The sequence below is a fragment of the Pogona vitticeps genome, chromosome 2 (genome assembly GCF_051106095.1).
Source record: "Pogona vitticeps strain Pit_001003342236 chromosome 2, PviZW2.1, whole genome shotgun sequence".
Lineage (NCBI taxonomy): Eukaryota > Metazoa > Chordata > Lepidosauria > Squamata > Agamidae > Pogona > Pogona vitticeps.
In genome coordinates, this window is record NC_135784.1 from 210,439,192 (window position 1) to 210,721,082 (window position 281,891).

Below are 281,891 nucleotides of genomic sequence, written 5' to 3' on the forward strand. Positions count from 1 at the left end.
TGAGCAGCAGCCATCTTACAATCTGATCTGAGCCTTTTTCTATCAGTGATGCCTTCTTACATTCTATATACAGCAAACAGGCCAATTACTACTCCAAAGTGTAGACGAAAAAAACCAGAAATTAGAAATGGCAATTAAAAAAACTGTGAACATTTCAAACTCCCAGCGCACTCAGTTATTGATCTTCAAAGTGGACACAAAACTCAAAGGGAGACTGGAAAGGAGTACTGCCGAGTTATGGTGCATTCCAATCTTTCATCAGGGACATGCATTATGATAAAGATTTGTTATCAGATACCATGTGTTTATTTATTTTTATACCACCCATCTAGAACATGCCTACTCTGGGCAGTTTACATATAATATAAAAATAAACTAAGATAAAATCCATATGAATCCAAGATGGGAAAGGAAAAAAGATGGGGGGGGAAAGAAGAGGAAAAAGAAGAAGGCGAGAACAGAAAAAGAAGAAAAGGGGAAATAGCCTAGATAATGGCTGTAGGGAAGGCTTGCCTGTATAGCCATGTCTTCAAGTTAGTCTTGAAGGCCCTCAGCGAGGGAGCCAGGCAGATCTCTACAGGTAAGTTGTTCCAGAGGTGAGGGGCCACTGCCAAGAAAGCCCGATTTCTGTTTTTTCCCCACCGGGCCTCTCTTGGCATTAGGCCCCTCAGACACCCAGCCTGACTGGAGCGGGTGAGATGGGTAGAATTGGGCCAGGTATTGAGGTCCTAAACCGTTACGGGCTTTATATGTAATGGTTAACACCTTGAAATCAATGCGGAAGTGGATAGGCCGCCAGTGTAAGGCAGCCAAAGTGGGGGAAATAGGGTGACATTTTTTCACCCCTGTTAAGAGCCTGGCCACTGTGTTCCGCCCATCTGAAGCTTCGCATCAGTTTCAAAGGAAGCCCCACGTAGAGACCGTTACGGTAGTCTATTCTTGAGACTTTGAGTGCATGGACCAGCATGGTAAGCGTCCCCGTGTCTAGATAGGGATGCAGCTGGGTGCTCCACCAAAAATGTAATTGGGCAGACTGAACCACGGACACTAGCTGGGTCTCCGTGGTAAGTGTTGGGTCAAGATGGAGCTCCACACTGCGAATTGAATTCTTTGTGGTGAGAGTCACCCCCCCCCCAAAAAAAGAGAGGGAGTTCCCCAAACCACTGACATCGCCCCCCCCCTCAGGACCTCTGTCTTGTCTGGGTTCAACCTTAGTCCATTCAACTACATCTATTGCAGAATGGCCTCCAGGCAGCACCCAAGGGATGGAACAGCATCCACTGCAGATGGAAAAAAGGAGATGTAGAGCTGGGTGTCATCAGCATATTGGTGATACGAAGCTCCACATCCCCGGATGACACCCCCCTGGCTTCATATAGATGTTACCCCCTGGCTTCATATAGATGTTAAACAGCATTAGGGAGATGATCAAACCCTGTGGGACCCCACAACTGAGGGATCATGGGCCCGATACATTCTCCCCAAGCTGCACTCTCTGGGGACGGCCCTCCAAGAAGGACCGGAGCCAAGTGAGAGCAAGATGACAATCCCCAACTCGGAGAGCCTCCCCAGGAGGATACCCTATCAAAGACGGCTGAGATATCAAGGAGAACGAGCAAGGACATTTTGCCCCTGTTGGCCTCCCTACGTAGGTCGTCCAGCAGGGCGACCAATGCTGTTTCCGTGCCAGGGCATCAGTTTCATCCAACAGGGCCTGAAGCTGGTCGGCCACTACCCTCTCAACTACCTTGCTGAGGAAGGAAACATTGATGACGGGCCTATAATTGCCAATATTGTCCGCTCTTGCCCTCAAGAAGAGACCCATTTATTACTTCAGTGGCCCATTCAGTAATCTCTGGCCTGGCAGTTTTGATTTGCCTGGCCAGGCAAGGGTCAAGGGAGGAGGTGGTGGCTTGGCAGAGATCAAGGGCCTTGTCCACCTCTGTGGACATCACAGGTTATTAGTTTACTTAATGCTAGAAAGTCCACCTTGCCAGTTTTGTACATACGAGGCCCAAGTACACAACTGTCGATGTTAGTCTGTTTCGCATTTAACTTTGCTCTTACATCACAGTCTATATAATCTGACCAAGCTGACAACTATGTATGCCACAGAGAGAGACAGACAGACAGACAGTCCTTGAATATTCTGAATAAAACTTCATGCACCTAGTGAAATTGGTTACACTCCAGGAAAACATATGGTATCATTATCATCATCTTAGAACTGCAGAGCTGGAAGAGAGCTTAATGGTCATCGAGTCCAGCCCCTGTTAAGGAGGCACAGTGGGGGAAATCAAACTCCCAACCTCTGGCTCCACATTCAGATACCTAAACCACTGAGCTCTCCAGCAGCTCCCCACAACATAATTGTGCCAGCCTTTAAGGTCCAGAGGACCCTTTATTGTTTTGGCTATACACCAGTATATGCATCTGCACTGTGAGAGAAAATGCCTCTTATGGAAAGCGCGCCCAGTTCAATTCCTGGCATCTCCTGTTAAATGATTTTGGGAAGCCGAGTCAAGCAGGAGTGCAGTGCTTTCAGCTCAGTGGCAGCAACTTTGATGCTAAGCACGTTTGCTTAAAGCACACTCCAACGGAATCAGTGGAACTTAATGAGACATAAACGTATTTAAGATATGTTGCTTGTTTCCGAACAGAAGTCTCAGGGCCGGGGAAGGGGCATCTTTGCATTAAAGCACAAATGTGTTGGCAAAATTAAGTTACAAACTACCCAGTTAGTGCTTTCAGCACTCAACAAGTACTTTTATTCACTTCTTCTCTCTTTGATCCCTTCTCTTACTCCTTGCTTTTTGATGCACTGATATCAGATGAGCACAGTGCACTTACAAAACCCATGTGCCAGCTGGAAATGGGTAGAGAGAGGCGTTTGGGCTGTAAACTCATGTCACATATAAAAATCAAATGTATCTGCTTCCCCAGTGCTGCCCCCCACAAGAACCGCCACCCTGTCTACAGAACTGAAGACCCCCAGCAATTCTCTAGTGCCTCAGCTAAAGACCTGGCAATTTGAGACGTAAGCCAAGGCATCTTTGCTCAGTGGGCATTCAGGGATCTGTGATCAGCAGACTGAGAAAGGTCTATAATTTCCACCCCTCACCTACCTCCACAATTTATATCACAGTGTCTGTGGGTTTGAAAAAAATAAAAAATAGCACTTTCAAACAAATAGTACCTTCAGCATGACATAGTGCTGTGCACACTGACCTGCTTCTCTTAGAGTTGCCCTCTTTCACAACAAAACACAATCACCTGGCCCTGTCATTTTAAGAGGCTTCGTGGGGACTCAAGGGAAGGCCTTCTCTCTTACTGCTTCCAAATTTTGGAAATCCCTCCCACAGAAGGCCAGGCTTGGCCCATCTCTGTTGTCCTTCCACAAGCCGGCAAAAGACCTTTCTCTTCAGGCAGACTTTCCCTGAGTAACTGGCTGCCTGAGTGGGGTTTTTTATTAAACCGTTGTACCTTACTGGTTTGAATGTGTTTTGGTGTTGCTTATGTTTATGTATGGAATTTGTTTGATCCTTTTTAATATTTATACACTCACTGTTGTTAGCTTTAATGTTGTCTTTTAATGGTGTAAGCCACCTTGGGTTCATTTAAGGAGAAAGGCTGGGTAAAAATATACAGTAATAAATAAATATCGGTATAGGAGTGCACTGCAATATTTCTCGACCAGTGATAATAAAGTGTTATTCCAGTGACATATTTTCCCATGAGAGTAGTCTGGGGGGATTTTAAGATCAAATTTTATAACTTTCTTTAGCCGGCATAGTCTCATTCAAGAAAGAAGCCCAGCAGATTATAAACAAACCTGTCTTGCCAAGGTTGCAGTGGCCTGTCTTACCGGAAGAGCCCTGCCCAAAGACAGCGCGTTACTGCTCCCTTGGATACATCAAAAGTTCACTCATTAGTGCATTGCTAAATACATCATGTCACAAGTATTACAAAAGCTGAAACAGTTCTCAATTAGAGATCCTCGGGAAGGCTGCCAAGATGTCATTCTGGATGGCGCTTCGTGCATTATCAGGTTCACAAAAACTAAAAGGGCTCTATAATCACATATTAACACGACCAGATGGGAGCACTTAGTCCTTTATGAAATTTCCTGCTATGTTGACTATCTCAGCAGTGGTTTAAGACTTGGCCACACACTGTCCTCATTTCTACATTTCTTAGATGTAGAAATGAGTAAAATCCTTTCCTAAGGACTAAGAAAACGAGGGCCCTCCAGATGGCATTAGATTCAGCCTGTTGTCGGCCTGACCACCGCTAAGGGGTTATGGGAAATATTAATCACAAACATTCGGTGGTCTCCGTTGCATTCAAGGATACCAGCAGATACTCATTTTGTAGGAGGTTTCTTACCAAGAGAGTCCTACATGTCATCAGAAATTGCACAAAGATTACCATGCTCCTCAACTTTCTCAGTTCTTCTCCATTCATATAAGTAAGGTTAACCATTATAGCATATTTTTGAGGTATGCCATTATTAACTATCTCCCTTTACTTGAATTGCAAGATTTTCAAAAGGGGCGAGAGGGCACACAATCTGAGCTCTTTACAAAGGGCTGGGAAATAACATGAACTACTATCTTTAACCCTGAGAGTTTCTAATTTCCTCTCTTGGGACCCTTTCACCCTGTAACTGTTCCTTAATGTATCCCTTATACTTTGTTGGCAATCTTTTTTTTGGCTCTTAACATTTTTAATATTTTTCACCCAAAATTGGCGGCCCCACCTTACAGCCATCTTAGACACGGCAACCACTCTTGACAGGTGCCTTTTCCCGTGAACTTTTGTAACTGTTTGGTAATGCAGGTTTAAAAATGCCACCACATGTGCATGGAATGACTGTGCCCGTATTTCTCAGACTGCTCTCACCCTCAGTGCCAGAAAGCTGGTCACAGAGTAGGGAGAAACTACACAATCTGTCGGAGCCACATGATTGTGTAACTCTTACGCAGGCCTCAGATTACACCATGAGGAACTGGCTACCACACTGATGCACATAAACTGTGAGTTTATCAGCAGTGATTTTCAGCACCCAGTGAGACAGCTCTTGTTCATCAAACTATGGTGAAATTTTCAAATTCCTAAATCACAATAGACTGTTGTAAATTTACATACATATATATGAATTAAACATTTCCCATGTTACATGCTGTCAAGTCACATCCGACATATAACCCTAACAGAATTTTCAAGGTAATATTTAATAAGTGGTTTTACCAGTTATACCCCATCCTCATGATTTTCCATAATTGAGCGGGGATTTTAAACCCTGATTTCATGACTCCTAATCTATTCCTAATGAAACCTATCAATTCTAAAGGAAATCAACCCTGAGTGCTCACTGGAAGGACAGATCCTGAAGCTGAGGCTCCAATACTTTGGCCATCTCATGAGAAGAGAAGACTCCCTGGAAAAGACCCTGATGTTGGGAAAGTGTGAGGGGAAGAGGAGAAGGGGACGACAGAGGATGAGATGGTTGGACAGAGTCATTGAAGCTACCAATATGAATTTGACCAAACTCCAGGAAGCAGTGGAAGACAGGAGGGCCTGGCGTGCTCTGGTCCATGGGGTCACGAAGAGTCAGACACAACTTAACAATTAAACAACAACAACAACTGCAGTTGCAGTTTAAAGAAATACAGTTGCTATAATCACTGCAGCTTTTAGACAGTAATTGTTTACTTTTTAACTTCCTTATTATTTGAAAGTAACCCAGAAAACTCAATTCAATACTCTTTAAAAGTATTAGAATGCTGAAAGCTGTTAGCTAATGGTACAAAACACGTAACTGGTGACCCCACACCCCTAATAAACAGATTAATTAAAAACTGTTACACGGCAAGCAGAAAAAAAGTATTCCTCACTATATTTCAACCTAGAGCTCATCTACACTATGTGTGTGTTCAACTTTCTTTGCACCTATTACAACGGTACTTTTCTCAGTGTCTAAATGATGCAAGGCTGAAACTGGCACCACCTGAGTCAAACTGGGACTTTGTGAGTTTTGTTGTTGTTGTTGTTGTTGTTGTTGTTGTTTTTTATACCACCAGCAGCACCAGAGTCCTTCTCTTCTGCACCCATCGTATACAGTGATATTTCCCCAAGGGCGTGTTTCCACTGGTGCCAGCAATGACTGTCAACTTTGACTAACAAAAGCAATTAATTAGAAAAGAGGATGATACCTAAAAGCTGATAAGCAGAACAAATATTCATGTGGTGCCTTGTATAAGTTGAGAAGGTGTTATCAAACGTGTCTTGCTCATTTGTCTTTAGGCTAGGCTTAGCACAACATACACATTCTGCTTTGGATTACGTGTGTGCTATTACCTGTGTGCTATTTGTAATGGATACTGTTTATCCATCCACAGAGGACAAAATTTTATTAGCACTGAAATTTAGTGAAAAGTTCACCATTGGCTGAGACTTACAAGCCAGCACTTTGAGTAATTATTTAATTACTCAAATTCCAGAATTCTTCCATCAGCATGGCTGCTTCAGTTGTAGTCCAACACTGCATCTTTTCCATTACAGACATACTACAAACCAGTGAAGAGGAAATAAGTGTCTTCCTTTTTCATACAGATAGAATCACCTCTGACTTAAGCCACAGCTATGTTATGGTTGTCATTGCACAGCTGTTGCCAAACACAGCAGCCATATAGTAATCTTTTAGGAAGCTAAAAAAAAAAAGTGATGTGTCTTCATCATCTTGTTGTTTCTTTCCTCTAAAAATGGTAGCCCAGTAAGATACAGGAAAGATATTCAAAACAGACAGGCTTGATTCTAAACGTTTTGCTACCTGAGATGAAGGACATGACAGCCCATTCCACCTATAGAAGCTGAGGAGATGAACAAAAGGGTATTCCTTCAATACTGGTGAAAGACTAGTATCTGGTAGGACATCCTGGGCACAGCAGGCCATATTAACGGACGCAGAACAGACTCTGTGGTATATCCACTTCTGTTTTCAAACACCAACATGTTGCTCTCTATGTATTCTTTTGTTTTTAATGGTTTCACATTGGGTTGGTTATATGAGTTTATGATTTTTAGCTATTTGTAGTTTTATGTTTGTATGCTGGTTGCATAGCTTGGTGAATTAGTTATCTAATGGCAGAGCCAGAGGTCAGGGGTTCAATTCCCCACTTTGCCTCCCAGAAGAAAAGCTAGCCTGTGTGGCTTTGGGCAACTTGTACAGTACCAGAAGAAGGGAATGGCAAACCACTTCCGAGTACACTATACCTAGAAAACCCTTCAATAGGTCACCATAAATCAGAACGGACGTGACAGCACACAAATATGTTAAAATTAATGCTGTCCTACTTTGGGCACATCATGAGAAGGCAGGATTCTATGGAAAAGTAAAAAATTCTGGGAAAAGTGGAAGGCAGCAGGAAAAGAGGACAAAAGAAGGTATATGCTTGAATTTGCAAGAAATTATCAGGGTTGTTGAGGACAAGATATTCTGGAAATTGCTTATTCTTAGTCACCAATAAGTTGGAGGCAACTTGATGGCACATAATGTGCATGCATGTGTGTGTAGATATACTGTGCTTCCTTACAAAGGCTGGACTCAGTGATCCATAGAATCCCTTCAGCTCTACAGTTTTAACATGATGATATGCACATCATGCACACACACACATATTATACATCTTTACACATAGAGTGAGAGGGAGGGAGGGAAGGAAGGAGAGGGAGAGCCCGGCTGGGGCTCCGAGGAGGAGAAGGAGGAGGGGCACGCAAGCGCTTGTTGACGGCCACGACCCCCTCCGGCTCCTTCTTCACTACCACCACCAGCAGCAGCAGGACGAAGAAGTGGAGAAGGGAGGGAGCACCAGCGACCGGCTAGCGGGGGGGAGGGGGAAAGGAAGGCACGACATAAATTATTTTTTAAAACCCTCACAGAATCACCTTGCCAAAGGAGAAAAGACCCCCATTGGTAGCTGCAAAATTAAACAGAACAGGGTGGCCCTCCAAAAGTGCTTGCGGGCGCACGCACACACACACACACAAACCCCCCCCCACACACAGAGGTCCTGCAACCTTCCTCTGAGGGGCCCCCTCCTCAAAAAAAGGCGCACTCAGCAGCAACAGCTACCCTCACCATGACAGAGGAGCAAACTTTGCGAGACGAGCCCAGGCAGCCTTCAGAGCTGAGGCGGCTGAAGCAGGACAAAGAGGAGGAGAAGGAGGAGGAAGCACCGCCGGGGTGCTGAGGCGGCTGCTGGCCGGGCTGGTGCTGGGCGTGCCAAGAGAGAGAGAGAGAGAGAGAGAGAGACAGACAGACAGACAGACAGACAGACAGAGACAGAGAGAGAGCCAGAGAGCTGCTTCCCTGGAAGAGGCGGTGGCAACAACTGCTGTTGGTGGCGCTGTTGGAGGTGCTCTTCAAGGATGGGCTGGGAGCGAGCTCCGCTCTGAGGCATCACTCAGCAGTGGCTCAGGTGCTCAGGGAAAAGCGCTGGCAGTGCGCCTCATCGCCAGCTCTCCCCCAAGACAGCAACTCTTGCACCCTCCATCCGGAACTGCAGCCTGCCAGCTGGATCTAACAGATCCAGGATCTTCTAGACCTATATCTCTAATAAATCAAGATGCTAAGATTTTTACTGCTATATTAGCAAATAGAGTAAATAGATTAATAGCGAATTATATTAAAGATGATCAATGTGGCTTTATAAAGGGGAGACAAATGGATAATTTAACTAGGCGAGTTTTGAACATTATATATGAGGTAGAAAAGGAAAAAACAAAGGCAACTGTTTTAGCACAAGACATATTTAAGGCCTTTGATTGTGTGGAATGGCCAACATTAAAGCTGCTTATAAAGGGCTGGGTATTTGGTAGAAGATTTATTGGGGTTATAGATCAATTATATTCAGATAATACTTCAGAAGTAATAGTTAATGATGGTTTAACAGAGCGGATTTTTCTAGGCCGAGGTACAAGACAAGGCTGTCCACTTTCGCCAATATTGTTTTGTATGATTATAGAACTGTTAGCCAATGCAATCAGAAATGATGAATTAATTAAAGGATTATGTAAAAATGATACAAGTAAGATTAATTTATTTGCTGATGGTTCATTATTAACTATTAAAAACCCATTAGAAAGTATGGATAAAATTAAAAATCATTTAGAAAAATGTGGGGATATAACAGGATTAACTATTAACTGGCAAAAAACACAAATACAGTGGTGCCCCGCATAGCGAGGTTAATCCGTTCCGGATTAACCTTCGCTATGGGGAAACATCGTTAAGTGGGATGGGGAATCCAAATGGGCCCAAAACTCACCGGTCTCCGATGTTTCCCCATGTGCGGCGGCCATTTTGGGTGTCCCAACGGCCATTTTGGGTGTTCCGGTGGCCATTTTTAGTGTTCCGTCGGCCATTTTGGGTGTCCCAGCGGCCATTTTGGGTGTCCCGGTGGCCATTTTGGAACCGCCGAACAGCTGTTCCCCATCGCAATGTGAGGATGCCCTCGCATTAGCGATGGGGAAATCCGTATCGGTATGCGGATTCTTCATTAAACGGTACACTCGTTATGCAAGGCACCACTGTAATGATGTTTAATTACAATGGATCCGTCGGGGGAGTCACCTGTGACATCTGCCATCCCTCAGGCACTGGGTGAGAGACAGTGTCTGGGGGGAATTTTGGGCCTGGACTCTCTTGACCTGCAGGATTGCGACTCTGTTGCTGCTTCGGGCTACCCCACCCCTTCTTCAACACCAGCCACTTGGCTTGGAGGGGAGGGAGGCTGTAAAAGCCAGAAGCCTTTGCCAGGGCCCAGCTAGACCAGTGTGCCTGCCGCGAGGGAGTCGCCTGTGACATCTGCCGTCCCTCAGGCACTGAGTGAGAGACCGTGTCTGGGGGGGATTTTTTGGCCTGGACTCTCTTGACCTGCAGGATTGGGATCCTGCTGCTGCTTCGGGCTACCCCACCCATTCTTTAACACCAGCCTCCTGGCTGGGAGGGGAGAAGAGGCATTAGAAGGGTGTGTGTGTTGGTTTTTGTTTGTTTGTTTTTAACTGTTATTACTATTAATTGCCATAGGATTGCACACAGACCCACAGTCGACCTGATGGAACAGGAAGGGGGAGGGCATTGGAGGGGGCAGCCATTGAGGTGGTGCTGGGTAGGGGAAGGAATGGCCGTGGGAGTAGAACATGCCCGCGTAGGAGAAAAGAGGTTAGATACCTTACATCTATCCCCTCTTCTAGTCCTGCCCCCAACCAGATGGTATCAGGTGACCATGTCAGCAAAGCCTCGAGCCACACAGTGCTGTTGATGAACACCAGGTTAGTACAAAATAAGACTGCCCTCATCCATAATGTAATTCTGGATGAGGGTGCTGACCTGGCGTGCATTACTAAGACCTGGGTGGGAGAGGAAGGTGGTGTCCCCCTCTCCCAGCTGTGTCCACCTGGGTACTCAGTCCAGCACCAGTGTCGCTCGGAGGGTCGGGCAGGGGGAGTTGCTATAGTCTATAGGAGTTCTATCTCCTTGACCAGGCTTCCTATCCCTTTGAGAGGAGGTCTTGAGGGCCTGTACTGTGTGCTGGGCTTGCGAGACAGATTAGGGATTCTGATGGTGTACCACCCACCCTGCTGCGTACCAACAGTCTCCCTACCTGAGCTGACAGAGGTAGTCTCGGACCTGGTGTTGAGGACTCCCAGGTTGTTGGTGCTGGGGGACCTCAACATCCATGCCGAGGCTGCCTTGACTGGGGCGGCTCAGGACTTCATGGCCGCCATGACAACCATGGGGCTGTCTCAATGTGTCATCGGCCCAACACATGAGAAGGGCCACACCTTGGACCTGGTTTTCACAACGGGACTGGAAGATGGTGGTCTGGATGTGGAGGGGCTGATTGTGACCCCATTGTCATGGTCAGACCACTTCCTGGTCAAGTTTAGTCTATTAGCTTCTTCTTCCCTCTGCAAGGGTGGGGGATCTATTAAGATGATTCGCCCCGGAGACTAATGGATCCAGATGGTTTCCTGAATGCTCTGGGGGATTATCCGTCTGATATGGTCGGCGCTCCTGTCGAAGCTCAGGTCACCCTATGGAATAGGGAGATGACCCGGGCGGTTGACACGATTGCGCCTAAGCGCCCTCTCCCTGCTCGTCGAGCCCAGACGGCTCCTTGGTATACTTCTGAACTACGGGCGATGAAGCGAGAGGGGAGACGGCTGGAGTGCAGGTGGAGGAAGTCCCTCTGGGAGTTTGATCGAACACGACTTAGAGCCCATTATCGGACCTATTTCGTAGCAATACGGCTGGCAAAACGGCAATATTTCTCCAGCCGTATTGCTTCCTCAGAATGTCGTCCAGCAGAGCTGTTTAGGGTGATCTGGGATCTTCTTCAACCGGGAAATCCGGTGGAGGTCCTAGACTGCTCATCAGCTCGCTGTGATGAGTTTGCTATTCATTTTGAGGAAAAAAATCACTCAGATTCGCACTGGGCTGGATTCCACTGTTACTGCAAAATCGGAAGATGTGTCCAGTGTGCCGTGCTTAGATCAAACATTAATGGATGAGTTTCAATTGTTGAGACCCGAGGATGTGGACAGGGTGCTTGGATCTGTCCGTTCTACCACCACTCCGCTCGACCCTTGCCCATCTTGGCTAATTGGAAGATCTGCCAGGGGGATTTGCACTTGGGTTCAGGAGGCCGTGAACACCTCTTTGAAAGAGGGAGTGGTCCCTACCGCCTTGAAAGAGGTGGTAATTTGACCACTCCTTAAAAAGCCTAACCTGGACCCAAAGCTGGTGGTTAACTACCGACCAGTGGCGAACCTCCCTTATTTGGGCAAAGTGTTGGAGCAGGTTGTGGCCGGGCAACTCCAGGCACTGCTGGATGAAACAGATTTTCTGGATCCATTTCAATCAGGTTTCAGGCCGGGTTATGGTACAGAGATTGCCTTGGTCGCCCTGTACGATGACCTTTGCCGGGAGAGAGACAGGGGGAGTGTGACCCTGTTGATACTCCTGGACCTCTCAGCGGCTTTCGACACCATCGACCATGGTGTCCTTCTGGATAGGCTGGCTGGGTTGGGAGTTGGGGGCACTGTTTTACAGTAGTTCCGCTCCTTCCTAGCTGACCGTGTCCGGAGGGTAGTGCTGGGGGACAGTTGCTCTGTCCCATGGCATTTATGTCATGGGGTTCCTCAGGGCTCGATACTGACCCCCATGCTGTTCAATATCTACATGAAACTGCTGGGAGAGGTCATCAGGAGGTTTGGGCTGAGGAGTCAGCAATATGCTGATGACACTCAGCTCTACCTCTCGTTTTCCACCAATCCAGGTGAGGCAGTTTCTGTGCTGAACTTGTGTCTGGACCTGATAATGGACTGGATGAGGGTTAATAAATTGAAACTCAATCCAGACAAGACAGAAGTGCTGTTAGTGGGTGCATCGACGGACAGGTTGGAGGGCCATTTCCCTGCCCTGAATGGGGTTACACTCCCCCTAAGGGACAGGGTCTGCAGACTGGGGGTGCTCCTGAACCCCAGTCTAACTTTGGAAGCCCAGGTGGACTCGGTGGCCAGAGGCACCTTCCTTCAGCTGAGGAAATTATACCAGCTACGGCCCTACCTGGACGAGCGGAGTCTCATGACAGTTACACACGCACTGGTAACATCTCTTATAGATTATTGCAATGCACTCTACGTGGGGCTGCCTTTGAAGACGGTCCGGCAACTGCAACTGGTCCAGAATCGAGCTGCGCGGCTGGTGAGTGGTGGAGCCGCTAGAGATCACATCAAGCCAATTCTGTATAAGTTACATTGGCTACCAGTTGCTGCCCGGGCCCAATTCAATGTGCTTGTTTTGACATATAAAGCCCTAAGCGGCTTGGGCCCTGGATACTTGAAGGACCACCTCCTTCCATATGAGCCTACCTGGCAGTTAAGATCTAGCCAGGGGGCCCTTTTGAAAGAGCCATTCCTCAAGGAGGTAGAGGGATGGCTTGTAGACAAAGGGCCTTCTCGACAGCTGCCCCCAGACTATGGAATGCCCTCCCGACTGAAATTTGTCTGGCGCCGACGTTGATGACATTTCGGCGCCAGGTCAAAACCTTCCTGTTCCAGAAGGCTTTTAATTGAAATAACATCAACTGTGGGTCCTGATTATGGCAATTTTAATTGTATTTTAATTGTATTTTAATTATTTTATCTTTTACTGTATTGAATTTTAATTGTTGTAAGCCGCCCAGAGACTTCTGGGTAGAGTGGGTGGCATATAAATAAATAAATAAATAAATAAATAAATAAATAAATAAATAAATAAATAAATAAATAAATAAATAAATAAATAAATAAATAAATAAGAATAAGAAATATTTGTAAATAAATATGGTTTTAAAATGTGTAATTATATTAAATATTTAGGTATAAATATAGTTAAAGTGACTCAAAAATTAAAATTAACAAATTAAAAAGTCATATTAAAAATAAATTGCAGGAGTATTCTAAATTGAAACTATTGTGGTTTGGGAGAATCGCTATGATCAAAATGAAAATATTATCAAGGTTACTTTTTTATTCAGGATGCTCCCAATACAAGTAGAAGAAGTAGATTTTAAGTATTGACAGGGATTAATTAATGGATTTTGTAATAAGGTAAAAAATCAAGAATAAATAAAAAATATTGGTATAAGGCTCAACAAATTGGAGGTTTAGGTATTCCTAATATAAAAATTATTATATAGCGAATCAACTAAGATTTATTGAAGATATATATAACAAAGGAAGGTTAATTTGGTGGGATATGGAATCCTCAGAAATAAATGAGAATATTGAAAAATAGTTGTTTAATGTAGTAAAAAAAATACAATAAATCAGGTGAACAACCCTTTTTAAGAAACATGTTAAATGTCTGGAACAGATATAAAAAGAAGTTACAGTACTGTATGTCCCTTTACTTCTCCACTGAAATTAGTGACTGAAATAGAAAATTTTCCCAGCAAACTTGAAGGGTTTAGCTGATTTGTTTAAGGATAAAAAAGTTGCCAGATTGAAGGACTGGATGATTAAAATGAGATCGAAGGATCAGATTATAGTTAGACTTCAAACTAATAAACTATCACGGTATAATTATATCCAATAAGATAGTTGGATATGAATGGTTGAAGACTAATGGGAAATGTACTAAGTACGCACAATTTCTATCATCACATGAAGACATGCAGAAAGATGCTTTGAGGAAGGGAGTAGTAAGTAGCATTTATAACCCAATTTTGGAACAAGAGGAAAAAGAGACTGAAATAAAAGGTTTGAAATCAATTTGGGAACATGATTTAAAGACAGAAATTAAAACAGAGGATTGGACAAAAATTTGGAAGATGAGAGTTTTAAGATTAATGTCAGTAAGAAGAAAAGAAAAATATTAAAATTAGTTTAAGGTGGTACATGACTCTGGTAAAATTGAAGAAATTGGCACGTATGTGGTGGGAGTGTAAATTGATTCAGAAATTTTGGAAATTGATTTTTAAGGAAATATGTGATATATTTGGAAAAGATATCAAACTTAATTCTAAAATTGCTTTGTTGTCAATTTTTCGTAGAACTTGATTATTGCTCAAAGGAATTGATTACTAATTTTATGACAAGTGCTAGAATATTAATAGCTAGATTCTAAAAAGATAAAAATGATATTAAATTAGAAGACTGGTATAATGAAGTATGGGACATTGCGCTAAATGATAAATTGACTATTGAACTTAAGATGAAGAGAGGGGAAATAAGTTTTAATATTTTATGCTATTTGGGGTAGGTTTATTGAATTAGTATTAGTGAAAGGAAAGGGGAAAGCCTCTAAGCAACAATCAATACAATTTTGGAAAGGAGGTTCGTAATAAAAGTATTACTCCAAAGGGTCCCGTGGGTATGGGGTGCACTGTAGATTGTACAGTGGTGCCTCGCTTAACGGGTCCCCCGTTTAGCGAAGAATCCACATAGCGATGAAGATTTTTCCATCGCTTTTTGCATCGTATTGCGATTTTTCCTATAGGGAAAAATCGCATTACGATGATGGCTCCCCCCCCATAATCGCAAATGCTCCGTTTTTGCAGAGCTTCCGATGAGGGGGGGAATCCCTCATCCCAGAAAAGAACTGGAGCCCTCTTCCCGGCTCCAGCCCCTCCCCCTCCCCGCCTTACAGCTGACGGGCAGGAAGCTGCGGCTGCTCTTAGAAGCTTGCCTAGCAGCTAAATAGGCAGTGTAAAAGCACTGCCGAAGCCTCTGAAAGCGGGGCTTTGCCGGGGTGGGGGTGGGTGGGTGGGTGTCAGGGACAGGCCCACCCCCCCTCGCCACCCCCCCACCCCCCCTCGCGCCACCCCCATGGCAAAGCACCGCTTTCAGAGGTGCATTTTTACTGCTTAAATAGCCCCAGGGGGCTTCCGAAAGTGGGGCTTTGCCAGGGAGGGGGTGGGTGGGTGGGTGTCAGCTGATTTGAAAATTGAATATCAAGGTTGGAAGGGATTTTGGAGAGTGGGGGTGTCTTCTGAGATTCCTACCCCTTTTCTTATTGGTAATGACTTAACAAAGCATGTCAAGAGTGCCCTGGTGGTAACACGTGCACAATCAGTACAAAGTGAAGCCAGTAATGAGACTGACTCTCAAGGGCCAGAGAAATTTGTACCACAACCTGAGGCATTCTCAGTTGAAATACCTCAGAAAAGCCTCTTTGTCAAGGAACAAACAGCAGACCCCACCTTAAAAGACTGTTTTGGAAAGGTGACTGATAAAGATTTATCACCTGAGTGCCCTGAACGTTTTATTATTAAGGTTGGTTTACTTTATAAGGAAAAACTGAATAATATTTCAAAAGGGGGGCATGAAGTTAAGAGACAATTGGTGGTACCTGAGAAATATCGCCCTATGATTCTGGAAAAGGGACATGCAGACATTTTCTCAGCTCATATGGGGATAAACAAGACCAAACAAAGAATAGCCCAAAACTTTTACTGGCCTGACATGGGTAAACATATTAAGAGTTTCTGTCAAAGATGCCATATTTGTCAGAGACAGGGCTCTAACTGTGATAAAACTAGAGCAAAGCTATGCCCATTACAAGTGATTTCAACTCCTTTTACACGTCTAGGGGTGGATATCATAGGTCCATTGCCCAACGCCACTAAGCGGGGGAACAGATTTATTTTAACTATAGTAGACCATGCAACGAGATATCCGGAAGCGATCCCATTACGTAATATAGAGACCCAGACTGTGGCAGAAGCCTTAGTAATTTACATGAGTAGGATGGGTTTTCCTTCTGAGATAATCACAGATTTAGGAACCTCTCATACATCCAAACTTATGAAAAGGTTAGGCAGGGGGGTCGTTCACATCAATGCCCTGAAGCCTTATTACAGAGAGACCAACCATGTGCAGTTTGCAATAAAAGCGGCTGATAAGGAAGAACATGGGTTGCCCTTCGGGGAAAGGAGGGGCCCACAAAAGTTCAATCCACAAGAGGTGCAGATCAGCCCTGCTCTATCCAGAGAACAGCAGAATAGTTGTAGAACGCTGGTTACAAAACCTCAAGAAGTGTTCTCAAACAAACCTGGTGTTGACAAGAGAGTGCTACCCAGGACTGACACAGGGAATGCTTCTCAGTCTGTAACACCATATAGAGTAACAGGTTATTACTTTGACAATATTCGCAAAGAGCTAGACGAAATGCTGAACGATCAAATTATTGCACACTCATCTAGCGCTTGGTTAGCCCCTGTAGTTTTAGTAGACAAGCCGGATGGCAGTGTCAGGTTCTGTGTGTACTACAGCAAGTTATATTCAGTAACTAAACCTGATGCTTATCCTAGGCCTAGGCTTGATGACCTAAGTGAGACGATTGGAGGTTGCAGAGTCATATCCTTTTTAGGTCTAACCAAAGAGTGTTGGCAAGGAAGAAGTGATCCTAGGGCCCAAGAGAAGACCGTGTTTTGTAGTCCATTTGGCCTGTTTGAATTTCGAGTCCTTAGCTTTGGCTTGCGAAATTCACCAGCAACATTTCAAAGGCTCATGGACCATATTCTGAAAGGGCTCAGTGACTTCACGGTAGCTTATATCGATGACATAGGGGTCTTTAGCAACACCTGGCAAGATCACCTACATCATCTAGAATTAGTGCTACAAAGATTGAAAGATGCTGGCTTAACCGTTAAAGCTAGTAAGTGTCAGCTAGGTAACTCAGAGATGCAGTACCTAGGTCACATAGTGGGAGGAGGCCTAATCAAACCTTTAGAGGCCAAGGTAGAAGCAATCCTGAATTGGCCCAGACCTACCACTAAAAAGAAAGTGAGGTCCTTTTTAGGTCTGGCAGGGTATTACAGAAAGTTTATACCCGGTTTCAGTGAGATTGCTGCACCTTTATCAGACCTGACAAAGAAGCAGAGCAGCAACAGCGTTTCCTGGTCGGAAAAGTGCGAGATGGCATTTGGACAGCTGAAAGATGCTCTAACCAACCATCCAGTGCTGCATGCTCCTGACTTCAACAGAGAGTTCATCATCTACACGGATGCGTCTAATGCCGGTGTGGGAGCGGTACTGTGCCAACAGGATGACAGCGGAGACCAACATCCAGTGGCGTACCTGAGCAAGAAGTTGCTTCCCAGGGAGAAGAGTCTTTCTACCATCGAGAAAGAGTGTTTGGCGATCATCTTCGCGATCCGGAAGTTAAAGGCTTACGTCTGGGGTCGACATTTTACCTTGTGCACTGATCACTCACCTCTATCGTGGTTGCGGACTATGAAATCACAGAACAGTAAACTGATGAGGTGGGCGCTTCTTTTGCAGGACTATGATTTCGAGGTTAAGGTGGTCAGAGGGACTATAAACTGTGTGGCTGACGCCTTATCCAGAAGACCGGAAGACGACATCTGAAGAACTTATGGACTCTGTACATGGTATATGGCAATGTAAAATGTTTGGACAGTTATGTGTTGTGTTATGATAAATGTTATGCATTGCATGTTTTTGTATACCTGTATGGTGGAAGTGTAAGTATATTTGAATACTGTAGTTATATTAAACTGTGTTGATAAATGTAATGCTTGATGTTGTTTTCAGTTGTTTTGGGGAAAAAGCACCTTAGCTTTCCCCCACAAAACAACTTATTAAAGGGGGAAGGTATGTGACGTGTGCCATGACGTCACCTGCCTGTCTTGGCTAAGGCTGGAGTTTCCTGGCCTATGGCAGGGCAGGAGGTGGGTCTTAAAGGGGTGGAGTTTTTGTATATAAGGGGGGAGTGCAAAGAAGGGGGAGTTTTTTGTTGGGGAATTAGAGAGTGGGAGAGTGAGAGAGGGCTTGAAGGAAGATCTGTAGACAGGGTTAGATATAGGTTAGGTAATTGAGTAATTGAGTGTTAATTAACAAAGAACTGTGCAGGGTTAAGGTCTGAGAAATATAGTGTGACAAGTGATTCTTTTACTCAGTGATTTCCATTTTGTTTTTGTATCCAATAAATCATCATTTTTATTTTGAAATCCATACTAAGTCTGAAGTGTCAGGTTTATGTGTGGTTGGTGGCAGCGTAGTGTTGTGTGTGTGTGTGAGGGATCGTGACCTGTCATCTCTTGTGGTGACGTAGGAGGAGGTGGCAGTCGCGACAGTAATCTTCTTTTCTTCATCGTGGCCTCTGTGAATGCACATATATGGGTGACTAACAAGCATCACTTACCGGCAGGTGAGACATCACAGTAAGAAGGATGCTAAGACAGCTCTGCCAATACCAGCATCAGTGTGCGCTCTGACATCTAGTCGGTAGTGCTTGACAAAGGTCGACGGTGTGGACCAGGTTGCAGCACGGCAGATATCTGGAATATCTGTGCCACGTTGGAAGGCAATTGACATGGAAGGTACTCTGGTAGAATGTCCTTTGAGCTGGTCAGGTGGTGGTTTTCCTGACAGTTGGTAAGCAAGGGATATAGCTTGCACTATCCATCTGGAGATAGACTGTGAAGTTGCTGGGCTTCCCTTGTTGTTAGAAACAAACAAACAATCTGTTTGTGGTCCTGAAATCCTTGGTTATATTTAAATAAAATGCCAAGGAATGTCTAACCTCAATTTTGTGGAGCATATATTCTAAAGGAGATGATGGAGATTTGAAAAAGGAGGGCAGAATGATTGGTTGGATTCTGTGGAAATCAGTCACAATCTTTGGAAGAAAAGACACATCAAAATGAAGAGTCACTTTTTCAGGATGAAATTGAAGGAAGGGGGGTCCGACCGGAGGGCAGAGAGTTCACTGGCTCTTTTGGCTGAAGTGATAGCCACCAAAAATGCTGTTTTCAAGGTTAGTAACTTAAGGTCAGATGTGGCCATGGGTTCGAAGGGTGGCCGCATCAGGGCAATGAGGACGATCTGTAATGACCATTGAGGAGTAATGCATTGCGGTGTGGGGGTATTATTAAGTCCTTTGAGAAACTTTTTCACAGCTGGATGAGAAAAAAGTCTTGCAGAGGGTGAGTCATCAGGTTGGTGTGCGACGATCGCTGCAATATAAACCCTGAGGGTTGAGACTGACAAGCCCAAATGGAAGAGATGGAGAAGGTAAACGAGCAAGGCTTTAATAGAAACTGGAATTGCAGTTAAGTTATTGTCTTTTATGTATTTAAGAAAAGACTTCCATTTGTTCTCATATAGGAGTCAGAGTCCAAAGCCAAAACACATAACATAGTCCAGGGTCAGAGTCCAAAGCCTAGGGTCCAGAGAACAAGGTTCAAGGTAGTCAGGAGCATGGAAGCAAGCCAGAGGTTTGATTTGTTGCTTCCATGGACTTTCAGCCATCTGAGAGCTGCTTATATAGTAAAAACAGTCCTTGAACTGCTGGAAGCCTTTTCATCCTGTCAGAACTCAGGGCTAGTTGATTGGATGTTTCTGTGGGCAGGCTTCCAGTGATCCTCTGACCTTTTCATCATAAGTCTTCCCCAAAGCCTGGCCCTCAGCCTATCTACTGGGGGAGGAGAATCTGGAGGCGATTCAGCTGTTTGTGTTTCTAATTGCTCAGCATTCTCCTCAGCTAGTTAACCCCTCAGGTTCTGGATCTTCGGCTGCACTCATGACAAACCTTTGAGCACAGCGGAAAAAAGGAACTGAGAGGAGAGGCGAAGGGGAGGAGCATTGCCTCATGGGAGATCATACCATAAAATTGTTACTTTTGGCTCTAGAATCTTCCGAGATTGTTGGTGCAGGCGCGGACAATACCCATATGTGTGCATTCACAGAGGTCACGATGAAAAACAAGTAGTTTTTGTGGTGGTGGTTGTGGGTTTTTCAGGCTCTTTGGCCGTGTTCTGAAGGTTGTTCTTCCTAACATTTCGCCAGTCTCTGTGGCCGGCATCTTCAGAGGACAGGAGCCAGAACTCTGTCTGTGCTTTACAGTGGCTTTGTCAAATGGTAATTAGTACTACCTTAATGTAATGTATGTAACAGCGTCCCTAATAGCCTGACTCGGTGATTACCAAGATGAACAACAATCCACCAGAATGCTCTTAGGCATGACAACAGAAAACTTGCTTGTAGGTACAAAACTTATTTGGCAAAAAAGAAACTGTAGTCAGTGTACAGGTCTGAAGAAGCAGATTTGTATAACAGTCTTTAAGGTGTCATAACATTTTGGTCTCTTTTTTAAATTTTGTTTTGTTTTTGTCTGACAAAGTCACAAAGTTTCTTCAGCCCCTAAAAATGTACCTCCCTGGCTCTGTACAACTTTCTTCTCCTCCTCTATTAAAATGGCCTCCTTGGTTTGTGTGGGAAAACATGCAGATAATATCTATGTGTTTTGCCTTGTAGGTGAAATATTCTGAATGGCATTTACAGTACCTGCTTTTAAAGATTTTCCTACTTTTAATCTAAATTATACCTGTGATGGTGACAAACTACAGTAAAGCAAAGAGACAGGGTGCACCCCACACTTCTTGGTAGAGGGGCAACCAACAGAGATGCTGAATGGATTCAAGCCACCACTGAGTCATGAAGCTCACTGAGTGACCTTGGGCCAATCACTGCCTCTCAGCTTGACCTACCTCATAGAGATGTTGTGATGATAAAATGAAGAGGATGGTAATCAAATATGCTACTCTAAGTACAGGAAAGAAAAGATGCAAATGTAACTAATGAACTGAGATTGAAAAACTCACTTGGGGCCCCAAGTAACATAAAACCCAGTCAGCCAGCCAGTGACCATGTTGCCAGGGGAGGGGGTGTGTGGCATACAAGATCTGCTAAATAAATAGCTTACATATATTTATTATTGCAAGCTGATTAGATTTCACCTAACCTTGAGAGGAAATCCAGGAAATGAAGGTTAATACTCTAGCTTTTTGTTTGTTTGTTAACATTTCCATTCTTAATAGATTGGAGGAGCAGAGCTTTTACAATTTTTCCTCCGTTTGCTGGAGGGCGTCTGAAAAAAGCCATTCTAGCTTCATATTTCCTGAAGTTTCATTAGCAATAATGCCTGTTTAACCAATGATGATGGAATAGTGAAAAAAAGAATGGCAAAAGTAGCAGCAAGTGTTGACATAAAGTTATGTAGATTGCAATTAATTGAGAAATCTCTTTCTAGACATCCACATGCCACATAGATGGTAGCAATTGTGTCAAGAAACCTCAGCTTAAGAGGAAAAAAATCTGTCTAACGTGTCAGGCCAGGAGGTCTTTCACAGAATAGAAAGAAGGAAGGCAAACCTCATTGGAATTCAGTCCTCTACCCAAGGCATCTTATTACAGCATGGAGAAAAGAAGAAAATAAGGCATTTTATCATGTCTTTTAATAAAAGTTGGGGTTTTTTACAAGAATCCCTGGAACACAAACAGCATTCTGGAAGCTTGGCATTATCCAACAATTTCTATGAACAAAGCAAAGCATGCTTATCTTCAAAGCCAAATACCACTTGCTTGTTTGCTTACAAATCTATGTATAAGAACTAGAACAACCAAGCAAATTTATTTATACAGTTATAGTAAAGGTAAAGGTTCCCCTTGACAATTTGTCCAGTCGTGTCTGACTCTAGGCGGCGGTGCTCATGTCCGTTTCCAACCCATAGAGCCAGCGTTTGTCCGCAGACAATCCTCTGTGGTCATGTGGCCAGCGTGACTAGACACGGAACACTGTTTACCTTCCCACCAAGGTGGTACCTATATATCTACTTGAATTTTTGCATTTAGCATGCTTTTGAACTGCTAGGTTGGCGGGAGCTGGGACAAGCAATGGGGGCTCACTCTGTCACATGGATTCGATCTTACAACTGCTGGTCTTCTGACCTTGCAGCACAGAGGCTTCAGCAGTTTAATCCACAGCGCCACCACATCCCTTTATATATACAATGACCTATAATGTGGGAAAAATGAAATATAATACAGTGGTGCCTCGCACTGTGACGTTAATTCGTTCCGCAAAAATCGCTGCAGAACGAAAACGTCGCTATGCGATATTAAAAAGCCCATAGAAACGCATTAAAACCCCTTCAATGCGTTCCTATGGGCTTAAAACTCACCATTCAGCGAAGATCCTCCATAGCACGGCCATTTTCGCCGCCTCTTAAGCAAGGAATCCGTCCCTAAACACAGCGGGTGGCCATTTTGTTTACCAGGCGGCCATTTTGAAACAGCTGATCAGCTGTTTTAAAATCGTCGCTTTGTGATGCTTGGTTCTCGAAGCAGGGAACCAAGCATCACAAAGGGAAATTCCTCCATAGGGAACATCGCAAAGCGATTGCTTTTGCGATCGCAAAAAATGCATCGCAAAGCGATTTCATCGGTAAACGGAGCAATCGATATGCGAGGCACCACTGTATATGTATATAATATTTCACATTATACGTAGGCTCCTAGAATTAACTGTTCCTATAACTGTGTGTGTGTGTGTGTGTGTGTGTGTGTGTGTGTGTGTGTATATATATATATATATATATATATATATATATATATATATATATATATATATATATATATATATATATATATATATATATATATATATATATATATCACACCTACATAATAATAATGGTCCAATTTACAAAAGCATAATCCTAAAACTCAGCTATTGCAGTGCTCTGTACAAAGAACTGGCCTTGAACACTTTATGCAGATTGCACTTGCTAAAAAAGAGTAGAAAGGATGTCTTCTGATTGGCAAATCATTGGGAATACATTTTATCATTGCTATAGTATCTGCATGATGTCTCTGATTATCTTCTTCATTAGGTTACAGCTAGGAATTATACCCTGAAGCAACTTGGGCCCTTCATTTGCCGACCACTAGTTAGAAGAATGTTATGTCCTGAACCTCGATGCCCAGGTCTTACAGGGGGCCAGGAGTGCATTTGCACAATTAGAACTAGTGCACTAGCTACATCCATTTCTTGAGAGACCTGATCTGGCCACTGTGATGCACACCCTAGTTGCTTCCCAACTAGATTACTGTAATGTATTCTATATGGGGCTGCCAATGGAAAGTGTCAGGAAACTTCAACGGGTCCAAAATGCAGCAGCCAGATTGCTGACTGGGGCTCGTTACAGGGATCACATAACTCCCCCTGTTATAACATATCCACTGGCTGCTGATCAGTCTCCAGGCACAATTTAAAGTGCTGGATTTGGCCTATAAACAGCCTGGGTCCAAGTTACCACAAAGACCGCATCTCCCAGGTGTTACTGATAATCAGGTGTTACTGATAATCAGGAGAGGCCTTTATCTCAGTCCCATCACCTTTACAGGTGCATTTGGTGGGAACACAGGAGAGGGCCTCCTCTGTCACTGTCCCCAGACTCTGGAACAGGAGGCCAGACTGGCCCATATTTGCTATCCTTCCGCTAGCAGGCAAAGACCTTCCTCTTCAAAGCTTTCCCTCAGTAACCAGTGTGTGAATACCTGCCCATGAATTTTAGATAGATTGTTATGCATTCCTGCTTTGACTGGATTTTTAGTACTACTTATGTTTTCCATTTTATGTTTCCCACTTCTCAGAGTGACATTTTTTTTAAAAAAAGTATACTTATTGATCTTTGTGTTAATATTGCCTGTTAATGATGTAAGATACCTCCTTATTCGTTGTTCGTAGTTCTAAATATTATCTTTTAATGAGGTTAACCACCATTGTTTACTCATTATTTTCGACTTTCCACTTTAAATATTGCCTTTCATTATTGTAAGCTGCCTTGGGTTCTTTTCAAGGAGAAAGGTGGGGTAAAAATAAATAAATAAATAAATAAATAAATAAATAAATAAATAAATAAATAAATAAATAAATAAATAAATAAATAAATAAATAAATAAATAATACTTACTTACTTACTTACTTACTTACTTACTTACTTACTTACTTACTTACTTGGAAAAAATCAGTTTCCACTGACAAATTATCATCAGCAGTGCACCACCCTGGCTATTGAGATAACCATATTTGAAAACTTGTTTATCTAAAACAAAAAAGCACTTAAGGTCACATTTTGTTTGCTTCTCATTTGGTAGTCACACAGTATTTGGGATGGTGTATGCATCCTCTTAGGAAAACTTTTAATATGTTTTTAAGCTGTGCCCTATCTCAGTAGAAGGGACTACACCGGCTTTTAAAATCATTGCATTTGAGTCTTGCCTGCCTGCCCTCATGCTGTCCACTCGTCCCCACTGCTGTGGTCAGGTGAAGGCAAGAGAGAGAAGGCAAAGCTGCTTGTCCCTTTAGAAAGCTTGGCTGCTTTTGTCCCTTTAAGAATGCTCCAGCTTTTTCAATCTGTACCCACAGAATACACCACAGAAATGAAAGATGCCTGGCTTTACAGTGGTGCAAAAACACTAATTCAAGCATGGATCCTCATGGATCCACAGGATTTTAACAGGGGATCTGTCCCAATCAGTTGTGGGGTATTTTGTAGAACTAAAAGCCCAAGACAATATCCACCAGCAGAGAGAGAGAGAGAGAGAGAGAGAGAGAGAGAGAGAGAGAGAGAGAGAGAGAATGTTGTTTTGACAGAAAAGGAGGAAGGTATAAAGGAGGAGGCAGGAGATGATGGGGGGCAGTTGACACTGGAAGCTGAGGAAGAAGACTGTTGGAGGATTGAAGAAGACAGTAAGGAAAAAAATGAGGAAGACTGGGTTGAAATAGTAAAGGAGGACCCTTAAACAGGAGAGTGGGTGATGTTCAAAGTTCAGGAAAAAGTGTTTGATAAAGCCATTCAAGATCATACACTAACTGCAATGGTAAAACATAGTAAAGTCTCTTTAAAAATAGGATTAATCCACGGGGAAAGGTCTTAAAATTTGCAAAGTGGCTGAAGAAAAAAAGCCCATAGAGATATCACATGGCATAAATGTGTGTAAAATCACATACAGTATTTTAAAATTTGTACTAGAGTCAAGATTCTTCCCCTGAACCTCATAGGTTTCCAGACCTTCAGGCATTAAAGTATTTGACCAATACTTGTCAGCTTGTCCCAGAATAATGTTTCTGGCATAGGTCTTTCTCAGTTTGCTGATGCTGATGCCATTTTTTTTAATTACAGCAGAAAGATAACCACTTCTAGAATAGCCCTATTGTCCAATTATTTGGACTTTCCCCTGATTCGGAGCACAAATCCGTAATACATTCCTGCTGCAACACACCCTGTTTGGCTTACCAAAGCGAGGTTTCCACGTCCTGTGTGGAATTCAAATACGGAAAGAAATGACAGGGGAAGCCTAGGGGAAGCCAGGGGCATGCACAGTAGAACAAACATTTCTCATGCACTTCAATTGGCAGCAGTGTCATGTCTTGTTAATAAAGCCAATGGTATTGCTTGTTCCAGAGAGATCCGCCACTGGATCTTATCCCCATAGCCCATCTACTGCTTAATTCTCTGCTCTGAATTCAATATAACTACCGTATATATCAAGCTATAATAGAGGTGGGCAACTTGTGGCCTTCCAGATGTTACTGGACTACAACTGCCATCAGCCCTTGCCAACAGAGCTAGCTGAGGGGTGAGATTGTCACCCAACACCTAGAAGGCCACAGGTTGCCTGCTCCTGGCTATACTACTATAGTTTAATTCCAGCAATAAAAACATGAACAAAAGAAGCAGATACTGTATATGTTTCTGCCTCTGAAGTATAATGTCCTGATGAGATTTGTTCTACATGCCTTATTTTTCTGCATGGTTTAATCCAGTTTTTCTGCAAAATTGCTTTAAAAGACTAATATTTTTATTTGATTTATCAAGCCTACTTGTGCATGTGCATGACAAATTACTCATAAAACATTTATGTGGATTCATGCTTCAGTGGCTATTCTGATTAATTTACATTAGTGGCATATAAACATTCAGAGACTAAACCATATATGGCCTATATCTGGTATCACATCTAAAAAGAGCCTCATGCAAATATATACAATGGACATATGGTATCTGCCGGAAGTCAAGCCAGCGCACTAAACCCTTGCCCATGGTCTTGCTTGATGTTTATACATTTAGCTTTCTCTTTGCCACAGATGTCTGCTGGCACACATGGAGCCCAGTGGACACACACGAGATATATGTAATTCATTCAGTACAATAGTAGACTGTATAGATTTTGTGGATCAAACCAACGTGTGTTGAGAAACCAAAACATATACAGTAGTTCTTCATGTAAACATGGCATCTAAAATACAAAATCAAGCAAGAACAGACAAAGCTTGGAAAGGAAAGGAGACTATGCTGAGTTTTTGGGAGGTACAAAGAAAAAGTGTAACTTCTTTAAATTCTGAGAATAGAGAATAGGTGAGATGCTGCTCCTCCACTGTGCACAGGCTTACTTCATACTTGTCTAAACATGTAGTAGATATTATACTCATACTGTACATATATTCTGTAAAATGTATTGGGGGAAAAAACACCACCCTGAAACTTGCAAGTTAGAGACATGATCTACCCAAATATAAATTACCTGCAGGACACTGGCACCAACCACCTTAGCATTTACAAGGAAATGAGTTGCACTGAACTCAGTAAACATATTCCTGAATTAACACACCCACGATTAAGCGGCAAGAGGTGTTCCATGCCAGGATCCATGTTCCATGCATAAACGTGCACTGAAATAACGAGAAAGAAAAATTTAATCATTCTGTGAGCTGAGAATGAGAGTCATTAAATTTCTCATGAAATAACTATGAAAAGATTTTGAGACAATGGCATATCCAGTTGGATTGGCTGATCATCTAAAACAATTGTTGCAAGAGGTAGATGCTGGGTTCTTTTTTAGCATTTAATTTCTGTTTCCATGGAAAGAACTGATAACACCAAACAAGTATGTCTATGTATATAATTTGTTTTTCTTAGTTTCTTTTTCTGTGCAGGTCACCAGTTGTGATACTGGTTGAGAAATAAAGTAAGGGGTTTCTCTTTAATGTAATTGTCTTTAATATTATGAGCAACTTAAGGTACACCTACACTGCAATTTACCACACTGTTTGTAATGCTTTTCTCACGGTCAAATTCAAAGTATTTCCTGTTGACTGCATAATGTGCAGCTTATCAGGCAGAAGCCCAGTCTCTTTTCATGGCCATTTATCCCATTTTGTTTGCTCAGTAGGGCCTCCCATTTTTTCATAGCTTCTCCACTCAGATCAGTTTGTGGCACATGTGATTGCTTATACCAGTCCAAAGGAGCAATGGGGAGGGTATGTCCCAGATGATGTTGCCAGCTATGTCTTCAATGGGGTGGGGTGGGATGCGGAAGGACAACAGGACTATCCCCCTCCAGTGAGCAGCTCTCGTTTTTCCCCAGAAGACATTTTTCTATTTTTTTTTAAATGGTCCTATCAAATATATGTGCTGTCTTCATAATTGCCTAGCTAAATTCCTTTGTGGAGAGGGGGTAGTGGCTGCAGTCTTTTAACTCCGCTGGGGAGGTGTTTATAATTTTCTGGAGATTTATTTTTATTTATTTTATTAGATTTATATATGGAGAGTTTTTCTTTTTCTGAAAAGAACAGTGTTCCCTTGGGGGGGGGGTTTCATCTGTCATCGTTTGCACAGTACAGGTAGGCAGGGACAGAGGGAAAAAAAATTGTGACGAGGCATCAGTGCTCTGTGGAGGGAAGAGAGGAGATCAATGTTTTTCTCTTCCCAATGCCCATCAATGCAGCTGATTTTATTTTTCCTTTTAAAAAAGCCAAGTGTAAAGGCCTCCTCACTTTCAAGTCCTTCTCCCTTTCTCTCATGCTTCATGTACATTCCTCTGCAGAGCATCAAGGAAACCACACACAGAGAGGAAGTGCAAAGAGGAGACAGCCAGAACATGCAAACTACATGGAAGGCCAGGCATTCCTGTGGCAGTTTTTAAAAAAAGAAAACAAAAGTAAGCCGAGGAGGAAGAGGAGGAGGAGAGAGAAGAAAGCAGGTTGGTTTTTCATGGGAAGAGGCTGCTAATTTCACAATCACCTGTCTGTTGGCAGCAAAGGGGTTGGAAGGGGCTGGAGGGCCCTTACAGGGAAGGCTGCCAGAGATGTTGATGCTGCTTCCAGCCTAAAGACGCTTGACACTGGTGCCTCTCACTCAGCATCCCCATCCCCATCCCCAACCCCCCAGGCTCAAATGTTTCCTCTGACCAAGCTCCAGGCTAGGGGTTGCTCTTATTGCTGCTGCAGCATTGGCAGCGGCTTCAACTGTATACTCTCTTCTGGCACAGGACTCACGCACTGCCCTTCATCAGCTTCCCAAAGCACAAATAAAACTTCTTTGGCCTGGAGCAGATTATGGAGGAAAGGATTATTTGAGGGAAGGGGAATCTGCAGTGTTCACTTCTCCTTGATCTGCTCTGTGTACAACCTTCCCCCACATGACAAATGTCAAGTCAGAATTGTATCACCTGCCAAAATGTGTTTAAAAGGGAAGTAAAACCTTGAAAAGGGTCGCTGTGAGTCAGAATGAACTTGATGACGCATCATCATCATCATCATCATCATCATCATCACCACCACCACCACCACCACCACCACCACCACCACCACCACCACCATCATCATCATCATCATCATCATCATCATCATCATTATTATTATTATTATTATTATTATTATTATTATTATTATTATTATTATTATTATTATTGATATATGGCACACAGATGAAAGGAAGGGGTGGGGAAGGGGCTGGTATATGTACAGTGGGAGGCTGTGATCCCGGATTGGAAGGCGTGGTGTGAACTCTTGCACCGGGATGGCTAATAATTTCTGTGTGATTTGTCAGTAGCGGCAACTGGTGGACAAAACCCAAACACCTCACCTAGCCTGCTTGGCATCACATGAATACTTTTTTAGTTTTCCTGTCTTTTTAGTCCTGTAGGGCTAAATCCAACTGAAGGTTTTAGTTAGGGTAGCCCCCCTGAATCAGAGTGCAAGCAGATGGCATTTCATGTTTCATTTTGGGCGACTTTAAGAATGAGCTGGTTCCTTCTGTTTTCCACAGGACATTCAGCCCAACCTTTATCCATGCCTACCCATACTTTTTTGGGACCCTATCAGGTTAGAACTGGATATGGAAACACTGATTGGTTCAAAATTAGGAAAGGAGTACAACAAGGCTGTATATTGTCCCCCTGCTTATTTAACTTATATGCAGAATACATCGTGCGAAAGTCCGGACTGGAGGAATCCCAAACCAGAATTAAGATTGCCGGAAAAAATATCAACAACCTCCAATATGCAGATGATACCACCCTGAAGGCAGAAAGTGAGGAGGAATTAAGGAATTGTAATGAGGGTAAAAGAGGAGAGTGCAAAAAACGGTCTGAAGCTCAACATCAAAAAAAACTAAGATCATGGCCACTGGTCCCATTACCTCCTGGCAAATAGAAGGGGAAAATATGGAGGCAGTGACAGATTTCACTTTCTTGGGCTCCATGATCACTGCAGATGGTGACAGCAGCCACGAAATTAAAAGACGCTTGCTTCTTTGGAGGAAAGCGATGACAAACCTCGATAGCATTTTAAAAAGCAGAGACATCACCTTGCCAACAAAAGTCCGCATAGTCAAAGCTATGGTTTTCCCTGTATTGATGTACAGAAGTGAGAGCTGGACCATAAAGAAAGCTGACCGCCGAAGAATTGATGCTTTTGAATTGTGGTGTTGGAGGAGGCTCTTGAGAGTCCCCTGGACTGCAAGGAGAACAAACCTATCAATTCTAAAGGAAATCAACCCTGAATGCTCACTGGAAGGACAGATCCTGAAGCTGAGGCTCCAATACTTTGGCCATCTCATGAGAAGAGAAGATTCCCTGGAAAAGACCCTGATGTTGAGAAAGTGTGAAGGCAGGAGGAGAAGCGGACGACAGAGGATGAGATGGTTGGATAGTGTCATCGAAGCGACCAACATGAATTTAACCCAACTCCGGGAGGCAGTGGAAGACAGGAGGGCCTGGCGTGCTCTGGTCCATGGGGTCACGAAGAGTTGGACACGACTAAACAACAACAAATCAGGGGCTACTTTTCTTTTTTAAGTGTGGGTGAGATCGCTTCATTTTAGTTCTGTTTGTGATATGTGCAATTGCTGATATTGAATCAAAGTTGCACCCCATAACAATTCAGTGCTACATCACTTACTCGGCAATGAAGGGATATGTCACTTACCATAACAGTCACAGTGATATTAGGGGGGGACCCTCCAGCTTTCTCCTGCTTCTCAAAGAGGGGGTGACAGAGAAGACACAGAGGGTGATTTTTTTTCTTTACAAATCTAAAGCAGTTTTACTTTAGTGGCAAATCATAATTGCAGTGATGTGTCATGTACCTTTTTTTAAAATCCAGCTTTTCTGTGCTCCCCATGGAAGGGGAAACAGAAGAGGAAATGGAAGACAATATCTTTTCTTTTGTTTTATTTTTCTTTACAATCCCATCCTGTTTCACTTCAGTGGCAAGTCAATGCAGTGATATTTATTATTTATCTATTTAAAATATGTTACCCCACCTTAAAAGGAAGCCAAGGTGGTTTACATCATTACAAGACAATATCTGAAAATAAAACTGCAGGTATACCAATACTTAAAAAGATCAAACAAATACAACTTACGAATTGTAAAGTAAAAACAATGCCAAAAACATATTCAAAGCATTTAAAGCACAGTAATCCATTTAAAACCCCTACTCAGGTAGCCAGTTCTACTTAGGGAAAGCTTGCCTGAAGAGAAAGGTCTTCCCCTGATTGGGGAAGACAGCAAAGATGGGGCCAGCCTGCCCTACTGTAGGAGGGAGTTTCAGAGCAGCAACAGAGAAGGTCCTCTCCTGTGTCCCCATCAAATGCAACTATGAAGGTGGTGGAGCCAAGGGAAAGACTTCTCCTGATAAGTAATTTACTACTACTACTACTACTACTACTACTACTACTACTACTACTACTACTACTACTACTACTAATAATAATAATAATAATAATAATAATAATAATAATAATAATAATAATAATAATAATAAAGGAGTTGACAGAATGGCAACCATCATTGAAGGAAAAAATAGTAACCCGTATTAGCCAGAACACTGAAAGAAAAAGGCTCCCCAATTTGCGACAATTACAAACCAGTCAAAGATCTACTGAATGATGCAGATGTTGTAATCAGAACAGTCCCAACCAACATGCTAAAGGAAACAAACCAGCTCATGTACAGCGCAGCTACTACAATAACCCTGGAACTTAGTTACAAGCTGCAAAAACCCCAGAAAACTCATAGCACCCCAAAATGGAAAATTTGGCTAGAAAGAAAAATAAACAAATTACATGCAAACATTAGCAACTTAAAACACTTGAAATATTCAAAAATTTAAAATGAAAAAGTAAAAGATAGACTATGCAAAACCTAGAAAGGAGAACAATTGTTGAAACCATGGAAAAATTAAAACAGCTACAGTGAAGAAAATTGAAAGATATGATGGACGCTTGAAATAATATAGAGGAAAACAAGCAATTTTGAAATAACCAACACTTATTCTATACATCACACTAGGAGAAATTGCAGAGCAAATGAAATTAGGCCAACGTGAAGATGATGCTCTAAAATTTTCGGAAAAAATGTGGGAAAGCCCAACTGGACATAATAAAAACACCCAGTGGATTAAAGACATTTGTAAAGAAAGTGATTAAGAGGCAAGTAAAGGCTGTGAAAAATTGGAATGTACCTGGTCCACATGAACTGCACTGGTTTTGGTTAAAGTATCTAACAAGTCTCCATTGACATACAGCAGTGCAATTTAACCACTTAAAAATTCTACAACAGAAGTCTGGATGACAGCAGGCTGCACACTTCTGATATTAAAAGATCATCAAAACGGCAATGAACCCAGTAATTACTGACCAATTACATGCCTTCCAACAATGTTCAATCTCCTCACAGGAGTACTTGAAAGATCAATATATAAGTACTTAACTGAAAACTCCCTATACCCAACCGAACAGAAAGGGAACTTTAAAAAGTCAAGAGGCACAAAAGATCAGCTCCTTATTGATAAAATTATACTAAAGAATACAAAAAGACAAAAATAAACCTCAACATGGCCTGGATAGACTATAAAAAGGCATTTGACTCATTGCCACACAGCTGGATTAACACCTGTCTAAAAAAAAATGGCGTTAGTAAAATCATTCAGAAGTTCCTCAAGAAAAACATAGAAAAATGGAAAATTGTCTTATGGTAAAGGCCCATGGTGAAGAAATAGGGGAAGTTAGCATCAAAAGAGAAATATTTCAAGGGGATTCTTTGTCTGTTTAACATGTCACTAATCCCCGTGTCAGTAATTTTAAATAAAATTGGATTGGGCTACCATACTGTATTTCAGAACAAGTAGGAAAAATCAATCATCTGTTATACATGGATAATATGTAAAAAGTTCCACTGAGATAGAATCACTGCTAAACACAGTGCAAATATTTAGTGAAGCTATCCAAATGAAATTTGGAATTGACAAATGTGCAGCTCTGTCAATATATCGTGGAAAGATCCAAAAACTAGTTCGAATTGAGTTTTAAAAGGGCAATATTATAAAATCACTATCAAGTCATGAAAATTATAAATAGCTTGGAATACTAGAAGTAGGTAACATCGTCCACACAAAAGAACTGACAGAAAGAGAATATATCAAAAGACTGCGGAAAATTTAAAATCAAAATTAAATGGTGGAAATACAATCAAAGCCATAAACATGGGCCATTCCAGTAATCAGATACCCAGCTGGAATAACAGTTTGGACTCAAAATGAATTAGAAGAATTTATTCGAAAAACACAGAAACTAATGAACATGCATCACACACTACCTCCAAAAAGTAATGTGGACAGATTATATTTACCATGAAAAATCAGAGGCTGTGCATTACTGCAGATACAGCAGGTAATAGAGGAGGAAAAATAAGTATTTTTATCAGTACAAGCAGAGAAAATTACTTAATGCAGTAAAAATGGAAAATATTTTGAAAATGACAGAATCAAAGGCTCAATATAACAAGCAACAATTTGGAAATAAATTTAACAGCTGGAAAAACAAACCACTACATGGACAAAACTTGAGAAATATTGATGGAAATCATGATCATAATTCAACATGGGCATGGATAAAACTGGGGACTCTTAAGAATGAAAGCAAAGGACTGATTTTTGATGTACCAGAACGAACACTCCAAACCAATGTGATGAAAGCTAAGATCCAAGGAGCTAATGCTAACAGCAAATGTCAACTCTGCTAAGAAAAAGATGAAATTGTGTCGCACTTCATCCGTGAATGTCCAAAGATTGCACAAACAGATTACAAAGTTAGACATGATAGAGTGGCAAAATTACTGCACTGGTCATTATGGAAAAATATAACTTGCCAGCCTCCAAAAAGCCGTGGGAACATCAGGTAGAGAAGGTGTCAGAAAATGAAGAAGTCAAGATCTTGTGGGATTTCCAGATCCAAACTGATGGACACCTTGAACATAACACACCAGACATAGTAGCAATAGAACAAAGAAATGTCTGGATCATTGACATTGCATTTCCAGGGGATGCCAGAGTTGAAACTAAAGAATTGGAAAAACTTAACAAAGTACAGAGACCTGGCAATCGAAACATTTTGCTTGTGGATGAAACACACTTCAGTGGTCCCTGTAGTCACTGGGGCTTTCGGAACAATATCAAGAAATTTCACACAGTACAGTACTACAAGCAGCTGCAGATCTCAGAAATAACACCATCAGAGCTACAAAACAGCAATACAGTGGTGCCTCGCTTAACGAGCGCACCGTATAACGAAGAATCCGTATAGCGATCCCTTTTTGGGGATCGCTATACGGAGCTGCCCCAATCGCCGCACTCGCTTTGCGACGATTGGGGCGTCCGGCGGCCATTTTGGAGCCGCCGAACAGCTGATCGGCAGCTCCAAAATGGCCGCGGATGACCCAAAATGGCCCCCCGCAGCGTTTTTGCGACCACGGTAAGCAAGGGGAGGGCGCGAAAACACTGACAGGGGGCCATTTCGGGTCATCCGGCGGCCATTTTGGAGCTGCCGAACAGCTGATCGGTGGCTCCAAAATGGCCGCCGGACCAGCGAAAACATCGCTGGAGGGGTAAGTTTTGGCACCTATTGGAACGCATTAAACTAAGTTTAATGCGTTCCAATAGGCTTTTCCTCCCCCGTACAGCGATGTTTTCGCATAGCGAAGGTTAATCCGGAACGGATTAACCTCGCTATGCGGGGCACCACTGTACTGTATTAGGAACAGCCTACATACTACAGTATGCCAATATTTAACAGATACTTAGGATTTTGTTTAAAACTTGTATGTAATACAATATATTTTATTTATATAATGCCAATCAATGTTTTTATTATTTTGACTGTGCCTGGTGTTTTTATCATCATCATCATCATCCAACTTTCCCTTATTCCCCTTCCGAAGGACAGTCAGGAGACAATACAGGGACATGGAAGCTGAGAGGGAAGAACAACATAGAGTTGGTCTCAGGTGTGGCATGGCTTCTTGTTCCGAAACCACCCAATCTTTGTGTGTGAATATGAAGGTAGTGCTAAATCTCAGACCACACTTTCAGGTGGGCTTGTTTAGCTTAGTTCAGTCCAGGATTCCTTCACCGTCTAGCCACAGCTATAGTTAGTGAATGGTAAACCAATTCTTGTATAAATCCCATTAATTCAAAGGGTCTCTTCTAGCTGAAACAATCCATTCTAGTTGAAACAGTCTCACAACTGGAGTTTGGCCTCTTCTTTTATGAACATCTCTTTGTGTCCTTTTTTTCTCAGTCTTGCTATTGCTTTTACATAGATTTGATTCTATAGCTGCTAATATTACCATTAGTTCAATGCCAGGTTTTATGTTGTATATTTTATAGTTGTAGCTCTATTTTGTTAGCTAAACAGAGAGGTTTGGCTATTTAATACTACAGAAATCTAATAACATTAAATGACTTGATGCTGAAGACGGTAGTGTTTCCATAATTTAGCCACTGAGGACATCATATATTAATGTTCTGGTTAGGCTTGACAGTCTTCATCTATGCACGCTGTGGATTAATTACTTGAAAAGGTTTTTTGCAATGGGCTAGATAATTAAGATAACTCAAGTTCAGCCTTTTTTGCTGTTTGTTATGGGCTAATATTAAAGATGCAAGATCAAGACGAATTTTCCGTCACATTTTGCTGTGTATTGTATCTTTTAATTTCCTAAATAAAGGATTACAGCACACTTTGAAGATATAGTGTGGCTAGAGCAGATGTAGGCAAAGGTGTCATGAAGATCATGGGACTAAATGTGCTAATCCCTTGTACCAAAAACAACAAAGAGTTTCATAAGGCTTTACAAATTTGCTGCAAAACAAAATTCATAGGGTGGAGGGACCTCCTTCATCAGAAGTGTGGCTAGTGTGTAGTTTGCTCAAGCCTGCTGCAGAAAAGAGAAGCAAATTTCACTTATTCAGGTTTATGGCATTTGCTCTTCCTTTCACATCACTTGTGTGTAACACATCCAAGAGAACTGGGTGGAAAATAGCCATTAGCAAACTTGTAGAATGAAAGCAAATAAGGTATTAGATAAAGTAGTGCACAGTGCAGAATTAAAAGGGCATATTAAAATAGTTTTTAAAAGTAGCCTAAACCAGCCATTCTCAACCTTTTTAATTTTTTATTTTTGGCCATGACCATAGATAAAACAAATCTAGGCAAAACCAGGATTGTATAAATTGCATAACAAACAAACAAGATGGTGTGTGAGGGATTGTTTCCAGTCTGTGGCCTTCTTCAAATGTACAGTACCAGGGGCTCCCAGGGGGCCATACGGCCCCATTTAGAATGGCTGGTCTAAACCATAACTAGTCTTATTGATGAGGATGGATGTGCAACCTCTTATCTAGGATTACAGCACAGTAAATACAGCATAGTAGCATATGGTCCCAAAAGAACATTCACGTTTTTACCACTTGGCTTATGAACATATTCTGGATGCAGCTTTTCTCCTGATGCACTAGAACTAAAATACATCTAGCACACATAAATACTGAACTGAACAATATACCTAAGACTACACTTCCACTTAACAGAGTATGGGACCTGCCATTTTATACACAGCTGGCAGTGTTCATCTGGAGTTCTTCCAGGGCAATTTTATTTTCCATTATGTTTTTAACCAGAAAAATTCACAATCTCTTCTTTAAAAAAAAAAATCACACAGGGCTGGCTAGAACTGAGGTATACACTGTCAGCTTAATATAGACAATAGCAAAATGGCTCCTATTTCCAAAACACGCCCTTGTCTCCATAAAATTCCTTGCCTCCATAAAATACGCTACCTGAGGCAGCCTTCAGGTAGCGTAGCCCCCGACTGGTTCTTCACTCAGGTGATGGTGGGGAACGCACTGCACCGCTTGTGCTATAACCAGGTATAGAATTATATAATTGACCTAGAAACATAGTAAAGTGATGTGCTCTGAAATCGGTCTATACACCAAAGAATTGTCAGGTATTCCCTCCCCCCCCCCCCCCCCGGTTGTCCATTTTCCTGAGCATGGAGAAATTTCCCTCCAACTGTCAAGGAAGGAGAGGGAAGGAGATTACGTATAAGGAAAGAGAAATGAGGCCTCTGCCTGTGTGACTGCGATGGGGGCCAGGCTGCAGAAAGGGGAGGGAAGGCCCACAGAAGTCTCATAGTTCTTAGCTTTAAATGTCTTACACTGATGCAAGCTGCCTTGGGTCCTTTGTAAGGAGAAAGGCAGGGTAAAATATGTTAAATAAGTAAGTCAATATGACAGGAAAGCTACAGCACAATTTAGCATCTCCTCCCACCCACCCCCTATCCTCACCCCAGTGGTCAAGGAATTACCTGAGGAAATCGTAAGCACACGGCTTATGCTGGGTTCACGAACAGGAGCAATGCATTCACTCCTTCAGCCTGTTTGTGTGAACCTTCTAGGGCACACTTTGCAGCTTCTTTCCAGGAAGCCTCAGTGGCCTTGTGCTTTACATACACAACAGAGCCCAAGCCAGGCTTTGATATTTGCACAGGGCCTCACTGGTCGTGGCAGGGGTGGGGGTGGAGAGGATAGTTCCAAGGAAACCAGACAATGAGTAAAATGTGCCCTTAGGATTCATTCCTTCAAAATTGCTTAAGAAACCAATGAGACAAGATGAGGACTATTCTTTCAACCCCCACCAACAAACACTTCTGAAACAAGGATTCCTAAATTATTTTCTAACCGATAAAATTACAATGAAAGTAACACATGGTGTTGGTTCAGGAGTGAGACTGATGGTTTAGAATTAGACAGACAAATTACAGGGAATCTTGGGCTCACGTGTTTGCCCTCTCTGCAGTAGTGTATATACCACAAGAGGTGATAGGACGCATCTCTTCCCAGTCTTGTCACATCTGAACAATTTGGTAATGGTTTGGTGGAAATAACTATTGTTTAAACTCACTATATTCTCTAAGATTTGGACATAATAATGAATGTTGGTTGTTTAATATAGAAAACAGAAACTTCCAATCTGTTCTTTAGAATGTGCCAGAGCAGGGAGATCAACTCACTCACAGAATGCTAATTCTACAGTACTTTGTTAAATGTTAAAAAATTTAACAGGGAGTAACAAATGTCCTGCTGGGAAAAAATGTGATGGACAGGGGGAGCACATTGAAATGTACAATTTCTGTGGTAAGTCATTCCAGTCACAGTCTAGAGAAGTACAGTATTTGGTTTATTCAGTGCCATCATCTACAGAATGTCTTGACATCCTTCCCTGCTCAGCATTTGTTCAACTGCAGAACAGGGCATGGAAATTCAGAGTGTTGCTAGTGACTTGATTGATTTTGCAACTTTGAACACAAGAGGGCTTCTAGACAGACTAGCGATTGGAAGAAGTGAAAAGTATAGTAATGATGAGCCATTCATGCATGAGATTTTATGTGATTTTAAACTGATTATTTTATTGTTATTTCAGGCAACAAAACTTTTGACTATATCACAGAGCAGGAAATATGTTTGCGGTTGTGAAGTATCTCGCCATAGACTATTTATATGAGGTATACTGTCAAAGCTCTACATCTCTTTCTCTCTCAGAAATCAGATAGAAAAGTTACATCTAAAAGTACAGACTGTTATTTAGAAAAGAGAGCATTAAATTAGATTCTCTTTCAATTTACTTTTATTATTAAGACAGTATAACAGTTAATTGAAGGCCAGTGTGGTGTAGTAGATAGAGTGATATGAGACTCAACAGATATGCGTTCAAATCATCACTTGGCCATGGAGCCCCTCAGGGGGAGGGGTGCCAGTTATAAACCAGTTCTTGAACATTTTACATACCTTGAAAATCTTACTCGTGTTGCCGTAAGTCTTAAGTGATTTGGCAACCCATAACAAATTGAAATTTTGATGTGCTTAAAATGCTGTGTAGAAACAACTACAGTATATGTTTTTAAATATGAAGTCACAGTATGATTTAGAAAAGCAACAATTTCTTGACACTGTACAGAACTTCTGATATTACTGTACTTTTTAACTCTCTTCTGTGCATCTCAGGGCCTTGCTTGATGAGGTGTTAATTGTTCAAACAGAAACAGAGCACTGTAAGAGGAAAATATTGTACTGTAGATGAAATCTTAATAAGCTCCTGCAGAGGATACTGCTTCATCCATGGAGTTTCTGCTTTATCTCCATCTTACCATTATACAATAAATATCACCCCATTGGGGAGGAGTGGATTCTTGTTTGCACAAGGCAATAGTGGATATCTTTGTGCAAGCTTGCTAAAAGTAAACCCTCTGCTGAAATGGGCCCTGACTGAAAGTTGCTTCAATCCATATTTGGCAAATTACTTGTTTTTGTTTTGTAACTCGTCAGTTGGGAGAAAGCATGGTATATTTGCATGTTTGATTTCTTAAGGCACCTACCATTTTATCTGGATGCTGCAGGGATAATGTAAGAAAATCAAATAAACATCCGTCTTAATATGTAATCTGTTCTCTTGGGTCAGGAAGATGCTGTGAAATCAAAAGGTACCTTTTTTATTTTCAGAATAAATAATTATTTGCACTTTAAAATGTGCACCTATACCAGTTTGTTTTATTCTGCTCTGATATGTGCAAACTGGTGTTCATTTTCTTTAAAGAGAACTTCTACAGTACAAGTCAATCAAGATTAAGAAGTCTCTGTAAAAATCTAGGGCTTTGATTTATCATGCAGTACTAAATACAGTTACTGGGTTCCTTTCAGTAGAGTTGAACTTATTTATTTGGATTGAAGTGAATATCTACAGGATTGTACTGCACATCTTTTGTTTTATAATCAATGGAAGTTAATTTTGGCTTCAACAAATGTGTGAAAACTGTGAGCATATGATAAGTAGATGTAAAATATGAATGCACACAAAATGATTTGGCAAAGGGTAATGCAACTCCTAATGTGATTGCTGTACAATTCCAGTGAAAAGATGAGCCAAGACAGACCATACTAATGCAGTGTTGCTGTACTAGTATGATTATTTGGAATGCAGTAAATTACTATAGTATGAGTTATGTTAGAGTAGTTTCATTCATAATTATGTCCATTTTCTTGTGCAGAAAATGGTTAAGGAGAGACTTGCCTTTGACTGCTTAGAAATTCACACCCCTTCCTGCTTGTACCAGGATAGGAATTATTATCATGATGGATGTTTTGATGATGATAAATATAGGAGACCTTGGATAAGAGGTATGTTATATACTGTATAGCTTTTATGTTTAATTTAAATTTTCAATTTAAAAGAATCCAGTATGGAGTAAGAGAAAGGCAGAGTTTCCCAAATGTCTGTGGATAATCTTTTTTCATAAGAAATATCTTAGCCACTAAGTGTTTTCTTTGGAAGGGATACTAGATCTCAAATAATGGAGTCCTAGGTACTTCTAGTGAGAGTTGGACCATAAAGAAGGCTGACCATCGAAGAACTGATGCTTTTGAATTGTGGTGCTGGAGGAGACCCTTGAGAGTCCCCTGGACTGCAAAGAGAACAAACCTATCCATTCTGAAGGAAATGAACCCTGAGTGCTCACTGGAAGGACAGATCCTGAAGTGGAAGGACAGATCCTGAAGCTGAAGCTCCAGTACTTTGGCCATCTCATGAGAAGAGAAGACTCCCTGGAAAAGACCCTGATGTTGGGAAAGTGTGAAGGCAAGAGGAGAAGCGGATGATAGGGGACAAGATGGTTGGACAGTGTCATCAAAGCTACCAAGATAAATTTGAACCAACTCCGGGAGGCAGTGGAAGACAGGAGGGCCTGGCATGCTGTGGTCCATGGGGTCACGAAGAGTCGGACACAAATTAACGACTGCTGCTATCTGTATCTGAGAGCAAAGCTGAAGCCAATAATCGTTGGAGCATTTCCTGACAGACCATTGGACTTTGCTGTGAGCAAGTCGAATATCCTGCAAGTTGTGCTCACTAGGACCAGCTTTGTATGCTGCTAGAGCTCTCCTCTTATCCTCGATGGCTGGCACCAACTCCTCTGAATGGGCTTTGAACCAGTCAGCCATCTTGTCTTCTTGCCAAATGTGGACAAGGCAGTATTATAAATGGTGTTCTTGAAATGTCCCCATTGTTCAGGTGCATTTGCATCAGCCAGGCCTGGAAGGGTTACCTCAAGTGCTTGGGCAAATTCCTCCATTTTTCTTTGATCGCGGGTCTTGCTGGTGTCAATACGTGGTCTTCCTTCCTTTTTCGTGTGATACAATCTCTTTTTTTGCAGTTTTATTCTACTACACACCAGGGAGTGATCAGTATCACAATCAGCACTCTGGTAACTGCGTGTGATCGTAATACTAGGAAGGCTATAACATCTAGTGAGGATCAAATCGAGCTGATGCCAATGCTTCAATCTTGGATGTCTACAGGAAACTCTGTGTTGAAGCTTCGTATTAAAGAACGTATTGCTGACACAGAGACCATAATAACAACAAAACTCCAGCAAGCGTTGGCCATTTTCATTCATCTTCCCAATGTCAAAACGGCCTAGACAGTTGGGCCAAGAACTGTGATCAGCACCAACTCTAGCGTTAAACTCTCCGAGAATGAACAATGATTCTTTCTCGGGCATTTTTTAATGTTGGTGCATGTGCACTAATGAGGGTGACTGGTCCTGCTTATGAGTGGAGCACAGGATTATTTCACTCCCCAGAGTAGGTGGAACAATGGATCTCAGCAGAGTATTTCTGACCGCAAAGCCAACACCATTTTCCCTGGTCTCATTCAATGGTTTTCCCTGCCAGAAGAATGAGAATTTTTTTTCTTTGACAGATTCTTTTCCATCAGTGGATATAGCCACAAAGCAGTGGAGGTTTGAAATCAGAGTTTTCCTTCTCCTAGATGGGCTGCCTTCCAAGGCTGACGAGCCCCACCTACCCGGCCTGCTCCCTAAGAGTGCGGAGATTAGAACACAGGCCTCCAGCTGCCAGACCTTGACTTCTAAGAGGACCACCAACTAACACTTAGAGCATTTCTACCCAGGCACCTCATTGGCCAGAAAACAAACATGCCACAAGTGTTACAGGTGCAAAAGATCCTGCACTCTTCATTTTGACTGATTGGTCAGTGGATCAAAAAAAGGGAGGAAGTCTGATCCTACCCCTAAAACTTTCCTGCCCCCCCCCAGGTGTATGGAATGCTATGAGTAATCTCATGCTTTTCTACACAGTAGCTAATGCAGCTGGGGCTGGCTTGGTGGGGGCTAATGACACTGCTTTCAGGCAAATAACCCATGATGGTGATGCAGAGTTTCTCAAGGTCTTGAATGGGATATTATAATCAATTATTACTGGACAAGACCCTTGGTGGAGAAGAAAATTTTTAGAACTGGTTTATTGGTAAGAATCAACACAGTTGCCTGTAATTTTTTTTTATTATTGTTATTGTTTGGAAGCACGGTGGACATGATGAGTGACTACAAAATTTATGACTACACCACTGACAACAGCAGTGTTTTGGGATAGGGCTGGTGATTCTGCCCCCCTGGCAAAATCATCATTTCCACAATGCTGTCATCAGAGAGACCATTTTCTGCTTTTGTTTGTTAGCATTTTTCTTCCTTCAGAAAAACAAAATAAGAAAATAGTTGTCATATTGTCACTTCTAACTATTACTGTTTTCATGCTGTAGTTTCAGTGGATTCCAGTCAAATTGTGATGAACTTTCCGGTACTTGATATTTGGAAGGAATGTCTTTATGTTGAAGATTTCTTAGAGAAGTGAGTCCTCTTAATTTATTGCTAAGTAGTTATTAAGACATTTATGTTAGAGTTTTGTTTTGTTTTGCTTACAACATTGCATGCTGCCTGTAGAAGCTGTGGCTGGAAGGGACTTTTCTGGGTTGGGGTGACTGCCAGTCTATCCAGTGCTAATCAATAGTTCCCTCTCCTGCCTCTGATTTCAAAGACAGCCCCATCTCTCTGCTGAGAGGTTTTCTCCTTCCTAGGGTCTGCTGAAGGTTGTGTTGTTGAAAGCAGTTATGTTTGTCAATTTGCTGTTTGATCTGTTCAATTTTAAGTAATGAAACCCTTTTTCTTTGTACTACTAATATCTCAGAGTGAGTTATTGAGACTGTAAGTGCCAGTTTATGAGAGAAGGGGTGGACTAATCTGGGTAACCTGAAGCTATTCTGCTCTTTGAATTCTTGTACTTTGCTGTGCAACTGGAGGAATTTAATCAAAATTCCAAAACTCTGCAACAATTTAAAGTTAATTATACTGTTCTAAGTTAATAAATATACAGTAGTTTGTTGTGGACCGATTTTTGTGGAGTGTATGTTCCAAACAGCAATAGCCCAGCCTCCATTTTGTCCTCTAAAGTCCCAATAACAATAGCTAATATGGCTTTTGTTTCTTTCGGACTGCATCTCCCAGAATTCACCAGGAATTCTCCCAGCAGAATCCTGGGAGATGCAGTCCAAAAAGGAGGAGATTTTCTCATCTCTACTTGGGCCTCTGCCGCCTTCTTCCAAGAAAGAAATTGCTCCCAATGGTGCTTGGGCGTCACAATGGTTCATTGGAGTCTCAAAGGTTCATGGGATAGGTAGTATTTCTACCTATCAAGTTCTATAAAGGGAGCCTTTCAAAGAACTACCCACTCCACGAACCCTTAAGTCTCCTATGAACACTTGCCACTGCCAGGCACCACCAGAAGCAGTTTAGTTTGTGAAAGGTCGATATAATGGGAACAGGGCCCACATGGAAGTGAGAAAAAGCTCTTCTTTAAACTACTGTTTTGGGGATGCCCTTCCCAGGATTCTGCTTGCAGGAATTCCCAGCTAATTCTAGGAGTTGCAGTCTAAAAGAATATGGACTGCAAACATGGCACCTATGAACCATAATGGAATGCCCTTGGGTTCATGTGCATCTGATAAACAAGAGTGTGTAGATGTAATTTTGTTCCACCCATCACATGTACCTTCTGATTGGGAAGACTGTTCATACTGGTCTTCCCTTCGGAATGGGAATTTTACTGCCCTCCAGATGTTGTAAGATTGCAGTTCCCATCATCCTTCACCATTGGCTGTACTGTCTAGGCCTGCTGAGAGCTGCAGTCCAACAACCCCTAATACAGTACCACACATTTCCTACCCTTTCTTTATTGGTTGAAGATGATATAAACGAACAGCAGCTCAAATTAATCTCCTCCTATAAAAGGAGAGGCAAGGGGACAAATGAAGGGGGAATAAATTAGACTGACTCCACCCCCTTATTCATTATACATCACAGGCAGTTCCCCCCCCCCAAACAGGATTCTGGTCACTGAGTCTAATCTAATTGGGATTTACAATTGGATTTAGTCTGTTATATTTGAAAGATTAAGAATGACATCATAGTTTTTTAGCAACTGAAAGGGCTACATTTAAATAAAACAGAGATGGGGAAAAACACAGGATGCCTCTGTTAACTGGAATAGAATTAAGATATTTTAATAATTTAAAAAATATTATTGCAGAGCGGGGTAAATCCAGTCGGTATGTTGATAATATTCTAGACAGATGGATTAGGCATTAACTAAATTTTCTATTTCTTATGAATGAAAAAATCTAGGTTTCCATTTCGGTTTATATGAGAGACGTGCTATTTTTGTACCTCCACATAGAGTCAATTAATGTTTTTCATAGGATGACCTTGTTCTTCTTGTCTCTTGCATTTAATTAAGATTGTATTGACTTTCTGCTGACACAATTGTTATTAAGCCAAGAGTTTACTTAGGGAGTCAAGTAAATTGAGTTTCAGACATTTGGTAATAGAAATAGGCAAAGTCATTAAAGAGGGCAATTTTAAAAACAAGAGGTGTGGTCTGTAGCACAGAACTTCAATTTAGAAACTGCAAGGGCATAAAGTCTATAGTTGCCATGGTCCTGTTCTGAAGTGGAAGGTTATGAAGTGAACCACTAATGAACTTAAAATGGCTAAGATTGGTTAGGAGGGGACAGAAATGCTACTCTGATGGCCCCAAAGGTTCCTAATCTGATTGTGAGAAGTATTTGAAGATACTCTGGAAAGACTGGAGGGAGATATGATAGCACTTTTCAAATACTTGATAAGGTAGTATTTCAAGTATTTGAAACAGGAGGGATGAGATCTGTTCTCAATCATCCCAGAGTGCAGGACACTTAATAGTTGGCTCAAGCTACAGAAAGCCAGACTTAGGCTGAATTTTTTTTTTTTTGGACTTATATACCGCCCCATAGCGCTACAAGCACTCTCTAGGCGGTTTACAATTTAAATTATACAGGCTACACATTGCCCCCCCCCCCCAGCAGGCTGGGTACTCATTTTACCAACCTCGGAAGGATAGAAGGCTGAGTCAACCTTGAGCCTTGAACCCCAGGTCGTGAGCACAGTTTTAGCTGCAGTACAGCGTTTTAACCACTGCACCACGAATATCATGAAAAACTTCTTAACTATCAGAGCAGTACGACAATGGAACCAATTACCTCAGGAGGTGGTAAATGTTCCAACACTGGAGACATGCAAGAGACATTTTGACAACCAGCTGTCAGATCTGCTTTGATTTAGATTCCTACATTGAACAGGGGATTGGACTTGAGGGCTTTATTAGGCCCCTTCCAGATTCACTATTCTATGATTCCGTGGTTCAGATCATTCTAAAGGGGGACACTGAGGAAGGACCCAGTCTCCTTACGTCTTCTTCCCACTCTGTTGGAAAACCCATGGCCCTCCCTAGTCATCGCCATCAGCAAGCCTTCCCCTTTACCAAGAAGTGATACAAAGGCTCTCTTTCTCCCATCCTCTCCCTCTCTGAGATGGGCCAGATTACTTTAAAGCAAAATCCTGGCCTAGTAATGTCTTGTTCTCCCTGTGTCTGCAAAATGCATTGAAGCATTAAAGAAAGTGTGGATAGCAGTCAGTTGGAAGGCATCAATTTGCTTTGAAGTTCTCAGTGCCTGCTGGCCAAATATAGTCATTGTTTGTTCGTTCCTTTACCATCACGGATAAAATAAGTTATAGCACATTAAAGAGTACCAGTAATTGCTATATATGTGAGCTTTCGTGGAACAAATCCACTTCTTCAGACATAAGAGATAATACAAGGACTATAGAGACATGGCAAAACATTCATAGAGGGCTCTAAGATAGAGGGACATGCCTAATAATGATTTAAAACCCCTGTTTCCTATTCTGTTCTTTTCTTTTGAAGGTTTGACCTGTGGGCAGCAACAATGATTAGTGGTGGCTAAAGGACCCAACAGCAGAATCATTGGCTTTACCTTGGAAGCTTTTTATGTTAAAGTGGCTGTGGTTAGTTGGGAAGGAAAATGACAGCAGATAACAACATAACAGGCACTTTTATAGAACAAGCTTCAAAGACCGTCAGTGGTTCAATCAAGTACACAAAAGAGAGCAGAAAAACAAAAAGGCAGGAGAGATAAAGGAAAAAAGAAATTACTTGTCCAGGTCCCTGATATTTTGTAATAAATCTCTGATGGAGAGGAGAATTAAGGGGTTCCCATTCGTACTTCCAGAACAGTGTGCCCCTGTGCCCTCTACTATATGTCTATCAAATAAATAAGTGTGAGCCTGGTAGCAATTTCGCAACTGTATAGTACAGCAGGGGGAAGCTGTCAGGTGTCTTCTGTACCATCCTCTCTTTGGAAGCTCATCCTCTGCACAAAAAGAAGCCTATGCACTATGAGGCTCCAACTCCAGGCGGTCCACTTGTTTCCTATTGTATCCTTTTTTTTTTCCTAGCCCATCACTAAGCATCAAATGATTTGGACCAATTTCATGATAGAATTTGACTACTCTGTCTGTTCTTTTCAGCTTCTATCAAGGACTAAAGGAGGCAGCATTCTTTTCCAGCCAAGCAATCTGCTTGCTGCTTGCCAAAGAAACCCTTGTGACTGGTCTCATATTAATGGGAATATTCTGTACAGACAGGGCTGTTTTTCTGTATCACAGTAGACGGAGATTGGGGTCTGTAAGGATAGTGGATAGATCAGATAGTCGAAGCTCTCAGAGGCACTTCTCCTGGTCCTGTTGCCTTCCTCTCGTCTGAAGAAATTGGAACTCAGGCAGACAGCAAGAGTGGCTGAAATGCAGTTGCTTAGTAAAGTAAGTTGCAAGTGGAGTAGATCCTTTTGAATCAGTGGAACCTGTGAAGTTTCCCACTTATTCAGTGGGTCTACTCTAGTGTTAAGCAACAGGATTTCAGCCAACATGATCCTCTCTCTATGGGAAATAGCTGAACCTATTGAATCTGGCCAGTGCACAAAAGCACAGAGAGCACAAAAGGCTGAGTGTACAAAGAGAGCAGAAAAGCAAAAAAAGACAAGAAAGGTAAAGATAAGGTGGCCTTAAAGTGACATTGCTGCTCTGCAACAGGGAAAAGTTCAGGTTCAAGAGTAGAAGCAGATGCTCTGCCACAATTTTTGTGCATTTACCGAAGTCACTTTCCCTTTTTCAGGAAACCCATTTCAAACATCTGTCTACGTATTCATAACCAAGAGGCTGAAGTTATTCCGAGTTCAAATCCTTGTTCCCAGTTTGATATAGAAGAGACCTGTATGCTTACGAAGCACAATGACAAAGAACGTATTCTCACCAGTCCTTTGCAGTCTAATTATGCTCCTGTAATACTTAAAGAACAAAAAGAAGGTAAAGCAGCAACCTGTACCTGTTACTTTCAGGAACACACAAATTTCTGGCACACAACTACAAGAATAGGACGTCCCAGCCATCTGGCGTGCCAGTGTGCCACAGAGTGACTTGAGAGGGCCAGAAAGAAGCAAATGGCTAAACCAAGGCTGCACTAATTCTCCTCCTTGGGCTCTTTCAATAGGGCATTGGTTCCAGGTTCTTCTTCCCCCTCTCTTATTTCAGTATAGGTATAGCATAATAATGGTATATAGTCTGCCATTCTCTTTATTAATACGCATTCATCCTGTTGTTTCCTTTAATCATGTTAGTGCCTACGGTTGGTCTTTTAAAATCTCTCTCTCTCTCTGATGTTGCTTGGTTTTGTGTCTCTTACTGGAATGTTTACAGTACTGAAAACCAATCAGAAGTCATAAATTATGGCACATGTGAAATGCAACCTGACACATACTGACATGTATGTTTTACAGTGTTAATCCCTGTTTTCCACCCCATGTGTCTGACACAGTGGGCTAAGAAGGTCCAGAAAAGCTTATATTAAGATATAATAGTTAGCATTTAAGGTGCCATAACACTTTTGTTCTTTTTTTAATTTTTCTTTTGTTTTTGCTGTAATTAGTCAACAAATTCAAAATTGCTCATTGCGTTGAATTGATTTTCCAATTTTCAGAAAGCTTGTCTATTGAAGATGAACTTATTTTCAGTGATGATTTGACTCAACATGCAAAGCGGTTACCTGCCCTTCATAAACTCTTGAGCCGACTGAATGTTTTCTATGTACAGGATCCTCTTTTAAATTCTGAAGGTGACAAAATCACAGAAGAGGACATCTTCAGGTACTGTGGAACAAAATGGTGTATGACATATTACATACGTTATTATTAAGTGTCTTAATATCTGGTTTTGAATTTTGCTACTGAGTGCTAGATGGCTTTGCTGAACCTGAACATCTGCAAGTCATATCTACAGTGGACCCTCGACTTACAGACGGTTCGACTTACAGGCTTTTCAAGTTACAGACTTCTCTGGCTGCAAAATTTAGGTTCAACTTGCAGCCAGAGAATCGACCTACAGACCAGGAAAAAACCAAAATGGAACAAAAATGGCCGGTTACGGATTAATTGGTTTTCGATGCATTGTAGGTTAATGGAAACTCGACCTACAGACTTTTTGACCTACAGCCACCCAATACGGATTAATTCCGTAAGTAGAGGGTCCACTGTATTTGAGTCCATATAAATTGGTAACATTTGCACAGGATGAAAATCTGGGATTCTGAGAATCCTGATTTAATGTGAATGTGTTGCAACACGATGTATGAAGCACGTTTGCTTCTACGTGATTATTCCTGCTAGAGTAAACACCTAAACAACCCGAAAAATATCTATTTAGTAAGAATCTGTTTAGCAGAACTAAGGATCCTGGTTTGTTATTCCTGAATATACTGTATTAGCATTTAAAAACAAAGAACAAACCTTGATTTATTATCCTTCCTTATTTTTGGAGTAGCAGGCCAAGTTGGGCTAGCAGCTAGTCCAAAAGCTTTTGGTTGCATTGTTGTTCATGCTAGCTAGACTGAGCAGGAGAAGTTACCTTGATATTTACTTACTCAGAGTAAGCCCCTATTCTCCAGCATCCAGACCTTCTGTTCCATATGCAAATGACTATTAATGTGCTTTTTGGGGGTGGGGGGAGTGGGACTAAAAAGGTGCACATCCTTGGTAGGCTTTTGCCAGTAACCTAGGCTGCAATCATGTACTTGTATAGATCACTTTCTGTCTAGGAGCCCCACAGAACATGCCACAGAAGCCCCTCCTGGTGAAATGAGACATGTTTGTTTGTTTTTCAACAGTGAATTGTTCTTTTTTTTTTTTGCTAAAGCAAGGTGCAGGGTAGAGCTTTACCCTGTTTTAGAAGATAACTGTATCTTTAAGATTTCTGGAGATACAATTACGTATATGTACTGTATTTCTAGTTATGTAAGCTGTTTGTGAGTAGCAAAAAATAAACCTTGCTTTTTAATCTTACTAAAGACTAAGAACCTTTCCTTTTTCATTCCCCCACCCTTCCAACTGCATAATATTGGCTATAGTTAGCCAGGTGCGGTAGCTACTATATATGTGTGGTTCCAGGTAATTCTACCTGTTTTGCCCAAAACCCATATATTTAAAACATCTGACTTCCAGTGTGCTGACACAAGGTATAATTTTTTTGTACCCACAATATATAGTTTGGAAGTTTATGGGTCTACTTTTTTCCAGTACACATCTATATCTATAGCTATACCATCATCTTTATTTATCTTGAAACAGCAAGATATTTAATAGAAAAGGTGTTGCCTTAATTGAATATACAGTTTTCTTTTTTACAAGGAGCGTTTCTGGGCACTTTACCATTTCATTAAAATTTCTTACATTTTTCAGTGCTACTTTCCTCTTTGGTATTTGAAGCTACCTCCCCCAACCTTTAATGTATTCAAACAGGTTTTTTTCCAGATTGTTGAAATGAAAGGATTATTATACAAATATTGTTGATTTTGCTTCATAAGCAATGCTTAATGTTTTTAGGTTGACACACTTTGGAATTTGAAAATAAATACATTTTGAAGATCTCTGATTTTGCTGGTTTCAGGTTAAGTCCTCAGTTTTTGTTCATGTATTACACACACACACACACACACACACACACATGCCAAAGAAAAAGAATCCTCAGGGAATGATAGTTTTCCACCAATTCACTCTCTTAATCATGTTAGCATTCAGTTCAGCTCTGTTATCCATACTCTATCAACCTTCATAAAACTGTCAAGAACTTGTCCAGATTCAAAAAAAATGTTGCAGTAACATGCTTGACTGGTTTTGGAGGGAGAAGATAAGTTTATGCTGTTGTAACACCATATAATGGCAAACTAAAAGGCACTAACTTGCGCTTTGATTCTAAAAGGGAGTGCTTTGCATTCAAAGAGAGCAAAACGCCCCGGACAAAAAGAGAAGAACAATGTGAAGTGTTTTACAAAGAGACTTTAAGGGATGAGGAGGTATGTGGAGCTGTTTGTAAATGATTTGTGACTTAAGAAATCATGACACAGTTGTTTTCTAAATGGAAATCAAAATGCAGATTCAAAGCTTTTACAAAGTTTCCAGAGATGTATATATGCTTTTGCCCATCTATAATTTGGTAAAGCACAGATAGAGATGTCCCTTAATTGTCTTATAGAAGCTAATGGGTCATATAGACTAAAAATTAAGAACTTGTTATTTAATAAGCTGCTCATGAACATCCTTAGCTTCATGATTCTTCTATCAGGAATGTGCTGTTTAGTGCTTTCAGACTTCAATTCCCAAAATTTCCAAAGTATTCAAGGAATTGCAGCCTGGATACCTAAATCAGCACTCCTGTAGGTTTTGCATCTCACAGAGGTCTTTCAAGTGAATTACTTTCACCATGAACTATTCCAGCTTCCCTGTTTTCTGTTGCTTCCAGTTACACCATTTGTTGTTTAGTCGTTAAGACATGTCCAACTCTTTGTGGCCCCATGGACCAGAGCACACCAGGCCCTTTTGTCTTCCACTGCCTCCCAGAGTTGGGTCAAATTCATGTTGGTAGCTTCGCAGACACTGTCCAACCATCTCACCTTCTGTTGTCCCCTTCTCCTTTTGCCTTCACACTTTCCCAACATCAGGGTCTTTTCCAGGGAGTCTTCTCTTCTCATGAGATGGCCAAAGTATTAGAGCCTCAGCTTCAGGATCTGTCCTTCCTGTGAGCACTCAGGGTTGAATTACACCATAGTGCAAGTAAATCACTTGAAAGCCCTCCCCTATATGGACAAATAAGTGTGCTGATTTGGGTTTCTGGGCTTCTGTTCTTGAAATTCTTAGAGAACTCCACAAATTAAAGTCCAAAAACATGAAAGAGAGATTCTGCTAACAGTTCTGTTACAGGCTATGCTATTTTTTCCTGGTCAATTGGAAGCAACCGTGAAGCTGGGGTGATTAGAATTTTTTTTTGTAATAGATGGCAATTATTATAAAGAACATTAATTAGACTCCCGCATCGAAGGAGTGGTCCTCACGGACCAGATAGGCAGGGTATAAATTAAATAAATAAATAAATAAATAAACTATGGAAAGTGTGAGGAACCTTCTATTCTGTTGGAAATCTGCCCTTTGAATTTGGAGATAATCTCCAGAGCAGTGCGTAAGGTTATTCTGGCAGCTACAGGGGAAAAGACGAGACTGCCAAAGACCCCAGCCCCTTTCTTTAAAAGGGCTCTTTGCTTCACCCCATCTTCTTCTACTAACAGAAGGAGCTCTTCTCTTTGCAGAAGTGCAACTCTGGACCCACCATATTGTGGTTATTACATAACAGTACATTCTGCAAAATCTTCCTTAGAAAGTTTTCCAGCATTCAAATAGAAAATTTCTTCAAGCTGTTTTGAGAAAGGTTCCAGTTATTTTTCTTTCTAGGTCACTGTACTGCCTCTTCTATTACGAGTCTGCTCAACAGCAGGCTTCCGGTTGGACACTGACATTCCCACAAGTTTGGCACTGAAAACTTTATTAGAAGTAACTCCAGAGATGCTAGGAGATGAAAACAAATGTTTCAAAATAACCAGAAAAGGTAAGGATACAATTAAAGGTATTTCAGTCCCAGTTTTCATGTTTTATGTCACCTAGTTTCATTGTTTTATTGCTGTTATACTTACCTGGTGTGAAATTAATAATCAAAACCAATGTGTTCTACAGAAACAGGCCCTTGCTTATATTTAATATTAGCCCTTTTTCCAGACTTTAAACTGGAGTTTATTCCTGAGATCATCGAGGCATCATCGAGCTCCTCACAAGAAGTTTGTGCCAATCAGAATAGAAGTACACTGGAATTCAGCAATCCAGGTAAGACTCCCTGCACAGGAATTAAAGCTGGCCCAAGACCTGTTCCTGTCCGTGCCCAAAAGAGCATCTGTTGCCCCCCTACTTCACCCAGGTCATGGTGCAGAGTACTCAAACCCAGAGCGGTCTGGCATATGAAACAGATAATCCTGCAAGTTCCACTTGCCATTCCACACAATAAAAATATAATAAACAGAAAAATAAATAATTTTATGTGCTTTCATGACATGCTAAATTATGCTTCCTGGCTTGCTTCAGAAGAGATGGTAAGGCTTGCCCTGAATTTCTTGGAGATTGCCAAATTGTGCTGAGCATGCTAAGAGCTGCTGCAAAATGACTATTCAGTTTACATATCTGCTTACCAGGGATGGGAACTCGTCAAGAGGGTCACAGTCAAATGGGACTTAGGTCACAGTGGTGACACAACTCTTGTTGTTTTTTCAGTGACTCAGACTCAGCCTGTGACTCAGGACCCACTCACCCTTCCCTCTTTTTTTTTGGAGAAAAAGGCTTCTTTTTAACAGAGACTTGGGGCTTTGGCCGAAAGACTTGACAACATCCCTGCTACTTACTGCTAATCCTGCATAGGTTTTCGTCTTTGCCCTTATTCCATTAGCATTTGTGTGCCTTTAATGAAAAATGTCCAGTGATTAAACATTTGCTTAGCATTTTATTTCAGAGAGGAAAATGTAGTTTATTGACTTGGAAATTAGTTGAGGAAGTGCCTTTGTTTTTATCACAATAGGCTTCCTATGATGTAATTTTCAAACATCATTTCAGAATCACGTATTAGTCATATTGAAAAGTTTCATGTATACTTTTTTTGTCTCTTTTTTCATAATTGCCAGAAAGGTATATGCCATTCCATCCTAGATACCTGGAGGTGCCATTGACTCCTCCAGGCAGACCAGAAAAGCTGCATGGGGATTCATTGTTGAGACAGCTGCAGCCAGAATCACCATCTCTTTTTAGTAAAAGGTAGGGGAAGGCCTATAAAGGCATAAAATGGTATGACTACACTGCAATTTGCCCCACTGTTTGTGCGGGAGTTTGCACTGTTAAATTCAATGTATTTTCTGTTTACTACATTACATACAGCTAACTGCAAGTATGCCCATTCTTTCTTCATGGACATCTATTACTTTTTCAACTGGCAGGGGCTAGTGTGTTTTTTTTTAATTGCCTTCTGCACACATTGGGACTTTTTTGATTTTTGTTGTTTTTGTTGAGTTTATGGCATGTTTGATTGCCTATAACAGTAAAAAAAAAGCAGAGATGGGTGTGTCCCAAGTTGATACTGATGGTGGGGTGCCTTTAAAAAATTTGACAAGTGACATAGTGCTGAATTGATATAATTGCAGTGCTTATCTGATATAGCACTAATGTGGGAAATAATGATTTTTTCAAAAATTGTTTAGAGGAGAGCCAAGAGATGCACACTTCAAGAGGATGTTTGTGCTGTAGAGGGCTGCTCCAAAGAACTAGGCTGGCCAGGAAGCACTGAGGCAGTTTCCTTTTTGTACAGGAAGTAGTACTGCAACAGCCTGGAAGAGAGACCTGTTTCAGATGAGTGAAATGTAGGTGTTTGTTTGTGGGTAGGAACTCTTAGAGTTCTGCCTGAGGAATTCTTTAAGAATTCTAGGAATTAGAGTCAAAGAAAGAATAACACACTCCTAGTAGCAATTTGAGGTGCAGTGTGAACACTTGTCACAAAAAATGCAGAGAATAATTAAACATCCTGTGTGAACAACAACAGTGATAACACTGCCATAAGAAACTTTAAATCAGCCTGAATTGACCCAAGACAGTGGGTCCCTACCTGTTTGGTCACAAGCCAAACTGAACTAAATGTTCACTAGTATAAATTACCAATTCCAGCAGAATGCACTGCTGCATCTGAGCAATATGGACTATGTAAATTCAAGCTTGTCTTATTATTCAAGTTGAAGTTATACAGGACAGCTGCTTGTTATAAAAATACACTGGAGATGCCAATGAGTCCACATTCTTGTCAGAGATAAGCTGCAAGAAAAAGGATAGTTATCATCATCATTATCTTCTTAGAACTGTAGAGCTGGAAGAGACTCTATGGGTAATCAAGTTCAGTTCCTGTCAAGGAGGCACAGTGGGGGAATCAACCTCCCACCTCTGGCTCTGCAGCCACATACCTAAACCACTGAGCTGTCCAGCAGTTCCTATTGAACCAGCTCCTGGCGGAACTCCGCCTGGCTCCCTCCCTGTTATCGTTTAGGAGGCAACTCAAAACATTTCTTTTCAGGGAGACCTTTCATTCCAACCCTGGTTGAGGGATTGCTTCCCTCCTGTCCTGCTAGCACCAGGAAATTGTTTATGGCACCATTGGTTTTATGCTGTTATGTGCTGCAATTTTACTGTTTGTTATTTCTTTAATATATGTTTAACTCTGCTGTTAGGCTGCCCAGAATAATTCTCCTGCACTAGTGGGGTGGTATAAAAACTGAAGAAAGTAAGTGTGAGATATGTTATTTTTGGTCATGGTCCTTCAATCTCTGCCGAAAAAACATAACATTTTGTCTCCTTCATGCTCCTCCTGGCAGGCCCAAAGTCATTTCTGTTTCAGTCCATCTTTGATGTGTAGTTGGTCTAACTTGTTCTTAGTCGGAATATTTAAAGAGTATTTGCTAAACTGATGTATGGTTTATTTTATGCCATTCTTATTTAGCTCTAAAGTTTATTATTTTAAATAGTTTTCAGTGCTAAAATTTGGAAGATTTGTGATTAAATAAAATGATTTAAAATATCTGAACTGTTTTTCATTGAGAGTTTTTATCATGTGAATTTGCATGATAGTTATGGTCATTAGGGATCCCAAATTTGATGGACATTTGGGTTGAAATATATTAAATCAGGGATGGGGGACATGTTGCTGGACTCCAGTTCCCATCAGCCTGAGCCAGCCTTGTTGGGGTGATGAGCACTGTAATCCAGCAACAACTGAAATGCTGCAGGTTTCCCCTCCTTATGTTTATCAAACATTTAAAGTAATGTGTTGATGAACACAATGCCAGTATAGCTAATCACAATAACAAAACATTTGGCACACAACTAAGGATGTTAGACATAGTTTACCAAGTATAATGTAGTACAGGCTTGCACAAATTTCCACCTACCTGCTGGGTGTTTTTTGAGGGGGCTCTGCTAGCTGTTGCATGATTGCTCCTGCTGTGCACATAGACGGCAAAGCAAGAGGTTTGTTAAGCATCTGGCAGTTCACTGCTGATCTACATGAGGCTTGGTGAATCAAGCCACTTTTTTTTCTTGCCCACAGAAAGTTTTACAACTGAAACATTTAAGGGAGTCTTCAAGATCTCTACTAAGATTTCACAAAGTTAATCCCTTTAATGTTTGCTATCCAGGAATTCCTTGGCTTGTTTGAGATAACTGTGCTGAGTTCAAGAAAACAAATTAAAATATCTATGGACAGATGAAGCAGCCGTTCCAAACCAGTTGCCTAGCAGATGTGTTTGATGAACTACCCCACCCCTGCCCCCAGCATCTCCAGTGCTGGCTCAGACAGTGATGGTTGAAACCCAGAAGTTTGGAGGGGAATAGTTTGGGAAAGGCTGGCATAGAGCAGTGCTTCTTGCTGCTGCATGCTTATATAACAGTCAAAATTCAGAACACAAAAGAGGCAATAGTATTTGGCACACATTTCCCAGTACATGACTGCTTGTTTCACGGTATATGGCCTGCTAGGGTTTTTAAGTATCCCTCTAGCCCATGGAAGAAAAACATGCTTTCACTAACATGATCTACTCTTGTACTTAATGACCTAAATCTTAGCGCTGCTCACAAGTAGATCGACTGAATCAATTTTTTTAATGGTGAGTCTACACTTAATCTAAATCCCATTGTTTCAGTGGGTCTACTCCAGTTGGAACTAGCAATAGAATTTTGACCATTATTATCGTATAAGTTATAATACTATAGTTAATAGTTTCTCCCAAATATTCACATGGTGAAATGGAAATTAGAGAAAAGGAATTGCCATCATCTAATATATTTATAATATAAGTAAAGGCTGAAAATAATCTAATGAACTCCTGTCATTCTTTTCCTTAGCATTTTGATTACAGAACCCATTGCAGAATACTTTGAAGCTCTGATATGGCAGTCAGAGAAGTATCAACATCCAATGAATTCTCTTTTACTTGCAGGTAAGTTGGTGCAGGTTCTGTTTCCAGTTGTATAGTAATCCCAATTTTGGAAGAACACAACAAATCCTAGAGAATACTCATGGCATGTGATGTTCCATTTCATGATAAAATCATTGTACCAAGCAGGAAGTTTAATTCTTAATTTTTTTTAAATACATGTTGAAAATCCTGCCGTAGCTAGGACAGAATCCCAAGTCCGTTAAAGCAGTGGGCCCCAACCTTTTTGACACCAGGGACTGATTTAGTTCAAGACCATTCTCCCAAGGACTGGGGTGGTGGTGGTGGCAGGCATCCATCCATGTGGGAATGTGTGCAGGTGTGTGGGGCACGTCTGTACATGCAGGAGGTGGGTGAGCATCTGTGCATGCATGTGGGGTGGGCATGTGTGTGCGTGTATGCAGGAAACAGGCGGGGGGTGCGTGCATGCATGAAGGAGGTGTGCGGATGTGTGTCTGTGCAAGTGGAGGTGGGTGGGTGGGCATCCGTGCATGTGTGTGTGTAGGAGTGCATGTGTGCATGCGTGTGGGAGGCAGTGTGCACGTGGATATGCATGAATGCCCGCATTCCTTTAGCCTTCGAAGATCTGTCTTGGCGGCCCGGTCTTTCCAAGGCCACAGACTGGGACCGGTCTGTGGCCTGGTGGTTGGGGACCCCTGCACTGATCATCACAAAAGCAACTAAGGTGGTAATGTTGCTGAAGGTGTGATTAGATGTCCCAGTTATCACAGCCTAGATTGGTCTTGGTCCTGCTAAACAGTGTCACCTGGAGGTGCAGTAAGTCATTTGGGGTGATCTTTGCATTCATGTGCAAGGATCGACTGCACTGCATTTCAAGGAACTTTGTTTTGTACAATCAAGATTTTCTTTCCCTTTAAATGGAAATATTTCTTAAAATTATTAAGTTGTTGTCTAGCTGTCCCTTTGGTGAAGCTGCTCAATAATCTTGAGAAATGGAAAACTTCCTTTTTGCTTGCCTTTGGAGGGCAAGGGAGAGAACGATTTGTATTTGTTTTTAATTGTTGCTGACATATCAGTGATGCTTTGGAAGGGTTTTTTAAGCCCTATCAAAGTATCACTGATGTGCTGTATCAGTTAGCAACAATTAAAAAGAAATGGAAAGTTTAATCTCCCCTCCCCTCAAAAAAATGAGTGGAATGGAACCTTCCCATTTCTCAAGATCATTAAGAGGCTTCACTAAAACAACAGCCAGGCAGCCCCTTTGGTTCAATCCCACTGATCACACACATTGGAACTAAACCAAAACCGAACCATCCTATCCATATAAAAAAGCAAAACAAAACAAAACAGTAGACCCTGACATGGATCCAAAAAGGTATGAGTAGTCATTGATCAAGGGCAGGATGATTCATGATGGCATGTATGTCATGTGGTCACCAGAAAAAAAAACCTAATCAGCCCTTTCCTGACCCAGACCAAAATATTGCCTCTCCCACCCAGTTTAAATGTGGCAGGCAGAAGGGCATATGGGTCTTTGGCTATGCTCATAATTTTAATAAAAAGAAAACCATATCTCTAAAAATTTATCTCTTGATTTATGTCCTTTCAGTACATCTAGTTTGGATGTAGGCTATTGAGAAAGAGCAATGTACCAAACCCAGTCTAACCAGTCTAGCCGCCCCGAGTAGACATGGTCTAGAGGGGCGGGGTAAAAATCAAATAAATAAATAAATAAATAAATAAATAAATAAATAAATAAATAAATAAATAAATAAATAAATAAATAAATAAATAAATAAATAAATAATAACCAAAACTTAACTAAAAGGCTATTCGGGTCCTTCCAGTATTTTGAAATTTCAATTCAGGCAGCTAGGAAAAGTAATGAAATCAGTCTCTTACATAAGGGACAGAACATGGTCTTGCTTTACATGTAATGTGAAGTCCACTGTCTTCTGTGGGGAGTATACCCTAAGAAGTCGTTTTAGAGAGGCAGTTTCCATTGAAATAAGCCCCCTAAAACACAGTCGGATTTAACAGGTATGCATCTGGAGGGTTGCACTGCTGATCTGCTGGGTATTCCACCAGGGAAGGATAAGTCGGGGCCTGCTAATTGTTAAGCCCACCTGGCCTCGACACAAAAAAAAGTTATTTGCACGTGCAGAAATATGCTGTGAATGTGCCAAAGGATACAGCAGTTGTCATCCTAGGTCAGTATTCCTGGTGGTGTGCCTGGCCTCTAACATAGGAACCAAAGGCACAGCCCTGAACAAATGGCTTTGTCTTCCCCAAGCTTGGGTAATCTCTGCCTCCCCAGATGTTGATGAACTACCTCTCCCATCTTCCCTCACCATTGGCCATAAGGGCAGAGAATGATCGGGGACTAGAGGCCAACAACATCTAGAAGGCTAACAGTTCCACATTCCATTAGGCCTTAAGCAACTATTTAGAGGAGTAGTGAAAAGAATAAGAGACTGGATTTCTCCTTTGTGGCGGGATGATGGGACTGTGCAGAACTGAGCCTTTTCATCATTAGTTCCAAAAAAGGTAAAGAGCACTTCCAAGCTGATTGACTGTGACCTAGGCACAAGATATTTGCCTGCAGAAGCTTACAAGAAAAAAAGAATATGCTTTTTTTAAAATAGAGCTTGCTAATAATTGTTACATCTTTGTCCCTTTTTTCATAGAGCACCAGACTCTTGTACCTCTTTGCCACCATATTTCAGTTACAGAACTGAAAACACTGCTGTCTGTACAAGAAGACCTCACAGTCCTCAGCGCCTTTGAAGAAGACGGATTTAATTTAAGAGAGAACTTTACTTCACCATATACTTTAGAAACACTGAGCACAGTTTCGGATAACAAAGAAAGAGCTGTCTGTACTAATGCAGAAGAAACATTCACAAAAACAAATCATTTCCAGGCAGACAGTAAGTACTTAATATACCATTTTTTTTCAGAGAATAATGGCAAAGAAAAGTTGTTTCACAGAGTACTTTCAGTTTGGTGATTGGCAACATCAGATTTTCAACTGACGCCCCAATCCTAAATGCACTTACTTAGGCAAAAGGCCATATTCAAACTTAGGGATAAGCCCGCAGGTCCACGCATATTTTCTAGCTGCTCCTCCCCTTTCTCATATGAATTTTCCCTGTGGTCTTTCACCTAGATACCGCTTTATACAAATATCAGCAGGTTAACATCAAATTAAATTGATGCCTGAGCTTAATTTGAGAAGGGCAGATGCAAACCCTGGGGAAACTGCCAATAGCCATGGCTTCTCAGATGTTACACTTGGCATACATCTGCAAACTACTTATCCATGTTCAGAGGCTACCCTGTTCTAGAACACGAAGAAATGGGGGCTTTAGGTGGCATTAACTTTTTAATGTTTGTTTATTAATTGAGCTTATGAATCGCCTTGTATCTAGATCCTCCGGTCAGTATATATACATTAGTCCTGGCACTGATCTAGTGGGGGACATGCTTCTGTCTGTCTGATAAAATTGGTCCGGAAACTCTCCCATTATCCAATTATGGCTGCTCTGAAATAAATGTTGTTATACATTTAAAATATAAATAACATGTTTGTACAATACTTTGGAAAGGGATTCTACAGCCTGCCTACTTACCTTTCTTTATTGCTGAACTGATTCATTTTTAATTTGTATATTTTTCCTGATTACACTAAATAGTGGATATGAGGAAGTACTGATTTTCCTTGTTTCAGCTAAAAGAAATAATATTTGCACATTGTAAAGCAAGATGCATGGAGAATATTCAACCCTTGGGCGGGGAAGTGAAACTGTACTTCTGAATGAGTTGTATTTGTATAGAAGTGTATATAGAAAACAAATATTTTTTTCCCTTTTCAGAATGGCTTGAAGAACAAAGTTCCTTTCCTACCAATGCAGAGGAATCTTTCAGTATCCCTGATGATAGTGGGACAAAAAAGGATTGCTGGTCTCCTCCGAAAGAAGAGATGTTTCCTCCAGATTCCGTGGAGTGTCCACCAGAACAGTACAGCAGCTCTGTTGCAGGTGACAGTGCCTCTACTGAAAATCACGTCAGGAAAACCCAGGTAGATGGTGAATTAGGAAAGCCCATGCAAGAAGACAGGGGAAACGATATGTGCCGTCTAACTGGTTTCAGGGAAGCTTATGTTGAAACAAACAGCATATCCAGAAACAAAGTGCCAGTTCCATCTGAACTACCTAGAAAAAACGGAGATGATTTTGACCTTTTGAGCAGTTTTATCATGCTGAGATCTAAACAGATGGTCACCCAAAACGAGGAGTCAAAAGATGTGGAGATTCAAGAAGAAGGTAATTTCTGGCACATGGAAGCCTTGTGTGGCATGGCTTTAGACATCTGTGTTAACATGCAGACAAATGACATGCGCATGGAAATCTCTGTTCTTTATTGTGGACTGAGAATTAGGAAGGAAAGAGATTTTCAGCTAAAACAAGAATCAGGAGGGAAAGAGAAGTATGTGTGCTACATTATACATACCATGCCTGCTTTGTTTTGTTTTAGCTTTTCCCCTGTAAGATGTCTCAATATTCATTATGCCTTCAGGTTCAGACTAAGAACACTCATATTTCTTAATTTTAGAAGTCCAGGTTTCTAAGCATAGTAGTGGCACAGCTAAGGATCAGGTGGCTGTTTTTCTTTTCCTTCAGCTGACAGAACAGTGAAAACCATGTCTGGGAAATGACTATGTGAAGTGGTGAAACCAGAAGAAGGCCTAATTGGAAACATATATGACTTAGGGCGCCAGAGACATAAGCTGGTTTGAAAGTAATTCCCTTGCCATAGGGAAGCCTATGAACTCTAGTTCTGTGTCAAGAAGAGAATTCATCAGAAGCAGAGAATTCTTTAATCCCATACTTAGTCAGCAGTACTTGTTAGTTGTTAGTTATTAAAGGTAGTCATTAGAGTTATCCCAGTATGTGTAGATTGTCCCAATGTGACCTAGGCCATTTTGCTCTGTGAGCATGTGTTGGAAGGCTACAGGTGCTTTATAGCCTCTGAGGGCACATGCACAGAATGAAAGTATTTTTCATGAGATTGTATGACAGTCTAATGTGGGATTCACATTATTTCCAGTGGATGAGTAAACTGTGGCTCTGGGCCACATATGGACCCCAAGGCTGTTTTTGTAGCCCATAGCCCTCTCCCAACCACTTATTTTTCTTATCAAAAAAGATGAGCTGCAGTCTCTGGAAGTTTCATGGAGTGGCAAATAACTTTTCAAAAAGGTCACACTCCCCATGCACCGTTTAGAACCAGAAAATAACAGATTTTTCAAAAAGGGGAGATGGAATTCTAGAGGCAGCAGACTTCATTATTTGTAGGTTTTGGCATTTTGATTATCTGTGTGACCCTTGGAAAGATCCAGGGGTAGAAAATTGGCCCCAGAGGCTGCCAAAATTTTCTACCTCTACCCTGGAGTGTTCGTAGCATCCCAATATAAGGGTAGGAAACCCATGGGTCATTCGATATTGATAAACTCCAGCTCTTGTTGGCCATATCCATGGTGGTGTATAATGGGAGTGTCTTCCAAAGGTTGTTGGGCTAGTACCTAATAGTTTATGTGAATTGTATGAAGTGATTTCCTGTAGTGCAAGAATCCTGTTGGTGTTTATGCAAGATTTACATAATTTGCTATGGGTAATTAAAGATTATGGTTGTTGTGGGTTTTTTGGGCTTCTTGGCAGTGTTCTGAAAGTGGTTCTTCCTAACGTTTCGTCAGTCTCTGTGGCCGGCATCTTCAGAGGACAGCAAACTGTGCTGAAGATTATCTTTGAGTTTTTATGTTGCTACGTGCCATCCAGTCAGAACTGACTTACAACAACTACAATAGGGCTTTCGAGAGATATCTAAGGAGTGGCTTTACCAGTTCCACACCCCGTAGGTAGTTCTCATGGCTAAGTGGAGATTCAAACCCTATTCTCTGGAGTTCTAATCCTGTCACTCAAGCCACTGTACCACACTAGGTATCCCCACTGTTGCATTACCAGAGTGCATTTCAGTCATGTGCCTGGTCATGCACCCAGATGCACAACTGGTGCACCTCACTAGCTCATCAGTTAGTCATGATTCGCCATGGCATGTTACACAAATGTTACGCAAACACCATCAGGGTTAAAGCCTATATGTTTATGATGAAAAGTCTACAGTAAAATTAAGTATATCTGTATTGGGGAGTGGGGAGGAATAGTCTTCCTTTTGTGCTTCCTTATTCAGTTCTATTAATATACAGAATGATTCGTGATATTACAGTCTCACTTTTCTGTTTTTCGAACTGCTTACAAGGCAGAATATTAAGGAATGGAGAATTCCTTTATTTTCTACTATAGCAGAACATCTGTCAGTAGGTCTTATATTTCCATCTAGTGAACTCAAGCTAGAATTGCATCTTTATTCTGACAAGATGCTTTAGGCCTGCTTCATGTGGCAAAGCCATGTGCATTACAAGTTTATTCTATAGATAAAGAGAGAAATGGCTGAAAAAAATACAGTGATAGTTTGGTGCTTATAGTGGTGTTCTGCCACAGCAATGTTTTTATACCATGCCGTCTTTTAGACTTTGTGAGTCTGTGCCATGCCATGTGGATTAGCCTGAGATTCATCACTGTGCCAGTTTTCATGTGGCCTTAATCATTTTGTCTTACCCTTGGGAAGGCTTCAATTTGAAAGTTTTCTCCAGAGATGTGACTATCATAGGCATTTGGGAAACAGAGAAACAAAAGGTGGCCATGTAATATATGGCTACAGAAGCAGCTGTGTGATCCAGGAGTCAGAACAAAATTCTGGAGTAAGAGGTAAACATTTATTTAATACCAATGATGGTATTACTTCAGCCAGTATTTTGGAAAGTGTATTTTAACCAGACTTGCAGAGCATCATCCTACCACACCTTGGTTATAGATGGCTTCTTCAATTTATTATATTTATTCTTCAAAATTCCATAGCTCTACCACTTTCATAAGGTGAGTAAAAATTCCTTGCCTTTTGCTCCACTGTTGACTAAATTTGAAAGAGTAAACTATTAAAATGTGTCTGGGGTGTTGAATTGCCCTCTATATTGTCCTGTAGCATTTGTGTTTTTGTTCATCTTTTATAGTTCTAAATGCTCAGGAGGAGACCCCACCATCTGAAAATCATGACAGTCCTGTTGTCCTGAATGCTACAGTCCCTCTGGAAAAGCAAACCAAGGAAAATGAAATAGGCTCCATTGTAGTTAAAGCAGCAGGTACTGAATGTTTTCAGGCAATCAAAAATTTCTTTGATGGATGGTTGTATAATGTGGGCTTTCAAACTGTGCTCCAGGGAGTCCTGATATTCATCTGTTTGGAGATGATCAGTAGTAAATCAAGTCTGCCTGAAACATAATTTGTCCATTATAATCATTCTCCCTTTGTACCATATGGCTACAGAGGAATGTGGGATATGTTCTAGGCCAGTGTTTCCCAACCAATATTTGCCAATGTGTTTTCTGGGGGGTCACAGATGTGTGTAACCCTTATATGTGTTGTAGCCATTACATGTTTTCTTCCTTGACCTTTCAGAGCGCAGTATTAAAGTTAGCATGCATGTGTACATGTGAGAAATCAGCCCTTTGGGGGAGAAAGAAGCCTGTACTTTCAGAGAAGGGATTACTTTACCCCATTACAAATGCCTTTTTATGCCAACATGGCGGGGGGTGGTGGCTGCAGGTAACTAGGCTATTATAAAAAAGAGTTGTGACTCAAAAAATGTTGGGATCCACTGATTCTAGGCCAGCCATCTGTAGCCTTGTGCCCTCCAGATGTGTGCTGCCTGAAGGGATTGGAGTTATAGTACAACACATCTGGAAGGTACAAGACTAGGGACAGAAGTTTTAGGATGTACTTAGTTCTCACAAGGTGATAGTAAAGCAGAGGAGGCTTGCCCATATAAACTAGCAAGGTGTCATAGAACATGACACAGAATCCTTTGAAAAGAATGAGGTTACAGTAGATGGTGGCTTTGTAGGGTTTCTGGGCAGAATGTCAATGTAACTTGGTTCTTTCAAAATATAAAGGTCTGTAGCCACTGCTGTAGCATATAACTGTGACGTTTATGAACATGTTACAGCTTGCATGGACTACTATTGGGAGATCAATGTTTCTTTATCACTGTTAGGCAGGCTGGCTGAATAGCTCACTAAGACAGAGTACCTGGCTGAGTAATGAATCAGGAGTTTGATTTCCTGCTGAACTTCATAGGAAAAGAGCCATCCGGTGTGGTGTTCAGCAAGCTATGTGGTCCCTGAATGAATGAATGAATGAATGAATGAATGAATGAATGAATGAATGAATGAATGAATGAATAAATAAATAAATAAATAAATAAATAAATAAATAAATAAATAAATAAATAAATAAATAAATAAATAAATAAATAAATAACCAACCCGGAAGAAGGGAATGGTAAACCATTTCTGAATACTCTCTGAGAAGGGTTACCATATATCAAGATTACTTTGACAGTATGTTATTAAGGTAATATTCACATAAAATAGTAATAATTACATGTTAGGTCAATTCAAAATTATGATGACCCTTTTCTGAAGTCCCAGAAATGTGATTATTACAAACCAAGTACATAAGTGGTATCATAAATAATGCCCAATAGAATTGGCTTCTTGTCTCTTTTTTTGTAAGCATTCTTCCGCAAGACAGGCAAAAGAACAAAGAAACACCCATAGAGACGCATCACACGCCACAGATAGTGATAGGGGTAGAATTTTCTGTTTGCCTTCTTCTACACGCTAACCAAAGGATCCACAGAGGGGAGGTTGCATTTGCAGGGAGGCCTATCCATATGGTGTCATGTTTGCAAAAGAGGTCTCTGTGTGGTGAATGTTTCTGTAAGGAATTTATACCTGACAGGCTTCTTGGGCTATATAGTATGTAGGTAGACCCATATGTAAAATTGGTAGAGTGGCATACAGGTATCAAGGGTAAGCTGGCAAAGAATCGGGAGTGCAGTCACCATCTTTGCCATTTGAACTTTCAAATGTTTGCAAAGGACTAAAGCAGGCATGGGCGACCTTTGGCTCCATCCAGCATATCTGGCGATAAGGGATCATGGAAGTTGTGATCCAAAAACATCTGGAAGGAAACCATTTGATATGAAATATTTGTGGCTGAATATTAAGTATGTAAACCTACATTTGATTTGGCAAGGAGATAAAATGGAAGTAAAATACTTCTGTTGCAGCTATTTCTCTGGGAATAGAAGAATCAGATGCATTTGTTTTTGAAAAATGATAACAATGTTGCCACCTAGTGTTGATTTGTAGCAAGCATCTGAAGAGGAAAGTTTCATAGTCTTTAAAACATTAGATGTAAATACTTACACAGTTTGGTCTTGTGGAATGTTAAAATGTTTTACATGGCTACTAGAGCTTTTATTATGTTACTGTGTTTTTCTGTAAATAAGACAGGGTCTTATATTAATTTTTGCTTGGAAAAACACATTAGGGCTTATTTTCAGGGGATGTTTTATTTTTTTCATGTACAACCGTCTACATTTAATCAAATACAGTCCTGTCATCTTCTTCTGGTTGCTGCACAATGGTGGAGGGCAGGGTTCCACTTAACTAGGGACTCTTTGGGGGGTAGGGCTTATATTACGAGCATCCTGAAAAATCATGCATGGGCTTATTTTCAGGTTAGGTCTTATTTTCGGGGAAACAGGGTACCATACATCTTATGTTTTGTGGCTTTCTTGTTTATTTTTTTGTTTTAACTAGAGAGCCAATTTCAGGCATATCTGATCCTTGAAGCAGCTGCGGCTCCTGTTTTGAAAGAGCTTGTGTCTTTTGGCATATATAATTGGAGCTTTGCTACCCTTAATTTTGATGACTCCAGATTTTTTTTAAAACAACAAGAGAAAGTGATGAGTGATACTTTTAAACAAGATGTGACTGGTAAGGTGACATTTGGCTCTTAAATCACTCTGTTTATAGAGAGATTGTATAAATTACTCTAGAATATAAATGAAGTCATTCATAAATTAGAGCACATCTACGTTGGCTCTTTTGGAGGAGATGGGTGTGGGCTAAATAGGGTCACTTGGGGTCCAGTGGAAGTGCAGTATGTCATTTGGTGCAATCTACTCATGCAATCCAACTTCATATGGCTCCTTCCAATGTCATGAATAATGTCACTTAATAAGTGTCATATTCCCACCTGTCCCTTGGTTGTTTCACCAAACAAAGGGCACCAGCTGTGTATCGTGTTGCTGCCACCAGTTGATTACATTGACATTATGTATTATTAATAACAGAGGTCCAGGCAATGTGTCATTTTAAATAGAACCAGATAGAAGATGTTTATTGATACAGGTGATGAAGGTACAATCAATGTCTTTAACTCTTAACCAAACATCCTACTTCATCCACTCTCAACTGCTCACTCTCTCTCCCTGCTCCACTCCCAATTCCAAAACCTCCCTTCTCAACTCTTCCACTCTCCCTCCTGCAGAGACTCTTATATCTGGTGAATCCGCTTCTCCAGCACTCTCATTGGTACATGCAAATAGCTTATTACTATTCATGACCTGGCCAGATGCCACACTAAGGAAGGCACTTCAGAGTACAGTATCAACAAATTGAACACTTCCTCTGCTCCTGAGTGGAAGGGCAGGGGAAGTTGATTTTTTTAAAAAAATGTCCTTGGTGAACACCACCGAGGCTCTGCATCACTTTAAAAAATTGCATTTGGCTTGTCTGAACAGTCAAGAAACTGCAGGCAGGTTCTTTAAGAGAAATTAAAGAAAATATTGTTAGTTTTCCTTTTTTTAAAAGCGATGCAGTGCAGCTTTGATGGTCTATTAGAGTCTTTAAAAAAACACTTACCCTCTGCCTTTGCCAAAGAGTAGAGGAAGTGTTTAATTTGTTGATATTCTGAAGTGGCTTGCTTATTAAGAAATTCAAAAAGCAAGGAGCCTTGACGGCCAGGAAGATTCACTTTTGGTCCATTTCCAGTGATCACACACACTGGAAACAGACCAAGCCAGAGCAATCCTACCAATGCCAAAAAGGTAGAAGACCCTGACAGGTGCTCAGAAAGGACTGCTCTGGGGACAGTTTGGTTGACTCCATCAATTACATTGTGTGATCACTGGGGGAAAAAGAGCAAACTGAACTGTCCCCACAGAAGAGCAAACACTGGGACAAATGCCTGTCTGATGGAGCCCTTAAGTTGAGAGGGTAATTGTCCTGGAAGCTCTTTTTCAAGGTTTCTTTCCATGAACTTCCTCCATAAGATCCCTCTAAATGAAGATGTTGAGATCTCCTCCATGTAAAGATTGTGCTATGGGCCTCTATCCATATTTCCAACTAAAAAATCCTTCTGTATTAGGTCTAGGAGAGAGATGGGGCTTGATTGACCCATATGACTCAGTCTGACTCAGTATAAGGCAGCTTCAGATGTTCATATATTTGTGATCAGAGATAGCCTTGGAAACACAAGGATTAGGAAAAGAAGGACTGTGTGTCCAAAACAGTGATGGTGACACAGGTTGCTTTCATAGTAACTCCTTACTCCTCCTGAGTGGACATCATTCTTTTCATGCAGTTTATAGGGATAATCCACATGACATTGTTGCCAAACCATTGTATTCTAATTGTTTATGTGTTGTCCTTCTTCTTTCATCACACCAGATTATTTTAACAGTATTGCCACCTAAGTGATTGATTATTCATTATTTTCATATTGTAGAAATAAAGAAATAGTTATTTGTGTGGTTAGGGAAGATATATACAAACAATACCTTCTTTTTGCTTTATTTAGCAGGTACCAGTAATGCAAAAGATATTACACTTTCCAAACATGCTGCTCTTCTTCATTTGCTGGTAACAGTTAGAGATCTCTTATTAACATGTAACTTGAACACAGCATTAGGTTAGTTTTATAAATAAATGTACCTGTTCATTGTTCAAATGAGATGTAGAATTTTTTAAAACCCAGAACATTGGTGTAAATTGAAAACACGCTGACCAAAATCCTCTTGAGCAAGATCAGTATATATAATAGGAGTGTCAGCATTGGAAGTGGCTGCTGATTACATGCTTCCTTTTGAGATTTGGGGGTGCACAGTGCTTTGTCTTATTGTATGTGAGCTGTGCATACCCTAAAATCACAAAAGGAAGCCTTTACTCAGTGGCAGTCTGCCATAGCCAATTCTGTTGTTCCTTGTGAGCAGGCAAAACTGCACAATAGCCTTTTAATTGCTGTGATAATGTGAACACCCACTAATATTTTGAAGATCAAAATAGTTTTGATCCTGAGATTGCATATGAAGCATATATGGAAAACTAAAGGTTGAAGGAAGGATACAATAATTTGATGTAATAATATCTAAATGTTATTGTTGCTAGTCAAGTTTGTAAAGCATGCCGTAATGTTATTATTACATATTTGAAATAGGATATTTGTCCAAGGCAAAAGATAGGTATGAGGACTTCTTAGGCTGTACTTTGGATAAGGTTTGGAGACAGTTGAAGATTGTGCAGATTGCTGTGCAGAATCGGGCAGTCAATCCCAAGATAACAGAACTGCATCATCAGATGTCTAAGTGGGTGCACAGCAATATGAATGACTGGAATAAGGTAAATAACGAAGATTTATATTTGATGCAAACTGTTGTATAATTATGTTGCCAGAATTATTGTACACAATGATGCATATAATGTAAAACGTTAAAGAACAGATGTTGCTCTATTAATAGAGCTAATGGACAAATGGAGCCTTGAACCGGTGCCCTTCCTACTTGCAGAGGGTTTAAAAGAAAAATACCTTGCTACAACTCTTAATTAGGTGCAAAAGCAAACATGCCACTCTCCCTAGGTTTCCACTCTTACAGATTCCCATCCAACTAGCAAATGTGTCCCATCTTTCACTGGAATTTCTTCAGGTGTGGTTTCTCCTAGCAGGCTCAAGAGTCACTGACAGGGCTGGCTCAACTTATCTTGTTCATGTTATCCTGGTTTGGTGATGTTTTGGCTGTGATGATTTGATTTTTATTTTATTATTGTCATTGTTCATTTATTGTCATTTCTGTTTGATTTTATTGTTTATGAGCCACCTAGAATAGTGCCTTGCAGTAATGGGGCAGTATAAAAATCAGTTAGACAGACAGACAGACAGAGAGAGAGAGAGTTTGTAATCTAAAGTGGATTGCCATCACCCAAACTGAAGTGCACTGCACTTTCTGAGAGAGAAAAAATCACAAGTATCTCTTTCCATTGTTAACATAACAATAACAATGATAATGTATTAAATAGTAAGTTATTGCATTTTCATGATACCAAACATCTGCTTCCTGAGGCAGCTGCCTCACCCTGTATATGTACAGCTGTCTGTGATGATGATGATGATGACGATGACGAGAAAACAACTATGGCCAGAATCCTCTTGAGAAAATCCATGTGCATGGAGCAGTTGCACAGCGAGTGTTTTTTCCCCCTACTCCTGCATGCTGTCCTTTGCATGACTGGTTGTGCCCCTCATTTCACAAACAGTGGGTGCTTGTGTGAAGGGGAGCCTGCCTGTGAGGGGAAAGGCCTGCATGATTTTCCTTCTGCCATTGTGTAAATCCATAGGATTAGGGCTCATGTCCCTAAAAGGTCCTTGTCCAGCACTTCCCCACTGCATTAAAGCAGAAACACTGCTAGCTTCTAGGCTCTTGTGTAGGGAATAGGAGCAGCTCTCAGTAATGTAGCAAGGAAATGGGGCAGCTTGCACAGCAAGATAGGGGACTGATGACTGATTGCAGAAGTATTAATTTGTGCTTGGTCTTGCTTTTCATTTTTCCATATCATGATTTCTATCTCCACATTTCTTTTAAATTGTTCTTCCATCTTGTAATAAATCCTAAATTCTTCTTCCATCTCATAATAAATCCTGTGGTGTTGATCATACTCTGCTAACATCTTAACATCTATTTACTTTTAGCTGTCAAATACATTGAATTGTAAAGATATACATGTTAATGTTTTTATTCTGTGTTAGGTAGTAATTATAACTAGAATGGATTTTGATGAAGAAATAGCTCTCCTAATCAACTCTATTAGCACAATAGAGGGTAAGTGAGCCTTGTTTATATACTTGTGTATAGACACTTTCATACTCAATTTATGCCTTGGATCAGGATGCCAAAGTGCTAATATTATTATTTTCCCCCCAATTCCTGTATGTAGTGAGAATTTCCACATTTTCATTTCTTTTTGAATGACAAGCCACAGAGGTAAAAACTTTTGGTAATGTTGTGTCAAACCCTGCATTGAGCTTATAGGGGCACACATGGCTATGCTATAAACTAAATAAGGGACTTGCTAGATCAGACTAGTGACTTACCTCCTTCTGCATTCCATAGCTAATTGGATGTCTATGGGAAGACCACAAGTACAGCATCAGAATAATAACAGCATCAAACCTTATGTCAACTAGCTAAACAATCCAGACCTAGTTGTATTTGCATTCTTTGCTGGCTAGGTAACCTCTTACACATTTCCAGTCCACATTTTCCAGTCCACATCCAATCTTGTGGGATATATCCTGACACCCCCCTCTCTTGGATGCACATCTTAAGATGGTGAGGGGGTTTGAGTATGTCAGGAAAGCTGAGAGCAATATTGTCAGGAGTGCAGACTCAGTCAAGAATCTCCCAAGATGAAATGGCCAAAGCTGACAACAGACTTAAGTCACATCTGCCTTCTTCAAAAATAATGGTTCCAATATTATATGGTTTCTTAAGAGAATTGATAGTCCTAGTGGTGATGGATGTGAAGAGATTGTAGAAGGGCAGGTACTATGTCTCAGCAGTGCTGGAAAGTGATATTGGTGGAAGAGCTTTCATAGACAAGTGGCAGTGATAGACTAATCTTGTCGGTGTTGTGCAGAAGGAGGCAATAGTAAGCCATATCTCAGGGCACTTCTATCTTGAAAATCCTATGAGGAAGGAATCCAAAATAAAACAAGAGATAGTGCTAGAAGATGAGACTTCTGGGTTGGAAGGCACTAAGTGGGTTACTAAAGGAGAGCTGAAGATAAGCACAAGTACGTACTGATGTTCTGATAAACCAACTGGACTAGAGTCAAAAGAGCATTCACCTGCTGATATGCATAAATTCTAAAAGAAATTCCAAGGCTGACATACATTATTGGAACCTAGAGTGTTAGAAGCATGAATCAGGGAAAGACTGAAATTGTAAAACAAGAAATGGAACCTATGAATATCACAATATGTGAATTAAAGCGGACTAGAATAGGACATTTTCAGCTATCAACTTAGAAGAAATGGGATGGTTCTGAGAATAAGGTGTCATGTCGCTCAAGAGGTTGCGAGCTATAATGTAAATTCGGACTGATTAGTATCTATCAGAAATCACAGGAAGCCTGTCAGTACAACCATCATTCAAGTCAACGCTCCAAATACTAATGCGGAAGAAGAAGAAAAATCGGAAGCTTCTGTGTAAGTGTCCAAGAGAAAACTGATCACACCGCAAAAGAGGAGATCCTGATAATCATAGTAGACTACAATGCAGAAGGGAGAAATAAAGCAGAACTAAATGTTACCAGAAGATTTTGCTTTGAAATTACAAATAAAGCAGGAGAGTGACTCAGTGAATTCTGTGATCTGACAATCTGTTTATTGCAGTTATGGTTCAAGGAATCATACCAATAATTGTATATAGTAAGACCCCCATTTCTAGTCCCTCCCCCCGTGGATACTGAAAACCACGGATAATAGCAAAGGCTATGAATTCTTCTCTAACAAGTACTGTATTCATAGTGCGGCCTCTGTCTCCCTCTAGTGGTCTAGTTCTGGTCATACATGTGAAAATAGGTTTTTCTGATTTTTTTTTCTTTTAGTATTTTTAATACTTTCAGATCATGGATAAGTGAAACTGTGGATACTGATCTTGTGGATATGGGGGTCCTACTGTATATGGATGTCACCAGATCACCAATATAGAAACTAAACAAAATGTTTAAATAGAAACAAGACTAAAAGTAGGCTATGGTACAGATTATGGACTGTTACTGTCAAAAATTAGAGTAAAGCTGAAGAAGAGGAAGATCACTTTATCAAAATATAATGTAAATAACATTCCAGATGTAAAGACCATGGGGAAGAGATTTGCATTACTAAATACAATCAGTTGCAAACCAGATGAACTGAAAAATTGAAAACAAAAATATAATATCTGTAACCAAAAGATAAGGAAAATTTTGATAGATGGCTGAACAATCTCCTAAAATTGTTAATGAGAAACAAAAGTAAAAGAATACAGAAAAGGAGTCAAAATCTTAAACATAACTTTTCAGTATTTTGCACACAGGGGCAAAGAGGACTATTGCAATAATTGCAAAGGAACAGGAGAGAGCACACAAAAATGAAAACAAGATATTGGAAGAAGGAAATGGGTCCTCTAAGCCAAAATTTGGGATGTTGCAAGATCAGTGGATAGACCTCTTATCTGATCAGGATCAAATGAAGACAATCTTGAATATATCATGAGAAGCCAAAACTAGCTCAAAAAGACAATAATGCTAAAAAAAGTTGAAGGCATTTGGGAAATAAGAACATTAAACATGAAATGGATTGATTCAGTAAAGGAATCCACAGTCTTTACTTTGCAAGACATGCACAGGGTTGTTAATAACAGATGTTTTGCGGGTCGTTAATTTGCAGGTTGCCAAAAACTGGAAATGACTTGATGGCACATAACAGTCATATCCTAGTAATTAACTATTATGGTTTAATTAAAACTGTAATCCTGTAGCCTTTGCCAGAGAGTAAGTGCTGTTGACAACAGCAGAGCTTCCATTTGAGTAAACATGCAGAGAATTAGGCTGTTAGAGGCCTTTATTGTTTCATCAAGGTCTATTGAATAGGTATTTTCTGTTTCTTGAAGAAACATCAAGAGACCCATTAGAAAGAAGACTGATATACAAAAAATGGTAATTTAATAGCTATTAATAAAGAGCATTTTGCAATGGAAAGTAATAGATTAACAATGACTGCTTTTAGAAGTTAAATAAAAGAGAAAAAATAAAGTGCATTCATATAAATATTCAAGAGTCAATTATATCAGTATAATTATTTATTTTTTTATTTATTTAATTTTGGACTTATATACCGCCCCATAGTGCTACAAGCACTCTCCGGGCGGTTTACAGTTTCATTATACAGGCTACACATTGCCCCCCAGCAAGCTGGGTACTCATTTTACCAACCTCGGAAGGATGGAAGGCTGAGTCAACCTTGAGCCGGCTACCTGGGATTTGAACCCCAGGTTGTGAGCACAGTTTTAGCTGCAGTACAGCGTTTTAACCACTGCGCCACGAAATTACTGTTTGACATTATTATTTTACTTTCTTTTTTACCATGTCAACCGGCATAACATTTCTCAGCAACTGCTCGTTGGCTATATGTCAATCTTAATAGATGAGTTTTTAACAGAATATTTCTATCTTTAAACAGGCTTGAAAACAGGATATTTGAAAACAGAAAGAGGAACTTTCTTAGAGAGTAAAAATGTGATAAGTAGGTGGGTATAGCTCATTTTTTGTTGAAAAACACATGAAGATCTTGAAATGCATTTAGAAGAGCATTTGTAGAAAGTAACTGAAGGTCATCATACTTATTAATGTTTCATTTTCAGTTTGGAACAATATGATTGTGTGGTTGTACATAATCAACACATTGGACCCAATTTTCCTTGGACATCTTTTTCATCAGTACTGGAGTATAACTATTCAGAAAATTCCTGTTGGATTGATCTGTGCAAAAGCATGAAGATTTCTTACCTAGCTTTCAGGACAGCTGTCCCAGAAGCAGGTAGAACTGGTTTGTGAATATTCAAGATACCATGTGGATGAAAAAGAGTTGTGCATAATTAATCTGCAAAGTGTTCTATATATATTATGCCAACAATTCTTGTAAGAACCTCTTCAGGTGCATCAGTACTGCATTAAAAATAGGTAACTGAAGGTGAACATGTGTAGTTTGCATAAAGCCACTTGAGTGATTCGTTATTTCATCTAGTTCACCTAATGCAGTATTAATGTGATATTTTATCCCAGGATTGTCACAGTCATAGTCCACTTTCTCTTAGCTCAGTCCTATGATACCAATTCATAAACAAGTCTTATTAAGGGACTTTGTCCCAGATAAATAAGATGTTCTGTATAGAATTGCAACCTTGGCCATTAACCTTTGTTTTAGAAATCTCCGAGATTTGGAAACACTAATGAACATGCAGCTTCTTCCTCATAAGGACAACCTCATTAATTTCAATAAAGACAGCTGATATGATGCAATTCCCCATGCAGATGCCAATCTGTCCCCACTATTTAAATCAATGAAGCAAGATACCATATGCAAGAGCTCTGTTAGAATCACATTTCTTGAAGAGCCATCTCCATTGAAAGTTGTTTAGTTCTAAATTATGGAGATGTTCCAGGCAGGGATTAGGGGTGGTACACTAAAAGCATTACCAGAAGGCTTTCAGTCTGGGGATGGCAACGTGCAGCTTTAGAACTTCTCTGTATTGTTTTGTGATACTGTTTTGTTGGCCCCTATAGCTGTTAAGAACAAGACCGTGTGGTCTTCAGGGCATGCATTTCGCATCATGACCCTATGTTTCCTTGTACAACCAAGAACAAGATGAAATTGTCACTTAAAAGCCAGTTAATTGTCAGTTACAGAATTACATTGCATGGGTGTAATAAAACAGGACTTTCCAAAATTCTATCCACTCATGAAAAAAATAAAGAGTTCGCCAAACATTTTGGAGATTATTGTCCAAAATGAATATAATCTCATGTGAAAGAAAGTTATTTGGACCTATCATAATTCTATATCATAATTCTCATATGATTTTTGATCAGGGACAGTGTCATTTCTATATTCTTGTACAAGTCCCAGCCATGATGCTAGATACCAGTTACAGTAGTAGACGTCACAGCAATGTGCTTTTTTGTGAAGTTATTACACTGTTTATCTTTAGTAGAGATCTTCCCAGATAATTCTGGAGATGTCCTTTTGAAGGTGCAAATTCCCTACATTTTCCTGACATCTGAGGGACTTCTCAACATCCCAGAAATTCTTCAGCTACTAGAGTCTGAGTGAGTAATGAAACCACAGCCAGTTTAGTGTTGCATCCCTGACTTAGTCAGCTCTCACATCATCATATTTCCCCCTCATTCCCTGCTTTTGCCTCTTTGGTGACTCTGCTCTGGTACCAAAGCTGTCCTGGTATGCAGGATGACAAAGAATGAGGTGCATTCAAAAGAATACTTTTGTCCCACTTCTCAGTAAGCAGTGGGCGCTAAATCAGGGTAGTTAGATAATAACAGCCTTCTGTGCAGCAGTTCAGCTAAAAAAACCTGCATTGCTGTGAAGTGCAGAAAAGTCCTGTTGGAGCTCAGTGTGATACAGGGCCAAGTGTCCATGGTGAAGAGAGGGTCTCTCTTTAGAGGGAAATAACTCTGGAATGCATGAAAGATACAGTTGTAATATTTTGGATTGTGGAATTGCCTGCCACTGTTCTGCTAACAGGGATTTCTCTATTTAGATACAATGTTACATTTATTGAGCGGAGTGCCTGTGAGGCTTTACAGTTCTTTGGTAGCACAGAGCACTATGTTGTGATGACGATAGATGAAGGCACTGCCATCATTGTCCAGGTAAGAAATTTCACTACTGCCTGTGAGTACATGTGAATGACACTGCTCCACTGTACATTATTGAAGCTACTGTCTTAGACATGGAGATGAATTGTATAGGTCTAAGTCTATTGGCAATGTAATAATCAATCAACATAAGCAAGGTTCTAATATATTTTGTCATCTTATCTGATTGAGGGGTTTGCAAATCTACTAGATATGTTGGCTGCAATTCTGTTGCATAATTTATGCCTGTAAAAGAGCAAGGATATCATAAGCAGAGGGCAATTTTTGGTAATTAAAAGCTTCCTACTTCTGCCCCACAGCTTTTGTGATTCCTGTGTAATCACTTCCAATGTGGAAGCTGCAGGACAAAAGGAGGGAGTCTTTGATTACCAACCTTCTACAGTCGTGCCCCGCTTTACAATTGCCCTGCATTACAATGAAACCGCATTACGCCGACGTTTTTGCGATCGCAAAACGATGGTCTGAATAGGCTTTTTTCGCTTTGCGATGATTGGTTCCCTGCTTCGTGAACCGATTCTTCGCAAAACAACGATTTTCCTACAGGGGATTAGCGGTTTCAAAATGGCCGCCGGGTAAATAAAATGGCTCCCCGCTGTTTTCTGGGATGGATTCCTCGCAAGACAGCCACCGAAAATGGCCACCCTATGGAGGATCTTCGCTGGACAGTGAGTTTTTAGCCCATTGGAATGCATTAAATGGGTTTTGATGTGTTTCAGTGGGTTTTTATTTTTGTTCTACAGCGATTTCGCTGGAACGAATTAATGTCGTAATGCGGGGCACCACTGTACTTCTGTCCTGCAGTTCCCATGGCTTCTGTGCAATGAAGGGGATTACACTGGAGTCACAAAAGGCATGAGATAGAAGTAGGATATTTTTAATTACAAAAACATCATTCCTACCCATAATGTCATCATTCTTCCATAGGCATAAGTTAGGCAACAGGATGTCAGCTATTGTATTCTTTAATTTGCCACCTTAATAATAATATATAAACTTGATAGATTATTAAAGACAATTGTTAAGTGAGCTTTCAAGTTTGCTAAGTTAAAGATCACAAATGAAAGAATAGAGTAACAGAATAATGAAACAGTAAAGCATTAAAAATTACTACAATCACTTGTAATATTACCTGTGCATCTTCTATCAGTGGAATTGTGAGGGGCTTAATCACTCCTTCATCTTCACACATATAAACCCTCCAATTTCAAAGTATGCTTTGGAGTTCCAGAATACCCTCCAGATGGGGGGAGAGGAGATGTAAATCCTTTTATACTAGCAGGCATCTGCTAGTATAGTGTTTAATATCAGCTTGGACATCAAAGTGCTGAATGTCTTGTTTAAAGCCATACTTTCTATACAATTGCATTTTACAACTGGGCTAATTACTAAGTTTAAGACAGGGGACTCAGTCACACATGAGAAAAGAACCAGACTTATACAAATTCTTTTCATATATCTTGTATTTGTTCCAACAGTCACATGGTATATATATCAGCAGAAGCGTTCACATGGTTTTTAACTGCACCAATTCATTTATTTTTATTAGAACCATTATAGCAGGTTACAGTGCTCTCAATTTTGTATCAATTAATTTTCTCTACTGTTTCTTGGGGCAATCAGCCCCCCTTGTCCTTTCAAAAACAAAAACAAAAGTGATATATCCACAGAACAATGGAGTCTGAGCCTTGAGAGGAGGAAATGAGTTTTGAAAGGCTTGCAAAGTATGGTCAAGAGCAGGGTTAAAAAGAGAGGAGATGTTAATGCAATGTTCCTATCTTTACAATTCAAAGCAGGAAATCTGTCTCTTTCTAGCCCTCTTACACTTGCAAGGGAAGTGGGGGAAGGCTGTTTCCTTCTGAGCAATGTGTTCTCCCCCCCCCCCCATCTTTCTTTTTCCCTTTAAACAATCCCAGGCAGAAAATGGCCCTTTCTCTTCTGTGAAGCTCTCTTTCCTCACTTGCAAGGGTGCTTCTGAGCAATATAGTCATTTTCTATGTGTTTGTGTGTATGTGTGTGTGTGTTTGTGAGAGAGAGAGAGCTGCTTTGTTGAATCAATATGCCTTTAAAAAGATTTTTAAAAAAAAAAGTACAAGTGCAGTGGCCATGAGGTGACCACAGCACCCAGAAACCCAACCCCTTTGCAAGAGAAATAAATCAGCAACAATGTTCACACATGCTGAAATGATAAGGAATGTAGTAATTCATCATCAGTACAATTTAAAACCACCCTCTCGGCAAGGAGGCAATAAATCGTTTGCCGGGACAAATGAATCAATATTGGCTGTGTATCATGGGAATGAAAAACTATGAAACAATCTAAAATATGTCTGCTAATCCATAACCGCCTAGAGTAGACCTTTGGTCTAGATGGGCAGGATAGAAATCCAATAAATAAATAAATAAATAAATGGCCAAATCAATATAATTGGGGTTCTTTTGATAGCTGTGATAGAACCCAGGGAAATGTTTTTAGTTGTGGGACTGAATTCTACTTTGAGAAAGGTCTTACATTTTAGTAGTGACCATGCCTAAGGATTTGAGATAGTTTTTGCAGGAAAGAATAAATGACGTAGGCAGGACCAGATATAATTCTTGCTAATTTGAGTGTTTCCTCACCAGGCATGTAGAGCATAGCTCTCTTCTGCACATGTCTGCTCAGGAATAAGTTGAGTACAATAACTTACTTTCCTTCAAAGTGCAGCTCATTTCCATGCAACAGCATTACCACCAGCAAATTACAGAGTATTTTGAGTTTGAATACGTTTAAATACATTCTTACCTCTGATTAGAGATAACAGCAGAATACACTTGTAAACTGCATGGGGAATCCCCATAAAATTCATCCAGCCCAGAGACTGAAGTTTCCTTGCTGCTGGTTGAAGAGCTTCATAGTATAATTTGAGGCGTTAAGACACATTTGCTGATCCTCTTGTGATTGGATAGAAGTTTTCATTATAAATCTCAATATACATCTTAGCTGAATTATTACCATTCTATAGAAAGGGAGATTCCGCATGCAAGAGTAAGTATCTTTCCAAATTATGAGTGAATCCCTACCTTTGCTCAAACCATTTGTAAGGACAAGTGTAGTCTTGCGTATAAAGTCAAACACTTGCTGCCTTATGCCTATTTCATTATAGAATGTGGAAGAACTCAATCAAGAAAAGTCTTCAGATAATATTGTGTTAAGGCTGATGGTGCTATCACTTCAGTACACCACCTGTTGGATGATTTTATACTCCAGAGAAAGACTAAATTCTGAGTAAGTTCGAACATTCTGGTTGATTTTGGCTCATGAATCATATGTATTTTTGTAACAAGTGAATATTGAGATTTTTAAAAATTGTTCCAAAGCTATGACTGGAGCACCAGGGAGCCAAGCTGAGGCTTTTTAGCTTTAATTTTAACAAATAATAAATATCTAGCTTAAGGACTGGCAAGTAGTCATTGGACTGTAATTCCAGACTGAGGACGCAACCAGATGGCCCAATTATCCTCATCTAGACTGTTCTGAACAGGATCGCTTGGGGACGCAGGTCATTTGGGGTGATTCTTACATCCACATCTCAAGCAACTCTGTTTAGCACAATCTGCAATGATCTTCTTTCCCTTTAAAGAGAGAGGAAAAACAACAACAAAAAGATCCACCTCCAGTCTCCTTCTCCATGTTTTGTCTAATGATCTTGAGAAATAGGAAGCTTCCTTTCTGCTTGTCTTTGGAAGGGATGGGAGATGAAGTATTCCATTTCTTTTTAATTGTTGCTAACCAATGCATCACTAATGTGTTTGCACTAATTTTAAAACATGGAAAACTTTATTTTCCTTCCTCTCTGCAGGTGAGTAGCTAAGACGCTTGCCATTTCTTGAAATTGTTAAGCAGCTTCAGCAAAGGGCCGGACAGCCAGCTGCTTTGGTTCAATCCCAGCAATCACATCTGTTGGAACCTAACCATAGTCTGTCCAAAAAAGGAACTCCTGACAAAAAATCAAAAAGGTGCAAGTAGGGAAGGGTGGGATGGTTCACAACAGCCCATACATCATGTAGTTGCCAGAAAAAGAAGCAAACCATCCTGGCCCCAACCCGGACCAAACAATGGGATGAATACCTGTCTGATCACACTGGAGTTAGCTAATGGGACAGATGCTAAGATGGAGAATAGCAATCCTACACCATCTGGAGGGTCACAGGTTGCCCCTCTCTTCCCTAGCCCTTTTATTTGTTAAGATCTAAGGGAAAGCATGGTGGCTGGATAGCTCAGGAGGTTAAGTCTCTGACTGCACAGCCAGAGGTTGGGAGTTTGATCCCCCCACCCATGCCTCCTGTGAACAGACCCAGCCTATGTGGTCTTGGGCAAAGTGCACAGTCCTAGGGTGCCCCCAGAAGAAGGGGATGATAAACTACTTCTATGTATTCTCTACCTAACCTGGAAAGGATCACCCTAAACTGGAATGTACTTGACGGCATGCAATTATTATTCTTGTTGTTTGGAGGTGGGTTGCAGTGAGAAAATATGTTAGTTCTCATTGGACTGGGAAGGATGGGTGTGGGAGACATTTGTTTACCATAGGTCCATTTAGAAATGTCTACTAAATTCAGTGGGATTTAGCACCCAGAAAAATCTGCATAGTATTGCAGGCAAAATGTGTCAAATAAACCTAAAAATAATCAAGGCTGTATGAATTCAGTGTCTGTCCTCCTTCAGCCAGCATTCCTTCAGACACTGCTGCTGCTTTTTTGTTTTGTTCTTTTACTGAAAATGTAAATAAGTAAAGAGAATTCTTAACATTCAGTGTTGTGGGATTTTGTTTGTTTATTTTAGGATTATGAATGCAAATACTGAATGTAATTTTTTTTTTAAAAAAATGATTTTTTAAAGGTATAGCCTAGCTGCAAAGACTCTGCATCATCTGGCATTGATTTACGCAGCCTTAGTATCATTCGCTCAGAAGACGGAAGATTTTGATGTGAAGGTAATTTGTTGTAAAAGACATTTGTTAACATATATTACCAAGTTTCATTGATAAAGCTACTCTCTCATTAGCAAAAGATCTGATTGTTCATCTGTTCTGACAAAAGTCACGAAACAGGTTAGATTCAAATAGCTGATCTGACGGATTTCAAAAGGTGTAAGAGAGCTGATTGAGAACCAGTGTAGTGTGGTGTATTGGTCTAGGACTCAAGAGATATGCTTTCAAATCCCTGCTTGGCCCTGGAAGCTCACTTGATGGTGGTTGGGGGCATTGTTAAAACAACTCCTTAAATGCCTCACATACTTTGGATAGGGTTATTAGGTTTGATACAAGCTGGAATGGACTCAGTGGTACATAAAATATAGAAGAGATCTGATATGGTGGTCAAATAGAATCCATGAAAGAATTCCTCCTTATCTGTTAAGTTTCCCATCCCTTAACCATGTCATGGACCCATTTTGGGAGGCAAATGCTTGGACTGAGCACATTTTATCCCTGAAGGATCACATTTCTTAATCTTGTAAGTAATTAACTGGAATCAGGGCAGATTTCCTTGTCTTACACCTATGACATTCCTACATGCCCAGATATGCAGGAATGTTGTAGAAATACTGGTACAATCAGTAAATACAGTGGCGGGGAACATTTTGCCCCCCCAGATGTAGTTGACTTGCAACTTCATTCATCAATTAGCATAGCCAATGGTAAGGGATGGTGGGAGACGCAGCCTGACAACAACTGCAGAACTACACACATCCGCCACCTCAACCCAATGATTTTATTTAGCGTAAACCAAGCTTTTCCTTTTTTTACTTGTATATTGCTTGTGCTGATGGGGCTTTCTTGCATCATAGATGTGTTCAGATCACTGTTATGTTGCGTGGATACAGACTAATACTTTGTCTGCTATTCTGCATCTGAAAAGATACGCACTTCTGTTTGAACAGAAGTAAATGCTGTCTCGCCACTAGAGGTCAGCAAACCTGGCCAGTGCTAGAAGTTCACTGTACATTTTGTAGGTCTGTCTTCTCTATTGTTGAGATTGTTTTGGGGTGGGCCTCTTCTCCTGTGTTTTCCCTTTTTACCCTCAAAAATATTTTGATTGGTTGGTTCCTTTCTGTGCCTTGCTACATCCTCATTGTGTTTACCCTTATTGTATTGCCTATGTTTTAAACTGACAAAGAAACAATATTTTAGGTGGTTCTTACACCAGGACTCGAAGAAACAGCACTCTTGGTTCGACAGATTGCTGACCATACTCTGCTGATATCAAAAAGACATCCCCAGGAATGGCTAGACAAATCCTGGCTTTCTGTCTTGCCATCAGAGGTCTGTTCATGTTAAACAATTTATCAGTTCCTGGGTATAATATTTTTCATGTGTAGAGCCTGTAACAAAGTGGGAATTACTGCAATCCAAAGGGAGCTCTTTTAAGAGGCACTACCAGGAAAAGACACAGACTGCCCTGTCTCTTCCTGGGATATTCTCCAGGAAAAGCAATTAAAAATTGAGACTCCGATTTTACTGGAGAAGCAGATCAGAAGAAGAGCAACTGATTAATTGTTGTTTGTTGCTTGCAACTTCAATGTGAGAAGGACAGGCATGAAAGAAGGAATCAAGTTTTTCATTTGAGTCCCTTCTGGGAAGTATATTCTATTGGTTAGCAGAGGGAGGGAGGGAGGGAAGGAAGGAAGGAAGGAAGGAAGGAGATAGATTTGCAGACTGGAAATGAGTTCATTGAAAAGTAATCAAATGGACACTGATAGGGGGGGTGGATTTGGGAGTGATCTTACTATAAATTAGTTTCAAACCAATTTATTTAGTGGTAGTTTGGGAAAATAAACTGGTTTGCCCTCTGGAGAATGGCTAGTCTGTTGGAGCAAAAGACAGAATGAAATGAGTTGTGTTTGGAGATGGGACTCCACATCTGCCCAACGCAGATATCTTTATAGCTCTTGTGCATCTTACAGTCTTGACAATTTTCCTTCCTGTTAAATGGATGATCTTTATGAGGTCTGAATACTGGAAGTGGGCACAGTCCCGTGTCAGCTATTTTGTGAAGGTGCCTAAGCTAGTATTCCAAAACCGCGAACATGCAAACAGATATCCAAATGCCAAGTTGCAAGTGCTCTCAGTAATTTCCCTATCAACAGATGCTCTGGGCATCTTGGTCTACTGGCTGCGAAGGAATATTTGCAGCCCTTCTTGTCCTATTAATCATTTTCAGTTTAACTACTTTGCAACAACTAGATATAATCTTTAAAAAAACATATTTTAAGAAGTTGCTTGGAAGCTATTGGCTTTTGAAGTCAAAACAAAATAAAGATAACTTGCCGTAATTTACTTGGAAAATCGAAGAAAGCTAATGCTTTTCCCCCCTTACTTTCCCTTCCAGGCAGAGAAATGCTTGCTTACATTTCCCTGTATGAACCCTCTAGTGGCTCAAGTCATGCTAAGGAAAAGTTCTTCACTGGAGTGGCTTCTGTCAGCAGCTTTTGATCAGCTTCAGAATCTTTTGCCTGAAGTGCCAGAAAAGGTTTTAAAGGTCGGGTGTACCAGGTTTTAGCATGTCATACGTACAGTGTGTGTCTGTGTCCAGGTATATGTGTATCACTCATACATTGGCCAGGATCCTGTTAAGTTTTTATATGTCTGCAAGCGAAAATGTGGAAATTATGGCTGCTAATTGAAGCAAATCACTGACATGCCACTCATGTATCTAGTTGTAGGCTGAGTAGCGGAACTAGGTATGCAACTGTCACCTTGTTAATTAGCTTCAGTTAGCCACCATGACTTCCAGATTTTCACTTGCAGACATGTAAAAGGCCAACAGGATTCTAGCTGAATAATTCAATTTGTTTTGACATACAAGGGAGGCCAGAATAGTTCCTGAGGGTATATTTATTTTTCTTATAATGTAATAGTAGCCCTATCTGTAGATTAAAAAAACATTACTATTAATTTTCAGTAAAAGAGTAGCTGAGTGCATTTGTATATATAATGGCAAAGAGAGTGGATAGTAGCAGTGTAGTTCTAAAAAGCTGTATTGCCAAACAAAAAGGAGAGGCTGCAACCACTGTATATTTATTGCAATCCTGTTTATAAAAGGTGGCATATCAAGAGAACCACAGCAAGAATATAGGCATATATTATATGGTTAATTATGAAAATGCGTTCCAGCAGGGAGATGACACTACAATAATCTCTGTAGTACCTCTGTGATATTGAGAAGGACGTCTGCTCTTTTCTCCTCCATGTGCACATTTTAACTGATGGTGTTTTGTTGCATTTGCTAAAGTGACTGCTTCCAAACACATCATGAAATCCTGTAAAAGTACCAAAATGACTTAGTGCAACAGCAAAATGTTCTAAATATCCTAAGCATTTGTTTGCCAACCACTTCTCTCTCTCTCTCTCTCTCTCTCTCTCTCACACACACACACACACACACACACACACACACACACACACACACACACACACACACCACACACACACACACACACACACACACACACACACACACACACACACACACACACACAGAGACACACATATCTCCCAAAACTTTTTCAGGAGGACTAAAAATGGAGGGGGCAGAGAGAACTGTAGGGTGTAAGGAGAAAGGAAATTAAAAACATTGGCAAAGGCCAGCGTAATGTTGGTTGGTTGGTTGGTTGGTTGGTTGGTTGGTTGGTTGGTTGGTTGGTTGGTTTCCTTGTTTGTTTGTTTGTTTGTTTGTTTGTTTGTTGAATTTATATTCCACACCGTCTGGCAACCAGGCCACTCTAGGCAGCTAACAACAATATCAGCAACGATATTAAAACATGATAAAAATAAATTAATACATAACCAAATAAGGTAAACTAAAACAGATGGTAGTGAAGGTGGTTAAAAGGGGTGATAGAGAGGATGGCAAAAAGGATGGTAAAAAGGAGGCCGAGATCTTAATGCTCTGGCAAAGCAGTATAAATTGATCTATTAGATTTATACCCCGCACCATCTGGCAGCCAGGCCACTCTGGGTGGCTAACAACAACAAGACAAACAACACAATATTAAAACACAATAAGAATAAAATAATACAAACATTCAACAGATGCAATAACTAGTAGGATAAATTAAAACAGATGGCTATAAAGATGGTAGAAAGGATGATGAAAGGATGGCAAAAAGGATGATAAAAGGGAAGCAAAGATATTAGCAACTTAATGCTCAGGGAAAGCCTGATGGAAGAGCCAAGTTTTCAATGCTTGTTTAAACCCTTCCAATGAGGGTGCCAGGCGTATCTTCATGGGCAGATTGTTCCACAGGCGGGGGGGGGGGACGCTGAGAAGGCCCGGCTTCTTGTTCTTTCCCTCTGGGCCTCCTTCGGGGCCAGGCCCTCAACCACCCTGCCTGTGAAGAATGGGTATTATGGACAGATCTGGCTGGGAGCAGGTGTTCTGCTAGATACCGCGGTCCTAAACCGTTTAGGGCTTTGAATGTTATAATCATAACCTTGAAGTCCATGCAGAAATGAACAGGTAGTCAATGAAGGGTGGCCAGAAGGGGGGAGATGTGCTGAAAATTCTTCACCCCAGTTATTAATCTGGCCCCCGAATTCTGAACAAGTTGTAGTCTCTGCAGTATGTTCTTGAGATTACAAGAGGTTTTTTTTAACAAAAACCTTAATAAATTAGGTGCAGATGGCATTTTCATGCACATCCAAGTTGGCATATTGGCTGTTGTCCTTTAGGGCTGCATGTTTCTATTTCACAGCTCAATATATAAACACACAACACAGCTATATGTCTTTCAAGATTTGCAAAGTCTGTATCTGTATTTGTTTCTTCGATTCCAGCACTTTAATGACATCACATCGTTATACACCCTAAAACCTCCATCTGAATCGACATCTATGAATGACATGGTGCCACTGCAAGAAAACATCAGGTCTGCCACTTCTGGTTCTCAAGTTCCTTTTCCTGAGGATTTTTTATCCAGTTTTCAAGAATCCAGTCCCTTTACTGAGTATTCACAATGCTTTCCTAAACTGCGTAACAGCAAATGCTGTTCCCCAAGTTACAGCCAAAATATATCCTGTACTGCAAGTCCCAACTTAATGGGACCTTCAGTAGTCTATGAAGGAGGCATTTCATCCTTTCAGGATAATAACAAAGTAGATAGACAACATCACCTCTCATTTCCAAAAACAATGGAAACAGGAAGAAGAGTACATTTGTCATTAACACAGAACAGTATTGACACACCTATCAGTATCTGCTGCGGAGCCCCAATGCCACAGTTAGGGTATGACCAAAATGGCAGTAATACTTACCTTGAAAAGTGTGGACAAAGCAGAATGTGCCTTTCAAAGGCAGCAACAGGCCAAAACTTACGAATGCCGGTCTTCTTAAAGAACGCTGTTCGTCAAGCTGCTAAAGATGTTCATGGAGTGAAAAAGCAATGTGACTCTGACCTGGATTTCAAACAGCCGTGGTACTTTGTTTCCAATAAAGATGTTCCATACCAGCAGTGCTCTAGCAGTTTTCTAGGAGAATTTGGCAGGAGAACACCTGGCAGTCCAGAATTTCAATTTGAGGAGAGCTTTAGGGATGGCCACTTATTCACACAAGCAAGGGATTCATATTCTTGTGCTCCAAATTTCTGTGGAGCAGCCTCCAATCCAGACATATTTTTTAACCTGGACTTTCGAACAACTGGAGAATATACAGGAAAGAAAGGGCTCAGTTTATTACCATCTAAGCCAAGGGAGCAAGATGCCCCAGCAGGTATGTTAAAATGTTGCATCTGCTTTTTTTTAAATGGCAAAATTGTTAAGATTACATGCCAGGAATTCCTTAAATGTATGCAGTGCTTTAATCGCTCTGTCTCTGAGTCCAGTACTTTGTTAATAGGTTTTGTTGGAAAATATTTTCATATACAGTACGTTCAATTTGTAAATAATTTTCGAAAAAATTCAAAAATATTGTACTTATTTTCTATATCCCTTTAGCCTTCCAATATTCACAGCCCTGTCTGACATCTTAGACCATATAAGAGACAAACAATTAGACAACTTTAGGCTTTAGCTGGATATCACAGGATCTTTTAGTGCAGAGATGATAGTTGTTCTAAATCATGCAGATATGTGCGAATGGGTGAGCTGCCCATTTTAAAAATGGGGGCATGTAAGCCCTATGTGCCATTCCTGTGGGGTGCAGAACTGGGTTTTGTCTACCTTCTAATACCAGCTGTTAGTTTCATGCCTAGCTTTGCTGCTTCAGATACTACCAGGTGGCGAAGCAAGCTGCAACTAAGCAGGGAAAGGTTAACTGAAAAGTGTTACATTGGTCATACAGTATTGTCAAATCTTGGGGAATGATATACCAGAGTTGTAAATAATGTTGCCATCTATCCCTCACGGATTAGAGATGACTCTGTAGTTTCATGGATGACTTGTGATACATAACAGCAAAATGTACCACTCAGTTGTTTTTAGAACAACCAGAGATTGTATCAGCTTTAGCTTCCAAGAACACATACACTTTCAAATTAACACACAAGTTTTCAAAAAACAAGTCCCACTTCATCAGATGTATAAAAGATTCTGAAAGTGGCAGAGAGATAAATGGACAGACAGAGCAAGAGAGAGAATGGATGCAAAGCAAGGGGGGAGTAGTAAACTATGAAGTCACAGAGAAGTGGGTGCAGAAAAAAAACAACTTCTCAATTACATTACAGTTTTAATGTATGTGTAAAATAAATACAGTGATCACTCCCTAACCTGCATTCATAACATAAACTTATCTATGATGGCACTGGCAAGCTGATTCATACATATTAAGGTATAAAAATCCATAATCTCGATACCGGCCATAGGTGAGAGATTTCAAATTTTTGACAACTGTCGTTCAGTGTGAGATTTAATCTTTTAAGTTATTTTTCTCATAAATACCCATTTCAAGGATTGTGACAAAAAAAACACATCGGTATAATTAAAATGTTGCTGTCCCTTTCTGAATATCAACCATATTTGTACAAGATTTGCTGTAGATGTAGTTTGCTTGTAGATTGATCTTTGGATTTACAATGCTAAAATCTCATTGAAGACATAAGATCTCAGGAATAGCCAGGAATTAATTATCTGTGCAATAAGTGGAAAATACCACACTTTTTATGACAAGTACTCTCATTAAGGGGCCATTGGAATTCAGAACCAGAGGCAGATATAACTCAAAATGAGAAATATCAGTGTTAAAGCCTAATACAGCACATGGTTCAAAAAGGGAGCATTTGATAGTTGAAGGGTTGTAACTTTATCTCAATTTTAAGTTCACATATATTTAAATATTCAATTGCTTTGGGTGGGAATCACCTTCTTTCTTAAAATGGCCATGTAGAAAATAATCTAGCCAATATTAAGCACTTCAGTGAATCAAATAGGAGAGTTAAGTAGATATTAAATACTTTGATATTGAAATTTGTGCTTTGCTTTGATGAGATCTCACCCTTCAATATATAAGCAGGCTTATTTTTTCTCATTAATAGGAAGAATTAATGAGTCAAATATGCATAATCATAAAATGTTTAATATATGACAGTTAATTTCTACATTTGTTTTCCTTTTCCATGTTTAGAATTCATTCAGATACCACAGCTTAAAAAACGCCGTTTAACATTTGAAAAAGATCCTGGGAGAAGTGATGGTCAAACACGTCTCAAATTCTTTTAAAGGAAACACAGGCTTCCAAATATCTAAATCTAATGTATTTCCATGACAACAGTTTTAAATTAATTTCATAATCATTTTAATCTTATAGTCACTTATTCTTATGCATTAAAAGAAAACAAAGTACTGTATATGCTGTTATTCAATGCTTATTCATGCTTAGGCTTCTTGAGATTTTAGAAAAATATATGTGTTTGAATACAATGATCAGATTAAAATAAACCGTTCCTATTGATTGTTGTTATGTGCTATAAAAAGTTGGAATTTTATAGCCTAATAGGGCTTTCAAGGTAAGTTAGATGCTCAAAGAGTGGTTTTACCAGTTCCACACCCCCAATGAGTTTCCATGGCTGAGCAGGGATTGCAACCCAGGCCCCCTTAGTCCTAGTTCATCACGCTTCAACACATTAGGTATCCATCTAATTATTTATTTATTTATTTATTTTATTGGACTTATATACCGCCCCATAGTGCTACAAGCATTCTCCGGGTGGTTTACAATTTAATTATACAGGCTACACATCCCCCCCCCAGCAAGCTGGGTACTCATTTTACCGACCTTGGAAGCATGGAAGGCTGAGTCAACCTTGAGCCGGCTACCTGGGATTTGAACCCCAGGTCGTGAGCACAGTTTTAGCTGCAGTACAGCGTTTTAACCACTGCGCCACGAGGCTCTATATAGTCTCCTTATCATTATTCCATACTATCATTATGAAAGGGTCTGTATTTTCAACTCTGTAGTTAGAATTTCCGTCGTCCTTGCCCCAGAGGCACTACGTGTATCAGTCATGAAAGAATCCAAAAGAGCAAGACCAAACAAGGGACTGGTGGCCACCATCAGTGGGCTAACCCTGCAGTGTGTTAGAGCAAAGCTTTTCCTTTGCAATGGATCCTGCATCTTGGCTAGCAAAAAGTCTTGGGGGGGGGGAAGAGGGCATGTGATGATGATTCCATTCTTATGGTTCCTCTTGTAGTCAAAACCTTGGTCATTGTGCAGGGGAGAGTGTTTATTTTTTTTTACCCATCAGGGGGTGTTTAAAAACCTGTGGAATGTGGACTATGGAGATCTCCCCATTTCTCTCAAGGATGTGAAGACTAATAAAAGGGAACAAGAATGAGCAGAAGCCTGGTTGATATACAACTGCTTCCCCTCTGTATTTAGATACTGAAGGGAAAATGCAAGAGGGTTACAAAGTATGGTTGGACTCCACATTCTATGCTATAGGATCCCTTCCAGCTCTTTAGCTCTAAGATGATGATTATTGTCGTGTTCCTGCCTGTCCTTTGGTTGTTTCACCAAACAAAGGGCACAAGCTACATGTCGTGTTGCTGCCACCAGTTGATTACATCAACATTATGTATTATTAATAATAGAGGTCCAGGCAATGTGTCATTTTAAATAGAACCAAATAGAAGGTGTTTATTATTACAGGTGATGAAGTTACAATCTGTGTCTCTTAACAAAAACACCCAATTTAATCCACTCTCAACCTTTCTCTCTCTCTCCACCCCAAACTCCAAAACCACCCAATCCTCCACTTTAAAATCCTGATCTCTATTCTAACTTTCTCCTCCCCCTGCAGAGACTCTTATATGTCATGAGCCCACCTCTCCAGCATTCTCATGGGTCCATGGAGATAGCATATTAATATTCATGACCTGGGCAGGTGCCACAATGATGATTATAGATTGTCTTCGAAAATGTCAAATACATTTTTAAAAAACCATACACATAGAGCTCTGTCAGACATCAAAACAGCCTGTAACAATATTGACATTTCATAGTCACAATCTGTGATTGCATTTTAGCTTGGAAAGACCTGCCTTTTTAAAACACAGGTTTCTAGAAATCAAGAAAGATCACTCTTAATGAACAATTAATAATCCAGTCCAAAACTGTACTGCTTCAGGAAAGAAACTGCTAAATTTTGCATCATCAATCTTACTAGAAATGCAGTAATATCTACATTGTGCTCAGTCAGAACCCATGTCCCCTGTAGCAACTTGAGTGCAATGTAACACACCATCCCTGTTAAAAATTTATGCAACCTTTAAGATGTTCAAGAAATAGTAGCACTAAAAGCACACCAGGACTGGTTTCTTGCATCTATTGTTATTATTATGGGCATATATAAAAGAAGCAAATGAAGCATCCCCAATAAAAGCAGGAAACTTTTCCTGTATCCTCAATGAAATGTCGTGTAGATCAGTGGTCCCCAACCTTGGGCCTCCAGATGTTCTTGGACTTCAACTCCCAGAAATCCTGGCTAGCAGAGGTGGTGGTTGTAGTCTGGGAGCTGTAGTCCAAGAACATCTGGAGGCCCAAGGTTGGGGACCACAGGTGTAGATTGATTACAAAGCCTACACAGGGAAATAGATCAATGGGGAGGCTTATTAAGACCAGAAAGATAAAATGCTGAAATAACTTGCTATTCAGGTGTGTTTTAGGGAGGCTTTCTGTATGGTCTAAACCAGGGGTCCCCAACCCCCGGTCTATGGCCCGGTGCTGGTCTGTGGCCTTGGAAGGACCAGGCTGCAGAGACAGACCTCCCACCCACCCACCCTGCAGGCACTTCCCTCATGCATGCCTACCCCCACACACGGCCCGCCCACCTGCATGCATGGGTGCCCTGCCCACCTGTGTACACAGAAGCGTGTCCCACCGACCCATGAGTGCACCCTGCCCACCTGTGCATGGGTGCAGGTGTGCCCCGCCCCCCACAAGGGTGCCCTGCCCTCCTGCAAGCATGGTGGTGCTCCGCCCTCGTGCACAGACCCCGCCCCCGAAACCAGTCCACAGTTCAGAAAAGGTTGGGGACCACTAGCCTAAACCACCAGTAACTGGTCTGCAATTAATTAAAACATTCACTGAGAATTCTGTTGTCCGTGATGGCTTTTTTAAAAAATGTGGATAGAATATACAACAATGGGGAGGAGGAACATAATCCTAAAATAGCATGGATTTGAAAGTGAAGTGTGGAACATCAAGGGTGGAACAGTCACTATTTTTGATGCATTTTTGTGGTCTCTGGCCTAACAAATTTCCATTGCCACAGATCTGGCAGCACTCTTAAGAAATGTTTCCTAAATTCCTATCTCAGGAATCGTGTATGTCAAAGCAATATAAATGTACAGACTGTAATCATAACCAGCCTGAGGTTGGGAAGACATGTCAGCTTCCCCGCCCCCCCAGGTTTTATACAAGCTTCACAAATACTTCTTTTCCATTTCCTTTATTTAGCCTTTATTGTCTATGTATTTCAATCCTATACATTAAGGCCAATCATCTGAAAATACAGAAAATAGCCTGTGGTAGGTTCATTTTAAAATGTGTAGCCAACTTTAACAAGCCTTTCAGGGCTTTTCAATGTAACACTTCTCATTTGGACTCAACCTCAAAACATCTATTGTAGCTTTTTCTCAAGAAGGAATAACAAAAGCAAAACTGCCTTATTCCAGCTGCAAGTCATGTTTCCCCAAACCCACAAAACATTACTGTGTTTTTAGAAAATACTTCTAGAAAGTTTTTCCAGAAGAGAGAACATCCTGAGGCACTGAGAAAGCAAAACATGGTTCACTTTTTAGAAATCTGTGTTCCTCCCCTGCTGCATTCATACATAATGCTGAACACATTCAACACTATGTGGTGATCATTCCACCCTCTTCCTTCCATGAGGCTGAGGAGAAGACTTATGGCAAGTTTATTTTCAATGTTGAAGAATTCTGGCTTAACATGGCATACAAGATAGTTTTGCCTCAAGTGCTGGAATAAGAAGCTCCTCCAAATTCCTTATCCAGGGAAAGCTTTATTTCATCCAGGCCTCCACCTCCCAAACATGTGAAGTGCTAACAAACAGCACTGTTGTCCTGAAAGGATTTAGCCTCAGTTCACTGGCCCTCATCTGTCACAGTTTCTACACACTGGCCCAGTATCTGTAACTGTTTCCTCAGATTCTGACAGAATATGTAGGTGGGAATTAGGTTTCATCCATATATTGGTGGTGCCTCACTTCAGGCTTCTCAACAGCTCTTAACAGTGGCATCATACAGCACCTCGTGGTTTATTGTGTGGTCAGGCAGCTATCTCCTCAGTGCTACTCTAGAGGTAGTTTCACAGGAAGAAGCAGAACCACTGTCATCACTGTCTCCCATCTCACAGAACTACTCCATGGCTGATGATGTCAAAAACCCCTGCGAGGCCCCAAAGAAAAGAGTGCTCTTTGCATTTATCCCAGTAAGTTCTTCCATCAAAGCAGTTTTGCTGCTAAATGCAGGCCTGAAGCCATACTCAAATAGGTATAAAAACAATCTGTTTCATCCAAGCAGATCTGAAGTTGACTGGTTATCACTCCACTGCTTCGGTCGGAAAGATGTTAGCAATCATGTGGTGGTTGTGCAAAACCACTGGATCCAGGGAAGATCTCCAGAGGGCTTTCAGAAGTACCTCTTGCAACCCTCCCCAAAGATGTTTCCATTTATTCTCAAACTGTGCTTCCTTTTTTCACACCATTAACAAAGCAGTCCAAGTAAATTAGGGAAAGAAAGATTTATTTTCCTTAAGCTTCTAATATATTAATACAAACAACGGTGCATAAACGGAGTATTTTTTTACAAAGTAAACAGTGTGTGTAAAAGTACTCCTTAAACAAACAAAAAAACAAAGGCACCCCACCCCGAAACAGATATAATAGGTTCCAATAACACTGCAGACTTTAAAAGATCTGACCTATGGAACGTCTGGTGTTTGTATTGTGTAACATAGTGTTCTATGACTGTTTCCTGAGTTACCATCTAGACACTTTAGAAGATTTTTGTAAAAGCGCAATAAAAAATAAAAGGCTAGACCTTCCGTTGTGAACAGTTAGAAAGAATTTAATCTGTGCTACATATCCAGGCTGTTTTGCTGTAACTCTCTATAAATTCTCACCTAGTGGTTTCAAGAAAAGGGGCAAGGGGGGGGGTTCAATATAGAAAATATGTCTTGCCATATAGCAGGAATGGGCAGTGTAAAGATTGGTTGAGGCACTCATCAGAGACAGACATGGCTGATGGCAGTGGTGGATGGGCCCTGGATTGGCAGCGAGTGTGGCCAAGCTTGACATCCCTTTCCCCTCCCTTTCCTGGACAAACACACACGATGCCTGCCCACACAGTCATTCTCCCTCCCTCTCTCTCAAGGACAAAAACCTCCTCCTTTGCCACACACACACTTTCCCCACATCTAGGAAAATGTACACACTCACTCATCCTCCTCACACCCCATCAGCTTGGATGTCACTATAGTGCCTCCCACTCTCTTGCTGGCTGGCTTGGGGAATAACTGAAGAGTATGTATGGGTTAAGTATCTGGCTGTGGAGCCAGAGGCTGGAACCATGATTCCCCACTGTGCCTACTGGGAAAAGAGCCTGCCTGTATGGCCTTGGGCAAGCTGCCCAGTCCGAGGGTGCCCTCAGAAGAAGGGAATGGTAAACCACTTCTGAAAACCATGAAAAGGGTCACCATAAGTCAGAACTGACTTCATGGCACACAATTAATTAATTGAATCCAGTTGGTGTGCTCCTCTGTTATTCCCAATGACAACCAGTTGAGTAAGTAGGGGCCACTGATTTCATGGAGTGTAAGGGTGAGTAGGACCCCACATGAGTTTGTGGAAGAGGAAAATCTATACAAGATAGTTATTCCTGTATTTTGACCTTCTGATCAAATTCCTGTATTTTGCCCTTCTAATCTCACCACCAGCAGCAGCAGCAGCTGTTTAACAGGTTGGAGAGAGCCCATGTTTCATGGGCATGGCAGCATGAAAAAAAATCCATTCCCAGATACCTTCTCCCCATCATATCCTCAGCCTGTAAAAGACATAAATGGCAGACTTGCAAAGAGTGTATGGAACTGGGGTCTTTAGCATGTGAGGTGGGTCACTGTGAAAGCTTCCAAAGATCACATGCAAGTCACTAGATGTGCCGTAATGAACATCGTAATTTGGTATGCTCTAGCCAAAGTTAAGCACTTTTAATTGAAATCTTCTGTTTCAAAAGTGGAGGGTTAGGTACATGCTTATAGATCTCCCACCTTAGCCAATGGGACAGTGCTGTAACACTTTACACTTATTTATTCAAAAAACTCAGTTCACTTAAGGCAAACGTTCATGAGAGTACAGCCTCAAATTGTCTTAATTTTGGCTGTGAGAATCCTTCTTCAGTTAAATGTAAAGTGATGGGTAAGAAGGTACCTAGTAGTGTCTCATTTAGGCACAGCCATTAATAAATGAACAGGTTGTTTGGTATTTTTTCTAAAATGTAAACATCTCAGAGTAAGTATAGAAAGGAGACAGACTCAATTATAAAAGGAAAGCCTTTTCCTTATAAAATGCTGTATACAAGTATTAGAAAAAGATCTAATTAGTTACCAACATGGTCAAGCAGACTAATAAATATCAAAAGATGCAGTTTTGGCCACACAAAAGGAAGGATACTGAAAAAAGGTCCATTGAAAAAAGGAAGGCTGATGAGATTCTGCTCATACTTGAAGAAAACTTTCCGATAACCTTTCCTGCAAGGTGAGAGGGGAAAGCTCGATTAAAATGTCCACCCATTCAGAAATCATTATATATTGTATCACAGCACCCAAAATTCCACCATTACAATAGAAACATTTCTTTCTTCCAAGGAGCTTGCGTGAAATAGGATACAAGGCGTCCCTGCACCTGCAGAAACAAGCACGCTACACTGCTTAGAGCCGAGGTGGGGCATCCCTGGCCATGGAGCGAGAACTGGTCCTCGTGTGGCGTCACAAGCCAGCCATTTATGGCTCTCTTGCTGGCCACAGCCCCTTCTCTGTCACAACGTGGTTGGTGGTTTCATCATTGTTTCTATGGATTTCCCCCATTCTGAAAGTTTTAAATGCCTCTCCTAAGCCTGAGTTACTGTGAAGAAGAACTCTGGCCTCATATATGCCGGTATTCTTGATCCTATTCTTTTCTGTTTTGTTCTGTCTACCACTGGAATGCAGGCGCCCTCTCCAAGAGCTTCTTTGAAGCTGAATTTGGCACTTGAACTAAAAGAGGTTCCATACCCTTGGCGCGTAGTCTCCCTGACAAGCTACCGGGCTCTTTGGTGTCAGAGATGGAAAGTACACTTTGCTCTTGCCATAACAGAAGTTCCCAAGTGCAACGTTTGGCTCCCCTTGCCATGAGGAGGGGATGAGGACCATTCACACACTTGACAGAAATTACTCATGGGCAAGGTTCCCTCTAAGCTGCACAGTTCTGTGGGTGTACAGAACCGTATAGGTGCCACATACCCGCAGTTAGTGTTGCTTGCTACACACTTAGTTCTGGTCACAGCTGGAACTTCGCCTGAGGGGTGGGGGCAGGGCTTCCGCTCAATGCTGGTGGAAAATTAGAAGGAAATTTGCTCCTGGGCACCACGGGGAACTGATACACTTGATTCCTTCCACTGGTATGACCTCAGCTACTATGAATCATGTCTACTTGTACTTGCATAGTATCGCGGCTGATCTGTTTTCTGAGTCACAACTAACTCCGCAGGTAGCACTTCCACATCACCTTCAGGGATGGCATCCCTGAACGTGAAAGGGTGGGACTACCTCACCTCATCATCCACCCAGCTAGCCACAGTCACAGAGGTAGATCTTCACATATTAGGGACTCAGGCCTGTTTTCCCCAAGAATTGTACTTGCCTTCAGAGCAATGTGCAGGACCTGGGCTCCCGAAACGGGTTGCTTCCGGCAGGAACTCCAACAAGCAAAGCATCTTTGCAAGCGTTCTGCATACAGTATTGCTGAAGCTCTGCGGCAGCCTGAGACACCTGGATGACAGAAAACAGGAGACATTACACAAGACACCATCACGACATTTCTGGCAAGGCATCACCTGTTATTTCTGAAGCTTTGATGCAATCCTAGTTTCGCATGAGCCAATGTGCTACAGAAACAAAGACAGGAAAACCTATGGCTGCTTCTCCAACTTCGCGGACTCCTGTCAGCTGACAACACCCACTGGCCCCAGACAGCATGGCCAGGGACCAAGACACCTCCCTCCATCTGGGACTGAAGAAGATCTTAAGATCCAAGTCAGCATATATGTAGTGGGCAGCTTCCGTGGGCATTCAGGCCATTTCAAACCAGATGATTGCTGGGAGTGGGGGGGCGATGTTCCCAGGGAGTCCGGGCGAGAGTGAACAGGGTGCATCAAAATGGTTAATGAACTAAAGTCCTTTGAAAAACGTTAATAGATTATAGTAGTTCAACCTTTTAGTGGAATCCCAAAATATGTAAAAGAAAATACCAGATGTAAAAGCAAAAAAAAAAAACTTTTTAATATCTATATATGGAAATATGTAATCCCAAGACCATTCCAGCGCAACTCCAAGTTTAGATATGCAAAAGGGAGAGAAAAGGAGAAAGAAAAAAAGAAGTTTCCTTTGTTCTATGTCAATACTGGCCTATTTCCATGGTTTTCATTGTGGTTTTCCCTTGGGAAACTTTGGATTGGCTCTACAATAAGTGAGCAAAGTTTAAGGAAGAGTAATGCTAGGGAAACACCTGGGAAGTAAATGGTAACTGGGGGCTTCTCTCCTCAATGAATTGGGGGGGGGGAAAGGCTTGCTTGCTGCCCTCTAAATCCTCTTGGATTTAACAGTTTACTGCCACATTTCAAACTGCAGCCATTTAATATTTTTCCCTCCTGGTACAAAGCTGCACTGAGATATGGCCTCAAGGAGTCACTGCCCACCACTGCATCTATGGAGGGAGGCTTTCCTTTCATAGAAGCTGGTCTCAAGCTTTTAAGAGAGGGAGGAAGTAACCTGCAGTCCTCCTGTTGTTTGACTACAATTGATCTGATCTGATCTGATCTGATCACCAGTCTCGTATGGTGATATTGAAACCTTATTTCTGGAGAGAATAAATCTATCATTTTCTATCACCGATGAGCTCCAAATTGGAATTCCAAGTTCAAATACAGGGGAATACATTCAATCTGAAATTCAGGAAAGCTGTTCAGATTTGATTTGGGATGGTTCCCAGATGGCTGGTATAGAACACTGGTTCTTAACCTTGGGTTACTCAGGAGTTTTGGACTGCAACTCCCAGAAGCCTTCACCACCTGCTGTGCTGACTGGGGTTTCTGGGAGTTGCAGTCCAAAAGCATCTGAGTAACAAAGGTTAAGAACCACTGGTATAGAACACACTGAAACATTATGCTCCTTTCCCCCTTTTTCCAACAAAATGAAATGATTTCTATTGCTATGTACTACTGGGATATGAATTTAGATGAAACTCTCTCACAGTCTATTTCCATGAGCTTTAAATTGAGAACCACTAACACTGACCTCTGACAGCAAGAGACTGTCCTGGAAATGTCAGCTTTCAAGGCAAGAGTGGTAGGGAGAGACTGCTTGTAAGAACGGAAATGCTTGCTGTGACTGACCTAGAAAGCGTTCGCTGCAAACGTTGTAGAAAAAAAACTGTGTATCTGAACTAAAGTCCAGAAGAGGAAGACTCAGCAATGATACAGCATTAAAGAAACACAGCTAGATGCAATAATAGCTTCTGGCTGAAAATCAAAATGTGTTCTAAGGTTATGATCATTGTCTAAAAGCCAGGTGTTTTTACTTGTTTATGTTAGCCAATGTGCCAAACAGGACATTGCCTTGGGGGGGGGCAAAGAGCCAAAAAGGCTGGCTCTTCAGCCTTTGCTGAACCCCATCCAAAATACAGCCCCTCTTAAGAAGCCATGTTTCCCCTCTGGGTCCCTTATCACACAGGAGAACATGCTTGAAGTGTGTAGTTTAGGAAGAGAACATCCGGAGATAGGAGAGGTCGATTTTTGGACCAGAAGAAAATTAAAAACAGAATACCTGAACCAGCATGGCCAAAGAAATGTATCTCAACATTTTTCATGCAGAAAAAGTGAGTTTTCTCACTTCTTAAAGCCCAGTGTAATTCCACAAATAAACATGTATTTATTTATATCCCGCTTTTCCACCACTAGTGCCCAAGGCAGCTGAGAACACATCCAATGAGTTAATATGACAAAGCAAAAGCACAGCAACAATTCCAAGTAACCACTGTATCAATGGAGAGATACACCGCAAAACAATAATACGACATTGAATGAAATACTTGACTGTATTTGCCAGTCAGGTTTCAGGCAGGGTTCTGTTTGTGTGTGACAGTTATGCAGCCAGAAGTGAACAGTTGGAGCGAAGTGTTCTGTCAGCAATGTAACCAGCCAGTTAGTTAATAATGAAGTAAATTAAGCAGTTAAGCTCAGGAATGTAACAAGTTAACATTTCAACAACATATGTTTATTTTTAGATAAAAACTGTGAGTAAAATGAAACCTTTTATTGTTATACCAGAGTCTCCAAGTGAAAGTACTGAAACCAATAATTGCCAGTTGAGGTAAACTAATAAATAAGGGGTGGTTTATTAAAGGAGACAGTAGTTCAGTCTTCTCTGTAGGTTCCTGCCAGAACCATTTTTTTTATCTGCTGAAGGATTTTTTTAAATTAAGGCCACATTCAACGATTTCCTCACACCAACTCTGCCAAACACAACACTTTATTCAGGCTGAGATACGCAAGACCTTGGTTTTATGGTTCTTGGTTTTATGTCACAACAATGAATGGTGATCTACTTTATTATTCATTCCACAAGCCAACTCTCTGAGGAGAAGTCTTTTCCTCCCTAAGCTTTATTAGCTACAGTGACAGAAAATTGTGTGGCACATGCTCAGTCTAGTACCCTCCAAATTGTGCATGCTAGATTTCCCAAACTCTTTCTAACATGGAAGTTATCACACAATGACTTCATTTAAAAAGTGTGCCAATTGAATCAAGGAGACCTACAAAAACAATCTCTTTTTTGGCACTGTTCTCTGTGGTGTGGTCGAAAGAGCCTCTTCATTACAAGCTTGGTTATTTACTTAGCTTTGTTGATGTCCCACCTATTATAAAGCAGTTCACAATGGTATCAAAGCAATGAGAAGTACAGTAAACAAACAGTTATTAAAACATTAAAAAGTAAAGAGAACAAATCAACTTTCAAACAGAAACAACACAAGGAGGAGTCAGATCTCACTGCTGCCAGTCATCCACTGCTTCATTGACTTGTTGTCCTGTTCATTATGATGACAACTAACTAGAGATGGGAAAAATTTACTCTGGGAGACTAAAACTCCCACAATCCTACAGCTGATAGATCTTGAAAGTTGTCATTCAGTGACCTCACTCTCCCCATCTCTGCAACCGGGCACTCGTGAATGTTCAGAGGGTACAGGCAGGTATTATTGTGGTGCCAAAATGTCACAGACGTTGCCCCTAGGCAGTCCAGAGTTCAGGTGCCACCACAAGGAAGGCCTTACCTTATTTCAGTGCCCAATGTAGTTTTCCTAATGATGGGGCAATAAGACAAAATTTTTCTACTTCCCAGGATCTAAGAGCACAGGCTGGCTGCTATAGAACATTTCATGAGTTCAATTCCTCCTTGTGCCTCCTTGATGGGCTGGACTCGATGATCAATAGGGCCCCTTCCAGCTCGGCAATCTGATGATGATGGTGATGAGTATCATTCTCTGATGCACCCCAACCTGTGGAATTAAAAACTCCAGCCTGTGGTACAGTCACTACCTAATGTGATGTAGTGAACAGAGTAATAGAGACCTGGATTCAGTCCCCCAGCACTGCAGTGGAAACACACTAGGAAGTCGAATTAGTAAAACTACTCCTTAAATATCTCGTTCACCTTGAAAACCCTATTAGGATCACTGTAAGTCAGTTCTGACCTGATGACACATAACAACATCCTGGCATGTCTTCCTATTGAAACATGGAATGCTTAAAATTGCCAGATTTAACAACACTGAAAGCACACGTGTCAGTTAGAAAAGGGGGACAACCCCAATTCACAACTGATGATGATTTTACACCACATGTAATGACTTCCCAGTATTACTTATTAAAATAAGAATTATGTACCATCAAGGGTGGCTCCTAAGAACTCAGTTATCTGAGTCTATTAGGCCAGGTTTTTAATACAAGGCCAATCGAATCCATAATCAAAAGGAGAACTGCTCTCATTAGTGTAGACACAGTTCTTGATCTGAAGAGGGGTGAGGATGTTTTACCCTAAAGACTTCAGGAGAGGAAGCCACCCCAACCACCAACCACCCCACTTTGTAGCACTGGTTGCCTATGCATGGGACTGTTTAAAAAGCTGGACTGACACCCTGCCTTCTGTGTTTTTCAAGTAAATAAAGCATTTGAATAAATAATAGCTTCATCCTATACAGGCAAACTTGATAATGAGTTTGACATACATTTCATTCTGCTTGAGTGAGATCTCACAAGAGCCACAGCCAGTGGGGAATTCTGGGCTTGAGGGAATAATGGTATGCCATGCAATCTGGTTTCACATGTGTTCTATGGGATGGAAATCTATGGACTAAATCCACTGGTAGCTGCACCAAGAGGAATTTCAGTCATAAATGGAGCCTATGAGTCAACAACGCAAGTCCGCTGATTTTAAAGAGATCAACTCTGTGTAGACTTTTAATAGACCCTCTACATAGGACTAACAATGGATTTGATCCTACAGGAGGCTGCATCCTAAAATGCAGTGGGAATAAATCCCACTGGACATAGTAAAACTTATATCTGAGGAAGCAGGCATGTGATGATTCTGTGTATGTTACAGCCCAAGGCTAAATGGACGGAGACAGATGTGTTTCTTTCTGCGGACAGATGTTCAATTTTGTAAAAAGAGCGGCAGCAGGAGACTCCTCCTCATTAGCATTGGCTTGGATCCTAACTAGGTGCCCATAAATGGAAGGAACCTTCACATTTAGATATAGAGAATAAGATCCAACAAGACCCCTGCCCCCCAGCTTGTGCTGGTGGAAGGGAGGAGGAAGGGATTTCTGCCAAGCCATTCTTCCTGCAGCCCCCTCCCCACTATTCCAAAGGCCTCCCTTCATCTCAGAGACAGATTTTCAGGGGCACAAAGAATGCATTTGTAGCAGCTCCTTTCTGCTGCCATGCTATTGGCGTATTTGTGGGCACGGCCCTAATAATGAGAACAAATTCAGGACAGGCTGGCTGTTCTGAACAATCTTCTTGAACAATCTTTGTGTTACTAATGTGCTCATCCATCCATTCAACTGAACACTACTGCCATTACAGAGAGGGAGGGAGGGGGGAGGGAGAGGAGGAGAGAGACTTGCTCTAACCCCCTTCTCCGAAAGGCTGCTTTGCCTTTTTACAACTCTGTAGAAACGGTGATTAAACAAAAGAAGCTCCTACTGGATACAGGAGGGACTTTTTGCTCCCAGTTCATGTAGGTGAAGGCCATTTCTTTCCGGATGACAAAGGAAGGGTCATCATAGCTCATATGGACTATGCAACAGTCCTGCTCATCCTTGCAAACAAAGAAACATCTCCCAGGCAGCCAGAGAAAGGCAGTCAGATGCAAGCTAGTGAGAATCTGAAGATCAGCTGCTGTCAAGAATAGAAAACAGAAGGAAATATCCAGATTCTCTTGAACAGTACAGGCTTCCAATTTGGAATAGGAAGCAGTCATAGCTTCGGCTATACAATCACATGGGTTACCTAAGGGTAAAAGGGGACTATAATTACAGGCTGTTTATTTATAAGCCCATATTTTGTATAAATACACTGAGTTAAAAAGCATTTGACGGAACGTGATAGCCACGATTTAGTTTTTACTTGATTTATATCCCGTCTTTGGGGTTGTTTTTTTTAATTATCCTATATTACAACACACTACGTCGACCAATATTTATTCCCAAACGAAATATTTAAACGTTCATAAAAGACAGACAGCCGCTCGATTCACCGGATCTTAGATCCTCAAAGGATCAACAATCGAGAGACCCACTGAGCCACGGTTTCATATTTAGGAGTGGCCAACCACGAGCGCCCGTCCGTCCGCTCGCCTATTCGGGGCCAGCGCCGGGAGACGAAAACATGGATCGAACAAGAAGAGCTCAATAAGCCCTTCCCAAGGGCAGGCCGGGATCAGGGCCAGAGTAGCCAAAGCAAACCCCACTTTCGCCCAGAGGGCCAAAGGCCTAGCCCCCCCCCCAAGCAAAGCGTGCTGTTGCGTGGATAATGGGAGAGCCAACCGAGGAGCTGCCTCCGCAGCCGGAATTACGGGCAAAGCAGAAACCCGGGCCCACGACTGCGCCCCTGGGCTTCGACCCGCCGGGCACCCAAGGGACGGGGCGCGCCTTCCGCCTCCCCGCCGCGGACAAAGGGCGCCTTGTGATGCCCCGGGCGCTGCGGAGCCAGAGGCGGCCGAGCCCTTCCTCTGCCCTCCCGGCACCGCTGGCAAACAACGGCGGCCGGGCGGTCGGAGGAACCAGCCCGGGTCCCGCCGCTGGGGCTCAGGCGCTGGCCTGCCTTCGAGGCCGCCGAGGCTGCTCCGCCTTACCCGGATCCTTTCCACGCCGGCCTCCAGCTTGAGCTGCTCCACCAGGCGCTGCAGGGTGCTGAGGCTGGAGTTGGAAGACATGCTGCCGGGCCAAGCGGGACGCGGGCAGCTCCTCGGCCCTCCTGCCGCTCGCTCTCGCTCTCGCTCCCGCTTCTCTGCCGGGCGGCTCGGGAGCGCCACGCGTCGGAGTCCAGGCGAAGCCACTCTCCCGAGGCAAAGGGGAAGGAGGGAGGGAGCCGCGCCCGAGTTCCCCGCCTCCCGCCCCAGGCGGCCCTCTGTCGTCGGCGAGCCAGTCCTGAGAGATCCTGCCCGCCAGGGGGAGGCCCTTCCTCCGACTCGGACTCTTCCAAACCTCGGGCGACTCCCGAAAGAACGAGTCCTTCGCGATGGGGTTTGGTTCTTGGTCTCTGTGAATGCACACAGTTGGGTTTCGGTGCATGGGCATCGTCTTGGTTTCCTTTTTTCGCTTGTAGGTTCTTGCGGCAATTCCCAGGCTACTCCTTCGACGTGACAGACCGATCGGGGTGGGGATGACTACAGAAGGTGGGTTTTTAAAAAATTACTCATGAGGGCAAGATTCGCTTCGGTCTTCAAAATAAAGGTTTACAATGGAATATGAGGACATGCGTGGGCTTAACATTATTTATTTATTTATTTATTTATTTATTTATTCAATTTATATGCCGCCCAAACTACCCAGAGGTCTCTGGGCGGCTTACAATAATTAAAATTCAATACAGCAAAAGATAAAATAATTAAAATACAATTAAAATACAATTAAAATTGCCATCAGACCCACAGCTAATATTATTTCAATTAAAAGCCTTCTGGAACAGGAAGGTTTTGACCTGGCGCCGAAATGTCATCAGTGTTGGCGCCAGACGAATCTCAGTCGGGAGGGCATTCCATAGTCTGGGGGCAGCTGCCGAAAAGGCCCTTTGTCTACAAGCCGTCCCTCTTACCTCCTTAAGGGACGGCTCTTTCAAAAGGGCCCCCTGGCTAGATCTTAACTGCCGGGTAGGTTCATATGGAAGGAGGCGGTCCTTCAGGTATCCAGGGTCCAAGCCGTTTAGGGCTTTATATATCAAAACAAGCACTTTGAATTGGGCCCGGGCAGCAACTGGTAGCCAATGTAACTTATACAGAATCGGCTTGATATGTTCCGTGGCAGCTGCACCACTCACCAGCCGCGCAGCTCGATTCTGGACCAGTTGCAATCGCCGGACCGTCTTCAAAGGCAGCCCCACGTAAAGCGCATTGCAGTAATCTATGCGGGATGTTACCAGTGCATGTGTGACTGTCATGAGACTCCGCTCGTCCAGGTAGGGCCGTAGCTGGTATAATTTCCGCAGCTGAAGGAAGGCGCCCCTGGCCACCGAGTCCACCTGGGCTTCCAGTGTTAGACTGGGGTCCAGGAGCACCCCCAAGCTGCGGACCCTGTCCCTTAGGGGGAGTGTAACCCCATTCAGGGCGGGGAAATGGCCCTCCAGCCTGTCCGGTGAAGCACCCACTAACAGCACTTCCGTCTTGTCTGGATTGAGTTTCAATTTATTAACCCTCATCCAGTCCATTATCAGGTCCAGACACGAGTTCAGCACAGAAACTGCCTCACCTGGATTGGTGGAAAACGAGAGGTAGAGCTGAGTATCGTCAGCATATTGCTGACTCCTCAGCCCAAACCTCCTGATGACCTCTCCCAGCGGTTTCATGTAGATGTTAAACAGCATGGGGGACAGTATTGAGCCCTGAGGAACCCCATGACATAACTGCCATGGGGCAGAGCAACTGTCCCCCAGCACCACCCTCTGGACACGGTCAGCCAGGAAGGAGCGGAACCACTGTAAAACAGTGCCCCCAACTCCCAACCCAGCCAGCCTATCCAGAAGGACACCATGGTCGATGGTGTCAAAAGCCGCTGAGAGGTCCAGGAGTATCAACAGGGTCACACTCCCCCTGTCTCTCTCCCGGCAAAGGTCATCATACAGGGCGACCAAGGCAGTCTCTGTACCAAAACCCGGCCTGAAACCCGATTGAAATGGATCCAGACAATCCGTTTCATCCAGCAGCGCCTGGAGTTGCCCGGCCACAACCCGCTCCAACACCTTGCCCAAATAAGGGAGGTTCGCCACTGGTCGGTAGTTGACCACCAGCCTTGGGTCCAGGTTAGGCTTTTTAAGGAGTGGTCGAATTACCGCCTCTTTCAAGGCGGTAGGGACCACTCCCTCTCTCAGAGAGGCATTCACGGCCTCCTGGACCCAGGTGCGAACCCCCCTGGCTGATCTTCCAATTAGCCAGGATGGGCAAGGGTCGAGCGGAGTAGTGGTAGAATGGACAGATCCAAGCACCCTGTCCATATCATCAGGTCTCAACAATTGAAACTCATCCATTAATACTGGACCTAAGCACGGCGCACTGGACACATCCTCTGATTCTGCAGTAACTGTGGAGTCCAACCCACTGCGAATCTGAGCGATTTTTCCCTCAAAATGTATGGCAAACTCATCACAGCGAGCTGATGAGCAGTCCGGGACCTCCACCGGATTTCCCGGTTGAAGAAGATCCCGGACCACCCGAAACAGCTCTGCTGGACGACATTCTGAGGAAGCAATACGGCTGGAGAAATATTGCCGTTTCGCCAGCCGTATTGCCACGAAATAGGCCCGATAATGGGCTCTAAGTCGTGTTCGATCGGACTCCCAGCGGGATTTCCTCCACCTGCGCTCCAGCCGTCTCCCCTCTCGCTTCATCGCCCGCAGTTCAGAAGTATACCAAGGAGCTGTCTGGGCTCGGCGAGCAGGGAGAGGACGCTTAGGCGCAATCGTGTCAACCGCCCGGGTCATCTCCCTATTCCATAGGGTGACCCAAGCTTCGACAGGAGCGCCGACCATATCAGACGGATAATCCCCCAGAGCATTCAGGAATCCATCTGGATCCATTAGTCTCCGAGGGCGGATCATCTTAATAGATCCCCCACCCTTGCAGAGGGAAGAAGACGCTAATAGACTGAACTTGACCAGGAAGTGGTCTGACCATGACAATGGGGTCACGACCAGCCCCTCCACATCCAAACCACCATCTTCCAGTCCCGTTGAGAAAACCAGGTCCAAGGTGTGGCCCTTCTCATGCGTCGGATCGATGACACATTGAGACAGTCCCATGGTTGTCATGGTGGCCATGAAGTCCTGAGCCGCCCCAGTCAAGGCAGCCTCGGCATGGATGTTGAAGTCCCCCAGCACCAACAGCCTGGGAGTCCTCAACATCAGGTCCGAGACTACCTCTGTCAGCTCAGGCAGGGAGACTGTTGGTACGCAGCAGGGTGGGCGGTACACCAACAGAATCCCTAACCTGTCTCGCGAGCCCAACACACAATACAGGCCCTCGAGACCTCCTCTCAAAGGGACAGGAAGCCTGGTCAAGGAGATAGAACTCCTATAGACTATAGCAACTCCCCCTCCCCGACCCTCCGAGCGACCCTGGTGCTGGACTGAGTACCCAGGCGGACATAGCTGGGAGAGGGGAACACCACCCTCCTCTCCCACCCAGGTCTCAGTAATGCACGCCAGGTCAGACCCCTCATCCAGAATTACATCATGGATGAGGGCAGTTTTATTTTGTATTGACTTGGCGTTCATCAACAGCACCGTGTGGCTCGAGGGTTTGCTGATATGGTCGCCTGATACCATCTGGTTGGGGGTAGAACTAGAAGAGGGGATAGATGTAAGATATCTAACCTCTCTTCTCCTACGCGGGCATGTCCTACCCCCACCGCCATTCCTTCCCCTACCCAGCACCACCTCAATGGCTGCCCCCTCCAACACCCTCCCCCCTTCCTGTTCCATTAGATCCACTGTGGGTCTCTTCTTCATTGATGGCAATTAATAACAATTTAAAAACATTTAAAACATATATAAAATAAAACTTTTCTAAAGCCCCTTCTCTCCCTCCCAGCCATGCAGCTCATGTTGAGAGGGGGATGAGGCAGCCAGGAGCAGCAGGGCCTGATCCTGCAGGCACAGGGGAAGGTTGAGGCAGCTCCCTTGAGAAAGAGCTGGCATCCAACAGGGGCCCGACCACAGTTCCACTGCCTCTCACCCAGTGGGCTGTGGCCGGCAGATGGTCTCTTGTTCCCTCTGTCAGCAGGCACGCTTGTCCGGTCAGGTCCCAAAGGAAGCTCCGGTTAAAACCTTTCTCTCCCCCTGGGCCAGGTGGCCGGTGTTGGTAGGGGATGAGGCAGCCGGGAGCAGCAGGGCCTGATCCTGCAGGCACAGGGGAAGGTTGAGCCAGCTCCCTTGAGAAAGAGCTGGCATCCAACAGGGGCCCGACCACAGTTCCACTGCCTCTCACCCAGTGGGCTGTGGCCGGCAGATGGTCTCTTGTTCCCTCTGTCAGCAGGCACGCTTGTCCGGTCAGGTCCCAAAGGAAGCTCCGGTTAAAACCTTTCTCTCCCCCTGGGCCAGGTGGCCGGTGTTGGTAGGGGATGAGGCAGCCGGGAGCAGCAGGGCCTGATCCTGCCAGCACAGGGGAAGGTTGAGCCAGCTCCCTTGAGAAAGAGCTGGCATCCAACAGGGGCCCGACCACAATTCCACTGCCTCTCACCCAGTGGGCTGTGGCCGGCAGATGGTCCCTTGTTCCCTCTGTCAGCAGGCACGCTCGTCCGGTCAGGTCCCAAAGGAAGCTCTGGTTAAAACCTTTCTCTCCCCCTGGGCCAGATGGCCGGTGTTGGTAGGGGATGAGGCAGCCGGGAGCATTACATCCCAAGCTAATGGTTGGGAGTTCAATTCCCCACTGGGCCTCCTTGACAGGAGCTGGACCCGGTGGCCCATAGGGTCCCTTCCAGCTCTGCAGTTCTAAGATGATAGTCATTTTTGCAATGCTCTCTTTCTGCTTTAGGGATGTCACTCCTGAGCGGTCAGCCGGTCTGAAGAAGGGCCCTCCGCCTCCCTAACGTGGCCCACCTGTCTTCAATAATCACCAAACATGTTGTAGTCCAACATAGAGTAGAGTTGAGAGTGATGGTGGTGATGACAGTGATGATGAAGAAAATGACGCCTATTTATTACATTTTGGCCCTGATGGTCCCCCAAATGATGTCCAACACAAAGAGAAAAACATTATTTAGAAAATAATTTTAAACCATTAAAAAAATTAAAAGGTCTGTTGTTCCATGGTAATCTGCTAATTTTTATGTGTGCAGTGTCTTAACTGAGGGCCTTTCAGAGGTATATATTATCTGCTACCATGTCTACAGTGCTAGAAAAGCTGTGTACTGCCCCTTGATTCTCCTGCCTGGGAATGAGGGTTAGTTTTCAGTAAGCTAAATCTTTCCATTCTACTTCCATCCTCTGTGTCTGAACTAGGAATTGATGCTGCCATTTCTAACCAATTTCAAGGCATTTCCCCCTCTGACTTCCAACACATGACATATGCAGGTTATAATATATTTTTTACAAATTATTTATCACTTGTACATACAAAATTGCTAACATTTTCTAAATGCTGCATGGTTGCTAAAAGATAAGATGGGCCCTGCTTGCAGATTCAGTGTCTGAAATGCATATTATTAAAGGAAAAAGCAAATTGTGATGGAGGAGAAAAGCAAGCAGAGGGCTTAGGCTGATCTCCCCCTTTGCCATTCATTGTGTTCCTTCTGGGGAGACAGGGAATATATCTTTCCTTGGGTTAAGAAGTTAAATTGCTATGCAAGGACTGGGATCACCCAACTATAGAGCAGATGCAGAAGAAATGCCAAGAAGGTCTGGTATGATGTGCAGCAATATTCCTCTCTGTACCCAACACTTCTGATGCTGTAAATGCTAGTGCTTAAGCTGCTGCACAAACACTTAAGAGGTTCTTAGGGAAAGACTTCAGATACTGGAATACTCGGCCAAATGACAAAGGTCTTTAGTTCTTCAGATGTTCTGAAGTGAGAAGTTACAAAAGAAGAAGAAGAAGGCATAGCCAGGTTATACAGTCCTAACAGACATCTGACTCTCTCATCCCTGATCAGTTGATGATCAGTTTGCTCCTTAGTTAGTTGCTTTATCATTCTGTCATTTAGTGAATTATAAACATAGTCGGTATAAACATAGTAGTCAGTGATACATACTGACTACTACTATAAATATAGTGGTCAGTGATACATAGTAGGAAATTAAGAATGCAGTAGCTAGCATACCTATGAAGACCAAAGTCTTATTCAGATTAAGTAAAAAAAGTATATATAGGATGGAGCTGCAGAATGTAATAAGTGATCCAATATTTCCTGTTCTCTCTGTCAAAACAAGACTAAGAACAGATTGTGGTACTGATCATTAATTCTTAATATTAAAATTTGGAAAAAAAGATGAAGAAAAGCACTGAAAGAAACCTAGCAGAAAATATGACTTAAACAACATTTCAGATAAATGTAAAGTCAACATAAAGAACAGATTTGCATTACTAAACTCAATATATTGTGAACCAGAAAACCTGTGGATTGAAAAGAGATATTATTAGGGAACAATATTTGATTGTTCTTTCAACTAATGTACTGTCCCATCGTACTAGAGTGCTCTCTGGGTGGTTTCCAACCTAATTATGCAAAAACTATTCCCCCCCCCCCCCGTCGTGAGCTGGGTACTCCTTTGGCAGACATTGGAAGGATGGAAGGCTGAGTGAACCCTTAGTTGCTACTAGAGATGGGGATATGATGAGGGTCTGGGGAGATGACCAGGGTGGAACTGGACAGTCCATTCATGATTGCACTGCTGCTGCGACCACCGCAGGGCCTTCCAAGGGCTCCGGAGATTGTGTTCGGCGAGCCACTCTTTGGCCTAGCAGAGAGGCTTGTTGTCCTGCTTCCTGCCAGGAGTGGCTTGCCGAACACGATCTCTGGAGCCACTAGGAGGCTCCACTGCAGTTGCAGCAGTGGTGGAATCCTGAGTGGACCATCCAGCACCATGGGGCCGGATCCTCATCATCTCCACCTGTGGGGGGATAATCATATTCGTATACGAATACCCCCCATTCTAGTTGCTACCTAAACCCATCGGTATTGAATTCAGGTTGTAAGCAGAGACTTCACTGAGTGGACCACAGGGCTCAGAATGGCAAAAGACTAGTAAAAAGAAAACAAAACCCCAGATGGATGGTGGAAGAAACGCTCAACATTTTAAAAGGCAAATGAGAATTAAAAGAGGTGACAGAAGTAGGGCCAAAAGTCCTCAATGCAACATTTCTGCAACTATCACAGAGAGACAAAGTGAACTATACTAATGGCTGGTGCAAAGAAATAGAAAACAACAGAGGAAACATATTGCTTCCAGATGATCCAAAAAAATCAAAGGGAAATTTTGGTTTAGATTAGGAATGCTGGAAGATCAACAGAGATGTGCTCTGTCTCGGCAGAAGAAAATAAAGAGAAGATGGAAACAGTATATTGAAGACCTACAGAGGAGAGATAAAAGGATGACAGATTTCTTTGAAGAGGAATCCTATAATTATGAATCTGCAGTTTTAGAAAGAGAAGTAAATGCTGCTATAAAAGCACTATTGGAAGAATGTTTGGTTAATTATTTTTAGTTAACAGAGCATAAAGTACAAAAGCCAGCTACAGCACAGGGGAAAACAAGAAGGAGAATACCTAAAAGTCCAGCTTCCACACAGTCCCTTTTGTTCTCACATTGACTAGCCCTTTGCATATGAAAACAACTACAAACAGTTTAGGTAGAAAAAGAAGACATGTTGTCTTACAGTTGTGGAACTTCAGTTACAATCAGAAGAATAAAAAGATAAAGAAATAAATTGCAATCTCAACCAAGCTGGGATAATGAAATCCACCATTCTCACCACATGGTCAGAGATCAGAAACAGATATCTGCTCAGGTTGAAAGTTATTTTCTCCAACAAGCACTGGGGAGAAAAAAATCACCAGGGGTAGACAGAATACTGATAGAGCTATTTCAAGCCCCAGACTCTAAATCTCAAAAATCTAACAAGAATATGCCAATAAATCTGGAAAACAAAACAATGGCCCACAGACTGGCAACAATTAATATGCATTGCAATCCCCAGGAAAGGAGATGCTAAGGAGTGCAGTACTGTTGCTCTAATTTCCCCTGTGCAAAGCCCTTTGATTGTATGAATCATGAGAAGCTGTGGATCATTCTGGAAGAAATGGGAATGCTTCAGCGCTTAATTGCCCTGATGTGTAACCTGCATTGTGGACAAAAAGTTACTGTTAGGTCAGAATATGGAGAGACAGAATGGTTTGCTGTAGGCAAATGTGTCAGACAAGGGTGCATTTTATTTCTTTTTATCAATATATATTCAGAACATACAATATAGAAAGTTGGACTAGATTCAGATGAAGGAGGAGTAAAAATTAGTGAAAGAAACATTTTAAAAAATTAATCTATGCAGGTGATACTATTTTACTGGCAGAAAGCAGCAAAGACTGGAGAAAACTTCTGATAAAAGTGAAGGAAGAAAGTGCCAAAGCAGGACTGCAGTTGAACATTAAGAAGACAAAAATCATAACTACAGATGGCCTACACAAATGTAATGCTGACAATGAGGAAATTGAAATAGTCAGAGATTTTGTATACTGTATCTTAGTTCAGTTATCAGTCCTAATGGAGACAGCAGCCAAGAAATCAGAAGACTGAGACTTGGAAGGGCAGCGATGAAAGAATTAGAAAATATGTGTGTTCTGTGATGTCAAGTTGGAATTGACTTATAGCGACCCTAACAGGGCTTTCAAGGTAAGTGAGATATTTAAGGTTTTGCCAGTCCTACTCCCCCAGTCATTTTCCATGTCAGAGCAGGACCCTGTTCTCCAGAGTCCTAGTCTGTCATTCAATCCACTGCACCACACGGGGAATCCCAGAAAAGATCATCAAGTGTAAAGGTGTGTCACTGGAGACCAAGATCATCTACACTATTGTTTTTGTGATTGCTATGTACAGGCGTGAAAGCAGAATAGTTAAGGAGGCTGATGCAGGGCGGGGGGAGAGATTAATTGGAAATACAGTGCTGAAGGAGAGCTTTGCAGGCCTCGGACCACCAGAAAGACAAACAAGTGAGTCCTAGAACAAATCAACCATCTCTGGAGGCAAAAGTGACAAAACTAAGGCTGTCTTACTTTGGGCACATCATAAGAAGACAAGACTCTCTGGAAAAGGCAATAGTGGTTGGGAAAGTTGAAAACAGTAGGAAAAGAGGGAAACCAAGTATGAGATGGACTAATTCCTTAGGTTTACAAGAGCTGAGAAGAATTGTTAAGGGCAGGACATTTTGAAGATCGCTGATCCATAGAGTTCAGAGCTACAGTATTTACAAGATCCAGCAAGAATTCACATTTCTAAATCTTGGTCATTTCAGTAAGAGGCTGCTCTTGAGTGGGATTTAATATTCTGTATATCACAAATGTATATATAAAATTCAATAATTGTAGTGTTGTCTGCATAAAGATTGGGGTTGAAGGGAAAGACTGTGTTCCGTTTGTTAACTATTTTTGTTCAGATTCTAATCTTAGCCTACCCACAAGAAACTCAAGCCAGATGCTGTTGAGAGACAGTGGCTGGGATCCAAAGAGCTACTTTAAGAGCTATTTTAATCCAAAATCTTTGGTGTACTCAATGGAATGTTTGACCTTTTTCTTTTGAATGGCAGATACACACACATACTCCCATGTTGTATCAGAAACTGCTTTTGAAACTCTCTTCAGCAGTGGCAGAATGGTAAATTCTGAAGTGTGTTTATCATGAAAGCCTAATAACTGCGCTTCAGCTAAGACTGTAGAACGTTAAAAATTATGGTAGATCTCCAATTACACCTTTCCTCTGAACTATTTATTTATATCAAGAATAGGCAATGTGCATCCATATACCATGGGCCCCACGAAGCCACTTTTTTTTAGTGTCCCAGTGTACCACTATGGGCCTACATGCCATTTTGTGACACTAATACACTCACAACCTTTTTAAAAAAATGTTTTTACTCAAATTATCCCTGGCGCCCTTATTCCATGTTTTGAGTGCCCACCAGCACTACTGGGGTCCTACATATCCCCTGAGCCTTTTTCTTCTAGTTAGGTCCACTAAAGCAGTGGCCCCCAACCTTGGGCCTCCAGATGTTCTTAGACTTCAACTCCCAGAAATCCTGGCCAGCAGAGGTGGTGGTGAAGGTTTCTGGGAGTTATAGTCCAAGAACATCTGGAGGCCCACGGTTGGGAACCACTGCACTAAAGGGTGCAAGGGGGCTTCAGTTAAATCTGTGTTTTTAGTTAAACTATAATGTAATTAATAAAAACCCATTTAGTTACTTTATAGTACATAATGCCTGCTTTGCTGCTGGCAAATCTGAAGTTAATTTCCTAAATCTGATTTTGGGAACTATTTTGTAATTTTGTACCTGATCTATAGCTGCACTGCTTATTTGTTATTTTAACTTAAGATTTTTTTAAATGGTGAAATTCACAGTCCAGGCTTCTTTACAATTGCAAAGCTTGATCAAATGTGTCTGTTTATTTCTCTCTGCTGACGATACTCCATGCATTCACTTGCATGCCATTCTGCTGTTCCACCCTTTCCTGAAAAAACATCCTGCTGACACCGTTGTGTGTGTGTGCAATCACACACACCGTTCTGTGAATCTTGGGGGAACTGGCTGTTTCTTCCCTTGTATGTTTGGTGAGGTTGGTGCTGTTTTGGCCTTTTGGAGAGGATTCACTACTAATTGTTGTATTCTTATTCTACATTTTGCTGAGGGACCTGCAGTTGGCTATTGTCATCAGCCACAACAGTCGGATACAAACTGCAGGTTCTGAGCTCTGTGAAGAAGATGAACGGCATAACTAACAATTCTGCAATTAGTGTGTGTGAGTATCAAAGTGGAACATGTAATATCAACCATGAAGGTCTATTCAGGAGGGTGAATAGGACAGAGTGAATGAAAGAGAAAATAAAAATGTCCTACAACAGAAAGAGAAATCATGGTTGCAAAGCTCTGATTTGGGCAAAGCAATGAAAAACACTGGCCAGGAGAGATTCAAGTGTCATGAAATGCCAAGAAGCTTACTCACATGATCCTGTTGCCTCTCTCTGGGCTATAATGGGCAAAACCAATTCTGCGTGGATTCTTTCTCTGCATTGCTCAGAGAATCATTCATCCAGATTCACTCACCCTTGAACTTGTGGCATAGATCAGAACTTTTTACTTGTAAAGGAGGTTGCAGGTGGACACTTTCAATCGTTGAGCACATACTAGGCATGTAGACTGGTGGAGTACTGGGATAATTCAGTTTAATTTGTTAAGTACAGGAATAGGATCTGTGCTGTGAAAGAAAGAAAGAAAAAAGCCACAGCGGTGTTTTTTTTTTTTTAAATTTAACCATGCAAAAGTAATGCTTGTAATTTGATAAAGAAAATTTAATTTGTGATCCCATGAGCAAAGGATAATAGACTGAAAAAAAGAGATGAGAACAATCCAGCCTAAGCTGAGTGCCATTTATTTCAGTGAAAGAAGCAAATCAATACTTCAGATCAGTGTGCTTGGAATCAGTTGGACAGAATCTTGCTGGTGTTTGTGTATTGCATAACTTATCATGGTTAATTATAGATAACTAGCAAAGCACGAGGATGCATCTCAGTTACTCAACTGTGCACATAACCAGGCACACACGCAAGGTAGTTCTGGCATCTCATTAACTATGGCAAGTTACTCAAATGTTATGCAAACACCAGTTGGGTTCTGGCAGGTGTCTTCATGTCTGTACTAAATGGAATCGACAGGTTACCCACCTTTAATTGTAGTTCTTCGAGTGGACCTCTGGGATTCACACCCTGGGTGGCTAATAAGCTGTCTTATGCAGAGACAAGGTGTTACACCAAGGTAGAGGCTAGAACAGCACATCCAAAGGCCACATCAGAATTCTGCCGGAGGTCGAGTCTATAATGATGGATAAAAGTGGATTGCTGTGCCCAAGTGGCAGAGGCGCAGATGTCTGGAAGAGGTACACTGCGGAGAAAAGCTGTAGAAGCCGCCACTACCCTGGTGGAGTGAGGTTGGATCACTCTGGGGGCTGGATGTCGAGCAAATTGGTAAGCCAAATGAATAGTAGAGGTGACCCATCTGGATATAGACATGGAAGTTACTTGACAGCCTTTGGTAGGCTTATGAAAAGACGAGGTAACCATCTAAAGGGTTGGGTATATTGGAGATAGAAGGAAAGGGCTCTCCGGATATCTAAAGTATGGAAGATTTTTTCATGATTCATGGGGGGGTGATGGGAAGCATGAAGAAAGGATAATCGGTTGTGAGAGATGAAATTGAGAGACAACTTTGGGGAGGAAGGAAATATCCATGAATAACTTCACCTTATTGGGAAAAATTATAGATAAAGGTAGTCATAGCATAAGGCTCCCAGCTGAAGTGATAGCTACAAGAAAAGCCGTCTCAAAGGTGAGATGTAAATGAGCTGTTGCTAAAGGCTTGAAAAGAACTCGTTTAAAAACGAGTTAACGACCATTGTGGAGAAGGAGGTCAAATATCAGGGTATATATGAGAAAGACCTTTAAGAAAACGTTTTGTCATTGGATATTTGAATAAATTTGCTGCTGGAGAATTTGGAGGTTGGTACGAGATCATTGCAGAAAAATACACTTGTAAGGAGGAGATGGAAAGGCCATTGGATTTGAGATGCAGTAGGAAGTGGAGAATGGTGGAGAGTGATGGTTGATGGAGGGTAGTGAGGAAGATTCAGTGAAATATTGGAATTCCTTCCATTTATATAGGTTTATATTTATTTTTATTTATATATTTTATATTTTATTTAAATTTATAATTATATAATATAATTATATTTATATTCATTCCTTGTGGATGGTTTCTTAGCCTGATGGAGAATGTCCATTAGCGAGGGGGAATCCTCCACGCTGCCAGGTGCAGAACAGGTAAGTCTGGGTGGAGGACTTGGAAGTTGTTTTGTGTGAGGTGTGGCAGGCAGGGGAGGTGGTGGATGTCTGATGAGAGACTGCAGAGAACTGGGAACCAAGGCTGTCTCTGCCACCAAGGGGCTATAACAATGGCATTGATTTTGTCTTGTTGAAGACTGACTACAACTCTGTGGAGGAGAAGGAATGGCAGAAAAAAGAAAGTAAGGGTTTTGGGCCAACGGGAGTGTTTGCTGATTCCTGTTTGGGAACACTATCGTTTACACTTTTGATTCTCTCAGGAGGTGAAGAGGTCGAGAGTCGGTGTGCCCCATTTCTGGCAAAGTTGACGGAATATTGATTGATCCAGTTCCCACTCGTGAGCCTAGGCATTTGTGCAGCTGAGCAAATCTGCTAGGTCATTTCGTGACCAGCCATGTGTAAAGCTGTGAGACAGATGTGATGTTGCAGACACCACTCCCAGAGGTTGACCACTAAGTAGAGGAGACTTGGAGAGTGGGTGCTGCATTACTTGAGAATGTAGTACATTGCCATGTTGTTGTCGGTGGCAATCTGTACCATTCTGCCTACAAGAAGGTTTCTGAAAGTTCTGCAAGCCTTATGACTGTCAATAGCTCCAATTCATTTATGTGGATCAATTTCTCTCAGTGAGACCATTTGGTGTGAATCTTGAGGGATTTGCAGTGAGCCAGCCTATGTGGCTGGCATCAGTAGTGACTTGTATTTGCGGACATGGTTATTGAAACGGCCACCCGATAGAAAGGCCGGTATGGGAATGCCACCATTTAAGTTGAGAGGCCAATTCTGACTCTTAGGAGAGTGTGGGGAGAGTCTGTTAGTGGATCGAATAGGGCCGGAAACCAGGATTGGAGAGATCTCATTTTGAGATGCACATGCTGTACAACTGACGTCACAGAGGCCATGATGCCTAGAATTTGTTGCACTGTTAAGGCAGGTATCAAGGCATGAGGGGTGAAACCCTGAAGCAAGGTGATCAAGTTTTGTCTCTTGTCCGAAGGGAGGAAGGTGGGCTTGTATGGAATCTATGGGTGCGCCTGTGTGATGTACAGTCCTTGCAGGTTTTAAACATGATATCTGTTCACTGACAGTAAGACTGAGATCTCAAAGAAGGGCGAGGGTGAAGCAGGTGTCTTGTCGAGCTTTGCGATGGGAGTGTACTACTAGGAGCCAGTCATCGATATATGGAAAGATGAGAATTTCTGGAGTCTTAGGTAGGCAGCTACTGGTGCCATGCACTTGGTGAATACTCTCGGAGCTGGTGCAAGGCCAAATGGGAGCCTTTTGAATTGGTAAGCTTGTGATCCTAGTTGAAAACGGAGGGATTTTCTGTGTGTGTGATGTATTGAAATATGAAAGTAGGCATCCCTTAGATCTATGACTAGTGAACCAGTTGTTCTTTCGAAGTAAGGGAATAATTGATTCTAGGGTAACCATATGGAATTTTGTGGCAATGATGTATTTGTTTAGTCCTCTCAAGTTTAAGGTAGGGCAAAGCCCTTCGTCCTTTTTGGGGATGGTGAAATAGCGAGAGAGAAAAAACCAGTTGTTTTGATAGACGGGTTGTATGGCGTCTTTGAGAAGTAAATTTGTTATTTCTTCTTGCAGAGGTTGTGAAGGTGAAGTGATGGCATGTCTTGCTGGAGGAATGTCGAAGAAATGTACGCGGTAGCCATTTTTGATGATAGACAGCACTCAGGCATCTGTGATGATGGATTCCCACGCAGGTAAGTGTTTCCAACGGGCAGGGTTGGTGAGCTGGGTTGTGATCTCAGTCAGAGAAGGGTCAAACATGGTGTTTGGGTTTCCAGTCGTTTCACCTAGTGGTAGGCTCTTGTCACGTTTTGGCTCTTTGGTTTTTGAAGTAGGGAGTGTAAGATGTTTGTCTTGGAGATTATAGTTGGAACTTCTGGTAAGAGTTATAAGGTCTCTGCTGAGAACACTGCTGGTAGGAAGGGTAGACTCCCCAACGTCTAGCTGCTGATTGTTTCTTTTGCACATTTCCTAGTATATCATCAGTTTCAGCATGAAAGAGGCCTGCCCCATCGAAGGGGAGGTCTTTGATACGTGCATGGGCATCTTCATCTAGGCTGGCTGTTCTGAGCTAGAAAAAAATGCTATAGGGCTACTGAAGTGGCCATAGACTTCGCTGTAGCATCTACAGTGTGATGGACAGAGAGCATCTGTTGCTTAGCAATGGAAAGGCCTTCTTGCTTGAAGGTTTGGGCTAGTATCTTTTTATCCTCTGATAGAGATTCAATAAAAGTGGACATATTATCCCAAAGGAAGTGTTGGTAATCTCCCATGGCTTCTTGATAATTAGCTACTCTCATTGCGAATGCTGCAGAGGAGTCGAGCCATCTTCCCATAGAGTCTATTCGCCAACTGTCCTTATTTGGTGGTATGAGAGATTGTCGGTGTTGAGATCTCGATTGTGAGGCTTTGACAAATATAGTGGAGCTGGTTATTTCTGTAGAAAAATGGCTCCTGGGTCATGAACTATAGATATTAGACATCATATGGGAGGAGGCTGGTTCTGTCCAGGACCGTTGTGCAGTACTAAGGAGGGATGGTGACATTGATAAGTGTACTGGAGTAGTTATGTCTTTAGAGATCGGGTCATATAGATGATTGCTTGGTTGTGTCGATGGACAGTGGACTTGGAGATCAAGGGACTTAGCCATATGAACCATAAGTTGGGTATAAGTCTGGAAATCCTCTGCCAGTGATGGTGGATCGGTATTGACAATGTCAGATTCTGGTCGTGTCTGGAGTTGACGGACTGTTGGTCGACTTCAGTGTCAAGAGGCTGGACTTCATAATATTGTTGGTTATGACCCGAGATAGATGGAAGCAGCATGTCAATGGATATCTGTCGGTGTCGAGAGTTGTCAACATCAAAAGAAGGCATTTGAGTGTCCATGGGCCTTGTCTGGTGTGGATGGACCTCAGTGTCAAGCCCAGTATCGTAACAGTGTTGGGGGTGATGTCTCGGATTCACCAGAGGACGGGAATCTTGTGGAAGTAATGGGTGGATATTGAGGATCATCAATATCAGAGCCTGTGTCTCTGTGGTGCCTAAATGGAGGTTGCTGATACGATGGCAGAGCAGTAGAATATACGGATGCTGGTGAGGCTGGGGCTATAAAAACCTCATGAGTGGAAGAGAATTGCTTGACTGTTCTGGGCTTTTTCAGCACCAGGTAGGGAGAGGATTGAGGTATAGAAGAGTCTTGGCAATACAGCCGTTTTGACACCAATGGTTATCGAGAGGGAGGCAGACTGTTAGATGGTACCATTGAACCAGGTAAAATGCCTGGTCGGCTGGTAGGTGCAGTTTGTCAGAAAGAGCACTGGTCGGGGCAAATGGCAACCCGTGCTGAGCGTGGGTCTGAGCCACACATGATGGCTCAACACAGCTGTTGAGATTGTTGTTGTTGATGTCTCTGTTTAGGGATCAGTGGGTGGTCTGACAGCAATGAGTAGGGGACAGTGTCAAGTCCCTCGGGATGGAGGCCCTTGGGTGAAGTAATAACTGAGGGGTTGCTCGATGGAACAAAAGGTTTTGGACTGGGAGGAGAAGATGTTAGACAGTCAACTCTATCATCCCATTCTGGTGACTGAGAACATGGTTGATGGGACGGGAATCCGTCATCATCAGAGGGAGAACCAACCGAAAATGACTCAGAGAGTTGTTGAGGCTGTGGAAGGGTAACCACAGGCTTAGATCGTTTTAACTCTTTTTGGAGGAGAAGGTTCTGGAGCCAAAGAAGCTTCGGTAGGTTTTTGACATTTAGTGGAAGTTTTCGACGCTGAGGACTTTGGCATTGAGGGCTTTGACTTGTTTGTTTTAGAGGTCTTAGACGATGTAGATGGAGCATTGGAGTGGGATGGTGTAGCTGATGGGTGTTGTTTAGATGATTCGGTAACAGCTTTTTACACCACTTTTGTTTGAGAAATGGCCTTACATGGGGGTTGGGCCATTCTAACTGGTTGCAAATATTGTTCCCAAAATCAGACTTTTTGCCTAGAAAGGCGGGACCGCAGAACTCCACATTTAAAATTTTTGCAATGGGCACAGGAGTAAGCTTGATGTTCTTTTTCTAAACTGAAAAAGCACTTAGCATGTCTGTTGGAAAGCGGAATTTTATTATCACAGACAATGCAGTGCTTAAACGGGCCCAAAGGGGCCATGAATTTAGAGAAAAATGATTTTAAGAGAAAATGAGGTTGTATGGGGGTGTGTGACTGGGAGGATGAAAAAAACTAATAAAAAACTAATAAAATTATTGGAAACTTTCAACAATAATAAGAGAAATGAAATAAAAATGAAAAGGAATCAAGATTAAGCTCTCTATCACTTTACTCACAGAACCAGAACGAACTATGAGGCTCTCAATGCAGTGGTTGAAAGAAACTGAAAGGGGACGCTTGACGCCAAGGTACTTATACGGTTGGGGAGGGGCTTATTCTAATGTGTTTATTGCTAACGCAGAAGCTCTAGAATCCTACGATAAGGCTCCATGCAGACACGGATCACCCAGGGTGTGAATCAGAGGCCACGAAGAAGAACGAATCTTGACTAAGTAGCTTAAAAAATTACCAGAATTGGTTTTCTAATGTCACTTTCTTTTGTTTTGAAAATGTAAAACTGGCTTTTCAAAGGGGGGGAGGGGTTATTCCTTGTATTTTCAGCTCAAAGGAGACACCAGCCGAACTTAGTCATGAGGCTGACTAAGAAAAGAGTGTCTCAAGTAAAGAAGGCAAACACTTTGATTCTGAGAACAAATAAAAGATAGGTGGCCAAACTAGATTTGTTACTACTGTATTAACGTATGGTTACTTTGGTCCAACCTCCTATGTTGATGACTTGAGAAGGTTTGTAGCATACCTTCCATAAGTGACTGCTTGCTTGGACTCCTCCAGGATGAAATAACCTTTTTGCTAGAAACAGCTGCTTAATAATGATGGAAAGAACCATAGTGGCCAAAGTGAACCATCCGTCTGGTTTTCTGTCAGAAATATCTCCCCTTATGTCCAAAGTGTGAGGATAAATAATCACGCCCTTTGTACTTACAAATTCACAGGAAGCCGCTCAAACTAGGCCGAGTGCCTTCTAGGTAGGCAGGGCAGCCCTTCCTAGGCCAGGTAATCTCACTCTCCCAAGCTTCCAAGACAAGAAGGCACACAGAAGCTAATTGGATTCAACTGTAGGGAGGTTACAAGAGAGTTGCCTAGTGGTACTATGTCCTTGAAATTCACCACCACCACCACCCTCATGCTTTCCTCAGATGTTCTGCCTCTGCAGCCTGTGGGCACCAGCATTTGCCCAGCACTGCCAAATGCTGTGCCCGCTTATGACACCCTGTTCAGCAGCAAGGTTTGCATCTGTTACTCAGTAACTAGGAATGAAGCTATTGGAACCCTGTGGGAGGCCTGATGATTACATGTTTCTGGCCCGTTATATTCTTCAGCTATCTTTTGCTAGAAATTTTGAAGTGTATTCATTCTGCTTATTTCCAGTGAGTCCTCACTTGGGCTTCCCTCCACAATAGAAATCTGGTTTCCTCCCTCTTGTTCAATATGGGCTACAGAGCCAGAGAATGGTTTGGAATGGCAGGCGTGATGCAGGGAAAAAAGAGAGAGAGCCATGTTTCTTCCACATGTATGTGGTTGTTTATGAGGAAGCAGTAAAAGGGTGTGGTGCAGTGGATAGCATGATGGACTAATACTCAGGAGGTGTGGGTTTGAATCCCCACTCAGCCATGGAAGCTCACTGGGGTTGTGGAACTTCTAGAACCATTCTTTAAATATCTCACTTAACCCGAAAGCCCTGTGGGGTCCCTGTAAGTTGATTTTGACAGTAAAACCAGGAGCTTTCTCCAAAGTGCCACTGTTTATTGTTTAACAATGCTCATGGTAGGGCCGGTGAACTTTTGGCACTCCAGATGTTTTGGACCACAACTCAAAGTCCTTTATCATTGGCAATGCGGGGTGGGAATTCTGGAGTGCCAATGGTTAGGCACCTCTGCCCTATGGTATCTTTCCTATACAGTATGTCTAAAATATTCTATTATATTTTTCTTGTGGGGTGTCTCCTTCCTAGGAGAGCAAAGGTGTCATTTTGTTGTCACTATGCCTTTAGCATAAACATAACTTATGTTCAGCCCCTCATATTCAGGGCCATTGTGTTCTTATCCTGGCAAGTCTCCAGTCCCTTTGCAGTCCTGACTGAAGTCAGTTGCTAGGGTGGCATGATGGTGTCTCAGTCCTGTCAAACAAGGGACGAAATTTTCCTTGTCTATATTTTTATTTATCCTACGCTAGCAGAGTAGGAGCATGTTAAGATCCTATGAGCAATGAGTAAAACAGCTGGAAATCCTCCAGGGAGAGAGATATGGGTCATTCTGCACTTTGTGTGACACTATTTCCATTTTGAGTTTTAGAAGTAAAACAGTGGCAGGTGGAAAACACTAGTCAGTGCTTGTTGTTTGGCAGGAATCTCCAAATCTTGACGAAGCTCTGTCTTCCCAGCTTCATTTGGACAGCCTGCATTTCTGCCTTCAACTTCTGCTGCCCAGCTTCCCTCTCTGCCTTTAGATATCATCACCACCACCACCACCTCTCTTCTCAGTGGAGAATCTCATGAATGGTACAGCCATGATTCATGTCTTTGTTGTGATCCTGACCCAGGCCTTGAGAATGAACACTGGACAACTGGAAACTTTTGTTTTGTGAGCAAAAAAACAACTATGGCGAGAGAAACAGATTTGTCATCTATTGCGCAACAAAAATTAAAAGAGAGCTAGTAATGTTAAGGCCTTTGTATTACCCAGGCTGTTTTTAACTGAGGATAATGTTTTAAAACTTAATGAAAATTCTTCATCATCTTTGAAGCACTGGTCGTTGAGAACAACTCTTTGCTATCACTACCAATTTGTCAGTTTCCTGGTTGCCTGGTATTCTAAATTTAGGCATGAGATGAAATGTAGTCATCTGAGGCAGCCTAAATTATTAGACTGAAACAGTCTAAATTATTTATTAATAATATTTTATAGGAAAGAACAGCATTAGCTAATTTATAGTTTTCAAGAAATGCTTGATGCTAGATTTTAAAGATAAAATTGGTGCCGTGAAAAGCCTCTGGGGGACTTTTTACCATAGCCAGATTACCTAAACTGACCCTAGACAAAGTCAATTTTAAGAGGAACCAGCTGTACATTATATTCTCACAGCTACTTTTCCCCTCAGTTTTCCATCTGGTCTCACCTCACCTATTTCTGGTCACTTAATTTACGTGAATTCTCCAGTTGCCACTGTCAGATCAGTTAGGTTGTTGCTTCCATTAGGAAGAGCCTTCAACCAACTTCAGTTTAATGCTTCTCTCACACCAATCCAGCCCCCTTCCTTCCATGTTATATAACCTGTCACTGTGCAGTTATGGGCACACAGACTTGCATCAGAAAGGCATGAGCAATTCCACGCAGAACGTTTCTCCAGTCTATCTTGACTCAAGCCACGTTTTTCGTCTTCCTTGGTCTAACTCTTCTCGAAGTTAAGACCAGACATTAATGAATACTAAAATAACACCCATCAGTTTAGTAATTGGACAGCCATGGGGAGTCAGGTGCAGTGTGAGTTCTCAATCTGTCTTCATATTCCAACTATGGAGAGAGGAGAAGGTGATGGAAGTGATGGAAATTCAGTTACTGTGTAGGATAGCAAGAAGAGCAGTAGCCTTGTAGGCCTGGATATTTGTTGAAGAGGGGATCTCCGGTTATTGTTACATACAGCTAGTCATAGAGCTCCACAGTAACCTACAGGCTGGGACTTGAATGTTGTTGAAGAAAAGTGGACATCCTCTATCATCCTCATCTTCACTCCTTTGTCATTTTCAGGGAAGGCAGTGCTCAAGAAATAGAAGTTTAATAATGTTACACTACAAACTTAGGACCCAATGAGCTTCCATACTAGTGACCTTCCATAATCTAAACTAGACATTTACTGCAATCCTTTGCTGTTTTTTCACATTTGTGTGTTATTTTTCTTCCACTGAGCTGAAAACAGTGTACCTAGTTCTCCTCCACCCTTCTTTGGCTTTACAGTAGCCTGTGAATTTGGTTAGTGTGTACTGAGAGAGAGTAACCTGCCCAGTTTCCTGACTGAGCGATGGCTTGAATCCAGGCCTCAAAAGTACTAATCCACCAGTTACTGTGCTACATTGATTCTCCTTCCACTTCCTGAAGTAATTTGCCACAGCTCACAATTAAAAAAAAAAGTAACAGTATCTTCTTCAAATACCCCCCAAAAGAAACATATTTCATATTGTTAGGTAAGTTTCCTTGTCCATTTTGTTTCTTGCTAGACTTCGTTTCTTGCTTCTCCACAGCCCTTAGTCACCATATGGCTAATAAAACTGCACAAATATGGACCCTCCAAGATGTTGGGATCAGCAAGAATTTCCCCACACCAAGAATGTCTTGTACTTGGCTTTGGGTTACTGCTTTGGCTCAACAATCCCCACCCTCCCCACATTTTGCATTAATACATCAACCTAAGAAGATGCTAGTTTTCACACAGGCCTATGTTTGTGTGTGTATATAAGGGAAATAACTTCTAAATGTAACTTGCTCAAGTGCATTGTTTGCTTCTACCACAAATACAGGGCTTGTGAAGCTAACAGAAATAATTTCTTAACATATGTACATTCAGTGGGAGTGAATCTCATGTCATCTTTCAAACAATGTTAGAAATTAGGTTTTTTTTCCTAGTGGGAAAATTCAAGGTCCTTGGTCAGAATGAAGCTTAATTCAAACCAAATTCATTCAAACTTAATTCATCAGAACTCTTGAATCCAGTTCAATAAAGACCATATAAGAGCGTCACAATAAAAACTGGCAGGTCGAACCTAAAAATATATGGTGTACTGTATTTTCTAGAAAGTGCGACTTCTGTATAGCCCATAAACAGAGCTACAAAGTAGGGTCAGCAAATTTTTTTATACACAGTGACACTCCACTGTCCAAATTTACCACATACTGGAGATTTTATAGTAGTTCTTATCATATTTCCTAACAGAAGTTAGATTCTTCCACCCCTGGCTCCTTCTACAGATCATGTAATTTGATTCAGCTTGAAAGGCTATTTCTAAGTATGCTTGACTGATCAAAATATATACACTTCTCTATTGCACTGTTTTCTAGAACAACAGCCCGTCATGAGGAATTATGAGAGTTGTGTTTCAATAAATGAACAAGTTACCTAGCCCAGACCAATACTAGATGAGACAGTGTACATACTCTGTAGTTGTTTTTTTTTTAAATAATGGAATTAAAATTCTGAACTGTAATAAGCTGGTCAACAATGCTATTAATGCTGCCTACTGGCATAGAAAATCTTCCTTTGCCTCTGAAGTAGCATAAAAGTGCTCATATGGCTTCAGCCATTTAAACAAAAATAAAATAGGAAGTTTAGAGAATTCCATGTCATACATAAAGCAATGGAAATTTCATTACAGGAATTTGATTTTTTTATAGGGGCTAAAAAAGAAAGGAAACAAACAGGGTTTTGCCTTAAATAGCAAAATTTCCATGACTTGAATACTTCGACCTAGCTTTAGGCCAACTGATCTTAGTATTCATAGGTCCCACCGTAAAGTTCACTGTCATACCAATAGAAAGATTACTAACAGCTCCATCTCAGATTTAGTTTTAATTCAATACTAGCTCAACATCAGAACAATTAATTCTGCTTAACAAATTTGCCCTTATTATAACATATAAAAATCATAAAATGTTATTAGGTTTCAGCCTGATTGAATAATTCCTGAGTTTTAGAACACTGCTGAGACACAGCAGTTAAACTCCAAATGTTGTAGGTATAATTTTTTTTGCCAATCATCTTTAACAGGACTGTACATGTTTCAATAAATGTCAATCATCTATAAAAGTCAATCTTCCAGGTCCTTCATTCCTCATCCATCGTCTGTATCTTTTCCATCGAGGGTCCATTGCCTTCTTTTTCTTCAGTTCTTCCTCTTGCTCTTGCTTGTAAAGCTGAAGAGAAAGAAACTATGAAGTTAAAACAGCAATCCTCACTGCACAGCAGCACCTACAGATATTTGTAGACGGCAGTGCAGATGGGCCAATCTGAAATATAGAAGAGTCTATAGAATATTAATACTTTCATGTAAGCTAAATTTTGTATAGTTGAAAGTATTATGCAATACGTATATCAATACTTTAAACAAAACTAAACTACAAAATATTAATACCTTCAACTAAAAAAGGATAAACTGGCTCTCCTGAAACAGGTGAAAATATATTAACAGCAAGAGGTTAAAGAACTGTGTATTGGGGAAAGCAGACTCTCCTTAGCATTTTTCATATAGTAATCTTGAGTCTTATGCATTAAATTCAGTTTTAGTCACAGGAAGAACAGAACCATTATAATGAAATGGGACGTCAGAGTCAATACTTGCGTAAGTCCCATTGATTCAATAGATCTAACTCTAGTTGGAACTAAAATGGGATTTTTCCTAAGTATTGATACTGCACAACTGTTAATATACTGTATTACGAGAAAGTAATATGCTAATTCTGAAATATATTCAAAATTTCACTTTCTGGCCTTTTATATTCACAAAGCTTGCACATGTTCTACAACATGTGTGGGCAAAGTATGGCTATGCCTGTTGTACGAAATCAAAACAATATCTGTCCTGCTGGCTACCTAGGGCATTAAGCAGTACAATAATAAAATGATCGTGTGCCGCCAAGTCAATTCTTACTGATGGCAACCTTTTCAGGGTTTTCTAGGTACAGAATATACAGAAGTGGTTTTACCATCCACTTCTTCTGGGGGTGCCCTGGGACTGTGTAGCTTGCCCATGACCACACAGGCTGGCTCTTCTCTCAGGAGGCACAATGGGAAACTGAACTCCGAACCTCTGGCTCCACATTCAGTTACTTAAACCAGTGGTCCCCAACCTTTTTGGGGGTGCAGACTGGCTGGGGGGAGTGAGCTCCATGTGTGTGTGTGGGGCGTGGGCACGTCATGCTCACGTGATGGGCATGTTGGCATGCGCATGAGTGTAACATGCTCACACGACATGCCCACTGCAGGTGCAACACAGGGGGACCACGAAAATGACACGCTCCCCACGCAAGCGTGACACGCCCACCATGGGTGCTTGCGGGGGGTGGAGATCCGTATCCACAGCCCAGTTCTGGCAAGCCCACGGACTGGCACTGGGCTGCAGACCAGGGCTTGACAACCCCTGACTTAAACCACAATGTTATTTCTGTGGTATTGGAAACAATGGGCTTGGCGATAACTCTCTTTGGACAATGCCAGTCTCACTCTTTATCTAGGCAGTAGTAAGTTGGTTTGTTTTTTAAATGCCAAGTAGAACAGACACTGATAACCCTGCTTCACTAGTTAAACATAAAGGCCTATGGTGTTATGACACATAAAACAGTCTTTTAGATCTGGCTGCACCTTTAGCAGGATCTCCATGATGAATTACTATTGTATCAGCGGGAGTTATATTGAATGATGTCCTTCTGAATAATACTTTGTACAGAGACATTTGTACTGTGGGTGCCAGCAGTGGCGCTTTCTACATCTTGATGCTGTATCTATGTAACTACTTATCTAAAGAACATTACTCCTGGTCCCCACTCCAATGACCAGGAAGAACATTAAGATGTTCTTATTTTGCAGAGCTTACAATACTGGCCAAGATCTGGCTTCAAGCCACTTTTCAGATGTTAATTCTAAACACGCCACAGTTTACTGGACTGTTTATTGCTTTATTATAATTTGCTGTGATGCTTTCATTATGACTACATGCCAGGTTGAATGGAACACTAACAGAAAAGTCAGAAATCATTCACCTGACCCAAAGAGCTACTATCTTTGCCATAATCAATGAATTCACCTGAATACGGCAGTGAACATCTGCAAGCACTATTGCACTGACAGTGTCTTGTAATCATTTCAAAATTATCAAAACATCAATAAATACATACCAGTGTAAACTAAATATAAACATCAGGAAAGGCCTACAAAGCTATTCATACGAAATAGTCTGTGGTTCTAATCTAAATAGCCTTTAAACGAATCATCTGTTGTACCTGAGTTAAAAACAAGGGAACTGAACACTGCTTGTAAGCTAAAGAGACTGTTGATCTTTATATGAACCACATTACACAAGCTTGGCTTAGTCACTACTGTAGTACCAGAGTTGTATAAACATGATTTTGGAATACAGGAGACAAAAGGTTCTTTTTCACCTGTCATGCATCCGCATCACTCACCTCATAGTTCTCCTTTATCCAGAGCTGGCGTTCAAGGAAGGTCTCTTTCTGGTGATCTTCCAAAGTATCAAACTGAGACTGTGACATTTTCATGTATTTGCGTATGAGGTACAACTTTTCCTCTTCACCATACTCTTGTCTTTTGATGTTGAAGGAATAAATCCACCAACAGTACCAGGCTATGTACTTGCAAAAATAAAAAGGTGCTAAGATAATTTGGAAAAAAAGGATGTCATAGATTTGGGGTTTCTGGTAACCACCTTTGATATCAATTTTGGTTTTGATTACATTTTTTATGATTTCTTCTTCTTCCTTGCGCATTTCTTCCTTGGATCGCCGGTTTTTGCCCTTTTCTTTGGCTCTGTTTAACAGCCCTTGTTGCCTGGCAATTTCAGTGGCCTGTATGCGATATTTTGGCACAGTTGCTAGGTAGTTGATAGCTTCATTGTAGCTACTCCACCAGCTGAAGAACTAGAATACAAAAAACAAACACATAGTCCTATGATAGTCAGGCTGTATATGAGATGCAATGTATTTGACTTGGCCTACTGTTTTCTTAATGTCTACAGCTTTGAACTCAATATTTTTAAAAAAGAAATCTCTATCCCTTTCCATGTAGTTCCATATATCATGTCACTAAATTTTAAGGAGATTAGAATACAGCGTTAAAACGAAGTTTTACTAATACTAATTACTAATAGTTAATGACCTCACTCACTTATGGATGTGAGCTCTGCCTCCCTGATATGGACCAGTTCTAATAGCCCTAACAAAGATAGTGGCAGGGGAAATTTGCCTTTACCAAAATAAGAAACAAGAACAACAAGAAGTACATAAGTGCAGTAAGTACATAGGGACCCAGGTAGAAGGAATAATTATCAAAAAAATAAAAATAAAAAAATCACTTAGCTACCCAGTTTCCCGTGTAAGTGGAGGCCTGAATCCAATCCTTTATCTTTTCTTATTTTCCAGACTAGAAGACACTGGGAAAAAAAAGCAGACAAGCATATTTACCTGAAATATGGAGATAGCACAGACGGTGACTAAAATCACTATTCTGACATCCACCTTGGGTGCCAGTCTTCTAGAATAATAGTGATAGTAATGGCTGTAATACTCCTCAGGATGATCCAGCATATAATCATAATCCTTACGAGTTTCTTCATCCTGCAATAATGATTAGCCATTTTTTATATTGACAAAAGCCCCATTTCACAATAATTTTAAGATAAGAGGCAAGGTATAGAAATTGTTTTTTAAATCATATTGCCTAGATGTACAGTTTACACATTTTACTTGTACACATTACTGTCAGAAGTTATACAATATTATAATATAGTAATCTTAGAACTGCAAAGCTGGATAAAACACAACAAAACAAGCAAAAAACTATATACATTTTGGTAATGTAAGTTATTTTCAAAGACAAAATACAGTGATATGTGCTTCTTAAAGGGCATAGTGTACTACTGACTCAAAGGCAACACATATTTGATCTTTAAAGCACCTATGACTTTCCAACCTATTTTGAATTGTAACTCCTACAGTCCCTGTGTTTTGACCATGCTGGCTGGACTGTCTGAGACCTATTGCCCTGATATTGTACTATGTGAATGTCTATATGTGAAGGTACGGCTTACTCTATGTCTCACTTCATGAAACAGACTGAAGTTACTCCTTGTTTTAACTTGGTTTGCATACTGCAGGGAAAGACTGAAAAATGATAGACACCTTGTCCACAGAAAGTGTGGAAACCAAGGATACACACAGACAAGCATTCCCCAGAAAGGTATAACTCATGTCTGTGGCACAGATCCCAGAGATTTACTGCATCTACCACAAACCTTTTGCAGTACAAGCCTTTCTTCCACATATTCGTCCCCACTAACTGTGAAAATCAGTTGCTTGTTGCATGAAAGCCAGAGTGGAATATTCTAGCACTTCCTTGCACTATAATACCTCCTTCATACCCATACCACTTATAATTTTAAGTATCCAGACTGGTCAGTATGCAGAATCACATTTCTGTTTCCTGGCCATGCTGAACTCAATGTCTGCATATTTTGACACCCACTACATTTACCTTGCTCATGGGGCTAAAGAATCAAAAGGATTGTGCCAATAGTTCCCTACCTGTTTCACTGTAATTGCAGAACTGAAAGCTTTGTCCTGACTTCCCATTTGTCTTCTCATGAATCACTGTCTATCATTCTATTGCAGCCTTTTCTAACCTGGCACCCTCCAGATGTTCCAAATAAATCCCCATGATCCCTCACCCCTGGGCATGTTGGTAGAAGCTCATGTGAACTGCAGTTTAAAGCAGTGGTTCTTAACCTTGGGCTACTCATGTGTTTTTGGACTGCAACTCCCAGAAGCCTTCACCACTAGCTATGCTGGCTGGGGTTTCTGGGAGTTGCAGTTCAAAAACACCTCAGTAACCCAAGGTTAAGAACCACTGGTTTAAAGCATCCAAAGGCACCAGATGGGGGAAGGCTACCCTACTGCAAATGAGGGTCTTCACAAATGATGGTAATAACAAAAGGATATGGATGTGAAAGAGTGACCCTTCCCACACTTGGAAATGTCAATTAAGATGTTAGCTTTACCTTCACCTAGTTAGTTATTACTGTATCTTCTTGATAGTGGTCCCATCCTTATGGAATGGGCTCCCATTAGAGGTTTGTCAAGCCCCCTCTCTCCCAACTTTAAAAAGACTATATTTTAAAAGAAGCTTTTAAGGACATCCTCTCCTGAGTTTTTATGCATATGAGTCCGCTGGTTCCATCATGATTTAGGTTTTAGTAAGGTTTGGTTTCTAGTTTAATTTTTGCTGTGTTGTAAACGTTGACTTTGTGATGTTGAGTTTGCTGGATCTTTTTTTTTAAATTGTCAACCACCCAGAGTAGTGCTTGTCACTAAGTTGGGGAGTAAACAAATATCTGAAATAAATATTATTGCTGAAACAGAGCAAGTCAAACACACACACACACATTACTTAACATCAAGCATGTTATCCCTATGCTCCTGACAAACTGGTAGGAACGTGATTCTGTAGAGAAAGAGGACATTAATGCTCCACGTGGACCATGTTTCCCAGTAAGTTTTGCTAACAATACTGCCTTTGCTGACCATGGGGAGGAAGACTACGCGAATGTCAGAAGAAGAGTACAGGTGGGCTACATGTTGCCTACCACTGGCTCAGGGCTACTTTACAAGACTTCTTCTCTTTGACGAATTTCTGACAATTTCAGTATTTAGAGAAGCAGAACACCCTGATGTTGCCCACACAGGAAATGACTAAGGGCCACTCCCATAATGAGGATCCCAAATGCCAACAAGCTAAAATTTTGCCTCTCATCTGAAAACAACAAATCTGCCAATTACAGTTACAGGGGACTAGATCCAGTGACACCACTGATTGCCTGTATTCCCCAAGAAGCAACAGAGGAATGTTGTACTTAGTGCCTGAACCTGAAGGGCTACCTCAGGCACTCCCAGAAGGCTATGTAGTTGGAAGGGGCCTAGGACATTCCATCCTGTGTTCACACAGTTGCCCTCTCTTGTGCCACATTTTAAGGTGATTTAAAATATTACTTCTTTCCAAAGTTGTTTGCTATATGACTAGAGTAACAGTCCAACCTTCTTTTGGGCATATCGTTCTTTGGGTGCAATTCTTCTCATGTCTAAATTGCACAGTAATTTATCTTATTAGCTGAGCACTGTTGCTAGAAGTCTGTGTACAATACAGCATGATACCATACTGACAATGCACAGGATTTTTTTAATGTGTTGCCTTTTCGCAGCCTTGTACAGGTTGATGTACATGTCTTATAAGACTTCCCATTTTCTCATCCTTTGTGTTATCAGTAAATCCCCATGTCATATTTTTCCTCAGCTATGAGTACTTCAGTTAATACCCCTGTTTTTCACCATCAGTCTTCCAATTGCAACACGGGGCTGATGATACTGATCTGCCCTGCAGCAATGCTGCAGAGTACTGAATGTTTTTGTTACTTTCATATCCAATTTTTCTTGAAGTGAATGCAAGGTGGGATACATAGCTCTCCTCTTCCCCACTTTTATCATTATAACAAGGCTGTGAAGTTGGAAAGGCTGAGAGGGTTTGATTGTCCCTATGTGACCCAGTGTGCTTGATAGGCAATTGATTGGGTATTTGAACCCAGGTCTCCAAAGATGTAATTCAAAATTTTAACTCTGTGTGTGCATGCGCACACACAGATCTATGAATTGATCATTTTCAACATCTTGAATGGTAGACATGCTGCTAAGCTCAGACCCCTCACATAATACTAAGTCTATTTAAGTGATTATTGTGCTACATAGTACTTTATACACATAGACACATATGTAAACTATGGACATAAAACCTATGTGTCATCATAATCAATTAAATATTTATTATCTTGTCACTAAATATATTGATCTATTTTTAAACCAGAGACAAAATCTGCTTCTTCAAGGACACAAAAACTGCCCTGCAAGAAGATTCATCTAGCCCAACCATCTGCTTCCAACCCTGGCCAGCCACTTCCTAGATCCAGATGCCACTAGGAAGCAGGCCAAGGAAGGCAAGAAAACTTTCTCCTTGTTTTCCCCCCTGTATTCAGAGTGTCACTACCTCTCCATATGGGAAGAAGGCCGTTTAGTTCCCGTAGCCTTTGATAAATGGCTCCTCCATAAACATCAGGTCCTTGGGAAGCCCACAAACAGGGCATACACGGGTGGGGGCAACGTAGGGAAGAGCTGGGCACACGGGCTAGGGGGGGATCTTTGGCGTGATCGAGACAGGGCTCCGTGCCACATATAACCCTCTCCAACTCCACCTAGCCAGGGAAAGGCCTCAAATTCCCGCGGAGGGCTCCCGGGGGCCCGCCGCCCCGTCACACATACAGCTGCTGCTGCTCCATCATCCTCTCCAGGCGACCCGTCGGACGGAAGGAAGCGCTGCTGGGAGAGAGGGGAGTTGGGGGCAAGGGGGAGGGGAGGGGAGGACGCGTGTCTTACCGGAGGGATCCGCCCGGGACCGGAGGAGGGAGGGGGCGGTCCCGGCCCCGCTCTCTCACCTTGAGGGTCTCATAGGCAGCGGCGATGAGCAGGAATTTCTCCTGGGCGCTCTCGGCGGCCGCTGCTCCGCCGTCCGGGTCCCGTTGCCGGTCCGGGTGGTAGCGCAAGGCCAGCTGGCGGTAGGCGCGGGCGATCTCAGCCTTGCTGGCATCGCGGCTCACCCCGAGCACGTCGTAGCACACCAGCTTCCCGCAGTACAAGCCTTCCACCAGGGCCTCCGACGGCCGCAGGCAAAGGCCGAGCCACAGGGCGCCCCACAGCAGGAGGAGCCGGCCCCCCGCCGGGCCCCGGAGCCCCACGGGGGGCCTCGCCGCTCGCCGCCCCAACGCCACGGCTGTCGCCAAGGGCAACCGCTCACTGGCTCGCGGGGAAGGGCAGGCGCGCGCTCACCTCGACGCCGCCGCCGCCGTCGCCCGCCCGGCCATCCCGTACCTGCCTTCCGCTTTCTCACACAAGCTAGCTTCCCCGCTGGCGCGAGCTCCGGGAAGGGACGGGGCGGAGCTAGGACACGTGGACGTGGACAAAGCAGAAAAGAGGCGGGCCGGGGAGCGCCGGGCGTGAACCATACGTTGCCAAGCCGCCTAACGTCAAACAAAAAAAAAAAAACACAAACGGGGATGGCCCGGATTGGGACGCTGCTGGCCAATCACTGAGCTGAAAAGCGAGCACTTAAGGCGGGGCTTATCAAGGTGTGGGGCCGTGTTCGCAAAATGAGCCAGTAAGAAGCCTTGCAAGGAGTGGAAGAGGAGAAGAAGGCGGGGACAGAACGAGAGGCGAGGCCAATGAGAAAGAGGAGTGGGCGGGGTTTTTATCCTCCGTAGGTGTGGAAACGGTGCGGGGCAGAACCTGGAGCGTTTTCAGCTGATAGGCGTGAAAAGGAACCTAGTAAAGTGCTTAATTCGCAGAGGAGGACGCGGGTCAGTCTGTCGCCTCGCCCAACGCGAAAATGTATTTATTTAAAATGTTGTTACCCCGCCTTTCTCCTTAAAAAGAACCCAGGGCGGCTTACATAGTTGAAACACAATATTTAAAGCTGAAAACAGTGAGCCTACCACGGTGACTTGCAACATTAAAAGACAGCATTTAAAGCGAAGAACTCTGTCGACCGCTGGGATCTATGAAAGTTTGTAAAATATTCATTAGCTTTTTAGCGTCCCACAGAGTTCCAAGGAAGGGAATAGAAAACCAACATCGGATATATAAAATGATGCAATCTAAATACAGAACTATGCTTTCTTAAGTTTTAATTTAAGGTAGTGACTTACTCGAAACAATATGCCTGTAATAAAACGATGTTCCCATTTTTGAGATTCATTGGGGGACAGTGCTATATTTTGGGCAGTGGCTTTTCCTTGATGTGAGAATTACCTACCGACGTGTGCTAAAGGTTGCCCTTCTTTTCATCTGTGAAGTACTGGAAAGTGTGGGTAAGGAGCAATAGGTGAATTAGCCGAAACAGAGGACTTGGGGCACGAAAACGCCCTTGCAATTGAATCACTTGCTTAGTTCCTCCCCCCCCCCAAGAATCTGTGTAATAGATTATTATGGGTCTTTGTGTCTTGAATGGCAAAGAGACTGTGTTCGGAAAGCAGGTGGATGAGCAGGAGATGATCCTTTTTAAAATAAGGATGCAATTTGTAGGACTATGTCAGCACTGGCATTTTTCACAACCACTCTCAATATTGTAAGCCTGTCACATGTTTGACTGAAATCCAGTAGTTATTTCCAAAGGCATGTTCAATAGCTGTTATTTGGTGAGTCAATTCCACTGTCAGTTCCCTTGATTCAGAGGGCCTACCCTGATTGTGACTTACTGCTGGACTTCAGATATTGGTTTGAATACATGCCTGCATTTACTACCTGTCTCTTCTTTAAACTGCATGATGTGTGTGTGGGGTGTAATATCATGCATCAAGATGCATGGGAACAACTTATTTCTTATAACCTCACTTAAACTGAGCTACTTATTGTCAGCTGGTAAATCTGGGATAATATTTCTAAGCACCAAATTAAAAACAGTGCATAGTGCAGATGTTTAGTATTACCTTGTAAACTTCTTCTGTGAAGCAGGAGATACCACTGCTCTTCTTCAAAAGAGTTAACTTTCGATTGATGCAAATAAATTGCTATTTTTGTATGATTAAGAATTATACAGAGGCTGTATTGTAGAGAGCATACGGGGGGACTATTGTCCATTTGATTTGGTGTTTATTTCCTATAAACCAAATAAACAGAAACTCTTTGTGGTATGTACAAAGTGTACCCTTGGAATTCATTCATAGAAAAAAAAAAACCTTGATTGGTTAACCCCTTTCTTGGATGAAAAAAGCTGCATTTTGAGTCTGCCAAAACAAATAATCAGGCAAATATAGAATAAAATTTGAGATTAAGGCATGTCTGTATAGAAAGGAGAATCTATATACAGGGTCCTTTGTTACCTCCGTCTCATGTGAAAACTAAAACTCTATTTTGCTTTGTTGGGAATATGACTTCACATGTGGCTGGTCCAATTTGTTAACTACAATTTACTTTAACCATAAGTTAATAATCTTTGCCTGAAGAAAGGTGCTGGAGAACGTAGAAGCCTAACTTTCTCATGATCTAATAAAGGTATTGTCTGACTTTGTTTCTGTGTAGCCAAATACAAACAGCACATGGACTGGTAGGTGTTTATTCAGAAGTTTCATTGAATTAAGTTTACTCAAGAGTAAAAGGAATAGCATTGCAAAGATGCAAACAAGTGTCATAATTTTTTTGAGATACATAAATATATTAGTATTCTCGGAAAAACAGTACAAAAAGTGCAGACATACGTGTTGCATCTGCTTTGCTAATACACATCTGTGCATAAAAAGATTGTGGCCTAAAAGAGTTGCAGAGGTATTGGAGAACAGCTTCTAGTCAGTGTAGAGAATGATGAGTGGTGTAAGGCAGGTCCATAATAATTTATGCTAGTTCCAGTATCACATTAATATTACATCTAAATGAAAGAAGCAAATCACATAGGCTTGACATAATGTTCTCCTGGTCTGTTCTCAGTAAAAAAAAAAACACACACACACACACACAAAAACCATAGCTCTGTTTATTACCATGTAAGTAAAAAGAAAGAATAACTGTTTCCTTGCCCTTCTAATTAGGGTCCTGAGTTTTGAGAACAATATAAAACAGTGCCTCTAATAAGAAACCCTATAAAAATAACATATCTGTTTTGGTAATATGGGACACTCATCTTTTGACTTCATGACGGCATCAATCTGGACCTGTCTGTGCAGGTCTTTAACTTCACCACAGTTCATGATATAACAATAGCAATTCTTTCTTTTTACTGTCTACACTAGTCACAGAAGCATTAAGGATACTGGTAGCTGAGACAGCATGACATGACAGACTGAATCCAATTTTTATTGTAGAAAGTAAGAAAGAGACTACTGATGTGCTTGGGAGTGTGGATGGAGACTGAGGATAAAGTCTGTTTAGGGGCATGATCTGTGTGATTGCCAATATATATTTCAGGATAAATCTTTCATGATATTTAATCCAGCTGCAGGAAAATTTAAAGAGATGTAAATGGTGTCCATCATGCATTAGTTCCATGTTACAGAACTGTGTCCAAATATTTCTAATTTACTTGCACTTAAGCCAGTGTAGGAAACAGCTTGCATACCTTTTACGAGTCTGATAAACTGATTTTCAGGTCACTATTTTGTGATTTCCTCTTAAGTTATATGGGGACATACAAAAGTTAGGATGTATTTATTTTTATTTTGCTCTCTCTAGGGTTTCTCGGTATATTTAGTCTCAATTTAAAAAAAAAACACATTTTTTTTCAAAATGTATTGCTTAGTCCCATTGAACAGCTATTATCAAGACTCAAAATTATCAGATTTATTGGCATTTGTGTTACAGGTGTATTGTAAAAGCCAGAACACGGAGAATGTCCATTTTTATCAGCACAGAGTTGTGTTCTTGTGTCCAAGACAATGCTTTGCATGTTTTCAGTCCTTTCAGTTAATGATAATATAGAACGGTGTTAAAGCATTTGCTAAAACAGTGATGCTCAAGTCAGAGCTCCTGAAACAGACAACCTCACCCACTATTTCATTTTTTCCTTGCTTTTTTTTTCTTTTCATGAGTACCATTCAGAAGTTCTTCTTGAAAATAAAGAATGTTGCTTTTCCTGGCTCCTGCAGCTAATACCAAGAGGACAGAACTATATCAAAGGAGGAAGGGCGAAGAAGCACCACCTTGATGTTCAAGAAGAATAACATGGAAGCTTATTTCTGGAACTGAGGCAGCTTGTTGCCACTGCTCGCCAGCAACACAGGAAGTTCTAGACTTTGGACTACAGTAGTATTTCTTTCAAATGACATATAATCCATGAATGTTGAGCTGCATTTTCCACAGTTTGGTGAAGGAAGAACACAATTAGATATTGTTATTCAAAGTCACAAGAAAATAATCTAATTTCATACTGTACATGCTATCAATTTCTTATTACTGGTAAATGTGTGTGTGTGTATGCGTGCGTTGTTACACTGAATGATTAAACAAGAAATTTGTAGTATATTTTGATTCTGATAATTAAGCATTTCAAGTGTGATATTTTCCAGCATTTATTTTTTCTTAGAAGAAAAAAAAAGCACACATTTTTTACTGGAAACATTTATGAAAATCCTGTATCTGTGATTCAGTCTCTAGCAGGAGAGCATGAAAATCATCAGCGGAAACTGTTGTGTTCCTTCCAAAGCAGTCTGTGCAATGTCAGCTCCCTATTGCCTGATCCTTCCACTCCAGAAGCATCAACTCAACACAGCATAACATTACGTTCTTATTTGTGCTTCTGACACAAATGATGGTTTTCTGCAGTTCCTGGATTAGACAAGATGACGAACGACTCCATCTTTATTCATTTGCTTTAGCATGTTTTCATTCATCACCTCAAGTCTAAAAAATTAGCATCTTGCGACAAATAATACAGATATTTGTAATACAGTGGTGCCTCGCTTAACGATGTTAATTGGTTCCAAAAAACCCATCGCTATGGGAAAACATCGTTAAGCGAAACACCATTTCCCATAGGAATGAATTGGAAACCAATTAATCCGTTCCAATGGGAACGGATTACCGTCCTTAAGCGAAAATCCCCATAGGAAACATCACTAAGTGAAACAATGTTTCCCCCAATGGAAAGCCATTCAAAAGCATTGCAGCCGGCTGCAATGCTTTTGAATGGCTTTCCGATCTCCGTTTTCACTCATTTTTAAGTGTCTTAAAATGATTGAAACCTGTTTTAAATGCTTGGAATCGGTAGTGCACCTTGTGAAACCTATGCAAACTTAATTTGGCTCTGTTCTGAGTCTTCGTTAATTTTTGGTGATTTTTTGTTTTTCTCCTTTAAATGCATTGAATGGAAAGTTCAATGGATTTAAAGGGGGAAAACAAAAAATCACCAAAAATTAACAAAGACTCAGAACAGACCCAAATTAAGTTTGCACATGTTTCACAAGGGGAACTACCGATTCCAAGCATTTAAAATGGGTTTCAAACATTTTAAGACACTTAAAAATGAGCGAAAACAGAGATCGTTAAGTGAAAATCCCCCATAGAGAACATCGTTAAACGATGCAGAAAATTCCTCCAAGAAACACATCATTAAGTGAATTCTTAGTTAAACGAAGCAATCGCTAAGCGAGGCACCACTGTATTTGCCACTGCATCTTCATATCTAGCTACAGAGGTTTCAAAAAGTTGAATTAAACAAAAATTATGCAAACTTTTAAGGACAGAAGCAGAAACAGAATTGTGTAATTTCCCAAGCATTATTGACCTTTACCTCCCAACAGTCCCCACTAGCAGTGCCAAAGGTGGAGGACAGCTATAGTCTGCTGTCTGGAGGACCACACACTCCACAGTTCTGGGCTCCAGAGATAAATCTAAGAAGCTATGATGATGGGGCGGGCTTGATACTCAGTTATTGCAGTTACCAGGTAGCAGTGGGTACTTTTTTGCATGAAAATAGTTATTCATGCTCACTTTAACTGAGATTTTACATATGTGGATTTATGTGTGGAGATATAATTCAAAGAGATGAACCACACTCATTTGAACTGTTTCTTGATATATGCAAAACCTTTCTAGAAAAATACATTACGTAGAAGCACCAATTGTGACCATGTTAGAATTATAACTTCCACCTGTGATTTCACATTTGCAGCCACTAACATGCAAAATACTGCCATTTTATTCAATTACACATGCATAGGAAGACTTGCTTGAGTACAACAGCATTCATGTTCATAATTTCCGCCTTCACATCTTTTACAGATAATATAGATGCATTTTGCTTTTATATGTTACTTAATATCGTATATCTGGAAGTTGAGTCATGGCAACTGGATGAGAAAGAAGTCGTTACAGGACTTGAAGTTGATCTCACCTGGATGACTGAGAATCTTCACAGATTTATATTGTATCATTGTTGTACAGTGCATTGGAATCTTCAAATTAAAACGTTTTTAAACTCTTACAAATTGAATATATAAGTACAACATAAATAATCTATGATTAGGATGAAATTTTGACTTGGCCCCTAAGTCCTGACCATATCATCCCTAATACTCTTTGAGGTAGAAAAGATTCAGATTGCTACAAGCACCTTCTACAGATAGGGGGAGAAACTTTTTTCTTTAAAAGGATTGACCTGCTTTCCTCCATCATCCATTTTGCAGAAAAAGTAGACACGCCGTGAGTCATGGAGGTTAGCATGGATACAGGTCAGTTCTTTCCATCATCCTCCTTGGGAGAATACGGCGGAAATATATGGCAGAGTGAAAGGATTTTAGCTGGAAAGGGACAATAAGAAGCCGCGGGGCCTTTCTTCCCCTCTGCCGCCGTCCTTCGATTTTCATACCTGTGTGGGGAGCTCTCGGCTTGGCGCCTCAGGCTCCAGGTAGCGGAGTGGCTGACGGCAGCGGAGGAGAGAAAGGAGGTGGATGGGAGGGGAACGTAGATGGGAGTGGGTGGGACGATGGCTCAGCTTTTTCTAAATATAAAAATAAAGCTGGAAGGGGGTGGGTCGCGAAAGGGGTGATATATAAGGGAAATGCCTCCACATGAGAGAAATAGTCGCAGGCAGGGAAGTCTCCTGCCTCTTCATGGTGGTTGGCAGGGCAAGAGAGAGTCATAGGAGGGAGGAGGAGGAGGAAAGCAGCCACTGGCCCCCTTTCCCGTCCCGGCACTTGACGCCTCTCGAGAGGGGAAGCCGCGAGGAGGAGAAGGGGGAAAAGGAGGGCGGCCAAGACCCCTGCCGCCCCTTCTCTCCCCACCCTCGTTGCACGGCACCCCTCGCCTTCCACCTCCGCCAGCGTGAGGAGAACGACTAGCTCAAGAGCCCTTCTTCCTCCTTCTCTCCTCCCCAGCTGACAACATGGCTGCGTCCGCCTCTGCTGCCCAGGATGAGCTGAGTAAGTCTTGCTTTTGTGGCCCCGGGGACGGAGGGAGGAGAGGGCAGCGGCGGGAATTAAAAGGATACCCGGGCACCCCTGTGGCGGGGGCGCCCCCTCGGCTGCCAGGTGCTCCCCCATGTTATTTCAGGAGTTGCCTTTTAAAACATTGTGTGTGGCTCTCCTCTTGGGGAGTGGTCGGGGCCTGGAGAGGCCCTGGGCGGCTTTCGGGGGGGGGGAAGGCTGCGAGCGGGGGGGGGGCTTTTGGAAAGGGGCTCCGTTTTGAAAAGGAGAGTTGTGGTTAGGGGTGGGGGGGTAGGGTGGAGCGGGGGGGAAAGAAGGGATGCTGCTTCGAATGGGTGACAGGAAAGGAGTGAGAAGGAGCCGGGCGTTTAGGCCTCTGTTGTGCAAAGTCATAAGAGGAAAACTGAAAGTAAAGCTTCGGGCGGACGATGGAGAGGGGGTGGCCCTCCCCGTCGTCTCCTGAAAACCTGGCCACCCCAAACACAGGTGTCTTTCACATCCTGCTTTTTCTTTCTCGGCTTTTCTCCTGACATTTTATGTATTACTGTATGTTGCCGACTGGCAGTCTTTGTGGATACGTGTCCGCCGTGTTTGTAAGAATCTTAAGACACGAGGCTTGCATTTGCAAAAAGCGGGCGTGCTGTTGTGGCGAGGTGGAGAGAGACAGGGTCCCCCCCGGTCCCCACCACCACCCCTTTTCGGTAGAATAATGTCTGGTTTTTGCTCTCCTTAGTCCATTATTGTGCAATAATATACAGGCCGAGCAACAATAAAGACTTTGCTCCCCCGGATTCGAATCCAGTTCCAGCAATCTTTCAGATCTACCCAGAATTGATGAGGGCAAGGGGCGAGAAGTGGGTGGGTGGGTAAGTTCTTTCTTTTCGCCCCCTCTCTTTTTTGGGACAGACCCCCACTGTCACGCGTGGGCACATTTAGGGAAAGAAGAGGATGCTTTAAGAAGTGCAGGACAAGCAGATCACTTTCCTGATCACCGCTGCTCCTCCACCGCTTATTCCCGGTTGCCCTTCCAAATGCAAGGCCCCCCACCTCCCATGTTAAAGGGAAAGAGGCCTTTGGTGGGGCGTGGCATGCCGGGGAAGTGATCCTTTGTGACAGGAAATGTCTGCAGTTTATGGCACTGAAGCAAGCTGGGAAATGTATTTTTTTTCTTGTTTCCTTGAAACCGGTTGTACCGCAGTCTTCACATTTTTTCTACTTCAGCCCAACAGAAAGGAAATATGGCAAGGTGCAGGTGCATGTGTATTTACTTGTGTAGAAGCCCTTCTGAATTCAGTGCATTTTAACATTCTTTAGTAAAATGCATAGGATCGTAATATAATTGTTCCGGTTTTTGCTGCTTGGGTGAAATAATCTTTTATTTAAAAATTATCAGTCTCCATTTCATTCTTTTTGTACTTGATAACCCATGTCCCAAGCCCCATGCCTTGCTCTTGCTTGAAAGGGAAATGATTGCTCCCAAGAGTGCTGTCTTCTGTCAGATAAATCCAGAAACATTGGCTGAAATCCAGTAGTAAGCTTTAACTAGAGTTAGGCCCCTAGAAACAATGGATCTTATGGAGGAGTTGACTCACCAGATCCCTCCGATTCAGTGGGCCTACTCTAGTTGCAACCTATTGTGCTAAGCAACCGGATTTCAGGCCAGTATGTCTGAGTGTACCCATTGGTTTGATAGATGATGCGTTGTCTGATCCTAAGCAAAGTAACTCACCCATAAGAGCCATTAGGTTCTCTGAAACTTACTTTTTGGTAACTTTGTAGCTCCAGTGAATACATGGCTCAGATTTCCGAAACAATAGATGGCTTAATGTTCTAATATTTATTCTGAATACTGAAAGAAAGGGCTTCTATGATGAAATGCCAGAAAACTTCTGCTACATGCAGTGAAATTACTGATGATAGGTGACACTTCTTCCCATGCGTCATGTGCTCTTTCTTATTCTGTAGTTATATTTTAACAAAAACATACATCTTGTAAAACAGTAGTAAATACAAGCAAGATATCTCTGTGCTACTCTACCAGCATTCTTTCATTGACCTCCCACCACCACACACAAAAAAGAAAGAAGCAATTCTTCTTGCCATTTCTGTTTTCATTTTTTTAGTTGTTTTGTTTTGCTCCCCCCCCCCCCATTGTTGGAGGTCCATAAGGAGGATTCTGGTAAGGGGAAAATTGGCCTCTAGATCAGCTAGAGTTTCTCATCTCTGTTTTACAGTTCCCCTTCCTCCCCTTTGCCAAGCAGCACTGCATTCCAGGAAAAAAGTCAACTGTTAAAATTGTTTGGGAAATGGCCTTTGCACCTTCTTATATCTGGACTGGTGAGGACTGTTGCAGCACTGTGCTTTCTTGCACTTCTTGGTTAGCATGAGATGCCTTAGATCATATGCATGTGGGATAAACACTGCTCCATCCCATGGCATTCTACCCTTTTCTGGAAACATTACAGTGCCTGTCATGTAGCCAAGCTTCCTCACAGTATTTGTAATGATACAGAAAAGAGGCATGCTACAGCAGTGCCAACACTTTGAAGGCAGCATCAGAACACACCCTGGCTACTAGGTAAATTAATTTCTTCTTGGTTCCCATTAGTCACCTCTCTTATTCAGGTCTTGGTTTTCTCTTACTCTACTGTGGCACTATGTGTAAACCATCTTTCTGTTCTTAAAAACCAGCAACCCTAAATTGCTATACCTCCGTTAAATTAAGACCCACACCTTTTATTGCATTGTGGAACACTCCCTTCTTTCACCAAGTGTTTACCAGATCTTGGAAGTAACAAGTTGGAAGTAATGCAGTACTTGTAGCATGTATTTAAAAAAAATATAGAGAGAGAAAGTAATGAAGTTGCAATTTAAGGCACTGTAATATGTTTGGGGGGTAGATGTTTTTTTTTCTCTTTTCAGTGTAACTGGCAATGCTAATTTTTAGGTTTTTATGACATTTTGGACATTTTTAGTTGCCTTTTGGGCATAAACATTCATGTTTTGTGGTATTTTTCTCATCAAAGTTTTTTTTCTTTTACATTAATGGAAAATCATCTAATACTCATAAGAAGTTACTTTAAAAATGGTATGTTAATGTCTTTAATTTTCAAATAGAACATAGGAATTTTGACCCCCCCTTTGGTAAAAAAAAAAGTAATGTACTAAAGAATAGACACCTTTAGTTGCACTCTAAAGACTGTTGGGAAATGAAGAAGCCAGCTTTACTCTCCACCCTAGCCTTTTGGGCTTTTAAAAGGTGTTTAGTTATGAATGGGTTCTTTAAAATTTACTTCTAATGTTGCTTTGGAATATAACTGATGGTTTTATGTGATTTTAATATTTTTACTGTTTTACTTATTTACGATGTGTTACCCTGACTCAGAGAAAAGTGGAAGGTATGATAAAAATTATTATTAAGTATCAAATCTTGTTTCACCTGCTCGTAGATCTGGCTTGGATCTGGCTGTGTGTTCCTATTCTGTTGCTTCTGAAAAGTCCTGTCTACTATTTCCTCTTTTCTTTAGAATACTGTGTGTTGGGGAGGACAGGAAATGATAGAAATAATTATGTAGATATGGGTAGATAATAGGCCAGCTATTCTGAAGGGGTTTGGGAAAGAAAGTTTAAAGGAGTGACATACACTTCTCCTTAGTGCATTTTGAAGAAAACTACATTTAACAAGTTAGTTCTCTTATGATGATGGTTTTGAAATCTGTACTGGTCATGCAAATAGATGCCCTCACTATAAGAGTGGGTGAAAGTAGTTTCCTAAATCACCTTGCAGAATACAGCTGTTGTAAACCCTGTAGTTTAACTGTGTTCTGTAAAAGACCTATAGTTTGTGGCAGCATTCCTAGGATGCTGTTACGCTGACTAGACTTGTCATGAAATGCATCTGGTTTGGCATGTCCCAGGGCACATGGCTGCTGCTGTTTTGTATTCAGGCCTGAATCCATTTGATAGTTCCAAGTGGAGTTGGACCCATTGAACAGTTTGGATTTATCTAAGTCTTGATTCTGTATTCAGCAGTTGATTCAGTACGTATATTTTAGTTTGTACTAGTACAGTAGTGAGGTTTAGGTTTATGTATATGAATGTGGGGTCACGAAGAGTTGGACACAACTTAACGACTAAACAAAAACAAAATATGAATGTGGTACATTAACAGTACTTGAATATTCTTTTATGAAAATCTCTCTGAGATAAATTGTGGACACTGGGATATAATGCTTATGATCTTGGAAGATACTGTTCTGGTTCTGCAAAGAAGTTAAAACTAGAACTGCTTCGGGGAAAAAAGGTTCAGAATTATGTTAATTCTCTGAAGGAATGTTTTGTTTTTAAAGGTTTTACAGAGCACTTTTTAAAAAGTGGCAAAAGTAGACCAGTCATCTGGTTTTGTTGCAAAACTGTAATCCTAGCCTTGTCTGTGACAGCCTAAGAGTCATAGGAGCTGGGACCATTTATGAGAAGCATTTACTCCATTGCAAAAACAGATTTTCTTACTTTCCTTCATGCTTTTTGTATGAATAGTATCTGCTCTAGTGGTTTAGATTAAAGACTTCTTTTTCCCCAGGTTAATTGTTGCTTTTGTTCCCATATCCCGCGAAACACTTTTGCTTGACATGGTAGCAATATGTTGTGTAGCTAAAACTCCACGATAGCCTTTCTGTGTATCAAAAAGTTTTGAGGTTATGCTTGGACACAGTCAAGTGAATTAGAAAGTTTTAAGGATTGACACCCAAGTTTTGAAAGGTTATTTTGGACTATATTTTCCAGACTCTGCACAATAACTTTTCCAATAACTGATTAACACATAGTACTCTTTCAACTGAGCATTGTTTAATTATTGTTAAGCTGTAAGGATCTGTTACTGAAACAATGACACAGAGTCTGAGGATACCTTAAAAATATTTGGTTTTATTTAGCAGAAGATCTTGCAGCTTGGAGCCTGCTTGTTCTGATGTACATGATAAAATGAGCAGCAGTTCTTAAAAGTTGATGCTAAATAAAACATATTGGTCTTTAAGATGCCACAAGACTCTTTTCTTTTCAGCACACCTATTTTTTTTTTTGGGTAACATCTGGGTTAGGTTTCCACCCTGTATCTCCCTTTTTCTGTTTTATGACAACCATTGAGTAACAACTGGGTATACTGTGTGAAGAAGGTTGTTGATCTAAGAGCTGTCATTGATTTCATTCAGGGTATGAGGCTAGACTGTTAAGAATGCTTGTGAATGTTGTATGGGAAGGTACATCTGTGTAAAATACTGTGTAGGAGATTGGGAGTGGCTTAACCTTTATGAAGCAATTAGATCATAATATTTTGACTTCCACATTCATGCCCTGTGCACCTGTTAGAGAAGCCATTTTAGAAAACAACTTCCAGAATCCCCCAGTTAACATGACCTCTGACTAAGGAATTCTACAAGTTATAATCTGAAAGCAACTTTCCAAGCTCTGGTATTTTGTTTTATAGATACTGTACATGCTATTAGGTCCTATTAGGTCCTATTAATTTGTTGCCATCCTTCTGTTTGCAGAGATAAACTGTTTATTCATTTTGAGACTAATACAGTAGATATTCTATTTGCTTTTGAACAAACATTACAAGAGCAAATGCATCTTTTTTCACTGTAGAAATCATAGGGATAAACTGTTACCAGTTGCTAAGTGCGTATTATTTAGCTCTGCATTTCTGCAAACGTGTGGTCTGGGGCCCGCATTGGAATTGGTGGATAGTCTCAATTTTCAGTTGCCACTGATCCCAGCTCTTCCCTGCCACTCAGAAAGCTTGAGAGATCTCATGACTTCTCTCAGCATGAAGGTAGTCAGAAACAGTGAGAGTCACTTTTCATGCTTACATTCTTCTTAAAGCATTGCAGTGTTTTATTTTTTTTTAAATTCAGCACAAGGGCTATAGCGATGCAAGAGAAGTTCTTGATTTTGTGTGGGATATTGGACAGCAGTGGGTAGCCACCAGATGCCATGATTAAATTTATGTTCAGTATTAGCACTGACTTGTATAGAAGACTGGCTGAAAGAGCAGATATATCTCCTGAACAGAGAAATCTACAAATTCCTGTAAGTCCAAAAATTGCTTTCTATTGGCATTTCTAAGGGGCTGTGAGTTTACTTCTTGAGGAAAGACTGTACTGTATATAAGTGGAAATTTTGTAAAGTGTAAATGATTAAGAGAGGTGAAATTGGACTTAGTTGAAATGTTCAGTTCCCAGAGCAATATGATTTTTTATAAAAACGAATAGAGCAGTGACCTTATTCATTTTAATTGTTGAATTGCCTGCCTGCCATTTTTATAATGCCAAAATATAATACTTAAACCTCAATATGTGCCTTGAAGGGTAACATAAAATGCAGTTGACTAGCAGAGCTACCATTCCAGTTTGCTAACATTCTTGTTTTCTTTCTTTTTTAAAATGTCCCGTTGCATGAAACATAATAAAGCATGTGAAAAAATAAATATGCAATGGATTTGTGGCCTGGATGACTTAAAATCAGCACCCCTCTAATGGTTTCTTTGACCTATAGTGTAGATTTGAATTAAATTTAAAAATCATAAAAGTAATGATTTAAATCAGTGTTATTTTTCAAAAATAATTGTTTTTATCCACCCTATTGACTGATAACAATGGTTAAAATTATTAAAGCTCATAGCTGTTGGAATGTATCTGCTGGTATCCTATTTATGGCAATGTAACATAAAACTACAGTGGTGCCTCGCATTACGACATTAATTTGTTCCAGCGAAATCACTGTAGAACGAAAATGTCATAATGAGAAAAGAAAAAACCCATCAAAATGCATTAAAACCCGTTTAATGTTTTCCAGAGGGCTTGAAACTCACTGTCCAGCGAAGATCCTCCATAGGGCAGCCATTTTCGGTGCCTGTAATGCGAGGAATCCGTCCCAGAAAACAGCAGGGGGCCATTTTGTTTACCCGGTGGCCATTTTGAAACTGCCGATCAGCTGTTGGAAAATCATCATTTTGTGAAGAATCGGTTCCCGAAGCAGGGAACCAATCATTGCAAAGCGAAATTCCCTCATAGGAAACATTGTTTTGCGATCGCAAAAGCGATCAAAAAAACTTCATCGTAATGCGATTTCGGCGTTAAACGGGGCAATCGTAAAGCGAGGCACCACTGTGCTTTGGCGGAAATGTGCTGGGTGTTAATGAGGAATTGTAGCAACAAGAAATTGCACAGTGTTTCAGGGATAGCACTTCTGCCTCGGTGCTAGCACAACTACTACAGGCACAACCTTGAGTTACTTGGGCATTGGTGCACAATAGGATTTTGGCCATCATGGTTTAGACAGATGAGAGAGAAAAAAACATTGATTTTTGGATTTGTATATTGTGTATGAGGGCAGAAATGGGAAAAGTTATTTTGGGGTGTTATAACTACACTTCAGCCAGCACTGCCAGTAGCTGTGCTAGCTATGGAATTCTGGGAGTTGTTTAGAAAAATCACTTTCTTCATCTTTGTAGATGCCGTTAAAAGCTCATGCAGATATGATGCCCTTCAAACCATAAGTTAGCAAACTAAGTGCGATTCATGAGTGCATGCCAGTCTTTTGCATTACCCAGAGCAATTCTGTTCTTTCCTCACTGGCGTTAAGCATTGCTTCTATCAGTTGAACTTCAGTTATCGTAAGGTGATAATGGGAGTTCTTTTGTAGATGATGAGGGAGTATGTGTTGACTGATTGCTAGTTTGCGAACTGGTTTTGTGGAGGAAACTAGTTTTATGTTTGTGGTGAGCCACTGGTGAGAGAGTTTTTTTCAGACAGCTGGTGCACACATAGTAGAAAAAGTAAACAAACCTGTGAAACTTTACCATTAGACATTCTTGGGAGTGAGGCTAGCTACAAATTATATAAATAAAAGGACCATTAATGATTTTGCTACACAAATGTTGTATATATTGCAGTGCCAAATTTTCATAGAATCATAGAATAATGAAGTTGGAAGGAGCCTATAAGGCTATCAAGTTGAACCCCCGGCTCAAAGTCTGTTCTTTTGTGTGTATCATTGCTCTCCAGTGTCTGACAAGACAGTCAGTGGCACGGGATGCTGTTCTAGTATCATTTTGAGGAGTGTCAGTCAATGATCTTTTATAAAATAGTACTAAAATGTGTCAATTACATTTTAGTGATAAATAAAGTAATGCATATTGAAAAAGGTTTCTTAGTTTAAGAATACATTAAAATTCAATATAGCTTTAGATATAGCAAGTTTGCACATATTTTGAGATGCGTGGGTACCTGCCGTTAGTGGAACAGAAAGATGACATTGTTTTGAGAATGTTATGCTGGAGTTAGTAAAACAGATTTGAGTTGAAAGTGTAATGAGAATTATGCCATTACATAATCAATATTTAAATATGAGCTTGAGGTGTGATTCTTTCATTGCTTGGTATAGATGTTTAGATTTTAATTAGGCTTTTTCTGTTTTCTTTATTATAGATCAGCTTGAACGTGTCTTTTTACGTCTTGGCCATGCAGAAACAGATGAACAGTTGCAGAATATTATATCCAAGTTCCTACCCCCCGTTCTTCTGAAACTTTCCAGTACACAGGAAGGAGTACGCAAGAAGGTATGTAAAGCTGTGTTGGTGCAGAAGTGTAGACAAACACAGAATGTTTAAAATAATCTTACACTGCAGTTCGGTATGTCAAGTCAATTCTGATTTATGGTGACACTTAGGGTTTCTCAGAGATTACTCAGCAATGTTTTACCTTTCCTTTCTTCTGGAGGGCACCCTAGACTGTGCAGCTTGCCCAAGGCCGTACAGGCTGGCTCTTCCCCTAGGAAGCACAGTGAGGAATTGAACTCCCAACCTCTAGTTCTGTAGCCAGATACCTAAACTACTGAGCTATCCAGCTAGCTTGTGCAGCTAGCTTGTGCAGTTTAGTGCATTTCTGTAGAATTTGATCATATATAATAAATTGATGTTTTTAATAATTTCCCTTAAAAACCTAGGAATTATTAGTGCATTACACCGTACATTTCTTACTTCAGGAAGTATAACTGAGAAATCTAATTCAGTATAATCAGAGAGGATTATATTCTCTCTCCCAGGTGATGGAACTGCTAGTCCACCTAAATAAGCGTATCAAAAGTCGTCCCAAAATCCAGCTTCCAGTGGAGACTCTTCTTGTCCAATACCAGGATCCTTCTGCAGTGTCATTTGTTACAGTAAGTGCCTTCTTTCTAAAAACATTTTCTTATGAAATATTAATCACTATTTACTTCTCTCCTGACGACCCGCTACAGTAAAGAATTGTATCCAGTTTTCTCATAATTTTGCTTTTTCTAAAACTCAGTGCTATAATCCAGCTTTACACTATCAAGAATGCAATGCAGGATTGCCTACTTGCACGTGTTGCCCTTATGCAAGCAGAGATCCATGCTTCAGACAGCTTGAGCGAAGAAGTTATGGATAACCCCTTGTGCAGACTCTGTAAATGTCAGACCATTCATGCTGTGAGTCGTTTCCCCGAGGCCAAATAATTTCAGTATTGAAATAGATTTGCAGGGCATTGAAGAGAATTATCTACAGTGGACCCTTGACTTACAGACGGCTCGACTTACAGACGGCTCGACTTACAGACTTCTCTGGCTGCAAAATTTAGATTCGACTTGCAGCCAGAGAATCGACTTACAGACCAGAAAAAAACCAAAATGGAATCAAAATAGAATAAAAACCACTGGCTATGGGATTAATCGGTTTTCAGTGCATTGTAGGTCAATGGAGATTCGACTTACATACTTTTTGACTTGCAGCCACCATTCCAATTCGGATTAATTTCTTAAGTAGAGGGTCCACAGTAGTTATTCAATCTACTTTTCCTTCTAGAATTGGACTAATTGGTTTATGAAAAGAGATATATTAGTTCACAGCTGTCTCTCCTTTTACTACCTGGGCATCATTTTTGGTCATAATGCCTACAAATTATTTCTGTTTAGATAACAAAATTCTGTATACAGTGGTGCCTCGCTTAACGGGTGCTCCATTTAGCGATGAAATCGCTTAGCGATGACTTTTTTGGAGCGGTTTTGTGCTTCGTTTAACGATGGTCCCTATGGGTGGTTTTCGCTTAGTGATGGTTGGGACCATGTTTCGCATAGCGATTAAATTTTGGGTCCCCTGTTTCGCTTAACGATGGTTTAAATAGCCTCATATTTACTGTTTTTTAAATGTTTTTCTGTTATTTATAAAATTAAAGTTTGCTGTTTAAAATGTTTGAGATCATAAAGTGCACTTAATAAACCCTTTGTTAACCAAATTTGACTTTGTTCTGACTCTTTTTTAATTTGTTGTTGTATTTTTCCCCCATTGAGATGCATTGAATAGGTTTCAATGCATTTCAATTGGGGAACCGTGTTTCGCTTAGCGATATTTCCTATGGCGATTTTCGCTTAAGGATGGCAATTCATTCCTATTGGAACGGATTATCCAGTTTTCAATGCATTTCAATGGGAAACCGTGTTTCACTTAGCGATGAAATCGCTTAGCAGCGATTTTTTCAGAACGAATTAACATCGTTAAGCGAGGCACCACTGTACTGGAATTTCTAATTGTACAATCTCTGCCCTTGAAGATTGGTAATAAAAAAGGATTATACCAGTTTATAAGGTGATATAGGATACTATATGGATTATTATCACTTTTCAACTTCTGTGTAATCAATAGTATGGCAAAGCTGTGTTGACAGATTTTTGTCCAATATGTGCTTGTCTTATAATTATATATTATTATATGCTTCAGCAGTTGAAGTAAAGACCTTGAATTATATCTAGAAGACAATGCTGTCACTGGAGTGGATATTATATTCTCTTGGGACTCCACATAAATTAGGAAATAGGTTTCTACACTGATATTCATAGAGTGCATGTCAGTGGCATTTACCAAGAATAAACTTCTTGCATTGTTTCTTTTATATTTATGGAGTTGCCTTAGGGTGTTCTTCGGGAATAATGCTGTGTTGATTTATCTTGTACTTCTGCAGAATTTTACAATTATATATGTTAAGATGGGCTACCCTCGTTTGCCTGTGGAAAAGCAGTGTGAGCTGGCCCCCACTCTCCTAACTGCAATGGAAGGAAAACCTCAGCCTCAGCAAGACAGGTAGGATGTCTTGAGTATACAGATTCTTTTTTCCTCACCGAAAATGAAGAAGGCTAGGCTAGAATTGTCTTTTGAGATGGCTTGCTTTTCTCTGGTAGGGTCTTGCTTATTTTCTTTTAAACAACATCCGAATTCCTCTGTTTCAGACACTAATGTCTGTGTATGAAACATTAAAACTGATTTAATTTTTTCCTTCTTATTCCGTAAGACCGTTGAGCTGGTGGCTGCCTTTGCATGTATTTGATAAATTGGAATTATTGGGAAAATCCAGACTTATTATTTAAATGGTGTGTGTTCAGCATTTTTGTGCCAGCGACTAATTTGTCCAAGAGCAAAACATTTTATATGAACCAGGATTCCTCTTTTGTTGCGTTCTTTACAAGCTAGAATAACAAATGTTGAAGGCTTATTCTTAGCTTTATGATCCCCTGTTTTGATTGTGAGTTGTAGTCGCAATGCCCTAGTCTGTATAGTATGGTAGGTTTTTGGATTCTGGTTCATTCACCCTTGAGGAGGGTGCAAGTTCCAGTGTTCTTCCTCATTCAAGCACAGATAAAACTGGAATGTTGCCTAAGAGTTTGGAAAAAAGAACTTTGTGGTTACAGAGACAAACAGTAGACCAATTTATTTGCGAACAAGATATAAAAGCTTGTTTTGAAAGAGAGCTGCTGCTTGTGTCAACATGCAGCAATTCTTTATTTTTTTAAAGCCAGATTTTGGGGTATTAGTCCCCAGAATGGATATGGAGGGCCTGATGCCATTTGTGGGCTGCTTAATTGCTAGTCCTAGTATAGTTGTTCCCACTGGTGGGAGGACTTAAATGGGAGTGAAGGGACTGCATGGAACTGCAGACAGCTCACAACTGGTAAGATATGATTCTCTGGGATTTTGGCTTATGATTGCATACAAACATATCCTGTCTGTCCTGGTGCTTCAAGCTGAGTAGTATAATATTTTGTTCCATTTGTCTACTTGTATCCTTACATGTTAAAAAAATCATTATTTTGGTTCTAACTTGAGGAATTAGTAATCATAAGCGTTAGTTGATTACACTAAAATGATATGGGCATGACTCCCTTTGGGGCTAGATGTTAAGCAGGCAGAGAAAGTGAAATCTCCATGCAGCTATTGTTGTCTGTAATTCCAATTTATAGGTTCAGAAAATGTAGATGTATATTTACATAAATAGATATTAGAAAAAATGTCTTGAAACTCAGATTTTTTTTTGCTACATGAATTTGAATTTACATAAATGGTAGCGGCGACTCATAAGAAAATGGAACAAGCAGAACTGATCGGTGAAGGTTCTACATGCTCACAGGACTGTAATTTGTCTGGGTTTTTTTGTGAATATTTCTGCTAATTTCTTACTGTTTCATTGAAATTGTTGCAGTAACTCTTATTGCTTTTCAGCCTAATGCACCTTCTAATACCAACCCTTTTCCACATGAAATACCCTGTCGAACCTTTGAAAGCAGCTTCTCCATTTAATCTTGCTGAAAAACCAAAGACTGTACAGCTGCTATTGGATTTTATGTTGGATGTTCTCCTTATGCCTTATGGGTAAGTAACTAATCAAACACCATGTTGTCTCACATGTTGTTGGTTCATGTCTGCTACTGTTGAGCTCCAAAAAAAGGGGAGGAAGGATTTTATTTTTAAACCTGCGCTCTCTTGAAAATGCAGTTGCTGAAGTTCCCTGACTATTATTGTAGACCTTTAAGTTTTTCTTGAACTGGGTCAAAACTGTAAACTGGGACCCTGAGACCCTGTTTCCATCCTCAGATCAGTTGTGAACTGCTGGGGCAAATCAGCACTGATTCTTAAGATAAAATATTGTGAAGAAGCTTGTGGAAATACTTAAAAGAGATGATCTGGGCTTGTATTTGGTTCTGACTTGAGGAATTAGTCATAAGATTTAGCTGATTACACTAAAACGATAAGGGCATGGTTCCCGTTAGAGCTAGTTTTAAGTAGGCAGAGGAAGTGAAATCTGTATGGCAGCTACTGTTGTCCAATCCTGGATTAAGGGAAGTCTTTTTCCCCCAGTACTAACTACATTTTGGATCTGTACCACTGTGATACCATAGTTGTTTTATTTATGTGCAGATATATATAGAGATTTTAAGAGACATGTGTTTCTGTGAATCTGATTATAAGCTTTATTAAATTTAAGTTTAAAACCTGTTGTGTTTATTTTGTGTCAGGTAGCTCAACTAATTGTGTTCTTCATATGTCTTGATAGACTTGTGTATAAGTTTTGGCCTGTTCAAGTATTGCCTTCACAGGTAGCTTCACCGTGGTTTTAGAGGCCTTGCTCTTCTTCTCTCTGTTGTCCATTTAGACACATACAAAACAATGCATCCGCAGAGGGAGTGGTTCCTGCTCATGTTCAGACCCTGTGTGAGCAGAAACATGTACTTCCAGATGCATCAATTTCCATCTGTAGCTGGCAGCAACAAAGAGCCAAGGAGCCAGATGCTGCCCTCAAAGTGGGCGGTAACATCGAAAGAAAACTTTTACTAAGCAAATGTTTTCCAGTCTGTATTTTATGATTTCTCGTATTATTTTTTTCTGTTGTACTTGATATTGGGGTATATTTAGATTTCTGTAGGTGTTGTTTGTAAACATTTTACAAGATATATGTAAGAAGTTCTTTTTTTGCATAGCTACAGAGTTGTGATGTTTTGTGCACATAAGAACAAATTCAGTTGAAAGTGTTGAAGGAGGGAGCAGTTGGCTTGTTTTTCTTTCCTTTTTTGTGACATCATTGCAGGTACCTAGAGGATATATAGTTCAGTTTTCATGTGACACAGGTGGACAAAATTACTTTTAAAAGTGACTCACTGGTTAGATGCCTGGGTCTGACCAGCTTGTTAGTCTGGCACACAGTCTGTGATAGTACAGTTGATTCATTCACCAGTTCACTAGCCCTGACACTACCGGATTTCATATCTCTCTTCTGTATCTTATTTCTTTGTCCCCCTTTCCTTAGATATGTATTGAACGAATCCCAGAGCCGCCAAAGTGTGCCAGCAGGGCAAGGGTCTTCTTCATCAAGCAGTTCTGGAGGCTCTGGGATCCCTCAGCCTCCCCCAGGAATGAGCTTTTATGCAGCCAAGCGGGTGATTGGTGATAGCCCGTGGACACCTGAACAGCTGGAACAGGTAGAGCAAAATTAATTTGCAAAGTAAAAGAGTAACAGGAGTGTGTGTGTGTGTGTGTGTGTTGAAAATTTGCCATATGGGTGTATTGTTGCACTTAAATCAAATTCTCCCCCCTGCCATACTTCCCATTAGATGTTATGCCTGAAGCCTGAACTTCTTGTGATTCTGTTCAAGCAGGTGATAATATAAAATGCAACATTTTGGAAATGCAGAAACGAGAAAAGGATTGCCAGATTAGTTCAGTGGTTTAGGTATTTGGCTGAGGAGCCAGAGGCTGGGAGTCTGATTCCCCACTGTGGCTGCTTGACAGGGGGTGGACTTGTTGATCCATAGGGTCCCTTCCAGCTCTGCAGTTCTAAGATGATAATGGTTGTTGTTGTTGTTACTTGTACAATGTACATCTATGGTTGGAAGGAGAAAAGTACCAGCAACCATATGTATATTGTTACAGGAGAAAAAGTGCAGAAATACTCTTGTTGTTCATCTCATAACTGAATACCTGGCCCCAGGTACCTTGTCAATTACCAAACTGCATGTTTGGGGAATTTGCAATTTAACTCTCTAAAATACAGCCTGTGATGAACTGACCATTCACTTAGATCTGATTTTATTATCCTGTATTTATAATAACAGCATCCAGTCTTATTTTTGCTATTTCTAAGGTCAAATGTCTAACAAATGTGCGTGACATATGAACTCTTTTCCACTTTTTCTGCTTTGCTTGGCAGTGTAAATTGGGCATTGTGAAATTTATTGAAGCTGAGCAGGTGCCTGAACTTGAAGCTGTCATACATTTGGTCATCGCCTCCAGTGACACGCGGCATAGTGTAGCCACTGCAGCAGACCTTGAGCTTAAAAGCAAGCAAAGGTAATGGTTTATAATTTTAAATTTATAATTTTATAATTTTAAAATGTTGAACTTTTAAAAATGTTGAATAGGTATTAGAATTGCTTCCTCAATTCTCCTTGTTTATTACAAAATAATTTCGCTTAGTATTGTTTTGTGCTTTGGCATTTGCCTTTGGTGATATTGTTGCCTTGTAGTTTTCCCACACACATTCCATCTTCCACCACTGTGTTATTCTCCTCGACCCATGTGTTCTAGAGATGATAGAAAAATCTGTATTAGATTGGCTGGCGAAAGTCATCTTCTGTCTCTTTAGTCCTGACAGAAAGGTTGTTTCCTTCAATATGCAGTGCTTAATTAGTAATTTGGGGAAAGATTGGAGCTGTTATACTTACATAACAGAAGAGCTGTTTTCCTTTTAGAGTTGTGCTGAGGTATGTTTTCGGCAGAATGGGCAGTCTGAACCTTTATTGTTTATTATTTTCTTCTATTTATAAACTTCTGTACTGAAAGTATATGCAATTTCAGTGTTATTTTCGGAGACTATGGAGGGCAGATTACTTTGCATGTGATATTTGTATCCTAACCTTCCTATCTATCCCATGTATACCTCTGTCTTCTCCCAGTGAGAGGAAGACTGAATAAGTTCTTTGCATATTTAGCCAAATATGAGGAAGAATGGGCCAGAGCACCCAAAAACACTCAGCCTGAGCTGATTTGAGAGATCTTGCTTGCCCTTCTGGGGCTTAGGGACTAATTCCATGGATGTTGCCATTTGTGCTTCTGGTTACGTGATGGTGGCTTCTAAGAATGTGTCATGTGAACTTAGAATTTGTGAATAAGTAAAGTATTACACCAAATAGATCCTAGTGTGACAGAGACCAATTTTCTCTCATTAAATCAACACACTTGGGCTCTCTCTACAATCTGTGCAACATGGCAAAAGGAGTGCACAGCAATTTCTGGCTAAAAGGTAGTGTGATCTTTAGACCTCTGGAATTTAACGATATATCATTATCATGGAAGTAGAGATGTGTTACTTAGAAGCTCTGTTGAGATGTGTTGAGGAAGCTATGTTCATTAACATGTGGAGGGTCACTTGCTTCACATGATAATAAAGTCTGAAGAGAAGTTCTAGCTCATGCACAGAGCCTACATGCAAGCAGCAGCTTATGTCCAGATTCCTCCATCGTTGTCTGAAGAAAGTGATTTCAAATGAGAATGTGTTAGGCACTCCCTGTTAAGCATATTAATTAAAACCAGATTCATTAACACCTTAATATGGCTGCATCCTTCCACACTTCTCAGTTTACTGGTAGTTGGTTGATAGCAGGCATTGTTGTATTTAGAACAGACCTGTTAAAATCAGTGATATGTCACAGTTTGGAAAAGCACACTTCCATAAAAAAGTTTCTTTCTCCAAGGTAAGATACAGCTTTTCATTTGAAAGAAATCCTGTTAAATTTGTAACTGGGACAGTAACAAAGCATACGTAATTTAAAATAGAAATACAATATAAATATTGCAAATAAAATATTTAATTACTATAGTGATTCGATGTGTTTATTGAGGTCAGGAAACCCACTTTGATTTCAACAGTTTTTGTTGAAGATTTTAAGATGTTCCAAAAAATCATTGAAAGAATTACGGTAAAACTTCAGTAATATAAATAACATGTGAGGTAGGAATTAGATTAAAAATACTTGTTATTTGAGTATATATGTGTTTAATTCAATGCATAGAAAATTGAGCAGAGCACGTAGAATTGTAAAAATGAAAAGCGTACTTCATACATAAAGAGCAAAGTATGCATCCATTCTTTTTATGTACTTTTTGAGAAAAACCATACAACTTGAAATATATTAATATTAAATAAAACCAACCAGCAGGGCCTTATGCCGAATTGCAAACACTTTTAGAAGGTTCCTTTAGTTTCAGTGGGTTTTGCCATATTGCATTTGGAAATCGTAATGTAGAAATATGTACCTTACATTTCCTTGAGTCTGTGGAACTACATGGAGGGGTTGAATTTTGGCCACAGTCTTTTTATACATAAGCATATTCTGCTTCAGCTCCAATGTGACAGTAGAACAATTATTCCATGGTTGCTTCAGCACTGCAGTTTGTAAACTGGGTTTGTGAGTGGCAGAGAGGATATTGGTATTTACCATTTTTAGGCATAAATGTTCCTGTGGTACTTGAGTAAAATAAGAGCCAAAAAGTACTTTGGCTGTATAACAATGAAATAGAAAATATATGGATCACATAGTTGCGGATCACCTAGCAAGGAAGCAGATAGGTAGCTGACTTATAAGTTCCAATAACTGGTTTTCTCTTAATTTGTGAGTGCATGTCTTAATATATTTCAGTTAGTTGATTACTGAAAATGTGTATCCTGCCAGCAGCCAGTTAGATCTATTCAGTCGTGTAAAATAATTTCACAGCCTTACCATATATGTATTCTTCTAATGTTCTTTAGTTTAATTGACTGGAACAATCCAGCCATCATCAACAAGCTGTACAAAGTGTACCTGGGGGACATACCACTAAAAACAAAAGAGGTGAGATTTGCTTCCCAAAATCTGTGTGTGTTCTTGATATCTCCTACACCTTTTATTTTGTTTTAAACTTGTGAAATTTTATTTTATATGCTGTTATAGTGTGTGAGGAACAACTGTGCTTGCCAGAGTTATTTACTACTCATGTTTTTGCTTTTTTCACTAACTTGAAAGCAACGAAGATACAACCTGGAGGTTTCTTTCCCATATAGCATCCAGTTGTGTAACTGAATGACAGTCTTGCTCTATTCTGCAACAACTTTATATAGTTCACCAGGACAGACATTCCACATTCCTACCTGCTTGTGGCTCTTGTAATGCTCAAAGCAGGGACTAAATTTTAAAACAAATACATACATTTCTGGTTTAGAAAAAACGTAGGTATTTTAGGCATTATTATTCTTTCAATTTAATTCTAAGTAACAGTGTTCTTCACACATACTCTTTACTTAAGATATGTTGACAAGAAAATATAGGTTAAGCAATGAAATGCTATGCAACCCACATGCATTGCTACAAGGAGAACATTAATTTCTTCCTGCTCTTCTTAAGAATTGTCACATTCTCAGACAGGCCAAGGAAAGCTTGGAATTCATGAGATACTTTTGCATGTATGTCTTTTAAAAAGATTTAATATAAAGTGCACATGATGGTTCCTTTTCTTCAAACCATCATTAATTTGTGAAATTCAGCCACAAGATGTGATTATAGCCATTCATTTAGATGACTTTCCAAGGAGATTAGACACATTAATAGAGGATATGTGTCAACAGTTGTTGGCCAGTATATCTGAATGGATCTTCAAGGTTCACATTGAGTTTACCTCTGAATTCCAGATGTAGGGAACAAAAATGGATTACTCTTGCCTTCATAGCATTCTTATTAGATCCCCTTAAGGTGACACCATACTAAATAGACTTTAGGTCTGATCCAGTAAACCTCCTTTTACTATTTTAAATTGATTTTCAGCCTCATCTTCCCAGCAGAATTCAGTTATGTCCATTAGTCTGCTCCCTGAACAGCCACTTAGGAAACAATTGTTAATCATTGGGCCATATGTTAAATCTCTAGGAGCTTAATTTGTGGGAGATGAGATTTGGGGAGTTTCATTTAGAGTTTAATTTTATCTGCTTTCAAGCTTTCAGGATTTGTCTTTGCATATAAATACATGTTAATTGCATACATACAGTGAAGGTATTGAAGTTACTTATTTAAAGAATATACAGTATGTTCCATCATTAAACAAAATCAAAATCACTTAAAATAAATACACACATAGAAAAAGAATCCAAATTGCTGAGAGATTTTTTTAAAAAAATGTAACCTAGCAGTGTCATCTGCCACAATCTATGTCTGGTCCTTGATGTCAAGGACCAGACAGCAGTAAAGGTGGACATCCCCTTTTCCCTCAGGAACACTTTTAGTACAACACTGAACCAGCAGTGCCCTATCTGAAACACTGGATGAGGTTGCAACTAGAGACAGGGAAATAAATATGAATATCCATATCCCTGGTGCACCTAATGTGGATCAGGCCCTCGGAACCAGCCTGTCCACTCACATGTTGCTGCACCGCCAGCATTCTGCTCTTCCTGCCCATCATGGAAGTAACTCTGCCGTCTCCCTGCTCTGCTGGCCACTCCAGGTGGGGATGGGGGGCAGGGGGGTGGAAAGACAAGTCTTGGCTGCTGAGTGACCAGCCAAGCAGGGAGACGGCGGAGCTACTTCCACGATGGGCAGGAAGAGCAACCCGGGATCCTGGAGGTAGGGCAACATGTGAGTGGACAGGCCAGTTCTAACGGCCAGACCCTCATTAGGTGCACCTGAGACATATTTATTTATGAATACAAATATCCCTATCTCTAGTTGCAAACATTTTGGTTTTCAATGTATTCTCGAAGGCTTGGTTTTCATCTCTGCTAAAAGTATTCCTGACAAATAATGGGAGTGGCTTCAGCTTCACCTTGTATTTCTCTTCATAGCATTAGGTCAAGAGCTATCAACTTCCTGCTATAATAAAAATGTATTGAAAACAAGAAGGAGATGCTAATGGCTTGTGGAAACCACAGTAGACCCTAGTATCTGCATGCTGAGTACTGCTATCAGGCCTGTTAAGGAGCTAGGGATAGGCATCTTGATGGAACTCCAAGAAAATGCATGTTCTTGAATTGTTTTTATGCTGGTTGTTGTGGGTTTTTTGGGCTTCTTGGCCGTGTTCTGAAAGTGGTTCTTCCTAACGTTTCGCCAGTCTCTGTGGCCGGCATCTTCAGAGGACAGCAAACTGTGCTCTGGGTAGGCTAGAGAGTGGGTGGAGTATTTATGGCTGTGAGAAGGCTAGTTTGTGAGGTAGGCTATTGTCCTAATCAGGAGATGGTTGATTAATGTGTTTTGTTGTGGATGTATTGTTTTGATGAGGAGGGGAGATTATCTGTCCCTGTGGTTGATGGGTGTCATTAGCTGGTCTTTTGTGTGCAGTAATCCCCTGACCTTGTGGCTGGGTGGAGTTCGTTGACCTTTTGCACTCTGTGTTTTTGAGAGCTGGGAGCCAGGTTTTGTTGAGTTTCAGACATTTCTCCTTCCGGTTGAAGTTTTGTTTATGCTTGTGGATTTCAATGGCTTCCCTGTGCAGTGTGACATAATGATTGCTGGTGTTGTCTAGTATTTCAGTATTTTGAAATAGAATTTCATGTCCAGTTTGTTTTATGACATGTTCAGCTACTGCAGATTTTTCTGGTTGTTTTAGTCTGCAGTGTCTCTCATGTTCTTTGATTCTGGTGTGGATGCTTCGTTTTGTGGTTCCAATGTATACCTAATCATTGTCCTGATTAGGACAATAGCCTACCTCACAAACTAGCCTTCTCACAGCCATAAATACTCCACCCACTCTCTAGCCTACCCAGAGCACAGTTTGCTGTCCTCTGATGATGCCGGCCACAGAGACTGGTGAAACGTTAGGAAGAACCACTTTCAGAACACGGCCAAGAAGCCCGAAAAACCCACAACAACCATTAGATCCCGGCCGTGAAAGCCTTCGCGAATACATGTTTTTATGCTTTTTACATAGGTTTAACAATTCTGCTGATCATGTAACATTATCTTTGTAACATGCATTTTCCCATAAATTTCTGTCTACTTATTCCAGGGAGCTGTTCTTAAACCAGAACTAAAACGCGATCCAGTCAGCACACGAGTAAAGTTAAAGATTGTCCCTCATCTTCTGCGTTCCAGGCAAGCTGCAGAAACATTTCCTGCAAATATTCAGGTAATGTTCTCTCCTTCACAGTGATGCCGTTTTCATCTAGGTTGCAGCACATGGATAATTGTAGCAATAGCACAAGTGAATACCAAAATTTAGGATATCTTTTATACATACTCTTTTATTTTAGACCTTGTTTTTCACAAATGATTATTGATACTTATTAGAAGTTGAAAGGATGTTAATTTTTACTGGGATGTAGAAAATTTGAAAGGAAAACCTATGTAATCTAGCAGTGGGCTCCTCATCGTTGCCAGTTGAATCAATAAGATGATGTTAAATCAGCACTTACCTAGTATCAGATGATTCAGTGGATCTATGAAGTTGGTCTTGGAACTAATGGATTCGGGTTATGTTTACCATTGTAGGGGCTGTGATAACTGGAAGAGAATCTGAAATAATTCTAATTATTCTTTTTATTCTGCTAGGTGGTCTATGATGGGCTGTTTGGTGCAAACACCAATGCAAAACTGAGAACCTTGTCTCTTCAATTTGTGCATCATATTTGTGTCATGTAAGTTATTGAATATTATTTATGGCATCATATGTACATATGTAACCTTTATCAAGCTATACAGTATTCATAGGGAATTGCATGCAGAATAGAGCCAGATGTAAGTTTATGTTTTGTGAAGAAGAGCCGTGTTGGATCATACCAGAGAGTAACACAATGAAGTTATGCCACTGGAAAAGAAGTACTCTCTTAAAAAACGGCAGCAGTGAAAATAATAAAACCATTACAAGCATTATCATGTAAATATTTCCTTTTCATTGCCTGTCAGAAACCTTCTTTTTAAGTGCCTGTCAAAAGCTGCCCTTTTAAAAAATAAATTAAATTTTTATTCTTCTGTTTATTGAATTTCAGTTGCCCTGATAGTAAGATAAAGCCATTAGGCCCAATGCTTCTGAATGGACTAACAAAACTTATTAATGAATATAAAGAGGTGAGTTTAAAGGATTCTTCCAAACAGTGACTCTTTTTATCTGTGGTTAGTTGGTATTTTATTCAAATGAGCTATGGAATGTATAATGGCTAATACTTACAAAGAAAAGATGTGGAATGGGCAACACAGTAGTCATCTGTGAGCAATAATATCCTAACTTTACATATGGTATGTATATTTTAATGCACTCTGATACAGTTTGCTTGCTCTTTTTTAACTTCATAGTTTCTGCAGGTAGGGAAACAAGGCAGCAAACTGCATCTACCTATATACAGTATATCACAGAAGTGAATCAACCCCTCACATTTCATAAATATTTTAGTACATCTTTTCATGTGACAGTACTGAAGAAATGACACTTGACTACAATGTAAAGCAGAGAGTATACAGCTTGTATAACAGTGTAAGTCTGCGGTCCCCTCAAAATAATGCAACACATAGCCATTAATGTCTAAACCGCTGGCAACAAAAGCAAGTACACCCCTAAGTGACAATGTCCAAATTGGGTCCAAGGAGCTGTTTCCCCTCCTTGGTGTCATGAGACCCGTTAGTGTCACAAGTCTCAGGTGTGAAGGGGGAGCAGGTGTTATCACTCTCACTCTCTCAGACTGGTCACTGGAAGTTCCACATGGCACCCCATGGTAATGAACTCTCTCAGATTTGAGGATCTGAACAAACGAATTGTTGCTCTACATAAAGATGGCCTAAGATTGCCAAAATCATATCCAGAGAATGGCTTTGGGAAATAGACGTATGAATGCCACCAGCATTGCTGCAGAGGTTGAAGGGGTGGGGAGTCAGCCTGTCAGTGCTCAGACCATATGCTGCACACTGCATCAAATTGGTTTCCAGGGCTGTCATCCCAGAAGGAAGCCTCTTCTAAAGATGATGCACAAGAAAGCCTGCATACGGTTTGCTGCAGACAAGCAGACTAAGGACATGGATTTCTGGAACCATATCCTGTGGTCCGGTGAGACCAAGATGAACTTACTTGGTTCAGTTGGTGTCAAGCATGTGTGGTGGGAGTGTCATGGTCTGGGGCTGCATGAGTGCTGCCGGCACTGGGGAGCTACAGTTAATTGAGGAAAGCACAAATGCCAACATGTACTGTGACAAACTGAAGGAGAGCATGATTCCGTCTCTTTGGAGACTGGGATGCAGGGCAGTATTCCAACATGATAACGACCCCAAACATACCTCCAAAACAACCACTGCCTTGCTAAAGAAGCTGAGGGTAAAGGTGTTGGGCTGTCCAAGCATGTCTCCAGACCTAAACCCTATTGAGCATCTCTGGGGAATCCTGAAATGGAACGTAGAGGTGCGCAAGGTCTCTAACATCCACCAGCCCTGTGATGTCGTCATGGAGGAGTGGAAGAGGACTCCAGTGGCAACCTGTGAAGCTCTGGTGAGCTCTGTGCCCAAGAGGGTTAAGGCAGTGCTGGAAAATAATGGTGGACACACAAAATATTGACACTTTCTGCCCAATTTGGACATTGTTATTTAGGAGTGTACTCACTTTTGTTGCCAACGCCTTAGACATTAATGACTGTGTGTTGTGTTATTTTGAGGGGACAGCACATTTACACTGTTATGCAAGCTGTATACTCGCTGCTTTATATTGTAGCCAAGTGCCATTTCTTCAGTGTTGTCACATGAAAAGATATACTAAAATATTTATGAAATGTGAGGGGGTGTACTCACTTCTGTGATATACTGTAGCTTCCTCTTGCATCCAGACCCTTAAAACTATAATTTATGGTTTTCAGACGAGTCAGAATTTTTGAAGCAGTAAAAGCAGTTGCACCTGAGCAGGCCCAAGCATACCTGAAAGCGAAGCTAATCAATTCTCACCCAAGGGTTTGGGTTGTTGTTGGAGGCAGATGCAAAGTCCAGAATCCAGTCGTGTTATTTCACTGATGGAGCTACTTCTGTGAGCAAGGAGAATATGCTTTCCTTCCCACTTGCATCCCTCTGCCCTCCCAGAAATGGCTCTAGGGGGCTGAGAAACTACTTGAGCCATTTTTGGGTAGTATATGGAACTTCATAGGAGAGGGAAGGGGAAGAAAATCCCATGGCATGCTCTCTTTAAGTATTTGCTATCATGACTTCTGATGGAGGCTGAAGGTTGATAGCTGTATATTATGTGAGCCACATGGCATATTTAATGTTTTCTCAGACATTGGAGGAGATGGATGTAAAATTTGAGTATGCAGTTTGAATAGGTTTTATTCACATAAAAAATTATAAAATGTAGACCCATATTATGCTATCAATTTGCGGATTATATCTGGATGTTTGATACTAAAGTCTATATGGTTTTTGAAGTTGTAATTTGGTCCACTGAATATGCAACAGTATCATACTTGCCAAGGCTCCTTTCCCTCCTGGAAAATTAAAATTGAAAGAGCGGAGTATTTTTATTGGCATATATAGTCATTTTTCAGCTCTGCATTTATACTATAATCCTTATGTTTTTCATCTTCCAGGAGATGCTTATTATATCGACACATTTGTGTCATAGAAAAATATTTTATTAGGAGAAATAGGGGAAGGAATATATAGTACAAAATGCGGTTATCAGTGATAAATGAGGAACATCTAAGCATATATTTTTTCCTCTCGTGGCTCTTTCTACTGATGTGTTTTTTTCTTAACAATTGAAGGACCCCAAGTTACTCTCCATGGCCTACTCAGCTGTTGGAAAGCTTTCCAGGTAACAGAAACACATTTAATCTCTTGAGATAATCAGTTAACTTTCCAAAGCAAGTTTTACTCATTAGTAAGCAAGTTAGTTAATGGAGCACACCACATGGAGTTTGTAATGAAATGAGTACTGTCGTTTGACAACTCTGGAACTGTTAAATCAGAAGAGGGGTGTATTGGAATATACCTGTAATCCATTTAAAAAGGAGATATCAAGTTGAAATGATTTGTTCTCTTTATAATTTAAAAATTTATTAGGATTATTGTATTTAGCCAATTTTGATTGAATTGTCCTAAAAAGTGGCTTATAAAATCTTTACATAACTAAAACATAAATCTGACTAGTAATAGCGGGCTAAGTTATAGACAGTTAGAAAAATCACTGCTATAATGTGTGAATAATTTCAAGAGTCTAAACCAGTGGTTCTTAACCTTGGGTTACTCAGGTGTTTTTGAACTGCAACTCCCAGAAACCCCAGCCAGCACAGCTTGTGGTGAAGGCTTCTGGGAGTTGCAGTCCAAAAACACCTAAGTAACCCAAGGTTAAGAACCACTGGTCTAAACCACTTTACAAGTGCCATTTGTTGTTAATGTTAATCCTAGTATTTTCTGGAGAGATTATCTGCGGGATATATATTTCGCTTTCCTCTCTGAAGTTGTTCTTTTAACACATTGAGTTTCCTCATTTCAGCCGGATACCTCAGCTGTTCACCAAGGACTTGGCACTGGTTCAGCAGTTTTTTGAAGCTCTTTCTAAGGTTGGTGATTGCTATTTATTTATTTATTTGGCCATGGAAGTGATTGGTCTAGGTGCTCATTGTCTCCTGGTTTCATACTAGATACTAATGTCTTATTTCAGGAAGACCCTGATACCAGACTTGCTATTCAGGAGGCATTGTCTATGATGGTTGGAGCCTACACGAGTTTAGAAGGTGCACCGCGAACTCTTATGGAAGCACTTGTGGCCTCTAACCTAATTAAGGTACATTAAAGAAGACTGATTATCTTTTCATGTTAATGCTTTCCATATGGAAAGACATAGGTAGTATTCTTCCTAATAATGACTGTTGTGTTGGGTTCTGTTTTATTTCTGTATACAGTATTTGCTTTTTGATTGCATAAAGGAAAAACACAGAGTGTTATCCAACAGGATGCCAGAATGATCTGATTTGCAGATAATCTCATACTGGAAATTTAAAAATAGTGTCTGAGACTACAGGCCTTTGTAGTGGCTAAGGGAATTTGGTTACTCAGATTGCCTTTAGCTGCCATTGGCTAAAATCCAGTTGTAAAACATAACTAGAATAGGCCTATTGAATCAGTGGAACTAATGGAAGAGTTGACTTGCCAAATCCCTACTGATTCAATAGGCTTACTCCAGTTGTGTTTTACAACAGGATTTTAGCCAATGGATGGTTCTATAAGGATAGAAGTTTAGCAGCTTTGAAAATCTTGGGAAAGGAAGTATAAAACAAGTTGAGGTTACCTATGTGAGGGAATTAATTAATATGAAGTGATAGGAGTATGAATAGAAAAGGAAAGGAGATCAGAACATGGGGGAAGGTTGCCGGTGGCTAAAGCTGTCCAGGTGAAGAAGGTAGGGTTTGCATATTAGATAGACAAGAGCTTTCTTTCCAAGTTGCATTTTGAAAATGTATCTTTTGATGGTAGACATTGGATGTTCTACTTGTGCTACTCATTTTGGTCTGTCACCTCTGTACTGTACTGGTTGAAATGATACTGTCTTGGTTGTTCAACTGTTAAGTTTTTACTCCGTAAAAGGAGGAAAGGAGCTGAAAATATGGCAGTTTTTTGTTTCTTCACATATCAATAATATGGACTCTTCTGAATTTTGAAATGACTTTGTTCTATGAGCTTTACTTTAAATTTTGTGGTCAGTCTTCTAGTTAGCTTCCACTGTGAATGAAGTCCTGCCAGTAATATGAGGTTTTGTTGTCTGAGGAAGTGTTGTGAAAGCAGAAGGCAGGTATTCTTGCTGGAGGTTACTGCTTGTGCAGTGGCAGCTAGAGATGGAAGCTTACTGCAGATCAGCAAGTCAGTATGGTTCAGCCAACTGGGCCCACAGGTCTTGTGTGGGTATCTGGGATTCCTTGCTCTGCCTCCTCTAGTAGCTGCCCAATGAGAGGAGGAGGTGGGGTGTGGAATCTAGGGCATGCATGCAACACCGGTGGGCCCAATTAGTTGAACTCTACCAAACTGCTGAATTGTGGTAAGTGCCTATCTCTAATGACAACACTTCTGGAGGCAGCACAATTTCATGTTACTGTTGTGGTGGAATTTTCCCCTCATTGGAGGCTCAGTATAATTTTATTTAGTATTATTTTCCATAAATTACTTTCTGTCAGCTGGCTGGTAGAGTCTGTGTTTTAAAACTAGCTTTGAGTGTCTCCTGAATGCTTCTTTTCTCTTTTATTTTTTAAGCCTCAAGTCCAAGTACGTCAGGTGGCTGTAAAGTTTGCAAGCACAGTGTTCCCTTCAGATCACATTCCTTCAAGATACTTACTGCTTTTAGCTGCAGGAGATCCGTAAGTCCGATACGATGGAGAGGATGAGATATAACGGATAGGAACAGGAATAGCTATATACAACTGCATTTGATGGTGACGTAGGGTCGTTATTCAAGAGCTTGTAGTTGCCATGGTTTCAGTCAGTTTATCTTGCATTGCCCTTCACTGTCCTTTGTCATGAGCTTCACATCTACTCAGAAGTTATGACTACCAGTAGCTAACAGACAGCTTTAAGAATCCATCTAATCACTTAAAAAACTTTCAGAGTTATTAATTCCATGGCTTAATTGTGCCTTATCTAAAGAGGACTGTCCTGAATTTTTTTGCCCATCATTTTCATTCAGTGACCCTGAGTTCTATAGTTATGAGAAAGCATTCACCATATTTTTTTTGCCATTGCACCAATTCCCATGTAGTGTTAAAGCCACATGGCATATGGAATGTGCCCATACAAAGCACTGGGGTCCAGAATGCCTCTTCCTCTCCCCTCTTTATGTTTGGGATAAGATACTATAAATTAGAATTTAGACTTTGTTTTTTTAATAAGTGACCAGTTTGTTGGTACAAACACTCCAGGACTTGCTGTTTAAAAGAAACACTGGACAATTTGTATGCAAATTAACCCCAAATCATACAGTATTTTCATGATTTGTTTATGAACTAGCATTTCTTTTAAACCACAGGTTTTATTCACACATAATGCTAAGCCTACAATCTGATGAAATGAAAGTAAATTTGAATTTGTTGGTTATGTGAGAGTTCTGTATATATGTGTGCAAACCATTTTTCTTTCTTCTCTTTTTTGAAGGCGGGAGGAGGTACATGGAGAAGCACAGCGTGCACTGAGAACATTTCCGGGTAAAAATGAAAAAGAAAGTGCTGGTAAACAGATGCCTTCCTTCCCAGAGATGGTCCAGTATATTCAGGAGAAGGTACAGAATCTGACTTAAATATCACTGATTATAATGGCAGTGTCTATGTGGAGTTTAGTCATAAATCACATGATCTGAAGGCGCAACATCTCAAATTCAAGTCTTGCTCTATATGCTGCATCGATAGGAAGAAGTTTTGTCAAATAATATATGAACTCTGAATGGTTTGAAGGAGAGTTGGTTATAAGAATAAATTTGAGGCACAAACTTACAACAAAACTGATAAAATTCAGTAGGTTTTTTTTTCCAGTGAAGTGTGCTCTGTAGTAAGTACAGATATCTTGGGAAGAACAACATTTTGATGGGATTGTTAGGGGACAAAAACAAATCAAGCTGGAGTTGCTGAGGTCATATTTGTATCTGGCTGTGGAGCCAGCGGTTGAGTTCAATTCCCTACTGTGCCTCCTTGACAAGGGTTGGACTTGGTGATCCATAGGGTCCCTTCCAGATTAGGATAAAGATATTTTATTTAAAAAATGAGGAGAACCAGATCTATGTAGATCTAGATATAGAGTAGGGATTAGCACTGTCTATTACAAGTGCCCCCCACACACATACTTTGCCAGCTTCTGAGCTGAAGAGTTGGTAATAAAGACACGTCACCTTCAATTCAAAGTTTGGGACTGAGATTAGTTTCCATAGTAACCCCAAAGGAAAGGAAATAATACATTTGATTTTAACAATTTTTATCTGATTTAATTCATGTAAGACTTTTTAGGGACAACATTTTTAGATGAAAATACGCAAAATGCTTCTTGTAATCATTAAGAAGGTAGAGTTGTGAGCATTATAAAAAGGGCAAGTGAGCATGAGAGACAAGAGTAATGTATTCCATCCTCTTTGACTCATTTGGTATGTGATTGTGAATAGTAGATGTACTTGGCATTAAAATAAATGCTTAAGAAGAGGCCTATGGGCAGTTTGTTTTAGTGAGATGTGAAGTGTATTGCGCACAGTTCCATGGTTAGTTAGTATAAGACTAATATTTTCTGATTTCATGAGATGACTTTGAGGATGATCAGAGTTTCTAGCAACTTTAGAAATGGCAGCCACATGATTCTGCTTCCCATCACTGCAAGTCTTAGGTAGTGCTAAGCAATAGTTTCTAATCACACTGGAGATATGATATATTTGTGGAATTGGATTGTTGAGCCACTTCGTATCTGAATCTCTGACATATGTTTTTGTTTACCTTAGGCCTCTCACAGAATGAAAACTCCTGCTAAGTATATGACTGGGACTACAGTCATGCCTTTTAACCCAGCTACTTTTGGAGAGGTATGTGTATTAGCCACTGTGGTGTAATGGATAGAATGATTTACTAGGACACAGTAGACTTGGGTTCAAAACCCTGCTTGGCTGTGGAAAACTCACAGGAGATGACAATGGTAAAACTAATATCTCGCATAGCTTGAAAGCTCATCATCTGATACGACTTGACAGCACATAACACACTTGTATTAATACTACGTCAAAGAAAGTCATACTTGACTAGTTTTAGTCATATTAGTCTGTGCTAGCATATCAGGCCAAAAAAAAAATAAAAAAAAATAAAGAAGACAAAAACATGGTGGTACCTTAAAGACTAACTGCTAAGATTTTAGATTGTGCAGAAATGGATAGATTCACACTGAGACTGAGAGAGAAAGAAGATTCAGAATACTTTACTACGTGGAATTTGTTCTACAAATGACTAGAAAATCAGAGAAGGGATTAAATCACCAAGACACGAAAATAGATAATTATAAGTAAACCCATGTAACACGATGTTTAATAAGCACGAACTGAATGTAGATATAGTGAAAAACTAATAAAATGTATATTTAAAAAAAAGACTAACTGCTATATTTTAAGAGAAACTTTCGTAGACAAGTCCACTTCCTCAGACTTGTTCATGAAAGCTTACATTAAAACATAGCCATTAGTCTTTAAGATGCCACAGTGTTTTTGTGTTCTTTATTTTTATTTATTGTTTTGTTTTGGCCTAGTATACTTGACTTGATCATCCTAATGTGAAAACTTCATGATATAATAAAATACTGTGTTCGTTGAAGCAACCAGAAGTATTAGAGGGCATGGGAATGTTGCTTTAGTTTTGGCAAATTGTAAAAAAAGCTTCCACTATTATAAAGTTCAAAATTCTATCACTTATAAAAACTAGTTTGCTTCCTGGAAATATAAATTTCCAGACTTATTGGCAGAAAATTTCTATCTTGGCCCCCTTTTATCCAATATTTCTGCCAAAATTGTTGAAAACTACCCATGTATTTCATTCAGCTTTGTCAAGGAAGGGTGTATTTCATTGGTTTAGTAATGTTCTATGCAGAAGTTAAAAGGTTTTTATGGCCCATCATTTCTAGTCCCAGCTATTCTATTATGCCCATCTAGAATTTGGCTTGAAAACCAGAAATATGAGTATTTGTGAGTAAGTTGTAAGCAAGCACACTTTGTAACACTGAGCTTTGTTCCTGATCACAAGAGATGTCTGTTAAATGTTATCCTTAGCTACCAGTTTCTTTCCGTTCACGGATTGCTGCCTTATCGTGGTGAAGGGGCTTGAGCAATTCAGAGAAGCTATGGGCTATGCTGTGCAGGGACACCCAAGATGGACAGGTCATGGTGGAGAGTTCTGACTAAACGTGATCCACTTGAAGCAGGAACTGGCAAGCCACTCCAGTATCTTTACCAGGAAAACTCCATGGACAGAAACCAAAGGCTAAAGATATGACGCTGGAAGATGAGCCCCTCAGGTCGGAAGGCGTCCAACATGCTACTGAGGAAGAGCAGAGGACAAGTACAAGTACTTGTCAAGAGAACAAGCTGGTCATCACAAACACTCTTTTCCAACAACACAAGAGGCGACTACACATGGACATCACCAGATGGGCAATACCAAAAACAGATTGATAATGTTCTCTGCAGACAAAGATGGAGAAGCTCTATACAGTCAGCAAAAAAAGACCTGTAGCCGATTGTAGCTCTGATCATCAGCTTCTTATAAGAAAATTCAAGCTTAAACTGAAGAAAGTAGGAAAAACCACTGGGCTAGTCAGGTATAATCTAAACCAACTCCCTTATGAATACACAGTGGAAGTGAAGAACAGATTTAAGGAACTCGATTTGGTGGACAGAGTGCCAGAAGAACTATGGATGGAGGCTCGTAATATTGTACAGGAGGCAGCGACAAAAACTATCCTAAAGAAAAGGAAATGCAAGAAAGCAAAGTGGCTGTCCAACGAGGCCTTACAAATAGCAGAAAAGAGAAGTGAAACAAAATGCAAGGGAGATAGGGAAAGTTACAAAAAATAGAATGCAGATTTCCAAAAGATAGCAAGGAGAGAACAAGAGGACCTTCTTAAATGAACAGTGCAAAGAAATAGAGGAAAATAATAGAAAGGGGAAAAACCGAGATCTGTTCAAAAATTGGAGATATTAAAGAAACATTTTATGCAAAGATGGACATGATAAAGGACAAAAATGGTAGGGACCTCACAGAAGCAGAAGACATCAAGAATAGGTGGCAAGAATACACAGAGGAATTATACAAGAAAGATCTGGATGTCCCAGACAACTCAGATGCTGTGGTTGCTGACCTTGAGCCAGACATCCTAGAGAGTGAAGTCAAGGGGGCGGGCCTTAGAAACCACAGCTAACAACAAGGCCAGTAGAGGTGATGGCATTCCAGTGGAACTATTTAAAATCTTAAAAGATGACGCTGTTAAGGTCCTATACTCAATTTACCAGCAAGTTTGGAAAACTCAGGAGTGGCCAGAGGATTGGAAAAGATCAGTGTACATCCCAGTTCCAAAGAAGGGCAGTGCCAAAGAATGCTCCAACTACCCTACAATTGCACTCATTTCACACACTAGCAAAGTTATGCTCAAAGTCCTACAATGTGGGCTTCAGCAGTATGTGGACCAAGAACTCCCAGAAGTACAAGCTGGATTTTGAAGGGGCAAAGGAACTAGAGACCAAATTGCTAACATGCACTGGATTATGGAGAAAGCCAGAGAGTTCCAGAAAAACATCTACTTCTGTTTCATTGACTACGCAAAAGCCTTTGACTGTGTGGACTACGACAAACTATAGCAAGTTCTTACAGAAATGGGAGTGCCTGACCACTTTATCTGTCTCTTGAGAAATCTATATGTGGGATAGGAAGCAACAGTTATAACTGGATATGGAACAACTGATTGGTTCAAAATTGGGAAAGGCAGAACTGGATGAATCCCAAACTGGAATTAAGATTGCCGGAAGAAATAGCGACAACCTCCGATATGCAGATGATACTACTCTGATGGCAGAAAGGGAGGAGGAATTAAAGGACCTCTTAATGAGGGTGAAAGAGGAGAGCACAAAAATTGGTCGGAAGCTCAACATCAAAAAGACTAGGATCATGGCCACTGGTCCCATCACCTCCTGGCAAATAGACAGAGAAGATATGGAGGCAGTGACAGATTTTATTTCCTTGGGCTCCATGATCACTGCAGATGGTGACAGCAGTCACAAAATTAAAGGATGCCTGCTTCTTGGGAGGAAAGTGATGACAAACCTCAACAGCATCTTAAAAAGCAGAGACATCATCTTGCCGACAAAGGTCCGCATAGTCAAAGCAATGGTTTTTCCAGTAGTGATGTATAGAAGAGAGCTGGACCATGAAGAAGGCTGACGGCTGAGGAATTGATGCTTTTGAATTGTGGTGCTGGAGGAGACTCTTGAGAATCCCCTGGACTGCAAGGAGAACAAATCTATCCGTTCTGAAGGAAATCATCCCTGAGTGCCCACCGGAAGGACATATCCTGAAGCTGAGGCTCCAGTACTTTGGCCATTGATGAGAAGAGAAGACTCCCTGGAAAAGACCCTGATGTTGGGAAAGTGTGATGGCAAGAGGAGAAGGGGACGACAGAGGACGGGATGGTTGGACAGTGTCACCAAAGCTACTGACATGAATTTAACCCAACTCTGGGAGGCAGTGGAAGACAGGAGAGCCTGGCGTGCTCTGGTCCATGGGGTCACAAAGAGTTGGACACGACTTAACAACTAAACAACAACAACCAGTTTCTTGGCTAAATAAATCAACATGAGAAAGTTCTAGTTATTGTCTTAATCTAACCAGGTTTGTTGTTTTGTTTGATAATTGAATACAGTGGTGCCCTGCATAGCGACGATAATCCATGCAGCAAAAATTGTCGCTGTACGGATTCGTTGCTATGCAAAATAAAAAAGCCCATAGGAATGCATTGAAACTCCTTTAATGCGTTCCTATGGGCTTAAAACTTACCTTTTAAGCTAAAATCCTCCATAAAGGTAAAGGTTCCCCTTGACAATTTTTGTCCAGTCGTGTTCGACTCTAGGGGGTGGTGCTCATCCCCGTTTCCAAGCCATAGAGCCAGCGTTTTTGTCCGAAGACAATCTTCCGTGGTCACATGGCCAGTGCGACTTAGACACGGAACGCTGTTACCTTCCCACCGAGGTGGTCCCTATTTATCTACTTACATTTGCATGCTTTCGAACCACTAGGTTGGCGGGAGCTGGGACAAGCGACGGGAGCTCACTCCGTCGCGTGGATTCGATCTTACGACTGCTTGGTCTTCTGACCCTGCAGCACAGGCTTCTGCGATTTAGCCCGCAGCACCACCAAGTCCTAAAAATCCTCCATACGGCGGCCATTTTAGCTGCCCAGTAAGCGAAGAATCCGTCCCTGTTTTACCCGGTGGCCATTTTGGAACCACCGATCAGCTGGGGAAAAATTATCGCTATGCGAAAATCGTTAAGCGAAACAGCTTACCGATCATCACAAAGCGATTTCCCACCATAGGAAACATGGTTAAGTGATCGCAAAAGCGATCGCAAAAACATTGTCGCTATGCGGATTCATCATTAAATGGGGTGCCCATTATGCGAGGCACCACTGTACAGTCTTCTTCCATATCTGCTGGAAATGTATGACAGGCCTCCTCTAGATTCGCTTGCTGGGTTTTTAGGTGGGTGGTGACCGGCAGGGTGGAGCAGAAAGACACCTTTTTTCAGTGATGGCATCCAGGTTCTGGAATGGTTTTCCACAGCATGTCAGAGAGGTAGAAAACGTTTCTGTGATTCATGGGACAGGCTATGTGGCTTTTTTGAAGTTTATAGCAAGCAGTGATTTGTTGAGTACAATTTAAAGTGTATAATTTTATTAATTGTATTAGTCCTGTCTGTGTAGTTTTAATTTTTTGTGCCAGTTTTGTTAAAATACAGTGGTGCCCCGCATAGCGATGTTAATCCATTCCAGGAAAAACATCGCTCTCCGGAAACATCGCTAAACGGAACGTAAAACCGCATAGAAACGCATTAAACTCACCGGTAAGCGAAGATTCCCCATCCGTCCGCCATTTTCGCCGCCTCGGTAAGCGAGGGCAAGGCGCGAAAACGCTGCAGGCGGCCATTTTCTTGATCCGGCGGCCATTTTGGAACCGCCAATCAGCTGTTTCCCTAACATCGCAATGCGATGTTTAGCCTATTAAAACATCGCAATGCAATCGTAAAAACAATCGCAAAAAAGCGTTGTTATGCGGATTCGCCGTTAAACGGTGTGCTCGTTATGCGAGGCACCACTGTAATCTGCTTGTTCTTACTATTTTCTTATTCTTTACAAACTGTTCTGTATACTATTTCAATAGAAACAGCTGACAAATATTTTAGATAAATACTCAGTGGGTTAACCAGTCAGTGTCTCATTATTTTCACTGTCTGTGTTTCACTTGAGATAATATCCTAGTTTCACTTGAGATAATATCCTAGTTTCACTTGAGATAATAAACACAGTACACAATCTCTTTTCAAAGTTTGCACTGAGAAAACATTTGAGAAAAGTAATGTTTTCTGATCAAATAGCAGGAACTACAATATTGTATTGGAACCATAATTTTGCTACCTAACAATCCTAAGCTTTCTTGTCTTTTCTTTAAATATAAGATTTTGAAACCCTTATGGTTTCTAAAAAGTATCCTTGAAGGCATGTGGAAAAGGCTTGACAAAAATTTCATAAAGCGGAGGGCTTCTTTTCTCTTTTAATGATGATTATAAAGAGAATTAAGCACAAAACAATTATTTTGAAAAACTTCACAAAAGGGGAAATATGCAATATAATTTCATTTGAGAATTCAGTTTTTCTTGATAATATATTACAGATTCCCCTCTATCTCACATACAAAGCGTCCTTTGCTTTTGTGGTCTCTGTGAATCACTAGTAACATTCTCAATTAAAAATTTGGACAAAATGTTTTTCAGTTTTGCTTAATTCATTTTTGTAATAATTTTAGATCTGGTGCATGTCTCTCATACTTCATAGCAATTAGCTCTCAGAGCTATATGATCTAGCATGTTGCAGTTCCTTCTAGAATACACAGAGCAGTAATTTAAAAAAATGCGTGAGAGACAGCACAATGCATTTGCAAAATGACTGAGTTATTAGTAAGAGCTTCATGCCACAGTGGTTCAACTGCTGTCCTGCAGCCAAAACTGTGCTCATGACCTGGGGTTCAATCCCAGGTAGCTTCTATCTTTCTGAGGTCAGTAAAATGAGTACCCAGCCTGCATAATTAACTTGTAAATCGCCTAGAGAGTTCTTGAAGTGCTATGGGCGGTATATAAGCACACTTCTTTCAGTGTGCCTCAACTGTGAATGTGTGAGGTGGCATTACCAGATAGTTCTCTGTGTCAGCTCAGCCACCCAAACTCCTTCGATCTGCAACATTGGCATAATTACATAAGACTGACCTTACAGAGTGGCTTTAAAAAGAGCAGAAGAATCTGTGCGAGAAGTTTTGAATCTCCAGAATAGTATGACAATACAAGGTGGTGGTGTTAAATCAGGAATAGTGATTGAGATAATCAGGCCAAACACCTTGTTACTGATATAGATGGATGTTTGCTCTGCTGAGGAGTTTCCTTTGTAACTTTCATGTATTTTTCTTCTCTGCTTAGATAGTCCTATACCTTCGGATGTGTCTTGCTCATAGTGCTGGTGTGGTGCCCACCTCTCAGAGCTTAGCAGATATGCAGGATCATGCCCCTGCCATTGGCCGTTATATAAGAAACCTGTTGTCGGGACATGTCATAACGTCCTCATCCTCAAAGGGCGGTGAAAGCAACCCTGTCCAGATCTATATAAGTCTTTTGCAGCAGCTACTCTCTGGTGTTGGAGGTAAGAAACCATGAGTCATAAAGCTGAAAGATAGCACTCTTTTTTTCTTACTGATTTCGTAAAGTTGCTGCATGACCAGATATTTAGTGTGCTTGTTCAAAAGGTGAATTAATTGACAGGCACGGTCACTTCATCAAGTGTGGGGAAGTGCACGTCTTAAGAACATGCATACTAAAGTCTGGTACTCTCTTTTCATTAACGAACCAGGTGCCTCTGTATATGGAAGTTCTATCTGAATGCTGTCATGACTGGTGGACTCCATTCTTTATGATTTTATCCTCTGTCCTTTTAAAATAGCTGATTTTAGATCATTGTCATTTTGCTTTATGGAGTTCCATGGAATGTATGTATTTACAAAAACTACTTTCATCCCACCATGTATTTGAAGATTTCAGAGCAGGATACAGGCAATAGAATGATGGAAGCTATTCAAAATAACTAGAACAAAACAGTCCAGCAAACCAGAGACAAGCTTTGATAACTGAGCCCTGGATGTTTAAATTTATCCAGTTTTTAATTTCATGCCCAAATGAGGCCAATATTTGCACGATTTGGGCTTCCAAAGGGGAGAGTGTTATTAGTTTAATTTCCTATTCTCATTTGAAATTATTTTGGTCAAAGAATGTCACAAGTACACCTAGCTTTACTTTGTGAGCCAGATAATATGATATGCCATGGGGAATGTGGACGGGTCTAATTTATGGGTGTCTGCAGAGAGGAAAGTCACTCCCCAAATACATAACCCTCAAATTGGTTTTACTGCAATGTGCAAAGATAGACTGGGTTGTAGTGGTGCATGCTATGTTTGCAAACCACATTCACATCATGAGGCCGCTCCTACCACTCCACTCCTACCACCCCATTCCTTGGTGTGATTTGCAAAGAAAAGTATTTAAGACTGAGATTTGGGCTCTTTTCTTTTTTGGAATTCATTTTGGAAATGCTGAGTTTTAATTCTTGTTTAAAAAACATTTCTAGTCTTGCATTCCAAACGACGTAAGCTGTTTCCCTTTGTGTTTCCACTGTTCAGCATGTATATATTCCATTGCCTCCAACATCTTAGGCTTTTCTCATCCCCTCCCTTAAATAACTTCCTCTCATCACAGCGACACCGGAAGTGGCATCACTTCCAGTATCGCGGGATTTCGGCAGCTGTGCCTCTCATTCTTCCATCTTTCCTCCTTTTGGTTTCTGTGTGGGTGAGTTGATATTGTGGCTTGGCTTGCTATCTTGTCATGGAGCTTTTGAATTATATTCAACTTCATATCTTACTTTCAGAGGGGAAACTGACATCCAATTAGGCAATGCTTCCCCCTCCCCAGCAATTGACAGCATTTTTATGAATGATCAAACTCCTCATGCTATTGTTGATTTCACCAATTATAGTAGCTTATAACAAAACAGTTTTATCTCAAAATGAAATAAATTTGACCTTGATAGGACAGTTTTTTGTAGGCTATAGAGATGAGTAAACTGCATTAGCCTGTGGACTGCATTTCCCTCTCTTTGCCTGAACTGGAATGAGTTATATGTCATAGTTGGTAATGTTAGGGTTGGCTTCAGCAGGTTATTTATTATAATAGGCATCTAGAGTATTTAGGAGAATCAGAAATGGGCATCAGAAACACATATGAACTGTTATAAATGTCAGCTGTATTTGCATGTTGTGCTAAGCTGCAATTATAGTACATGGTTGACTTTAGCCACAAATGAATGCAGAGGATCAAACAAATAATAATTTGCTCTCTCCTTTTTTGGTTTGTTTCCCTTACACTTCTTTTGAGGCAAACTATGATTTTGGTTTCGGATGCAATAGCAAGCTGTGGTTTAAGTAAGTCAGAGTTTATAAGACAACTGCAAACTCTGGCTTCTAATTGTAATTTGTGGATGGCAATCAAAGCAAGACCTGTTTGCCATTATGGGCTTATGAACCAGGTGATTGACTGTGTTGTTCCTTATGAAATTATCAAATAAAGTAAATATTTTTGGATCATTCTGATCTCACAAATACTTACTGCTGAAGTGCTGTCCATGGACAGCACTTCAGCAGTAAGTATTTGTGAGATCAGAATCTGATTTTTATGCCAGTCAGTATATGCATAGCTGGGTAGCCTCAGCTCTTAAGATTTTTATGAATCTATTTAGTCCTTGTTTGGTATTCTGAGAGTCCCATATTTTAAAATATTTTTAAACCTGATTTTCAAACATGCAAAGTTGTCAAGGAGATGACAGACCTTTTGGTAAGAACTTCAGTATCAAACTAGATTCTTATTTTTGTCATATGGTTTGACTTTCAGAACATACTTACCCATTGTTTAAAGAAGAAATAACAGTTTAGGAGATGCTTTGTATATTTGTTAAATTTATTTGGAATATTATTAGCATGTTTGTTTTGTATAGAATGTATGCAGCCAAACACACAGCATGAAAATATTGTTTGCTAGAAAATGCATCTATGAGAGAGCATATGAAATAGGTGCCTGCAATTTCAATAATATGAGAGTTTGTTTCTTTTTTTAAAAATAATACCTTGTAGGTTTGCCAGTCATGTATTGCCTGTTGGAAGTTATTTCAGTGTACCCAGAGAAACTTGCTGCAAGATTTGTTGACAAAATGGATTGGATAAAGGTATGTAACATGATTTTATTTTTAAAATGTCTTGCATCTCATCCAGACAGTTTGTATCCATCCTAAGAGAGTAAACAATGGAATTTCTATTTTTTAAAATTTGGTTAATATGTAGCTAAAGTCACATGTTTGTTCACCTAATTTCTCCCTAGAGTCAGGGTTTCTCTATACACAACATAGGTATGTATTTTAAAAGTTAGCCATTTGTATGTTCTTTATTTCTGTCCTTGTGTTTGGGGATAGGTAGTTGTGTTTTTAACTGCTGTTAGCTGCCCAGAATGGTGCTTAGGCACTAGATGGGTGAGGTGTAAGTGTAATGGATGGATGGATGGATGGATGGATAGATAAGACATTACTTTGAAGGCAGAATATTACAAATCTGTTTAATTAAGATGCTTCCAGCTGCTCTTCAGAACTGTGACCTTTGCAAGGTAGTTTATAATATAAATCATACAGTTCAGCTCATATTTAATGTATGAACATTTTAAAATTAGAACAAAACAAGTAGCTGTGAACCCACAAAGAAGTTATGATAGTTTCTTTTAAGGATGTTTCTTGAAAATGTTTAAGCATGCTCTATTTCAATATTACTCCAAGAAAACTTTTCAAATCAATGGAGTTCACAGGGCATTGGATTTTTGTTGGTTAATTCTGTTTCCCACGCTTTGAGGCAACACTCTGATCTTTAATCTGGCTGTATTGTACACAGACAAGGTTTTTAAATAAAAGAGTTGATGTATCGGATAAAGTCAGCATGCAGTGGGAGTGGTGCTGGCCTGTGAATCTCATGGACTGCAGGCTTCCTCTTCTGTTTGAAATTTGGCAAATATGTTGTCAGGCGAGTCTGGTTGTTGCAATGCTAGTAAAAGTTGATACATATTTAAATTTTTTCCTTTAATCTTTTCAGAGCCTTATGAATACTAATAAAGAAGAAATGCGGGAGCTGGCTGCTCTGTTTTATTCGGTAGTGTTGTCAACAGTGTCAGAAAATGAATTTAAAACATCAGTTCAGCACCTGATAAAAACAGCAAAGGACAATCATGTAAGATAATTGTTTTGTTTTGTTATTGTTTTCTATTAATTTTTGCTGATGTCAAAACACAGGCAATGCACACAGAGGTATGATCCAAAGGTTATTTTCCCATTGAAAGAAAATTGAATTAATTGAAGAGGACACTTTTCTTTATATTTGAACAACATAACAAATTGGTAAAATATTTGGAAAAGGAGATACGATTTCATCACCTTAAAACTTATCATACATTTACATATATTTGAAATATATTTAAGATACAGAGACTATTTCGTCAGTGTTTTCTTTTTTCTTTTTCTGCTTTGGCAAAGGCAAAGAAAACACAATACCATAGTTCACGTATTCAGAAGTTTTTCCATGAGCACAACTGAAACGTATTTAGAGAGCAGTACATTTCTACTCAGTAGCTATTTCTGTTCAGAAATGAATCTTATTGAATTCAAATACAGGAGTATAGTGTTGCAACTTTGGGCTTTCAGTCTGAATAAATAAATACAGTGGTGCCCCGTATAGCGAGGTTAATCCGTTCCGGATTAACCTTCGCTATACGAAAACATCGCTGTGCGGGGCAGGAAAACCTATTGGAACGCATTAAACTCCCCTAAGCAAGGGGAGGGCGCGAAAACGCTGATAGGGGCCATTTCGGGTCATGCGGCGGCCATTTTGGAGCCGCCGATCAGCTGTTCGGCGGCTCCAAAATGGCCGCCAGAGCCCCAATCGTCGCAAAGCGAGTGCGGCGATTGGGGCTGATCCGTATAGCGATCCCCAAAAAGGGATCGCTATACGGATTTTTCGTTAAACGGTGCACTCGTTAAGCGAGGCACCACTGTACTTTCTGTTGTGGGAAGACAGAATGTTTAGACTTACTGGTTTCATCTGGTACCGTCCCTCTCAGTTTTCAAGAAGTTAGTTAAAACAAATTGTTTAAAGCTGCTTTTTATTATTGCTTTTATCTGTGATGTCCAATGTTGTTTTGAATTGTTTATTTATCTAAAGATGTTAGCTAGTTCAGTGGTTTTATTGATTGATTTTATTGTTGTCAATATGTCAGGATGTATATTGTTCTTGATTATTCTTTATTGTTTATGTGCTTTGCTGTGAACCGCCCAGAGAGTGCTTTGCACTATGGGCCAGTATATAATTTGAAATTTATTTATTAATTTAGTAATTTTGCCATTCCAGACTTTGGAGATAGGACAATATACAGTATTCGAATATACTCTTGATCTAGGACTAGCTCCTGATTTAAATAACAATTAGTTAAAAGTACTTTTAGTTTTAATTGATATGATTTAATTTGAGTTTACTTACATATGACAAAAGTGCTTAGATTTATTTCCAGTAGTTTTGGAAATAAAATTTGTTTGTGCAGATTGTTATAGGCACCATCTTAGAAGAGTTGTTGTAAGTACATATATCAAAATAATGTATGTTTTTAAAATGTGTTATTGGTTTAAATACAGATGATCTGAACTGATTAACCTGTTTAAAAGTTGACACCCTACTTTTAAATGTATGCAAAGCTACTGGTAGCATGCTGGTGAATATCATTTAGAGCAGCAGTCCCCAATCTTTTTGGGGCCACGGACCAGCTGGGGGGAGCGAGCTCCATGTGTGGGGGTGGGGGCATGTCATGCTCGTGTGATGGGCCTCACACTCACGGGGGTGTGTGACATGGCCCCCGCAGGTGTGACACAGCCCCCTTCATGAGCGTGTCACACCAACTGCATGTGCGGGCAGAGATCTGTATCCACGGCCTAGTTCTGGCAAGCCCACGGACCAGCACTGGGCCGTGGACCAGGGGTTCACAACCCCTGATTTAGAGCACTGTATGTCATTTTGAGACTATTACTTTTTTTCTGTAGAATTTGGAAATGCAACATGGATCCTTGTTGGCACTAGGGTTCACAGTAGGACGGTATTTGTCAAAAAGAAAATCAAGGATGGTAGAACTACATGACCTAGAAGATCCAAATACTATTATTGCTCCAGAACAAGATGAGCTGATAAAGTCAACAACAGAAACTATAGGTTAGTTTCTCTGTTTCTCTGTGTTTGTTTGATCGATTCTGTATATGTAGATCTGAAAAATGAAATTTCTGTCTCCTAACCTTGTTCTGTATTTTCCTTAATCTGTGCGTCTTAGTTTCTGAAAGCTCTGGCTTGAATCCAGTTGGAGTCCAACAAGAGTTGGTCTGTTGAATCAGTGGAATTAACTATACTGTGCTTGATTTCGTAGGTGTGCTGCATTTGGGACTAGCAGTTGGAATTAGGCTTTTGCCGCAGTGGTCTGAAACCTGTACTACCACACTTTGTTGTTCAGTGTTTCGGTTCATAATTCATAAGAGAACATTTTTACAATTTTTTGAGTTGTTTATTATACAATCTATTTATATTTGCAACCACCTGTATGTTAGTCTTATCCGGTTTGATTGAAGGGCATAGTGATATCACAAATAACTTGTTTGATTGTCTTCTGGTGGCTGCCAAAGTTTAGCCAAACATACGCCAATTAATTCTAATGTAACAGCTTCTCCTTGGGACTTTGTAATATTTCAGTTATGCCCAAACTGCAAAGCCATTCTTTTTAGATGGCACAAGTATTATGAGTTCTGCCTACTTGTAGGCAGTTTATACTGCAAAATATGCTTCCTCTAGCCTCATTCACTGTCTTTAGAACAGGCCCATAAGACCACAGAGGTTGCCTGTCACTAATCTATCACACGTCGAATCAGGACTCCTATCACTATAACAGTATTGGTCTTCTCATGCATGGAGCTTTACTCCATGGGTTTTGCCTAGTTCTTCGTGGCCTCTGTGAATCACAATCTGGGTGATTCGCACCTGTGCGGAGCCTCACTGGAAGATTCTAGAACTTCTGCGGTAGCAATGAACACATTAGAATATGCCTCTCCCCACCCGTATAAGTACCTTGGCGCCAAGTGTCCCCTTTTAGTTTCTTTTAACTGCCGTGTTGAGAGCCTCATAATTCTGCTTCTGTGAGTAAAAGAGAAACAAAGTTTATTCTTGATTCCTTCCTGTTACCAATCTTTTTCTTTTAAACTAGTACAGTGGTTCTTAACCTTGGTTCTTAACACCTGAGGTTGCTCAGGTGTTTTTGAACTGCAACTCCCAGAAACCCCAGCCAGCACAGCTGGTGGTGAAGGCTTCTGGGAGTTGCAGTCCAAAAACACCCGAGTAACCCAAGGTTAAGAACCACTGAACTAGTAGATTAAACTCATTATCATCAGAGATTTTTTCCTTTCCCCTCGCTTGGCCTCCGGCCGCAGCACCCCCCTTCAGTCATTGGTTTTTGTCCTCAATTATTTCTCCTATTCATGACCCCTTGGGGCCTGTTTAAGCACTGTGTTGTCTGTGATAATAAAATCCCACTTTCCGACAGACACGCTAAGTGCCTTTTCTGTTTGGGAGAACAACATCAAACTTCCTCCTGTACCCATTGCAAAAATTTTAAATGCGGAGTTCTTCAGTCTCGCCTCTTGAGGCTAAAGCTCAGACTTTGGGAACAGTCCTTACAAGCAGTTTAAATGGGCCAACCTCCCTGTAGCGCCACTTCCCAAACCAAAGTAATGGAAAAAGCCGTTACTGAATCATCGAAACGACGTCTATCAGCTACACCAGCTCTGATTCCGATTCTCCATCTGCATTGTCTAAGACCTCGAAGACACACAAATCGAAACCCTCAAGGCCAAAGTCCTCGACTTCGAAAACAACTTCTAAACGTCAGAGACCTACTGAAACTGTTCCAGCTCTGGAGCCTGTTCCTCCTAAACAAGCTAAACAGTCTAAGCCTACAGCCATCCCACCACAACCACAACTCTCTGAATTGATTTCAGTCAGATCTCCCTCAGATGATGACAGATGTCTGTCCCATCAACCCTGTTCTCAGTCTCCGGAATGGGATGAAAGAGTCAACCGACTAATGTCCTCTACTCCCAGTCCACAATCCTTCAGTTATTCCACCGCCTGATAATTCCCATCCCAAACGGCTCGACACTGTTCCATATTCGATGCCCTCAGATCACCCACCGATCCCTAATCAGAATTGTCAACATCAAGAAACTCGACAGCTTGCTTCATCACGTGCGGTTCAAACCCACGCTCCGCATGCGCTTTGGATTGCCATTTGTCCTGACCAGTGCTCTACTCAACAGACTGCATCGAGTAGCCTGCCAGGTATTTTACCCGGTTCGATAATACCATCTATTACCGTATTTTTCACTCCATAAGACGCTCCGGAACTTAAGACGCACCTAATTTTTAGAGGAGGGAAACTGGAAAAAAAATTTCTGAACCAAATATTGTAATAAAATATTTAATAAACTATAACAGAATAACATTTGAACCATGTAAAGTGAACAGCATTCAACAGTGGCATTAAGAACCATTACCACTGTCATTAATAAATGGAGAGACTTAAAGCTTTGTGTACTCTAGTTTTCTGGAAACCCCAAGAACACCATCACTAGAGTCAGAATTTAGGAAGCTCATTTGCTCACAATCACTGACATCACTTTCTTCGCTGTCTTCATATAAGATATCGTCCTCAGTTCCATCTAAGGCATTGCTAATGCCACATTTTTTGAATGACTGTACAACAATCTCCTCCTTCACTGAGTCCCAAGATGTTTTCACCCATTCACAAACTTGAGTGATGGTGGGCCTCTTCATTCGTCCAGTAGGTGTCAGATCATGATTACCAGCAGTCATCCATTTGTTCCACTCTTCTCTCATTAAGACCTTAAATGGCTTGTTGATGGAAACATCAAGAGGTTGCAACTGGCTGGTAAGACCTCTGGGAATTACAGCTAGATGAGTCTTCACTTCTTTGAAACATTTTTTTATTGGTTCGCTAATATGTGCTCTAAAATGGTCAAGCACTAATAAGGCAGGTTTTTTCAGAAGTCCTCCAGGACGTTTGGACCAGACCTTTTCAACCCATATTCTCATTCCATTTTCATCCATCCATCCTTTCTCATGTACATGTACAACAACTCCTCGCGGAATCACTTCTTTTAGAAATGTTTTCCTTTTGAAAATCAACATGGGTGGCAATTTGGTGCCATCGGCACAGCAGGATAACACAGTTGTGTAATGGGTCTTCTCATGCCCTGAAGTTTTCACACTGATGGTTTTGGCACCCTTCAGATCTACAGTCCTATTAGATGGCACATCAAAGGTTAGCGGGACTTCATCCATATTCCCAATCTGGCCAATTTCAAAGCCATTTTTCTTCCTAGCATCAATAACAAATTTATGAAAGGATAGAATTTTAGATTCATATTCTTCTGGCATTTTTTGTGCAATTCTAGTTTTGGTCCACATAGTAAGACCACATCGCCTCATAAATCTGTAGCACCATGATGATGATCCTGTAAAATCCTGAATACCTTTCTCTATAGAAATGCGTTTTGCTTCAAACATGATCATTTTTGTCGAGACAGAGAAGCCATTATTCCAATTTTTTTCTTTTTTCCCTTTTAACCTAAGATGATTTAGGTTTTTAAAAAAGGAAAGAAAAGAGGGAGGGAAGGAAGGAACAGACACCTTTTCAACAGAACACCTTGAAAAGCAAATTTTCAGCCAAGACAAGCACCTTTTCGGGGGGGGGGACAGCAAATGAGAGAGGGAACAAGCACCTTTCAGACAACAGAACACCTTGAAAAACACTCCTCAGCACAAAGAGAGACATGGCTCTGAACTCCATTTTTACCCTGCTTGCAAGCAAGCTTTCTTCCCAACAGAATTCCTCAGCACAAAGAAAGACATAGCTCAGAACACACACACACACACACAGAGAGAGAGAGAGAGAGAGAGAGAGAGAGAGAGAGATGCACACAGCAAGGAAAGTTTCTAGGAAGCTTGCATACATTTTAAAACTGTAAAATCTACCCAGCAAGACCCATGCCTCTGTGACGAACACGGGTTCGAAAACACACGTGTAAGCTTGGACAGAGAGCAATCAGGAGCTTGCACATGCTAAAATGGGCTGAAAGAGTCCAATTCAGCCAGCCATGCTACAACACTCCTTCTCACAAGTCTGCCCACATAAGAACACCCTGGTACTCTCAGATATTATTGTGAAAAGGTCAAGTGGGCTTTGTAGTCCTTAGACTTAACTTGCACCACTGACAGGACTCTAAGTAAGCTAGGCCGAGGCAGCACTCTCAGATGACCCTATGGCAAGTGTACTGTTCAGGAAACCAAATGAGTTTTATAATCTTTATTTTATTAAAGAAAAAGCATGTTACTAAGCCAAATTAAACCAAAACAAATAATCTAGCATTGTGCTGTTTAGTTACACAGATGTAGTGAGGCAAAGAAAACATGAAAAATATAAAAGGGTTCAAAAATCTTACAAAACACAAAAATAATTCATGTAGGTCATAACAAGGCTATAGTCCTCAGTGATACTATAGAATAAAAATCCCTAAACAAAAGTAAAAATCTATTATATGTCCCATAGTCCTTAGAAAAGAAAAATCCAATGAGTATACCATAGTCCTTACAAAATTACAAGAGCATAGTCCATATGGAGTATTCCAAGAAAAGAAGTCCATAAAGAATATTCCATAGAACAGTCCATAGAAAATAGTCCATGCACAGTCCTTAGGTAAAATCCCATAAGTCCAAAAGTAATCCAGCAAAGCATAGAAACCAGTCCATGTAGGTAGGCCACCAAACTCTCTCTAAAGACATCAGGGTAAGTCCCAAATGGCTGAAGTGTAGGTCACGAATCACTGAAAGGTCGGTCTTGGAAAGACAATGTCCATAGGTAAAAAGTTCCTTTTTCAAGAGTAACTGGCAAGGGCCTAATGCACCTTCCCACGATGTCATCCAATCAGAGTTCGTTACTAGGCAAACAGTCCTGTTACATCACATGAATTCTTTCTCATACACAGCAGATGTTATTTGGGTTTACGGTGGTTTCTCAAAGAGTCACAACAATTCCCATCTATCTAATCACACAGTCCTTTCTCAGGCCTTCAGAATAACATTCTCTCTGCTCGCCTAGAAAACAACTTGTCAGCATAGCACAGATACTATATACAAAGAAACAAAATGGAACCTCTCTGGCTCACTTCATAATTACAAAACCCATATGCCTTAAAAGATTTTAATCTTAAAAACCCATCTCATCACAAGCCCCCTGAAGATTAACAAAATTCTCAAACACTTTAAGTTTTAATTTTGATAACTGAATAAGATGAGATGTCATAAGTAAGCATTTACAAAATAGAGAAAAATATTAACTTGAACATAAGGTAATACATTTCAAATATAATTCTAAAATAGCAAAACAATTGATACATGAGAACTATTATAATTACAGTATTTACCATACATGAGAGAAAATTGCGTTAGACACTTCTACTAGTCTGAAAAACAGAAGAATAAACATGTTAGTATACTTATACTTATACACTCTGCATATGCTCAGATAATACTCTAGTCATCAAACAGTAAAATAGTGAAACCAGGGTTAACATCATAATAACTTGACAAACCAATATACTGATATGAAGTAATAATAGTGAAAACACTCTATGTATGCTCAGGAACATTGTCATACAAAATATCAAGAAAATCAAATATCAGAGCTTTAACAATTCTAGCCATTTTCTCCCCTTGCATCTGCACTAAACATTCGAGATAAGCAGTGGGGAATTAAAGCCTCCTTTCTAAGTAGATGTTTTACATCAAAATCATATTTTTGCAATCTGAAATACCACTGCATTAATCTTGGGCTTCGATGTCTCTGCTTCTCTAAGAATGATAAAGCATTTTGGTCTGCTTGAATTGGATCAGGGCTGTAAATTACAAGGTTGTCTACATAACCAATCACATAATATAAATCACCAAACAATTCATCAACCAATTTCTGAAAAGTAACATAGGTATTTTCCATTCCAGGGGCTAGTTTTCTGAGTTGGTAAATTCCCTGAGGGCAAGTAAATGATGTATCAGGGCGATGTTCCTCTTTAATTAAAATCTGATAAAGCCTTTCAACAGTTCCAGACACTAAATTGCCCTTAGACCCTTCTAGATCTATAGGAACAGAAACAGCAGTAAATCCTTCATTGACTGTAATAAAAAGTTTCACCACATCAGTTTCTCCCGGTGAATTCGAGAAGACGTTTTGGGGTTTAGCTAACACAGGCTCCAATATCTGTCCTGGGTTGAATTGATCAATGCCTTCCACGCCTTGGTCCAGAAATGCCACACCCCTGGACACATATATCACTGAATTAGCTGTGCTATCAGGTTTGGTCACAAGAGGCCGCTGTTGCAACAAAGTTCCCTCGGGAGTACTCTGCATAGCCTCAGAAACAGTATCAGTATTCTCACCACTTCCTTGGAAAATAGGCTGTTGAAAATAAGTATTGTCCCAAACCTCTGCTTTTCTTTCTAAAGATCTTTCTGAGAAGATTAACTGTGGTACTGGGCCAAATCTTTCAGATATGATTTCAGTCTCTGTAGAAACATCAATACTTTGTAATCCCAAAAAGTTAGCGCTTCCCCCATCGTTGGTTGTGTTAGGAACAGTCTCACAATCTGACAGGTTCAAATGCAGCTTTCTATCTTTAATCAAGTTTACAGAGTCATTTGTACTATCGCAACAATGTGAAAGTCCATGCTGCAAAACCGCTCCACTATCAACCACTGAAACACTTGGCAAAGACTCTGAGAAAACCTTCACTCCTCCAGTTTCCTCAGCTGACTTTTCCGGTACCTTGAGTAGGCCACCCCCTTGGTATTTTTCTTTACTTCCGAACTGCCATGAAGTACACGGGGTCTCTGCCAACCTAACAGGGTCTGCTTTCGCTGTTCCCTCTGGGCTAAGAGAAGGGGGGTTGTTTGAGATCTGACATGCAGCAAGATCTGCTGACACAAGTCCTGGCAAAGAATTAAGCTGAGTCTCTATTACATCTAAGCTGATGTGAGGGCTCTCAGTCTCATCCCGAATTATTTCAGAATTTCTCACCTGTCCTGTGCTCTGAAAAGGAGCTGAAGTTGGTGCTGAGCTGACTTCCAATGCACTGCAATTCTCTGGAGCACTGCAGTTTTCCCTTGCGTCGTTCGATGCTGATTTCCTCAAGTTCCCTTCGCGGCAAAATTTCTCCTGCATTCCTTTCTCTGCGCGCGGCTCCAGGGCCTGTAAATCCTTTGTTTGGACGGACGATGAATCGCTGTCTTCTCTGGAATGCTCCTTAGCATTCCACTGGGCCTCGTTAACTCTTTCCACACCAACATCTTGCATCTCAGGGTTGCTCCCAATTGTTTGGAGCGTCTCGTTGCAGTAATTCCCAAAGGAACCCTGCTGAACTTGGAAAAACCTTTGCATCAAGCCAGGTTCTGTGCTAAGAAAACGTTTTAAAAGGATGTTTTCCTGATAAAGCTCACGTATCAGGAAATCTCTTTCCCTAATTTTCTGCTTGGCTTGCTCGAAGAATCCCGAAGCCACTCCCAAGAGTATATCCACGGTATCTGACTGGTTTTTCTCCTCCATCTCTGCTGGCACTCTAGCCTTGGCTAGGTCAGCAAACAAAACTTCTAATAATAGAAATGAAAATTTAAAAATCTCCTCTGCACTTCTGACCAACTGCTGTCCCTTCTGCTATCCTAAGATAGGCGAGAGAACAACCAGCTGCCAAACCAAAATAAAATTAAAAATCTCCTCTGCACTTCTGACCAACTGCTGTCCCTTCTGCTATCCTAAGATAGGCGAGAGAACAAACAGCTGCCAAACCAAAATAAAATTAAAAATCTCTTCTGCACCTTTGACCAACTGCTGTCCCTTCTGTGACCCTAAGATCTGTGAGAAGACAGACAGCTGCCAAACCAAAATACTGAAAAATCCAAAAGGAAGAGAAAAGAAAAACTGTGATCACTCTGTGAACCCTAAAGTTACAGAGATGATCAATGACTGAACTGGGTGCAGATAGATACCTCCAAGATCATAGGGCATGACTCTAGGCCAAGCCAGATGCAACTAGGTACTCCTGACAGATCCTAAAATCATAGTGGGGAGACCCAGAGCTAGTCTGGAACACGGCCAGGTGCTCCGGCAAATCCTAAGATTATAGGAGTACACTTAGGCCAAAACAAAAAAGAAAAAACCTGGATGCAAGTTCCAAAACAATGTAGCCAGAGTCATTTATGCAATCCTAAGATTGTGAAATGACCTGCTCAATTTGGGTGCAAGCATTCCAAAAATAAAGGACATGCATCTTAGAATTTCTTCACTACAACGTTGTAACAACCTGCACATGCCTACTGCTTAAATTCAATTGTTTCCTAACAGTTTGCTTGTCCCACTGGGAATCTCTTTCTTAAAAGAGCACCCCAGATTCTAACACACATTACCACAGCCTGAAGATTTAACACCTCTTTCCACAGCCTTTAGATCTAACTGCTGGCAAACAGTGTTTCCTAGGAAATTACTGTTTACACCCAGGGAAGCACCTAGCTCCTTGAAGCCTCAGTGTCCCACTGCAATCAAAACTTAGCTTGTGGATCAGAGTCACTCAAGCTGCCAGATAGAACAAAAATTGGTCATCCTGAGGTACTACAAAACCCAGCACGTGGTCCATCGCGCAGCTGCCACCATGTGACGAACACGGGTTCGAAAACACACGTGTAAGCTTGGACAGAGAGCAATCAGGAGCTTGCACATGCTAAAATGGGCTGAAAGAGTCCAATTCAGCCAGCCATGCTACAACACTCCTTCTCACAAGTCTGCCCACATAAGAACACCCTGGTACTCTCAGATATTATTGTGAAAAGGTCAAGTGGGCTTTGTAGTCCTTAGACTTAACTTGCACCACTGACAGGACTCTAAGTAAGCTAGGCCGAGGCAGCACTCTCAGATGACCCTATGGCAAGTGTACTGTTCAGGAAACCAAATGAGTTTTATAATCTTTATTTTATTAAAGAAAAAGCATGTTACTAAGCCAAATTAAACCAAAACAAATAATCTAGCATTGTGCTGTTTAGTTACACAGATGTAGTGAGGCAAAGAAAACATGAAAAATATAAAAGGGTTCAAAAATCTTACAAAACACAAAAATAATTCATGTAGGTCATAACAAGACTATAGTCCTCAGTGATACTATAGAATAAAAATCCCTAAACAAAAGTAAAAATCTATTATATGTCCCATAGTCCTTAGAAAAGAAAAATCCAATGAATATACCATAGTCCTTACAAAATTACAAGAGCATAGTCCATATGGAGTATTCCAAGAAAAGAAGTCCATAAAGAATATTCCATAGAACAGTCCATAGAAAATAGTCCATGCACAGTCCTTAGGTAAAATCCCATAAGTCCAAAAGTAATCCAGCAAAGCATAGAAACCAGTCCATGTAGGTAGGCCACCAAACTCTCTCTAAAGACATCAGGGTAAGTCCCAAATGGCTGAAGTGTAGGTCACGAATCACTGAAAGGTCGGTCTTGGAAAGACAATGTCCATAGGTAAAAAGTTCCTTTTTCAAGAGTAACTGGCAAGGGCCTAATGCACCTTCCCACGATGTCATCCAATCAGAGTTCGTTACTAGGCAAACAGTCCTGTTACATCACATGAATTCTTTCTCATACACAGCAGATGTTATTTGGGTTTACGGTGGTTTCTCAAAGAGTCACAACAATTCCCATCTATCTAATCACACAGTCCTTTCTCAGGCCTTCAGAATAACATTCTCTCTGCTCGCCTAGAAAACAACTTGTCAGCATAGCACAGATACTATATACAAAGAAACAAAATGGAACCTCTCTGGCTCACTTCATAATTACAAAACCCATATGCCTTAAAAGATTTTAATCTTAAAAACCCATCTCATCACAGCCTCCATTGCAAAAATGCCCTCTGGGTGCACATTTTATCCGGACAGATTCAGAACACACACACACACACACACACACACACACACACACACACACACACACACACACACACACACACACACAGAGAGAGAGAGAGAGAGAGAGAGAGAGAGAGAGAGAGAGAGAGTCTCCACACAGCAAGGAAAGTTTCTAGGAAGCATGCATACATTTTAAAACTGTAAAATCTACCCAGCAAGAGCCATCAGAACTCAGAAACCACCCCCCACCTAGCCCTACCCCCCCACCAACAAGCTGCAAAAAATCCTGTACAGTAAAAACATACTGTAGTGTACTCACCCACAACAGCAGCTTTTAAACTAAATTTTACATTTTAAAACGACAATACCAGGCAGTCCTAGGTTTTTCTCCCAGCTCTCTAACTGCTAGCAAGGAAGCAGACAAGCAGCCTCTTCACTAACTGAAAGCTTGGATTTCCCCTGCCTTCCCCGCCTATTAGGTATGCTAATATCTGTGCACTGGAGGATTGTGGGAGGAACATCCAGCCCCTGATAGGGGTCCTGTGGGGCACCCCAAAACACTGAGGAGCTCTCCTGGACTCTTTTGGGACTGGGGCTGTGCAGCCATGTTCTGATCAGGAGGTACAGCCGGGGAGTCACCATACCTTTGGAGGGCAGGGCAAACAAAGGGCCAGGAGGTTCAGGAGCCATTCAAACTCATACCTGGCAGGGGAGATACCATTCTTATAAGAGTGCTTTTCCCAGGGTAAGGCTCATCTATTGCACTTCAGATGAGCTGACCCCTGTGATTTCCCCAATGTGGGAAAATCAACTGCCTAAGTGGGGGACTGTGTTTCTGGTTTCCCCTGGTTTTTCTAGAATCACTTTTCCCCCTTTGGTCCTAGGCTGTTTGCATTGCTTGCTGCCATAGGCCTGTTTGTCTTGCTGGTTTTTCAGGTACTCTGCAGGAAGCAGATCTTGGAAAGCCAGCAGTGCAGAATGGTGAGGTCTAAACAGCAAGCAGTCTTTGCTGGCAGCTCAGAGGCCTCCCAGCATGGCAGTGGGAGGCTTCTGGGTGGTGGTGGCTGAACCCTTTTTTTACTGTATTCACTCCATAAGACACACCTACTTTTGTCCCCACCTTTTTGGAGGAAAAAAGTGCGTTTTATGGAGCAAAAAATACGGTAATTGGCGTACCTCCCGACAACCATTGGTGTCGAAGCAGCCACATCACTGAGAGGTATCTATACCTCAACCTGCTCCCCACTTGGTCTTGGAAAAATCCTCTAACCGTCGGGCAGATTTCACCCACACGTGAGGGTTTTGCAGCCCCGGCCAGAAATCACTCTTCACGCTCAGCATCGCCAGAGTCCGTTTATTCTTCTACTATGTCATCACATAAGCAACCTCCATTTTGACATCACAGAGACACAGGCTCTGATATTGACAATCCTCGATATCCATTGTGGTCCATGGACACACACTCCATTCCATTACATCAACACAGTTCACTTCCTCCGGTAAATCCAAGTCATTGACCCCGACACTGAGCTCGACACCAAGGTCCCTCCCTATCAATCGAGGTCCGTCAAAGCTCAACCACCATCTTTCACTGTCGACAATCCTCGACGTTGAAAGATGTCCATGGACATGCCACCTCCATTTTTTCCGACTCATAACTCATACTACAAAACTCAGCTTCTTGACACCGAAGTCAATCGACAGTTCGTCGACTCCAGATGCGACCTCGATGGCTCTGACCATGGATCTCGGCCGCAGACTCCATCAGTATTACTTACCTCTCCAGAGTTGGACATTGTCAATACCAACCTGCTGTCGCCAGTAGAGGATTTCCAGACCTATGCCCAACTTATGATTTGCATGGCTAAATCCCTTGATCTGCAAATCCACCGACCATCGACAGAACCAGCCGATCATCTGTATGATCCGATGTCTAAAAATACAACCGCTCTGGTACACACATCGATGTTGCCATCTCTCCTTAGTACTGCACAGAGATCTTAGACAAAACCAGCTTCCTCCCATACCATGTCTAAACGGATCGATAATCTCTATAGAATCCATGAACAGAAGCTATTTTCCTCCGAAAACAACCAGCTCCAAATTCTGTATTTGTTGAAGCCTCTCAATCGAGATTGTCGACACCGACAATCTCTCATATCACCAAATAAAGACAGCAGACGAATAGGCTGCATGGGTAGATGGCTTTACTCTTCCGCAGCCTTCACCATGCGAGTCGCTAATTATCAAGGAGCCATGGGAGCTTACCAATGCTTCCTCTGGGAAAACATGTCACCTTTATAGAATCCCTGCCAGAGGATAAAAAGATACTAGCACAAACCTTCCAACAAGAAGGTCTCTTCGTTGCTAAACCAAAGATGCTTTCCGCCCACCACACCATAGACGCTACAGCCAAGTCCATGGCTACTTCAGTAATCCTACGGCATTTTCCTGGCCCAGAACAGCCGACTTAGCTGAAGATGCTCGGGCATGTATCAAAGACCTCCCCTTCGATGGAGCAGGTTTTTTTTATTATGAAACTGATGATATACTAGAGAATGTAGAAAAGAAACATTCAGCAGCCAGATGTTGGGGAGTTTACCCTTTCTACCAGCAACATCCTCAGCAAAATCAATGGAAATGACCCTATAATTCGTAGCAGAGGTTCCAACGAGACCCTCCATGACAAACCTTTTACAATCCATATATCAAAAACCAAAGAGCCAAAACCCGCCAACAGCCTGCCACTAGGGCCTAGGCGGAATGACCAGAAACCCAGACACCATGTTTGACGTTCCTCTGACTGAGATTGCCACCCACCCCACCAACCCTGCCCTCTGGAAACACTTACTGCATCGGAATCCATCACCACAGATTCCTGGGTGCTCTCCATCATAAAAAACGGCTACCGCATCCAGTTTTTCGAACTTCTTCCGACAACACACGTCGTTACTCCTCCGTCACAATCCCTGCAAGAAGAAATAACGAATTTACTTCTCAAAGATGCCATATAATCCGTCTATCAAAACAACAACAGGTTTTTTTTCTCACTATTTCACCATCCCCAAGAAAGACAGGGGTCTTCGCCTTATTCTAGATTTAAGATTATTAAACAACTACATCGTTACTGCAAAATTACCCATGTTTATTGGTTCACCGTCATAGACTTAAGAGATGCTTACTTTCATATTGCAATACATCCTGCACAAAGAAAATTCCTTCGTTTCCAACTTGGGCCACCAGCATACCAATTCAGAAGACTCCCATTTGGCCTTGCAACAGCTCCAAACGTGTTCACCAAGTGCATGGCGCTGGTAGCCGCCTACTTCAGACTTGAAAACATTCTCATCTTTCCATATATTGACGACTGGCTCCTTGTAGTACACTCCCGTCGCAAAGCTCGACAAGACACCCGTTTCACCCTCACCCTTCTTCGCAATCTCAGTCTAACTCAACAAACAAAAATCAACATTAAATCCTACAAGGACTATACATTACATAGGTGCACTCATAGACTCCTCATGAGCTCACGTGTTCCTCCCTGCAGAAAAGAGAAAAAATCTCTTTACCTTACTTTGTGGCTTCAGTCTGCATGCCTTGATACCTGCCTTAATGGCACCATGGCGTCTATGACATCAGTTGTACAGCATGTGCGTCTCGAAATGAGATCTCTCCAATCCTAGTTTCTGGCCCTATTCGATCCACTAACAGACTGTCCTCACACTCTCCTAAGAGTCACTCCAGAATTGACTTCTCAACTTCAGTGGTGGCATTCCCATACCAGCCTTTCTATCGGGCAACTGTTCCAACAACCTTGCACACTACCGACGCCAGTCACACCAGCTGGGGGGTCATTGCAAATCCCTCACAGTCCACATCAAATGGTCTCACAGAGAAAAACTGCTCCACATAAACGAGTTCGAGCCACTAGCTCTCATAAAGGCCTGCAAGGCTTTCAGAAACTGTATTGTAGGAAAAATAGTACAGACCGCCACCAACAACGCCACAGCGATGTACTACATCCTAAAACAAAGCAGCACCCACTCCCCAGGTCTCCTCGACCTAGCGGTCGACCTTTGGGAGTGGTGTCTGCAGCATCACATCTGTTTCACAGCCTTACACATCGCTGGTCAGGACAATGACCTAGCAGACTCGCTCAGCCGTACAGATACCCAAGCTCATGAGTGGGAACTAGATCAACCAATATTCTGCCATCTATGCTGGAAATGGGGCACACCAACTCTCGATCTCTTTGCCTCCCAAGCGAATCGGAAATGCCAGCTGTATTGCTCTCGAGCAGGAATAGGAAAACATTCCCAGGGAGACGTATTTGTTGGCCATTGGCCCAAGACTCTTACCTACCTTTTCTCGCTGTTCCACTCTCCTCCAGAAAGTTGTCATCTGTCTACAACAAAACAAAACCAATTACATTGTTATAGCCCCTTGGTGGCCAAGACAGACTTAGTTCCCAGTTCTCCACAGTCCCTCATCAGACATCCAACATCTCCCCTGCCTGCCGCACCTTCTCACACAGAACAACTCCCAAATCCTACACCCGGACTTACCTATTCTGCCTCTGGCAGCATGGAGGATTCTCCCTCCTTAATGAAGGTTCTTCATCATGCCAAAAGCCATCCATAAGGAAAGCCTACCTGTACAAATGGAAGAAATTTCAATCCTTTACCAAATCTTCCTCATCCTCCTCCATCAATCCAGCACTTTCTACTGTTCTCTGCTTCCTCCTATATCTCAAATCCAAGGGCCTCTCCATCTCATCCTTGAGAGTCTAACTTTCAGCAATAATATCATACCAACCTCCAGATTCTCCAGCAGCAAACATCTTTAAACATCCAACAACAAAATGTTTTCTGAAAGGTCTCTGTCATATCTACCCTAATACTTGACCTCCCTCTCCACAATGGTCACTAACTCTTGTTTTGAAACAGCTTACCAAAGCTCCTTTTGAGCCATTAGTTACAAATGACTTAAGACTCCTCACTTTTAAAACAGCTTTTCTCATAGCCATCACCTCAGCTCGACAAGCTAGTGAATTGGCAGCTTTACGCTATGACTACCCTTATCTACAGCCTTTCTGCATGGCGTACCTCTTCCGGACATCTGCACCTCTGTCATTTGGCCACAGCCGTCCATGTTTATCCGTCATTATAGACTCGGCCTCTGGCAAAAGTCTGATGCAGACTTTGGACATGCTGTTCTAACCCCTGCCTTGGTGCGACACCCTGCCTCCGAGTAAGACAGCTTATTAGTCACCCAGGGTGTGATTCACAGAGGCCACAAAGAAGAGCAACAGGTAACCCACCTGTAATTGTAGTTCTTTGAGTGGTCCTCTGTGATTTACATATCCCACCCATCCTCCCCTCTTCATGCCATTGTTTGCTTACTCTTGAGCACCGGTTGACACAACTGAAAGGGGATGCTTGGCGCCAAGGTACTTATACAGGTAGGGAGGGGCATATTCTGATGTGTTCATTACTACCGCAGAAGCTCTAGAATCTTCCGATGAGGCTTTGCACAGACGTGAATCACCCAGGGTGTGAATCACAGAGGTCCACTCAAAGAACTACAATTACAGGTGGGTCACCTGTCATTTCATTCCTGATAGTATCTAATGTAGAAAGGTATAATGATTACATACATCATCATACTTTCAAAATTTTGAATTATGAAGTTGGATACAGTGTAAACCTTCTGTGAGCGGAAGCGTCTGATGGAGTAGAGGGAACCTGGAAGTGGGGAGGCAGTCTTGCCAGCTTCCCTTTCCCACTCTAGTCTTCAGTGCCCCCATGAAATCTGCTCAAGGGAAACCTTCACAAACAGTGGAGGTGATCGTTCTGAGGACTACAGAGGGACAAGGGAGTCTTTGGGTGGTGTAGAGGAGGAATCCAGTCTCTGGGTTTGTTCTCTTCCACCCCATCAGAAAGAAGGTTGCTGCAACTTCTTTTGGCTTTTAAGAAGGGGAAAACATTATCCTGTTTGTATTTACCAGGTTCTTTCTTGGATAGTACCTCACCACTTTTGGCAGTGGCTGCATGTACAGCACTCGGGGAAATAGGCAGGAACGCCCCTCTGCCTATCCCCAATGAAGGCACTGGATTTACCAAGCTCCATCTTGTTGAAAGCTTACTCGCCCGAATTCCTTCTGGCAAGGAAACAAATAAGGTAATTTTTTGCCAAGCCATTATGCTTTATTTCTTTATGCATGTACATATCTATTTGATATGTGCAAGGCAGATAAAGGGACTTCCTAAAGCGAAAGTAGGGAAACTTATAAAATTGATTGTAAAAAAAAGAGAGTCTTACATCCATTCTTAATTAGATAAAATCAACTGAGTACTGACTAATGGCAGGCTTGACTGCCTGGAACTCTTGCAGGTCTATAGCACACATGCATCTACTGATTTTTATGTACTTAATGCAGTTGGAAATTTGCTCTCATGAACTGTATCATCTAGTTAAGGAAATCTGCTTGAATCAGATCAATGGAAGGGGTTTTATCTAATTACTATCACAGAATAGTGATAGTATAGTTATATTATAGATCCCACTTTCTCTCATATTGTTTACCTCTTATTCCTTATTCCCAAATGAAGTTATCGTCATTCCCTACATGTATTTAACGACTCTTGCTCATAATTTGCAGTTTTCCTCTGTTTTTCTTTGTTGTTTCCCATATAGTACTCTTACAATGTAGATTGCAGGCAATCTTAGATTGTAGAGTCTGACAAGAATCTGTGTTTTGCCTATGTTATTCCATGTAATGCCAGATACAGTGATAGTACTATGTAAATAATTTTGTATAGGACTTTGTTTTTAAAAAGTGCTAGACATGAACTGCTGGATAGCAAGTGGTTTAGGTATCTGACTGTGGAGCCTGAGTTTGAGAGTTAAATTCCCCACTCTTCCTCCTTGCTGGGCTGGACTCGGTGAACCATAAGGGTCCCTTCCAGTTCTGTGGTTCTAAGAAAATGAAGGGCAGCTCAGCCCATAGGCTCACCAACAAGAAGTAGTATAATTTTTTTAAAATTACATTTAAACTTAGAATATTTCACCATGTTCCAGTACTTTATATATAATGTAATACAATGTGACATGCTTTTGTGTTGTGATCTTTTCCTCAGTGAATGAATGTTACATGATTTTAGGTCTAGTGCAGATATAATGTTCTGGATCTCTTACATATCAGTAGGAGATCAGACTGCTTCTTCCATATAGCTCTTGTGTGTGCATGCTTTTCCTTTCCTCAGGTCAACCATAGTATAGAGCTGCATCTGCATGAATATTAGCATGAACTATGTTCGTTTTAAACAGTGGCTAATGTGTGTACTTAGAAGTGCAGGAGCACATTACTGCAGGTGCTGTACAGCATGAATGGGGTTGACCTAAATGTAGATACTTCACTGTACTGTGATTTATTCTAGGGAAAAAATGAAAGATGGGACATTTGCATGTAAGAGTTGAAATGTGTGCATGAGGAAGAGATTGAAAGCATCATGTAGATGTCAAGCTTTAAGTGAAATTGGTTTTTCATCTAGTTCTATAAATATGATTAGCTTCTGAGATTAGAAGATTTTTTTTCACACCTAAAAATGGCAGGCATTTAAAACAAATTCTTTTTTCTTTCTTATAGATGAAAGAGCGAGCTATACAAACCCTAGGTTACTTCCCTGTGGGGGATGGAGACTTTCCCCATCAGAAGCTACTCTTACAAGGCTTAATGGATTCTGTGGAGGTAAAGCTCTGATACTCTTCTTCCAAAATGAAAGATGACTTTGACCCACTTACCAAGAGGCACGATTTAAAAGATTTTATATACTTTGTTTCACTACTTTTAAGATACATTAGAGCAGTATCCTTGCCTTTATGTTTATATCCTGTATGTTACAGATGTTCTTTGTTTTATTTGTTTTTTTTAACAAATTTAAGTTTTACTGTCTGATGCATGTTCAGGACAGTGGCCTCACTATGTAAGTGTGTTTTAGGATAGCAGTCCTTGGTTACAGGGAAAACCAGAACTTTGCTTTCTTTCTGCCAGTTAAATCTTTCCTAGAATACTTTTGCTTTTTATTGTATTGGGTTGCATGCTAACTTGGTTTGTTTTATGATGTGTAGCTTTAAAGCTTGTTGCTTTTTATTTTTTTGTTCCTTGAAGTGCATGTTATATTATTAAAAAAAGTTACATGTAACATCACAGTTATTTGTAATTGTGCAGACTAGTTCACTGGCTGCAGCACAACATTATTCTTGTATTTTTTTTTTTTTTTGTATATTCTATGGTTTATTGTATATTTTATTGTAAGCCGCCCAGAGTGGTCGACCAGACCAGATGGGCAGGATATAAATCAAATCAAATCAAATCAAATCAAATCAAATCAAATCAAATAAATAAATAAATAAATAAATAAATAAATAAATAAATAAATAAAATACGGAGGGATTGTCAAGGGTCAACTTAAATGTGTAATCAGTATTCAGAAAACAATATTGCCATAAGAGGGGTGGAATTCTTCAGTTCAGAGGTTGGAAGACTCATAGACACATAGAATCACAGCATGGTGCATTGCTTTACTTTTCCGATGTAAATGTCCACCACCTGCAGTGCATTCTTTCTTTGGCCCCAACATTAAAAGCCACTAAGACCAACAGGATTTTAAGCAGGTTGAAAACCTTGGTTAGCCTCAGCTCTGATTAGTAATATTGCTGTTTGTGAACTGCAGTTGAAGGACAGCAGGTAGATATAACACCAGCAGCAGGAGAGGGGAAGGGAATAGAGCATGCAATCCCACATGTGATCCTGGTTATTTTGCTATATTTATGATACTATTCCCATTATATTTTTCTTGGTCTACTAAAAAGGATAAAGTTGCATTTATTGCATTGCCCAGTGAACTTTATTTAACCTTTGTTTTAATAAGGCTCAGTAAATTGTTCCTTTTTAATATTAATTTATTCTCTGCCCTAAGGCAGCTTATTGGCACACTGATGTCTTTTTAACTACTCACTTGACCACCATAGGCATGAAAATTGAATGGGCAGGCTGTCGGCATAGAGTGCTCTGTGCCTCCTCTTCTAGCTTGCTGCATTTCTTAACTGGGTACAGAAGAGTTGCAGACAGAATGGATTAAAAAATTAATGATTTTTTAAAAATCAAATTGATTTAAACTATGACTTAAATTTTTAAAAATCATTTTAAAATTTTATTATTTAAATCATAATTTAAATCAACTTGATATGAATTAAATCTACCCTGCCTACAGAGTTGAGGTCCAAAAAGCTAGCTTTTCCAAGCCCTGGTATAGAGGAGGATCTGCCCCTCCTTCCACACATAGCACGTGACTCAGGCAGGTTTTGGACGTGATGCAGATTGCTGTATCCCTGCAGCCTGCTGCATTTCTGGACAAAGAGGCACAGGAGATGAAGTGTCATGGAATTATGAAGTAGAACCTTCCTGAGGAGAAAACTCCCTCCTCCTTTCATAGGTCTTGGCAAGGGCAGGAAGTAGCATATTGGCCTGCTTAGTCCTCTCATGAACCAGTTACTGTGCCAAAGGTAGCCGTGGGCTTTTTAGGTTAGCTGGCTGAGGTTTGATCCAGAGATAAATATCCTTCCTTTTGCAGCAGATATTTTGTTTCCACTTGGTATTTCTCAATTTCCACCAGAGCCAGTAATGAGCTTTCCCAGTTGATTTGTCTTGGGATTGTCTTAGCATGAATTAAGCCTCTTGGTAGTGGGCTGTTGCTTCACAAAGCTGCATGGAAAAGTCTGTGGTTGCAGGATATTTTTCCAAATAACTTTCATTGGGTTGGGGAAAGTCAGCATCCAAACACCAATGATTAAGGTGCAGGGGTGAGGTGACTAAACCTTCAAAATCACTTTTTTTTTCAAAATCACTTTGAAAATCTCAACCAATGAGTGTAATGGAGAATAATACATTTATTTTTATTTTATATAATAACAATAAATAGTATCTTGCTATTTGGCTTATAAGAGTGATATGCTGTGCTTTCTTCATGTTTGTCTCATAGGCTAAGCAAATTGAACTACAGTTTACTGTTGGTGAAGCCATTACCAGTGCTGCTGTAGGAACCAGCTCTGTAGCTGCCCGTGATGCATGGGTGGTGGCTGAAGAAGAATATACTCCTTCTGTAGGTATGTTTGGTTATGAGGAACATCAGAAAGAATAGTTTAAAAAGTTGTATACATATTGCCACATCCGTGTAAACAATTGCATACACGGTGCCTTATAGTGTTTTCCTGAGTGCCAGATCAGTATCTAGTGGGAGAACTAATTGTGGGGGAGATGATAGGAAATAGAAACCATCTAAGCAGTTCCTTCATTTACCTTCATTTGTTTCATGCTCATCTGCTGCAGTTAAGCTGCATTGAAGATGTTTTCTTCTACTGTATTATGTTGTGACCAGTAACTTTAGTTCATGACTGATGAGAGGGAAGCAACTGAATATGATTATAACCAGATGCCCAGTTTGTACTAGGTCCTTATCTTAGGCCTGTATTGTGGGTTTCTTTCAAACGCTCAAGAGGTGAACTTCATGCAACATTGCCTTAAACCGCAAGGAGACAGCCTGTGGGCAATATGCTGCCCTGGAGCCTCAAATTCATGCCCAGCACCATCACTCCCCATCATCCCTGCAAAAATCTAAAATAATTGCTTTTGGGGAAATTAGGTCAAAACGTACACCTGTAGCCTTGGGGGCGGGCACATGAAACAGTTTGAGCATATTTGAGGATCTCCAAGGATCCATGTGGTCCCTTATCCCTCCAGAATTTTTAAAAATTGAGAAATTGTACTAGAGGGCACAAGAGGTTTTCAGTTAAAAAAACTTTTTGTAAGAAAATGTTTTGGAGGCAGGAATCGGAGCAGATCTGTGTGTGTGCGTGCACACTCACTCACTCTCACACACAGCCCCTGAACCTCTTGAGATATCCTGCTTCATCATAAACTTAAATTTAGTTTTGAACTTGTAAGAAGTGAATCTATTTTTTTTTCTTTTCAAAGTAATCTTTCAGCCAAATAGTAAGCTTAAGATGCAAAACTAGGCACAATCTGATTCTGCTACTCCTGTGTTTGAGAGACAAGATGCAGAAGTATCCGTGTGTGTACATAAAATTGCAGTCCCCATTCCATGTGTGGCTAATCATTTATTTCAAATATTTATATACCAATTCAAGATAACAGCAACCTTTCAGAGTAGATTAAAAAAAATTAAAGCAAAGTTAAGAAACTCCTATAATAAAAGGGCTGCCAACAAAATAAATTTTTATAGAACCATTGGAGTTGTACATACATGAAACCCTGCTGCTGATAACATACATTAGAGCTTGTACCATGTACCATATTCAGCCATCACCTGAACAAGGGATGCAAGCCTTAGAATGGCCATCTCCTTGTTTTCTTCATGTTCCCTCACAAGTTTCCTCATGACTACTAAACATTGAATACTGTGGAGAAAACCCTCTCGCTTTCACTGTCAGGCTTGTGGGCATGTCACAATATCCAAGAGAGGCAATATTGAATTGCTTTAGGAAATTGAATTGGTTTGGGAATTTGTATTCGTGAAGGCTTTCACAGCCGGGATCTAATAGTTGTTGTGGGTTTTTTGGGCTCTTTGGCCATGTTCTGAAGGTTGTTGTCTCTGTGGCCGGCATCTTCAGAGGACAACACAGACTGGGGAAACGTTAGGAAAAACAACCTTCAGAACATGGCCCAAGAGACCGAAAAACCCACAACAACCATGCTTTAGGAATTGCTTTAGGAAATTGGACAGGATCACTTAAAAGTGTGGTGGTGGGGATTGAAATGTCAAGCATTATCTCATCACAGTCCTAATTTTGATCTCAACACGATGCCTGAAAAGCACTGTAGTGTTTCATAGTTGCAAACTTGTCTGAAGACACTGGAACTTGGAGAAATTCCTATAAGGACTAGAATGCTGAATATTTAACTGGAAGGCAATTAGTGTTTTTAAAATTCCTTTTTGTAAGAGTCTCACATGCTTTTCTCTGTTCATTTAATTGCAATAGATGTGAAAGTTAATGATGTGGTTCCCTGGGTTTTGGATGTTATTTTGAATAAACACATTGTGAGCCCCAATCCTCACATAAGGCAAGCATCCTGTATCTGGCTTTTGTCTCTGGTGAAGAAGTTAAGCAGTCATAAAGAAATTAAGGTAAGATCTAAGCATTTTCCCCCTCTTTTTTTGTTCTGTTCCTCTTCTGTGCCCCAACCATGCAGTCTTTATGCTGTCTCCTTGTCTTTTGCATTTGTCTCGGAATTCTGTTTTTTTTATTTGTTCTTGAAGTGCATTGTCTACCTGGGCAGAAGAAAGTAAAATGTAGAAGAGTGTTTTAGCTTTATAACTCTTCGTTCAAGCAGCGGTAGGCAGTGTAGTGCCCATAGACACTTCTCTGCACCCATTAAGTGCTCATATGATAATTTTTAAAATAAAATTGTTTGTTTCTTTAAAAAAAAGATAGTTAAAGTTTGATTTAAAAACCATTGTGTGGCCAGGAGTCTTTCAAAGTGAAGTGCTGGCATCCAGATATCTGTCTTATTTATTTCCTATATGTTTCTGTGACCCAGTTCTATCCAGCAACATTCATAGGATGTAAGATGTCAGCATGTCATTGTTCTGATCTTGGCTACTAGCCAAAAGAGAAATGTGGATGAGAAAAAATGGAAGTAGGGAAGCAGTTTTGGGGGAGATGTCAAGGAGGATGGAGGGAGGGAGGGAGAGAACTGTGGGGTCAAAGGAGTGGGTTTCTGTCTTATACTGTCATTAATCTAAAACTGTAAGTTAATAGTCCTGTTTTCTCCTTCCTGTTTAGTCTCATCTTAAAGAAATTCAAACTGCATTTGTATCTATTCTGTCTGAAAGTGATGGTAAGTAGAATTGTTGTTACACAATTTTGCCTCTTGGTTAAAAATCACACAATCATAGAATGATGATGTTGGTAAAGATTTATAAGGCTATAGGAGCTGAATGAACCTCCTCCTGCTCAATGTAGGAATCCAGGTCAAAAGTATATCTGACAGATGTCTATCTAACTTGCTCTTAAATGCCTCCATCGTTGGAGTGCTCACCATATACATTTCCTTATCTGAAACTGAAGCCATTATTAGGCACTGTAATTGAGAGAAAGAGCTGGCTTTGAATGCAGTTATTGGCCTTATTACTTAAAGTAGGGGTATGCAACATACAGCTTGTGAGCATGTGTGGTCACCCAGGGGTCCAGATGCAGCCCCCATGTTCTCTCCCCCTTGAAAAGTTCTCTTTTCTCCTCTAGGAGAGGTGAAGGATTATTTTGCCATATTTGGGGGCTTCCCAACGGCCCTCAACCATCCACAGCACCATTTTTCAAAATTAAAATATCTCTTTTTTTCAGTATTAAAAAGGGCATTTTTGTAAGAAACTTTGGAGCAGAAGTTGTGGCTTGCAGTCCCTGGATCTCTGGAGGTTGCCTGCCATCAACCTAAATGTTGTTATTTCTAAAATTGCTTTTTTGGTAATTTAAGGGTATATTCAACCAGTGGAATGTTTAGTGGTCTTAATATACCACTAATGCCCTTCAGGTCTGTTTGATGAAGAATTATTTGTAATTTAATAACTTGAATGTCTTTTCACTAAGAACAGTTGGTCCAGCGGAATATACCTCCTGATTAGAGATGAGGCTATTCTTATATGAATACAAATGCCTCCCCACAGGTGGACACAACAAGGGACTGGCCCCCTGGGGCCAGACCGTCCATTCACCGTCCGCTGCTGCCATGGGCTCTGCGCTCCCTGTCATTCTGGAGCACCCGGTCCGCTGGCCACACTTCATCCTGGCAGAGAGGCTCGTCCTCCCAACTCCTGCCAGGAGTGGCTAATTGACCATGACCTCTGGAGCAATAGGAAGGAAGCGTGGAGCTGGCGGCGGCAGCAGACGATGAGTGGACAGTCCGGCCCCAGGGGTGTTGGACCCTCGTTATGTCCACCTGTGGGGGGGTATTCGTATACGAATACGCCCATCTCTACTCCTGATCTATTTTGTACTTGCTGCAAATTATGTACTTCAAGGAGATGAGTTGTAAAGATTTGATAGTCTATATGGCTGAGTCACAGTTTTCATGTAAGCTGTTTGTAACTAGTTGTTTGTACCTTAAGATCATTAGAGCAGGCTATGTGTATTCTTTCCTTTCACAAGGCATAACTTTGAATGACAACATCTTAAGCATTTTCTCTGGTTGTATTCTACTCACTATTTCAGAAATGAATGCTTAGCCAGATATACTATATAATATTATGAGAAGGGTTACAACATTGTTTCTACCTCTTCCCTTGTTTTTAAACATTGTCTACTTTTTAATGTGTTAAACATAATTTTATTGTATAATTTTAATTATTTATAATTTAATTTTATTGTGTAAAATTATTGTAGCCCTGATAGGTTTTCTATTAGCAAGTTGCAGAATCTGTCAATATTGAGAGTTGTTAGTGTGATCCTCTCTTGTGAACTTCTTTTTCTTGTAGAACTCAGTCAAGATGTTGCTTCAAAGGGACTTGGTTTAGTGTATGAACTTGGGAATGAACAAGATCAACAAGAACTGGTTACAACTCTTGTTGGAACTCTTATGACTGGGAAAAGGTATTTTGTCTAGTCCTTATTTATAAGGATATAAGAATGAAGAAAAGAAGGGCAGTTTGTAAAGAGTTTAATGTATAGTCCTTTGAAAATAAATGTTTCAAATGCAGATAAATTAGTGTGATGTTTTGGAAGAGAAGCTTGAAAAGCCCACTTCTGTGGTATCATAGGATTGTTGCTAAAAGGAAAAACAATGTAAGACCATACAGTGTGAGATATTTCACATAAATTTCCTAGATCTGTTTCCTGTTCATTGACTCACTGGCTTATGCTTGTGACAAGCTATATAATTTAGGTTATGTTCTTCTCAAAGGTATCTTGCAGTCTACTCCTAAGTATGTTTGGGTAAGAAAAATTCAAGGCAGGAGTGTGCAACATGGTGTCTTCCTGATATTTTGTACTGTAGTTTACTTAAGCCCCAACCAACATGGCCAGTGGACAGATATTACAGGACTAGTCAGCCAAAATATCTGGAGGTTGTCTTTCCTGATCTAGGTGATAGAACTGAATGGATGAAGTGGTCCTTTCAGCCGTGTAGTGGTAGGATTATCTGAATGAGTCTATTTCTTCTATACAAATTAAAATATCTTCTAAAATAGTTAAGATACTGTTGATTAACATTTGAAGGAAGGCTAGATCATTTCTCTGATTCATCTCTGAAACAACTGACCAATGGAATTTTAGCACTTGCTAAAGTATTTTGTACATACCACAACTTTTAGATGAAAAGACAGGATCTACACTCGCAAAACCTGTTTGTGAAGCAGTTTCTCCATCCAGATGGAGATAATGTAAAGAAGTGTTTCTAACTTGATAAGTACCCATAGTTATAGGCTCATTAAACATGGTCTTTTCAGGGCTCATTTGGATGGAGTCTTTGTATACATTTGCTTTTGCAGGATGTGAATAGATATATCATTTTGTATGGGCAGAGCTGATAATGTCTATTTCCTGACAATCATGTGTTTAGTCACTCTCTGTCCCATTCTGCTTATAAAGACATACTTTCTTTCCCAGAGTCAAGCATGAAGTAACTGGAGAGACAGTGATGTTCCAAGGGTCAGGTCTTGGCAAGACTCCAGATGGGTATGTCACAGTGCTAAGTAGTACAGTATTTACATTAGATACATCCTTCCTGAAGTTTTACTTTTTGCTACATCAGAAGTGAAGAATTTACAATAGGTCTCCTTGGTAAGGCCCCTCCCAAAACCTGCTGCAAGGTTACTCACAGTAAATTTGTATTAACTGCCGTTTGTTAAATTCTAAAATCCTTTGTGATAAATATTACGTCTAATACCTGCCAGGTTTAACACTGGTTAAATTTTTAGTTGCAACAGCATGTTTTATTGTTTAGGGATTGGTTTTGGCCATCCTGCCTGTCATCTTTGTTAGAGGCAACCCTAAACAAATACACCACCTAGGAACACATAGGTTTTGATCCATAAGCTCAAAAATGAATGAATGAATGAATGAATGAATGAATGAATGAATGAATGAATGAATAAATAAATAAATAAATAAATAAATAAATAAAAAGCCATAAAAAAGATGCAAGCAAGCATATTCCCCTCAATGCTTTGTCAATGTCCCTGATTTAAAACTTATTCGTCCCCACCCCCCTTTTTACAGGCCTTTGAATTTATTTTATTTTATTATCCATTTGATCAATGGTCACTGTGAGCAGTTCATTCTGAGACTTTTCTCTTTACCCACTGTTTTCTCCCCCACTAATGTATGCAACTGTTAAGGCAACAGTGAAGACAGGGCTGCATGTAGAAGAGAGTGAGCAAGAGAGAAAATGTGTGTTCTTGGTGGGCCAAATCTCAAAGCCTGTTTGAGATTTGGCCCACCAAGGTCATGACTCCTAGAGGGTTAGCCAGGGAGAAATGTGGGCTGAAAGAAGATTCCTTTATTTGAAACTGTGCCAGTCTGGGAGCATTTAGCTTACTTGCATGATTTTTACATGGACTTTCCATTGGGGTTTTCAAAAAGACAGTTGCTAATTGCAACAACTTTTATTAAAATCTGTCTTAGAAGTATTATTCTGGCAGCATTCACAATTACTGTTTATCTGATGATGATTTCTGCAAGTGGTTTTACTTAAAAGTTGCATTAATTGTTTGTTTCTATTTTCCCAAGCCAGGGTCTTTCTACTTATCAGGAGCTTTGCTCACTTGCTAGTGACCTCAACCAACCAGATTTGGTGTACAAGTTCATGAATCTAGCCAACCATCATGCAATGTGGAATTCTCGAAAGGTAATACATTTCTGGCTGTTGGTGTGAATGACATGGTAAAAAACAAAAACAAATGTGAGCATATAAATTCATATTGAAGAAATTTGGGTTTCTGTTTTGGATTGATTTGAACAGAGCTTGTAATGTTATTTTTTAAAATTGTGGCACTGTTACTTATTCAAAATAACACATTACATGTTTCTTCTAAAATTGTCTAAAAATACAAAAATGGCCAAATCTTCACAAAGTGCCCTCTCAAAAAAGTGTTTTAGAAAGGGCTGGACAGATTCATGGAAGCAGGGGACCAGTTTCACATCCCCCAATCCACTATGGCCTACATCACTGTATACATTATTGCAGGAGACTTCAATCATGTAGATCTACGTGCAGTCCTCCCCAAATTCCATCAACATGTAAGGTGTGCTACTAGGGGGCTGAACACCTTAGATAAGGTCTACACGAATATTGCAAATGGATACAGGATATTACAATTGCCACACTTGGGCCAGTCTGACCATATGTCCCTGTTTTTAGCTCCGGAGTATATTCCTCTGAGAAAACAGTCAGGGCCAGTAGTCAAGACAGTGAAAAGCTGGCCAGAGGGAGCAATGGAGCAGTTAAAGGACTGTTTTGAACAAACAAATTGGGAAATTTTTGACCATCCTGATCTGGAAGAACATACAGCTGCAGTGTTAGGGTATATGGCACACTGTATTGACACGGTCACAGTGGATAAACGTATCCGGGTTTATCCCAATCAAAAACCTTGGATGACCGGGAAGGTTAGACGCCTGTTGTATGCTAGAAATAAGGCTTTTAAGTCTGGGGATGATCTAGACTACAGTGCAGCAAGAACGAATTTGAGGAGAGGCATTAAGCAAGCTAAGGCCGAATACAAGAGGAGAATTGAAGACTGCTTTCTCAGCAATAACATGAGGCAAGTTTGGCAGGGGGTTCAACAACTAACAAACTACAAAGCAAAAAAGGTTTCCTCAGGCGGAGGTGTGGAGGTGGCTGAGGAGTTGAACAACTTTTTTGCTCGATTCGAGATCGATCAAACTGAAACTGTTCGTTTGCCATCATTTACTCAGCAGAGTCCCCCCTTCATTGTGAATGAGCAGGATGTGAGACAGACTATGAAAGTGGTTAACTCCAGAAAAGCAGCTGGACCCGACTTAATTCCTGGTCGGGTGGTAAAAGACTGTGCTGATCAGCTAGCCGGGATATGGACTGTAATTTTTAATAGATCCCTGACACTATGCGCAGTTCCCGTCTGTCTCAAGGCTTCCGTCATCGTTCCACTGCCTAAAAAGTTGCCTACAAACAGTCCGAATGACTACAGGCCGGTGGCACTAACTTCAATCTTAATGAAGTGCTTTGAGCAGTTAGTTCGGAAATATATTATCTCCTGCCTTCCTCATCCCTTTGATGGGCTTCAGTTTGCTTATAAAGAAAATAGATCAACCGAGGATGCGATCAATACTGTGCTTTATATGGCTTTATCCCACTTGGAAACACAAGGGAATTATGTAAGAATGTTGTTCGCGGACTTTAGCTCTGCTTTTAACACCATTATACCCCACAGATTAATAGACAAACTTAAAGATCTTGATTTTCCAGATTCTATCTGTCTGTGGATTTTGGATTTTTTAACAAATCGTCCACAAAGGGTTAAACTGAATGACTACATCTCTACTGACAAGATACTCAGCACTGGCACTCCACAAGGCTGTGTCCTTAGTCCACTACTGTTCTCCATTTATTCATCGGATTGCACCAATAACCATCCCAGTAATAGGATTATCAAATTTGCAGACGATACTACACTAGTAGGACTTATCTCTGGGGATGATGAGTCTGCGTATCGGGACGAGGTATTACAGCTATCCCGCTGGTGCAAAAAAAACAATCTTTTATTTAACATCCAAAAAACCAAGGAATTCATAGTGGACTATAGGAAAAAAAGAGCAGACATTCAGCCACTGTATATAGATGGAGTTTGTGTGGAACAGGTGGTTGAATGTAAGTTTCTTGGGACTATCATAACAAATGACCTGACTTGGAGTGCAAACACCGCTGCGTTAATCAGGAAGGCACAACAACGGTTGTATTTTCTAAGGATTCTTAGAAAGCAACAATTGACTGAGAGTTTGTTAATCACCTTCTATCGGAGTTCGATTGAGAGCATATTATCCTACTGTCTCTGTGTATGGTTCACGAGCTGCACAGTGGCAGAGAAAAAGGCAATTCAAAGGGTGATTAAGATGGCCCAAAACATCATTGGCTGTTCACTCCCCTCTTTGGAAGAATTGTATAAGAACAGATGTAAGAGGAAGATATCTAACATACTGAAAGACTCCTCTCATCCGGGATATCAGCTCTTTAAACTATTACCATCAGGAAGGAGATTCAGGGTATTGAAAGCAAGGACAAGCAGATTCAAGAACAGTTTTTACCCAAGTGCAGTATTGAGTTTAAATGTGGGGCCATAGGTTTTTGGTGGATTTCAATTGCTGAGAGAAAACGGGGTATCTATATTTGGATGGTGAAAGTTGTGTATATTTTAACTTTTTTTTGTAGTGTTGTCCAGTTTTACCTTGGGGAAGAGCACCTCATTTCGTTGCACCCACTTGTGAGCGCAATGACAAATAAATTTCTTATGTCTTATGTCTTATGTCTTATAATGTCCACCCTCTCAAGCCAAAGTGGGGTTAAATAATCAAAACAGGATATACCTAGATTGTCACTGCTGACAACTTTCTGTTATTAGATAAATGAATGAACATATACAGTGGTGCCCCGCATAGCGAGGTTAATCCGTTCCGGATTAACCTTCGCTATGGGGAAACATCGCTAAACGGAATGGAAAAGCCCATTAATGCATTCCAAAGTTTAATGCGTTCCAAATGGGCCTAAAACTCACAGTTCTGCGATGTTTCCCCATCCGGCCGCGGCCATTTTGGGTGCTCCGGCGGCCATTTTGGGTGTTCCGACGGCCATTTTGGAACCGCCGAACAACTGTTCCCCCATCGCAATACGAAGATCGGTAAGTGAAATGATTACCAATCGTCGCAAAGCGATTTTCGCCCTATTAAAACATCGGTATGCGATCACATTAGCGATCGCAAAATCCGCATCGCTATGCGGATTCATCGTTAAACAGTGCTCTCGTTATGCGAGGCACCACTGTATCAGACTTTTAAATGTGCAGCTTCAGCAATATTTTTTTTCTTTCTTTAATCAGGGAGCAGCTTTTGGTTTTAATGTGATTGCCACCAAAGCTGGGGAACAGCTGGCTCCTTTTCTTCCCCAGCTACTTCCTCGTCTCTACCGTTATCAGTTTGACCCCAATATCGGGATTCGTCAGGCTATGACCAGCATTTGGAATGCACTTGTGACAGATAAGTCTGCAGTAAGTAAACACAAAGGTAGTTAATTACTGTCTTTTTGTCTAGCAGTTGCAAGTTTTATGTAGTTGTAGAGTCTTGTAAAGGATTCCCAAGAAGAGCACTGCTTATAGATAAAGGATCTATAATTTGTTACACGTTGCATGTTGAATTAGGAGAGTAACATCTCTTTTATTTCAAAATTATTTGTTCAGCTTTTGAGGAAACAAATTGGGTCTATAATCATTCATGCTGAAATAAATGTGTTCGGCCAGGATCCTGTTACAGAAAATGTGTATGCAAAACAACATCCCCTGTTTGGTGAAATGTCCTTCATGCAAACAGTCAAGTGTTGAATTTTGTCATCAAAGCAGAGTGTGCTGCTTATATATCACCCCATAACACTTAAAGCATTCTCTGGGCAGTTTGCAAGTTAGTTATGCAGGCTGCACATTCCCCCCCTCCCCCGGATTGAACCCCGGGTCGTGTGTACATTTATGGCTGCAGTACAGCAGTTTAACCACTGTGCCATGAGGCTCCATCAGCAAGCAGCAGGTCATGTTGGAGGTGGGGAAGGAATGTTGCACAATTGCCATGGCATTCTGCAGTTTCCCAAGAGGATTCTGTCCTTTGTCTTGTAATTGCCACATGACTCTGGTGGGTTTTGTTTGTTTTGGTTTTGCTTCAAAAGGCTGCTGTGGCTACCTCTATAGAAGCAGCTACTCAAAGCCTTGGAGTTGGAGATTATGAGGACTGCTCCGTAGGAAGCATCCACATGGAAGTATTGAAAGGAGGTAGTGCTGAAATACACTGTTCATCCGGAGGGCAGTCTACTTTATGTTCTTGGCAGACCTTGTTAAACAAGGGTTTAAGCAGGTGCCTGTTGTCAATTGTGTAGCACACAGCTTAGGATCAATATAATAGGACTTTAAAGTGGGAGACTCTGTGGAGCAGAGTCTTGTCAGTGACAGCTGATCCACACATCCTTTTTGCTCCTGTTGGAGAGGTGTTCCCAGTTTAATGGATCTGTATATTACTATGGACTCAAATCAATCCTGCCTCCTTGCCTTCCATTTCAGAATTATTTTGCCTTGCTTGAGAGCGGAGTATTTTTTTTTCTCAGCCCACTTCCTTTCAGACCTGGCAACCCCATATGTTCTTTTGTCTCAAACAGGGCTGGTTCCTGGGGTTTGTGTGTGTACAATTAAAAGCCCCTCCCCTTTGAGATCAGCTGTGCTGTCCACTATGGGAGTGTTCTTCCCAGCATCAAGCAAAGAAGAGAGGGGAAATTTTTTCTCTCTTCTTTCTTCCTTGCTTGGTGCTGGGGAGAACACTCCCACAGTGAGAAAGAAATCTTTCCCCTACACACACCTTCTTGCACTAACTTGAAAAGTAGGTCAGTTTCACCAGATAGTGACAAGAAGTTGCTAAACAGGAAACCTTCCTGCCAAGGCTCCCTCTTGTCCTCTGTTTCAGGCAGAGGAAAAAAAAAATTCATTTGCAGATTTTTTTTCTTGGATTTTTGTTTCCTGCACCTTTTCTTCCATTTCCTTCCTTTAAAGTTCTGAAAAGATCCCTCTGTCCCCTGCCCCCATTGTCTATTAAAGGGCAGGTCTTATGCATATCCTTTCCAAGGGGTGGAAACAAGATGGAGCATGGAGAGGGCATTAGATGAAGGAAAGGGAAAGTTGGAGGAGGAAGGGAGGGGATATGGTAATGTGGACATGTATTACAGTCAAGGAAAATTTAAAAGAAGTATGGAAGCTTGGAGAGTCATTCTCAATCTGTGGGGAAAAAGGATCACTGTCCGAACCCACATCAGTCCAAGCCACATGCATCCTTTAGATGAGCCGTAAGTGCCTCTGAGTAAAAACTGCTAGCTCATTCCTAAATATATTTACTCAGGCGAAAATCCTTTTAACACAAACTACATGCACAAGAGGAAATGTGTTTTTCCTCTCTAGTGGGTGGTCCTTTGCACTGTCAGTTGCACACCTGATTTTGCAACCAGTGTGCATTCATTTGTACAAAGGAAAATCTGTCAGAGGATGGGCAGGAATGCTTGACATGTTTGCCCTTCTCAGTCCTATAGGCAAACGGGGTTCTCGCCTCAGAATATAAGTGTATTCCTAAGTATATCTATTCAGGAGCAAATCTAGTAGTTAAGCTACTTCCTAATATTTGTGCTTAGAGCTGTGGTATGCATCACTTCGGGTCGTGACTTTTGTGCATATGACAAAATGTGTGTTTTCAGATATGAAAAGGCACTTTCCCCACACACAGTATTTATGTGCTGAGCATCTGAATCACTTTCATCACAGGTGAAAACAATTTAGGTTATCTTTAAAACAATGTTTTTGTATGTCACACCCAGTTTACCAGTATATTATTCATATAGAAAAAAAAGACTTCAAGAGAGAATCTTCTGTGTAGTTGGAGTTTGCAGTTGGCTTTGTTGAAAATAACCCCTGCAAATGTTAGTTTATGACTATGCCTTTCTTGAAAATATGGAAACTCTTAATATTTACTGCTTGTTTCCATTTTATCAGGTAGACAAATATATGAAAGAAATCCTGGATGATTTAATAAACAACCTGACGAGCAACATGTGGCGGATTCGTGAGTCTAGGTATGCATTTCTGAAACCCCTTGCTGTGTTTTCCGTAAAGGATTTGTAGAAGATCCAGAATTGCTCATGCATTTTTCCAGTGTTGCTTTTCATTTTTGACAGTTATGAGGGATATAAAATTTAAGAAATGAAGAAAGCTGGCTGGTGTAAGGAGCAATCCACACATATGACTTATTTCCTTTCACTACACAGGAAGGCAAGGAATTGTTTGATTTGTGACCTTTGAGACACATGTGGGCCCTTCAGCCCCTCATTCCAGTTTCCCTCCGTCCCTGACTAAGGGTAGACCTCTCCCTGTCTTTGTCTCTCTGATTTTCAGACACTTCTGATATGATACTCAGATTGCTTGCTTCTTTTTATCCGTTACCTCTGAGCAATTGTGCCTGCTCTGAATCCTTAATGTCTTCTGCTTGAGCATTCTGCTTTTTTTGCTTGGACATGTAAAGAGACTGAAAGTTGGAGGCAGAGGACCCCTGAAGACCACAGGGCTTTGTGGGCAACACACCCAGAATTTCTTAGCCATTGCTAAGAAGTCACATGTGGCCTATAGGGTTGTACTCTTCTGTCTCAGAATAAATTCTTCATTTTATCTTTTGACCACTGCGTTTTTGAGATAGGTTGATACTGCAACCCACTGTGTTCAAAAATCACATTTAACTATAGTTTAGCATACTATGATGACCTTGTTTGAGTTCAGTCTTGCATACTGTTCCTGCCTCTTCATCCAAGCATGTCTATGACAAAGAGTTTGGAAACACAGTAGTACCTCGGTTTATGTACGCCTCGGTTTACGTAATTTTCGGTTTACAAGCCAAAATCCGTAAGAAATAATGCCTCAACTTATGTTTTTTATGGGTCTTTTTTCACTGTACGAAAAGTATGCATCATGTCTGGAGGTTTCTAGCGCCGCCCCCATTGATATGGCAATCTGCTTTCCGGTTTATATAATTTCCACATTACGTAACCTCCCGAATGATGGATTGATTTGGTAAACCGAGGTACTACTGCATGTTATTTTATCTAAAGTGAAACTTGTGATTAATTTTAACTATGGTGTGTTTGAAACAAGCCAGCATGAAACTTATGGCACCAGCCATACTTGCAGTTCCATGAAACACTTCCTTAGAATTGGAGGGTATGTAATAAGCCCAAATTATCCTAAGGCTGCTTCTTGCAGGGAGAGGGGAGTATTGTGCTTGTGATTATTATTTCATTCCATATACATTTCACTTCTTTGAAATATAATCATGGCTCTTTCCACAGCTGTCTAGCATTGAATGACTTGCTAAGAGGAAGACCCTTGGATGACATTATTCATAAGCTTCCGGAAATATGGGAAACTCTCTTTAGAGTGCAAGATGATATAAAGGTACTAAATTTTTAACTGTTTAGTAGAAGGAAAATGACTCATGATTTCTGTAGGAAATAAACAGGATTTTTTTTTTAGCTTAGTTGACTTGCTGTTTTCTTCTGCTGGTTTTGGTGGGAGTTATTGGGGTTCAGCATGAATCAAACTCAGATGCAGAGTTTACTCTTTCCTGAATGATAAAGCTCACATTTATGCTGTTACTTTGGCGTTTGGCTTCCAAAGCCATCACATTTGAACTTTATTAATGAAATGGAAGAACTCAGAAAGTAGTCTAGCACTGTACTGCTTGCTTAGCTTCTCTGAGGGACAAAGATGATCTTTCACCTAAACTGGGGATGGGTAGGAAAGGATCTTTAACCATAGCCATGCTTACTTTGTAAGCATTCTTGGGCACTGCTTTTTTCCATCTGAGGGATGATTCTGGTTCTTGGTGATTGCAAATTCTGACTGACTCAAAAAATTTCTAAAATGAATGATTTAAAAAAAATCTTAAATATGGCATATTGTTAAGACTTCAGACATGTACACTGCATATATTAATTACTGGAGTAAAAATGTTATTGGAGCTCATATCACAGTGTTTTTGGACACCTTTAAGACTCTCCCCCTCAGTGTAATTTTCAAACATTTCTTGATATGTTCACTAGAATGAGGATCAAGTTTCATGTTATGAGAGCAGATCTATGACTAGTCCTTTTAGATATTTAATGCTTTACTGTATGGACAGAGTGCTGTCTTCTGAAGATGCCGGCCACACAGACTGGCGAAACGTTAGGAAGAACAACCTTCAGAACACGGCCAAAGAGCCCGAAAAACCCACAACAACCTTTACTATATGCTTTAATATAGCAAGGGTAGGGTGGCAGATGTCACCAAATCTGATCAGAATGGTTATAATGTAGTGTGTGGAGGGTAAACTTTTTCTCCCTCTTGTTCTAAATCTACTGCAACCAAGGTTGCTGTTCATCCAGATGGAGGAGAACAGAAACCTCCTCCTTCCTTCCCCCTAATGTCCCAAACAACATTGTGTGATTCTCATTGGGGAAACTGCAAGGGAGAAGGGATAGGCCCCCAGCTTCTCTCCAATGGTGATGCTTTGCTCGGAATCTGAGACTGCCTACATAGCTGAAATTAATCTACATTTCAGAGACTGAACCATAGAACTCCTGCATATAATTAACTGTTAGAGCCGTGTTGCTAATTAAGTTATGGAAGCAAAGTATACATTTAAAAAAATTTGAAAGGATGGGGAACTTTGGAAAATAATAGATGGAATTAAGTAGAGCGCTCAAAATCTGTATTAGCAGAAGTTTTTCATTATCATGAAGACCAGAGTCCTGTTGCTAATTCATGCAAGTTGTGATATGCTCAGAATATAGCCAGCACCTAGTTCATGGCTGAAATCCTTCAGAAGTTGCAATTACAGTAGGTCTGTTGAATCAGTGGAACTTATGTAGGTTTTGTCTCCTCAAATCACCCTTGATTCAATGGGCCAGTTCTAATTGCAACTTACTACAGGTTTCTATCCAATGAGTGGCAATTTGCCACCAAGATGTACATGCTTTCCCTTACACAAATACAAATTCTACAGTAAGGTTATAACAGCTGCATGTTATGTCTATACAGATAAATAGTTGGTGAATTTGATGGTGCTGATAGGAATTATGTACTGTATACGTATGCTGGTATTGGGCAGAGTTAGAAATCTGTACTCTGTAAGCTGTCTGTCTGTCTGTCTGTCTGTCTTCATCATTGGGCAGTCCCCATATTGATTTGGGAGATATGGTCTTCTTTGGCTCATCTGGTCTGTGACAGAAGCAACTGAGATGTAACAAATAGGGACCTGTGTCTCAGAAAGCTAGAATATCAGGATTAAAATGTACCTTATTATTGGTACATTAGCTATACTGAAAAGCATAAGCAAAAACTTATTTCCCTTCTTATTTTCCTTTTTCAGGAATCTGTACGAAAGGCAGCAGAGTTAGCCCTGAAAACATTAAGTAAGGTACATTTTTGCAATCATTCTACTGAAATAGCCCAATTTTACCTTTCAGTGCAATTCAGTTTGGTTCAAAGAGCACATAGTTCACACGAGTTCTTATATTCTTCATGCAAATGAGACATACATTTTCATGCAAGAGGTTCACAGAATTTAGTTGCCTCCTTTCTAGGTGTGTGTGAAGATGTGTGACCCCTCTAAAGGAGCTGCAGGCCAGAGAACAATTGCTGTACTGTTGCCGTGCCTTCTTGATAAAGGAATGATGAATACCGTGACAGAAGTGCGGACCCTTAGGTGTGTTCAAAAATCTTTCTTACTTTTGGCTTCCACAAATTCCTAGTTGTGATTACATAAACAGTCACCTTCTGCATTGAATAAATGACACTGACAAAGTACAGCATTCGGTGCTCATTGACTTAGAAGCCCACTGATGCTAAGGAGGTTCTGAATGACTGTTACCATAACAGTTGTTGAGAAGGCTCTGAGCTTCCAACAGCTACATTTGGAGAGCCTTCTTTGAATTCCCCTCAGGCATGGGAACAGCAGTTCTAATGTTCTTTCAGTAAGGAGGCAGGTATTATCCAGGAGAGGAAAGGTGGACAGTAGGAGGATTAAAAAAGGGCTGGCCTTTTTTCAGGTGACTGAAGGAATAGTTGGAACCATTTAGTTTTACATGCATCTGCATACTACTGGCCTGGGCTTCTTATTTATCCTGGGTCTTAGCATTGCATTTACAGTTTTCTTTCAGATAGCAGGGCAAATCTTTATGTTACCTCATCCCATACATGGATGGACTACTGTGCATCAAGAGATTCTACTTTATGAGTTATAATATAACTCAGATTCACTGAAGCACTCAGTTAGCACCTTAACTTTCTTCGTTTTTCACCTATAGCATTAACACGCTGGTGAAGATCAGCAAAAGTGCTGGGGCTATGCTAAAACCACATGCCCCCAAACTCATCCCAGCTTTGTTGGAGTCACTAAGTGTGCTGGAACCCCAGGTGCTCAATTACCTGAGCCTGCGTGCTACAGATCAGGAAAAGGTAAGTGCATTTGCTGAAAGGCATCTTGAAAGATTTATAGCTAACTGTATACATGTAGAAATCTCTACGTAGTAGCAGTTGTGTGTTGAGCAAGATTATGTAGTTATAAAATCCATTATGAGGATTAAAAAAGGGCTTGCCATAATTCCAGTTTTTAAAATAGTTTGAACTTGAAAGGATTAAAGAAAAATCTGAAGGTTAACTAAAATGGCAAGTGTTCTTCAGTATAATAAAACAGGATAAAAAAAGACTCCTCCTTCCCACTCATATTCTTCAGTCCTTTAAAATAATCCTTGTTTACTGTCAGGTGTTCTCATCCACTGAGATAGGAAGCAGATTGGGAACCGCCTGCCAATCTGTGGAGGGTTATGTACTGTTGCCACACAGTCAGATTTCAGTGAAAGGGGAGCACAGTTTGCAAAAGCAGGCAAAGGGTCGTGCTCATCTTAAGAGTAATGTGTTGCCTCCCCCATTATATACACCCTCTGCTTCTACTGGAGACTTTTCAGCTCCAGATTCTAATTACAACAGTGTTGTGTTCCCCCCCACCCCTTGTGTCCTTCAGGCTGCAATGGATAGTGCAAGACTAAGTGCTGCTAAATCCTCCCCCATGATGGAAACTATCAATATGGTGAGTAGCTTGATTTAAAAGAGGGCCTGTTTCTATAGTATAAAACTGGGGATGCATCATGAGAAAGAAGGCCTTCACCTGATTGTGATTCACATCAGTACATGGAACTTTATTCTTTGACTCATTTGGAGGCAGGAGGCCTTTGGATTTAAGAAAATCCCAGTTTGAAACAGAAAACTGTTCTTCAAGCTCTTGAACCTGTGGCAGATATGCAAAGCATCTGTATAGTCTGTCTGTTTCTTCACCACAAGGCGGTGCAGTCAGAGAGAATCCAGTGGAGTTGTGTTTTTCCTTGTCCATTCAACACAGTAAAATGAGCTCCATCCCTGTGTGGTTCCAGGGCTTTCACCTTTCAGGGAACATTGGCAGCACCCAGAATTTTCCTGGGGTGTGCAGACTTTATTCACCAAGGCCATTGTGACTCTCTTCCCAAGGAACTGAAGATTAGGCTCAAGTTTGAGTGCTTCAGTTGATGTGAATAGGGAGGAAGGGTTTAAAAGGAGTGTCTGTGCTATTATCTCTTGCCTGTCATACAATTGGCTCTGCTAGAAGGCTACCAAATATCCATCTCGTAACAACTGTATTTTGAGAACAGCTATACATAGCATATAAAGCATTCTGTAGAGAAAGTGCTGGAGAAGATGAGTTGCTGCTGCTCTCTTTTCCCTAATAAAGTAAATTTCAGGCCTACATGGAAGAATGTGCCACTTCTTTTATGTTTGGGTGTGTGTGGGGTGCCATTATACAGTGGATAAAAGAAACAATTCAAGCATACACTGAATACCACATTGAAATAATTTAATATTGGCATGTCAATTGGGAAGCTGTCACTCAAAACTGAAATATCTGGTGAAACGCTGTCAAATAAGGGACTGATGAATTTGAAATAAAAAGGATCAGGGATGCACAAAAGGAAGAGAGAAGTGAGAAAGCATGGATGGAACAAGTAGTCCAGGACCAGATAAGCTCCCCCCCCCTCTATTCCTGTATCTTCCAGAGTCATCCTGGGCTAGTTAATCACTTGCTTGCCCATCAGCATATGATTGCTCAGCCTTAACCACTCATTCCTTTCCTCTTTCCAATGGTGAATGTGATGGAAATGGTCTTCTTCAAAAACAAAAGGCAAACTATGATGGACATGCATGGAGTATTTTAACATATGAAGCTGCATTATGTAAGTCCAAGCCTTGCTTTAGCCATCCTGGTGTTCTTTATTTTGGTTGGGGCATCTAGCAGATGTCTCTTGCAGGCTAAGCTCATTTTAAGTGGAGACAAGGAACTGAACCTTTGGCATGGAAAGCATATTGTTCTCATTGAGGAGTGGCATTAGTTTCATGTGATTCACATGGTAAGGAAAAATGGATTACATGTCCTCTGCCAGAATCTGGTATTATAACAAAGTACTGAAATGCTGAGAATGCACATTAAACATCTTTTTAATTGATATATAAGTGAATGTATGTGTCTCCAGGCACTCACACCTGCATACACATCCGGCCACAGCCATATATGCAAAGTGGCTGGAGTAAAGGGCGCTTATTGGGTGTGGAGTGGTTGTGCACAAGCACACCTTACCACCTCCTCCTACTCCTTTTTTCCATACCTCCCATGCTCCATCCAGGATTCTGGAGGTAGGTTTGCTGAGTAAGGGGGAAAAGAGCTCAAAAACTGAACTGATTACAGTGGGAAGCAGGGGAGGAGTCAAGCACCCCTCATATACAGTACTTCTCCTCTGGAAATTACATTCTCTGTCTGCCACCGGTTAGCAGTGTTCTTGGTTTCCACACCTTGGTCTGGCATGGACTGATGTGCTGGTGTAGCACTGGGAGGCATGGGGGCCATACAGCTCTATTGTGTTATCAGTCTTCTGATTCTCATCTTCTTTCTTTTTGCAGTGCTTGCAATATTTGGATGTGTCTGTCCTGGGTGAGCTGATTCCTAGGCTGTGTGAGCTGACCAGGAGTGGAATAGGCATTGGCACGAAGGTATGCTGGTGTTTCCAGTGAGGGTGTCCTGTAGAGCTGATGGGGGTTCCAGGCACAGACTGAATTGTCAACAAAATAGATTGGTTGTCTCTGTGTAGGTCTGATTAGGAGATTGGAGAAAGGAGTGTAATTCGTCCATTGAGCTAAGAGGTAGGGCAGTAACTGTGGGATTTGAGGCAGGTTTAGATAGACGAAAGGCAGTTGAGGGATACAGTCAAACTCTTGTACAGATTTTTCACTGTTTCAGATATATAAAGTCATTGTGGAAACTGCAAGTATTATTATGAGAACTAACAATAGCATGCTTATTAATTGCAGATCTTATATTGTCATAATTCTTGGTGACTGCAACCTGATTCTGTGCAGATTTATGTCAAAGTAAATTTCGCTTGGTTCAGTGGACTTCTTTCCAAGTAAAAGTGTGTAGACTCTGCAAGCCTGAACTGCACCTAACATAATAAGTGAAAAATGGATTTCCTCCTTCATTTTTTCTCTGTAGGGTGGTTGTGCTAGTGTAATTGTTTCACTAACCACACAGTGTCCCCAAGACTTGACCCCATATTCAGGTAGGAGTGTTTGCTTTTAATGTGCTTTTGCAACGTGTTGCGATGAATGTCTTTTATATGCTAGTCATCTTTAGTATATTGATTTATTTAATTATTAGGCAGAGATGGCGGTTAAGGTAAAGAGCGGGCAGTTCTGAAATTGAAGCAAACGTTGACTAAGGGCTTAATTGTTTTTAATAGACAGCAACAAATATCAAGTGAGTTGGCTTCTGTTTGTGCAGTGGGACTTCCCCTTTCCTCAGATTTTTCTCTTCAACAATTAATGTTTATGTAGAAAGGAGCATAATCTTAACAGGAAAGAAGCAACATTTTAACGTTTAGTTCTGGAACGTAGTCTGTCACTTATCCAAATAAATAATTATTCATACACAGGCAAACTCATGAGCGCTTTGCTCAGTGGTCTGACTGATCGCAACAGTGTGGTGCAAAAATCATATGCATTCGCTATGGGACATCTAGTTCGGGTGAGTGCAGCTTTTTTAACTTCTCTTTTTTTACATTTGGTTTTGCATTTCAGTGCATTCTGAAATGATCTGTTCTTTTCTCTTTTTAAAATGTCTACAGACCTCACGGGACAGTAGTACTGACAAACTGCTACAGAAACTGAATAACTGGTACATGGAGAAAGAAGGTATTTATGTGTACAAAAGCCTGACATTTGTCACATGAAAAATTGCTTTTCCTAAGAATAATAATAATAAATGTCATTTACCGTATAGGCTTGTGCACCTTCTGTCCTAGTATTTCAAAAACTAAGAGATAGGCATGAAACTTTTCAGAATCTTTAGCTGCTGAAACAGCTGGTAAAATCCTTCCCAAATGAGCTGTTAGACCTGTTATTGGACAATACACTGTGCAACACTAGATTGGAGATCACCTATCAGTGGCACATGCCCTTCAAGTTTGTGGATCCCTTGTTGTGAGATCCAATCTGTACAAACAGTTGAGAGATTTCCAGTGGCTGCATGCTGGTAACTTCGATCTTTTACTTTAGAACAAGTCTATAAACTGGCCTGTGCATTAACTATCCATGCTATTGGGCGGTACAGCCCAGATGTGCTGAAGAATCAAGCCAAGTATGTCTTGCCTTTGGCTTTCCTTGGCATGCATGAGATTTCTGAGGAAGAAAAAGGAGAGAAGGAAGATGGCAACCTGTGGACTGAAGTATGGCAGGAAAATGTACCTGGTGAGTTGGTCTTCTGAATTTAAGTGCATGAGTTTGTTGTCTTGAGGGTCTCTAGTATGGCACAGGGAAACAGAATGCAAATCTTCTTGTGGAATCTAAAATATCATCTTTATCTGTCCTTTGCTGAAGCAGAACTTTCTGTGATATACCAGATTATCTCCTCCAGCTGAAGATGAGTCCTTGTGAAACTTGGTTTTCTTCAGTTCTCATGTGTTTTATTGGCTCTTTTACTTATTCTGTGAAATGCTGTTTTGGAATGCAGGTACCTATGGTGGCATAAGACTTTATATGGAGGAGCTGATTGCAATCACCCAGAAAGCTTTGCAGTCCCAGTCTTGGAAGATGAAAGCTCAGGGTGCTGCTGCCATGGCATCCATAGCAAAGCAGACGGGCTCCTTGGCTCCTCCACACTTAGGCCTGGTGCTCACGGCTCTTTTGCAAGGCCTTTCTGGGAGAACATGGACAGGGAAGGTAAAGACTCTGTTATCATATATCATTGATTCCTGTGGTCTAGAAAGAGGATTAAAATGTCCCTAATGGTCTCAGTCATTCTGCGTAAGGGAAAGCATGTAAATCTTTCTGGCCAGTTGATGCTGATTAACAAGGTGCCGGTTTTGCTTGCTGGGCACTTGCTTACCTTACCATGGAATTGGAATGTCAAGTCAGAAAATCTCATGGGTTGAACACTCTCCTAAGAGACTTATGATCCTTTATACACCTCTAGGAAAAATCAGGCTGTGTTCATCATAACTGGCATTTATCTCACTTAAAGTTTCTTTCAGAGTGAACAAGATAAATATTCTGTACTTTGCACAATAAACTCACTTCTCCAGAATATCCTCTAAATTTCTTGCAAAGTAAATAAACTGAATGTCAAATTTTTCTTCTTTTTATTTAACAAATGTTGACAAGCAGAGATACATATATATGTGTATGTAGCAGTGTTTCTATCTCTTGAATAACAAAAAATTGTAACTATAAAAACTTAGTATTATGTTTCAGAAATGTAGCTATGGAAATGTCTCAAAGTGATGTAATAAGAACCTAACAAACATAATTACCTGTTTCAAAATCTAATAAGAATTGAACAAAGTATTACAAAAATATGTTTAAAAACTCAATTAAATAACTTCTTTGCTATTAATATTTTAATTGCTAAAGCATAAGCAGTTACATAATCAAATCAGGTATATTCATGTAATGTTATAAAGCATGCTTACATACACACCTCCAGCAGTGTCGCTTCTCGTCCTTTGCTCCTTACATAAGCTGTCTTTTTGACTGTTTTTATAACCTTTTAAAATGTTTCTCTCCCTGTCTTTCTCTAATTGTCAACAATGCTGATTTAGTAGGGTAGCAGATTTGTACTCCATTTTAAATGGTTAATAAAATTTCTAGGAGAATCCCTATTGTCTTTGCTAACCTAGCAGCCTGAGATCCTTCCAAATCAGAAGGATGGAAAGCTACCATTATGACAATTTTTGTTGATATTGTGACTAATTATCTGTGAACACCTGCGGTTCCTGTAAAATACTAATTGCTGCTAATTAAGAAGGTGGGCAGTAGAATCCTGGTGTTGCCTTCTTAACTAAGTAACAATTTGCTGCGGTGATGCATGCTGTTTGGCCTATCCTGACACACACTAATACAATAAACACTGTCTTAAGAGTGGAGACACATAGTTGCCTTGTGTATCCTGCCCCCCTTTTTTAATTAAATAACTGTCTAGAATTAAAATACAAGAATCTGTAATTTTAGGCAAATCTAAATTAGCAAAGAGGTTATATACATATACATGTACTGTAGTAGCTTCATAATTTTCACATGTTTTGTTTTGCAATGCCACTTGTAGGAGGAGTTACTGAAAGCTATTGCCAGTGTCATTTCTTCATGCAGGTAAGGATAAAAAAATTAACTTCTGAAGAGTTAGAATCTTTGGATTTTAAAACTTTCATTTGGCAAATAGTGTATGTCTAACTTACTTTTTATGTGTAACTGAAGTAAAACATTTTCTTTCATTTCTAAAAAACCCTGGTGGAATGTTATTTGAGTATCACCACAGTAAAATGCCTTATAGCAGAGTACATTTTTGATTGGTTATGTAGTGCTTTTACAGATAAGGCAATTTATCTGTAAAACAACAGTCAAATCAGATAATAAAATATCTACAATGCCTAAAAAATGCAAGAAGGAACAAAAGTACACATTAAGTTCTTGGATAAGTAAAGGATAGGAGCGTGCGCTTAATAAGGGTGGTGGGCCTGGCAGCCATTGCCCGTTAACTTGTCCTTGGCATTTTCAGTGCGGAGCTGCGCACATCAGTGTCTGGCCAGCCCAGTATTGATGACATTCTTCAGGCCTTGCTCAAGGAGTGCCGCAAAGAGAACCTCAGGTACAAGATAGTAGCTGTTCGATGCACTGCCGATGTGCTGAAGACCACCCAGGAAAATCGGTTCCAGGAACTGACAGGCATAATCTTTCCAATAATAAAGAAGGTGAGCTTTGTGTTTTTCTTTGGTTTAAAGGCACCACTAATAATGCGATGCCATTGTCTTTCTCTAGCTCTGTAGGGTGTGCAGAATATTTCACTTACATTCTCAGAAATCACCTCTGGAAGAGAGGCTCATTATATTGTCTCCTTTTCATAGAGTGGGCAGAGTGATGGTGAAAGTGAGATTTTGCTGGCCTCTTCCTCGTCTTCTGAGCAGTCCCTTTGAAAGTGTGCTGCATATATACTGCCCCATAGTGTTTAAAGGACTCGCTGGGTGATTTAGAAGTTCATTATGCAGGCCAAACATTTCCTTCCTCCTCATGAGCTGGGTACTCATTTTACAGACCTCAGAAGGATAGAAGACTGAGTGAACCTTGAGCTGGGTCCCTGGGATTGAACCCTGAGTCATGAGCAGAGTTTGGGCGCCACAAGACTCCTCCCTTCGTGCACTGTTCCGTGTTAGTGCAAGTGGAGAACCAGCCTATCTAAGATTCTGGTTCAAGTCTTTATAAGAAATCTAAATTGAGTTATGAGTACTCTTTTCCTGCTTGTTTGCTGTTTCTTAGACATGAATTACAGGCCATGGGCATGGCTATAAAGGTAGGCAAATTCAACCAGAAGCCTTAGATTTCACTTCCATCCACTTTCCCCACATAAGGCATGAACGTTTCTTTCATGATCCAAGACTTCTAGAGTCTAGAGTCTTTCATTTTAGATTCAGCTTCTTTCTATCTGAGTAATTCGGGTGAAAAAGGCAGGTGTCTAACAGTGCTCTTTTGAACAGTGTTTGTTGTGTCCTTATATGCATGTGCTTTCCTTCTCTTTCTGATGTTGTAGCGGTGATAATTGTTTTGGGGGGCCTCCAGACAATTGTGAGAAAAGGCAGTTGGTCAGTGGGAAGCATTGTCTTTATTTGCCTCTTTGGTGCTTCCCCATCCCCACATCAGCTGGTGGTTACTGTTCCACACGGTGATTGTTGCAAAATAATTCATTTTAAGTGATTTAGAAGACCACAGTGGGAAGCAGTGATCAGATTGTCCCTTTGTATTGCTTGCCTACTTCCTGACATGGAATGAAGATCTTTCTTTTCTTGAAAATGCTGCTAGACTTGGGAAGCTTGGCTGTCTAAGGTTTTATGCTGCCATTAGTGTAGTGCAGTGTATGTGGGTTTTTTACATGATCGATTTAGATTATATTGCCCCACACTTCATTGTTCTTATTAAAAGAACAATAATAGCAGTACCTGAGCTAGGATATTCAAAGAGTTTTGGGAAGAGAAATGTAAAAGCTAATCCACTCTTTTCTTTTCCAAACCTCACATCTTCTTTGTGACTGCAGAATTCTCCAGAGTACATGGGAGCCAGTTCCCCACAGAAGGATGACGATGATGATGATGAAAATGAAAAGGAACTCCAGATGGAATCTCTTCTCTGTGCCTTTGAGAGTTTGGGCAAAGCATGGCCTAGAAATCCAGAAACACAATGTATGTTAACTCCACCAAACTTCAGTGTTTGAGGCGAGAAGTAAGATCTCGCCTTTTGCTTGTATATTCCAATCTTTTTCTTTACTATCACAATATTTTCCCAGGTAATGACTAAAAGAGTTTGTGCTGTTCTGAAGCGTACCTGGAAATGGTGGCCTCTGACTTTAGAGCCTTTTTTCTACTAACAGGCAGATGAAGGTGGTGCAGAATGCGGCGGCCAGATTACTCAGTGGAGTGAGAAAATTCCAACATATCTCGCCCACTCTGGCCACATTGCATTGGCTGCCCATCCGATTCCGCATCGACTTCAAAGTGTTGACACTTACGTATAAAGCCCTAAACGGTTTAGGGCCTCGATATCTGGCGGAACGCCTGCTCCCACCAAGTTCTACCCGTGTCACTCGAGCGAGCCAGGAGGTGAGGCTGAGGAGCCTAACGCCGAGAGAGGCCTGGAAGGAGAAGACAAGAAATCGGGCCTTCTCGGCGGTGGCTCCTCGCCTCTGGAACAATCTACCTCCTGGGATTCGTGGGGCTCCCTCACTGGGTATCTTTAAGAAGCAATTGAAGACATGGATGTTTCGGCAGGCCTTTCCTCCAGACAATTCCTGATGTTTCTTTTCTTTTCCGCTGCACTTGGTTTCTATTTTTGTAAAGTTTTTATTATTTACGCTGTTGTATGCATGTATACTTTTATTATCTGGTGTTAGCCGCCTAGAGTGGTCCTGAGTTGGCTAGATAGGCGGGATATAAATAAAATAAATAAAAATAATAATAATGAAGAACCAAGGAGTAAAAGAAGGCAGCAGAGCTCGGAAAATCCCTGCCCTCCTTTTTTAAGCAACTGTTCTCAGAAGCTCTCAACCATCATGCATAGAATAATATGTCGTAATCCCAGTAGATGATGTTGCTTAGCTTTAGGAGGAACAGATGGTAACCATTGTTCCTCGGAAAGCAGCATAATAATAATAATAATAATAATAATAATAATAATAATAATAATAATAATAATAATAATAATAATAATAATAATAATAATAATAATAATAGTAATAGTAGTAGTAGTAGTAGTAGTAGTAGTAATAGTAATAGTAATAGTAATAGTAATAGTAATAGTAATAGTAATGGGATGAAGGCATCCTCTAACCCAGGTCTTAGGATCAATATTTTGGGTACCAGTTCAACTGAACAACTTGATGGCAATATTAGATGAACTGTGAGAAATGTTGATGTCTATCCTTATATCAGCTATCTTGAATATTTGTTTTTCAGGCTGTTACCAGCAAGAACTGTGTACACTAATGTGTGAACGTCTGAAACTCAGTACTTGGAAAGTGCAACTTGGAGTCCTCCAAGCCATGAAGACTTATTTTCAAGGGTAATTTCATACTAGATATCGGAGCTTCTTCTTCTTCTGTATTCTTATCCTGTGACATTTGTGCTTTTGTGTGCAGTTGTGACACTTGCCTGGTGTTTGTCTGAATTTAGACAATCAAGTGATATGTTACAGTGTGTTCATAAACATTTAATATATGGATTATTTATTCTATCCTCCCAGTTGTGAAGAGAACTTTACTTTCTGCATTTCACTAAAGATTATGAGAAATTGGTAGAACAAGACAACTGGGGCCTGTTACTCAGCCTTACATGCTCTGTCTGTGTGATTTTGACTTGAATGGCTGTAAATTGAACATAATTGTGCATTTACTTTATGTGAACTGACGCTATGAAGTATCCATCCATTTGCCTTTCTTGAACAAATGTGGGCTATGCCTTTAGTCTCCCACACTAATGGTGCCAAACTGGAAAGAAAAGAATGTTTTCTGCCCCTTCTAGAGATACTTCCTCTAGTTTTCTGTTGTCCCTCTAATCTGGAAGCATGGATAGTTACTGTTCTGATAGGATCAAGGGGGTGGGGAACAATCTTTTATAAAAAAAAGGTCACAAGTGCTTGTAGCAATGGACAGTGGATCAAGTGGTGAGCGTATAGTTGTTGGGTGGGGGAGGTGAGGTGCGCCGTTATAATGGGGAAGGAAGGTGTCATGTAGGGAAAAGCCTGCATTCATGCTGCCTTTCCAGTCATAAGAGTCTTCATCAAAGCCCACAAAAGGGTCGGATGTTGCGAAGAACAATTTAAATAGAGATGCTCACGCACAATTATAATGGGGAGGGGCATCATTGTGGGGGAAGAGTCAGTAGCCACTCAGGTGGGAAGCAGCACTTTGGTACCTGTGGAGGCTGCACGGAGGACCTCTGTGGGTAAGCATGTCCTGGTCAGAGGGAAGACGTAGGTAGCAATCCTTTTTGATGAGTATTAACACCACTCTTCTTTTACTATGTAGGTTACTGTTGCTGGAAACAAAATACTCAGACCCAGAGATTTTGTCAAGAATACTGTCAGAAACTTGTTCCTCTATTACACATTCTCTAGGTAAATGTTTGTCCATTGGTATGTTACCATAGGGCACTCGTTCTGAATTTTTCATGACCAAGAGAGAGAGAAGAGGGAGTGCTTTGTGCTTGTAAAATTTCTCATAAACATCTTTATTGAGACTCTTTGGGAAATGGGTGAGTGAAAGTAACAGCCTGAGGCTACTATACATTCTTATCTTGTCCGCTAAAATGGCTAACTTCAGTAATCCATGAGAATGCTGGAATCTATAGTTTATCTATTTCCTTAAATAAAGAACATTGTGGTCCAGTTTATACAACCAGCTGATAGATTGTTGTAGCAGGTTCCATGGTGCAAGTCTCTGCACTTGTGTTTTTCTATATTGCATCTTTAAAGTGTTTTTCATTCAGGCATTCCACCTATAGAATACACTATGTCAACTCTTAATTTTGTTAGTCTAACACAGTTCTTTAATGACAATAGCAGGCAATGCTAAGCACCCAGATGCTGTAAGAACTCCTCTATATGTTTTACAGGGAGATGGCAGGACGGTGTGAATAGAGAAAGTATTTTTCTGAAACAGTTCCTGTTTTTTTAAATATGAAAATCCCTTTTAACCAAGGGGGTGGGCAACATGTGACCTTTGATGTGCATGTGGCCCCCAGCATCTTCTGTGGCTCCCAGCCCTGCTTGTCAATATTAAAAAAGGTGAATTATTGGTCTTGGAAGTCTCCAAGAATTGCAGTTCTCCTTTTTAGTAAGATACAAAGCTGTGCAGCACTGTCATAAACTCCCAGATACTTGGACTTTTCAAAACTGGGTGTGGATTTCTATCAACTTCTAATTTTAGTTTTTGCAAGGGGCTCAAGGTTAGAGAATTGGCTCTCAAACTTTCCTTAAACCCATGGTGGGGAGGGAGGATGAACTGCATCTTAGAAATCATATAAATGATTGTGAGAGACTTATTTCTTTTTTCCACTACTAAGTCTTCCAAAGTTCATAGCTGACAAAGACATTTTATTATTAACTGAAAGAGGAAGCAGGAGAAGTATCTGTATCTGCTAGAACTTGAGGCTAGGAAAGATTACTCAGATTTGATGAGTTGTCTAAAAGGTATAAGCTACGTTTTTGTACAAATAATTTCTACTCCTCTTGAAATACAACTCTTATTCCCTTAGAAAATAGAAGCTATACCTCCATAAGAACTGAAGCCCTTGCAGTGATAGAAGTGCTGCTCACAAAACTTGAAGGTATGTTTCTTGATGTGGAAAAACTGAGCCAACACTCTGTCCAAAGGATTAAAGAGTCCTGCAGAGTTTGACTGCACTTAGAAGTTAAGATTGCAGTTTTTATTTTATCTTGCTCTTTCTGTTTGTAGACTAGTTTAGCCAGGCTGTTCTGTACTGAAGGAAGCACAAGCTTCCATGTGTCATTTAAGAAACAACACGCATGCTAGTTTTAATTTGGTTTAGGATAGCAGCAGCTGAGATTCCAAAATCAGATTTTATTTCTTCTTAAATTATGGGATAGCTTTACTGTAATCTGTGTTTCTGGCTATACTTGAGAGAAACACTTTGGCTCTCATATACATCCGTGTCAGAATCTAGTTGAATGTTGTATTTGTTTCATGGCTTGGCAACCCAAAGTTTGAACTTCTGCATTTTTTGGGACTGCCTTTGAAATGGTGTTCAGAATCTGCTGATGGTCCAGGATGCCATTGGGCAGCACCCCTCCTTAGCAATTAGTTTTCAGGTTCAGTTTAGAGTGTTAACCTTGAGCATCAATGTCCTGAATTAGGGCACCGGATATCTGATAGTGAAGCATGAATTCTTTGTTCTTCTTCATGGTCTCTGTGAATGCACACTATAGGATTTAATCTGTGCTTGCGCAGGGGTTTCCGGAATATTCTAGGGCTTTATCACGTGTTCGCCAGGACCGCCCCCCTAGTACACGTGGTCTGCCCGTCCTGGCGATTGCTTCACTTCCTTTTTGCCGCCGCTGAGGTTTCATCTCACAACGGGATCTCCATTCGGCAACTGCTTTCACTTCTTTCCAAGAGTTAAATAACAGAGAGGAAACAGTAAGAGACTTTTCAAGCTGTTTCTTTCTTTTCTGACCGTCCCCCCTTTCCCCCTTCCCTTTTCCTTTTATGGCACCCGTGACTCCATTTAAACGGTGTGCTTTCGTGCCCAAACAAGATTCCTCTCTCCAACAGATGCAACCACTGTCTTTTCTGCCTTGGGGAATCCCATCAACCAGTTTTGTGCCAACTTTGTAAGAACTTCACAAAACAGGCCCTTAAACTCTGACTACAACGGCTGGGATCCTTCCTCTGGGAACGGCCTCTTCTCCTAGCACAGACCACTATGGACACCGCTCAGAATCCCCAGTCCCAAGACAGGTCTCCTGATGTGTGCCAACTACTTCTCCGATACCAACGTGGATATCATCTAAGGAAAAATCTAAGACTGTTTCCAAATCCAAGGTTCCAGGACGAACGACCAAGTCCACACCTGTACCGAAACTTCCTTCAATACCAAATCATTCTAAACCTAAAAGGTTGAATAAATCTTCTTTGGATTCTCAAGTCGCTAGGAAGCTTGCCCGAGTAACAGCGGATAAATCTACACCGACAATTCCTTTGCAGGATCAACCAACTGTCTGTCCCAAAGTTTCCGATGAAGACTTCATACCACTGCCATCTGGCCAACCACCTTCTCCACTTCTTGCTCAATCCCCAAGGCTCATGGCCTCGCTTTCCATCAAGAAGCCATGGCTCTTGTGCGTCAGGAACACATTACTGCACGTCATGTCATCGAGGCTGTGTCTAAACATATGGCTACCACCGTCGCTCTTTGCAGGCATGCTTGGCTCCATGCAGCCCATATCTCAGAGGATTCCTGTATGAGAATTGAGGACCTACCTTTTGATGGCACAGGTCTTTTCGATGACAAGACTGATGAAATATTGGATAATCTGCAGAAATTAAGGAAAACAGCATGGTCTTACAACACTCAACCATATTACAAAACTCAGTGCTATAAATGGCATCGCCCTTACGCTTACCAACAATACAAGCCATTCTCTAACAAACAGCAATACTTACTGCAGTCTTCCTCTTCATTTCAGCCTAGACACAACATACAGCGTCAGTGCCCAAGCAATCCTTTAGGCGTCCTGAGAAGAAAACAAAACAGAACTTTGACTTTCCTGTTCCTCAGATCCGCCTATCCCACCTGTTCTTGCCCAGCACCACTTGTCTCTCAGCCCACCTTCCTTCATGGGCATCTATCACTACAGATTCCTGGGTCCTTACTGGATATGCAACAGAATTTGCTCTCACACCACCAAGGATTGTTCTAACCACACCATCAGAGGTTTTGGAGCAATAGATACAGTCCCTTCTGCTGAAGGATGCTATAGCACCCATCAACCTTTCAGAACACAACCTCAGGTTCTTCTCCTGTTACTTTACCATCCCAAAACACGATGGAGGCTTGCGCCCCATCCTCGTCCTTCAGGACCGCAATTACTATTATAATTCAAGAATACTTTTGTATGGTGATGTTAGAATGAATCCTACCAATCCTTCAGGAAAATTACTGGCTTTTAAAAAATATTTTATTGTTTTTTTTCTTCTTTTCTATCCGTTACAACCAGAGTGATATATTACAATACAGTGGTGCCTCGCTTAACGATGTTAATTGGTTCCAAAAAACCCATCGCTATGGGAAACATCGTTAAGTGAAACACCATTTCCCATAGGAATGCGTTGAAAACCGGTTAATCCGTTCCAATGGGAACCACTGGGCTACTCAGGTATAATCTAAACCAAATCCCTTATGAATACACAGTGGAAGTAAAGAACAGATTTAAGGAACTCGATTTGGTGGACAGAGTGCCTGAAGAACTTTGGATAGAGGCTCGTAACATTGTACAGGAGGCAGCAACAAAAACCATCCCAAAGAAAAGGAAATGGAAGAAAGCAAAGTAGCTGTCCAACGAGGCCTTAGAAATAGCAGAGAGGAGAAGGGAAACAAAATGCAAGGGAGATAGGGAAAGCTACAGAAAATTGAATGCAGACTTCCAAAGAATAGCAAGGAGAGACAAGAGGGCCTTCTTAAATGAACAATGCAAAGAAATAGAGGAAAATAACAGAAATGGAAAAACCAGAGATCTGTTCAGGAAAATTGGAGATATTAGAGGAACATTTTGTGCAAAGATGAACATAATAAAGGACAAAAATGGGAGGGACCTAACAGAAGCAGAAGACATCAAGAAGAGGTGGCAAGAATACACAGAGGAATTATATCAGAAAGATTTGGATATCCCGGACAACCCAGACAATATAGTTGCTGACCTTGAGCCAGACATCCTGGAGAGTGAAGTTAAGTGGCCCTTAGAAAGCCTGGCTAACAACAAGGCCAGTGGAGGTGATGACATTCCAGTTGAACTATTTAAAATCTTGAAAGATGTTAAGGTGCTACATTCAATATGCCAGCAAGTTTGGAAAACTCAACAGTGGCCAGAGGATTGGAAAATATCAGTCTACATCCCAATCCCAAAGAAAGGCAGTGCCAAAGAATGCTCCAACTACCGTACGATCGCACTCATTTCACACGCTAGCAAGGTTATGCTCAAAATCCTACAAGGTAGGCTTCAGCAGTATGTGGACTGAGAACTCCCAGAAGTACAAGCTGGATTCCGAAGGGGCAGAGGAACTAGAGACCAAATTGCTAACATGCGCTGGATAATGGAAAAAGCCAGAGAGTTCCAGAAAAATATCTACTTCTCCTTGATTGACTATGCAAAAGCCTTTGACTGTGTGGACCACAGCAAGTCCTTAAAGAAATGGGAGTGCCTGATCACCTTGTCTATCTCCTGAGAAACCTATATGTGGGACAGGAAGCAACAGTTAGAACTGAATATCGAACAACTGATTGGTTCAAAATTGGGAAAGGAGTACGACAAGGCTGTATATTGTCCCCCTGCTTATTTAACTTATATGCAGATTACATCATGCGGAAGGCTAGACTGGAGGAATCCGAAACTGGAATTAAGATTGCCGGAAGAAATATCAACAACCTCCGATATGCAGATGATACCACTTTGATGGCAGAAAGTGAGAAGGAATTAAAGAACCTTGTAATGAGGGTGAAAGAGGAGAGCGCAAAAAACGGTCTTAAACTCAACATCAAAAAAACTAAGATCATGGCCACTGGTCCCATCACCTCCTGGGAAATAGAAGGGGAAGATATGGAGGCAGTGACAGATTCTACTTTCTTGGGCTCGATGATCACTGCAGATGGAGACAGCAGCCATGAAATTAAAAAACGCCTGCTTCTTTGGAGAAAAGCGATGGCAAACCTTGACAGCATCTTAAAGAGCAGAGACATCACCTTGCCAACAAAAGTCCGAATAGTCAAAGCTATGGTTTTTCCTGTTGTGACGTATGGAAGTGAGAGCTGGACCATAAAGAAAGCAAACCGCCGAAGAATTGATGCCTTTGAATTGTGGTGCTGGAGGAGTCTCTTGAGAGTCCCCTGGACTGCAAGGAGAACAAACCTATCAATTCTAAAGGAAATCAACCCTGAGTGCTCACTGGAAGGACAGATCCTGAAGCTGAGGCTCCAGTACTTCGGCTATCTCATGAGAAGAGAAGACTCCTTGGAAAAGACCTTGATGTTAGGAGTGTGACGGCAAGAGGAGAAGGGGACGACAGAGGATGAGATGGCTGGACAGTGTCTGCGAAGCAACCAACATGAAATTGACACAACTACGGGAGGCAGTGGAGGATAGGAGGGCCTACCGTGCTCTGGTCCATGGGGTCACGAAGAGTCGGACACGACCAAACGACGACGACCTAACTTAGGAATACATGTTTCTTAATACCCAGAGTGTTTTCATAATTCTTCTTTTGTTATATTTTTCATTAGAATTTCTTTTTTGTTTATTTTAAGACCTGACTTACATCAATATTCAGTTATTGTCTCTACTAATGTTTCTATTGACATCATAGGTTTTTCTAAGATTATTACTAAATCATCAGCATAGGCTTGAATTTTGAAATCTTCTCCTTTAACCTTTAAACCTTTGATTCTCTTATCCTCTCTGATTTGTTGGTTCAGGACTTCCAACATGAGAACAAACAGTAGGGGGAACAGTGGGCATCCTTGCCTTGTGCCTTTCTCAATTTGAATTGTTTCTGTCAGCTCTCCATTCACTTTGATTCTTGCTTCTTGTTTAGAATATACAGTATTGCTTTAATTTCTCCTATAAACTTCTCCCCAGCTTCCATTAATTGCAACTGTTTTAGCAAAAAAATTCCTGTTCATATTGTCAAAGGTCTTCTCTGCATCAAAAACTATTAATGCCATCTGTTTTTCAGGGTGGGCTTCATAGTATTCCAAGGCATTCAATACTATCCTGATATTGTTTGTGTTTTTGGTAAGAATCCTGATTGGTCCTAATGAATGATCTCCACCAAAACTTTTTTCAATCTGTTTGCTAATATTGATGCAAAAATTTTATAATCTGTGATGGCTTTTTGGTGATTATAAGTCATGTTGAGCACCAATTTACAGCAGAAAAGTAAAGCCATAATTAACAATATCAATGGTTTTCTGTTCATTTACTTACATAGAGTCCAAACAGTGGGAAAGCCTGAGCACAGAAAGCAGAGAGTGTCTCCTTGGTTCGTTAACAGCCCTGACTCTGGACAGCAGGCCTGAACTACAAGAGAAAGCATCGGTGTTAAAGAAGACCTTAGAAAATCTTGACTGAATTGAAAACCAAGTGCCATGTGAAACTAAGGAAGCAAAAATGTGTGCAGTGAGCTCTGAATGTGCAGAAGGGAAAGTTAAGATGACTTTGTAGCATGCATTGTTATTTGGCTGAAATAAAGATTTCTGTTCCCCATTAATTTCTTTTTATTTTTAACCATTTCAAGGAGTCTGTTTAGTGTGCAAGCCTGGCAGATATTAAAAAAAAAAATCAAGCTACCCTGTTTCCCTGAAAATCAGACCTAGTAGGATTTTTCAGGATGCTCACAATGTAAGCCCTACCCCAAAAATAAGCTCCAGTGAAGTGAAACCCCACCCTCCACCCTTGTGCAGCAACCAGAAGGTGACATGACTGTATTTGAATAAATGCAGATGGTTGTACATGAAAAAAATAAAATAAAACATCCCCTGAAAATAAGCCCTGTGTTTTTGGAGCAAAAATTAATATAATACCCTGTCTTATTTTCAGGGAAACACAGTACATAATGGATTTTGGAAAGCTGTCTGATCTCTGTCTGAATGAAAAGCACCTTATTAGTATGTGAGATGAGGCAACATTGTTAGTGTATAAACTGAAACAACCCTTGTAAAAGAATTAACAAAAACAATGGGAGCACTGGAGCAATGGCCTTTTAAAGCCTTGCCTGTCCTTTTTATGTAGTGTAATTATTACCTGGTGTTATTACATTAGTAGTGGTCTGGTTCACATTAAAACATAAACTATGATGAGGTGATACCTTTACTAGATCATTAAAAATACGGCTGACTGGATAGCTCAGTGGTTTAGCTGGAAGTTCGATTCCCCACTGTGCTTCCCAGGAGAACCAGCCTGTGTGATCTTGGGCAAGCTGCACAGTCTTAGGGTGCCCAGAAGAAGGGAATGGTAAACTGTTTCTGACTACTGTATTTTCTGCCTAGGAAACCCTTAAAAAAGGTTGCCATAAGTGAGAATTGACTTGACAGCACACTATTATTATTTTAAAAATTATACAATCTGCTAGCTTTTTTGGCACAAAGGCCACTTCCTCAGGTATGCCTGAGGATTTTGGTCCACAAAAGCTAGCAGATTGAATGACTTTTGTTCATCTGATAAGATATCACCTACTCCTGCATTGCATTGTGGAAGGACCACATGCCTCTCTGATTTTTTCGGAAGTATGATGAGGTTAACCTTTCTCCTAGTTTAGTCTGACCTCGTTTGGAATCCCTTCAGTGTATGCTGATGGGTCTGGTTTGTTTGTTGTTGCGAACATTTGGATAAATCCAAGCCTTCCTGTATTAAATGTGTGGATCATCCCAGATCAGAATGCACACTAAGAAAGCACTTTAATTAGTTGCCTGGAATTAAGAGTGTATTAACAGATTGGTTTAAATCAATTAAATGTTTAGAACAACACATCTCTTGCCCGAAGGTTATTTGCATGATGACCAGTACTAATAAATCCTTCTTTAAAGTATTTTTTTTCAAGAACATTGTACATTTATCAAGAAATACCTCATAATAGATGTCCCTCTTCACATGGTATTCCATATGTTTCTTCAAAACATCAGCCACAGTATCATCTGGTTTCTAGAAAGTAATTCTGATTTGCACAGCAAGATTTGACATCACATCCATTACATCCATTAATACAGAATAAAAATGTGATTGTATTAAATAGCCCCCTTGCCCCTTTTTCCCCCTGTAGGGATGAAAGTATAAAAAATTACATTTGCTTTAATATTAAGAAAGAATTGTTAGATGGCAAAGTTAAAATTTTTAGTTAATATAACTACAGTGGACCCTTGACTTACAGACGGCTTGACTTACAGACTTTTTGAGTTACAGACTTTTCTGGCCGCAAAATTTAGGTTTGACTTTCAGACTGAGATTTGACTTACAGACCAGAAAAAAACCAAAATGGAACAAAAACGGCCTGTTATGGGATTAAACTGTTTTCAATGCACTGTAGCTCAATGGAGACTTGATCTACAGACTTTTTGACCTGCAGCCACCGTTCCAATACGGATTAATTCTGTAAGTCAAGGGTCCACTGTACTGCCTGGACTGTATTTTCCCTGCCTTCCCTGAACCTTTCTTGACCTAAGAAAAAAAGAAACAAAATATCCCCCTCTAGTGGTTGAAATAGGAATAGCAGCTTCCCATTAATTTCTATGGACGGAAAAGAGCAGCTACGGATCAAATGGTTTTCAATGCATTCCTATGGGAAATGCAGATTTGACCTGCGAACTTTTTGACTTGAGAACTGCCTTCCAATACGGATTAAGTTCTCAAGTCAAGACCCCACTGTACACAGCTGTGCATTCCTGTAAGATTTGTGTGGTTTGTCAGACATGCACAGAAAGATTGCTGTGTATAGTGCTTCTGTATGGGAATTGTTGGCTGGGGTTTGTTTTACATGAACATCTGTGCGCAGGTTGCTTGTGCCTCCTCTGGCGTGGGAGTGGCTTTTGCCTGGTACAAGTTTATACATTTTGGATCATTGTTGCCAGCCCCACATACCAGGCAAAGCCTGTTTCAACAAGAGGTAGTACATGTGCAACAGCTGCATAAATCCTTTCCAAAGTGATTTCAGCTATGCAAATTCCAGTAGTTACATTAATAATTCTTGCATAAATTGTGTAGTTGTACCTCTGCAGGTTTCCTGAGACAGCTGAGCACTGGCTAGTCAAACTAGACCTTCTAATTGGATTCTTTAATATCTGCATTTCTTTCTTAGGGAGTTTCAATACGGGTGGGGAATGTGTGAGTCTCCAGATGTTGCTGGATGGCCTGGATTGCACTGGCTCTCAGTGGAGCTTGTGTCTAGCAACATCCAGAGAACAGAGTCACACATTCTGTGCTCTTGCTTTTATACTTTTAAGTGGAAATGGATTTTAAGGGGGCTTCAAATTTACTGTCCAGAAATCTTGAAAGAGAATGTATGTGTGCATGCACAGGAGTATATAACAGACCCCAAGTTTCGTTTTCAGCTCAAAAGAGGCGGTGGGTGGGTGGGTGGCTGAGTTTTGTTTCTGTTGTCCATCCAGTTTCAGGACTGCAGGCATGTGCCATAAACTAGCCCGTAGGGCTTAACTGAGATATAATGACTGCTGTGTGTTTTGTTGCTAGAATATGCCTGCTTGTTGAGCTTTTTGTTTTATACCTGGTAGCAATGACTAAGGACTTGTGAGATGCTGTAAGCTGGTATAAGAGATTTTAATGTCTTACAGAAAGCTGCTTGTTACCTTTTGTCCGAGTTTGCCAAGCACATTTGTAAAACAATGTTTGTAGGCTTGAGGTCTTTGCCTAATTTTTTAAAACAAATTCCCCATTTTGTCCTGCAGGAGCATTTTTTTTTTTTAAAAAAAGGGAGAATGTCATGTTGCTTTTTTCTTTTCGCAACAGTTGTTTTAAGTGTTTTCAACAAAAGAACCTGTGACAACTATATCTAAAACATGGTCAGTTTCTGATACAACTCTTCAACAAAGGGCTTCAATATTTGAAGATGGGATCTAAAATTTGAGTTTGGAACAGCTGTTGCAGTAAATATTTCCACATGGAAATTTTATATTATCTGTAATGAAGACTTAAATTCTGGAATGAAAATAAGAACTACCTGGAATCTGCAAGTTTAGTAAATAGCGTATCTGAATCTTTTTTTTCCCTTCCAAAATTAGGTTCTGAACTTAGCAAAGAAATATGTGCCTCTCTGAAAAACCTACTTGCAAAAAATTGACTTAGAGGTCGAGATACCTGTCCCTCTTTTAAATTTGTTGACTTGATAGGGGAAAAGTGGCCTTTGGAGAGTTATGTTTTCATCTGAAAACAATTGCACTATAAAACACTGTTGCCCAAATATGGGCGCTTGTGCTGCTGTTTAATGCTGCTTTGTATACCTAGACTGAAGTGTGTATAAATTTGACACCATAGCACCCTCCTGACTTTACAAACTGTTTTATGTTGAAAGATTTCTAATGTTGCAAGAAAGTTTTCCATTAAACTCACTGCATTGAACCTCTGTATCTGGATATTGAGTATGTAAACAGGTTAACTGAAAGAAACCTAACTCCATAAAGGGTAACATTAAATAAAAGAGCATGACCCCTTCTGGGAAATAAATGGTACCGGTAATTCTCTGTTAATGGAGGATACAGTGCACACTTGGTATTTGGGGACAAAAGCTCATGTTTCAATTCCTGCATTGAGCAAGGGGTTGGACTCGATGGCCTTATAAGCCCCTGCGAGCTTCATTATTCCATGATGTTCCCCTCCCCCTGTGCTGATGTGCATATTATAGGGTGCATGCATAAAAGTAGTGTTTCCATACTTCTTGTTTGTCATTTCAAGTCTCTTCAATTTGTACACAGACTTGGATTTCTCTTTCACAGAAGGGAAGAGCATGGTAAAACCCCTGACACGAAAGAGGGGGGCAGAGGAGGGGAGACAATACTCTAACTGTCATGCTTCATGTCATGAGAAGACTAGACTTTTCAGAAAATACTATAATGGTGACAAAAGTTGGAGGCAATATGAAATTAAAAATAACATGAGATGGATTAACTAACACAACCTTCAGTTTGCAAGGCCTGAGGGGGCTGTTAATGATACCTTTTAAGAGATCACTAATTTGTAGGGTCATCTTAAGTTTGAAAAGAACTTGATAGCACATAACTTTTAGAGTCTGTTCATCCTAACTGAAGCAATGGAAGTAAACTGAGGAACTTTGTTCATGTAGCAGTGAACTTATGGTATCAGCTGTTAAAAGGAACAAAACCAGTGGCTGAAATCCTGTTGCATAACTGCAGAAAGATGATAAGATCACCTAGAGTGATGTTCAGTAATTAAAAACTTCCTACTGTGTTTCCCCAAAAATAAGACAGGGTCTTATGTTAATTTTTGCTAAAAAAAAAAACATTAGGGCTTATTTTCAGGGGATATTTTTTTCATGTACAATCATCTACATTTATTCAAATACAGTCCTGTCATCTTCTGGTTGCTGCACAATGGTGGAGGGCGGGGTTTCACTTAACTAGGGCTTATTTTGGGGGTAAGGGTTATATGAGCATCCTGAAAAAAATCATACTAGTGCTTATGTTCAGGTTAGGTCTTATTTTCGGGGAAACGGTACTTCTGTCAGTTATCATATAGGCACCGTGTGATGGTAAGAGAAAGTCTTTAATTATTAAAAAAATCTCCCCCTGCAGAGGGGGAAGACTTTTGCTTACCCTCTGCCAGGCATAATTTAAACTTAAATATTCCATACTTGCTTGAAAAGTATGACAAAATGACTATAAAACCAAAGCTGAATTCCAAACCATTTGTTGGCTTTAGCTTTAAAAGCAGTAAGTAAATTTGACATTGCTGAAAAAAAATCCATCCCCGTCAGTTGTGAGAGAATTGTAAGAAGACACATGCATATGCCTTTGAATCCAACATATTTTTGATCTATCTTAAAAACAACCATATGTTGCTGTCTTTATTGTGTTGATTTTACTGTATTCTCAGCTCCCTTATTCTGGTAGCTGTTCAAGGAAAGAAATCTGAAAACACTTCATACATAAAATTGAACAAGATCCAGAAGTTTTAACAGATGAAGCGAACATCGCTAGCCCAGATTTCATATGAGAGACAGAAAATTATAACACATGGAATATATCAACAGTCCTATATACACGAGAATATATAATAGTCTCTACTTTTAAAGGGAAAAAAATCACATGGTCTGCTGTGGTTGTAAAAAAACTCTTCAAACATCAACTTCTCCTCTTTGTCTCTTCTCTTTCGTTTTGGTTTTATCAGCTTTTTGCTGGGAAGTCCCACTGTTTCCATTCTGAGCTTGAGTGTAACGTGCAACAGTAGAAACACCATCCACAAACTTGGTCTTGTATAGGACGTTTGCATTATTGAACATACCATCCTTTAGTGATACCACAATGAACTAGGAACAGAAAAAAACAGAATTTCAAACATTTCGAAGGCTTTATCCTCCATGTTTTGAAGTGAAGTCTCTGACTGAATTTCCTAATTGCAGTTCTCTTTTGGAAATAAATACATGATGTGGGTTTCTGAAACATTTTTTTAATCTGCTTGTCCATTTTGAAACAATGAAAGAAGAGCAGGCTGGAATCCTAATTGATCACACGACTAACGAAAATTGCGCAACTGGTTTTGCTGATCATTGTGCACATAGGTACACAACTGAGTACATTATCTAGGTATGTTCAAGCATGCAACAGCTAGGATTTTGGCCACAGTGTAGCAAGCAAACTGCCCCAGTGCATTGTGGGAGTCCTGAGGTGATTCAAGACTTGTAAAGGAAGACTAGGATGTATAGAAGCCACTTCCCACAGAACTACCCCTCCTATGAACCTTTGCAAGTCCCACTAAGCTTTGTGACTCCCACAGTGCACGGCGGCAGCTTCTTTGCTATTCAGAACAGAAGCAGTCTGGAGAGAGCACGAAGTCTAGAAGGGCTGCTTGGTTTTGGGCTCCATGTCCTGAATTGTGTCTGGGTGGGGGTGGTTCTCTGTGGATTCTGAGAGGGAGAGTCCTAAAAAGCTGAAATCCCGATCCCCAGGAACCAATACATAGATAGTGTCCCAAAGCCAAGACCTCAGGTGTTATGTAGCATGGCAAGAGAAAGTTTTATAGAACTGGGGGATAAGGTTCTTTCTCTCCTCTCAGCCCAGAACAGCTCAAAGATGGCTGGAGACTTGGAGAGCAGCACTTCCCTTTGGATGGAGTATATTTCTTGCCCATTCCACTATCTACTACTTTAAGAAGAAGGGCAAGGGGCACAGACAGAACCACTTCCAAGCCTCCTTCAGTGACTTACTGTTCTTACCTGGGAATGTCTGAAATGAGTGCGAAGCATCTGTCCAATATTCTGGGTGTGTGAGAGATCAAGTGCTGCATCTACCTCATCCAGGATGTAAATTGGAGCAGGCTTGAAGAGAAGCATGGCTAAGATCAAAGACAAAGCTACGAGGGACCTAAAAAGTCAGATCATGAAATGTCAACGAGAGTATGTTAACTGTCCTGCTTTTAAGAATTAGCTGAAAGTGGTTCAAATGGTCTGGGTTTCTGGGACAGAAACATCATTTCTTGATCATTCCAAATTTTACATTACATTGTCAAACTGATCCCTGTTAACTTTTTTAAAGTTGCAACTGTCAAATAAACCCTCTTGGATACACATGAGACTAGCTTGGGCCCTGAATGGATTTCAATGGTGATAAAGTAAAGGTTCCCATTGACAAATTGTCCAGTCGTGTCGGACTCTATGGTGCGGTGCTCATCCCAGTTTCTAAGCCATAGAGCCAGCGTTAGTCCATAGACAGTTTCCACAGTCACTTAGCTAGCGCGACTTGACACGGAACGCTGTTATCTTTCCACCGAGGTGGTACCTATTTATCTACTCACATTTTTACATGCTTTCAAACTGCTAGGTTGGCAGGCGCTGGGACAAGCAACGGGAGCTCACTCTGTTGCGTGGATTCGAATTGCTGATCTTTCAACCTTGCAGCCCAGAGGCTTTTACGGTTTAACCCACAGCACCACCACGTCCCAGGTATCAATGGTGATAACAATCATCTAATTCCAAAGCTAATGACTGCCATCTTTTAAAAGGGTTCCTTGCTAAAAGAGAAACACATGCTGTAGACTACCATCCCTGTCTCTTCCAAAGTATACCTGTAGTTTTCTTCCCAAAATCAAATTCGCTGTACACATATGCCACATGATTCCTGAAATCTGTTCATGGGCAGCTAGACCACAACGCAACAGACATTACCACAAAGACCAAAAGCAAAAAATCTCCAATCTCTGCTGTCCCACCAAAAATGCACTAACCTTTGGCCTCCACTTAATTCAGTTAGGTTTTCCTTCCAGGTGTTTCCCAAGGCCACTTTGAATTCCAGACCATCCAGGACACTTTGCCCTTCAGGAGGAGACAGCATAGCATTGGCTCCCGGCAAAAGGGTGGAAAAAATAGATCCAAAGTCTTTGTTTACCTAGGAAATTGAAAACTCTGTCACATTTCTGGGACCCCTTTTGAGTAAAACATACGTAAGGTTGACATGAGCTGTGTGTGAGCTCTGTTTTGATACACAGTCTTTTCAAACACCTGACTTTGGTGGGAGATGTCTGCCAGAATTTAAGGGAACCAGTAAATGGCTAATAAGGCATGAAAGGCTGGTGAAATGTAGTGTGTTCATGAGTTTATGCAGATAAAAAGCACAAAGGAAAGAATGTCCCAGAGGTAAGGAGACATACCTTTTGCCAAGCTACATTTAAAGCTTCGTTTTTCTTTTGGTCAAGCTCCACAATAGTGGCAAGAATTTTAGACTTATCATTTTCAACAATCCTTTTCTTTTTCATCAAGTCATTGTACTGCAAGAGAAAGGATTGGAAACAATAACAATAACAACATAATCTCACCAAAGCACATTAACTAGGGAGGTGTTTGTAAGCGAGCAAGTTTAACACTTCATGGTGTCTGCAGCTTTTTATTTGGTACCAAGGAAACAGGAACCAACTCAGCAGCCCTAAAGAAACATCTGGAATTGGAGAACAAAAAGAGAGGAGAAAAGCATATCCTAGTCAAGGCCCAGGTGGCTACCTTTCTTGATGGAACTGGTGGACGTGGTGTGTGGACACAGAGGATCTACCTTGGCAAGTATGCCTCCGCCCTCCCCGCCCTCAATTCCATCCAGTTAGCTTTTTTCACACCACATGGATTCTGAGAGAGCAGGCACCTAAAACACTTCAGTCAACTAGATACGGTTGGAGATCTTGGAAATGGAATTCTAAAGCTTACAAACAATGTCTAGCATATTAACTCCTGCTCATCAGTGGAGACTTGACTGTCTTCTCCTTGGTGAAAGATTCTTCGGAAGGGTTCAAAGAGCTCTTCTTGGGAGCACAGACCGCCCTTCCTGCTTAAATTGACGTCTAAGGCAAACAAAAAGTCACCAGAGCAGGTAAGGGCCGGTGTGGCTACCACATTGTCCAAGGACTTCCTTACCCATGAATCTTGTTGGCTGACTCGGGCTAGTCCATTTCGCCCTAAACTACCTCACGGGATTGTTGTGAGGATAAAGTGGGAAGATAGACAGCCATGGATGCTACCTTTAACTCCTTGGAAGAAAGGTGAGGAAATGAATGGGGGAAAGGGAGGGTAAATTAAGAGCAACTTAACTCTTTCTTCTGCTTCGGAAAGCATGTTCATCGCTCTCATGTTGACATTTCTCCCCAGCTTCTCCTTCTTCTCTTGCAGCTTCTGTAGCCTCTGGCCTGCTTCTTTGGGATTATTCGTCTTGAAATCATAAGCTGTGTTTGGCTGGCCAAAAAGGTGCTTCTCTGACGCAATCCATTCATAGTCTTTCAGCATCTTAGCTACCTAAAAACACATAGGTTGTGGGGAAAAAGAGTTGATGACATTCGCAGAGGAACGTCCCTGCACAAAAGACATTCCTATGAAACTCTTAGCAAAGTAACTTTCTGCTGGAGCACAGCATTGCAGAGCCCTCAAACCAGCAAGAAGTAGAAAGCTATAATCTAACATCTCAAACACCAGCATGTTTCTGCTGCAACATCCTTGGGCAACTAAAAGAATGCCAAAAATCATCTGGACTTTTGATAACTTGCCATTGCCTTTCCCACCGGTTGCCTGGAGAACCCTTATACAGACCAAAAAAATAAGGTGTGCACCAGAGAAAGAATTCAAGGATCCTTGTTGGATGTCTCCATCACTCTCTGCTGCTCTTAGCAGGGAGGCTGGATGGACAGTGGAACGTTCCATGCAAACAAGATGCCCTACACACCAATATCATGCAGCAAGCGGTGGAGTTTCACTACAGCACAGAATGGGAGGCCCATCCACAAGAGGACAAGACCTCGGGGGCAACATGAACCACTGCTTGGAGATACAACAGATAGAGAGCAGACAAAAGTGGGCCCTTAATTTAAACATCATTTTGAAAAATGTACCCCTGGTTATAATTTTTTTAAAGTCAGGATACCATTGGCACATCATAATTAACCATCGGTATTGAAACTGCCGTTTCAATGGGACGTGGTGGCGCTGCGGGCTAAACCGCAGAAGCCTGTGCTGCAGGGTCAGAAGACCAAGCAGTCGTAAGATCGAATCCACGCGACGGAGTGAGCGCTCGTCGCTTGTCCCAGCTCCCGCCAACCCAGCGGTTCGAAAGCATGCAAATGTGAGTAGATAAATAGGGACCACCTCGGTGGGAAGGTAACAGCGTTCTGTGTCTAAGTCGCACTGGCCATGTGACCACGGAAGATTGTCTTTGGACAAACGCTGGCTCTATGGCTTGGAAACGGGGATGAGCACCGCCCCCTAGGGTCGAACATGACTGGACAAAAATAGTCAAGGGGAACCTTTACCTTTACCTATTGAAACTGCATTTCATCTTGAAGAAACCTCAACATAAAGAGCTGGATATTTTTGTTTGATTCTTTCAAGCTGCTGTTCTGCATACTTCTTTTAAGCTGCATGAGCCACAGTTTTTGCATTTATATCAGCTTCTAACGAATACCGGTAACCAGGCAGCGGTTGCAGAAAGGGCATTTTCATCAGGTCTTGGCACAGTTTTATTTCTGTGCTGATTTGGTGGTGCCAAGGTGGGAGCAGGGTGGTGGTGTAGTAAAAACAGTGCTTACGTTTGAGGAATTCTGCATTAAATGAAACATGACCAGTAGGCTGTTGACTCACTTGGCAAGGAAGCAAATATAATTGATGCGTACCTTTGCAGATGCATCAGAAGCCTCCCGCTTATGTTTACTGATGTTGTGCTCCAACTCTTTAATCTTCAGTTGTGATTCGTTGTTTTGTTCTTTATATTTTACGACCTCTGCAGATTTGGCTTTAATTGCTTTGTCCTGGGCCATTACGGCCGCTTTTTGCTTGGCAAGTTTCTCTTCTGCGTTCCTCACACATTCCTGAAAATGGAAAATTGGGGGGGGGGGGGAAGGGATCTATGCTCAAATGCCGTCAAACTGAGGTTTAGAGGGGAGAGGCTCTAAGATTTTCAAGTCTAAGCAGAAAAAACCTATTCAGAGGTAAAGTGACAGCAGGTGGACTGGAGAGGTCCTCAAGAGGCAAATCCTGGCCTTTGGTCCTCGAGAGGCAAATCCTGGCCTTTCAAGTTGCAGGCTCAGGCCCAGGGTGGGAGGCAGACCATCTTGCACCAGGGAACAAGCATTTTCACAAAGGGGAAGGTCCTGGCCTCAGACGCCTTTCTCCCCTTCCCAAAAAAGTTAGTAACCAACCAAGACGGTTCTACGGAGGGTCCCAGACAAAAAAGTCTTAATACAAGAGGAGGGAGATGGGGAGAAGCAGGAGGCATTCATACTAAGTCAGGATGAGAAGACACTAACCTTGTTTTTTGCTACCTCAGCGGATATAGCCTCAATTTGCTCTTGGAATGATTTAATAGCTTCATTCACAGCCTCAATCTGTTGTTTATAAGAAGCCTGTTCCCTTTTTAGCTCCTCTAGCTCCAACACCAAAGCTTCAACCTCCTAAACAAACAAATAAAAATGAGAGTTATTAAGGCTGCAATGATATGTGCACTTGCTTAGGAGGGAGTCCAGATGAATTTGGTAGGATGTATTTCAGAGGCTTGAGTTGAAGGGGTAGTACTTCACTGGCTAAAATCCTGTAGCTTAGCATAGTAAATCAATACTAGGACCATTTCAATCACTGGAGTTTACAGTCAACTCACCAAATCTCCAGTGATCAGTGGGCCTACTTTAGTTGCAGCTTACTATACTGAAAATCAGCATTTCAGCCACTGGGTTTTAATCTAGTATAAAAGAGTTCTACAACTGGAGGTCAGAGAATTTTGAGAATACCCAAAAGAGCAGGGAAAAGGGCAGACAGAGCAATCCAAAAAGTGGTAGTAATCTAGCAAGACAGGGAAGCAGACAGAAAGGAAGAGGCTAAAAGGACTGTATGGGCCAGCAAAGCTTTGATCATGCAGTTTGGGGTACGAAATCCACTATGTGGATTCTTCTTCATGCCAGAGAACAGGGCAGACACCAGGATCTCAGAGAGAGTCAGCAGAGCAGATGTCGTATTTTCTTATCTGAGCTAGCTCCTGAGTGCTGGCTCTGTAATCCTGGTTTATTGCAGAGAATTCAGAGTAAAGTTCAGACATTCTCTCAGTTCATCTGAGAGGCTAGCCAGTCACCACAAAAATGGCATATGCATGCGCTAGAATAAAAAGGGAGCACACATGTCATAACACACCTGCAACACACTTCTTTTTCGGAGATCTGCCTGCCACTGTTAATATTCACACCCAGGAGCCCCAAAGGAACTTTTAAGGAAACTCAGATCTCCCAATACACTTTTAAACATCAGCAGATTGTAACAGTGTGAGAAAAGCAAGCTTTCTTAATCCTGTTTAGCTAGGCTGGATCAACTAACAGGTCCCCGTCATCTGATATGTAAATCTCATTTTTATTTACAGATCCGAGTGGCTGCCAGACAATGAGAAACAGTCCAGTTCAGAGAATACCCACAACCAATTCAGCATATTTGTGATCACTAAGCCCAGCCACTCTGACCACTGCCTGGACCACTTTCCTTGTTCAGGATTGCAAAAGACACTGCAGATCAAAGTTGTTTGTTCTGAACAGTGTGGAACATTCATTATCACCTGTCGGGAGTATGGGGTTACGCTTCTATTACTGGATTTGAAGGATGGCTGTTCAAATACCTACCCTGGGACACAGATGTGGGACACACTGCATGGCTTGAGGCAAGCCACTATTTTTCTGCCTTGTCTACTGCCTGGAGTTTTTGTCCTCTGAGCTCTTTCAAGAAATTCGAGAGATACTAATTAAACACCGTTGGCCTAGCGTATACATCATGATGAGCCAAAGTCGAATAAGCCTTGTGCCTGCTTTGCACGTCCTCTGTCACCCTCCAGTTTCTGACAAAGAGGTCGAAAGCTTTCATCTTTATTTACCATTAACCTTAAATCAGCACTGCACCCAAGTCCTGGTCTTTCTAAACAATGCTTTGCTGAAATGAACCAGCTTCATAAACTATGGTTTAAAGTTTGGTTGCTTCAAAGAAACCATTGTTTAGATTTATCCAGACTCAACACACTGATCAGATATTAAGCTGTGGAAAGTCAAGAGCAGAAACAGGTTCTAATCTCCTCTGGCACTGTAAGGAAACTGGGGACAGGCCACTTAACTCAAAGTCAGGATTTACTGAGAAGTCTGAACAGGCACAGAAACAATTTAATGCCTGAAAGTTTGCATGGTCTTTGACTGGTAAATACTGTATTTGAAAGTTTACATAAGTACCAAAGTACAAAGGTAGGTGCCACAGACATCAGTCAGCCTTAGAAGTTTCAAAAGGTTAAGTTTGGTAACAACTAATTTCAGCACCAAAAGACCTTATTTTGAATACAATAAACATTCAATAACCTTTACTAGTTCTAACTAATTTTTGTCACTATTACAGGGCTAAGGCATTTTTACCTGTTCCTTTTCCTTCATCTTTTTGCTGGAAGCATTAGCCTTTTTCTTGGCTGTATCTAACTTCTGTTGGGCATTTTTCAATTCTTTCTCTCTCTCTGCTTCAGCATTCTTCATTTTCTTTTCCAGCACTTTGAGTTTTTCCTCTGCCTTTTTTTGTACCTCTTTCGTCTTCTTCAAAGTCTCCTCGCTTTCCTCTGAAAAGGGAGAGATGAACAAATCCAGAAAAAAAAAATCTATAGCAATTCTAAGTAAAATACCCTCCCCCACTCCCACCAAAGCCTTTTGCTTCTGGAAACATGGAGAGATAATGAAATGTAAGGTTAAACGTTCTATCCTTTTAAAAACAGCAAGCCAGTATAAACATCAACATTTTTGAAATTATTTTTAATTTAATTAGGTATTCAGCAATACTTCTGTACTGCATCTTCATGACTGTTCATTCTGTTTTATGTACTTGCTCAAGTTATTACACACGTTTAAATAAAACTCTTATCACCCGAACCAGCATAGCCACTGGCCAGACAGGTTGGGAAACTGAGATTCAACACATCTGGAAGACACCATGTTCCAGAAGAGGGACAATATCCTCCATGAGACATGGCCCTGGAAAACCTTAACAAATGAGATTACCTCGCACCTACAGTTTTGTATGTTGCCAGTGAGGTTTTAAGGTAGTGGTCAGAAACCTAACACCGATTTACAGTTATGGATGGGAACTTGCAGAATTCTTGATAGCAAATTGGTGCTCATTAACAAGGGGTCATTAATGAGCACCAATTTGCTATCATATGGCTCGTTCTTAGGCATGTGACCAAGAATGCAACTAATATTTCATCGGATGAACCACCATCTTCTGCCAGGATTTATGCAATTTCCCTTAAATCAACATAGACTGGGAGTAGGATTTTGACCAGTACAGTTACTGTTGCAAGGCAACCGGTGACAGTCACAGTACAGATGGTACAACTGTACAGTGGTCAGTGGTTGATGTTACTGACCTTCACTGGACATCCAAAAGCCATGCATTTTTATTGCACTACTGTGTTACAATGCCTATTGGCAGGATGTTACTATTCTGATTGCATGGCCCTATATTTCTTTCACCCCACTTCCCTCACTATTACGTATCAGCCTTCCCTGAGTTGACTCATTCCAAATACTCTGGACTAAAAAGCCCATCACCCCCAATTACAAAGTAATGGCCAGGGATGATGAGAGCTATGGCCAATTATCTCCAGACAATCACATGAGGGGAAGGTGGCGTACATCTGTCACAAGTGGCTCAGAAATAGAATTCACTTTTCAAAAATCTTCTGAAGATTTACAAGAATTCTTCAGAACTGACAGAAATAAAATATGATACAAAAACCCATCTGTGAGCACGTCATGCCCCCCATTAATGTGCCACGCCCACCCACAAGTGCAGGGGGTGCCCCCGCCTCCCCACGCAAGGACCCTGCCCCCCAACTGGTCCGCAGTTCCAAAAAGGTTAGGGATCACTGCTTTAAATGGTTATTTTTAAAAGATCACAATCCAAAATTATCTCCTGCCAACAAGCTTGGAGACCCCCAACTCAAAAGGATAGTGTTCACCATTTTGTTCTCACCGATGGTTCTTTCCAGGGCATCCAAGCCTTCCTGCTGTTTGTGATACGCACTTTGCTGCAACTTTGTCTGCAACAGCTCAGCTTCTTCAGACTTCATCTCCCATTGCTGCTTCAGCTGGCGATACCTTAAGATATGTCATAATTTAAAAATACCTTTTATCTGAACCATTTTTACACCTTTAAAACAATTTTAAGTGGACTAGTGTTATTAATTCAGTATTATAAAACCAAAGCAAGATGTATGTGGGTCATATTTGCATCTGGAAAGGACAGATGTTACACAGCTGTATGTATTGCTTTTTTAGCTAGCTTCCAGAACCAAGCAAGTATAAACATCCTAAACTTTGTCATTTCTGCTTCATCTCCATTTCCAAGGGTGGCCGTATTAGCCCTACTGAAACAAAGTAACTAACAATTATGGGATACTTTGAAGACAAACACAGGCATTGAGGCATGAGCTTCTGTGGTTATTATTACCTAGGAAAGATTCAGCTCAGAACTTGGAACAATTACTTTAACTCCTATCTAGATGGTGGGTCATAATAAAAAAAAGGGAAAATATACTCAGCTGTCCTTGAAACAACACATTATGAAATAATAATAATCTTTGAACTGCAGAGCTCAAAGAGACCCTATGGATCATCGAGTCCAGCCCTGCTCAAGAAAGCACACTGGGGAATTTAACTCCCAACCTCTGGGCTCTGCAGCCAGAGATCTAAGCCACTGAGCTATCCGGCAGTCACAATGCACTGAGAATGACCCGGCTGTGAGGTTAGAAGGGAGGCAGAAATTCCCTCCGGATTCTCTGTTGTTCATTCACCATGCAGATCGGTCCATACATACTTTTCAGCAGTCCCCTGCAGACTGGCTAGCTCCCTTTCTATCTGTTGGGACTCGGCTTCCTTCGCTTTTAATTCCTCCTGCACATCTTTCAGTTCTTGAAGTTTCGACAAAACTGATGCCGATTGTGGTCGTGCACCTGGCTCATGAAAGAAGAGAGGAAGATGCAGTTGCAGGAATGCACATCAATTCATTGCTAAGAGTCTTCAACAACATTCAGCTGTTCAGCAAGCATCCCTGTGACCTGGATCACTTGAGAAGGACTGGCTTTTGACTGAGATCAATTCACAGATTGGTGATGTTTATGTCAGATATCCACCTTATTACTTTATGCACATTTTAGGAATACATACGTGCTTCTAGCAAACTAGAGGGATTCCCACTGTGTGACACTAACTGCTCTTACGGTATAAACAGAAAGGTGGGGTCAGAAGTATGGTCTTTAGTAAGCAGACAGAAGGAGGGGGGGCCCAGTCCGTCATAATAAAAAAGGCAGATAATATTCTTCAACAGAAAGACACAAAGGGCCAAGTAAAACATTGCTCACACATACAGCTCTGGTTAGCTGTGACAAACAGCGGCCATTCACTTCCGTAGGTCAGGCCTAGATTGGACTAGTCCAAGACTGTTTATTAGGTTTTGCTCAAAGCGTGCAAAAGAAAAGGAATGAAAGAGGTTACCTCCACTCAGTGTGCCCTGAGGATCAAAGGTGTCTCCACCAAGAGTGACTGTTTTCGTCATTATCCTTTTGTCAAAGGTAACTTTCTTGGCATTGTCCATGTTATCACAAACCATTGTGCTTCCAAAAATGTATTCCATTGCCTTTTGCACTTCCGATTCATAACCCACCAGACTAAGGGCCAAGTGGACGTTATTATCACCAACCTAACATTCAAAAGAAAAAGCATCAGACTCACTCATAGAGAAAAAAACAACTTAAACTCAAGCAGAAAGAGTCAGGCCCAACGATTCGCTCACCTCCATCCCATTCTTTAAAACCTTATAATATAGATATACCAAATGAAGATATATCTTCAGGTTAGGGTAGTCATCTCATGACGTTCTCCCCACCTTCCAGGTTGCTGGTGGAAGGCAGGGTCCAATAAAGTCAATTGACTCTTCAAGGACCCAGGCAGGTATGGATTCCACCCCCTGTCCTGCTTGCAACACCCTGGGGCCCTCCAAGCTGGTAGAAGAAAACATACCAAGGTTTTGGCTGCTTTGATGGCCTCTTTGCTAACACAACGTGCTGAAATCTTGTTCAATGGAATAATAGTATAGCGACGCTTCAGTTCTCCCTTCTCTAGCAGTTTCTTGCCAGTAACCTAATTTAGGAAGAAAAAAAAGTATGTCTCTTATGTATTGGTCCACTTAGTTCAACACTGCTGTAAATGGACAATAGTTTGGAGCATTAACAAAAAATTCCTTCTGAGAGATCAAAAGCTTAAAATTGATTAAATTGTAGGGACTAACTCTAACCTGGCTAATGTATGCAAGGAACATGGTAAGTCGGTGTGGCTTTAGCTATTTACCTTAGACTATGTTTTTTTGTATACACCTAAACATGTAATGGCTGAAGGCAAAAGACATTTTCAAAGAGATGTCTCATAGAGGTTCACTGCTGCAAGCTGGGAAAGGCTTCACCTTGGTGTCAAGCCTATGCATAAGGACTTCCAGGTTTGCTGCTACCTAAAGTGGACAAGCCCTCCACGACCAGCCATTTCACATTTAATTACTCTTAAGAGCGCCATACCTCTGTATCCACCACCACATTGTAGAGTCGACCCCCTGCGACTACTTCTAGTGCTGTTGCCGTGGAGACATCTTTAACAGTAATCAGAGAGGCCACCAGCCCCTTGACGTGATCTGGGTTCCAGTTTTTTTCCGGATTCCTTAAAATAAATTCAGACTGGTTAGCAAGAGTCCATTTGGTGTCAAATAATATCTGGAAAGAATGCATCGTTTCTGAACTGAGGTGCAGAAATCTTATCCTAGGCCATGTTTCTTCTCAGCTTCTTTGATGCAAGAGAAGGAGATTCTAATGTGGCCTCTCCCAACTTGGTATCATCCAAGTGCCTTGGACTATAATTCCTATCAACCATACCACCATGTCCATTAAATGGCTGCTGCCCGGTCAGGGAATGCGATTTGTAATCAAACGGATTATTCTGTAACTTTACCTGTATTCGAAGCGCAGGTTGGGGAATTTGGTTACTAAAACTTCATAGGATTCCCTCAAGCGGTTAACCACACGGGACAACTCCCTTTGTTTTTCAGAAAGGGTTTCTTCTTTTTTATCTGCAAGAGGTAGCAAGCAAATAAAATCAGAACCCAGTGAATATCCCTGACAGGTTTCAGAGCGGAAGAAATACACTGCTGGGGCAGAACCAGTGCAAGGAAATGTAGGCAAGTGTGTGACCAATGGCTAGGTTTCAAGTTAGGGGCTCTCTCTACTTACAGCCTATAGCCTATGTTAACTGTCCCACACAATTTCAGTTATTTACATCCTGGCCATGTGTACATAACACACAATTTATTTTTCTTTCGTGCGGTGGTGACTTGTGGACCAAGTGGGGGGGGGGAGAGACCTCTCTAGAAGCAACCCCATTTGGTCCAACTTGAGCCATATGGTTCACCAGTACCAAAGGCATAAATCCACCCCTCCTGCTGCTTAAATTTTACATGTATTTTGGAGCAGCCTTTTTTCTCCGTAGCCTATGGCACGTTCCATTTACATTTCACACCTTCACAAGTTCCTTTCCTCATTATGGATATTCGATACCTTCATAATTGAGCTTCTTCATGTCATTTTCTAGTTTCTCTTTCTGCTTCTTGACTGCCTCGAAGGAATCCTGGTCTTTCTTGTAGCCACTGTCCATTTTTTTCACTTCCGCTTGTTTGGCCTTGAGCTCTTGTTGGGCATGTTTCAACTTCATCTGAGCCTGCAAGAAGCACCCAAAGATATACTGGCTCTGATTTGTATAGACCTGGCCTGTCTCTATACAGACTCTTGACAGGTAATTGAAACTGCCATCCTAACTACATTTCCCTGGGATTAACGCTACAGAATTAAATGAGACTAATGTCTAGGTAGACATGGATATCACTGCACCATGGATGGTGGCAGAAAAATCAAGCACAGAATATTTTTATTGCGTAGAAGCAATTGTTTCATTACACTGTTAGAAATAATTATAATAAAACCGAGCAAAATACCGGCCTGAAATGAAAGACAAATAAAAGACGGTTTATCTTTTATCCGAAAGCTTGTTTAACGACACCATCAGAGGAGCAGCATTCCAATTAGGACTGTCTGATGTCATAACACTGTATGCTTTCCCATCATTTATGAAACTACTCTATTTCCACTGTAAACGTTAACATTTTCTATTACCAAAGAAAAGTTGTTCTAAGGAATTAAAGAGAGGGGGAGGCAGGAGCTGGTCTTCAGAAAAAAAAACACCCTTCCGTTACAATAAATGTTCAGAGGAATATAGTGACCAAGGAAGCGACATATTCCCATTATGCTTCTTTTTTTGTTATGCATACTTTTATTGGCAAATCCCTACCTTTGTTAGCTGAAATCCTACAAATGTTCACGCTACAACAGACTTGCTAGATTTTAAGATGGCACAGGATTCCCCACCCCCAAGATACACAAACAGGGATCCTTACTTGCTTAGCTTCTGTTTCTGCTTTGCTTATCTCGTTCTTGCAAGCCATCATCTGCCCAGCAAGAGTAGCATCTTCCCCATCTTCACTGCTGGAGAGGCCAGCCGACACAGCATTGAAATGCTGCTGGGCAGCAGCCAAAGCCTCTGTGTCTGCATTGCTGACCTCTCGAAGAGCATTCAGAGCATCAGTTACCTCCTTGACTTCTTTTTCCTTTGAGACCACAGCTTTAGAATCCTACACCCCCCAAAAAAGTTTATACATCAATTGGTCAATTTAAGAGTAACTTTGCAAATGTAAGCAGCCTGTGAATACAGGAGCTAAATTAATTGAAATACAACAGCCAACCTATTCTTCATGATACTTGTACAGTTTAATCTGCAACCGTACTAAGCAATCTTTGCAGTCTAGTTCTAACTATACCTTATACCCAAAGAGCCACAAACTCTACTTTGTGCCCTTCCTGGGCCTTGGCATTCAAGCCAGAATTTGTGGTTGCCAGGACCCCTCTTTCAGAGCACTCTTAAGGTTATCTGCTGAGAAGGAAGTTCCAGAGGGTCCAGCGAGACTTAAGCATGCACAGCAGAGTAAGCAGCCTTAGGAAGCGAGTCCTGTTGAACTCAGTTGGATTTACTTTAGTGCTGTGGGTTCTTAGTGTTCTGTATTGTGTGCCCATCTCTAGGGTCCCTCCAGCTCTCCCGTTCTAAGGTTGTTGCTGTTGTTATTATTATTTCCAAATAAGTAGCCCACAGACTTCAGTAAGAAATCAGTAAGCCTGATGTTGACTCTCACAAAAAAGAAAAATAGTTCCTTCTCTCGCACGCCACGGCATGTTCTGCAAATCAAGGAAGGGAACATGAGGCTCTCTTGAGGTTGCTGGATGGTAGTTTCTCTCATTCTTCACTTGTGGCTTTGGCAGCTAGAGTTGGCAAGAGCTGCTGTCCAACAGCATCAAAGTGACACAGGTTCCCTGTCCCAGTTGTATACATACAGAATTCAATTCTTAAAAATTAAACAAAACAAAACAAAAAAACCACGCCGGCTTATGAATGTGGGATATTGTGCTTCTGTGTCCATGATTCAAAAAGTCAGGAAACGGCCCAATGTTGCCACACAACATCATGCCTGTTTTGCCATCCAGAAAAAAGGATGCTAAGCTTTCCATGGCAATGGGCAGCCTGGATGTTGACAACACGAATGGCAACAGTCGAGAGGGTCTACAGCAGTGCTTCCCAATTTTTGTCCACTTGCAGCTCCCCTAAGCAGCGACAGTGGAGCAGGAAGAGTGGCAAGGTCTGCTGTGCAGAGCAGGAAACAAAGAAGCAGGAAAAACCAAGAGCTGGAGCCCGCAAGAAGAGCAACAGCACTGCCGATGACAACTCAGCAAAAGAAAGAAAGAAAAAAAAGCAGCTTCCGTGTTGCAGCTTCCTGGCTGTGCACCAGAGAGCCGTGGGGTGCTGTGAGGGACGAGGGGCATTGAGGCGCATACTTTGGGAAACACTTGTCTATGAGATACCCTCTTGTGCTCACTACCATTCACAAAGCAAGACCACACAAGGGACAATCCCAGAAGCTGACTCCTTTTTTATTCAGTTAACCACTTCTCACCCAAATAAAGAACAATTGTCAGGGCTGTTTTTCAACCAGTGTGAATGATAGTGAGCCACAATACTGCACAATACCTATTGCTGCAGAAGCATGCAGCAATAATACACCTGTAATTGTGAAAAAAATCCAAGCCAGCTTTGCTTGCTACTGTTACCTTTAAAAGTGCGACAAGGTATTTCTTCCACAAAATTATTCTACATGCTGTACACTAGAGACGAGGGTAGGTGGACATAACGAGGGTCCAGCCCCATGGAGCCAGACGGTCCAATCACAATTCCACCGCTGCGGCAACCTCTCCGGAGCCTTCCAATGGCTCCAGAGATCGTGATCTGCGAGCCACTCTTCAACCTAGCAAAAAGGCTTGTCGTCCCGCCTCCCGTCAGGAGTGGTGAGCTGAATGCGATCTCCAGACTCATTGGAAGGCTCCGCAGTGCCTGTGGCAGATCAATGAGTGGACCATCCGGCCCCATGTGGCTGGACCCTCGTTATGTCCACCTGTGCATCCACCTGTACATCTCTACTGTACACTACGAGTACTTCAGAAAGGAAGCATAGCACAAGCACATACGACAGTATGACAGAAGAGCCCCTAATTCGACACGGGACCCTCCTGACTCACCTCTTCCATGCATTTTACTAATTCTTTGTGCTTTTTCTCTTCACTCTGCAGATTTTGGTTTTTGATATCAAGGGTACTTTGCACTTTGGTATCAGTCCTCTGAACTTCTGCAAGGGCTTCTTCAAGCGAATGAAGCACACCACCAAATTCCTACAGGCACAAAAGTCTTTAGAAAAAAGGTTCCACATCTGCAAGCATGCCTGAAAAAGCCTGCCCACCTCTTCCTAAAACATGACACTGCATGATAGGAGACATCCTATCAGAAAGCTTACAGGGAAGGGAAGGTAATAAACTGTGCTTGGGGAATCTGAGAGGTGTTTCCTGGGAAAGAGTTCCAGATCCCTCCAAAAACTGTGATAATGGAAAAGGCCTCTTATTTGTTACTAGTAGCATTTGGATTCTGTAACAACTGAGGCATAGACTAGAGCAATGCTTCCCAACCTTGTGTCTCCAGATGTTCTTGGACTACAGCTCCCAGCAATCCTGGCCAGCATAGCTATTGGCGAAGGCTTCTGGGAGTTTTAGTCCAAGAACACCTTGGGGCACAAGATTAGGAACCACTGGGACCTTTATGAAGTTTCTGACCCTATGGCAGGGTCAGCCTAGAACATATTTTGTGGGCAGCATTCTCTGTAATAATCTATGTTGCAAAGTGGTTTCTTATCTCAAGAGTGCCCTGTCCCAAACTCAGCTGTCCAGCTCAGGTCTTCCTTAGGCTCAGGGTCCGTGAAACAGAAAGGGCACAACTGAACGTAGGGGGCTCAAATTAAAAAAGCTCTGCTACTTATCTGTAGTTTTTCAGTTCAGCTATTTTTATTTATTTATTTCTCAGACTGATTGGTCACTCTGTAGCCAATCCCTCTTATGGTACATATTCCTCATCGATCATGATTCAAAATCATAACAATGCCATTTTCAAGTGATATGGGGGGAAAACACAATATTACATATCCTACACATAGTACAGTAAACAAGGAGACAGAATTCCTAACATGTTTCAAGGAACAGTTTATCGGGTCTTACTTGATCTCTTTTCTTTTCCATTTCTGCTATTTCTTTGCCAAGTTCCTTCATTGTATTCTCATTCCCAGTTATCTCTTCTTGAAGTTTAGAAATATTATCTTCCATCTCCTTCAGTACATCAGCTGAACGTGCTTTGGTTTCTTCAGCTAACCGAAACTGATATGCAACATAAAGACGACTCAGATGTTCTATCTCCCGCATCACTTTTTGGTATTCCAAATAGGATGACCGTTCCTAGACAAAAAAACAAAAACAAAACAAACAAACAAAAAACAAAAAAACAAACAAAACCAGCAAGCTGCTAAAGCATCATTGCAAATTATGATAAAATAGTACATTATATTAAACCCTATCCCACAAAGGAGCCAAAGCAGGATGAGAGGAAGGAAAAATATCCCTCCACACGCAGAAACTCGCTCATATAATGCTGGATTTTGCTCAGTGTAATAAGAACAGAACATGTGGCCAAAAGCACTGAAAAAGGTTAGTGCATTCCCTAAAGTTATCCAATCAAATTACTAGACTCGAAAAATATGACCCAGTGATACTGTGGGTCATCTCCAAACACCAGAAACTACTCTGTACATTAAAATGCAAAATTATACACAGTCCATGTCAGAAGACAGCTGCATACTGTTAGTGCCAATAGCAGCCTCTGTTTGGTGTCCAGCTAGAACATGGCTCTGTCCCAAAACCTCTGAATTAAGGATTTGGTCTGAGTAAGTTGTGTTCAGTTATGCATACACAATTTCAAACTTTTAAATTCTATGATACATTTAAAATTACTTCTCATTGTGACTCACCCCAAGATCTTTTGATCTAGTATGGGATATAAATAGGCTGAGAGCCAATGTGATATATTGGAGAGAGTGATGGATGAGGACTCAGGAGACCTGGGTTCAAATCTCCGTTTGGCCTTGGAAATTCACAAGGGGGTCGGGATAAAACCATTCCTTAAATGTGAGTTTCCCTCTAGGTGTGCGCTTGTGTGACTCTGCCCCCCTCTGCGCAAGGCTCCTCTTCTGCACACCCACAACGATTGTTCCCAGCCTGCCGGGAGGGGGGAGTCGCACATGCGAAGGGCAGAGCTCCACCCAGCAGGACTGAAAATTAGAGGGAACGTTGTTTAACAATCCTATTAGGGTCACCATAACTTGGAAATGACTTGATGCCACATAAGACACACATATTCTAAATAAATAAGTGGATTCCAAAGTGGATTATATCATTAACTATCTAAAGAAGAAAGTCACACCAAACTTGCACCATTTTTGTGTGTGTAGGCTATAACGTAAGCAGAAGGTTTGCTTCACTCCAAGGTCCTGCACACCTCGCTTTGCAGCATTCAGTGACCGTCTCCTCTCCAGCTTTCTTTAAACAATTCTATTCTCAAATGCAGTGATTCCCTAGCTTGGGTCTCCAGACGTTCTTGAACTGCAGCTCCCAAAAGCCTTCAGCACTAATTGTGCTGGCAAGGGCTTCTGGGAGTTGCAGTCCAAGAACATTTGGGGACCCAGGTTTGAGAACCACTGCTCTAATTCATCTACTCCACTAAAGAATCTGGGAAAGTTATGGATCATACTGACTGGGAGATTCTTGCAATTCCAGTCCAAAGGGCTTAAGCTTCACTTCATTGCCCACTCTCCAAGCAAAGATACACACAAAACTGTGTCCATGGACTGCTTGACCCTCTTAGAAAAATTTAATATAGCAACTGTTGAAACTTAGCCATGCCCAAAATATTCAAACGCATCTGTCAGGCAGTCAGAACTCCTACAAGCATAAATTCACATCAACTTTTGAAACAAATGTCTACTCCAAACCTGCACTCGCTGAACTCCAAACGTAGTGAAGTTTACTCATGCATAAACAGCCATAGGATTGTGGTGGCCAGAATCCTATAGAGATTGCATAAACTGTGTTGGCAAATCACAACTAATTAAGAAAGTGCTGGTTGCACATGCCAGTCACACGAGGAGGCACATCACTGGCACCTTGTTAATTTGCCACTAAGGCTTATGCAATTTCAGCTGCTCTGGAGTAAAATCCCAACAGGATTCTAGGCAGTATAATACTTTTTTATTTCGAATCAGAATTACCTCTTTCAACTTCTGCAAAGTGGGAGTGATTTCTTCCTCCAAAATCTGTGGGGGTAGGGGGGAAAAACAGAATGGACTTAATTTTCAACTTTTCAACAGTTTCCATCATATTTTAAGCACAGTACACAAGTGTGAGTGATGTTAATGAAAATAAAACTTATACAGTATTAAAATGTTGAACAAAACTAGGAATGACTACATTTTTAAGAGGAAGAGAGGTATGCCAAACTAGTGTCAAAGTATATTTTATCCTTTTTAACCTCTCAAACCTACTTCACTCTCTGCCATCTTATTTTTGATGTCAATAATATGGAATCCATTAATTAGGAAACATTAATACCGTGCAAATTTCTTTCAGTTTTGCTTCTTTTTTCTCTATGGTTTTCTGGGCAGCTATTTTCTTGCACTCATACATTCTTGTGCCGGCTGCTTCCTCAATCATGGCCAAAATCTGTGATAAAAACAATAAGCATATAACAATCTCAGTTTAAATTGTTCCTTTTTAAAACAAAGAAGCAGCAAAAGCAGCATGAAACAGACAAATGATTCTCACCTCTGGAGGCTTCATATTGAGGACCTTGGTTATCCGTCCCTAATGCAGAAACAAAATCAGCAGTCATTTGTTATTTTACACATTTTTCAAGTCCCATTTTTTTATATTTAGACAGTACCCCCTATACAGAGTGGCTTTTCATACCTTGCACTCAAGAAGCTTTCGAGCTATTGAATGATAACTAGCAAATGGTAGGCATTCCTAGCACTGCAGCCTAACTGAATGACTGACAGTCTAAAATAACTAAAATAACAGTAAAAGGAGACGAGAACAGAAGAATAGAGACCACATTTAAGTGTGCTTATTGTAAAATGTAAAGAAAAATAAATAAGCATATTAGCATTATTTTACCTGCATAATAAGAAAGTGAGGGTTATTGACATTCAATCCAATAGAGCAGAAGAGATCCTGTACTCTAGTATTGTTTGCATTCACTCCATTGATAAGATACTTGTTTCTACCTCCAATCACCACCTTAAGAGGAAAGAAACAAAAATTATTATGGACCAAAACATTTCTCTTGGTGTTATACTGTTCAATAAGCAATATCAAATATATGCATTTCAATATACAACAGTTTACAATACACTTTTTTAATGCTTCTATTTGCAAAATTCTCTGGATATAATACATACAGACACATCTAGAATCTAAGATGGCACTCACTTGTCTTGTTACTGTAATCTCATCATGATTTTCGAATCCTAGCGGGCTCTGTTTCTTGTCAAAATTATCAAAGGTGATCGATACTGTGGCTTTCGTAATTCCCGCCTGGCCATTTTTGTAAACAAGATCTTGCAAGTTGGAAGCTCGCACCTGAAAATATGAAAGAAGTAACTGAAATCAACAAGACAAACAGGTGGGTAGGTTTAGGCTGCAGTGCTGCATCCAGAATTAACTTCGTCTGTACTTTGTATTGAAAATGAAATGGTGCTACGCACATTTAATCAGGTGTTTTGTTAGTGGAATACAATACATATTTGGGATGGGAGACAATAAAAAATATTTTTTTGAAACTGTTTAGTCTCATGTTACAATTTGCGGGAAGCATTTGAACAGCTCAAAAGATTTTCTCTAAAGTAGCTTAGCGTTGCAAGGCCAAAGGTCGTTTCACATGATGTCAATACAATCTTTTTTTCTACATCCTTGCAACAAATATGAAAGTAGGTGCTTGGCAGAAGTGCTATAGCCTAGCTTATTCCTTACCAGTCTAAAATGTCCAGCAAGGGTGTTACCATGCTTTCACAGAAGGGTGTTCTTTGAAATTCAGATCAGTGCTCTAACTATTAGGGGGTCCATGACTTTTCCCTGCAACATAGTCCTATTTTATAAGAATTCAGTTTTTGTTTGTGCAGAGGTAAAGGGTTCAATCCACAAAGCAGCTGCATTGTAATAACTGCAAACAAAGATGAACAGGCAAGCCTTCTCTATCCTGGTACCATCTGGCTGTGTTTGTTTGTTTGTTTGTTTGTTTGTTTATTTATTTATTTATATCCCACCTATCTAATCAATTAAGACCACTCTAGGCGGCCACTCTGTTGGACTGCAACACCCATTATTTTTAGCCAATACAACCATAATGACATAGGAAAACAAAATAACCAAGTAGGCTTGAATCCTACTGGTTATTCATGCAATTGTGTACAGTGGACCCTCGATTTACAGACTTTTCGAGTTACAGACTCCTCTGGCCGCAAAATTTAGATTCGACTTACAGTCGGAGGATCGACTTACAGACCAGAAAAAAGCCAAAATGGAACAAAAATATTTATTTTATTTTATTTATATCCCACCTATCTGGTCGGTTAAGACCACTTCTATACATAGAATAAAAACTGCCAGTTATGGGATTAATCGGTTTTCAATGCATTGTAGGTCAATGGAGATTCAACCTACAGACTTTTCGACTTGCAACCACCGTTCCAATACGGATTAATTGCACTGGCAATGGTGCGGCTAAAAAAAATATTGTAAATAAATAAAATAAATAATTCCGTAAGTAGAGGGTCCACTGTAAGTACAATGACATGAACTGCCATTAATTAACAAGTCCCTATGCATATTCCTTGTCATGTGCCAAATCACACGAAGAGGAATATGAGCATCTTTGCTGTCAATTTGCTGCTACAATTGATGCCACTGTACTTTTGTCATATATGCTGTAATGAAAAGGATTCTAGACATTAAGGACAAGGTTTTATAAGTGTTAAAACAGTACATCACCTGTCACTTCTTATCTTGGTGGCACTGACTCAGTTCACTTGGCAATCATAGCTACACATCTTTACAAAATCTATTTTTTTGGTTCTGCTAGTCCAAATCAAGTGAAGACGGATTAAGGAGTGAATCCTTTATGTTTCTTTCTTTGCAGAACATACTACTGTATATGTATCTACATCTTCATTGTAATTATTACTACATCAACAGAGAAAATAGATAATTTGTTTAGTTTTTACTAAATGGAAATAGACACTTAGGTTAACCAGAAACAGCCCAAAGAATTTGGGTAAAGATGGGACTTCCAAGTTTCCTCTCATGCCTAACCCTTGGTGCTATCCATGGACCGATCATTTTATGCTGTAATAATTACACATTAGCTTGATTCCAATCATTCCTAACCAAAAGAATAGCAAAGGTTCTCTGGTAGTTGTAGAACACTATACAGTGAAACATGAAAAAAGACATGGTCTAGGAGGAGGAAATAATCCTGGTAACAGATGAGAAACATACTCACCTGTGACAGATTAGTGATCCCCAGTAAGAAACAGATGGAGTCCAGTATGTTGGACTTGCCACTTCCATTTAAGCCAGTAATAGCATTGAACAATGGGTCAAAATCATTAACCTCTGTCCTTTGAGCATAAGACTTGAACCCCTCAAGGACAATAGACTTGATGTACATTTTAATTGGTCCTCCTGGAGATTCCAACCAAACTGACTTCCAACCTATGAAATAATATGTTCAGCTTGTCATTCTGTGGCATACAAAACATGTATATATATATTTTAAAAGCAACTGGGAAGAATTGAGCAAATGACAGGCACGACAAATGCTGCAATTGATCATCTGAGAGTTAATTCCATCAAACTCACTAACACATACAGTACTTTACAGTAGTCATGCATACGAATGTTCCAGACAGCAACAGAAAGAAAATCAGTAACATCTTGAGTCCCAATGAATTTGACATTTGAAATGTTATTTCCAGAATGGACCTTAATGGCAACGAATATATGGTAGAGAAAGCATACGTTGTGGTTTGTTTCCAGATTCAATTTGAGATACTGATGTTACTTTTTCACATTGTAAATAGTTTTGCCCACTTGTTCCTTGACATGACTACAGGTTCTGATTTGTTTTGTTTTGTTCTTCCACTAGAATGCACTTCAAGTGCAGCTTGCATGGCAATGTTACAAAGCTGCTGTTGTTTTTACATATCACATATGTCTTCGTCTTCAGTTGACCACATTTCAGAGCAACTATAAATTACTTTTTAGATATAAATCCCATTGAACTCTACTGAGCTTCCTTTCTGGAATACAGTGGTGCCTCGTTTAACGAGTGCCCCGGTTAACGATGAATTCGCATAGCGATGGCAAAAAAGCAATCTCTTTTGCCATCGCTTTGCGATGTTGCCTATGGGGAAAAATCGCTTTGCGATGTTTTCCCCATGGGCCCCATTTTCCCCCAGCTGAGTGGCGGGAGCCTCCAAAGGACCGCTCCCGCTGCTCAGCTGGGGGAAAATGCCGGTGGTAGCCTCGGAAGGACCCTTCCGAAGGGTCGTTCCAAGGCCACCGCCGGGATTCCCCTTCGGAGGGGGCATTTCCCCCTAGCTGAGCGGGAGCCCCGCTGCTCAGCTGGGGGAAAATGCCGGCGGTAGCCTCGGAAGGACCCTTCCGAAGGGTCCTTCCGAGGCCACCGCTGGGATTCCCCTTCGGATGCCTAAAAGGCATCCGGACCCCCGCCGCCGCCGCTTGTATCCGCCCCGCGGCCGGCTACCCCCGCCATGGTCGGACTCTCAGGAGTCCGACCATGGATGGGGTAGCCAGCAGCAACGCAGATCCAAGCTGCGGCGACAGTGGTCCGGATGCCTATCAGGCATCCGGGGCTAGGATCTGCCCCCCGGCCGGTTCCCCTTCCATGGTCGGACTCTCAGGAGTCCGGCCATGAATGGGGTAACCGGCCGGGAGGTGGATCCAAGCCCCACCGCCGCTTGGAACCGCCCCCCGGCCGGTTCCCCTTGCATGGTCGGATCCGACCGTGCAAGGGGAACCGGCCGGGGGCCGGATCCAAGCGGCGGCGGCAGCGGTAGGAGCTTGGATTCTCCCCCCGGCCGGTTACCCCATCCATGGCTGGACTCCAGAGAGTCCGACCATGGAAGGGAAAGCCGGCCGGGGGGAGAATCCAAGCAGCGGCGGCGGCGGTAGGAGCTTGGATCCGGCTGGGGGCCGGATCTAAGCTCCTACCGCCGCCGCCGCTGCTTGGATACGGCCCCCGGCCGGTTCACCTTGCATGGTCTGATCCGACCGTGCAAGGGGAACCGGCCGGGGGCCGGATCAAAGCCCCTACCGCCGCCGCCGCTTGGATTCGCCCCCCCGGCCGGTTCCCCTTGCTTGGTCAGATCAGACCAAGCAAGGGGAACCGGCCGGGGGCCGGATCCAAGCGGCGGCAGCGGCGGTAGGAGCTTTGATCCGGCCCCCAGCCGGTTCCCCTTGCATGGTCAGATCAGACTGATCCAAGCCACGGTGCCTGCCAAGGAGTCCGGCCATGCCTCCCACCCCCACCCCCCACCTCCTGCGGCTTGAGAAGGGTGGGAGGCATGGCCGGACTCCTCGGCAGGCACCACGGCTCGGATCGGATCCGAGCCGCGGTGCCTGCCAAGGAGTCCGGCTATGCCTCCCACCCACCACCCACCTCCTGCGGCTTGAGAAGGGTGGGAGGCATGGCCGACTGTGCTTCCAGCAGCGGAAGAGGTGCCCGGTGGAGGAGAAGGCAGGAGCTGATCTGTCATTTCTCCTCCACCGGGCACCTCTTCCGCTGCTGCAAGCAACTTCGGGGCAGTCCTTTGGGGGAAGCCGGGCTGTGGAGAAGAAAGGCAGAAGCCCATCCGATCTCCCCCCCCTCCATGCCGGGCAGCTTCTCCCGCTGCTCCCGATGGTTGGGAGGGGAGATCGGATGGGCTTCTCCCTTTCTTCTCCACAGCCCGGCTCCTCCCAAAGGGCTGCCCCGAAGTTGCTTGCAGCAGCGGAGGAGGTGCCCGGTGGAGGAGAAATGACAGATCAGCTCCTGCCTTCTCCTCCACCGGGCACCTCTTCTGCTGCTGGAAGCACAGTCGGGGCAGCCCTTTGGGAGAAGCCAGGTGGTGGGGGAGAAGGCAGGAGCCGATGCCGTCTTCCCCCCCTCCCCCGAGGCTTCTCCCAAAGGGCTGCGCCCGATAGTGAGGGAGAAAACCGGATAATCCGTTCCTATTGGAACGGATTATCCGGTTTTCAATGCATCTCTATGGGAAAACACGTTTCACTTAACGATATTTTCCCATAGCGATGTTTTTTTTGGAACCAATTAACCTCGCTATGCGAGGCACCACTTACATGCTTAAGACATCTGACCTGGCAACAGGGGCTAACAGACTATATAGACTGTAAGACTTTTTTTTAAAACAATATATAAACTTAAAGCATTTGTTCAAAATAAATGCAAAAGTGCTAGACTGGCACCCATAACAACACAAAAAATAGCATTTGGCAATGGATTCCAGCCCAAGAAAATGTAAGCCACTGAGTCCTAGGCATATTTATTGGGGGGGGGGGGGTCTTTATTGAAAGAACATGTTAACAACAAAATAATAGTACAGGTCTTTCAATAAATATGCATAATCTGATATAGTATCTTCACTCCATTGTAGTCTGCATCAGGTTAGAATACTGTACCAAATATTGATATTGACGGTTGGCAGAAAATAAGACTTGTCATTCTAATTAACATTAAAAAAATTAGAAGGAAACCATGTGTTGGAAAAACCATCCTGGGAGTATGATTGTTTAAGTAATTTGAACTGGTGTGTTAACTTTTCCATCAGGGCAATATACCATACTCCGTTTCTCCGTGCACACAAAGGTAATTTACAAGTTTCCTTCTGGTTTGTGGCAATTTCCAAATGCACTGCCATACAGAAAATCACTATCAATTTTTAATGAATTAACTGTTTGTTATTGTCTGAAAATACATAAGGATAGAGGAGCTAGATCCAGCAGCATTATGATTTTTTGCCCTGTGATTAATTCCAGAAAATATCTGGGCCACAACAACTGTATTGGAGGACAGGTCCACCACATATGAAAGTATATACAGTACAGTACTGATATTCTCACATTTCATCAGCAGGTTGAACTGAATTCATTATTGATATAGCTTTAAATAGACTGGTGTAAGATACCACCTGTAGAAAGCTTAATAGAATTTTTATTTATTTATTCTATTTATATCCCACCTATCTGGTCAATTACAACCACTCTAGGCGGCTTAACTTTGAATGCTCCTTAACTTTGGAGATTGGTCTGAAAGTCATCTCATTTCGCAGATCCTATCCTTTTATATCAGATACAGCCATCCTCAAATCACTTTCCCAAACCATTCTGAGAGCGAGTTTACAGCCACAGTAGAGGATGCATTTGGTATTTCATACAATTTTGAGACCAACTCCACTGGATATTTTTCTGAGACTAGGGGCAATGTTTCAAATGCAGTTAATTGTCTAGCGGGCTGTACTTTCACTACCTGAAGAAAAATGAACCCAAAATGTTTGGAAAATAAGACAGGCTTAATGAAAACTAAATCCCACTGAAATCAACAGGACTTACCCCCGTGTAGGTCTGCAGGAGGAAAACCTGCCTAAATAAAACAGGGCGTTGTTCAGAGAGCAGAAATGTTCACCAGCAACTGTAAAAAGACTTTCTTGCTCACAGAGAACAGATCCTCCGGAGAAAGGAAAGAAGTGTCGCCATCACCGCTCGAAACCTCTACGAGTGCCTCGCCTCGCCTTCCGGCCGCCCCGACGATCAGGTTCTTCCGTCCTTTCCTTTACTTGAATTTTGGCGCGGGCAAAGAGGACCTTTTCCTCCGCTTCGCGCAACGCTCCATCGAGAGCTGGCTAGTTCACTGCCTGGTTTTTCCTATCCCTTTTACTGTATTGTACTCTTCAATGACTATTCAGGCAGTTCGCGTGGAAGCCCCGAGAGTTACTAACGGGCAACGCCTCCATCTTCCTCCCTTTCCCATTCTTCTCTTGCGATGTGATAGGTGGGAAAGAATTGGAAAGCGAGGCAGGGGCTGGGTCCTCATCCTTTCGCCCTGAGAGTGAGTGGAGCGTTTGTTTTGGTTAGAGAAGAAGAGGCGTCTGGGTAATGTAGGAAATGGCAGTCGCTGCTCTGTAGGCTGCCTGTGTTTTCTCTGATTCTACTACAGTATGCGTTCCAAAAATACTTCGAAAGAAAATCATCTAGCTTAGTATGTCAATGCCAATTTCTCCTTGGAAGAAGTTAACGAGTCTAATTTTGGAGTCTGGTCTTTATTCGTTGATGGTGCGGCTCCATTCTTTAGAGAGGACTTCTTAATCTCTCTCTCTCTCTGGTTCTGCCTATCAATCCAAGATGGGAAATGTTAATTTTATTTTAAAATTTTTAAAAAGGTATTCCATTCACTTTGGCTTAATGAGCAGGAAACCTGCAAGTATGTGGTCTTGGTACATTTTTACAGGAAATAGGACGTCCACATTAAAAAGTGAAATAAATATATTATGTTTTAATTCACAGTATATAGTTTCACACAAGAAAAATGAGAGCTTTATTTCTTCTAGAGTGGGAAGTGCTTCAGATTGAAGGGTATGCAACCAGGCAATTGGACAGAAGTATCTCTGCTCCAAACATTTACTGCATCATTTCTCCTTTCTGGTGCAGCACAGGATGAACTGGTGAATAGGGCAGTTTGTGATATGGAGGCTAGGGGTGGAGTGCTGGATATCTTACCCATCCATGTAGTTCCTCAGTGGATTATAGTCATAAAACACTTTAATACTTTTCTGTGTAAACATTCTGTTTTCCACACCCAGTGGCATGAGTGTTGCTTAGAATGTTCAAGTGAAATCTTGTGCTTAAATAAATTAATTGCATTGTGATCTTTTGTGTCACAATTTAAGTTGGCCTTACATCAATCATTCCAAAGGTTTTGGGAATGAGAATAACTAGTACAGAAATATATTTGGATAATTGCTTTTTAAATGCAGAATATACAATGGTTGCACCAGGAATTTAGAAAAGCTGCTTAAATTGCTTTGCAGGCAGTAGACCTTGGATGACTGTCTTAATGTGGTGAGGGTGGGTGCAAAGCTGAGAGCTATTCCCTCTGGAGGCAAGACTCTGTTCTCTGGACTCCAACAGGGTCACCCAGTGGAAAGGTAAAAACTGAGACACCAGACTAAGATGCAGCCACTTTCTTCAAGTTTAACTGTAACAGCAGCAGAAGAGAACAGATGGTTGCAACATTGATGCAGGCATAGGAAACCCTTGGAGGGCAGCTACAAGGCAGTAGTAATAGTGCAAGGTGGCGCTAGTGGAGCATCTTTCACAGATAATAGCACAGACATATTACTTCTTGTTAGTACTGCACCACAGAGGACAATAATGAAGCACTATTGAATATTTTTTACTTTGCACACCCTGCGATGAAATACAGTAGTTCAAAATGAAATGGGAGCTAGTACTGGAGGGTGAGACTTTCAGGTCAGGAAGCACTCTGTCAGCTGCTGGGGAAAAGCAAAGGGCAAATGTAGACAGCACTGTCACTAATGAGACAACTAGATCAGTGGTTCTTAACCTTTGTTACTCGGATGTTTTTGAACTGCAACTCCCAGAAATCCCAGCCAGCACAGTTGGTGGTGAAGGCTTCTGGGAGTTGCAGTCCAAAACTCCTGAGTAACCCAAGGTTAAGAACCAGTGAACTAGATTTAAAGCCAAAGGGACATCTAGTGGCCAGTGTGCACAGAGATAAAAGGAAAGTCCAAAATGGACAGGCTACTACCCTATTAAATCCTTGCAGGGCAGTTTCCTGAGAAATGTTCATTTCAGTGCACTAGGAATTCTAGGAGGCATTGTCACAGTAGCACAAAAGGGAGCCTCGGGCTAGGTTGAAACCCAGTGTTGAAGTACAGCGAATTATCATACACTGCATTGATACTTGGAAGAGGGGATATTCAGAGTCACAGCCCAGAAGCATGTTAGGTGGGGACAAGGGAGCCCAGTTCATCAGTATTACCTTCCTTTATTTTTATGTTTTGGACATGAGGGTTCAAAAAAATGTCACCCCCCTTCTTTATATTTCATGTGTAAGAGAGAACAGAATAAAGCAAGAAAATAAGATGGCATGGGGACTGGTACTGTCAGAATAGGGAAGAGGAGAGCCAGACTCTCTTCAGAATACCAATTTCACCTTGCTAAGGAAAGAGATCCCCCTTCCACTGCAGAGAATGGCCATATTACACTAGGTAACAAACAAATCTTCCTCTTTACATTAGGGCATACCAAGCTGGAATGTTCTCAAGTTACTGCAGTGATGAATTGTTGGTCATGCTCCAAATTAGAGAGCTGTTTAGGGAATTCTGTAGTCCAGAAACATAAATGTGCACATCTGTACTCCCAGCTGCAGGCCCAGTGTGGGTCAGACTCCTACTCAATTAGCCACCACAATTTATATAATATCTCTTCCACACACATAAATGGTTTAGGACCTCGGTACCTATCAGAACGCCTGCTCCCAGCCAGATCTGTCCGTAATACCTGTTCTTCACATGCAGGGTGGTTGAGGGCCTTGACCCCGAAGGAGGCACAGGGGGAAAGAAGAAGAAACCAGCCTTCTCGGTGGTCACTCCTCGCCTGTGGAACAACCTGCCCATTGAGATCCGCCTGGCACCATCACTGGATAGATTCAAATGAATATTGAAGACATGGCTCTTCTGTCAGGCTTTCTCTGTGCGTTAGGTTTTGAGATCTCGGCCTCCCTTTTACCATTCTTTTCATCATCCTTTTTACCACCTCATTGACATCTGTTTTAATTTATCCTGCTGGTTATTATATTTGTTGTATGTATGTATGTATTATTATTTTGATTGTGTTTTGATATTGAGTTGTTTATCTTGTTGTTAGCCACCCAGAGTGGCCTGGTTGCCAGATGGTGCGGAGTATAAATCCAATAAATAAAATAAACAAACAAATAAATAAATAAGTGGGAGAGATCAATAAAAATAATCTCACTGCACCAGGAAAAGGTTCTGTTTAATTGCCTTTTGAAGGAAAAGAAAGGAAGCCACGGCGAAGAAGTCTAATCAATAGTGTATAATAAAGGAGGAGGGTCCTTCCCAGATGTCCAACCTGCCAATATCAACCCGTGGGGCCCTGGCACTCAAAGTAACCAACATGGCTGCATTCTTGGAATGGGCAACTGATGGTCCCTGAGATAGCCAGGCTAGAACTATTTTATGCTTGGGCAATAAATTCCTCTCAGCCATCTAGCTAAGGTTGTTTTTGACACTTTCTTGTCCATAGCAATGGGATGAAAGGAAACAGACAAGGCAGTTCTGCCAGGGCTTTAGTAAAAATAAAGCAACAATCTCAGTCCTTTCAGAGGTCTAATTAAAATTACTTTAAGTAGCATTTTTATTACTATGATGATCACTAGAGTAAAAACACAACAGAGTACATGCTATTTACATGCAAATGAAAGGAGACTGAAATGGGGATTAAAAAGACATGGTTAGAGTGCCCATTAAAGAGTTAACTGGGACATTTTTAGTGAGCCTGTTATACTAAATGCCACCGTGTCTAGAGAGAACACCTCTGCAAACAGTGCCATGGTGACTTCCTCCATGGCTTCCCTCAAGAGCTTCTGCTTCCTGGTGACCCTTTCCATACATCGCTTGAGTGACCCTGCACTGCTTTCTAGGGGTGGGTGTCCTTGGCCCACAAGAAAAGGCATTTTTATGTTCAAGTATGCCTCTCTGAGGAGAAGGCTATAGAGGCTATCCACAAAGTCCTCCAGAAGGAGAAGGATAGGTCCTTTTCTGATGGTCCTTGTGAGAGAGCCCTGCATTTGCAGACAGGAAACACAAGGAGTGTGTAAGGCATACATGAAACGGAGGACCAGCCTCGGAGCTCAGGAGGTCCAGGCAGGAGAGGAATGTGTAGCTTACCCAATTCAATTGTAAACTGCCCAGGGAGTATTTTAAGCCCCATGGTGCAGTCTATAAGCAGCACACTTTGCTTTTCTTGTTGATTGCAGTGCAGTCTGATATTGAAGTCTTTAATCTTTGACCTGCATGGCAGAAAAGACAGAGGTCAAACACAATCCAATGTTTTCAGGAGTTCAGAGGGGAGCTTTGGAGAAGAGCCTGGCTGGTGCAAGAGCAACAGGGACACGGGCTATGGTGATCCCCCCTCCTGAGACAGATGGGGGGGACTCCAAAAGGTACCTTTGGATCTGGACGGTGGCATGCAAGCCCACCCCCCACCTTGGGTGCAGACTAGCTGCAGGGTCCCCATCACTCACACTTTCTCCTTTAGCAAGAGGATGTGTTCCTGGAGAAGTTCCTTCTTTTGATGGACATCCTCCTTTTCCTCCATCCCAAGGAAGTTGTCCATTCTATCCTTGATCCCTGGGCCCAGCAGGCTTTTGTTCTGCAAGATGGACAGAGTGACAGATGCAAGGCTGAACTTGGCCAGGAATGAGGAAACGGCCTTTCCTGGATTAGGTGAATCTAGACCTCCAACAACCCCCCCATTGTTCTAGGTCACAGTGAATCCCAGAACAGCCTTTGTTCTAGGTGGCCCTTTTCAAGCCATTTGTTTGGAGGAAAAAAGAATAAGGATGAAACCCTTCTGCAGGATTGGCCAGGCAACCTTGTCACCTCTGATGGATGGCTCTCCAAGCACTCTCTCAGTGCCTGCAGTGGGGATGCCAGGGGCAGCCTGTTCCCTTGCCAAGGAGACGTGCCAGCTGGGATGTTCCTCCTAAGGTTTTCCCAGCATCCCTCCCCACTGACTGTGCAGGCAGAGGATAGTAGACATTGTGATCCAGCTACAGCTGGGAGTTCACTCATGGCCTGTCGTGTCCTTCAAAAAGGGATCTTGGCTGGAAAGAAAAAGGTATTCCTTGACTATTTGTTTATCAGTCTCCAGCTGCAGTCCTGTCCCCTCCACTTGTACCTGCACATGTGCCTGGAGGATCATAGTCTGTCCTTTGGGAAAAGATTGAGCTAAAATAAGAATCTAGCACTTCTGCCTTTTCTTTGTTGTCCGTTATCATTTTTCCATTGAGATGTCAGAAAGAAGAAGAAGAAGAAGAAGAAGAAGAAGAAGAAGAAGAAGAAGAAGAAGAAGAAGAAGAAGAAGAAGAAGAAGAAGAAGAAGGGGAGGAAGAAGAGGAAGAAGAAGAAGAAGAAGAAGAAGAAGAAGAAGAAGAAGAAGAAGAAGAAGAAGAAGAAGAAGAAGAAGGGGAGGAAGAAGAGGAAGAAGAGGAAGAAGAAGAAGAAGAAGGGGAAGTGGATGGTGAACGGTTGAGAATACCTTTCATGGAACCAAGGCCACCTTGGCCGTGAGTGGCCAAAGCAGCCCAGGATGTGTCTCCCAGCAGCTCACTCACTTGATGGTTTGGGGGATCTCCTTAAAACTGGCAAGGGGTTTGGTGCTGTCGGGACAGCGGAAGAGACAGGGGGCAAAAACGATGGCCAGAGCATGGGGAGATATTTATTTATTTATTTATTTATTTATTTATTTATTTATTTATTTATTTATTTATTTATTTATTTATTTATTTATTTATTTATTTATTTATTTATTTATATCTCGCCCATCTGGTATATTTTACCACTCTGGGCGGCTATCCAATTACTCTTCTCCAGGACTACTCTATGCTGGGAAGTGGAGAGGGTTCTCTGTTAATGTGCCTCCCACACTCTCCTTGGCCGTCCTCAAGCCCCAAAGCTCCTCTACAAGGCCAGTAGGGAGCAGAGGGGATTGGCCCTTTGGGACCTGAATGCAAAACCCTTTCAGTTCTGGGAGAAGTCTTGGTGCCTCCTTCTCTGCCCCATCGTGCTTTGGGGCATCCCAAAGCTCCACACATGAGCTGTGTTGCCTGACCATGAGGGAGGAAACCAGAACAGTATGGGAGGAAGACGCTTACTGGACAAGATGGAGCAGGATCCTCTCCAAAGTCTCCTGGTTGGCTTGTGGGAGCTTTCCCAAGATGGGGTTAATGGAGCACAGCTGCTCCTTCTCAATGGGAAGCTCTGCAGAGGAAGAAGGGAGAGAAGGGCCCTGGTGGGTCAGAGTTAGACCAAGGGACATCTCTTAGCCCTGCATTCTCCCTCCTGTCACAGCTAGCCAGATGCCGCAGAGAAGGCCATAAACACTCTTCTTGTTTGTTTCCTGACTCTTGGATGCAGACTGTCTTGGAATAGGGAGCAGCTGGGAGAGGGTCCTCCCTATCCCACATTCCCCCCCCCAAGATACTCACCCATCACCTGAAGAAAGTTCTTGTAGTGGGCCGTGGTCATCAGTGGCTCTGGCCACTCCCAAAGCGGTCCCAATGACGCAGTGGATGGGGTACTTTTCCAGGCAAACATGGTGTAGGTCTGGGAAGGAGGGATGGAAAGCGCGGGTGGTTAGAGAATTTGGGATTTGGCAATGCAAAATTTAGGAATCTGCAAGCATCTCAGGAGCCCCCTTCTGCCTTCTGGAAGAGAGCTGGTGGGAATGCGGAAGAGGCCCCTGCTCCATGGGATGTCCTGCTCCCTTCTCACCCCTTTGGCTGTGGGTGTTCTGCTACCTCTTGAAAATATTTCTGGTGAGATATTGAATGTTCTGCTCCTTCCTTGCTTCTGTCTTTAGCATGGCTCCCCTGTTTCTAGAACCTACAGCTACTTTGTTCATGATTGTGTTTGTGTCATGCCATTCCTGGCTTCTTGTCAGAGCTTTCTTGGATGCATACCTTGGGCCAATGTGTTGGATGGGAAAAGCAGGTGACAAAGGAGACAAAGAGATACCCACAATCCCCAGAGATCCCTAGGCTGGAGGAAAGGGAAAGAGACCACTGAGAAAAATGTCCCCCGACACAGATAATGTGTAGATGACTGCGATGCCTGTGCCTCTACCTGCCTCAAGAGCCAGTCTGAGCTTCCTGACACTGGCCTGCCCAGATTTCCTATAGAAGGACGTTCCTCTCAATGTGGTGCAGAAGCATCTCCAGAACAAAAGAGGCGGAGCTGGTGGTGAATGGGTCTCACTTACCCTAACACCAGAAAGGGCGACAATGGATGAGTGTGAGATGCATTAAAATGGAAAAGACAGGCAACTCTATTGGCAGAATTGAGTCAGGCGTCATTCTTACAAACAGGCCATCTTAGAAGTGTAGGCTTCAGAGCTGAGGGTGGGTCCCCAGATGCAATCCTGCATCTTGGAGATCTCTCCATCCCCTGCCCCTTGATGATCCATCATCTGCTCTCACCTGGTTCCAGAGGGAGGCATCCTAGGAAGTGGGTTTGTGGGCTTGTATTTCTCTTTTGGATTCCCACAGAAGCTTCTGGGGACATCAACATGGGCCCCCAGAACCCCCATGTTTGCCCATCCTGGCAACAGGAATCCCAAACCACCAGGCTTGACATGATCACCCCAGTGCTTACAAGCAGCATAATAGGGCCGACACGGAGCTCAAAGCAGAAATCACCACCCTCTCTGTCCTCCGAGGGCCAACTGATAGTAGATGGCCGCCCTTCCCGTTTTCCGAGCAGCAACTGATAATGGATATGATGCCCCTGCGTTCTTGGTTTACTGCCATCTCCTGAGAGACTGGAAAATAGAATGTCCCCCTCCCCTCTGTTCTGTTCCTCCCCCTCCCAGCTGACCATCCCCATGTCAGCGTCTCTAGAGGCCCTTCTTGTGGTGTTCTATCCAGTCTGTTCCAAAAGATTCCCATCCTCCCAAGGTTTTCTAGGTACCCCATTCCCAAAAGTAGTTCCCCAGACAAGGGCCACCATTGGCGCTGACCTGCGCCGCCCCTCCCATGCAGCTTGCCCAAGGCTACCGAGGCAAGACGGGGGGGACATCATCATGATCATCATCTTAGAACTATAGAGCTTGATGAGAATTTTAGCTGAGCAACTAAAATTCGGGAAGAGGTTTTCCTGCTGAAAGTTGTTTTGAGAAGCATTCTGTGACATCCCTGCCTGGTTTTACATCTTGTTTTATGACTGATAATGGCTGAATATCATCACCTGACCTGATGATATTCAGCCTCTTATATGATGTTTTATAACCTTTTGGTTTTATTTATAACCTTGTTGCAGGTTGCATGCATGGTGCAATCGATCAATCAATCAAGCAATATTCCAAGTGATGTGGGTAGTATCAGGGTCCTTTTCAATCGACACAAAATCCTCCTTCTGCTTCAGATAGGCCTTAGAGCTCTCCTATATCCAGCGTAAGCCATTCCTTCTTCAGAGACCTGGAATCTTCTGGACAGAAAGAGGGCAGATTAACATCTTCAGCTATGTGAAGTATCAAATTTATTTTGGGAATGAAGGTGAGGTTTAATCTCAGGGATGAGGGTGCACAATGTATAACTCTCTGACAGGACCCCAAGCTCAGAATACTTAGCATGAATACTAATCTTGGGAAGCAATTTATAGCTTTCTGTTATGCTTTTAAAGAAACAAAAATGTTTCTCATTGTCTTCCTTTAAACTGCCTGTCAGATGAATCATTATTCCAGAGCGCAGAATTTTCCAAAGATAGGGTCTTTCCTCAAGGGTGTGTCTTTTCTGTGCCTTTTGTGTGTCATGTTAAACAAAAGAGAGGTTGGAATTACTCCACAAAGGTATAAACCACAGCACGGTGCAGGCACGCCTAGGCTGTTCTGCAGGCCATAGCCCCTGGTTTCATTACAACCAGCCTCCTAAAAGCTGACTCCACAACATTTCTGCTTATGGCCCTTTAAAAGTAATACAGTAGTTGTGTGCTCAGGGAAGTGAATAGTGGGAATTGTCATATCAAAGTTTCCTCTGATCCTGGAGGAGAGTACATAGAGACTATCAGCCATTTACTGTATAGTTCTTGCTTCTCTGTCATTTTATTTTCATAACAGTCTTCTGAAAAGCTGTTTGGTGGATTGATTGAGTGACTGAAAATATTTTTACCTCACCTTTCTCCTTAGAAAACAACCCAAAGCGGCTTACAACGTTTAAAGACCATATTTAAGGACAAAACAATGAGTATACAAAGGTAGCGTACATCATTAAAAGGCAATATTTGAAGCTAAAAACACGAAGTACAGAAATATTTAAAAGGAACAAACAACATGGGAGACACAAGGAATACTAAAAGCAAAGTCAAAGCAATGATGCAGTCCATCTAAAAAGATTACGCTCAGGCAGGCAGTCATTGAGGGAAAGCTTGCCTGAAGAGAAAGGTTTTGGCTTGCGGAAGGGCAACAAAGATGGGGTCAGCCTAGTCTCATGACTGGAGGGAGTTCCAAAGTCTTGGAGCAGATGATACACTGTTTCCCCAAAAATAAGACCTAACCTGAAAATAAGACCTGGTATGATTTTTCAGGATGCTCGCAATATAAGCTCTACCCCCCAAATAATCCCTAGTTAAGTGAAACCCCGCCCTTCACCATTGTGAAGCAATCCGAAGAACATGACATTGTTGTACATGGAAAAAAAAATCCCCTGAAAATAAGCCATAATGCGTTTTTTGCAACAAAAATTAATATAAGACCCTGTCTTATTTTTGGGAAAACACAGTACCATGAACTTCACGGCTGAGGATGTGACTGAACAATACTTTGCATGGTTGAATTTCACTGGTAAAGCTTTTTTTGGAGTAAAACAACAAACAAAACAAAAATCCTACATTTAGTTTGAAAAGTTTTCTCCCTGCACAGAATCAGTAGTGAAGCAAGTTAAGACCTATCCTTTAAGCTAGCTAATTGCTGAGCACAAAGCCAAATGAAAACTGCCTTCTTGAGTGATTGACTCCAAGCTTTCTCTTTTGTTTAAGGGAGTGGCCCTTTTGTAACCATCCATCCGGCTTGAGAAGCAAAATGCACAAATAAAAGCTTTCAGAAAAAAAGCTGTCAGGAAATTGCCAAGTCATTATGAGCAACTCCTTTTTAATCAATATTTAATTTCCACACAAGAGCGCATATGTAATCTGTAAAAATGAACACCTTGAGGGTGGAGTGAGGGGGAGGACAATAGGCCAAGGTTAAGCTCATAATCTCGATAGAGGATTCTCTTTGGAAATCAATGTATGGGTGGCTTCTGGATGAAGTGGGGAGGCACCCCAACATTTCAGGGGAGCACACTCTATCCTAGTCATGATTTGCCTTTGACCAAATGGCACAATACTCTTAGTAGAAATAAAACCGCACTGCAAATTCAGCAACCATGAGCACACACAGCAAGGGAATATGTGCTGCTTGTGCCATTGTGGCAATATTGTGGCTTTCTTCTGAGTCAAGATATATTGGATACTACACATGCTCAGCCTATATATTATGCTCCTTAAAAAGGACCATTATCTGGGGAGGTTGACATTTTAGATCTACAGCCAAATACCTACACTTCTGGTGTAGCATATGGTGCCCTCAAGAGTTTTTTTTTCCTGCTGCTGTGGTCATGCCTGGAACAAGTTAAAAAACAAAAAGAAGAGGTACAGTACACCGAAAAAATCTGATTCTGAAGGAGAAATTGCAATCTCAAGATGTAAAAAAAAATCACCCTTTATTTCAATTTAAAATTGCCTAACACATTTAGGCAATGGAAGACAGGACGGCCTGGCGTGCTCTGGTCCATGGGGTCACAAAGAGTCGGACACGACTAAACAACTAAACAACAACAACAACACATTTTGGCCTCAACATATGTCCTTCTTCAGGGGCTGTACAAAGTTAGCAAAAAAATGGGATGGACAACACATTACCATGTTTACATTTTTATATTACAATGTATCTCACATTCGAAAACTTTATACATTGTTCCCTGCACTAATTATCCATAGAGAAGATCTTTTGGAATCCAACCATCAGCCATTTTCACAACATGCTCAAGCCAATTGAGATGTCACTGTTTCAGCAATGTATACACGCTAACAATTCCAGCTTGTTCTAGGACTACTCTATTTGGAACTTTGTCCTGCCAGGTGATACCAAAAATGAGTCGGAGGCAATGCATATGGAACATGTTCAGCTTCCTC

General features: G+C 41.3%; 5 protein-coding genes, 5 long non-coding RNA genes and 1 pseudogene across 14 annotated transcripts; 6 read left to right on the forward strand and 5 right to left on the reverse strand.

Annotated features, from left to right (window-relative positions):
- Positions 1-38,431: 38,431 nt before the first annotated feature.
- On the forward strand, positions 38,432-89,485 carry SHOC1 (shortage in chiasmata 1). Its single transcript, XM_078384083.1, is given in 26 exon segments — positions 38,432-38,550; positions 40,090-40,219; positions 42,657-42,744; positions 47,459-47,664; positions 48,320-48,485; positions 50,593-50,686; positions 52,116-52,269; positions 53,387-53,516; positions 56,640-56,734; positions 59,380-59,622; positions 60,568-61,017; positions 63,822-63,950; positions 66,477-66,653; positions 68,524-68,631; positions 69,157-69,338; positions 70,741-70,813; positions 74,219-74,285; positions 74,400-74,575; positions 75,747-75,864; positions 76,314-76,425; positions 79,572-79,693; positions 81,308-81,401; positions 82,599-82,730; positions 83,797-83,946; positions 86,244-87,174; positions 89,017-89,485. Coding segments are annotated over 26 exon segments (4,473 nt in total). The 5' UTR covers positions 38,432-38,505; the 3' UTR covers positions 89,118-89,485.
- A 4,160-nt stretch (positions 89,486-93,645) lies between these two features.
- Positions 93,646-103,805, reverse strand: GNG10 (G protein subunit gamma 10). The gene is made up of 3 exons (XM_020791097.3): positions 103,588-103,805; positions 96,815-96,942; positions 93,646-95,664 (listed from the first exon to the last, which is right to left on the reverse strand). Exons 1-2 carry the CDS (start codon positions 103,666-103,668, stop codon positions 96,817-96,819), a joined length of 207 nt encoding a protein of 68 aa, XP_020646756.1. The 5' UTR covers positions 103,669-103,805; the 3' UTR covers positions 93,646-95,664; positions 96,815-96,816.
- A 14,329-nt stretch (positions 103,806-118,134) lies between these two features.
- On the forward strand, positions 118,135-123,156 carry LOC140704190 (uncharacterized). Its single transcript, XR_012083318.2, has 3 exons — positions 118,135-118,264; positions 120,910-120,979; positions 123,072-123,156. It is a non-coding gene; the product is annotated as an uncharacterized LOC140704190 (long non-coding RNA).
- Positions 123,157-126,229: 3,073 nt separating this feature from the next.
- Positions 126,230-134,508, reverse strand: DNAJC25 (DnaJ heat shock protein family (Hsp40) member C25). The gene is made up of 5 exons (XM_020791137.3): positions 134,394-134,508; positions 133,942-134,327; positions 129,872-130,024; positions 128,858-129,328; positions 126,230-126,592 (listed from the first exon to the last, which is right to left on the reverse strand). The coding sequence occupies exons 1-5, from the start codon at positions 134,506-134,508 to the stop codon at positions 126,470-126,472; spliced, it is 1,248 nt and encodes a 415-aa protein (XP_020646796.3). The 3' UTR covers positions 126,230-126,469.
- A 235-nt stretch (positions 134,509-134,743) lies between these two features.
- On the forward strand, positions 134,744-138,511 carry LOC140704813 (uncharacterized). 2 transcript variants are annotated; one of them, XR_013541412.1, is made up of 2 exons: positions 134,744-134,984; positions 138,089-138,511. It is a non-coding gene; the product is annotated as an uncharacterized LOC140704813 (long non-coding RNA). The 2 variants fall into 2 exon arrangements; XR_012084259.2 differs by having other exon boundaries at positions 134,745-134,859.
- On the reverse strand, positions 137,383-140,924 carry LOC140704816 (uncharacterized). The gene is made up of 2 exons (XR_012084262.2): positions 140,856-140,924; positions 137,383-138,814 (listed from the first exon to the last, which is right to left on the reverse strand). It is a non-coding gene; the product is annotated as an uncharacterized LOC140704816 (long non-coding RNA).
- Positions 140,607-238,208, forward strand: ECPAS (Ecm29 proteasome adaptor and scaffold). Of its 4 annotated transcripts, none has more exons than XR_013541411.1 (50): positions 140,607-140,718; positions 141,364-141,408; positions 149,898-150,028; positions 150,514-150,630; positions 152,445-152,563; positions 153,977-154,126; positions 155,559-155,730; positions 156,459-156,598; positions 159,057-159,138; positions 162,278-162,397; positions 162,820-162,905; positions 163,257-163,335; positions 165,999-166,048; positions 166,730-166,796; positions 166,898-167,020; positions 168,481-168,584; positions 169,375-169,498; positions 170,696-170,776; positions 177,467-177,686; positions 180,223-180,314; positions 181,222-181,356; positions 183,213-183,378; positions 199,237-199,409; positions 200,878-200,979; positions 203,273-203,396; positions 205,290-205,435; positions 206,094-206,148; positions 207,779-207,893; positions 208,908-208,976; positions 210,030-210,147; positions 213,371-213,538; positions 216,062-216,141; positions 217,405-217,510; positions 219,468-219,515; positions 219,682-219,803; positions 220,405-220,555; positions 221,121-221,186; positions 223,082-223,171; positions 223,671-223,737; positions 224,110-224,201; positions 224,302-224,368; positions 224,732-224,923; positions 225,186-225,394; positions 226,776-226,819; positions 227,226-227,418; positions 228,753-229,095; positions 229,678-230,272; positions 231,237-231,325; positions 232,465-232,536; positions 237,930-238,208. XR_013541411.1 is itself a non-coding variant. In XM_020791091.3 (50 exons), exons 1-50 carry the CDS (start codon positions 140,697-140,699, stop codon positions 238,067-238,069), a joined length of 5,574 nt encoding a protein of 1,857 aa, XP_020646750.3. In that variant the 5' UTR covers positions 140,607-140,696; the 3' UTR covers positions 238,070-238,208. The 4 variants fall into 4 exon arrangements, 3 of the variants coding, with proteins under 3 accessions (XP_020646750.3, XP_078241002.1, XP_020646752.3); XM_020791091.3 differs by having other exon boundaries at positions 228,753-228,897; positions 230,167-230,272; XM_020791093.3 differs by having other exon boundaries at positions 140,692-140,894; positions 228,753-228,897; positions 230,167-230,272.
- LOC140705133 (U1 spliceosomal RNA) lies at positions 193,924-194,077 on the forward strand (annotated as a pseudogene).
- On the reverse strand, positions 233,232-234,249 carry LOC144586539 (uncharacterized). The gene is made up of 2 exons (XR_013541413.1): positions 234,210-234,249; positions 233,232-233,334 (listed from the first exon to the last, which is right to left on the reverse strand). It is a non-coding gene; the product is annotated as an uncharacterized LOC144586539 (long non-coding RNA).
- Positions 238,209-243,207: 4,999 nt separating the features above from the next.
- SMC2 (structural maintenance of chromosomes 2) lies at positions 243,208-270,591 on the reverse strand. The gene is made up of 25 exons (XM_020791140.3): positions 270,454-270,591; positions 266,327-266,538; positions 264,259-264,408; positions 263,944-264,066; positions 263,593-263,631; positions 263,380-263,490; positions 263,040-263,084; positions 260,941-261,174; positions 259,918-260,067; positions 257,694-257,927; positions 256,801-256,960; positions 256,199-256,316; positions 255,772-255,910; positions 255,224-255,343; positions 254,699-254,903; positions 254,022-254,157; positions 253,179-253,303; positions 251,573-251,766; positions 249,452-249,595; positions 248,819-249,013; positions 247,251-247,451; positions 246,326-246,442; positions 245,903-246,063; positions 244,896-245,043; positions 243,208-243,989 (listed from the first exon to the last, which is right to left on the reverse strand). Exons 2-25 carry the CDS (start codon positions 266,492-266,494, stop codon positions 243,798-243,800), a joined length of 3,609 nt encoding a protein of 1,202 aa, XP_020646799.3. The 5' UTR covers positions 266,495-266,538; positions 270,454-270,591; the 3' UTR covers positions 243,208-243,797.
- Positions 270,592-270,877: 286 nt separating this feature from the next.
- LOC140704815 (uncharacterized) lies at positions 270,878-273,910 on the forward strand. Its single transcript, XR_012084261.2, has 2 exons — positions 270,878-270,993; positions 273,441-273,910. It is a non-coding gene; the product is annotated as an uncharacterized LOC140704815 (long non-coding RNA).
- Positions 273,911-281,891: the final 7,981 nt, after the last annotated feature.

Bases quoted from the DNA above. Each gene is read 5' to 3' on its own strand.
- GNG10 (XM_020791097.3), bottom strand. From the start codon at position 103,668: ATGTCTTCCAACTCCAGCCTCAGCACCCTGCAGCGCCTGGTGGAGCAG. The intron at 96,943-103,587 runs GTAAGGCGGAGC...TCTGTCATCCAG, and splicing joins CCGGCGTGGAAAGGATCCGG to GTGTCTCAGGCTGCCGCAGA.
- ECPAS (XM_020791091.3), top strand. From the start codon at position 140,697: ATGGAGGTTAGCATGGATACAG. The intron at 203,397-205,289 runs GTATGTTTGGTT...TAATTGCAATAG, and splicing joins AGAATATACTCCTTCTGTAG to ATGTGAAAGTTAATGATGTG. The intron at 206,149-207,778 runs GTAAGTAGAATT...TTTTTCTTGTAG, and splicing joins TATTCTGTCTGAAAGTGATG to AACTCAGTCAAGATGTTGCT.
- SMC2 (XM_020791140.3), bottom strand. From the start codon at position 266,494: ATGTACATCAAGTCTATTGTCCTTGAGGGGTTCAAGTCTTATGCTCAA. The intron at 256,961-257,693 runs GTAAGGATCCCT...TGCTTCTTGCAG, and splicing joins CAGAAACAGAAGCTAAGCAA to GCTCAGATGAAGTTGAAACA. The intron at 249,596-251,572 runs GTAAAAATGCCT...TTGTTTGTTTAG, and splicing joins AGATGAAGGAAAAGGAACAG to GAGGTTGAAGCTTTGGTGTT.
- DNAJC25 (XM_020791137.3), bottom strand. From the start codon at position 134,508: ATGGTTCACGCCCGGCGCTCCCCGGCCCGCCTCTTTTCTGCTTTGTCC. The intron at 130,025-133,941 runs GTGAGAGAGCGG...TCATTATTGCAG, and splicing joins CTGCCTATGAGACCCTCAAG to GATGAAGAAACTCGTAAGGA. The intron at 126,593-128,857 runs GTGAGTGATGCG...CTTTCTCTTCAG, and splicing joins GGATAAAGGAGAACTATGAG to CTTTACAAGCAAGAGCAAGA.